At 37.5% G+C, this 210,471-nt stretch overlaps 1 protein-coding gene across 5 annotated transcripts; it reads right to left on the bottom strand.

The window, feature by feature from the left end:
- Positions 1 to 30,944: 30,944 nt before the first annotated feature.
- Positions 30,945 to 183,914, bottom strand: LOC108714430 (netrin-G1). 5 transcript variants are annotated; one of them, XM_041590580.1, is made up of 10 exons: positions 183,635 to 183,914; positions 165,311 to 166,065; positions 106,378 to 107,018; positions 76,275 to 76,447; positions 72,903 to 72,923; positions 70,944 to 70,982; positions 70,422 to 70,487; positions 64,519 to 64,578; positions 52,642 to 52,809; positions 30,945 to 31,538 (listed from the first exon to the last, which is right to left on the bottom strand). In XM_041590580.1, the coding sequence occupies exons 2-10, from the start codon at positions 165,539 to 165,541 to the stop codon at positions 31,315 to 31,317; spliced, it is 1,623 nt and encodes a 540-aa protein (XP_041446514.1). In that variant the 5' UTR covers positions 165,542 to 166,065; positions 183,635 to 183,914; the 3' UTR covers positions 30,945 to 31,314. The 5 variants fall into 5 exon arrangements, with proteins under 5 accessions (XP_041446514.1, XP_018114137.1, XP_041446515.1 ...); XM_018258648.2 differs by lacking the exon at positions 52,642 to 52,809; XM_041590581.1 differs by lacking the exon at positions 64,519 to 64,578.
- Positions 183,915 to 210,471: the final 26,557 nt, after the last annotated feature.

Here is a 210,471-nt window from a genome sequence, read left to right as displayed (position 1 = left end):
TGCTTTATTTTCAGATTTGGACTTTTTACATCCTTGGGGTATAATAAATCCCGAAAAATTTTCTTGAGTTTTTGGCATTCGGACTTTAATAAATATCCCCCTTAATATCTTAAAGGAGAAGGAAAGCTCCAAGAAAGTTTATTGCCAACAGATAAGCCACAATAGTGCAAGCTAGAACGCTATATTTATTCTGCAGAATGCTTTACCATACCTGAGTAAACAGCTCTAGACACTGTCTCTGTTTGTTTAGGATAGAAGCTGCCATATAAGTTTGGTGTGACATCACTTCCTGCCTGAGTCTCTCCCTGCTCACTTACAGCTCTGAGCTCAGATTACAGCAGGGATGGGAGGAGGGAGGGGGAGAGGAGCAAACTGAGCATGCTCAAGCCCTGCCCTGGAGGTTTATGCTGAAAACAGGGAGTCTGATACAGAAGCCCATGTGTACACAATAGAAGGAAAGAAATGCTGTGTTTCTTTTGATTCTTTTGATTACTGGTGTATTTATATAGACCTTTCTGATAAAGCTTACTTAATTTTAGCCTTTCCTTCTCCTTTAAACTGACATATTGCAGCAGCTATAGTTTAGTTTCACTTAAATCTTGCATGAAATGCATGCATATAAATGTCTATCAAATAATCACCAGATATAGAACACATTTGCGTTCCTCCTCAATTCTCTAAGCATATTGCAAGTAGGTGGCCAGAGTGGATTATCTAAGAATATATCCCAATGACATGATCATTAAAAGTGACATATTCTCTAGCCACTAATATAGGGCTCTATAAATTCAACTGATATATCGACCCCTTTGTTTTGTTACATTCATCTGTCTAGTTTTAATGATCCAAATGTGACTCCAGACGACATCCAATTTATACATACCCCGAATTGTGCCCAAGCCCATCATTGCCATAAATGCCTGCATCACACAAGGGAATGGGCAAAACAAATATTGTTTCTTGCCTCAATTATTTCTGACTTGTTATTATATAAATGCAAATGACATCCCACTTACCAACTTCATCTGCATCTAGGTCGGCTTTTCCGAAAGTACCAAAGTAACAGTTCAACCCCTTTGAAACAGACTCTGCTGCAAATTGAGAGAAACATGCAGACCTTGCAAATGAACTGTGACTCTGGGAGAACAGACTGGATGGAGATGTGAAGAAATATAAGTGATAAAATACATAAATATTATTTGCAATGTGAACAAGTTCCCCTTTTTGCATAAAGTAATTTTAACGTAACATGTATTTATTTTGTGACATTAGCCAATCATTTATGTTCTCATGGGCCAGTGGAAAAGGATTGAACTGCTACATACATTATATTATTCTTTAAAACAAGGGTATTGATAGGTTCCCTTTTAATGTTGTTGACAGCTGTAAATCTTTTTAACCAATGGACTTGCTGTTTCTTTTGTCAGTGACTTAACTAGATTGTGAGCCTATAGGGCCACCAACTAAAAGCCATGCTTATGTTGTATATATAGTGCACTTATGTGCTAAGTTTCCTTATGATACTGATATATGACACCAAAGAAGGCTAAAACACACTCCAACCAAAGCCTTCCAGTGTCAGTGCTCTGGGCAGACAAAGGGTTCTTCAATGTATTAGCAGCCATTGGAATGTATTTTAATCCCGGAATCGTTACAATGATACCATTGTGGAGTGTGTACATTTGTGTATAGGACCATACCTGCTTGTATAAAGTTTCCTGTACAGTCGGAACTATCACATCAGTGTTAGAATTATAACAGAGTTCTATATTTAAATATATATATTTTTAATGTTGTAAACCTTAATCTTGAAACCTTACCTCAGAGTAATGCCTGTAGCTCAGCTTTGCTATAGGTGTGCATGTACCAACAGCCTGTGCTGTCTCTCGGAATCAGGGATAGTGTAGCCAGGTTGTGCCCTTCCAGGCTTGTCGGTGCAGCTCTGTATACTGTGAGTTTAATGTCAGAAACTTTCTGATACCATAATGAAACATAAAAAAAGAAAAAAAGTCCCTATTTCTCCATATAATCTCAATTATTCACCCTAGTTCCCGATATTTCCCTCTGCTTTTCTGTAATTTCCCTCTTTGTATATTACCTCCCTATAACTCCCCTGTTGCTCCATCACATAACATTTCCCAATCTTTATAATTCCCTGCTACATCTCCATATTCCTTGTCCTATTTCCCCTATATTTCCCTGTATATTTCCCTTGTACCTCCATCGGATACTTGTCTCTCCCTGTAATTCCCTGCCAGGCTTTCGTATGCCATGTCCCATTTCACATGTTTCTCCCTATATCTCCATTTCAGCTCCCTCAAATAACATCTGTTTTGCAAAATCTCTCCTTATAAACCAAGTTACATCTCCTTGTGACATTTCCCAATACCCCTGTATAATATTCCTATATATAAAGTATATCTTCTCCATTGCCCCCACATAACCTTTCCCTCTTACTCCATATGATCTCTCTCTATAACTTCAGTGCTGCTCCCTGCTTCTCTGGATTAAAACACACACTAATGTTAGTTTCTCTTTAACCCTCTCTTTAAATACTTCTGGTATTTTCTCTGCTGAGATTAAATGAAGAGATCAAGACCTGTTTCTCTGTGTAATTTCTCCCACAGCTCCTACTACTGCTGCTACATATTGTTACCTGCAAAGGGATCACCTTCTAGGACATCATTTTTATACTGTAGGTTAAAGGCGGTATTCGCACTGAAAAGATATGAGCGATTGAGACCTGAGGCAGTTCCACCATTGGGATGAGTTTACCCCATTCATGACTATGCCAATTAAATGCAAATGTTAACATAATAATATGTAAACCAAATGCAACTTTTCATGTAATAACATGATATCTTTTCTCATTTTAGAGTGTCACTTTAAATCAGCTCTCTGGAGAACAAAGAAATGCTTAAGGACTATAGGGTTATTTTGAAACAGGAGGGCAGTGTCCATAGTGGAAAAAACACCACTGTGCTGTGTATCCCACACTGGATTTTCTATGTGGGCCAATGTTCAGAGTGCAGGCAGACCCAGGACAGACGTTCTCTGTGCCCTTTAGTGCTCTTGCCCTTCTTCCCCCAGGTCTTTATAAATAACCTTTTATATGTTCAGCCTGCAGCTTTCCAGCTATTATTGAACTAACCATTTATTCTGTGGTACTTGTCATGGAAATGTAATCCAGATGCATTCATTATACAATGCCATTCAAAATATAAGGGATCTATACAGTGTGTTTCCAATATGAACAGGGAATGTACCATCCATTTCACTTTTTTATATGTGCTGATGCAAATATGTTTTACAGCACAGATACTGTATGGATAATGTTAGCTATACAATATATCCGGCTTGGGCTTAATGACAAATTTTGTTTCCAAATGAAAGGGAAAATGTGTTTACTTTTATATTTTTTAAATAAATCCCTAAAATGTGTGTTTACTCTTTGCCAATTTCCAGCTGTGTAACTTGAAAGGCACAACCCCTGCAAAAAAGCCCAGTGTTAGCAGTCCCTTTTCCTTTCAATCAACTTCCTTATAATGTCTGATAATTTGTTTTACTTCCATTGGGAGACAAGGGCTAATTACTCAGAAACATATTTATACCATATAGCTGTAAGACCTTCTACAATTTGATCTTTTTAATTCTTCTATTAAATGTTTTCGTTATACTTATTGAGAAGGTGTCTTTTGTATTTCACTGTAGTTCACTGATGAACTAATAGCCGTGGGCAGGTCCACCAACAGTAATCATGGGGCCCCTTATACATGGCCGCAATTATTTGTGCAAAGGTCACTGGGGTCACCAGCAAATAAAAAATGTCACACATACCCATGCCCCTGATTTATCATGGCCACACCCAAGTTATGACAAAGCACTTATGAGCTACTCAAACCACATTCCCCCTCCTGCTAGCCTGCCCCTTTTTCCAACCTATGGAACCCATTTCCATCTTACAACCCCCCTCTGAAACAGAGGGACCAACCTCTAGGATGGGTCTTGCCTAATAATGGGGACAATAAAAGAACCAGAAGTGTGAAATACTCTGCCAGTGAAAGTTTTATGCCATTCTTAGTAATACACCACTTTCTCTTTTTTTTTTTCCTCTGTGGTCTTTAAACTTGGTTAATACCATGGTCAATCAGCAAACCCCATATATTACAATACAGTTATTGAGGCATATATAGGCACATTATTATTTTGCTATAGCAAAAATAAAAAAACCCTCATTTTGTAGGCAATAATGTATGCTAGATGGTGCCTACTTTTGGGTGTAAATTAATATTGTCTTCAAAATTAGCCCCTTTATTTGAGTTCCCCATAGATGTTCTCTGGTCTCGAACCCTGTTTCAAATGAGGGGTGGGCCATGTTCTAACGGTCTCTGCCAGAAGCACAGTAGGCGGGGGATAGCCAATCACAATCCTGCAGTCACACAAGCAAAGACAGGCTTCAGTTCCCTATCAGGTCGGCAGAGCTGCTGATTGGTTCCTATCCTACAGTGCGGTGTGCTGCCAGCTCCACTGTACAGCCAGACAATTGGAAACTATGGGCGGGACAAGTAGGGTTTTTACAGAAATGTTCAGTAAAGTAACCAGAAACACTACTACACTACATTACATTTTTTATTTTTTAAATAAAATGTCTCCTTTAAGCATATGGTATATTCCATGAACAAAATTAATCACTTGACTCTCGTGATCTATTTTCATTTATTGAATTAATTTGCTTATTCAAAGGGAGGGGGGAATCACTCACCTCTGTTAATATTTTTATTCAAAAAGGGGTGACAAATTCCTCAAGCTGATTGTTCCACCTATAACATAGCCTTAAAATTCTCAGAAAAACACCATCATCAATCTCTTAATCCTGGCCCAATATCAGAACTAGCCCTGATCAGATATCAGCTGGTTAGGTATAGTTAATCGCTTTAGTCCTATGCATGAGGAATTTGGAAAAAGATGCTCAATGGGAAGCCAATGGGCACCTTTACACCATCTGTATGAATTAAAACGCTTTCTACATACTAATCTGTATTAAATATAAACAAATTAGGATTTACCTCTGAATTAAAGTGAAACTCAAGTCTAGTGATGAGTGAAATTTTTCGCCAAGTTTCCCTGTGAAAGCGATGTTTAGAGACTCCAGTAGGTGTAATTTGTCGGCATAGAAAAAAAATTGTCGCCCATAGACTTCGATGCATTTCAGTAAATTTTTGCAGTTTCGAAACGAGTCAGATTCGCCCAGCACTACATGTGACGTTTGTTTCCGTCTAATAGATTGTAATTGTACTTATTTAAAAGGACCTTATCTGTTTTCTATTCACATAGCGTGCAGGTAAAATCTGCATGAGTGCTCACATTGAATATGCAAGGCATTAATAAACAGTTTGGTTTTCTCTCGCCCCTCTCAGCTGCATTACCCACCGTAGAAACCGACAAGGAAAAGCGTTGGCGTCAAGGATGGGATGTCAGCGAGCGTGAAATGATATGAGATATGAAAACAAAATGAACAGTATTTAGTGGGCAGAAAATTCTGTCTTATGTGACAGGCTGACACTAATATATGCTATGCCAGTACTTTTCCATAGTTAGACATGCACGTATTCCAGGGTGCATTCAGCTCACACACATAATGCCTGTTGTTTCTTCACAGCGACATTTGTCCAACGAGGATCATTTCTCATTGTAACCAAGTAAAGACAGGGGAACATTAACTTCTGCCCCGTGGAGAGAAACAGTGAAGCCAATGAAGCAACATGAAGGAAAATTATAGGGTTTCAAATGAGTACGAAGCTGTTATGATCCTATGCCATTCACATTGGTGCAAGCTTCTAGATTTGTATTAAAGGGGCCAAAATAAGCAGGATTCTGTATACAACACAAGAACTTCTATAGGAGTACAGGGATGTTATCCAGAAAGATCTGAATTACGGGAAAGCCATCTCCCATATACTACAGTTTATTCAAATAATTCACATTTTTAAACATGATTTCATTTTACCCCCTGTGATAATAAATCAGTACCTTGTACTCGATCCCAACTGTTTTGGAGGCAAAACAATCCTATTGGTTTTAATTCAAGCTTGAATGTTATTTTAGTAGATTTAAGGTAAGAAGATACAAAATTAGGGAAAGATCCCTTATCCGGAAAACCAGAGGTCCCGAGCATTCTGGATAACAGATCAAATACCTGCAATGCATACAAGCAAAACCAACCATGATGGCAGGATGAAAGTAGAGGAAAAAACAAAACAAAAAAAAAAACAATTTTTGAAGAAATTGCTAGCACTATATAACCCCTACCTCAAAACAGGACCGTGGTGTAGCTTTTTGGGGGTTGCACATAACCCAAGAGAGGCTTCTAGATTGCTTACAAAGATATTCATAAATGTATATTTACTTATTTACTCATGAACAGCTGAGATAAGATATCATGGCAACTTACACCTAAAGTATATTCCACGTATTGTTATGTTAGAAACCAAGGGCCAGTGAGTTGCTCTACTCAGTAAATAGTAGACTGCTTGGGAGCTAAGGAGTAAAGAGGATAACTGATATTGACATTTATTCCACAAAGCAGCACAGAAATGTTTTGTTTGCTCAGCACTGTGCATAGCATATATAATCTTCTGAGAGGTCCACACTCTGCCAGCTTCATATTCTCTCTCCTCCTAAAGAGATTTGCACTTCCCCAAAACAGTCTATTTTATCTGAAGGAGAGAATGTGCTGTGAGGGCAGAACGGCTCTGGCTTGTTGTTCTAGAGAACCGGGGGGAAAAAAATATAATTTTAAAACAAAATTCATTTTCGGACAGGATGATAAATGGCTCCTAAAAAAATAACATTTTTGAAACTATTCCTGTCGGAGGGAATGAAGCCAAATATGTGATAACCTTGTAATGATGTTTTGCTGTAAAGTACAGAATTCATTGCCCCACAACAGCTTTAACAATGCACAGAGAGCGACTTGCAGGATTTCTTTGGCCGAGGGACCGAGCAAACTGTTCTGTGCAATTGCAGATCAATCACATAAAGGAAGAATGAAAAAGAAAGAAAAACTAGTCATTTGTACTGTTCCTGCTGGGGAAGTCCGCACCTGTCTGGCCAAGGCAGATTATTTACTATTTCTGTTTATAAAAGCTCTGTGGCAAAAATGAGATTGTTTTGTTCACAGGGCAGATTTATTTGTGTGTGTGCGTATGTGTTTATATTGATGTGTGTATATGTCATAAAGTCCTTCTAATACCCTCAATAATGTCTACCATTACATTGAGTTTTAATATAAACAGGTATGGGACCTGTTATCCAGAATGTTCAGGACCTGGGGTTTTCCGGATAAAGGATCTTTCTGTAATTTGGATCTTCATAACTTAAGTCTACTAGAAAATCATGTAAACATGAAATAAACCCAATAGGCTGGGTTTGCTTCCAAAAAGGATTAATTATATCTTAGCTTGGATCAAGTCAAGGTACTGTTTTATTATTCCAGAGAAAAAGGAAATCATTTTTAAAATTTTGGATTATTTGGACAAAATGGAGTCAGATTTCTGCATAATGGGTTTCTGGATAATGGATCCCATACCTGTACCAAAAGCAAGGAAATTCTAATTGGATCAGCGGGCAATTCAGTCTCACAAAAATAATAAATTAATGAAAAACACAGGAGGTAAAACTCCCCAGATCTATTTCAATGATAATGATTATGCTGGTGATTGTATATAAATTTAATTTCTCATGATGAGCCCCACCAGCAAATTATTCATTACTAGTAAGTGCGTAGTCCCCAGGCCCCCCAGTATAATTTGCGCCAACCCTTCTTGAGTCATGACCTGAGATTGCCAAGTGCCACCACCCTGCACAAGTATCTCTTATCAACTGCACCAGCCTATGGAGAAAAGTGAATACTAAGGGGGTTATTTACTATACCAATCTATCAATTTCTGGTTGAGGTTTTTTTGGGCAAAATCTCAAATTTATAGAAGAAAAAAAACCAAAACTAGAATTTCAATTTCAAATTGATTATACCCCGAAGCTGCTAAAAGTCAGAATCTTAAAATCTGCCATCTCAAACCTGCCAAGGTCATGTGGAAGTCAATGGCAATGTCCCTTTTACAATTTGAATATTTCTTGATCTTCTCTGGGTTTCGTCCAAAAAATTAATGGTTTTTGGCGATAACCTGAAAAAATCTAGCAATCCGGGCAACTCTGAAAAAATGTGTACAATTCGAGTTTTTGCTCAGTTTTATTGATTCTTTTCCTGACCTGACTTTTTTGAGTTATTTTATTGATAAAATCGTGGATGGGAGTTTGGTAGAGCTTTGTTTAATAAAAAGATGAGATAACTTAGAGTTTTAGTAAATAACCTTCTTATTGTACTGACCTTATATATATCTGTATAGTTTATCATATCTATTTTTAAGTGAGTTATAACTGATAAAAAGAGGCCTTAAAAGTTTGTTAAATTGGGTGGCCTCCATCCCTTAGTCTTCATATCAATGTATTGAGCTGTGTCCTGAGCCCAACTCAGAGCTATGACATCTTCTATAGCCCCACCACCTCAGCTGCTGCTATTATGTTCTGTAACCTGATGCAAACCCACTGCAATAACATACATGGCAAAACAATACTTAGGGGCACATTTACTAAGCTCGAGTGAAGGTTTCTAAGTAAAAAAACTTTGAATTTCGAAGTATTTTTTTGGTACTTCGACCATCGAATAGGCTACTACGACCTTCGACCACGACTTAGATTCGAACGATTCTAAATAAAAATCGTTCGACTATTCGACCATTCGATAGTCGAAGTACTGTCTCTTTAAAAAAAAACTTTGACTACAGTTTAAACCTACCGAGGTACAATGTTAGCCTATGGGGACCTTCCCCATTACTTTGCTAAGGTTTTTTTGATCAAAGGAAAATCCTTTGATCGATGAATCGTTTGATTCGAAGGATTTTCCCTTCAATCATTCGATCATAGGATTTGCGGTAAATCCTTCGACTTTGATATTCGAAGTCGAAGGATTTTACTTCAAGGGTCGAATTTGAGGGTTTATTAACCCTCGATATTCGACCCTTAGTAAATGTGCCCCTTAGTCTGATGTACCTTACTGCAGGTATGTAAGGGGCTCTACAAAAGTTATTTTGGGGTAATTATGGATGGGCAAATTTTTTCGCCTTGTTTTGCCATGGAAATGACGCCCATAGACTTGTATGGCGACGTGCGTCAAAAATTTTTTGCAGCGCCACATTTTTTTTGGTGCCCATAGACTTTAATGGAAGTCTGTGACAATTCGCCGGCAGCGAATTTTTGTCGAAACAAAACAGCTCAGATTCTCCCATCCCTAGGGGTAATTTCCATTATCTGCCCTTATATACTAGTAGCTTTGAGATATGTTTATTCATGATTTTTTGATGTGTGCTGGGTTTCATGCAATATCCCAAAGTTTTCTGTCAAAAATCATAAGAAATCAGAGTTTTCGGGTGAAAAGTCCGTACAAATCGTGAAAATCTGATAATTTTTCCTGCAAAGCAAATTTTCGGGAGAATTTTATAACAAATAAGCGTAAAAAAACCTGAACTGATTTTGTAGCAGAAAATGTTGAGATAAAATTGGATTTAGATAAATAACCTCCTAGGACTAGAACTAGGGTGTGGGAACAGTTCTAAATATTTCTAAGAAGGTGGACTTTGGGACCGTATAAAAGGAGAAAAGCAACAGGGATAGGTGTGCATCATGGGATGAACAGCTATAGAGGAAACCATCTTAGAGAAGAACCACAGTCAGCCCAAAAGTGGGTAGAAAAGGTGAGGCCTAGCTGGAATTGTCACACAACAGTGTAAGATAGATCAGGACAGTGAGCATGGGCAGCTATAAACCCAATGAAGAAGTGAGTGAAAGAGCTGGTATCCACCAGTGAGGGTTCAAGTGAGTAGGACATGATAGCATTAGGCCCAGGAGTCCTTTGGACAATAGAACTAAGAGATGTTAGGACCCATCTAGAGTTCCTGGCAAAGCTGGTGCAGCCCTGTCACCTGAAGTGACACTGGAGGCTGATGGCAAGGATAAGGGAGAGAACACCTAAAGCAGTCGTGAGTAAGGAGAGAAATGATGTAACTAAGAGCTGAACTGTCTTTGTTGAACTGCTCATGTAATTGCTAAAATTGTGCAACATATTAAAGACTGAATTAAACTGTGACAAATGTTACTTTAACGTTCTTGGCTTGTGACTAATCCTTCTCTATTGTAAGAATAATGTTACAGTTCACTACTAACTTCTAGCACCCTTGTGTTTATTCCACTTGGTTTAATGTGTGACTGGTAATTAAAAGGTGGAACTGCCTACAAGTATAGAAGGGGATCCTAAGTTGAAGAAGATGGCATCTCCTACGTCCTCTGCACAACTCTGCATGTTTATGGCAGGTTTACACATAGAGACACAGTGTAATGGACATTGTGGGGGTGGAGGGTAGCTGAAGGGGCAATGGAGGCCAATAGAGGGGGGCTGAGGTTTAATTAGGGTTTGGTTCTCCTTTGAACACCAGTAGTGTCCCAACATTTCGATAATTTGCCGGCATCTAAATGCCCGCCAACAGTCGCTTTCATTGGAAAAGCTGCAAATTCGCAAATTTATTCGCCGGTGGCTTAACGGGCAAATTCGCAGCAAATTCGCTCCTGCCGAATAAATTTGCCCATCACTAAACACCAGTGATATAGTTGGAAAATATTTATTAAACAAATGTACCATGGAAATTTAATCAAAACGGAAATAGTTGAGGACATTAGAATGGAAATTTAAGCAAAATTTTAAAATATTACTGAAATCCCATTACTTATACAAGTACCATTTTTATGAGCTTGATAACACTTTCAAAAACCAGGATCAATTAGACTTTTCTAAACCTTGTCCTGAGCAGGGAAAAATTTTCAAATTTCACAAAAACATTGATATTATAACTTAGTGCATTTACTTTATTTCTCAATAGGATAAAGTGGTTAAATATTAAGTCAATAATAAAGTGTGTTGCAACATTTCTGTATATACAGTATATGTAATTGTATTTGAGAATATACTGTATAACAGACTTGCCTGTCTTGGCAGTTTATATATATATATATATATATATATATATATATATATATATATATATATATATAATATATATATATATATATATATATATATATAATTTAGTTGATAAACAAAAAGAGAATTGCATTCGTTAGTCTACATTAACCTAATACTGCCTTCTAGATGTTGGCAGCAAAGTGAACTCTTTGCCGATGCTTGTTATTAATTAATGCCATCCAGATGAGATTTATTTCCCTAAATGCATTAAAATTTCCTCCCAATCAGTAAAACCTTGAAATCAATGGTCGCATTTGACCAGGTGCTTAATCCCGATATTGATCTTGTCTGCTGGGAGTTCGCCTAGTCGGCATCTGAGTTTCATCCATCTCATTGAGACTCAACAACTGAATTAACAAAGAAAGAATTAATTAACCTCTTATGTGCCTGCGATTGTAAAATATTGCAAATCGGATGTTTTATGGCATTTAAAATGGCATAAAATGGCAAGGATTGTTGAAGGCAGAGAGAATATCCTTTGGAGTAAGCAGCTTCCTTTTACAGTGACTCAGAGGCTTTATGTATTGTCCATAGAAGGGGAATCCGCTAATTTTGTACAGAGCTATTTAATGAACCGCCATGAGAAAGTTTCATAATATCCATAGAGAATGCAATTCCATTTCATAAATAGCAGGTGGCCCTGGTTTTAGGGCTCAGTTACAATTTTAAGAAAAAAAAAAACTTTGCCAAACCAAGGGTATTTATATAAACTGTAAAGTTTGATGCTATAACTATACCCTTCTTCCATGGTTTTCCAATAGATATTGGCCAACTGTTGGTAGGATTTGCTTCCATTCAGCCACAAGAGCTTGAGTAAGATTGGGCACTGATATTGGGGATCAGGCCTGGTTCACAGTCAGAGTTCCAGTTCCTCCTGCAGGTGTTGGGTTAAAGGGCACGTAAAGTCTAAAATAGAATAAGGCTAGAAATGCTGTATTTTGTATACTAAATATAAACATGAACTTACTGCACCATAAACCTAATAAAACAAATAATTTATGCTTTCAAAGTTGGCTACAAGGGGTCACCATCTTGTAACTTTGTAAAACATCTTATCACGATCAAGACTGTGCACATGCTCAGTGTGGTCTGGGCTGCTTAGGGATCGTCATAAACAAAGCTGCTTGAGTTCTGCATGGCTGGAAAGTTCTGCTGTTCATAAGTATGATTGTTTCCCTGCTCAGCAGTTAGGGACCATCTGACAATTCCTATCCACAGCAGTAAATAAAGGAAGAATTTCACTGCATACAGTCAGGTTTCTTATAAAAACTGTACACATTTTTTAATTAAAGTATATTGGAGATAGGTTTCTTTTTCATTAAAGAAAGTAAAAATGGGATTTTATTTTTTTGCCTTTGGTTCTGTGTAGGCCAGACATGTTCTTGCCCTCTCATCTCAGCAAACCCATTCTATACAGACCGCACTTTGTGCATGGGGCATTATTGGGCTGAAACTGAAAAGAGCTTGCCCCTTACTGTCTGTTGGCACAAACTAGGAAGCTTTGCCAATAATTTCACTGTAGCCCTCCGGTTTGCATTCAGCAGCTGAACCAGAGATCCTACCCCAAAACACCCATTCACACTTCCTCCACCATCAGCAGTGTGCTTTATGTTGTCTCACACATTTGCTCATTGCTGTTTACATCCCACGGTTCTGATATGAGGGTACAGAGAGGGGAGAGGAGCTGAGAGGGTCTCACAGGGGGGATTCTATATGGAATAGCACGTTGCCAACACAGCTAGCCTAGCTTGGCAGGAGGTTGGAAAGCAACAGAGCAGCAATTGTTGCCTAATGGATGACAGTAATCCTCTAAAAAGCTTTAGTGAAATGATCTGAGCATTTACTCTCAGGAGACCTAGCGATCCCCATCCCAACTACTCATCACTCGCACCAGGTAATTCCCTCATTATTAGAGGATACATTGCTTTTAGCAGCAAGACTTAGTGGATTTTCAATAATCAGTAGAAACCTGTACACACAGTAAATTATTCACCGAGTGACGTTTCATCAGACAGCACTGATAGTAAATGTTCCTAGAGGTTGTTCAATTTAAAATGTAAGGGATAGTATAATCTGTGTATATCTGCATTTGATAAAAGTTTAATAAATCCTAACACTAATCCTCATGTTAATGATATATTTTGTTTTTCTCTGAACTCACTCCCCCTCTTCCCCTGTTAAAGTGGGTAATTTATTTATAGGAAGATAAAGGGAAATAGTGAGCTCTGTATAAACATATCCTAAACTGCAGTCTTTGACTTTGCAGAACCAGGAAGTGAGGCAGGAAGCAATTTGAGTACAAAATACATTGATGTTTCTTAATTAAAGGGGCTGTTCACTTTTGAAATTAACTTTGATACTCTTAGACAGTTTGCACTTGGTTTTAATTTTTTTTATTTGTGTTTTTTGAGTTATTTAGCTTTTTATTCAGCCTCTGTCCAGTTTGCAATTTCAGCAATCTGGTTGCTATGGGCCAAATTACCCTAGCAACCATGCATTGATTTGAATAAGAGACTGGAATATGAATAGGAGAGGCCTGAATAAAAAGGTGATTATTAAAAAGTAGCAATAACAATACATTTGTAGCCTTACAGAGCATTTGTTTTTTAACATAGGGTCAGTGACCCCCATTTGAAAATGAAGGCCAATTAAAAAGTTGCTAAGAATGAGTGAACCACCCCTTTAAAGCAATAGAAACATAGTATGTTCGGCACAAATATTATTAGGGTGTTTACTTGCCCTTTTTAGCTTTATTCATCAATTATGTTTCATTCATCAACATGGATCAATGTCTTCTTATAAGACTTTTACTCTTTTACTCTTTTAGAAGGACCATCAAATGTGTTTGTTTTTTTTGACCTAGCTGTATTGTACACAGATTTGTATCACATTTCTGTATTGTGAAGGGAACGTTTAGGGAAACGCACATAGATATTTTATTGTATACATTTTCTATTGATGATATCTGCTGTACGCGCATACATGGGCCCTTGGGGAGTCCGTTTAGTGTCCCAGCCGGATGAAAACTATCAAGGAGCATATCGTTCCTATCAATAGGAAAGGAGCAAAGTTCAGTTAGTTATAGATATAAACCTGTGTGTATTGAATAGAGAGGTGTGCCAAATGTAAGTGTTCTTTTAATAGAAGTAGATTCATTGGGGCTCATTTATTAAAGCAGCGCAGCGCATAAGTGGACGCAAAAGGTTGTCTGCGCCATCACAAGCGTGATCGCTAATATATTTGCGTGATATTGCGCATAACACAGAGCTTTTGCGATGGTTTTGTTTATGCGCATTGCGCAAAAGATTGGGCATTTATGTCGCAAACGATGCCGTGGTTGTTAGGGGCGTGGCTGTGGGCGTGGCTACAATGCGCTTGCACTGCGGCCGTCGCAGATTTGCGTCTGTATATGTGCAAAACTGCACCCGGGCAACAGCACCACAATTTTTACGCCTGCCTCTTCGTGGCGTAATAGTAACGCTCTTCAAAATGCGCATTCCTGCCCAGCTGCGCTAGTATATTCAAGATGAACAACCCTTGTAAAGTGCATATTAACCACGCCTTCCATATTGACCAAGGTTCCTTTAAGGGTATCAGGTAGGCTAAACACCTTTGCAACCAAACAAATATTAGCACAGAAACAAATGCAGATGCGTCTAAGTGAACGCAATATGCGCAATATGTGACGCAACTAATTAAAGCAGCGCATTCATACATGAGCACAACTAATCCTTACCGTTGCGGTATCTTCCTGTGCGCACAATTTATTATAAGCACTGCGACAGCTGATACGCAGTTTCACACGTCGCACCTGTCTTGTGTCTACATTAGCGCACAAATCGCACTGTTAAGGTATCGTGCGCTACATTATTAAATACTCGCATGCGCTGGGCAAATGTCTGGCCACTGCGCTCTTTTTAGCGCTGCGCTGCGTTAATAAATGAGCCCCATTGTGTGGTCCTTTCTGGGTGAAAAATGTGTCCTTCACTTACCTGTTGTAGAAATATATACGTGGAGGAAACATTTCATTCTGTCATAAAAGAATTTTCCATGTCATCATGGACTCAATATGTACATATGTGGGTACGACATTAAGGGGCAGATTTATCAAGGGTTGAAGTGAATTAGAGGGAATTTTCTAAGTAAAAAAATTCTAAATTCGAAGTAATATTTTGGATACTTCGAACATCGAATAGGCTACTACGACTTCGACTTTGAAGTAAAAATACTTTGAATATTCGACCATTCGATAATCGAAGTTCTGTCTCTTTAAAAAACTTCAACTTCAATACTTCGCCAAATTAAACCTGCCGAAGTGCTATGTTAGCCTATGGGGACCTTCTAGAGCATTTTTCTAAGTTTTTTGAAGTCGAAGAAAAATCGTTCAATCGATGGATGAAATACTTCGAACCGGTTGATTTGAAGTATTTCATTGTCCGATGGAACGATTTTATTTTGACTGCAAATGGCCAAATTCGATGTAAAAAACTTCGACTTCGACATTCGAAGTATTCCAATTCGATGGTCGAATTTCGAAGCTTTTTCTACTTCGAAATTCGACCCTTGATAAATCTGCCCCCAAGACATATAAGTGCTGCTTCTCTTACACTATGAATCCCCTCATTATGGGGGGCTGAGTGAGGTCAAGTCAATTGTACATAAACATTTCTTTCACATTCAGTATTTTTGATTACTGTTCACAGGCATGTTTGTTTAATCACAATGTCGAATTAAACTGGGTATCGCTAGACTGCCTTTTGTTTTGCTTTACACTAAGCCAATTTCTTGGTTTTGAATGATTTCATATTACAGGTATGGGATCTGGTCATCCGGAAACCAGTTATCCAGAAATTACAAGAAGGTTGTCTCTCTATTTTATCCAAATAATCCCATTTTTTAAAAATGATTGCCTTCTACTCTGTAATAATAAAACAGTACATTGTACTTGATTCAAACTAAGAAATAATTAATCCTTACTGGAAGCAAGATCAGCCTATTGGGTTTATTTAATTAATTATTTAATTTATTTAATATTTACAAGATTTTCTAGTAGACATAAGGTATGGAGGTCCAAATTACTGAGAAAGATCCCTTATCTGGAAAACCCAGGGTTGCAAGCATTCTGCATAACAGGTCCCATACCTGTATTATTCAATTTTTTAAAAGTAAAATGTTCTGGAGCAAGGTGACCCTCATGTAACATATTAGGTCTCTGAACAGGGAGTTCCTTTACCATAATTTATTTTGGTTCATCTAAACACCATACTAACTTTAACCTTTTATCTGCACAACTGCTGCATCAACGCTGAACAAACCTTCATCATCTGTGTTGTGGTCTCCATTGTGTTACTTAGAATTTAGATGCACACTTTTTGAAATGCTTTGACTGCTTTGCTGTGGGTCGTCTTTCTTATCTAACTCCACTGTGACTCCACTGTTCCCCGAGTGTGTTAGCTTCTTGCGTGCCAAATAGTCAAGATAATGCCACGTGACTTTGACAAAGAGTGACCACACGGCAACTGCTGCCTAATAACTATAATCAATCACTTGCTGCCACTTGCCTCTTACCAGTATTGCACTGCTTTATTTAGGTACATCAAAATAGTGTCCGCCCCTCACCTTGAGCATACAGGAGCGATCTTGGCAGATCAGAACCAGAAATACAGTTACTAAATCACAGGTATGTTTGAATGGTTTTAGGAAATTGTGCCGTCATCTTACTTTGCTTTTGTTTGTTTTTTTTATTGAAGATTTGGTATTTACTATGGGTAGGACTACATGGACGTTTTGCGGCGTTGATCAGACGTGACATGACTGTTGCATGCAGACGCAGCGTGCAGCAACTTCATCCGACATTTCTATCTCTTACATTATTTCTGTTGCATGCGACTTGTCACAGGCGTTTTGTCGCAGCACGTCAGATCTTGCCAAAAACGTCCATGTAGTCCTACCCTTGGTTCCTATTATTATGTATTTGGTCTCTTCCCTTTTAAAAAAAAAAAAAACCTTGTATTTAGCTGGCTCTGTTGAGTGTTAACTTTAAACATAAGTTTGCTGCAAGAAGGAATACCCATTGGCGTCAATGCAGTTTTGGCAACATTTCACCAAAATGACTGTAGTTTTGTGAATTTATTTAGCGAAGTGAACTGGGGAAGTTTCACTTGTCACAAGAGATGACTGAACCTCATTAATGATGGGTGAATACATTTGCCAGGCATGGCTTTGTGGTGAATTTCCAAGTCTCGCCGCTAGAGAATGTTTTCACGAAACTGAGTTGAAAATTTGCCAGTGAAAAATCTGTTATGCGCGTCAAAATTGGCGGGCGTCAAAATTATTTGGACGCCTATTGACTTTAATGTATTTGGACGTATACAAATTGACACTTGCGTCAAAAATTGCTGCACGGAAAAATTATTATGACGCCCATTGACTTCGCCCATCACTAAACCTCATTCATAACCAAACAGAAACCAGTGGCAGGTGGTGCCTCCATAGACTTTTTCACTGTACATTTTACCTGGTCTATAGTCGGGCAAGCAATTGCTTTTGATTTTGTTCTTCCAGTTTTTCATGAAGTTTTTTTAACTGTTTGTATCATATTTACCACATGACAATGATTAAGGCCATAAGACGAAATGCGTCAGGTCTTGATACTTTTGCCTGTTCTTAAAGGGCATGCAAAGTCTAAAATCGAATAAGGCTAGAAATATTTTGTATACTAAATATAAACATGAACTTACTGCACCACAAGTCTAATCAAACAAATAATTTATGCTTTTAAAGTTGGCTACAGGGGGTCACCATCTTGTAACTTTGTTAAACATCTTTGCAAGACCAAGACTGTGCACATGCTCAGTGTGGTCTGGGCTGCTTAGGGATTGTCATAAACAAAGCTGCTTGAGTTCTGCATCGCTGGGAAGTAAGGCGGGGGCTCCCCCTGCTGTTCATAAGTATGATTGTTTCCCTGCTCAGCAGTTAGGGACCATCTGACAATTCCTATCCACAGCAGTAAATGAAGAGAGAATTTCACTGCATACAGTCGGGTTTCTTATAAAACGGTACACATTTTTTAATTAAAGTATATTGGAGATAGGTTTCTTTTTCATTAAAGAAAGTAAAAATAGGATTTTATTATTTTGCCTTTACATGCCCTTTAAAGTGGAGCCAATAAAGACTATTATTTTATTTTACTTGACTTGGAATATGTGCTGCTGTCCAAACTTTGAGGAGTGTGTCATCAAAGTATTTTGTGTAAATAAAAAACAAATATATACTAACCTCTCGCAAAAAATTTAGTCTGGTATATAACTGTTGATTGTAATCAACAGACTTGATTAATATTGAACCAGTAAAGCTGAATTGTTTATCTGTTTAATGAGTCTTTCTAAAGTACTTTAGACATTTAAAAAATACTGTTTTACCTGTTGTCACATGCCTTTTTAAACTACTGTAAAACAGTGAAAATGTTGGTGGGTAGGAGAAGGAGTGAAGCTAAAATGCTTTCAGGGACAGTCACTCCAATGATTAATTCTATGCACAGGTAAAAGCTACAACAGCTCAGCAACTCTCAGCGCCACCCACTGAATTCTGTCCCTGGGGCAATCTCTGCTAAGAACAGACATTGATTTATGAACTCATTAATTGTACTGAAAAGAGCAAAAAAAATAGAAAAAGAATTCTAACAAATGTTTGTTACATGACCCCCTATTAAAGACCCCTAATAGCAACAAGAAAATAAGTGCTGGCTGTTTGGAAATAATATTCAATATATATTTATGAGGCTGCTTAGGACAATTACTTATGGTAAAGCTTGAGGTGGAAAAGAAAAGATGGCCAAGTAGCAAAAACAGCAGTAAGAGTATATCAGAATCAGAGGCTTGTATGAAAAATTGACATGCAGGATGTGCTTCCAGCATTCCTACCGTCATTAATACGGAGTTCTATAATTCAGACGCTATCATATAATTCAGTTCACATTAGTTTATTAAAGGGGTGTTACTGTAATGGCAACATTTTTTGACTGGCACTCAAAGCAAGGTTAACAATTTACCTAAATTTTCACTTTTTCATATATTTTTAGGTATAGTAACTACAGCACTTAATGAAATACTAAACGAGAATTATGTGTGAGAATAACGAACATAGGGGCACATTTACTTAGCTCGAGTAAAGGAATAGAAGAAAAATAGTTCGAATTTTGAACGTTTTTTTGGCTACTTCGACCTTTGACTACGACTTCGAATTGAATTATTCGAACAAAAAATCGTTCGACTATTCGACCATTCGATAATCGAAGTACTGTCTCTTTAAAAAACGTTGACCCCCTACTTCGCCAAGTAAAACCTACCGAACATCAATGTTAGCCTATGGGGAAGGTCCCCATAGGCTTTCTAACAAATTTCTGGTCGAAGAAAAATCGTTCTATCAATGGATTAAAATCCTTCGAATCGTTCGAACGAATCGATCGAACGAATTGCAGTAAATCCTTCAACTTCGATATTCGAAGTCGAAGGATTTAACTTCGACAGTCGAATATCGAGGGTTAATTAACCCTTGATATTCGACCCTAAGTAAATATCTATCAAAGAATGAAGTTAGAGATCACCACAGTCCACTAGCGTGCAATACCGCCACTCTCCATTCATTTCTATAGGATTTTTAAAAGAGTATTTATCAATGGGTGAAAGTGAAGGTTTATGCTTTGATAAATACACCTTTCAAAATCCCATTGATCTTTGATAAAGATACCCCCAAAGGTTCAACAGTAGTGATGGGTGAATAAATTTGGCCGGCGAGAATTTGTGGCGAATTTATGCTTTTCACCGTCAGCAAATACATTCCCGAAACTCCCATGACAATTTGTCGACGCACATCTGAAAAGTCTCTCGTGTCAAAACCGTCACATGTCAACACTATTCGGACACCCATTGACTTTAAAGCCAGCATCAAAATGGACGCGAGCATCAAAATCGATGCAAATTGACGCAGCCGTCAAAACTGACGTGGGCGTCAGAATTCGAGTTTTGCAAATTTTTCTCTGTTTTGAGAATTTTGCAGGAAATTCGCTCATTTTTCAGCTAAGTGAAATCTGAGAAATTCACCCATTGCTATGTCTTCAAAGTTGTCCCCAAAGCTGCCTATCTTCTCTCATCTAGAATCTCTCATCTAGAATCTGGAAATAGGTTCCTGCAGAAGAGGCACCTGCCTAGGGTGCAACAATTGGGGGTGCTGGGAAGGTACCTCTCGAAGAGCCTTCCTTCTAAAATCTGGATTTTCTTGTCTCTGCTGGCACAACACCCCGTTCCTCACCTCCATGCACTCTCTGTGATGTCATTGCACATATACATATACAAAAGTAAAGGGGAGGTGAGGTTGCACACGGTCGGCTTGGCCTGCCTCTGGGGCCATCTTTTGCACATGCTCTGCATGCTCTGGGCTCCTGTTGAGAAGCTGCATTAGGGCTCATTGGAAAACATCAACATTTTAGCAGAAAGTGAGGTTACAACTGCCACAAAGACTGATGGTTCATTATATAGTGAATAGATTACCCCTCTTGTAAAATATAAGGATATTGTAAGATACCTTGGAGTTCCATGACCGAAGGCCGAGTGTTTTCATACAGGTCATAAAAATCCAATGTGACTTCTAATATCCTCATATTTTGCAACAGGGGGTACTTTATTTAATATAATACACAAGTTACAGTCAGTCATGTGACAGAAATGACATCACTAAGCTCCAATTATAACCAACGACATGACTAAACACCATTTATAAAGATATAATTTACAGGATATTCATGGCTCTTGTGTATTATAAACCAATTCTGATGCAGAATGCACTGGTTTCTATGCTGCCATTTAATCTGAATCAGAATAAATTACTAATCAGCCTTGTACTGCTCAAGTAAGTGACAATAAACCAGAGCACGTGGAGTTATTGGAGGCATCTTTAGAGATACAGTGGGGTGGTGGCCTTGGGTTGATACAGAATTTATATGATTTCTAGCCTGATTCTTTGTTAAAAACGTTCCAGTAGTTCTTTTTTAAGAACTGTACCTTTCCAGACAAAATGTCTAAATTATTTGATACTATTCAGAAATTATTGTTTTTGAATTAAAAAAAAAAGAATTGTGTTTTGTACAGGTAAATATTATGCTGATCTGAGGAAACAGTTTCTAACAACAAACCTTAGAGAAGAAGGGATTGTTTCATTAATGTCAATAATGATGCCTTCTGGGCATGAGTCCAGTTATGTCCTACCTGTATGGAAAAACACTATAGGCGGGCAAAGGCAGATGATAAGTGAGCCTGATGTGATAGCTTAGAGGTCACTGAAATCCAAGCTTAATCAGTAACATCACCACAGACTCTAGAGAAAGATTAAACAGAGGAAAATAATGAATCAGCTTTCAATTGTTTAGTTTGACAGTTAAAAGGGGACAATTAAAAATAAACGTAAGCCTCTAACTTTAGAAAGAAGTTGCCATTACAATGCTGTAGTCTACAGCTGGATTTGATGCTAATTCAATTGATACATGATGTCATGGTCCATGGTAAAAACCTCCATTTCTCCATCCTGGAACGAAATTGGCTGATCCAAATTCAGTGCCAGGATGGAGTGCTGGAGCTTGTTTCATTGGATTCAGAGTCTGACTGGGCCAGTAGGACACCTTGTGGCACTGCAAACCCAGACTTGCTGCCCATCCTCCCCAATTGTGGCAAAGTAAGTATAAAGTACAAGCATGGGGGAGGGGCATGCGGTGGGTGATTGGGGGGGTTGGCAGGGGCCCCAGAGGGGGTGTGGGGGCCCCTGGGGTAGCAGCCCTGGTGGGCATCACACACCACAGTCCAACTCTGATGGGATTCCATTCTTTCCCTAAAATAATCACAATATTTCAAGAAAATTCTCATGCAATATACTTAAACTGAGCTTGTGTACATGCGGCCTCCACTTTTACATCCTGGAATTAAATCAGCAGCAGGCTATCCTAATTTAGTGCCAGGATGGAGAGGTGGATCTACAGTATTTCATGGGGTTCCATTCTTCCCCTAAAATTATCACAATATAAGAAAATTGTCATGCAATATACTTAAACTGAGCTCGTGTATACAAATCCCAGTGAATATTTTTCATATTCCCTGCTTGTTTTGATATAGATATATAGAAATGTGTATTTACACCTTTAATAGCATAAAGTTATGAGGGCGGAAGAAGGCATGACTGGAAGGCAGGGGGGGGGAGGAAGAAGAGGTAGGAGGGGGAAGTGAGACAAGTGGGCAGTCCAGTAGGATTTTGGGATAAAAGGAATAGTGCGGGAGGAATCACTTCCTTTTCCTACCTCAGAATCAACACGCAGGTTAGGATCAGTCCCACCCGTCCCACCCCTTTTTTGTTTTCATGACAGGTGATAGAAGAATCGGAGATGGTACGTTTTGGGATGAAGGTGTAAGGGGGGGTAATTAAATTGGGGTACTAGGTTGGCTTAGTCAGTATTTGTCGCAGCATTGGCGGTGGTCCTGGGAAAGAAGGGAGTTAAAAGTAGGAACAATGAGGGGTTCCGGACAGAAGGAGGAACGTTATATATAACTAGCCAATTCGGGCATGGGGTGCCATGGTGGCATAAAAAATTGATGTAAAATTCTCTCCCTGAATCAGTTGTACAGGCTGATACATTAGATAGCTTTAAGAAGGGGTTGGATAGCTTTTTAGCAAGTGAGGGAATACAGGGTTATGGGAAATAGCTCATAGTCCAAGTTGATCCAGGGACTAGTCCGATTGCCATTTTGGAGTCAGGAAGGAATTTTTCCCCCTCTGATTGGAGAGGCTTCAGATGGGTTTTTTTTGTCTTCCTCTGGATCAACTGGCAGATAGGTAGTTAATAAAAAGAAAAAAAAAGAAAAAAAAAAGGTTGAACTCGATGGACATGTGTCTTTTTTCCACCTTACTTTTTTTCCCAATATAATCTTAAATAAATCACCAATATGGACTGAAAAAATATAGGTTCATTTACTTAAAGGGCATGTAAAGGCAAAAAAATAAAATCCCATTTTTACTTTCTTTCATGAAAAAGAAACCTATCTCCAATATACTTTAATTAAAAAATGTGTACCGTTTTTATAAGAAACCTGACTGTAGGCAGTGAAATTCTCCCTTCATTTACTGCTGTGGATAGGAATTGTCAGATGGTCCCTAACTGCTGAGCAGGGAAACAATCATACTTATGAACAGCAGGGGGAGCCCCCGCCTTACTTCCCAGCCATGCAGAACTCAAGCAGCTTTGTTTATGATGATCCCTAAGCAGCTCAGACCACACTGAGCATGTGCACAGTCTTGGTCTTGCAAAGATGTTTAACAAAGTTACAAGATGGTGACCCCCTGTAGCCAACTTTGAAAGCATAAATTATTTGTTTGATTAGGCTTGTGGTGCAGTAAGTTTATGTTTATATTTAGTATACAAAATACAGCATTTCTAACCTTATTCTATTTTAGACTTTACATGCCCTTTAAGAGGATATCTGCATTTTTAATGGCAAACATTGTTGTAGGCATGCTGTGCTGGGTGCTGGTATGAAAGATGTTAAAATCAATTTTGCCTTAATGGATTATAAAAAGGCAAGAGGATTTTAAATCAACCCCCAAACGTCTACACAACAGCGACAGTGGCTAATTGTTTGGGGGGGAATGCAGACACAGTTCTTAAAAGCATCCTGGGTAATCCTCAACTAGATTATGCACAAATTGCAAATATAATTGCTTTTTCGACTGTCAAAATCTGAAAGGCTTATTAATAAGTTTAGTTAGGGGTTTGGAGCTCAGTACTCACACAATGCAATATTCAGCTTTCTTATGCAATTCTAATGATTAACAGAATTCCACTTAGAAACAATAATAATAATCTTTATCATTCTGTGGGTTTTTTAGTTGTCTTTATTATGACATAAAACCCACCATTCTGGAACATGCCAATTACGTTTGGTTTAAAACTTTTGTAAACTTCTGACCAGATTACAATTAATTAGAGAAACACTAATATTGATATCTTGAAATTCAGTTTTCGATTTTCTCATTTGCCCCGTCATCATGGTGTTTACAATATGTTTAACCCCGTGCAACTCCCATATGTTTGAAATATTTGGACACATAGAAGATTTGGTAAATAAAGGCTTGTGAGAATGGTAAGTGTGTTTTATTAAGTGGCAACAAGGACGTGGCTATATTAAAGGAACATTAACATCAAAAAATGAAGGTGATTTAAAGTAATTAATATATAATGCAGTGTTGCCCTGCATTGGTAAAACTGGTGCGTTGGCTTCAGAAACACTACTATTGTTTATAAAAATAGGCTTCTATGTAGCAATGGGGGCAGCCATTCAAAGGCTCAAGTTACACAGAGATAGTAGATAAGCTCTGTACAACATAATGGTGTTATCTGTTATCCACTCTTTAACCTGTGCCATATAGACTTTTTTCAATTTCCACCATTGCTACTCAGCAGCTTGTTTATATGAACTATAGTAGTGTTTCTGAATCAAACAGATGAGTTTTACCAGTGTGTCATGAACGGCACCCTAAATCCAGAACCCAAGCTAAGCTCCCTGGTCTCAGCTCTCACTTCTGCCTATCACCGCCGCATTTCACCTTGGGAGGTGCCCTCGGCTAATTGGATGCCGCCAGGTCTTATTTGAGAGGGGAGCAAAGCTAAAGGTTCTGGACAAGCAAAGGGGCACAATTGTCTCACCAGGATACTGGAAGGAGGAACAGGCAGGCCGGGCCAGCACAAGCAGAGAATAGTCAGACAGGCCGGAATCAGGTTTGGAGAGTGTACAATAGTCAGCGGACAGGCAAATGGTCAGGATTGGAGAGATCAGAGTAGTCACAAGCAGGCAAGGGTCAAAACCAGTAATAACAGGCAGGACTCACAAAGGAAAGCACCAAGGAACAATCAAATCGAACCTAACAACGGGCAATGTGCTGCAACCTGAATTTCTCTTTTATACTATTTGAATTTCGCACCAGGCGCAATGACGTCATCACCCGGCACGTAAAACCTGCAAGTGTGCGCCACGCGTGCCATAGGGAAGCTGGCACTGAAGGAGAAAGCAGCAACGTGGCAGGTGTCCATGCCGAAGGAGCGGCGGTGGTCCCCGATGCCCACTAGACCACCAGGATGAGTCCTTGAAGGGCAACAGTACATGATATTTTCATTACTTTAAAACACTTTAATTTTTTGGTGTTACTATTCGTTTAACTAAGTGGAAAGCATATGAGGTAGATATTGAAATAATTTATTATAGGTAGTGTTTTTTTCAGTCTGGTTACCAGGCAGAGCTGTTATGTATGGGCAGAACTGCCATCAGAAATCGCAGGGCCCCATACGACAAAATTTCCTGGGCCCCCTGGGCTGCACCCACCGCAAGCCCCACCTACAGGTCCACCCTCCCCACCCCACAGGTCCGCCCCCCACCACACAGTAAAAAAATCAAAAAAATATTGGTGGCTAGGTTTCCCACATGTTAATAAAAAATAAAAAGATATTAGTGGTCATGGCCCCCCCCCATAAAAACATTTGTGGCCAGGGCCCCCCATTAAAAAATATTGGTGGCTAGGACCCCACATGAGAAAAAAAAATTGGTGGCCAAAATTGGTGGCCAGGCCCCCCCACATTATGAGAAAATTGGTGGCCAAGGCCCATTAAAAATCCATGCCTTCCCGAAGTCAGTCAGAAGTGTGGCGTGGCAGGGCCCCCCTTACCCTCGGGGCCTCCTACAACTCTCCCCCCTGCCCCCCCCTGACGGCTGCCCTGGGTATGGGGTGTACCCAGAGAGAGAAGCTATAAAAGGGAGAAAACAGTATGTTATTTCCTGTCACTTGACTGATGAGAAGGAAATGTAAATGACATCAGGCTGCCATCCCAGAGACAAACTGAGGAGAGTATTAGTTAGGATACAAAGTGGCAGGTTATTTGAGTGAAGCTCATTGTAGGTTGTGAGAAAATAAGTGCTAGGGTAATTAGTTGAGCAGCTGAGGCTTCAATGAGATGATAGAGAGGGGTCAGTGACATGGCAATACCTCACCCAGTAGAGAAAGGACTGGATTAATAGGGCCTAGTATCTCGAATGCAAGGGTGACCCCTCTTCCAAAAGTCTGTGAGACTTCAGAGTTGCTGACCTGAAGAAAGAGGAAAGGAAGTATGGGAGAAGATTGGGTCACAACAGCCTGGGAACCTTGTTCTGTTTATAGTTATCATTGGGGAATTTGCATGGCAAGTGCTATTGAGGAAATTGTACAGGTTACTGTGAATAAAGTGTTCTTCAGTTCATCTACAACAATGGCCTAGACTTTGTGGTGGTGTAGATAAAATTCAGCTAAGTATTCCAACAAGCATAACTTTACAGGGTTGTCCTAACTGTCAGTTCAAGAAAGGTTTTTTTTTAAAGAACTGGCCAATGTCAAAACCTTCTTGGAGAAATACTTCAAGCAGTTTTATTCAGTTCTTTTCTGGGAGGTGTTAAAGTTCACTCAAAAGTAATTCCTCCATAAAACAATTATCAATCTTATATTATTTTCTTATAGGCGCGTGTTGTTATTGCTGTCACCAGGGATGTGTTGAGCTGTATCTCTGCTCCCAGGTTTATGTTCAGCTGTATCCCGGCCCACAGGTCTATGTTGAACTGTGCCTCTGCCCCCAGGTTTATATTGAGCTGTGCCCCTGACCCTAGGTCTGTGTTCAGCTGTGTCTCTGCCCCCATGTCTGATCTGAGTTGTGTCTCTGCCCCCAGGTTTGTGGTGAGCTGTGTCTCTGCTCCCAGGTAAATGCTGAGCTGTGTCTCTGTCCCCAGGTTTATGTTGAGCTTTGTCTCTTACCCCAGGTCTGTGTTGAACTGTGTCTCTGCCCCCAGGTTTATGTTGAGTTGTGTCTCTGCCCCCAGGTCTGTGTTGAGCTGTGTCTCTGCCCCCCAGGTTTATGATGAAATGTGTCTCTGCCCCAAGGTCTGTGTTGAACTGTGTCTCTGCCCTAAGGTCTGTGCTGAGTTGTGTCTCTGCAGCCATGTCTTGAACTGTGTCTCTGCCTCCAGGTGTGTGTTGAGCTGTGTCTCTGCACCCAGATCTGTGTTTAACAGTTTCTTTGCCTCCAGGTTTGTGTTGAGTCATGTCTCTGCCTCCAGGTGAGTGTTGATCTGTGTCTCTGCACCCAGATCTGTGTTTAACGGTGTCTCTGCCTCCAGGTTTGTGCTGAGCTGTGTCTCTGCTCCCAGGTTTATGTTGAGCTTTGTCTTTACACACATTGTTATACAGACATCTGAATATGTGCATAGCCTGCAAAGTTTTCATTCAATGTTCATGAATAATTATAGCACCAATAACATTTAAGGCTATGTTAATTCAGCTTTTAATAAGAGGAATCACTTTTCATTATAAATAATCTCCTGTTTTGTGTTTGCATTTTTAATATCTATCTGAGAGAAAAAATGATTTGCATTTCATTATCAGGAGGAATTTTCTTTCTAAACATACATTTTCATAAAGATCTCCTTTGGCTGAATTAATCTGCAGCTTACATAAACTTCAGTCTTCCCACTATTAGACTATGACCTGACTGCACCAGTCATTACATATTCTAGGGATGACCATCCTGATGCTTTCAGTGTGTTTTATACAAATCCCAACATCCATGGCTGGGGGTGCATACCTATATTCATAGTAAAGCAGTAGCCATTCCTGACGTATGGGTCTCTGTAAGTTTTGCCAAAAGTAAGAGTTATTTTATATCAATATATACAGATGCAGCAGTAGTTCATGCCCTTGGCGCATACTGCTACAGCTAAATTGACAGCATGGTTGAGTTGTTTCCAGTAGGACAAAATATTTGGTTGGACAAGCACACTAATAATCCATTTTTTAATCCCAAATAACTAGATAAAAATAAAGCGTATTTGTGAAAAACAATTATTAAGCATTCACTACAACTCTTCTGAAAGCCCATCATTTATTGACTGAGTGTTATCTCCAAATAACAAAGGGAGAATAACAATCTGGAAATACAGGCCCATAGGCAAGTAGAAGGTGTAAACACTGCTATGTTAGTAAAGGGCTGGTTCACCTTTAAATTAACTTTTAGTATGTTATAGAATGGCCAATTCTAATCAAATTTTCAATTAGTCCTCATTATTTATTTATTTATTATAATTTTTTAATTATATGCCTTTTTCTTCTGACTCTTTCCAGCCTTCAAATAGGGGGTCACTGATCCCATCTAAAAAACCAACGTTCTGTAAGGCTACAAATGTGTTGTTATTGCTAGATTGCTGAAATTGCAAAATGAAGAGCTGTTGAACATCAAGTTAATAACTCAAAAACCACAAATAATAAAAAATGAAACCAATTGCAAACTGCCCCTCTACAATTGCAAAACCAAACTGAGCCAAATGAAAACCAGTTGCAAACTGACCCTCTACATCAGGGGTCCCCAACCTTTTTTACTCTTGCGCCACATTCAAAAATAAAAAGAGTTGGGGAGCAACAAAGACATGCAAAAACATCCTGGGGTGCTAAATAAGGCCTGTAATTGGCTATTTGGTGGCCCCAATGTGGACTAGCAGACTACAGGAGGCTCTATTTGACAGTACACCTTGTTTTTATTAAACCAAAACTTGCCTTCCTGTCTGTAATTCAAAAATAAGCACCTGTTTTTAGGCCACTGGGAGCAACATACAAGGGGTTGGTGAGTCACATGTTGCTTGCGAGCTACTGGTTGAGGTTTACTGCTCTACATCATAAAGGAGCACAACCCCTTTTTAAGGCATAAGTTCTTGATCCCTTTGTACCTTGTCCTCACATGCTTCTTACAGCAAATACGTATTTGAAATTTGATTATAGAAATTAGAAGTTAGGATACACTTTTTGTGTCTTAAAAATGTCCTTATCCACTGCCTTTTAAAGGAACAGTTTAGTGTAAAAATAAAAACTGGGTAAATAGATAGGCTGTGCACAATAAAAAATGTTTCTCATCTAGTTAGTTAGCCAAAAATGTAATGTATAAAGAGTGACTGGATGTCTAACATAATAGCCAGAACACTACTTCCTGCTTTTCAGCTCTCTAACTCAGTGACTTGAAGAGAGGCCACATGGGACATAACTGTTCAGTGAGTTTGCAATTGATCCTCAGCATTCAGCTCAGATTCAAAAGCAACAGTTATGGCCCATGTGGCCCCCCCTCAAGTCTCTGATTGTTTACTGCCTGGTAACCAATCAGTGGAAACCAAGCGAGTAGTGTTCCAGTCACTCCAGTCTTTATACATTAAATTTTTGGCTAACTAACTATATTAGAAACATTGTTATTTTGCACAGCCTATCTATTTACCCAGATTTTAATTTTATACTGAACTGTTCCTTTAAAGTACATTGGACCACATCTAGGTTGAAAAATCACTTCCATTCAGCCGCAGCTTTGGCTATGGCACAAAGGGCAGATTGGCAATACCTGTAGAAGCGATCAAAACACCAGATCCTTACAGAGAATTGCTAATCAAAAATTAGCTCTGCAAGGTACTCTGATTTACATAGGAATCAACCTGCTGGATGATATCATACCCTGTGTGGTACTGCCATTAGAATATAGCTGCCATCATCCTAAATCAGCATATGGCTTGGTAAAATCCCGTAGCTTGAAGACATAATGGGGCCAAACTTTAATGAAAGGCTTTGATTTATTTTATCCATTAATATATGGACTCCTCCTATTACAGGCAATCTTTTAACACTATATGAAATGGACAACAGCCTACTTCTATGATCTAACCTAGTTCAATTAGTAGTAGGGTTAATTGAGCCGAGCATAAATCATCATAATCATTTTGAATAAAATATGTGTAATCCCGAAAAGCAAATCCCCTTTATTATTTGAATATCCTGTTTACATTTCACGCCAACCTCAAAGCACACAAATGAAAAGATAAAGTGCATTACATTTGTTTTCAGCAGTTTTCAGATATGTTTTATTCCTCTGAAATATTCCAATGTTTTAAAACAACAAGAAAACATTTAGAATTTCCTTTGGTGGAACATTATTACATGTTTTTATATATGTAAACTTGTGGCTCTCCATGATGCCAGCACTCGCTCCCTATGGAAGATTTTCTTTGCGATTTACCCGTTTTACGGCCAAAGGGGTCGTGGGGAACTTCAAGCCCCTCTGGTCGTTAAGGGGTGAAAAATGAATAACACAAAAAATTAAAATTCAACGAAAAATAAATCGTTAAGTTGAAGAAAAAAAAAAAAAGCTATATTTTCATTCTGTATTGAATGAAATGTACTTAATAGATTGTCTGTTAAACACGAATTTGCAATAATACAAAAAATCTACATTGTACATTATTTCAAGAAAAATAACTTCATTTGAATACAAAAGGATAAATACATTTTATTTTTGCTTAGACTCAAGCCTTCTCTGTTTCTTGATACACCTTAATCTTAATCAGCATGTCATATCAAGCATGTACAAGCCTTGACGTTCTCTCTCAGGGGCTAAAGGAGGGAGTTATGTGCACCACTAACATCGGACAAATAAAATCTTTTGACCAACGAGGGTTTACGGAGCGACGTTCACAAAAGCACAGGTGTAAGGGTATTGGGGACCAATATGGCCGCTTTCCTTTACCCACAATGCACTGGTAGCAAAGAATGACGCTATTTGGTTGGTCCACACATGGGGCAGCAAGGTACAATGACCACGTGGAAGTGTCTAACAAGCATTTTTTTTTGTCCTTTTGCATTCGGAACCTTTCAAAGCAGACATGTGATTGATTGCAACTGACCCTGTCATGGTAGTAGTCCTATTTGAGGCAGCCATCCTTTAAACGCTTTCCATTTCAAATTCCCTGCACCTTGCAGAATTATGAAACTCCAACTGCATTTGGCATTACTCTTTTTATAGGCCTTTTGAAGAAGGTCTCTATAACTGGTGGTGTTACCATGGCAGAAGTCTTTCTTTGAAGTTATCATTTCTATCTGTCAGCCAGGAATATAACAGTCATAGATCTCTCGTTTTCAGTTTGATACATATGGCTTAGTTCAGTCGAGCCTTCTCAGTTTCAATAGGTTTTATATCTTTATTTAGTTTAATTTCATTCAATCTTCCAGTGTCCAGCCATCCATCAAGAGAAGTCCATTGTCACTGCCCTTTAGAAAGTGCAGAGCCAGTCCACAAGTACTATTGCAGTTAATGTCAACCAGGAGTTTAGGGACAGCGAATCCTGTCCTGATATGGAGTCACAATTCCCAGTGTCGGCACACTTCAGCTTTTCACACAAGATGCCTGTGTAGCCGGGTTGACAGTGGCACCTAATGTTGTTGTAGCAAACGCCATCATTTTGGCAACGCAGCAGCTCATTATCACAAACATTGGCTGTTGAGACAAAAGGTAGAAAAATATATTAAATAGATAAATAACGTTGATTTATATCATTTATCCGTGGTTTCATTTTTTTAACATAAAGATTAATGACATTGTTTACATGTTAGAAGAAAAGCGAACAGAAAGAAGGGTATCATTTTACATTATGACAAGATCAACAAAAGCCCATAAAAAGAGAAGAATCCAAATGACAGTTTAAGTATTTGTACATTAACATTTGTATGTGTGAAGCTTAACCTTCTAGGAGCAGAAATGGCTTTTAAATGGGAACATTTCTGTGCGGGTATGGAGTCTATGATCCAGAATGCTTTCTGTTATTTAAATCACCATACCAAAAGGTCTATTTACTAACATTCAGATTTTTTTTTTTCACAATTTGTATTTTTACTCCAAAAATTTGTGTTTCTAAATATTTTTAGAATATATATATCTAAACTCTAGTTCAAAAGTTTGGCAAGTAAAACCAGTCAAGGTCCTATATGTCAGTGAGAGATGAGCTTATCCTATTGGACCTTTTTTTAGCCATTCAGACTTTGAGCGGTTTAAGGATTTTGTAACTGTCCGAAAAACTCACATTTTTAGCGGTACATCGGATCTTCTAATACCTTTCAAAGCATTTGTGGTTTTAGAGAAAATGTGTTTAGTCATGGTTTCAAAAAGTTCTAATAACACTAAAATTTGATCTTTAATAAACGGGCATTCAAAATAAACCCAATAGGCTTGTTTGCTACCAATTTGGATTCATGCAGCTTACAGGTGTTATCATCCAGTACAAGGAACCATTTTATTATTACAGAGAAAAAGCAAATCAATTTAAAATAATTGGAAATATTTGCTAAAGAGATGGCCTTCCCATAATTTGGAGCCTTCTGGAAAAAAAATTCCGGATAAGGGATCCTATATCTGTATTACACAAGACGTGGGAGCCCACTAGACTTCGCCTTGCAAAAATCAGTGTTATCTGATTATCTGGAGCTTTTGTAAAATTCATTCATACTCTTCAGAATTGTATTATTTGTTGAAAATGCTTATATCTATTCATTCCTACTATCCAGTCGTATTCTTGACAGTAACTGTGGTAATATCAGGTTAAATACAGCTGAATATTAGTATTGAGGTAATAACGTAAATTCATAAAATAAATGTATTCACGGAAATGGTATTAAATCCCTTCCTAATTGGCTTCCTACAATTGCAGTACATATCCAAATAAAACTAGAAAAAGAAATTAAGATTTTCTAACACTTAAATAATAGCATGCCACTTTTATTTCACAATCAAATTAATAATATTGATTTTCTAATCTCACTTTGCAATGGAATGGTTTTTTTTTTATTGCCAGAGGGAGCAGCGACTCATTATTGTTGAACAATGCGTTGTTATCCCCTCTGGCAATGAAGGAGATAATATGATAAGTACCTCTCAAATAAGCTATTTTCTGCTAGAGAAATATATTCTGCTCTGTCCATACAGAACACTCCAGGTGGGAACGCAAAATGAAAATGAATCTTTTCCTTCTAACATCAATAAAATAACATTTATTTGAAATCCTTTGAAGGAGAAGTAAATGTTTAATTGGCAAAAGCTACAAAAAGTTGGTTCTGTGTTACAGAAAATAGCCCTGAATTGTAAAGTCGACGTTTCGTAATATTCTGTGCTTAATGTTACAGGTTGTATGTAGGCTAAACTGTAAAACTTGGCTATTGTCTAAAGGTTCTCCCATTAAGAGGCTTAATAACAGAGACAATAGAAGCATAAAGCACAGAGGTACTGGTACTCAGTTTTGGTATTTTACTGTAAGACAGACCTTCCTCCAGAATGGTTGGGGTTTAATAAAGATTTTACTCCGAGGCTCAGTAAATTCTAATTAAGCAGCACTGATCCAGAACTCCAACCACAAAGCAAACTATCACTGATATGAACTGGAGGACTGGAAATGCAGCATTTACACCCCGGTGTGTAGTATTCACTTGCTTCTTTTTCAGTCCTGTATGATATTTGTGTATTGGTGGCTGCCTCTGATTGTATGGGAAGCATAACATAAAATAACAGCAAAATGTACTACTGGTTGCTTGAGAAAACACAAAAGGCATAGGTTGACCTGCAAAGCAAAAACTGTTAATATAGACAGAGAGGTAATAAAGCGACAGTCATTTATATCAGGAAGGGTTAGCCTAACAATCATTACAGTACCAGTAAAAGTGGTAAGGAAACTTCACAACATGCAAGTGGGGCTGAGCCAGAAGAAAATCATTGGGAGAGGGTTAGTATTGGGAAGAAATGGCAGGAAGGGTGCAGTTGGGAACCAAAAGCTAAGAAGAAATGAAGAAGGTCAAGATGTGGCAGTTAAACAACAATAAATACAGGAATTCTGACATTTAGCAGTACCATGTGATTGGCAGAAGAAAGAAAACGTAATCCCATCGGGATGTTAGTGCTATTCATAGTGATGCCCATTTTGTATAACTGAACATATTACACCCTTTTGTTGGCCTTGGTGCTGTCCGAGCCAAAACGTCCTGTAGATATAAAGCTGTCAGATAAGCTAATTAATTAATTGCTGTAGTTTACTTCATCAGGATCATCCGCTGTAACATGAAATAGTGAGAGTGTACAGAGACGCTCATTAAATTGTTAACTGACAATGGAAAGCCCACTACACCCTACAGAAAAAAAGAACAATTTATTTTACCTGTCACTTCTAATAATTCCGTACAAGCCTGATTTCACATCTGCTAATTTTTGAATAACACAAAGCACATATTTTAGTGTGTGAATCGCTAATCAATGCAGACGCCTGACAGGCTTTCTCTACTCTGCTGGGTCCCCCATGATTTCAAAACATTCCACATTATTCTGTATACTCTGCTTAAATTTTATGAAGTAAAACAGACGCTGGCTATTTCTGCTGTTAGGGATCCTCTTCAGTGCTTGTCCATAGGTCAGATCTGGTTGCTCGGATCTATACAGAGCCACTTGCATTTGTAACTTTCTTTTTACCAATGATCAGTATTATTTACTGAGGGGTAATGATAGCTACTTCTCATTAAAATTTGCTGATTATTGCAAATGGAATAATTCAGAGGGGTGTTTGAGCACAGAGCTCCCATGGAGCTCTCTAACACCCCATAGAGTAGAATAGTGTTCAACTGCTCAAAGAGGTCAGATGCTTTCTGCTTATGCTTCAATTAGTTAAAAATTTTCCAGGCTACAATTTAACTTCTAGGATGAATGTCAGTAAATGTACCTCTAACAGATTATATTTTCTTTGAATTCCTTGGTTAACCCAGAACATTACTTGAATCTTGCAAATAATGAAATATGTAGTTCTATTCAACTCATATTCTGATTGGACTTTATAAGTATATAAAGTCCTTAGAAACACTGCACCCCTTATACATCTGCTGCCACTCATACATACATGCTACATTGTGACACCTATTGACAAACTCCCTATATAACAAAGCAATGTTGATAATTACTGAATGACCAGCACACTAATAACTGAATCCCTACTACACTGTAGGATTAACTAATTTAATACCACGGGGTGTCAAATGCAGAATTAGGTGATTTCCCTGCAGACACAAAATCTAAGCACCAAAACAGAAGTGCAAATCCATATTAATCTTTCTGCAATGTAAAATAATTGATGCCTTAAATTAGCACAATCAGCTTTTCTCTGAAGTTTGCTCTCTTTGTATACTGGGAATCTGTAGTGCTACTGCCTTCATCTTTCTTTGATCTGTGTGCTGAATATATACAGTAGCTAAATCACTTTAAACTTAACTTTAGCTGCTTCATAAACATAAAGAGTCACATATATATATATATATATATATATATATATATATATATATATATATATATATATATATATATATATATATATATATATATATATATATATAAAACCCAGCACCTCCACCCAACTTTCTCCTTCTATTGGGGAGGCAGCAAGCAACCACATTATGAGTCATGAGTTATGAAGTCATAAAAGTCAACCAGATGGGAGTCATTTACATATTAATTATATTAATATACATATTATTTTACATATTATTATATTAATATACATATTAACAATGCTACTTCACAGTCACTTCACTTAAGCAAGAGTCCAAATAGAAAGTCTTAGGGGTATATTTAGCAAAGAGTAAATTTAGAGATAACCACAGTCCGCTAGAGTGAAATACCGCCTCTCTCCAATCATTTCTTTGGGATTTTTCAAGGCGTATTTATTAAAGGGTGAAAGTGAAAGTTTTTGATAAACATACCCCTTAGATTAATAATATAGGGCTGGGAGACAGACAGGTCAAATGAAGCCTAAACGTCAGCAGGCAATTGCATTAACAAAAAGAGATTAAAGGGAATCTTAAATGCAGGCACTAGGTAGGTATATTAATACTCGCCAGCAGTTGATTTTACATTTGAGCAGTGTGAAACATTCACAAAAACGCTTGCAATTTTAACTACGTTCCTCCCTTAAGTTTGCCCAGAAGCAGTAACCTATAGCAACCAATCAGCAGGTACAATTTACTGGTCACCTGTTTAAAAGAAAAACATCTTATTGGTTGCTATGCGTTGCTGCTATTGGGCAAACTTTTATTACATATGGTGGCATGTGTCTTTAGAAAATGACTCCTCCCTACCCTTCATCCCACACAAATATTACATTTATTATTTCCAGACAGGGGTGCTTCGCCAATGAGGCGAGTTGAGGCTGTCGCCTCAGGCGGCAGCGCCCAACTAGGTACCAGGGGCAGCAAAAATGCTGCTCCTGGTACTTTAAGAGCGAATTTCCGGGGGAGGGGGGGCAGCAGCAACTGCTGCGGCCTCAGGCAGCGGAGGGGCCAGGATCGCCCCTGTTTCCAGAGATCATACCATATTCTTGTACTGAGTCTATCTATAATGAATTGTAATGGGACCTATTCTTAGGGAGACATCATATACAGGAGTTTATGGCCACTGTCATATTATCTTCTTAATACTGTGTTCTTTTCATTAGCTTGTATGCTCCTTGGGAGAAGAATTTCCAGTTTAAAAGGGTGGCATAGTGGTACAGTGCCACTAGATTGCTATATTTTTATAACCCTACCCATCAACTTAAATGTTTAGAGTTGTGTCTACCAAGATGCCACTAGATTGGTCCAAGAAGTCTTACAACACAACACACATTTTGCTCATACTGGCTGAATACTGAGCAAAGATTTATAGAGGAGGGGGGTTGTTTACAAAAAAAAGTTAATATAGCACCAGAACCCGCATGATGAATTGAGCTGCTTGTACTACTCTCCCAGAGGTTCAGACCTTTCCCTGACAAGTGATTTGTCAAATTCATGCCAGTGGGGAAAACACCACTGACAAAGAGCAAATAAATCTGTGCAACCACAAGCAGAAAAGTCTCTCTGTGTTTTTAAAAGTGTGTCTTAGAAATCCGTTTGACCTTTAATTGTATCGGACTTCTAGCGATGGAAAAATTATTTCCTTGACGTTTTATTAAAAATAACTGTTTTATTTCAACATGATCTTTATCAATATATAAGTAAAAAAAAAAAAAAATACAACAGTCTATTGAAAGGAATGGCACAAAATTGTACTAACAGAAAACAGATCCAAAGGAAAACATTTGAGTTTGCAGAATGCATGTCTCTGTGGCTCTCAAGAGAGCAAATTCAAATTCAATATTAACTTGCCAGCGGAAAACAAATGTCAAAATTTACAAGGTAAATAAAAAATAAAATTGTTCTGCTCCAACAATGATTCCTAAATATTAAATTAGCAGAGAAGACAGCATAAAAAGGTTGGAAGAGAATCACTTGGCTTCCTGGAGGGAGATGACTTTGACCCTCTCAACTTGGTTTATTGAGGACTTGCAAAAAGCATAAATTTGCTTGTCTGAATTATGCACCAGTAACAAAATAAACAGGAAAAAAAAACAAGCTCTCGACCATTAAAGAGAATGATATAATTGGGAATTGATTTTCTACTCATTTATTTTAGGCCAGTCACGAGGAACTCTTGTGAAGATATGTAACATTTACAAGAATTGTCTAAAAAAGTCATTGTCGCAAATTGTCCAATGCCGAGAACAATGGCAGGCCGAAAAAAACATAGAGTAGCAGCTCTCACAATAGCTGGACTCAACATTTTTAATTCCACAACAGACAATTTATTGTGCACCTTGAATAAATATAAATTTACAAAACAGAATGTATATATTGCTCAAGGTAGGGAAAACATGGCATTTGCCATGTATAGACAAATACAAGAGGTCCTCTGCAATGAAGCAAAAGAATTCTTAATGAATCAGATGACATTTGAGTGTAGGACTGGGCCTGGCCACATATGGAATGACTTTGACGTAGTTGGCCAGCTTAAATATATTGCAATATATGGACAAACAATCCCTGTTTTGTTTAAAGGGTAAGGCAATTTTCAGTAGCTGTATGCACAAAATGTCTCTGTCTTAAATATATTGATAATGGGTTGAGTGCAGAGGACTCTTGTGTTTGTCTATATGAATTTTGTGGTCACAGCCTCATTGAACTCCCGCCTAATGGTTTTAAAATTAGAGGCAAGCACAACTTTCCTTTGTTTGTTACATTTGCCATGTATAACAGGTTTTAAATGTTTTCTGTATATACATCCAGGGGCTGATTTATTATGTGCTGTAAAAAATGGCATTGCCATGTAGAAACGTCATAATTTTTTATGGGCTTTTTCTATAAGCGACTCTTTTGCCAGAAACTTACTTACAAAGGTCTGAAGTAGTATAAAATAACTACATAAAATCTGGCATTCGAATGGCATAAAATAAAACACACCTTGATAAATTTGCCATTTATTTTACACAGCTTTTCACACCATTTTTTCTGGCAAATTTCACTTCACACATCATAATAAATAGGCCCCCTAGAATGTCCAACTTATAGGGGCAGATTTACAAAGCTCGAGTGAAGGATTCGAATTAAAAAAACTTCGAATTTCGAAGTGTTTTTTGGGCTACTTTGACCATCGAATGGGCTACTTCGACCTTCGACTACTACTTCGACTTCGAATCGAACGATTCGAACTAAAAATCGTTCGACTATTCGACCATTCGATAGTCGAAGTACTGTCTCTTTAAGAAAAACTTCGACCCCCTACTTCGGCAGCTAAAAGCTACCGAAGTCAATGTTAGCCTATGGGGAAGGTCCCCATAGGCTTGCCTGTGATTTTTTGATCGAAGGATATTCCTTCGATCGTTGGATTAAAATCCTTCGAATCGTTCGATCGCAGGATTTGCGCTAAATCGTTCGACTTCGATATTCGAAGTCGAACGATTTTAGTTCCTAGTCGAATATCGAGGGTTAATTAACCCTCGATATTCGACCCTTCATACATCTGCCCCATAGTCTAACAGGCATTGTACTGCAAATCCCTACAAAAGTTCCAAAGGGGTGAAAGGGGCAGGGTGGACTCTTTCTTACATTATACTATGTCTGCTGTTTGAAAGCAACTATTTGATTGGTTGCTGCGGGGTACCAAAGCCAGGGAAAACATTGTCCTTGTGTTTGCATTACCTAACATGTGTGATATACAGACCCTTTTATTTGTTCTCTGTTTAATGGAATAAAATATACTTATATACATCAATTAACCTACATGTTTGTTCTTGATGTGTAGAAAGAAACTCATGCAGACACAGGGAGAACATACAGTCCAGATCAGAACCAAACTCAGGACCCCTGTTATGGAGAAGAAGAATCACTACCCACTGAGTCACCATGCTGCCCAAAAACATAGTGGGTTTGCATCTCTATATGTCACCTGGGTTGTAGCTCACCTGTAAAGCATAGTCTTCACCAACAGCCTTCCTCCATAAAAGAACCTCATGGAAACAGAAGCTGTCCCCCAGAATAATAACCAGGCCCAGTCCAATGTGTTAAGAAAGAAACAATGGTATTAAATGGGGTGTTTTATCCCTGGCTCAGGTCTCAGGGCATAGCGTTAGAATCAAAATCCATAAACTGTCTCAACTAGAATTTCAATGTATTTAGTAATGAGCTTTCAAATAAATTGCTAATTTGTGTTGGGAAAAGGAAGCTTCCCTCTGGCCCCTTGTTGTGCATGGCATTAGGCGGCATCCCTGCCAGTGAAGTAGGGTTCTGATACACACATGCCAGGCGTCTCCTGCTCTGGATTATATGATGCTCAGCACAGTTCAAACGCACTCTGCCATCTCTTCACACATGGAAACCCCACAAAGCATTCAATTAAAAATAATTATGCATGTGAATGTAGTTTCTCTGTAACTCCTCATTAGCGCAGCTCTCTGCTGAATATTCTCCCATGGCATTTTGGCTTATTTATTTATTATTTTCATTTTACTTTCTCTCTAATGAGGGCAACGCACGCTCCGCTGATGAATTTCCAATACAGACTGGACTATCAAACAGAGGTGGCAAGTCAACGGAGAACTAGTGGTGCTTAGCACTTGTTTTTCAAGGGCATCCCCTCATCTAGAGACCTGCGCCAGGAAGACAAAATGTTTATTTAACCTTGTGGCTGTAGGTGCAGGTTAGCAGGTGGAATCAACGGAACAAAACCACATAGTTCTGGGTCAGCACCATAGATGTGAAATAAAGCCAGAGTCAACCAGAAAAAGAATGTATGGAATAAAGTTATTCATGGAGGTGCATTAAAGGGGCTAATAGCAATTGTTCTTTTTGCTTAACTCAGTTCATTGCAATTTCATTGTTTGGTCACGAGCTGGCAGTGTTGGAGTTTACATACTACATGTATGCCTCAGCTTCCTGTTATTCCGACACTGTGGGAAGGACTTCCTGTGGGATAGCTAGCTATGGAAAAGAAAGGGGAGGAGCATTTTGCTTACAAGTGCTAGTGAGAGTGTCAGCTGTTATAGAGGGAGAGCTAATTAAAGAGTCCGGGCTTCGTTGCACCATAAAAAAGAAGGCCCCAGTATTGAATTATTGAGAACACAGCATTTGTTAATACAGTTCAATTAACTGAGTTTCTGCAATTCTCTACATGAGTCTTAACATGTAATAAGCTGCCATAGGTACTGGGGGATTAAATGTGGTTCCCACAACACTCAAGCAGTAGGAATTGTGCTAATGGGAATTAAATAGCATCATCTGAAACCCCAGAGGCAGGTCACCCACTACCAACTATAATGGGATACGGTTATCATACAAGAACCAGATTTAGATTACGGCAGGAGTACATCTGGGGCCCCAGGCTCGGAGACAAACTTTCCTTTGCGAAAGATTCCCCCGAAAACCGAACCGAATCTGAATCTTAATTTGCATATGCAAATTAGGGGTGGGAAGTGGAAAACATTTTTTACTTCCTTGTTTTGTGGCTAAAAGTAACGTGATTTCCCTTTCCTGCCACTAATTTGTGTATGCAAATTAGGATTCGGTTTGGCCGGGCCGAATCCGAATCCTGCTGAAAAAGGCCAAATCCCGAACTGAATACTGGATTCGGTGCATCCCTAGTTATTACTTCTATGGCCATGTTACTTATTCTACTATTCTATTCAATTTGCTGTGTACTTCATGTATGTGCTTGATATAACCTTCACTCTTGTTCCGTATGAGCATTCTCATATTGACAGTACAGTATAAGTGTTCTGTTCTACCACCTCTCTGCACGGTCTATGTATTCTTGTCCCTGGCCAAGTTACGAATTCATGTGGATTCCAGCTGAATATAACAAACTATTTGCCCTTTAACAAAGGAATTTTGTATTCTAAAACACACGAGAACAAGTCATTGACAGATATTTCCCTTCGGAGTCTGCAGAGCAAAATTCCCTGGGAGTCTTTGTGATTTTTCCCTGCTACTAATTACATGGTATTTCTGCGAGTGATGGCTATGTAAGAAGGTCAGACTGAGAGTTTGCCTGAAATCCTGCAAGTAATATTTACTGCTATATTCCACCTACGGAAAATGCACAGGGTCTGCTCAGGTAGCATTTACTCTAAGCACAGAGAGGAAGCCACATACTGATGAGATACCAGCCGGCTATTATATGGGGCAGGCAGAGATGTCAGCTAACCCCATGCTATCAAGGACAATGTTGTTCTAGCACTTTTTAGTCCTTTGCCAAATGGTTACATGGAATAAGGTCATTAATTACAAGGCATCATCTCTCCGATGGCACGCAGCTGGCATCTGGCATTTAGCAAACAAACAGCCCCTTTAAAGCAGGCTTTTTACCCTGTCCGCTGTTTACCAGATTAGCTGTAAGGAGCTTGGCAGGAGGACAAAAGGAAGCAAATGCTCCCTAGGTTTCCAGCCCTCCTCTTCTAAACGTCTATTTCCCAAGAGACTCAGTGGCAACAGGCATAGGGCAAAACAGATTCCTACCAATGTCCTTTTCTTGCTTGCTGCCACCATCTTGCCCTACAGTACTTCCTGTCCTCCGCTCTTCCTAGAGGGGCCCAACTGTTTGCTAGTGCATCTGTATGTGTATGCAAAGATTAATGGCTCAGTATTAAAGCAACGGAAGCGGCGGCCAAAAGCAGGTGTCTTTAGCAAGGGAAAATCAGTTTATAATGTGATATAATGTAATAATGTGTGCAAACAAGCAACTATAAAGATTACAAGCACCTACAGTAAATTAGATTTACTTAACTAAAATCATCCATCATGAATCTTCCTTCCTGCCATTTGCACATGAATACATATCATCTGCATATAGAACACTAGGTGGCAGCATCTACACACTTCTGAAAGTGGCACCAGAAGCTCTCATCCTCGCCATTCATAACAAATAGGTATAATTGTATTTTTTTTTAAAAAAAGGGGAGATTTTGTAAAGCTATTGTTGACCATTTGCTACAGGCCATTATGAGAACCCAAATATAGAGGTTAAATATACAACTGTACAAAAGCGAAACATTTCAAAAATCTTCTTTAGCATCATCTAATGCCAATACATATAATACACAGCACTTTCTGGCAAAGTGATTCTCTTCCCAGGAGAGCAGAGAATCTAATTTACGATGCTGGCAGCACTGAGATTAAGTGGCAAAGTGCAGAAAGAGGTGATGGAGGGATCGAACTAGGCTGAGGTGTTGGAGACCCTGTGTCAGTCATCATTCCTTAGCCATCACTGTGGTACAGGGTGCCTGTTTTTGGAGGCAGGCTTCTCTCTCTCTGTCTGAGTTTACAAACTGATGTGATTTTGTCAGCCTGAGCCTATCATCCAGAAAATGGCACTCAAAATAATATAAAATTGAAAATTCTAAATTGAAAAAAGTGGTGTGCTGTTGTTTCCGACAGTCTGTCATTTACTCTTATGGAAGAGTGCTTGAACCTTTTGGGAGGTTCTGTCTGTCAGCTGTAATATGTCTGCAAAGAAAGAGATGCAGTGAATCCCACAACCGCATACTGATACTTAAGGAAGCTTCAGTAGTCGTGAAACTAAGCATAGCTGTAAACAGTCACACAATATGCTTAGCTTGAGTTGGCATCACTGCAGCCTGGCTTGGCAGGGGAAGTTAATTGAAATTAACAAGAGCCAAAGCTAAGGATATTCTGAACCGGAGGTTATTAGCTCTACACCACAGATTCACTATCCGTTGGATCTGGACCAGGTACTCTTAAGAGAATGGACCATGCCGATAAGCCAAGTTTGGAGAAATAAAGATATTCTAAATGTGAGCCCTGTAGGATTATATAACATTTTAGATATTTCCTGCAAAAATGTACTCCAATAGAGTCTGTACTATTGCTCTGTGGGTAACATGGTGCCACTATGGTTAGCACTGCTGCCTTTCAGTACTAGGGTTTAGGATCTATTCAAACTAGGGCATTTGCTGCAAGGATTTAGTATGACCCCAGTGCAATGTCTGGAAAAAGATGAAACCAGCAAATGACATTTAATTTGGTTTTACGATATGATAATAAAGACATATCCATAGCATCTAAATGCAGAAAGCACAAGAAGCAGAATAGAAAAAGGAGAGGAAGAAAGGTCTCTGTTGTACAAGAAGGATAGACTCATCTTATAACAACATCTGAGCATTTAGGCTATAAAGGCTTGGAGTTATCTATACCAAATTACTCTAAAAAAAGACCCTAAGCTATTGAGGACACATTCCCTCCAGCATGTATTGTCACACTGTCTTGAAGGAGAGTAATAGTGAGATTACGGGGGAGGGATGTAGTGATGATAGGGAAGAGAAAGAGAGGAAGAGATGCATAAAGATACAGAAGAATGTTTCATTCTTGGCAGCTGCCCTGAAAAAAAAGTGATAATTCAAGTCAATTAGGGATTTAATTAATTCAGTTATATGGCAGGCATGCCAAAAAAAAAAAACTGAGCAGAATGTAAGGTCTGCGGGCGCTGAGCATCAGAATAAAAAAACCTCTATGCAATGAGCCAACTCAATGTGAAGTCACTGAAGTTCAAATTATAGAAACAGATAGAAGGATGCAATAAACCACAAAACATTGAGGAAATATAGACACAAAGACTATGGGTTAAAAAGACCCAATTTTTGATGTAAACGTAGAATGGAAGGGGACCACACTGGCTGGTGCACAACCTATTTATGGTGCTGCTGTTATCCAGAAACTGACTAAAACTAAAGCCAAAACTCTGGGCACATGAGAACAAACTCTGTACACTCATTCAAGAAACCAATGTATATGGTTTGTCTCTTGATTTTCTCCTTTCTCCATATCTTTACTTGCCTGCAGTCCTCTTTCTCACCCACTCCTGTAAACAATAAATAACCCCTAAATGTATGTAGGTTGATTTTTTAATAATATAGGAAAATGCATTATGTGCCTCAGTAAACCATAATATATTCCTCCCACAGCAGCAGCAATATCACACATAGGCAATAAATATGAAAGCATGAACCCAAAAAGTGCTGTGTGTACCCATTTACTAAATGCATCATATTTAAGAATTGGGAACAGCAAATTGGCAAAATATATCATTTCAATGTGAAAACCAGTATATATTTAGGATCAGAAAAACCCATGCCCTTGAATTGATACAGCACACTTGTCTTTGTCTAAAGTTCCTACTCTTACTGGACCCATTCCTATGTTATTAGGGTAACTGTGGGAAAGAAACAAGTGTTTTGCACCTCTTATTGGTAGCTTGTCCTATTCTTTCTTCTGCTTTTGGTGCCCCACATTCTCTTTTATCTCCACAAACTATCCATGTCCAGCACAGCTTTATTCAACTCTGTTTATTTAATCAAATAATCCTTTCCCCTTCTAACTCCTTAAAGTGAAAATATTCTGTATTTATAAGAAATGTGTAGTGATGAGCAAAACTGCCCCTTTTCACTTCACCAGCAAATTTCAAAATTTTCAAAATGGCAAAATGTAGGCGTGCATTGTAGTCAATGGGTGTTTTTTCAATGAATTTTTTTCTTATGTCAAACGTATTTAAGTTAACGTGCATTTTTTCTCAAATTTTTATCACAGCAAATGTTTTGAAGTCAATGGGTGTTCTTTCTTGAAGTTATTCTTGAAAAAAAAATACATAATGTCAAAATTTTAGCACAGATTCATAAGAATTTCGCCTTACTTCCCAGCCATGCAGAACTCAAGCAGCTTTGTTTATGACGATCCCTAAGCAGCCCAGACCACACTGAGCATGTGCACAGTCTTGGTCTTGCAAAGATGTTTAACAAAGTTACAAGATGGTGACCCCCTGTAGCCAACTTTGAAAGCATACATTTGTTTGATTAGGCTGGTGGTGCAGTAAGTTCATGTGTATATTTAGTATACAAAATACAGCATTTCTAGCCTTATTCTATTTTAAACTTTACATGCCCTTAAAGACATTTAGAAAATGTGCCTTCAATATGGTTATGTCTCTTTGAGTCTCTTACAACCCACAATAATGGCTGGCTGGGTATGGGCTTTCTCCAGGAGCTGCCAAGCAGCAAGAAAACCAGGCACCATGTTAATTGGTGAGATAGGAAATCAAACCTAGAACGTCTTGCCCTTCATTAAACCTTCTAGTAAAATAAATAAAAAGCTGCTGAGGCCATCCTGTAAAATGCAAAGTTTCTTTGTGGTAAGTGCACAAGGTCTTTTATAGCATTGCGTGCTTCTGTCCGCAGATAAGGTATACATGCACAAGAGCAAGAGTATAAGCACTTCAGCTTATACTGTAAGAATCAAACCAGACTGTGTCTGATCATGACAGATTACTGATGTTTAGCACAAAGATTCTTGCTTGGATATGTGTGCAGTTGTTATGGCTGCACCACAAAAAACGTCAGGAGCTGCACTGATCATACATATTTTATGAAAATTTCCCATGTTCATTTGTGTAATACATTTGAAGGACAAAAAATACACTTGGTGCAGGTGTTGGAAAACAACAGACAGAGATTGTTCCAGTGCATTTTACCTAATGCAAGGAGGGTCTATTGTTGCTTAGCAATGTGATGTCATGCTTGACCTGTAACTAGGGTTGCCACCCGGCCGGTATTTTACCGGCCTAGCCGGTAAAACACCGGCCAGGGCCGGGGCCGGTATTACAAATTTTAGCAATGTAGCTGCCGGTAATTTGTAATACCACTTACAAAATCCCTTGCCCACGATGAAAACTTACATTTTCTTCTGCTTCAGGCGGTGGCCCTGCCCCTTTTGTGATGCTAACCCCCATGGATCCGCCCCTTTTGCATCGTGCCTTGTTGGCTCTGCCCCTTTTTTGTGTCACGTCCCGCCCCTTTATTTTCCACCCCCACCACTGGCCGGTAATTTTTTTTTAAAAGGTGGCAACCATACCTGTAACCCTGTGTGATTTTCTTCTGCCTCTTCCTGCATGTGTTCTCTCTATGAAAGTTCCTGTTGCAGACATGTTATGCTGAAATGTTTATGCTGAGTTCTATAATGTAATCAAGTTACTGTTCACACCGAAGTTGGTGTATCTGTCCTCACTTACAGAGAAGCTGCACATTCACTTCATATCAGCTCTCTGCTTACAGCAGTAATAGCAGAATAAGCTAATGGGTTTGTAATAGATATTATAGCTCCACCCCTACCCAACAAAATATAAAAAAGATAATGTTTTTAGCCCTCTCCGGATTTCCGAAATTGGAAATCAGGACAGGCATCCCTTCCAAAAACTGAGCTGTCCGGGTGAAAACCCTAATTCTGAGCGGTCTAGAAATCTCTATTTACCTCCCTATAGAGTGTACTCATACAGCCAAATGCTTGTATTGTCTAGTGCCAATATACCTTTGTTTCCAATTTGTCCTGTTCTCTTTGTCTAATGTAAGAATTAAGAGCTGATTGTATTAAATAATGTTAAATAGAATGCTATATTTTTTATATATATATAAATATATATATATATATATATATATATATAGATAGACAGTGCTACGCAATATGTTGGCGCTATATAAATACATGTTAATAATATATATCTATATATATATATATATATATATATATATATATATATATATATATATATATATATATATATATATATATACTATCACAGCTCTGAATACATACTGTACATAGATGGTTATTATGTCTGTGCATATAACCTACCAAGGTGCTCTCTATATATCTTTTTTATTTAGTTTTTTTAGATATTAACATATCAATATGCTTTTAGCACAGCAGCTTTAGCTGCTATGCCAGCTGGCCACCAGAGAGTTAAATTGCTGATGCAGCTTGTCGGGATGCCACTTTGCACAGTTCAGAGCTGCTGTTACAAAAGCTGCACATTTCAGTGTAAAGGTGGCCATAGACGCAAAGATCCGCTCTTTTGGCGTCATCGCCAAACCAGCCGATATTTCCTCGATATGCCACTAACGGGCATGGCTATATCGGGGGTAATATGAACGTTCGGCCCTATGGCCGTACGATCGGATTACGATGAGAGAGCAATGGGCTCCGGCAGGACGGTCGGGACAAAATCAAACCTGTCCGATCGACGAAAGCGACCGATTTCCACCGGACGAAAAATGTCGGGACTCTCCAAACACGGTCCGAAAATCGTACCAATCCTCTATTAGAACAATAGGATATTTGCATCTATGGCCACCTTAACTGCTAATATGTAAAGAAATCTTTTTATAGTTACAGACTGGAGAAGTATAATGGAACTTTTAGCTTAGCAACAAACAACATGGCAATTCTTTAAACAAGATACACACAACAAACACACACAACAAACACTGATGATAAAACACAATACAAACACACTCACATGAACTCAGGATAACCATTTCTTATGTACAATAAGAAGCAGACTTATTTCTAAACCCCAGACAATTTTTCTTTCCCAGAGAAAACCACACATTCTAATTAAGATGAAGAGGTTTTCTCCATTCCCAGTTCCCTCGCTGTTCTCTGAGGTGCGATAAAGCTTTGTATTCTTCCTTCTCTCCCACTCTCTGATCTTATCTGATTGGACAGAGACTCGCGACTGAGTCAAGTTACAGCAGAGGTAGGCAGTCTGGTAATGATCATCAGAATGAAGAGCATTAATTAAGTCTACAGAGAGAAATTAGTAGCTTTAAAATGTCTGTCATTTTCAGAGGAGGTGAAAACCCCATGAGAAATGTTTAATTTCATGAGGAAAAAAAAACAACAAGTGAGTAAATCTCACATGGTATATACACAGAATGCAATAGAAAAGAATCGTTAGCATTTAATTGAAATGTAACATTACGCAATGAATTATAATAGAGCATGGAATTAAAAAAAAATATTTGCATAATTAATGTTCAAACAAGCATATCAGTCCTTTATGTTGCACTGCATGGATGGCCCAAATCGGGCAAAGATCTGCTCAATTGGTGACCAAGCCAGTTTAGTGGAAGTGGATCTGTCAGTGTACAGCCGGCTAAAATCTAGCAGATTGAAGATCCAGTCTGTAAGGACTACATCTGAGTATTCATGCAGATCTCTGGATGGATTGTCCCCTAATAATCAGATTTTTGGCCCAGAGGCCAAGTGATCAGATCTGAACAAATTGGCTTACTGCATCTCTCGCCAAATTGGACAAAGATCCTCTAACTTGGTGACCTTGTAATGCAAGTAAAGTTGGCCATATGCTGTAAATTGAGACCTCCTCTCATATGGCAAGGTTGCCAGAAGAGCAATCTATGCCCAATTTAGCCACTCATGTGCTGGTCAAAACCAGAGTGATCTGATTGTTGGCCTGGTGACCAAATATCAGATCAACTGCAGGCCTCTGCGGATCTGTGCTCCATCTATTAACACAAATCATTAAAGGTACAGTACTTCTGCTAAACCTGTTTCCATTACTTGCAAGTACACCTGTTGGTACAGGAGAACCCTGGAGCTACCACCTTCTCTAAGGTGTCAGTTATTCCTGGGCTCCCACCACAGGCTGTGTCATTTTAACACTAACCCCCAGAAATTGTTGAAATTTTAATTCATCACATAGAGAGGGTCATTTCCACTAGGGTAATGGTTAACATATTTATCTGTGACATCATTCATAATAATAACAAGTGACAGTTAGGATTATCCTCAAAGCAGCTCAGTGGGTAGCACATTTGTCCGGCAGTACTGGGTTCCCAAGTTTAATTCTGTCTACTTAATCACTACCTGCAGGGAGTTTATATGTTCTACCCATGTGAGTGTGGGTTCCTCTAGAATCTGGCTTTCTTCCATATTCCAAAAACATACAAGAAAGTAAAATGGCTCCTGATAAGATTGATCCTACTACGTGTGATAGGGACTTGGATTGCAAGGTACTGATGCATAAATATTTAGATGCTATATTAATAACAACTAATAAAGCAACTAGCACTTTACTACAAAGTGCAGTGATGGCAAAGTCCCATCACACATGGAAAAGGATTGCAAATGAATTTCACTCACCTGAAGAATCCATCTATATGACAAATGCATTATTTAATTTTGGAAACTGATGAATATAATGTATATTAAAAATGAATAAAGCCTGGAGCCTTGACTGTGATTCTATTTAAAGACCAGGTGAGCCAGAATTTTTAGGTACATGAGTGCAGGGTGACTGTATTTAGCTTAGGGGCTGACTCCTCGCCTTTATTACAGATTACTGCAGACTTCAGTTGGTGGTGGGAATAAATATATTTAGTTAATTTAATGCAAATTGCTGGGGAGTACTGTGTGCCAATCATTGGATGACCATTTCTGACTTTTGCAAATGTATCCTTTTTCTGATTTGATTCGATTTTTTGCTTAGATAATGTAATGGATATTACCATGCTTCATATGGAAATGAAAGCTCAGGAAAGGGCAGGAGGACTAGCTAAAACTGATACACAGCTCAGTAGGGCCTATTTACCAATCTTACAGATTTTCGACACGCTTTGTCAAATTTAAAGCACGGAAAAAGTGGTGATAAACTATTCACTACAAAGTACTGCAGTATTTGTTATTTGCAACTACTGAATGTGCCTTGGGTTATGATTGACAACTTTGTCAGCCTTTACCCCACCAATGCTATGGAGACTCATGTCATCCTTTACATACAGTTCAAAATATGACCAATAAATAAATACTGCAGACTGTTTTAATAACCACAAGTGGCAATGTTATTTGTCCATTTTTATATACCTTTAAATATGAAGAAAATAATTGTATCGCATTTATATAAGTTCTATCGCTCGCCCACTTATAGCTGAGTATATGCCATAAATATTATATGTGCATGTACTTAAAACTATCCTCACCAATGCAACACATTAAGGGGCACATTTACTTAGGGTCGAATATCGAGGGTTAAGTAAAATCCTTCGACTTTGAATATTGAAGTCGAAGGAATTACCGCATTTCCTACGATTGTACGATCAAAGGAAAAATCGTTTGATCGAAGGATTTTAATACATAAATCAAAGGATTTTCCTTCGATCAGAAAATTGTTAGGAAGCCTTTGGGGACCTTCCCCATAGGCTAACATTGCACCTCGGTAGGTTTTACTTGCCAAAGTAGGGGGTCGAAGTTTTTTTTAAAGAGACAGTACTTCGACTATCGAATGGTCGAATAGTCGAACGATTTTTAGTTCGAATCGTTTGATTTGAAGTTGAAGGTCGAAGTAGCCAATTCGATGGTCAAAGTAGCCAAAAAAATCAGTCGAAGTTTTTTTTATTCTATTCCTTCACTCGGACTAAGTAAATGTGCCCCTAAGCATTGTTTTGTTTCTATTTGTTTTGTAAGTTGTTGTATAAGGCAAGCATACCCTGGTTTTAGGTCCATTGGCACTTGTAAACTCCTTCAGTCATGTTCTGGAAGTCTACAGAAAAGGTAAAGCCTTACATCAGACTTATGCTCTTTTTTTGAAAGGGTGCTAGGGCTTGCTTTGTCTGCATCAAAGGTCATGGGGTGCAGAGGATAAAACTCTTATTACACCAAAAATGACCTTTTATGAGTAAAATGGTACAACAAACCCACAAAATGTTATTGTGGTTGCGGTAGCTTTATTATAGTGTTTATTATAGTGTGAGATGCATTTATCTAGCGTCTGATAGGGTAGATTAGGGTAAATTAGTTTACTAAATTACTCTCACAAATTCTTTCAGTACGAGTGGCAGTTGCAGGTTGGCAAGGCCCAAATAAACAAAGCACAGGTGATCACTGAGTGGTTGATGAGCACAAACACAATGAAGGGCCTGAACTAGGGGTATGTAGAATAGGCATGTACCTACCGTACAATGGGATGCAGTGCAACTTGGAGGAGGTTAGTAAGTAGGCAGTGGTGAAGGTAAATTATTAAATGAGGGCCAGTGGGGAAGGGCAGGGGTTGGTTGTGAACAATCCGTGTTTGGCAGGAGGGGGGCAGGATGACTATGTGCTTGTTCTTGGGTTCCAATAAAACTTGGCTCAGTGCTACAACATCAATATAGATGATTAACATCTTTTATGGAATTTTTATAAAAGAATTATGTTGCATCGCTCCAACAGGATTCTAAAAGGGTTGCAGAACCTCTGCCAAATCACATAGATGCTGTGTTTCTAGTCTAAGGTGGCCATAATCCTAAAGACCCTGTGGACACTTTGGGGCATTTTTATTAAACAGTTAAGCAGGGAATTCTCATATTGCACCAAATGAGAATTACAAAATATTATACCAATAATAAGAATGTCAGTGTTTTCTCTGTGGAGTATTTGGAGAAAGTGATTCCCCTTTTTTTATAACTACACCCTCTTTTTAACAGTATTTCTTTATTGTGTTGGTTTCGTTATTAAAAATAAGGGCCCTGACTTTAAAGCGACATTAATGAAATTGAACAGTGTAATCTGTACAGTGGTCTTGAGTAGGGACCCTCAAAAGGAAAATTAAAAGGAAAAATATACTCTGTATATTGGCATTGTATTTTTGCTAAAAATTGCTCAGTAAATGATAAGGATATAGGTCATTCTGTGCAGAATCATTATTTATTTACAAACAAACATATGTTCAGGATATACCAATACATATGCAAACTACTGACAAGCGGATTGCTTTGTCAATTTAAAATAACCATTCCTATTATATACTTTGAAGAGACCAACCTATATAAATGTATTCAAATGCAGAATATACCACATCTGTTGTTCTCAGTATTCATATTTGGTTGGTATACTGTCCATTTATTAAGTTATGCTTCTGTCAAGTAGCAGAAGACTGGAGGCAGAATAGGAACTGCTAAAACCCCTGAGCAAAAATTATTTGGGGAATACTTAGTTGTGCTTCTGTAATCAGAATTACAAATTTCACTCATATGTTAAATGGTAGAAGTAGGGGTTCTGGGTAAATCATGATTACGCTGCCAGAGCCATGAATTAGGAAAGTTTTGTTTTACCCTGTACGGTAATTTTCTACATCCTATACAAATGGCTGTGGAATAATTTAGGCTGGTATATGATTATGCTAATTCTTTGCAAATTCAAAAGATCAAAAGACACAAAACCTCCCTTCCATCTAAACAGGAAATTTCCTAAATACATTTTAAACATTAGAAAATACAACAGCAGTGAATAAAATGTATCTAAAACATGTATATCAGAAAAAACAGCCCCATTAACATTATATACTCCATAATGTTCCCTTCCCTCCCGTCTGAGTGGCAATGTTTTGAGAAACTAACCTATGCAAACATTAACATCGTCCAGTTTGGCAGACCCATTTCTGTGGAAGCCTTTCTTGCACTTCTCACATTGCTGACCACGAGTGTTGTGTCTACAGCTCACGCAGACCGCCGTGTCCACAACCTCGATGTAAGTGCATCGATTCGAGTGCCCGTGGCAATAGCAATCTTGTGGGGAAGGAAGGTGGTGGGAAAGAGAAAGAAAGAGAGAAGGCATGCTTGGTAAGGACTGTGCGAGGGAGATGGTTGGATGATGTTAGCATGATGTCATGGAAGTGAGATCAGTGAGTTAATAATTAGTGAGGGTGATGAAGATGAACTGTGAAATGGAATCTCACACTAGTTATGTCTCCCTTTAGATAAAGATTCAAGCGATCTCTATCTACATATTAGGAAATAAAATAAGGCAATAAAGAAGCATCAGATTTTCAGTGGTGCAGGTGTTCGACAGCTGCATTTGTCTACAAAACCACTGTGCATTTTCCATTAATATATATATATATATATAAAGGCGTATCAATAACCAATATTTAAATGCACCAATATTAAAACACCAATGTAAGGTTGAACCACTTTTAATGCTATAAAATCTCTGTTGTCTAAATGAGTTTTATTGACTTCAATAGGTTATGTCAGGTTTAGAGAGGTGCAAAATACAGCAGAAACCCCATTTTACATTTATAAGGGGACCAGAAAATGGTGTAAATGGGGAAAATATAAAATCAGGGAGATGCATTATGCAATTTATTATATTGGTGGGGCCCTTCAAAAACAGTGCAAAATTAGGGAAAATTGAGGTTTCACTATAATGTTGTTAGTTTAGTCATTAGCTTGGCATATCCACCATACACCTATAGAAATATGCAGATTAACTCTTTCTTTTTAATGAATTATTTAAGTAACTTTAATGCATGGTGCTAATTAATATCAATATTACGAGGTCCTCTGCACTCAACCCGTTATAGGTATATTTAAGACATTGAGACATTTTGGGGCAGATGTATGAAGGGTCGAATATCGAGGGTTAATTAACCCTCGATATTCGACTAGGAACTAAAATCCTTCGACTTCGAATATCGAAGTCGAAGGATTTAGCGCAAATCCTACGATCGTACGATCGAAGGATTATTCCTTCGATCGAACGATTAAATCCTTCGAATCCAACGATTCGAAGGATTTTAATCCAACGATCGAAGGAATATCCTTCGATCAAAAAAACTCAGGCAAGCCTATGGGGACCTTCCCCATAGGCTAACATTGACTTCGGTAGCTTTTAGCTGCCGAAGTAGGGGGTCGAAGTTTTTTTTAAAGAGACAGTACTTCGACTATCGAATGGTCGAATAGTCGAATGATTTTTAGTTCGAATCGTTCGATTCGTAGTCGTAGTCGAAGGACGAAGTAGCCCATTCGATGGTCGAAGTAGCCCAAAAAACACTTCGAAATTCGAAGTTTTTTTAATTCGAATCCTTCACTCGAGCTTCATGAATCGGCCCCTTTGTGTATACAGCTACTAAAAGTATCATAAAAGACATTTTTCAGTAGCAGTATGCACAAAATGTCTCAATGTCTTAAATATATTGATAATGGGTTGAGTGCAGAGGACTTCTTGTATTTGTCTACTTTCTAAAAAAAAACTTTTACTCCATTTTTTGGTGTTAAGTGTATCACACACCTCTATAAGTATGCGCCCTCAGCATGAGAATGAATGCAGTGATGTCACCAGGCAGGAGAAGCAGACTAGCAGCAGATTGTATTACACCAGAGATCTTCAATAAAGCCTTTAGCCATGCTGGAAAAAATGAATTTTCTCTTAAATGTTGGATGAAAATTACAAATATATCTATGTATTTCAAATGTAGCTTATAGGTTCAATTTAGGGGGCCCATTTATTAAACCTCAAATTTATCTGGTTGAGGTTTTTAAGGGAAAAACTCGAATTTTTCGTGGAATTTTTTTTTTTTGGAGATTTGTTATAACCCAAAAGCTGCTAAAATTCTGAATCCAAAACCATCTTAAACCTGTCGAGGTCATGTAGAAGTCAATGGCAGATGTCCCTGAAGTTGTTTCTTGACATTACGATCTGCGCTAGATAATCTGATAAAGACTATGTTTTTGTCTGATAATCTGAAAAAGTTGAGTTTTCACATCAAAAATTCGATAGAGTAGAAGTAGAGTTTTCAGATCGTACAATATGAATTTTTGTTAAATTATTGATAAAATAGTTCAGTTTGTGGGAGGGAGTTTGGTCAACTTTGTTTTCATAAAAAGCTGAGATTAATTTGAGTTTTAGTAAATCAGCCCCTAGGTGTTCCTGCAAGATACAGATAATTGCAGGTGGGTTGAGGATTTAATGTTCCAATGCACAAGTTTCAGATCCTTCATGACAAAGTCATTATACTATTTCTAATTTCTAATATATCTAAATAAATATAATCTAATCTGGCAGCTGGGTGTGGCATTGCTATTAGTACAGGATTTACACAAAAACCACATGCTGTAGATTGTGATATGTCTACGGTTGGCCCTCAAAGAGTTGGCCCTCACAGAGCCCAGAATTGCTGGCATACAATACCCAATTCAAGGACCACCATTTTGGAATCACTTGACTAAATGATGATGGAAAAAAGAGGAAGTGATTACAGGAAATGAGTACATAAATTTGAAAGTAAAATTCAGATATATCTCGTGCATACAGTAAGCACAACTCATCTTTACAAAAGGGAAGATGATTGGAGGAATCCAGAGGGGCCCTCATAGTTCTGTTGTACCTCTGTTATGTACAGAAGCCCTCAAAGTAAAAGTGAATTGATTATTCTGATAAGTGTTGCTGGAAAGAAGACTGAAAGTTGACATAGGGAACCAAATCAATACAGAATGGAGATATGTACAAGGAATTGTCTTCACAGCATATTGCTTGGACTAGTGAACAGGTTAAGTTTTTTTTTATAGTATAGATACATATGGTACCTTTACAGTATTCCTCCATCTATGCAGTGTGAGTTAAGGCACACAAATAAGTACAAATCTATTGATATGGCACAAGGAAGCCTTTATATTATGGCACTAAGGATGATACTTTGGGATATACAGACATGCTGGCAGCAAGTAGAAGAAACCTTAATGTTTGCACTATTTCTGCAAGGCATGTTAAAGGGCATGTAAAGGCAAAAAAATTAATTAAAAAGAAACCTATCTCCAATATACTTTAATTAAAAAATGTGTACCGTTTTTATAAGAAACCTGACTGTATGCAGTGAAATTCTCCCTTCATTTATTGCTGTGGATAGGAATTGTCAGATGGTCCCTAACTGCTGAGCAGGGAAACAATCATACTTATGATTAGTCTTAGTCTTAGTCTTAGTCTTGCAAAGATGTTTAACAAAGTTACAAGATGGTGACCCCCTGTAGCCAACTTTGAAAGAATAAATTATTTGTTTGATTAGGCTTGTGGTGCAGTAAGTTCATGTTTATATTTAGTATACAAAATACAGCATTTCTAGCCTTATTCTATTTTAGACTTTACATGCCCTTTAAGTCATATTTTCCTTCAAAGAATATACACTGAATAAGTATTGCTAATGTTTCTGAATTATCTGCTTTATTCAAGTCCTCTCCTCTCCTCATATGCGTATCTCCCATTCAAACCATTGCTTGCTTGCTAGGTTATATAAAACCCTAGCAACCAGATAGCTGCTAAAACACCAAACTAGAGAGCTGCTAAAACACCAAACTAGAGAGCTGCTAACCAAATAGCTAAATAAAGCTATCAAGACCAATTCCACATTGTCTCAGAATATCAATGTCGACATCATGCTAAAAGTTAATAAAAAGGTGAACTATCCCTTTAAGACCTATTTGAATGTTTGCGTGAGTTTTCTACATATTCCGAATATTTTGTTTTAAGGTTAAAAAAAAAAACCAACAGAAGACAATACACAATTGAAGAAGGGTGCTATTTTTTCATACAGTATATGCATATGGCTATAGCCTAAGCTTCTTCTTCCATAAAAATAGCATGTATATATCAACGATATATATATATGTTGTTTGTTAAGGTAAATGTCATGTTCCTGTGGGTGAAGGGAACTCGGTTCCTTCAGACTTGTGACTTGAGTTCAAGTTAAAGGGAACTTTGCCTGGCTCTCTGCTATAACCCTATTGTTATACACAGCAGCACGTGAATAAACTTACTGATTTGAGGAAAGAAACCGTATCTACACAGCAGTTAAATACAGCAAATAGAATTCAAAGAGTGAAAACTAAATTAATATGTATGAACGTTACAGAACACTCTTTCGTATGAGAAGAGCGTGTAGGGCAGGCAAAGTTTTTCTTAAAATCAGACTTAAGGGGTGAAAGATTGACTGTCATAGGAATCCTTCCTAAGAAGTTAGAGAAATGTAGTACAGTACTTATGTCTCTTTATCTTCATAATACTATTCTTCCGAGGTTTCCTCTTTCTAATTTGAAGGATTCAAGCACAAAAGCAGATAAATCATCTCAGCAAGCAAACTTCTCAAGAATAAATGCAGGAAATATAGATGCAATATCTGTATATATGGCCTTAGTTCTAAAGACTCAAAATAAAAAGCAGCATTCTGCCATGGACTATACACTATACATATACACTTGCTTGTATATCTTTCATGTAACGATAACCTCCAAATATAGATCTGAAATGTGGTGTTAGGTGCTGCCCATCTGTGATGTCACGTGATTTTATGGCGGCCGCTGGTTCCCCACTCTATGTATGCATAGTACAGGTATGGGACCTGTTATCCAGAATGCTCCGGACCTGGGGTTTTCTGAATAATGGATCTTTCCATTAAGTACAACATACTGTTTTATTATTATTATTACAGAGAAATATTTTTAAAAAAAATTCTTTGGATAAAATGGAGTCTATAGGAGAGGGCCTTTCCATAATTTGGAATTTTCTGGATAACAGATCAAATACCTGTACAGGTATAGGACCTGTTACCCAGAATGCTTGGGACCTGGGGTTTTCCAGATAAGGAATCTTTCAGCAATTTGAATCTCCATACCTTAAAGGGCATGTAAAGTCTAAAATAAAATAAGTTTAGAAATGCTGTATTTTGTATACTAAATATAAACATGAACTTACTGCACCACAAGCCTTATCAAAAAATAATTTATGCTTTCAAAGTTGGCTACAGGGGGTCACCATCTTGTAACTTTGTTAAACATCTTTGCAAGACCAAGACTGTGCACATGCCCAGTGAGGTCTGGGCTGCTTAGGGATCATCATAAACAAAGCTGCTTGAGTTCTGCATGACTGAGAAGTAAGGCGGGGGCTCCCCCTGCTTTTCATAAGTATGAATCCCTATCAATTCCTATCCACAGCAGTAAATAAAGGGAGAATTTCACTGCATACAGTCAGGTTTCTTATAAAAACGGTACACATTTATTAATTAAAGTATATTGGAGATAGGTTTCTTTCTCATTAAAGAAAGTATAGATGGGATTTAATTTTTTTGCCTTTACATGCCCTTTAACATGCCTTGCAGAAATAGTGCAAACACTAATGGTTTCTTCTACTTGCTGCCAGCATGTCTGTATATCCCAAAATATCATCCTTAGTGCCATAATATATAGGCTTCCTTGGTTCCTTGGTTAAAGAAAGTAAAAATGGGATTTTATTTTTTTGCCTTTACATGCCCTTTAAGTCTACTAAAAATAATTTCAGATTGTTTTTTCCAATAAGGATTCATTGTATTATAAAAAAATGAATTAATTTTTAAAAATGTGAATTATTTGTTTTCAGTGGTGTCTATGGTCTTTCCATAATTCAGAGCTTTCTGAAACAGAGGGGTTTCGAGATAATGGATCCCTTCCGTGTATCTCCCTCTCCGGGCTGCTACAAAGTCTCTGTGGTACTAGTGCTTTCTGAAAAATGACATTATGTTCTCGTCGCCTTTGTAACTTTGGTTTGAAGCACATAGTACTAATTAATTGCAAACAGATTCATCAACCTACCATTTCTAAGTCATTACTTCTGTCTTGCTATGTCAAGAATTAAGTTTATTGATTTGGATTTTGTTCTACAAGATTAACAAAGCTGCTTAAACGAGGCTTTTTAAAGCTTCAATCACAAAAGGAGGTTGTTGCAAAAAAAAAAACAAAAGTTTGGTGCTTAATATAAAGTAGTTACTGTTTTCATAGGGCAATATAAAATAGACATTTAATAAAGCATATACATGTGTGTGTATATTAAGCTGTTCATACAGGCTGATGTTGGCTTCTGATATTGGCTACCCTTGACTAGACCAGATTGTGTTTCTTTACTGCACGGCTTTAGGGACTCCCTCCATTTCAATTACACCCTCTCTTACTTAACCACCTTACCGCAACTCAGTCTGAGAGAAACTTCTAACACTGATTACCCTGAAGTATCACCTTATTTCCAGAGCTGTTATCCCTATTTGGCCAACCACACCAGCAGATATGCTAGAATTCTGGGCTATGTAGTTCCTGCATGCTCACGTTAATGCTTTAGTTCCTCCTCCCTTGCCAGTATTTCAAATGATGCAGAAAAGAAAAACTGTATCGCAGATGGATTTCCGCATATAAAAATGTTATTTACTCATACTTTTTGAAGGAAACAAATTACAGTGATATGTATATTAGGGGTTTCTGTGCTGTGTGGGGCTCTTTAACAAATTTTGGTTCGGAAACCAGAGTTTTCTGTTTAAATAGGAAGTCATTAACACTAGGGAATATTAGTACGGGTAAATAAAGTATACGATTCTTATTATTATTTCTCTTATGCTCTCTATTAATTAAATACAAAGGGAAAAGTAAAAGAAAACTATAGTGTCAATTAAATAAGGAAGACATATCCACTGTACCTTCTTTTTTAATCCCAGATATTTTGGTACATTCAGGGAGAATGCATTGATGGCCACAAAGGCCCATTTGTGACATTTTCATAAAAATGCAATGTGCTTTGTAGGCTTACAACATATAGAAATGATACAAGTGTAAGTGGTGATTGGTTTCCTGTTGGTAACTGCACATTTGCTATTTAACATCTGTGTTAGTAAATCAGCTTTAAAGTCCCCATACACAGTCAATGGCAGGGCACAATATGGCTTTTTAATAAAGTAATTTGTTAAGAAAAAATATTTTTGCACAGCAAACCCAGCTGTTACTGTTACTGATAAGGAGAGATCAGCATGTTACATTCTTCTAGCCATCTCTGGTGGAATGGGATCAGCTTGCTTATTGGCATTAAGCTTCTTGTTAACCTGCATTACATATTCTATCCCCCATTCTGTATTCTCTAAGTTTTCTTCTGTTAACGAGTGAGCTTTCAAATACAGTGATTCAGAAAACAAAGAGGCAGGTAGACTTATTACCTGGCATCGACAAAACGGTGCTTTATGTGCAAAATGATTATCACAACATTTCTAGCCACAATGTAAAAATGATGTTTTATTAATCTTGTTTGCTCCCATGCACCCTTGCAGAGCTTTGCTATGGAATGGACGAAAATAAATTGCATCAGCCTTTCTCTGTTATACATGACTGTATATGTAATATTTTATGTGCAGCATATTATAGAATAAAGGAAAACAAAGAAACCGGATATAATGCATTTTGTTAGAGGTGAAAATATTGCTGCCCATAACAACTTCAGATATGCAGGCTCCTATTATATTGCCACATCTGTGTGCCTAGGGATGTAGCATTATAGAGTTTCAGAAAATTTAGAGCCCACTAGAAACATATTTGGCTGTTAAGTAGCAGGTCTTGGGGTTTGTTAGTTGTAAGGATTGCCTAATATTTTGGGCTTTTATCTATTTTCCAAGATGGCTGGTCTGTACAGTAAGAAGAGAGGCTGTAGGAAAACAAGGGGTACCAGTGAAATTGATCATAAATGTTACAGGAAAAGTAACAGAAAGTAACCCAAATTGGCAGGACCATTAATTTCTGCTCCTCAGATGTGCTGATGAGCAAAGTTATACCCATGTAATCCCCTTTACTACATTAACATAAGCAACATATGCAAAGGCTTTAAACAATACCAAATGGTGGGTGGTAACATAAATAAATAAATAATATAAATAAATAAAAACTCAGTCACCTTTCAGCTGAAGGTAAAAACAAAAGTGACAAAAGAAGCAAAAAAAAATAAGCTAGACAATAGACATAAAATTAAATTTTGACAGAAACACAATAAAAAAAAGACAGATCTGAGCCAACACTGTTTCTTGTATATTCTGGCCAGTAGCCAGCAGCTCTTTCAGTCACACTCTCCTAGTTATACTCCAAAAAGACTGAAGGCCTCTATAGCAAATGTCCTCTTTCCGCTCTACATCCCGTATCTCAGTCTGGGGCAGTGTACATGCTACACAGTCTCTGCTTTCTTCATCTACATGCTAAAATATCAACAGTTTGATTCCTTTTCCTTCAAGGTGAACTATTATCTACTTCAATAATTTTTCATTCCCACAATCAGAATATAGCACATCCACTGGGAGTCTATAGCCTGAATCTTCTTTTGCAGATTCCCTAACCGTTCCAGCTTTCTTCCAGTTTCTGTGCTAAACTAAAATGTGTGCTAATGCCAAACACAGAAATAAGAATTACAAGACAAAAGGTCTTGTATTTATAATGGGGCTGTTCATGGTACCAAATTATAATAAATTATAGGATAAGTAAACCTAGCCCTTTTTTTAAGTTCCAGAACAATTTAATTTTTATTAACTGAAATTATTTTAATACAGTTAGAGAGATATTAGAAAGAGAGAGAGAGAGAGAGACAATCAGAAGAAAAACTTTTGTAATGTTGTTCTACTTAGGAAAGCGATTAGACGCATCAGATGCCTATACTATATTTTTCCTGAGCAGAGCAACATTAGGACAGTTCTCAATTCTCCTTCTGAATATATCTCTTCTGACTTTGTATGTCTCATATAATAAGCCATGACCTGAAAAAAGGGGAGGTGCTGTGAGTGAGCTCTCTGTCCAAGAAGTAGGAACCTGGAAGTGAATGACTAGCTTGTGCAGGTTGAGAGAGCTGAAATGAAACTAGTGTGATTTAAATATAATTTTGTATGAAATAATTTACCTTAGTAGAGACTGAGGTACTATCACAGAGCAGGCTTGCTATTTGTATTTACTGAGGACCAGTCTGTTTTGGTTTCAAAGAAATTAACTTTAATTTGTCTGTTGCATATGCTACATACAATTGAAATATATTTTGTGGACGACAAACCCTGCTGTAAATTAAACCCAGATGAACACCTGCTTGAAGTTATCCTGGATGTTGCTGTCTATCACTTTGGAAAAGTATATATATATATATATATATATATATATATATATATATATATATATATATATATATATATATATATATATATATATATATATATATATATATATATATATATATATATATATATATACAAGATCCCAAAGGTGCACACCGTTTACTCAGGAAAATACCTGGGTGCCCGCCAGATAAGGGTAAACATATATAAAGAATGTTTTAAGTCAAAATTAAGAAAAATATTTATTAGACTCAACGGGGATCTTCGTCAAGAGTATACTGACAAACAACCAGATAACCTGTCCACCCACAGAATATAAACCCATGACCATTTATTTGGTGCCAAACTCATTGCTAAGCAACCAATGGAGCTGTCAGTCCACTTGTGTAGTATAGGAAAATTGGTGTGCAGGGGTAGAATGGGAAAAGAACATGAAGCGTCAATAGAAGGAAGTATAGACTAGAGCAAGTACACTGCTCAAGGGAAAGTGTCACTGTGCCAAATAAAAGCCACCAGGTTTTGGCACGGTGACACTTTCCCGTCTACACGTCCCTTGAGCAGTGTACTTGCTCTAGTCTATACTTCCTTCTATTGACGCTTCATGTTCCCAAACTACACAAGTGGACTGACAGCTTCATTGGTTGCTTAGCAACTAGTTTGGCACCAAAAAAACGGTTATGGGTTTATGTTCTGTTGGTGGACGGTTTTTCTGGTTGTTTGTCTGTATACTCCTGACGAAGATCCCTGTGGGGGGATTGAAACGTTGAGTCTAATAAACATTTTTCTTAATTTTGACTTTAAACCCAGTGAGCGCCGCTATTCTTTACATATATATATATATATATATAGACATGCACACAAACACAGTATATATACACACTTCAATATGTTATCCGTTTACAAATTCATTGAGGAAGGGGAGCACACAGCAGCAAATTCATACAGTGTTACAGATGTGGCAGATTTTAGATCACCCCCCAATTTGGCTGCTGCTATAGGCTGTTTTTTTACATCTAACAAATTATTTTAGTTCTTCTTTGGGTCGTATTAATACTAAGCTTTCTGAGGCTAATCAACTAGTTTCTGAGCTATCATTTCCATTAAATGGATGCAAAAGATCAGATTTTTGACAATCTCCCATACTGTCTGCCAGAAGCAGTGATCAGCCTGACAGGGTGTATGTGTTTATGCAGCTTGTGTGTGCAGATAGATGCGCCTGTGTGTGGGGGGCTTCGTACTGAAGAAATAATCTTTTGTAAAAGTGCGCTGTGCACAATTAAAATTTGCAATGCAATAACTGCCTAATGAACAATATGACATTGTATAATGCAATTTTTTTGTTCTTATTTATGAAGTTTGTTTATTTTTACGACTTTTATTACATTTCCCCCCAAGAGTTTTAGCTCTGTTGCTGAAGCTGACACTTTTCAAGACACAATTAAAAAGATATGTGCTAATGTTGAAAGAAGAAAGAAGTTCTCTTAAACGAAGTATGCTATACACAATGGAATCAAGTACCAGAGGTGGCAATAATAATTAACTAGGTAATAAAAGGAGTTATGAAACCATAACTGGGGAATATAATGGCTCTATCATCTGTCACTGGATTCTGCGTGTTTAGATTTCTCACAGTCTTATCTTTCAAGGCCTCTTGTCATGTCTTAAGGCCCGCCATGTTTACATACACAAGTGTTTCCAATGGTCTCTGCCATTGTGTACCTGTTCAATGTTCTTGTTATCAGATAGTAACTACAGATTTGAAAGAAATATCATTATGTCGTTAGACCTTTTTGGAACCAAAAGCATTCCTTTTTGTACCTACCTAATTATACATGAGCATAATAAATTGCATGTAAGTTGAAATGCAATCAATTAGTAATCTAATTAACTACCTTGCACCAGAAAGAGGGAAACCAAAACTAATTAAATTTTTTCTGTTTAGCCCAAAAATAATATTCTCTGCAAATATTATTAATTGAACTCATGTTAAGGAAAGTTCCTTTCTGTCCTCATGAATGCTGCCCTTACCAAAAACAGAATAATGTAAGCTATTCTTATTTACAAGATCCGCCACAAATATGTATTCTTCCAGTGAACAACTCTGCTGAATCTAGCCTTTCAGTTTGGACAACAGTTTGTATAATGCTGCAGTGCCCAATGCCAATGGATTCTGTGAGCTTTGTATCAATGCTGGTTATGCCTCAACCAATCAGGGTTCTTACCTTTATAGGCAAAGTCTTTACAACATAGCCATAACAACAAATATAGAGAAAATTACACTGGATTTCTCCATAAACTGTTTAATCTCTCCACATCACTATACAATAATAAGATTATTTGTGTTTGAAAAAATTAACCATCTTAAATTCTATATTAAAAATGAAAATGTGTAGCTTTAGTAATGTTTTTTTTTTACACAATGTCTCTGCATTGTATGCAGTAAGGTGACCTACTGTGTGTACTATATTTCATTAATACATGATTATTATTATTAACAAGAGGTGGAATAAAATCTGCTGAATCTGTACTGCAATGACACAGACTGGGCCAGGACCACTGTATGAATGGAAAGTCCTACCTCTTTTGTGGCTCGAAACTTGAGCAGGTGACACAGTAGAGAGGGCTAATTTGGGGAAAACTGGACAGATAGGAAGAAAAAAGGAAATTAGAAACAGAAATAACAAAAGCAAAAGAAAAATGTAAGGCGATTAGAAAATCAAACTGGGAGAATGAACATTCAGAAATGGAATTATGTTCAAATTAAATATAACTTGAGATGAAATTACTGTATTGTTATTTTCATGCTCTTGTAAGAACACCACTATACTGAATGCAATCCTAGTTATCCAGCTAAGCATGGACATGGCATAGGAGTTTGAAACAGTCTTAAATGGAGAAGAAAATACAGGAAGGTGTTATTACAAGGAATTGTTTTACAGAACTAAATATAACTGCTAACAGAAGCCATTATAAATATGTAATTGCCTGAAAGGAGCAGTGGCTTGATTTATTAAAATTTGTAGGGGTTTCCATGTGTTAAACTTTCACATTACACATGTAAGTAAAACAAGTATTAATATTTGCATCCTGTAGAGTATGCTTTGATATATGAATATGGTTTACAAAATCACCCACTCCACATAATGAAAAAAGAAACAGTTAAAAATGCAGAAAACAAACATAGTTAAATAAGCAAGTCAAGACCACAGAAACCAGTTATAATAAACAGCAAGATTGTTTTAGTGACTAGTAATATAGAGCAGTTATTTATAGAAAGAGCAGTTAGTTATAGATGTGGGTTATGCAAAGTAGTGTAAGGGAAGTAGGAAGCTGTTAAAATGAAGAATAGGAGTTATATAGGGAGGCATGAAGCATTAGGGAGTGGTTGCGCAGAACGGGTGCCCTATGAAACCATATAATAAAAAACAACTGGATCAATTAAAGGTAAGAGGTGTATGGATAAAACCATTCAGTGCCTGGAACCATAACACGGCACATAAACAGGAGTTAATACAGTCATAATGTACAAGGGATTCATTCTATTAATTTGTGGGGCTGTTATTGCTTAAATAACCTGCAGCAGAAAGTAAAATGATGATGTCATAAAACTAACGATCCGTGTCACATGTAAGGAACATCATTAACACTATTCTAACAAGTGACAGGGCCGCAAGGAATAATAAAAGAAAATGTTGGTGGCTTTCTCTCAGCTGTGCTCCCTCCCTACATCCCCTCCTTCTACCCTCACATTTCTCAAATTGTTTAAATCACTGCCTGGGAAGACTCACAAGTCCTCAACTCACATTTGCTGCACAGCCACTGCTTATCCATGCAATTAAGGCCAGTGATTCAGACACGTTTTGTTCTGTTACGGTTATAGTGCAGAGACCCAGACACAATCATTTGAAGCAGATGAACAAGATAATTGCATTTATTTGCAATCTATGAATCTAGGTCAGGATCTGATTTATCTCAGTTCCCAGGGTCCAAAGATTTTTTCCCCCCTGAGCTGTAAATCTAAGGACGATTGCTACTGTATTTTATGAGAATGCTAATCTGCCGTCTATTTACCAACCCTCTTTATAGAATACTTCTTTGCCAATGGACAACATACTGTATACACGGTCATGGCAAATGTGTTTGGAAAAACCATACACATACTTCTGAGAGAATTCCTGTGCAAAATCACTTTCAGTTTTACAACAGCTTTTCAGCTTCATTTTCTAATGGGAACCCAGAGGCCAGGGGATGATATACAGCAACCATTATAACATATTTAAAAATATTACTAAAATTAAACAAATCTTCATCTTCAAGCATGTACACCTATAAAGCCTGAAACTGAAATTAGAAAATAAAAAGTAGTCAAGAAGAGAATTTTCACCTAATTCTTACTATAAATAGCCTTTCAAAAATGACTAGGACAGTAAATAAACACACACTACAAATCTCAATTGATTTTACCCTTAGGACTGGTACCTTCTAATCTAATTTAAATAATTGGAAGAGAACAAGGTGCTCCAGAATGAGATATAAAGTGACTCACCGAACAGTGAAAGTGATCCAGGTGCACCAGCCCCAGACCCCTAGCTTTAGGGAGCGGTACAACAACGAATATGGAAGCAGAGCTGACCGGCACTCAAAACAGAGCCCATGACTAAGTGCTTTGAGGGGTGCGAAACGCGTAGGGTAGATGAAGATGCTAATATACTTTTAACTTTTCTACTAATACATTTTTTTTAACTGAATTCCTTTGGTCCTGTGGATCCGTTTTGAGTGCCGGTCAGCTCTGCTTCCACATTCGTTACCTTCTCATCTGCTTTTGCCCCACCCCAAGGAACCATCCTTCTCAGTTTGGAAACATCTGGCCAATAGTATCCCTCTGGAAGTTGATAATGATACTACCAGCTACATAAACTGGATACTTTCTCCATTATCCATGAAGTTGCAATTTCTCTTGCTGATTTTACCGCAATTATATATCCTTAAACTGTTGTCATTTAATATCACCAGCAAATGTTGGTGTGTTATAAATCAGGGGGGCATACTTCAAAAGAGAATGCAAAAAATGTTTCCTCAAAGCCTTACAGCTTCATTGTTAATAAAACAACCAAAATGCCGCTCCTAGTACTTTAAGAGCGAATTTCCAGGGGAGGGGGGGCAGTAGCAACTGCTGCTGCCTCAGGCGGCGGAGGGGCCAGGATCGCCCCTGGTCCTATATGAGTCAGTGAGAGATGAGCTTATCCTATTGGAGGGGAAAACATTTACAAAATATCTAGTATGGATCCAAAAACTCCTGCTTTTGGGTTCAAATATCTACAGAACCATAAACGGCAATTTAGTTTATTCTGCAGTAATAAATATGTATCGCTACGGTTGCAGTAAACTGTAATTGTTGCCAGCGTGCTTCAATTTATAGTAACTGCAGCATCTGCAGATTTCCAAGGTTTGTTTCAATTTCAGGTTTTAAAGCTTGGTTGGTTCTATAATGGCCCTCTACTGCATTAAAATGCCCAGTTTGTTGATCACTCTTGTAGCTCTAATTGGAAATAACACTACAACTCCTTCTATTACCCAATCAAAGCAGCAGATGATAAGAGGACAAGCATTGTATGTAGATAATGGATTCCCTTGGACTTTAGAGTCTTGAATATCATAAAAGGTCTGGAGGGTTTTATAATTTTGTACTTTCCAATGGGAATATCTCCAGTGCTCATAGCCTGCTCTACCCTCTTCCATCTCTTAATCAGGTACAATCCTTATTTGAAAAAAAAACAACCTCTTTCTTGCTGTGAGTTCATCAACATGGACATTCTCCTCTAGGCATATTTCTATTAACAGTGACATGCTAATGGGAAAAGTTCCTCTTATAGACAATGATATATCATTTAAAACCACCCAGGGATTGTAAGCGTGAAAGGAAAAACATACCTATATGTTATGCAAATGAGAGAGCTTCTTTTAACTTTGTGATTTTACCTATTTATTGCCACCAGGCCCAGCACAGAGAACTTGTGAATGTATAAAATGAACCTTAATACACTACAAGTATCAAGGCAGACAGTGAATATCACAAAATAATGAGCGGATATAACACATCCAGCTGGCAATTCTAAAATGCCAAAATAACAAACTGTTTTAACTTCTTCTTCTTACCAAATTAGTTCCAAAATTACCAATATACCAGACAAAATGAGCACAATATACTATTGTTATTGTTGTAGAAAAATGTTTTTTTCACTAATCAACTTGCTGGAGGGGAAGTCATAAAAAATTACACTTTCTTCCTCCAAATTTCTGTTAGTCAAATTGTGATTATTCAAACCCTCCCTACTGCTTGGCTGGCAATATCTACACAACTACCTTCCCGGGCCATGGTTTGGAGGAAGGTCAACATTAGTGATGGGCGAATTTGTCCCTTTTCCCCGGAATGTGAATTTCCAGCGAAATTTGGAAAACGGCAAAAAATTCACGAAACTTGACAATTCCAACAATTTGACATGCATTAAAGTCAATGGGCATCTGAATCGTCGCCAGTGTCTGAACTTTTGCCGGTGTCAAAAAAACTGGCAGCAAAATGTGGAAATTCATGGAATCCACGCCTGGCGAATAAATTCACCCATCACTAGTCAACTATCTATAAAGACTTGAGACCAGCATATTTTATCTTCAATACTGCTTGACATATGGCAATTTGGGCCTCCTGGAAAACCTTTACCTTCCCTGGCCATGGTTTGGAGGAAGGTCAACATTAGTGATGGCCAAATTTGTCCTGTTTCGCTGGAAAAATGGTGAATTTCCAGCGAAATTTGGAAAATGGCAAAAAATTCACAAAACTTGACAATGCCGACTACCACCAATTTGACGCGCATTAAAGTCAATGGGCATCTGAATTCTCGCCAGTGTCTGAATTTTTGCCGGTGTCAAAAAAACTGGCAGCAAAATGTGGAAATTCTAGGAATTTGCGCCTGGCGAATAAATTCACCCATCAGTTGTCAACATCAATAAAGACTTGAGACCAGCATATTTTGTCTTCAATACTGCTTGACATATGGCAATTTGGGCCTCCTGGGAAACCTTACCTATTAACTACCATTATTATAGTCAGTCATGTAGACACTGCTACAACCACCTAAGTTTTTTTCAACTTGTACTTGTACTATTTTGCCACAGTCTGTACCACTGCAGACTCGTGAGCTTGCTTATTCTAAAAAGCAAGTATGCACATAAGTGAACAAACATGTTTAATTTACACTGTTTGTTAAAAAAATTCTCTGAAACTATGCAGCTTGGAGACTATCTCAACCTTTGTCAGTGTCCAACGGTCCATGGAAGCAGGGGAGCATAAAGGGTAGTTAGTGGTCAAGCCTGCATGCATATATAATCACAGTTCAGGGAAGAAGGGAGGGAAGCAGAGTTGTTGAATTAAAGATACAGATCTTAATCTTAAAGTGGCCATACACAGGCAAATTAAAGCTGCTTATATTGGTCCTTTAGACCGATTCGGCAACTTATCTGCCTATGTGTGGGGACTTCCGATGGGTTTCCCCGATCAATATCAGGCCAAAAATAGGCCTGATATAGTTGATCTGTTAGAACGCCGGGTTAAAAAGAAGCAGACATCCACAGTTGCGCCAGCCTTCAATTATATATCAGTGCAAGGGGGGAGGGGTGTCCGCCACATTTAAAGCAATTATCCTATATACAAAAGAGGACTTATCCCCCTATCCCGTTGCACTGTGGAAAATTAGACACAATGTATTACAGTAAAAAGCAATATTTATTAATAACCATGCTAGTGAAACAAATTACTAGATTACTAAATATGTTTTAATTTGTTTCACTAGCATGGTTATTAATAAATATTGCTTTTTACTGTAATACATTGTGTCTAATTTTCCACAGTGCAACGGGATAGGGGGATAAGTCCTCTTTTGTATATAGGATAGTTGATCTGTCCTACTACCCATCGGCACCCATTTCCAGATTTCCATCTGCCTTTAGTCGGCATATCGGGTTAAGATCCGATTGTTTGGCAACCTCGCCGAATGAGTGGATCTTATCTTGTATGACCACCTTTACTCTCCAAGTTATATTCCAGGTATATCTAACACCTGGAATACAATTAACAAATGGTTTCAAAGATTACTCAGTATGGGTTTACGCTTGTTCCATCTGTATCTGCCAAATATTTTTAAGTTCAAAAATGGTGAAAAAGTACAGTGGTCATGTGCCACGTAAGATTTTGAAGACTCTAGTTCTAGTGTTTTGCACCATTTCCATAAAGCACCCACAGCATTTCTTCTAATACTGATGGGAGGAAGCATTTTGGAAATCTACAAGAAGTCCTGAACCCCTCTGCAAAAATCCTTGTTACCATTACAGATTGAATGATTTCATTACAGAGTAATGATGTTACTAGTGAATGAGAACATGAATTATTGACCCTATGTTACCTCAGCCCAACCTTGGACATCCTACCTTGCTTTCTGTTTGCAACGTCTAGGAATGAAGAATTCGTCTTTATCCTATCAAAGTTTGGAGGAGCTGCGTGCATCAGGGAAAAATCAGGAATTGTTATTTGCCACTGTAAGCACAGAGTGCCCAACATTTCCCAATAAACATTCATCCCATTTAGATCAATTCATTTCATAATTCTGAGAAGTAAGTGCAGAAATATACAGAAACCAGTTAGTTCACATAATAAAGAATAACATAAGCAGAAATAAAAAAATGGTCACTCTCTTCAAAATTGATTCGAATTGATAATCAAAGCAAAGCAGACATGCAATATTGTGGTGTTTATACAAATACCTGCAAAAGTCACTTTGTACAAGAATAATACTGTGCATACATAGTACTTTTTATACTACTAAAAGTGTTAGAGTTGAAGTTCCTATTGAAGTGTAATGGCTGCATGAGACTGTTAATAAAGCACCATACTCAATTTTGGCTTCCAAAACATAACACATTTAAGATCAATTACAAGGTTTATAAAGATACCTGTTGTGATGGATTGCTTCTTCTTTTTGTCCTGTACAGCTGCAATAATAAGAGAGGCAATTGATTGTTTATAATCATCTTATTAGAAATTATAGGGGCTTCAGGATGGAGGAATTAAAAGGAGTACTAACTAACATTGAAGGTAAGTATCACCATTGATGTTGCTTATAGCATCCAATCAGATCATTCATTTTGTCTTCTAACTTGTAGACGATTATTCAAATCTAATTGCTGATTGGTTGTTATGGGCAACACTGCCAGTGATAATGGTCTCCAATGTTAGTAAAAAGGCTGCTAGAGGGCATTTTTAACAAGGAGTAAAATTTGAGCTCATCACACTTCCACAGATCAAAATGTTGGCAATCTCTATTAATCTCTATGGTTTTTAAAGGTGTATTTATCAAAGGGTGAACTCTTACTTTAAAGCTATGATAAACATGTTCCTAAAAATCCTACAGGAATTAATACAGAGCAGCAGAATTTTACTTTACTTTGGCAGATAAGCTCTAATTTCCCTCTTTGATGAATATGCTCCTAAATCTAGTAAAGCCTTCTCAGAATGAATCCAATATGGTGTGAATATGCAAGGGTTGCAAGCAGGTGTACCATGTTTTTACATTGTAAGTTAGAGTTGTCCAACTGTAAACCAGTTATCAAATAACATTTTAAATATTAAATATTAATATTATGCTATGTAAACAAATCTATGGAACCCTTGCCAAGTGTGGGGGTCAGAAAAAAAATTGGAAAAGCCACAGGCCATAGGTCTCCAGTTGGACAGCCCTGATCTTTAGGCAGAGAGAGAGAGAGAGAGAGAGAGAGAGAGAGAGAGAGAGAGAGAGAGAGAGAGAGAGAGAGAGAGAGAGAGAGAGAGAGAGAGAGAGAGAGAGAGAGAGAGAGAGAGAAAGAGAGAGAGAGAGAGAGAGAGAGAGAGCACATTTACAATTATTCATGCAGATACAATTACTTTGAGGGGCCGATTCATCAAGGGTCGAATATCGAGGGTTAATTAACCCTCGATATTCGACTAGGAACTAAAATCCTTCGACTTCGAATATCGAAGTCAAAAAAATTTAGCGCAGATAGTACGATCGAAGGATCATTCCTTCGATCGAACGATTAAATCCTTCAAATCGAACGATTTGAAGGATTTAAATCCAACGATCAAAGGAATATTCTTCGAGCGAAAAAACTTAGGAAAGCCTATGGGGACCTTCCCCATAGGCTAACATTGACTTCGGTAGCTTTTAGGTGCCGAACTAGGGGGTCGAAGTTTTTTTTAAAGAGACAGTACTTCGACTATCGAATGGTCGAGTAGTCGAACGATTTTTACTTCGAATCCTTTGATTCGAAGTCGTAGTCGAAGGTCGAAGTAGCCCATTCGAAATTCGAAGTTTTTTACCTTCGAATCCTTCACTCGAAGTTAGTGAATCGGCCCCTAAATATCATCTCATAATATGCAGCATGCTCTAATAATGGGTCTGGTTGGTCAAAACTAGTGAAGTCATGAACAGTCTGTACCAATCATCCACCAGATATAATATGTGATATGACCATCAGCTTGCTTTAATAGCATGTTTGTCTATGTCTCTATCTATCTATCTATCTATCTATCTATCTATCTATCTCTTGTATCATCTAATCTCTCTGTCTTTCTTAAATCCACCTATCCAGAATGCTTGGAACCTGCGGTTTTAAAGATAAGGGATCTTTACATAATTTGGTTCTCCATACCTTAAGTCTGCTACAAATAATTTCAGCATTATGTAACCCCAATAAACTGGTTTTGCCTCCAATAAGGATTAATAATATATTAGTTTGGATCAAGCACAAGGTACTGTTTTATTATTACAGAGAGTATTTCACTATTCTATGGGTGCTTTCTGTGAAAGCCTAATGGATGGTTGGAGAGGATTTGGACACTACATGACAAACATCAAGATTGTTCATTGTACTTACTGCTTGGGATGCTGGATACACCTGCATTTGGAAGAAAGAAAATGGTTGTTACTGTACAATTCCTCATTCATTCACTCTACTGTACAAAATGCTTTAAACCTTTACGTTAGATACCTGGTGAAGCAGAATGGTACTCTATGCTGTTACTGATTATATAGTACACTGTACTGACAACCTAAAGTCTTCAGCCAATGATAATGACATGATGTGTTTTTGACGCAAAATGCACAGTGCAACATTAGAGGGCTGATTTATCAACATTCTAATGTTCTAATTTGGGGTTTTACAACAAACCAAGTATTAAAAACTCAAATCAAATACAAAAATGTGAGATCATACAGATGTCAAAGGAAACAGTTTCTTTAATTCGAGTTTCTTTTAGTTTTTCAACTTTCTTTGAGCTTGTAAACTCACAAATTCAAGGTATCCGAGTTTTTTTCACAATTTTATTCGATTTCGTTTTAAAATTTGGATTTTTTTAAATAAATAAGGTAACATTTGTGTTTTTTAAAATGTGACCTTATGCAAAGTAGAAAAATGCTAAAATGACACAAATTCGAATTATAAAAATGCCTTTAGGATATGAAGGACAGGAAAGTATTTTTAACTATATATTAAGGATTATGGTAATCATTAGTGCAACTGAAACTGTTTTATGCTTTATGCTATCCCCATGACTGTGAAGAGGACCTTGGTATGTTTTATCCAGAATTGAAGTTTTGGGGAGGAATCCTATGATTCCATGATGCTGGCCATTGCAGGGTAAAAGGGCCCACATAAACATAAACATATTAGTTAGCAAGATTTGAAGGACAGATCCAGGGAGCCAACATTAAAATTGAATCAAAACAATGTATATTTGAAACATGTTCTTTTACAATAAGAATATATATCCTTAAAGGGGTTGTTAATCCCAAAAATACTAGTTTGCCTAATAAATAAATGTTATGTCAATTTAATTGCTATTTAAAAGCAGCATCTGTCCTCTACTTTTTTCCTCTTCACCACTGGTTTTAACTATTGAGGAGAAGCCAGGAGACTAACAGACCTGTGAAAAATCATCCAAAGCATTGTGGGAAATTAATTGTAGGCTGGAATAGCAATAACATAACAAGTCAATTTGAAACCAATATCATTTTTTAAATGAATGTTTATTAGAATCACGTTTTATTCCTATTAGTCAAATTTGTTTTGTGGTTTACATCCCCTTTAAACTGCGTATACATTTTTCTAGGCAAGAATGTTAGAAATATTTCTTATGGGTAATGGGTTATGAGCAGGTTGGTTCAGCTGCTACACTTATTTCCTATTTCTATTAAATTAACTTCACATAACCATCAGTTTTTCTCATCCCCCTGTCAGTTGCCCTAGGATTAGGCTCTATGTTAAAAAATTAATCGAGCAGAATGATAGTAGAAGACATTAAACCACTCATTGATCACACACCTCATTGATTTCTGAGATTTCGCTCCAAAAAAAAAATCACACTGTGTTAACCCTTATGGCAGGACTGGGTTCAACTAAATCACTTACAGCTGTGTAGAAGGGATAGAAACAGGTGCATGGCTGATGGAAAGCCTGGGGCTGCTTATATCTAACTGGAATTCAGTTTTGCAGTTCCCATTGGTTCATAGATATACAGATGCACCTATAGCCAGATTAATTCTCTCAAGTTAATGTATATTATCTATCTATCTTTCTATCTACAGTATCTATCGTATCAATCTAATCTATCTATCTATCTATCTATCATATCTATCATATCAATCTATCTATCATATCTATCTAGCTATCTATCTATCCATCCATCTATCTATCTATCTATCTATCTATCTATCTATCTATCTATCCATCCATCTATCTATCTATCTATCTATCTATCTATCTATCTATCTATCTATCTATCTATTATCATCATATCTATCTATCTATCTATCTATCTATCTATCTATCTATCTATCATCTATCTATCTATCTATCTATCTATCTATCTATCTATCTATCTATATATCTATATATCTATCTATCATATCTGTCTGTCTATCTATCTATCTATCTATCTATCTATCTATCTATCTATCTATCTATCTATCTATCTATCTATCTATCTATCTATCTATCTATCTATCTATCTATCTATCTATCTATCTATCTATCCATCTATCATATCTGTCTGTCTATCTATCAATCTATCTATCTATCTATCTATCTATCTATCTATCTATCTATCTATCTATCTATCTATCATCTATCTATCTATCTATCTATCTATCTATCTATCTATCTATCGTATCTATTGTATCAATCTAATCTATCATCTATCTATGTACAGTATCTATCTATCTATCATCTATCTATCTATCTATCTATCTATCTATCTATCTATCTATCTATTATCTATCTATCTATCTATTATCTATCTATCTATCTATCTATCTATCTATCTATCTATCTATCTATCTATCTATCTATCTATCTATCTATCTATCTATCTATCTTATCTATCTATCTATCTATCTATCTATCTATCATCTATCTATCTATCTATCTATCTATCTATCTATCTATCTATCTATCTATCTATCATCTATCTATCTATCTATCTATCTATCTATTATCTATCTATCTATCTATCTATCTATCTATCTATCTATCTATCTATCTATCTATCTATTATCTATCTATCTATCTATCTATCTATCTATCTATCTATCTATCTATCTATCTATCTATCTATCTATCTATCTATCTATCTCTTTTTATATGCTCATCATCACATTTCTTATTTTTCCTTAGTGTGTGGTTTTGTCCTGAATAACAAAACCAATGTGACCAAATTACAGTTCCACTTAGTAAAATGCTTTACAGCAGCCCCGAGGCCTCTAGGATGGACATGTCATATTCCATATTCTTCAACATATGCCCCACGATGGTACTACTGCCAGTATGGATACACGTTGAATTCACACTTTACTGATTTCTTACTGAAACTTTTATAAAATATTGTCATTGTGTTATAGTTAACCCTTCACTTGCCAAATACTGTGAATCTGTGTAAATTTGGTATGGTTGGTTTATTAATGATCAATCTCTCATAATCCTGATTCCCCAATGTGCATTGCATGTGGGGAGAAATGATTCAGACCACTATTTTTGTGGACGGAAAATAAATTGTTATATCTTAAATCATTGTTAGGTCTTTAATGAACTGTACACATCACTTCTGCTAGTAGAGAGTTAATGATAGTTGATAAATTGGTCCCTTTGTTTCTGGATTATATGTTAATCAATAGGAGCTGAGTGTTGTTAGAGGTACAGGGAAAACATGGCATGAACTATATTCTTTCCACAACTTCCATGGTGAATACTCACAGATATTTGCAGTTCCTTTGGGGATGGTAAGATAGGAACCAGGACTCCATGCTTGCCCCTGGTAATTTTTCTTACACTTGTCGCAGTCTTGGCCAGTAGTGTTGTGCTCACAGTCGCAGGCCAGCCGGTTGTTGGTATATGTACAGCTATTAGCATGAAGGTTACACTTGCACCTAATGGAGACAAAGAAAAGGCATGCTTTTATCCATGGTTTCCACTTACAGCACATTAGGCCTCTTCTAAGGAGTTTCCAGTGTAACAACTGAAAGTGTTTTTTTACATTGTATTCAAGCAGTGGATTATGTTGTAGAATATAGGCTTTAGTAGGCAATGTTCATGTATCTATTGTATAGCATTATTTTAATTTATGCAATGATTTACTTTTCTGATCCCAATTTTCCGCTTTGCTGGCATGCAAAACACTATTATGTATTCACCCTCTCAAAAAGGCTCCATCTTTTGTGTGGGGCTTTTGAATTGCTCAACATCTACTCACTGTATCATTGCTATGATCAAATTTAAAAGATCAAGATGGAATGTCTCTTTGATTTCCAAATAAAAGTTACAATAGAAAACAGCACAGGCCTGATGATTTTCTCCTCAGTAGTGGTTCTTGCTTAAACCAATAATCCTTAACCTATGGGCCAGGACCCATAACTGGATTCTCTTGCTTATTTTGTGTTTAGTGTGGGCCTTCACAATCCCATTGCATACTGTAAAATTTCCAGCTACAATGAATTTTTAAATTAAATTAAGGCGCATAAGAACAATGACTCTGGTGCTGTAATGTTTACACCAGAGACAACTCAAAAAATAGCTTTATATATTCTTATGCTTTAGGTATCTTAATAAGGTAATGCTAATCCTTTTGTTTACTTATCTTATCAGTTATAGTCCTTCACAATATTGTAGCAAAGAGATAAAGAGTGATTGGAACACATGAATGATATTGAAATGCTGAACTACAACACTAAATACATGCATGAAGGCACCTGTTTCAGAGTGGATCTTTGACTCTGGCACCATATATTAATTACAGTATTCAGATTTTTCTGTATATCATTTATTCAAATATATGATCTATATAAATACAGAATGCACAGTTGCACAGACATGCTTATGATTAAAACACTATATATAGCATACACTGTTCAAGACACATATTAGGTATAACTATGTACCGTATGTAATTGCACACAAGGTGAATTTCATTTACAGCAATTTGCTTAGGGCTATTATTGTTTTGCTGCCTAAGAAATAAACCCACTTGAACAGAGAGAGCCCTGAAAGAAGCAGTGTTATAACTACTCAACAGAGAGGAGAGGTCGTCTGCACCTGGCTCCTTCAAGGCGGGTGATTGCTGACATACTTTACATATACAATGCTGGCTCTGCAGCCCTTACAACAATATATTGACACTTAAATCAATTGTGGAGTGTCCTGGATTCCGGATGTTTTAACTTTCTGTTTCCTGGAAACTTGGAGCTTCCACTATGATTAATTGATTAGCAATCACTTGGACATATGGAAAATGTTTTTTTATATGCATAAAATTATTATGTGACTGTATGTATACATATACCACAGTAATGGAGGGAACATGCAATAAAATACACTGCCTAGGTAATGGGTGGTAGGTGGTAGTCAGCAAGCACATCCACATCAATGACTCACAGGACTTGATTAAAAAATGAAAAAAATCTTTTATTGTGCAAAATCAATTTTACGTTCACATATTCAGACCTTTATCTGACCTTTAGCTTGATAAAGGTCTGAACGTGTGACGAAAATGTGGATTTTGCAGAATTAAATTTTTTTTTCCTTTTTCAAAGTTATATTAACATTTAGTACAATACGTTATAGAACAACCAATTCTAAGCCAATTTTCAATTGGTCTTCATTATTTATTATTTATATATTTTTTAATTATTTGCTATTTTCTTCTGACTCTCAGCTTTCAAATGGGACCCCATCTAAAAACAAATGCTCTGTAATCATCTTTCTATTCATGCCTCTCCTATTCATATTCCAGTCTCTTATTAAAATGAATGCATGGTTGGATTCTTTGGATTCTTTGGACCCTAGCAACCAAATTACTGAAAGTGTATATATATATATATATATATATATATATATATATATATATATATATATATATATATATATATATATATACAGTAAATTTAGCAAAATGTGAAATTAGAGCTCTAGAAATCCCATAGGAATAAATAGAAAGTGGGTGAATTTTTCTATGGTAAACTCTAATCTCACATTTTCATAAATCTGTACCCCAATGCATTGGAATGGCTTCAGAATCATGTAATCTCTTTGAACTCAATCAAATAATTTTTTTAAAGGAAATCCAGTGTAAAAATTGGATCAGCCTTCTTGTATGAAAATTATTTAGTACATCGGATAATTATCAGTCACATTAACACATACTCTACACATTACCTCTAGGCCTTCCACACATACACAGAAAATGTCATCTGATTAGATGAAGTTTAGTTTTTTCCAGTAATACTAGCTATGTTGAGGGAGCTATTTCTAGGTAGACTCTGCATTGTTTGCTGCCGTTGGCTATAAACTTGTTTCATAATCAAGAGCAAATATCAGCTTCATAGTTAGCTCTTAAGGCATTTGCAGTTCTAGCTGATTCTCCCTTAAGGTCTTTTAACTTACTGATATCCCACAGAACAAAAAAATTAGGGCAATATTACTATTTTAATAAGGATACATAAGAGTTTTAACAGATCATCATCTCGCCAAGAACATTATACATTTCACAAACAAGCACAAATAGGTATAAAATACAGATAAATCCAACCTTGTGCCATGTGTACTAGCCAACCTTTAAAACAAGCAATTAAATAATAATTGAGCAAAATATTCTTACTAAACATTGAAATGTACTATTTTGGCCCAGTGGGATCTATTGGGGAAAGGGGTATTTCTTGTGCTTCAGTTATTCTAAGCTTTAATTATTTACAGTATTTTTTTAAAAAGAAAAAAAACATTTCCCCACTCATCCAAGCTACTTCTTACAAATGAAGAAGCCAATAGGATGAGTGGTGAAACATTTTCAAGAAAACTCAGTTGCTTTAGACTTAATTCTACTACATGCTGGGGCTGATTCACTATGGGTCGAATATCGAGGGTTAATTAACCCTCGATATTCGACTAGGAATTGAAATCCTTCGACTTCGAATATCGAACGATCGAAGGATAATTCCTTCGATCGAATGATAAAATCCTTCGAAACGAACGATTCGAAGGATTTTAATCCAACGATCGAAGGAATATCCTTTGATCGAAAAAAGTTAGGCAAGCCTATGGGGACCTTCCCCATAGGCTAACATTGACTTCGGTAGCTTTTATCTGCCGAACTAGGGGGTCGAAGTTTTTTTTAAAGAGACAGTATTTCGACTATCGAATGGTCGAATAGTCGACCGATTTTTACTACGAATCCTTTGATTCGAAGTCGAAGTAGCCCATTCGATGGTCGAAGTAGCCCAAAAAAACCTTCGAAATTCGAAGTTTTTTTTACTTAGAATCCTTCACTCGAATTTAGTGAATCGGCCCGCTGTATATCATGACCTGGATGAATGAACATTTTTATAGACACAAACATGTTTAATGACATTTTCTTTGGCACTTGAATAATTGTATGAACTTGTTTACAAAATAAAATATATTCAAAATAAAATGAGTTGCTTATTACTCAGTCATAAGTGACTCAATAGGGAAGTGTTGTCTCAGTTTATGGGTTGATGCTGGAGAACAGGAGTGGGAAAAGCTGGTTCAGGGTATATATGTGTTACTTATACTACAGTATATCCTTATTCATATCCTTATTGTTTGGGATAGGAATTAAGTAATACCTTTATTTTATTGTTGAAAGCATTTGCACTTTCTGCACAAGTGATGTGTCTTCTCTTCACAGTAGGAGTGGGAGAGCAAAAAAAGTAAGTACATGGGGTTTGGGATGAGGAAAGCAGCCTCAGATCAGCCTGGGGGCAGAATTGCCCCTGGTGGTTACACTCAGTGGCAAAATTAGATTTGTCACATGTCCCTTTTAGCAATAAAACTTTATTTTTCTAGCTTCGAATTCTCTTCCTTTTATTTTGTCCAATTGTTCTACTTTTCCATTTATGGAGTATATTTATGAAAGAGTGAAGTTAGAGATTGCCACAGTCCTCAAGAGTAAAATTCCGCCACTCTCCGTTCATTTCTATGGGAAGGCGTATTTATCAAATAATGAATTTTCACTTTTGCCCATTGATAAATACTCTTTTAAAAATCCCATAGAAATGAATGGAGAGAGGCGGTATTTCACTCTAGCGGACTTCACTCTTTGATAAATATACCCCTATGTCCTTATGGGATGGCTTGTCCAGTCTACCACACTTTTCAGTAAAATTATTAGACAACTCTCTACAGTTTAAATAACAAAAAATGCCTTGCAGAAAGTTGAATTCCAGGGGATATCTTGCGCCTGCCTCCCTAGCAGAAGGAGAGATGTTTATATTACAATCTTCTTCACTGCATGATTGTTTTAGAACAGAAGGAGATGAAATTAAATAGCAAAATAAACAAAAGAAATCCAGCAAGGCATTCAAACCTCTTTCTGGTTGGTAGGGGTCAGTAACCCTATTATCTGCATAGCAGTCAGGCAAGTGAAGATGGATTGCAGAAAGGTGCAGTAAGTAATTCAAGCACATCAGAGTACAAAATTACAACTACTGCATTGTTCAGAACTATAAGGGCTCAATTGGCTTGATACAATTATTTCGCTCTAACTGAATAATGGTAAAAGTGACTACTGGAAAGGGTCAGTGAATGTCTACCCTATATCTGTTCATTCCAGAACGCTATTGTAGTTAAACAATACAAATTAGCTTAATCAACACCTACTAAACATTTTAGCAACTCTTACAGAATTTACAGTTTTAGTTTCTCTCCCTTTTTTAATGACAATTACTAGTATCCTCAGCAAGTACCAAATAGGAAAACAATTATGTATATCCATATATTATTATGGGATGGATTTATGCTATAGTAAAACTGGAATGGGAGAACTGGAATCCCAACAAAAACTTGCATTAGTTCTTTGGGTGATATGTAGGCCTTCCTTGGATATTTAAAATAGTTTGTTATATAAAGCAACACTGGCCATACTTCACATGTTTTTAATATTCTAAGAAAGGAGAGGATTGCTCATGGCAACATAAAACAATTGTTCAGCTCAGATGGTCCAGGTATGCATGTGTTTTTATATTTTACAAGGTTTGCAGCAATGCTTTGATGAATAGTTCTCTGATGCTATGAAATGGTGCAATCTCATTGGTCAGCTGGACAAACCTGTGATTATGGGGGAAATGGATAGCAGACTGAAGCTTAGCGCTTTTGAAAACCCCTAGGGACATGTTTTGTCCTTTGCCACAATGCAATGAATAGTTCTAGATACAATAGAATGGTGCAAAGCAATTGGTCAAATGGCCAGTCAGTAAATGGATGGAAGACTGAAGACTAGTTCACTGATATTATGGAGTGGTTCACTGCTATTGTTTAGATGGCCAAGCCTGTTTTGGGGTTAGCCAATGGCAGATTAGAGCCCAGCACCATTGAAAACTCCTAGGTACATGTTTTTTGCATTGGCTGTGACCTATGGAATGCTGGAATTTGACTGGTTATATCAACCTCCTCTCAAATTACAAAGAAAAGTGTTGCTGTATCCAAATGAGTAATATGTGGCAGGGGCATAACTACGGAGGAAGCAGACCCTTTGGTTGCAGAGGGGCCCAGGAATGTAGAGGGCCTAGTGAGGCCATAATTGATGAGTTTAATATATCTTAGTTAACTTACCAGTTTGCTATGGGGCCAAGTAACATCTGTGGGCAGATTTAAGAAGGGTCGAATATCGAGGGTTAATTAACCCTCGATATTCGACCAGGAACTAAAATCAATCGACTTCGAATATCGAAGTCGAACGATTTAGCGCAAATCCTGCGATCGAACGATCGAAGGATTTTAATACAACGATCGAAGGAATATCCTTCGATCAAAAAATCACAGGCAAGCCTCTGATTTGGGGGCAGATTCACTAAGGGTCGAATTTCGAAGTTAAAAATACTTCGAAATTCGACCCTCGAATTGAAATCCTTCGACTTCGAATATCGAAGTCGAAGGATTTAGCGCTAATCCTGCAATCGATCGATCGAAGGATTTTTCGTTCGATCGAACGATTAAATCCTTCGAATCGAACGATTCGAACGATTTTAATCCAACGATCGAAGGAAAATCCTTTGATCAAAAAAAGGTTAGCAAGCCTATGGGGACCTTCCCCATAGGCTAACATTGACTTCGGTAGGTTTTATCTGCCGAAGTAGGGGGTCGAAGTTTTTTTTAAAGGGAAAGTACTTCGACTATCGAATGGTCGAATAGTCGAACGATTTTTACTTCGAATCGTTCGATTTAGTTCGAATTCGAACGAATTTAACCAATTCAATGGTCGAAGTACCCAAAAAATACTTCGAAATTCAAATTTTTTTCATTCGAATCCTTCATTCGAAGTTAGTGAATCTGCCCCTAATTGTACGAAGTTTTTCTTAAAGAGACAGTACTTCGACTATCGAATGGTTGAATAGTCGAACGATTTTTAGTTCGAATCGTTCGATTCGAAGTCGAAGTAGTAGTCGAAGGTCGAAGTAGCCCATTCGATGGTCGAAGTAGCCCAAAAAACACTTCGAAATTCGAAGTTTTTTTAATTCGAATCCTTCACTCGAGCTTTGTAAATCTGCCCCCTAATGTTGCCACTGATTACAAGGTAACATGAAATAACACTGCAGATAGGAACACACAGGACTATTTCACCTTGGGGCCCAATGATTTCTGTACAAAGAGTAGTTGTTGACCTGAGGATGACCTGTGGGACATTTTGTTGCATTCAGACATACAGTACCATGTCAGAACACATAAAAAGCCAATTAACTTTCATCTTTATATAAAATAAATATCCATATATATAGAAAATAAAAAATACATGTTTAGTGGTCCCCAGAACTGCTTATAAACTGTAAGACACCCCCTTCCTAATTCCTAAACCCATCTTCTATAACATATTCTGTATGTGTTCAGTCTTCACACCAAATGGAAAGTAGGTCAGAGGAGCCAGGAAAGGAAGAAAATAAACAAACACCTTATTAAGAATTAGCTGCTCCCAGTTTCTTCCTGTTGGATTCGAAAGTTTCTCAGAGAATCTATTTTCAGCAATTCTCCATACTGCCTACGGGAGTCTAATTCAATTTAGTTTCTGTTTATGGTGGGGGAAAAAAAGGAACATTTACGAAGCTAAAATGCAAGAAAAGAAATCTTCGAGATGATCCAATAAACTATTTCAACACATTGTTTATATACAAATAATAATGATACCTTTCTATTCCCACTGATATGCCCCGATAATTAAATGTATCATTGCCAGTTGGCTTTTCAATGCACTGATAATAAAGCATTTCTGATAGCAATCGGGTTAAAGTACCATGCCACTTTATTTGGCTCCGAGCAAAAGCATGTGAGGAAGTACAAAGGCCAAACAGAGGCCACCAAATTAAATTAACAGAGTATAAGGCCATGTTTCCAGAGACTTGCTCCTGGCACAGAAATGCCTATCTATGCTACAGCTTAAAGCACTAAGCCATGAAAAGTCTTTTCTTCTGGGCTACAGTTTGTACAGGCCCTTCTGTACCATGGAACAGATCTGGAAACATGACAGGTATTAAAGCAGCCACCCCTCATTCTGATTGTCCATTTTCCTTGTATGCTGCCATATAACCTATGATCTTTCAGACTTATTAGTCTTTGATGGATACCAAGCATTCTGCTAATTGCCTCATATCACATTGTCCTTTTATAGAAGTCCTGTTCTTTGACATTTGAGCTGTCATTTTTCTATCTCTCTGCAGACCCTTTCCTTTCTTAAACTCATCTCTGTCCTCTGATTTTCTTTCCACCTGACCCTATCGTCTCTTTGCTGCCGCTCGCTATTCCTGCCGTTTAAACTACAAACACAATATGGCCCAGATTAATCAGAGTAATTTTAGCTTCTGTGAACTAATATCACTTTGTGCTATGTTATTCTAAGGGACTGATTCATCAAAGTGTCTAAAACAAATCTTTGTTTGATGAATCATCCCCATAGAATAAAATAACATGGAGTGATATTATCTAATGTTAGATAAAATTACACCTTTTGATAAATCTAGGCCACCGGCTTGCTCTGATGTAAACGGATTTTATGTAATCCTTTTTTCTTCCTTTGCCTATTCTTTTTTTTCCCACAAATCCATATCATGCTATGAAAAAAAAAAGAGTGTTGAGAGGAAAAGAGAAGGAGAAGCTGAATATGATAATTGGGCTTGAGCTGATATGTAAAGAATAGAAGGTCGACTTATGCAAAAATGAAAAAATAAAGCTAAAAATATAATAGTGAAATAATGAGAGGGTTACAGTACCTGTAAAAAAAAAATAATAAAAAAATAAAATATATATATATATATACACTATTTTATATCTTTATATAGATAGCTATATATGTTTAGTGAGTTTGTTTGACGTAGTAGTGTTACTACGGTATTTTGGAGTAATACATTGTAACTTTAATGGAAGGCTAAAATATAGCAAGCGCATTATTGATCAGCAGGGTAGGTGAGTTAAAGGATATAAGGGATCAGAATTAGATGGAGACTGTCTGAAGATGAAGAGCTTCAGAAGAATGAGCTGTGATAATTGCTAAACGATAAGACAAGGGACATAGGTACAGTTTCTTTGGAACTCATTAGGAGTGAGTCTCATCTTTTTTGGGAATATTAATAAATGCTGATGCAGGCTTTAGCCCTTGGATAGATCATCAACTATCCTCTCCATAAATCTGCCCTAATTCCATCCTTATTCCCTTTTACTGCAACTAGACATTCGCTATGGCTTCCTTATTATATTATGGTATGCTTTGTAGTTTTCATAATGTAGCATTGCTCACCCATAGACCAAGAAACGTATATCTTGCTCACCTGCAAAGCCTTTGTTCCTTGGTGTTCTACCACCCGCATTATTTTAATGCAAAGTTAATACTCCAAGTTTCTAAGATGGTTATGAGAATTAAAAGGTCACATATATTTTAAAACTAATAAAAAAGATGTTGTTTTAGGGAACGTGTGGTGCCCAGTACATCTTTTATAGAGCACAGTAGAGAAATAAAATATTTAATGCTTAAGCAGCAGTACCATATGTACTATGACTACAGGATATATGAGTCTCCCCGCAGCATATACTGTACTACAATGAGAGATCCAAAGCTGATGATATCCAAATTCTGTAAAGGCTGAAGATTTTTAAATAAGGTATACTTCATCTAAGCATTAAAGGTGTTTATCTATGAAAAAGGGTAATGTTCCCTCAGGGTTCAAGGTTTGAGTTTCACATATACCGAAAAACCATCAGCCTTTGCTTCTCAAGTGATTCCCTGTAGAGTGTAAGCTCAAACATAAAATGAGTTTGTTTTCGTCTTAGTGAATCCTAAATGCGTCCTCATTCCTGGAGAACCTGCAACCAATTATGTAAGCCAAGCAGTTGCTATTTCTAGTTAGATCCCCCCACCCCGTAGACCTCTGTCCCTGCTTATATGAAATACTAGCCCTAAAATGGATTGCTGATTTATGTTAAATGGTCCACAGTTAGGCCCAATTAATGCAAAGCAGAAATATTATTGGAGTAAAATTATACTGCACTTTGCATATTTTACATATATAACAGAGCTTGCTCTACTTATACTGATACATCAATCCATTTGAGAGCTAGTTCTTCTGCCTAATGGACTTGGCTGTACTTATTGGGTTGTTGTGGATGGTGAGCTAATGGAATCGGTATACTAATGGAAATTTTGTTTCTCTCACATTATTCATTTGATACTAATCTCTGGGCTGTTTACTCATGGTACATTAAATCCCTTAGCTACCTAGGGAATAAATGGTTATATTTTGTATCAGAATGGGGGAGTTTTAATACTGTTAATCCACTGACTGCTCGTGTGGTTTGAATTAAACATACATGAGTAACAACTGTCCCTAATATTACCACTGCATAGTCACTGACCCTCAAATTATGGATTCTGCACCTTGACTCTAATGGCCTTTGATAAATAATTCCATGAAGGGGAATTAACTACTGCCTTCCTTTGCCGGTTTGCATTATTATTACCTTCCCTCTTCTGATTAATTGTACAAAAATTATTAAAATGAATGTTTTTTTTCTGTAAGTAAAACTGTATCCTTCTGTTATTTTCTTAACGGAATGGGGAGGTGCAGCTAATGATTTCTATTTGGAACTTATTTCTGACAATTAACCCACTGCTAATTATTAAGCCTGTAGGTCAATGTCTAAGCACAGTCTCTCCTGAGTCATAAGAAAATGCATGTTTGTAGTAAACCTGCCACTAAAAATGGTGTTGTTAGACCCTTTTTGTTTACTGACCCTGTACTGCTATTTTATTATAGCAAATGTGTGTTGAGTGTTGAGTGTCTATAATAATATCTACGAAATCTAACTTTATTAGCATTACTGCTTTCTTATCATCATCACAAACCTCAAGGACAGAAGATATAGTCAAGATGATTGAAGATCTGTGCAAAACAACTTCTAAGCAGACTACAGGCATAGTACTTCATGGGGATTTGCCAGTGACCTGTCTGGTTTCTAAATGAACTGCAACAACTCAGTGATCCTCAGTGATCCTCAGTAAACGTGGGGATCATTCTCCACTGTACATTGACGGATCTCCGGTGGAAATTGTCAAGAGCACCAAATTTCTTGAGGTACATCTGGCGGAGAACCTCTCCTGGTCTCTTAACACCAGCTCTATAGTGAAGAAAGAACAGCAGCGTCTCTACTTTCTGAGAAAGCTGAAAAAAGCCCACCTTCCACCACCCATTCTCACTATCTTCTACAGAGGGTCTATTGAAAGCATTTTATGCAGCTGCATCACTACCTGGTATGGAAACTGCTCTGTATCAGGTCAAAAGATCCTGCAGCTGGTGGTGAGGACAGTGGAAAAGATCATTGGGGTCTCACTTCCTGCCATTATGGATATTTACCACTCCCGCTGTCTACAGAAGGCTACCAGCATTGTCAGGGATAGCACCCACCCTGTACATGATCTCTTTACCCTCCTGCCATCCTGTAAAAGATACCGCAGTATTCAAGCACTGACTTCCAGAATGCGAAACAGTCTATTTCCACAAGCCATCAGGTATCTCAACTCCCAAGGACTGAACTGAATATATTCATAAGGAGCTGAAATGTCCACTTTGCCCAGCGTGACCGTGTACTAGAGTTGTTATATAGCACCGGGGGGTTCTGGAGGAACGTCATTTCGTTTCTACTATGTACTGTATTTACTGTATATGGCTGAAATGACAATAAAATCCACTAGACTTGACTTGACTTGAACCTCACAGGATCTGACACAATCTGGTTGCGTCAAAAGTAGACAGGTGCCAAAAAATAAAGGACAAGCATGGGTTAAACCTGAGGAAGACACGTGGTTTGATAACCTTGTCACGTATTTTTAACCAGGATTTTCAGAGCTTTTGGCTTTTCTGTTTCAGCTGAATTCCCGGTTCTGCTTTATTCAGTTCAAAGCCTCAGATCCTAACTTCACATTGTTCTGTCCTCCTTTGAAGAAAAGTATATCTATTCTAACAAACCGTTGTTAGATCTGTGTGTTACCTTTCCAAGGGGATAAGAAATGTATAGCTAGCTGCTCTGCGTTTCTCAAATATTCTTTTTAAAGCAATTTCCATATTTTACAGATCTTCCACCCGCACAACACCTCACAGGTTCACCGGAGCACAATATTTTTCACCTCATATAGGGGTTTCCTTCTCAGGGATGACTGGTTTAATCGATCTTGCTTAATTATTTTTTTCTACTTTCATTGCTGAGAATATTGCAAGGTATGGCTGTTAAAATGTGTATCATTAACCTCACTACCAAGGTTAGACCTGGCATAAATATAATCACATCTTTCACTCTGGCATGTTAGGAGACACACACATAAATTATAGTTCAGACTTCATTCAGGCACTGCCTGTCCTGGAGTCTAATGAAATTCACAACTGAATCTTTATGAGTAACCTTGCCTTTCCATATACATTAACGCTTTCCCACACCCAGTGTGGATATTGTGTTGATTTCTGTGTTCCAGAGAAATATTTAAATCAATGCCTTTTTAGTAAAAGTCAGGCCAATTGCTATAAACAGAGCAAAACATCATGTTGTATCCTGATATTAGGGTATGGGACCTGTTATCCAGAATGTGCGGGACCTGAGGTTTTCCGAATAAGGATTATTCCTGTAATTTGGATCTCCATACATTAATGCTACTTAAAATTAATTTAAACATTAAAGGGGACCAGTCAACACAAAAAATATTCGAAATCTTATTTTATCATGTTAGTCAAGCAAAATGAACTTTAATTACACTATATAAATCATTTGAATCGTGTTTCCATCAGTCTGGGAATTCATAATTACAGCAAGCAGGCAGGAGCCATTTTGTGGACACTGATATTAAGGAAAGCCTTGTATCATCTCAGAATCTTGTTTGTGCACCAGAATGGGGGACCTGATGTCCATCCCCATGCATTGGCTACACAATTAAATGGTAAAGAGAACTGGGGGAATGTGGGGAGAGCAGTGACATCTAGGAAGTGCTGAATGGAAAGTGAACATTATTGTCAGCCCCGCCTCTATGCCTAAGGCATAGAGGAGGGGCGGGCAATATTTGATTGACAGCTGAGATTTTAAAAAGAGTTTACAACAGCTATGAATGCTTTAATAAAAAAAAGTATTTGGATTTCATGTTTAATTTGAAAAGGATTTTTATTATATAGTTTTTTTATGTCTGGGTGACAGGTCCACTTTAAGGGGGTTATTTATCAAAGGTCGAATTTTAGAGTTTTTTTATACCTTGAATGAACTCGAATGAACTCACAGTTTGAATGGTTTCTTATTTAAGAAAAAACTTGAACGTAAAAAACTCCAATCCGCGAGTTTGAGGTTAACAACCTGAATACTTGAATCAATCAAGTTTTCAGGGAAAAAAAAACTTGAATCACTCAGAGTTTTCGGGCAAAACCCTCTGGAAAAAACTTGAACATAATGAAGGCTATTAACTTCTTCAAATGGTTCAAGGGTCCTTTTTGCCATAGACTCCTACATGACCTCTACAGGTGTTATATGGATTATTTTTGGATTGACGGTACTGTATTTACAGGGTCAGGTTATAATAAATCTCGAAGTTTTTTAACCTTGAAAACTCAAATTTTCATGGAAAACACAATGTGATCCTTAATAAATCTGCCCATAAATAAACACTACAGAGTTGTTTTGCCTCTTATAAGGATTAATTATATCTTAGCTGTTACTATGAAGATTTTCATTCATCCAGGTCATGGTATATCTAGTATAAGTAAATATAAAAACAACTGGACTTGCTGAGTACAAGGTACTGTTTAATTATTGCAGAGTTAATTGATTATAAGTCTATGTGAGATGGCCTTCCTTTAATTTGCATTTCCAGATAATGGTTCCTATACCTGTATATGTAAATACAGAGAAACTAATAAAAGCAATAATTCTAGGTGATAAATTCTTACAACTTGGACCCAAAAAGTTATGAATGGAAATTTTTTCAAGAGTGAGCATTGCGTGACTTACAGTACTCTGCATTAAAACAGTATTACAATTACTGTCATATTCAGGGGGGCTGCAGCTCGAGGGTACCCCAGTGTTAACTGGTGCACTTGAGCAGAAAAGGCTCAAATGCGGGAATGTAATAAAAATCGCTAACGGAAAAACTATTCACAATGCGAAAAGTTATGCCTTTGCGCGAACAAATTTTGCTTTGTGCGAATTTACTATAGCTTTTGGGAGCCCGGAAACTGTTTAGCGACCACTTCCGACAGTGAAAGACCGTTTGCGAATTTTATAGTTTGCGCCAATGCGCAGTCAATGTAATAAAACTTCTTACTGAAAAAGTCGTTATGTTTGCTCCAAAAGATTACGACACCTTCAAGCACTTCTTATGAGTGCGCAATTAAAATTCGCAATGCGCAATTAAAAGTCGCAATGCGCAAGTAAAAGTCGCAATGCAATAACAGTTTAAGGAACAATATAACATTGCGAGATGTGGATTTTTAGTCTTATTGGTGCGAATTGTTTTGCTCTTTGCGACTTTTATTACATTCCCCTGAAAGGCTCTTAGGGCAATGGCCAACAGGGAGATTTGTCACACGTGATAAAAATGCACAACTGTGGGCAACAAACCTTCACCGGCAATAATTGAAATCACTGGTGGTGGTAAATCCTATGTACCACTTTGTTCTTCCAAAAATGCCTGAAGTTGCCTCGCAAGGAAATTTTGGGTGATTTCCACACTTGCAGGTTATAGCCCTGGTGATTTCAATTATTGCCAACGGAGAAGCATTTTTGTGGCTCAAAGTCATGCATTTTAACAAAAAAATCCCCCCATCAGCCATGACCCTTAAAGCAGAAGTGCAAGGAATAATTTGGAATTGGGTATATGCAGCTGTTACCTGTTGTCTTTATATAGAAACATATTGGTGTTATTAGGACTTTAATAAAATGGTTTAGTGATATTCTATATCTATATATATATAATAGATATGTTTATATCTATTCAATGTTTTTATAGCTGCCTAGGTCCCAGAGCAGACATAAGAGCATGGATTGTAATACCATTTAAATATACAATCCTCTGGAGTTAAAGAAGATATTATGTTGTATAAGTTTTCAATGCTACCGAGGCTGCTTGACGATATGCCAGTGTGGCAGTAAATGCTTATGCAACAGAATCCTGTAATTTGCTTCACTTATGTGCTTGTCTTTGGAAGCTATCACAATTCACAGAGCTCTCTGAGGGGCGACCCCTCTGGGGGTGAGCTCATATAAAGAAGCGTAAATTTGTAGGCTTATGCAAACAAGTATTTCCTTAGTCCTTTGTTGAAAAGATATTGTGTTCTTCAGCAGAGGTAACCAACCTGAGGCTCTGCAAGATCTTACCGAAGCAAAAAAGCTCAATGCACTCAGCCAAAGAGGGAAAGCAAATGCAGATGTGAAGGATGGTTACCCCTGATCTATAGCACTAAAGGGGACATTTATCAATGAGTTGTTGGCACTAAAAGGGTAATAAATGTCCCTTGTGGCCAGCAGCAACTCATTAATAGAGTGCTGAGAGGAATTCCTCTGTCATTTAGCGTGCATTGTACATCTGCCCTGACATTCTTTCTATTTGCCCAGTTACAGATGGATTTATCACTTGCTATGAATTGTATTACAGTGATTAGTGAGGAAACTTTCACCTGCAAGGTATTTGTAATCCTTCACCTCTATCATCTCCTGCCCAGCAGTATTTATGGAGTGTAAACAGCTGATTTTATATACAGTGCAGCTCTGCCACAGCAGCCATTGCCAGATATAATGACAAGAGCCCAGACATGTGTGCTTTTTGAATAAGAATCAAGGGGCACAATCTTGCTTCCAGGGTTTTCTTAAGCACAAAGGAACTTCACAGTAAATGCATCTTTACATATATTTTTTATATAACTTACATTTTTCAAGTGATGGGACCAAAAGAAGCTTTTCTTGCCCAAACTGTCATGGTGGAGAAGAGAAGTCATATGTTTATCAATGACAGGGCTATCAGGATTAGCAGGACTTGGACTATAGAGGAGGGATGGTTCACCTTTATGTGTATACTATGTACTATTCCTAGCAACTTTGTAATTGGCCCTGATTGTTTATTAGTTAAAGTTTTTGAGTTAATTGCCTTCCTCTGCGTTCTCTTCCTTGTTCTCTAATGGAGGTCACTCAACCCTTGTTGGAAAAAGAAACTATTGCTACAATTTTATTGTTGTTGTTATTTTTTATTACAGTAGCTTCCTATTCAGCCCCCTGCCTATACTTATTCCAGTCTCATATTTAAACCGCTAGGGAAAATAAGACCCTAGAAATTACCCCATTAAGGCATCCCTAGTGAAAATCAGAAGGAACCTGACACATGCGATAATTTGGAAATAAAAATGTAACATCAGTAAATGACTTAAGGAACAAATGAGAATGATTTAGAGGTTACTGCAGAATCTAACATCTACCACACCATTCAGAGATATATTTACCCTGTAGGCACCCCAGGGGGTGGTCCTCGGATGCCTATATGGTATTTAAAACGTTTTCAAAAAAACCAAAGCCATTTTCTACTGAAGGATACTTTGCCATCAAAGCAGCATAGGTGTGTGTGTGGGGGGGGTATTGTGTACCTTCTGCAGAGCATAGACGGAAGTAAAGTCACGTGCAGGCCCACTGTGCCGTGATGTTGTTGTGATGTCTGCTGACATCATTGTGCATGTGCCAATGGCAAATGGCAATCACTATAAAGCCATTAAGCTTCCATTAATCCTGGTATCATCAACCGGCATATTAGTCTGAGTTATATTAATTTTATTTTCTAGTAAAGTTTTCAATAAAAATACAACTCCTATTTCCGACACTTTTTTTGAAAATTCAGTAGACTTCTTGGGGGTAACAGAAGCATGCTTGATAGCTGTGGCCACTTAGTGGGACATTCAGCAATAACAATCTTTCTCCTGATAGGATAATTGGTGGTGAATATTTGTGCTGTATGTTATTTTTACATTGAAAAGGCACAGTTGCTCCCTCATGCTACCTTAATATTGATTACTGAAGTTACCATTTGCTGGCAATTCCAGGACCCTGGGGTGGTTATTTTGTCTTTTACTACAACTGCAAACATATCAGACACAATTTTTATAAGAGACTCTAGATATATAAAGGAGAAATATACAAAAGCTGGAAGACATCCAAAATGCACATAAATGTACTTATTTTTTAATTTTAGTTAAATATTCATGAAAAATATGAAATAATCATAAAAAACTGGCATGGAAACTCTGTCTTTGAATTAAGCAACCTCCGAAGGATTAAAAGCTGCCCATTCCTGAGAGAGAGGGTAGGTGTACATGTCATGTCTGAAAAGAGAATCTAGAATCCGTCTCTCAGGACCGCTCTTTACGTTTATCCAGAATGGACATTATAAAATATAATTTATATTTGGACATGGTGGACAGAAAAGAATTTTAGTCAAGACACGTTCCTTTGGCATCATCTGAAATATTGTAACTATGAAAAAGAGGAAACACGTGAATATCCCAGATGTCTTGCTCCACAGCAAATTTAAAGGCTGAATTCTTGTGTTAATGTTCCTTCCCTTTAGCCATTATGTCTTGTGTAGATATTCTATCCAGGGAATGCAGCATCCCAATCCAATTTTCCTGCATGGAGATCATTTCCCTCTCTCTGTACCCTTTCTTACACCTCTTCACATAAACGTTATTCATTGAAAGGCTTCTTCTCCCATGTACTGAAAGTATGTCAAGCCTCTTGCCTTGGCATCTTGGGACTGACTAGACCAAGCATTAGAGTTCATTAGTCCTCCCAGGCTTCCCTGATAATATTAATCTGAGATTCACATATCTTTTTATTTGTATGCCATAGATATATTCACAAGAGGCACCTTTAATAACAAGGGCCCACCTCACCTCTGACTGGAGCATAGCAGTGCTCCAGGCCTCCCATGCAAGCATGAACGCTGGCGACTTTTTGCTAGTGTTACTTCTGCAGTGCGAGCATTTCATAGCGAAGATGCGCTAGCGTTGGTTTGTGCCTAGCGAAAATCCTCTAGTGATGTTGCGCTTAGGTCACTTTGCATAAGGCGGGTAATTTAAAGTTGTATGTATATCTTTATTATAAATGTTGGTGCAAATGCTTGAAGTTTCCACTTTTTCTTACAAATGTCCAGGGAACCTTAATAAAGACAAGAGAGTTAATATATTGCCCTACACATGAGCCCACTGTAAAATGAATGTTCCATATGAAATGTCTGGAGAAAACCGGTTACCCCAAAAAAGTTTAAGTTAGGACTTTTGCAGCTTGAAAATAGGAAAAGTCACCAGCGTTTTTGGAACTTTAATGTATTTTCGGCTCACAGGATATGATGTAAGTGACAGAAGATTGAGGAAGATGTAGTTTGTTTTTAGCACCTGTTCTGAGGTGGTAAAGTCAACTCTAACGAAAGGTACAGTATCTTTACTGAATTTGCAGAGTAACAACCTTTTGCAGTGTCGGATTGGCCCACCGGGATACCGGTGGGCCCAGGTGTCAGTGGGCCCTTTTGCTTCTAACTATGTGGCCAATTTCATGGTAATTTCTTATTTGTTTATGGAAAAAAATGCTTACTAATGGAAGAATAGACTAAGTAAATATAAAAGACCAGGAGAATAAAGAGGTTTAGTGAGGAATATTAGTTTGGAAAGTGGGCCCATGGTGTAAGGTTTTCTGGTGGGCCCCTAGCATCTCAGTCCGACACTGACCTTTTGCCAGAGCGAAAAGTTGCCTGGATATAGAGTGCAAACGAACTCTAGCAACAGTCTATTTCGCTAGCGAATTGGCAATGTCACTGCAGATGATAACGCTGCCGAAAAGTTGCTAGCGTTAGCCACTTAACCCTTTACTGAATCTGCCCCTTGGTTACATCCCTGCTTGGATTCTCTTCTCTGCTTAATGCATATAAGTCAATATTTGGCATATTCCTACTTTTTGATCTTAGAACTGAATGTCCATATTTATTGAAATGATTCCCTCTATTTAGCATGTTTACCAATACGTCTAAAACAGGATGCAAATGACATATGTACCCAAAGTAGGGCTGTCCAGCTAGAGCCCAACAGGACTGATGTGGCCTTCTACAGCAATTTTTAGCTGAGATCTGCTCAAATTCTCATATAGATTTTTTGCATGGCATCATATTAACATAATGCAGCCTGCAAACAAGTTGTAACCAACCCAATATATGATGGATAGATGGACAATGAACACTGAGCTGTTATATATTGTAAAGCAAAGTGCAGCAACTTCCTAGTGACATATTCATAGCTTTGGCTTCAAAAAGTGAGGAGTTGTAAAGATTATTATTAATTTTAATTCATATGTCACATGTAAAGAAGGATCAGCCAAAGTTTGCAGTGAAAAGAGGCTTCCTTGTCTCTGTGGGACTCAATTTAAGAGGCTCTGGAGAAAAGCGTTGAAGTGTGATTCTCTTAAGAAGATAAGCCTTCTTTTAATGATCTTGATCATTTTATTTTAGGAATTATCAGGAACAATTGCTACAAATAGCGGCACTCAGATCTCATCAGGGAAAACAAGCTGCTTTGGAAAGTAATCCGTTTATAATGCTGAAAATCCCTAATGATGTTACTAATGCCATATGGTGTACCATATAAGAAAGAGGTCTGTGTCTGGGGACCAAGCAGGTTCTTGCACTTGCTAACTTCTTCTTAACTACGTTGCTGCCAAAGGAACCAGCAATTTATTGTAAATTACTTGTGTTTTGGAAAAAGACTTCAGAGCTTTCCAGAGCAATACACAGTAGGCAAATATTGTTTTCCCTAAGGCTAAGGGCACACTAGGCGATAGCGCCGCGATTTGACTCGCGGCGACTTTTCGCAGCGACTTTTAATCCGCAATCGCTGTGGAAACTTTTGCGCTGGCGTCTATGGGGAATCGCGAGCGTAAAAACACACGCAGCGATCTTTTTTCTATTGTCGCTCGAAATCGCCTCGCTAGGCGATTTCGAGTGACAATAGAAAAAAGATCGCCGTGTGTGTTTTTACGCTGGCGATTTGTCGCGATTCCCCATAGACGCCAGCGCCAAAGTTTCCCCAGCGATTGCGGATTAAAAGTCGCGGCGAAAAGTCGCCGCGAGTCAAATCGCGGCGCTATCGCCTAGTGTGCCCTTAGCCTAAAGCCATCATAATCTGGCTATCCAGCCCATAATCTGGCTACCAAGCCCATCATGATCTGGCTATCTGGCTATTCTTTTTTTCCTAACAGCCATTATGTTCATAACTTTAGCAAAGTAGGCACTGTTCTGCCATTGGATACATGGAAAGAGAATGATCTATGATATGATAAGAAGACTCACAAACAATCAATTGTCAAACAGTAGCATTCAATGGGGTAAATAAAATGCTTACAATCAACTGAATATTAAGCATACAATACCATTCCTCATTCAAGGAGCTAGGCCTTCCCAAAATATGTAGCTAACAAACTATTTTAAGTCCCCATAAAACCCACAAAGCATCCTTCTTTTTGGATTTAAGAAGTACAATACTCTACTTGCAGAGGAACTATTTATGTGCATTTTTGCTTTACTGCATATTTAGTCTAGCACTTAAACTACAACTACAAGGCAGCAAAAGTAATTTTTGACTTGTAATTGTATATTTTATAATTTTCTACAATATACTGGTTACTGGTGGGAGTTCAGTTCACTGCTATGATACTTTTTACAACCCACAGAAAACATCATCTTGCTAAACTTTAATTATCTTGATGTGATATTTGTGCTATAAACATTGCAGACACTACTGTAACAGCAGTAATGATTATGACAGCTTCTGGCCCATGAAAGAATCCACATGCAAAGAAATTGCAAAGTGTTGATCTGCAAGAGTGTATTTTAATTTAAGCAGAGATAAAATCAGATTAGGAATTCTAAGAAAAAAAGAATGTCCCATGAAGGAAGAGTACTGGCAGGTATTTAGATTCAATATACAGTCATATATATATATATATATATATATATATATATATATATATATATATATATATATATATATATATATATATATATATAGACAACAAGTCACCATTCATGAACTATACGTAGACAAGCTGAGATACATAATATGAAGGGCATTGCTATACACTGTGCTGGATGGAGGCACCCTGCTGGTTCTTCACTAGAGCAAAGGGATCTGAATATTAGAAACGACTAAAGTCTGAATAAACCAGATCAAAACAACAAAATGCACTCAGCCTAGAAACCATATAGGGACAAATGAACCAGAACTTATATAATGTTACTAAAAAGCCAGGGAATGGCCTGGTCTGGATTCTTTGCACATATAGTTTTCAAACAAAACAGTGGCTTGATGACATCTACACTAGTCGTAGTATGTCTTTGAAGCAAGGCTTCAATATTATAGCCCAAGGCTATAATATTGCAGGTAGATAAATCTTGCAGCAAGCTAAAAATCAAAGCCTATACAATTCTGTTGTCTCCAGTAACCCTCACCAGAAGAACAGAAAAGAGGCCCAACATGGGCATCCTAAGGGGGACAACATAAAACACAGATTGGCATACAGTCTTCAGGTAACCCTTCAAGGCCAGATCCACTTCCAAAAAGTCTCAAATGCTTGGGCAAGCATTTCTATGCTCTGGTAATTTTTAAAAAGACAACAGCAGATCAGCCCCAAGGGCAGCCACATAACATGTAAAAAGGAGTTGGGGAGCAATATAAGCATGATATGTTCCTGGGAATGCTAAATAAAGGATGTGATTGGCTATTTGGTAGACCCTATATGGACTGACAGCCTAAAGGAAACTCTATATTTGGCCATACACCTGGTTTTTATGCAACCAAAAAATTGTGGTAAACTTCCCATATATGAAGATATGGGACTGTTTATAGATAGACATTATGTTTCCTTCTTTTTAAACATTAGGAATCAAATACAATCCAAAAAATCCTCTCTGCATGTGTATGTTTATATTTTATCTTAAAATCAGAATGTAATACTGTATGCTATCATGAGCAATGAATACAATAAACGATCTTGTATTTCCGTCTATCACTCACTTTTTCCTAAGTACTCGTTGACCTTCCTAACAAACATGAAGCTTCTTGATTCAGCAGTTAATTACAGCAAGTGCCATAATTTAATACTTCTATTGCCATTTAACCTGCCTCCCATTAACTGCTGAGATGGATACAATCGGGTCTGTTATTGTAAGGTTGAGGGAGAGGGCAAGAATACTCATTTTCTGCCTGTTTCACACTATGTACGTCTTTTATTTTGTGATTTCTGACCCTGCCACTTATAGTGCGTTGCAATAGTTATTCAGAGACTTGACCTGTTCACCCATTTTAGAGAGTAGCGAATCCTTCATTGTAATTTGTTTTGTGTGTTATTTCGTTTTCAAAGCACTGAAACTCAAAGTTACTTTTTACTGTGACATTGTTTTGCGGTCAAAAATGTATAATTGTCATAAAAGAACTTAAACAAGTATTTAATAACCGTGTTATTGAAGTTCTATGAATACACAGTTGATTGCATTAACAAAGATATCATTTTCGTACAAATTCACCTTGACCAGGGAATCATTAAAATAGCTGCATTTTTAGGGTAAAATCCAGTTAAGGAATCATTAGTTAGAATGTTAATCTGAATGACGCCGCAAATTTGTGCCTGGCGAATAAATTCGCCCCTCACTACACACAACATTTTTTTTCTCCGACTGGAGTCTATGGTCATCGTTTTAGTGCCAAAACTTGTAGAAAATTCCGCTCATCGCTATAAATGAAGCCTATATAAGTTAAAATAACATAAAAGAATACAATAAGAGAAGGGTACATAAGTGTTTGGAGCGGGCACTATTGACTAAATTATCAAGAAGTAGAAGATGCATCAAAACCCATCAACACCCAGATGCTGCACAAAGGGTCATCCCTCTAAACGCTCTGAATAAACTAGAAGGCTTTTGAGAGAAACAACAGAACGGCTAATAATTACTTTGAAAGAGCTACATTATCCAATAGCTAAAAGTAAAGCACACCGAGTCAGCAGCTTATTGGCCCGCATGTGGGGCCCTCCAATGGGCTTCCCTGATCAATATGTGGCCAAACGTCAGCCAGATGTCGATCTTGCAGGGTTACCAATTCCATTGGATAGCGGCTGCATCTGTTCGTTGATGTGGCCCCACAATCTGACCACCCATGTTGGCTGCATTATGATCTGATCATTGGGACCTAGGGCCCACGATTAGATGAACCAAATATTGCCCACCTCAATGTGGGCATATCGGGGAGAGATCCGCTCTTTTGGTGAAATCGCCAAACAATTTCTACGTGTATGGCCACCATATTAAGGGTTGTTCATAACACTGGCTTATATGGGAGATGGCGAAAATAATCTAAAATCATCATGATATTTAACACCAGCAAATCATGTAGCACTTTACATTAATTTATAGCAAATTCACAAGATCTTATCATCTAAAGGGATCGTGGAGTTTTCTGAAAAGCATACCGTGTCCAAGATGCAATACACATTTGTAAAGGTTGTTTTTTTAGCCTTTTTAGCCCAATTTCTAAGCAATATGTGTATGGCACAAACCTAACACTGCTAACACTCAAAAAACCTAAAAGCCCAGTGAAGTAATGCAGTAGCATTATACTGTAGGGCTGATTTTCTCAGCAGGAACTGGGTGTCTTATGAAAATAAAATGGAGAATGATGCAAATATAAGTAACTTTAACTTCAGTTCACCAAAAAGCTTACGCTTGGAAAGATCATATTTCACAGGACAATAATCCCAGTACATATTAGTAAGATTTAAGTGGTTTAAGACCAAAACAAGGGAATATCCTGATGATCAAAGCTCTGACTTTAATTGAACTGAGAATTACTACCAAATTGTCTAGTGAATAACCTCAACAATGTAGAGCAGAACTGCCTAGAAATGGAATCAAACTGGGGCTTCAAAAGCTGGTTCTACAGTTATTAAAGTGCAGGAATATTTGTGCTAACAGCAAAGAAATAATATTTTAGTTTTTATTCTGTAAAATGAATCAGTCCAGTGTTTGATATCATTCCCCAGCAACCACCGGCTTGCAACCAGCTAGGATACTTATTTGGTAGGTAAAAAATGGCCAAAGTGACAGTCTTATGCTACATATCAATAATACGATGTTAAAATAAAAGGGCATTGGACATTGCAAAGATTAATCTGACTTTAGTCAGTGCCAATAGGCGTTAGTGCTAATTCTGTTACTGACAATATTTTTAGAAGGCAACAGAAAACATTTCCATTGTTAAACAGGTACTTGTTATGTCTAACCATATACACATGTTCCCTTCTAATGATGGACAAAATATAACATATACTGCTTCCTTCCAGAATTTCTAGATATCCTCCAGATTTCAAGTAAATACTTTCATCTTGCCCTGCCCCTTTTAATACCTTATGTTCTAAGGTGCAATCTGCCATTGGATGTATGCATGTTTAATGAGAACAGTAGGGAGACGTAACTCTATTGCTGCCTCAGGCAAGAAATAACAAACAAGCTCAAGGTATTGAAATATGCCATTTGAAGGAAGGGATTCTTACTGCACCATTATTCTGAGCAAAGAGAGAGAAGTTCTGATTGATTGGAGAGTCTTTGAAAACAGAGATAGGGACAATCAATGAGTGCTACTGGTATACAGTGTTACATTGGCACAAGGGGGAAAACGTAATATAATTTGATATAACCAAAATAGTGGAGACTTAGGGGCAAATTCACTAAGATTCGTAGTTGCGCCAGGCGTAACTTCGCCACACTTCGCCAGGCGTAGTTTCGCCAGCACTTTGCAAATTCACTAAAATCCGAAGTTGCGCTCAGGGGTAGCATAAGGTTGCGAAGTTGCGCTAGCGTTGATTCGCTAAGTGAAGCGAAGTTACGCTAGAGATGGTTAATTTGCATACGGCGCCAATTTCAAATTTCAATGGAGGAATACGTATCAGCACTACAAATGCCTAGTAAACCTTCAAAACATCAAATAAAAATTTTATTTTGCCCTACACATGTGCCCACTGTATAGGTAAGTTGCCATGAGTCAGGAAATGTAGGGGGGAAGGAGGGGAGCCCCAAAAAAATTTGCGATCTTTTTCAGCCTATCACCCATAATGTAAAAAAACACGCCAGCGTTTTTTGGGACTTAGAAAAAATTTTGACTGTTTTTGAAGCAATCCCTATCTACTCTATTGCGCTTCGCCTGGTCTGAGGTGGTGAAGGAAGTCTAGCGTAAAAGGTAGCGTTCAGTACACTGCGCGCGTTAGTGAATTTGCGTAGTTACGTCCGTAGCGATAATTCGCCAGGCGTAAGGGTGCGAAGTAACACTAGCGAATCTACGCCAGCGTTCACTCATGAATTTGCGCAGTAACGAAAATGCCAAACGCTAGCGAAGTAACGCTAGCGTTCGGCGATTCGGCGCTTAGTGAATTTGCCCCTTAATGTCCAACTGGGAGCTGTTTGTACAATGTAACATGGGCATGGCTGGAATCTGTGTGGGTTATGGGGTGTTGAATATAACAGGCACATGGGTTTGTTTTGTATACAGCTGTACTGGCACTAATTGAAAAATCTCACCATGGGGCATAAGGGTTGAGAATCTAGGCAGCCTGAACCACCTGTTGTCCATAACTGTAAGCCGCCCATTAGAGACTGTCTGCTTATTTCAGTAATGATGTCTGTCCTGTCCTGTAGTGTCATTCATTATCTTGAAGAGTTCGGTTGTCACTATGTAAGTTATCAGTCACTGTGCCACATTTTGTTTGGAACATTATGTAGCGATTTCCTACAGTATCCTGCAGCAATGTCTCTGGAGCGTTAAACTTTTATTGGCTGAAGTGTACAAAACAATATACAAAATGCTCTTTAAATGAAGTGTGGTACCTTACAGTCTTAGAATACTGTTGCTTTTGCTTGATAATTGTAAAAATGATACAAACAAATACAACCACAGTATTTTTATAAGTGCACTGCCAGTGAGGATTCCTACGAATTAATATAAATACTCAAATGTATATATTTTAATAGGCTTAATCCGCTATACGGTATCATATCAGTTAATCCATGTTATCTCTCCAGTCCCCTGTCAAAAAGAGAGAGAGAGAAAACACTCTCTCTAGAATTTAATCCAAACCTGATGGAAGAAGTATTATTTTTACTGTTCAGCATGAAACATTTTGTTCAGGTTCTGCATGTATCTGCTGAGCGCACCTAGATAAGCCGTTAATCCTTGACTGGCAAGAACATGAAGTGAGGAGATGTGAGGAATATCTGCATGTTCAATACTCAACATTACCTGCAAGTGGTATTGTATGGCAGGATGTCAAATTGATATAAAAGCTTCTTGCGGGTATCATATGATGCACTCGTCTGTCAAGCTTATTAGCAAATTAAAGGGAATTATATTGGTCAGTTACCGATATAAACCTTGTTTACTAACAGAAGACACAGCATTGGGAGCATAGACTCTATTTTATCCAAATAATCCACATTTTTAAAAAAAGATTTTCTTTTTCTCTGTAATAATAAAACAGTTCCTTGTATTCGATCCAAACTAATTTATAATAAATCTGTATTGGAGGCAAACCAGCTTATTGGGTTTATTTAATATTTAAATGATTTTCTTGTAGACTAAAGTTAAAAAGACCCAAATTATGGAAAACCCCAGATTCCAAGCATTCCGGATAACAGGTCCCATGCCTGTACTGTTAACATGTGAACAATTTTATCTATGTGTATTAAATATCTTATAATGAACATTGCCATTATTCTTCTCCCCTGATACATGTTCAGTGCATTTTGTCCCAGCTGAGCCATAGCCCATGTTTAGCATTTATATTGTCTGGCTATCTGAGCAGCTCTAAAAAAACTGCCTTTTCTTTAGCCTTTACTAAAAAAAAATCAGGCTTCACCCAATTATTCAACAATCAAGATGAACATGCCATCAATTTGCTGCAGCTAAACATGTCATATTTAAATCCTCCCATCCCAGCTCTAGAGTCAAACATGGGAAAGTGGGTAAGAAAGGGTTTTCTGAAAACTGCATATATAATATATTTGTATATAATGTATCATATGTTTTATACATTTTAATTCCATTACTTAAATGGATAATTTGCCTTTCTGTCATCAGCCTTATGGTTAAGTAGGAAGGGCATCTATATTGATGTTTTACAGCTTTACCCAAAGGAGCTAAAATGTATACATTAGGCAGAACAGAAGGTTGTCCTCCATACCTTTAAAAATTAAATTATGCGGTGCAAGTCGTTTTTCATACTGAACTGACTATATTCAGGTGCAGTACATTTTACAGTAAACCTGAAACAAGAGGAGGTAAAATGATAGATGAGCCAAGCCAGTGTTCATTGTCATGCTAAGTGTTGATATTTTAAGACGGAGCATATCTTGCCAACACATTACACTCTCTCCTCAGTGGCAGCCCATCAGTTACACTAGAGGCTCCCTTTTAATTAGTGGCCGCGTTAATTATAGATAATGCTGTTCTTCAAAATCTGTTAGACTTACTAAGAGGTGCAAAGCAGGGAATAGCATGATTTACCAAGATGCACAAGGGTAATTTTGCATCATTTCAACAAGGAAAACTGCCATATCCAATTTAAGGCAAATTGTCATCTTACTTGGCCTCTGTTTGACTGATATTATTCTTGGTCATCTCTTTAAGCTAAATCAGCCTCAGCTAGGGTTGCTAACTTTTCTGGAAAAAAATACCGGCCTTCCTATATATTTATCTTTTTTCCCTATTAATAATATGGGATCAACTGTCATTTTTACCGGCCAGGCTGGTAAAATACCAGACAGGTGGAAACCCTAGCCTCAGCTGATGCAGTCATACCTATGGAAATGCTGTACTTCCACCTAATTATCTATGAGTACAAGTCTGGAAAAGTAGCATAGGCCTATAATTATTTACTTTTCTCTTATTTTTTTAGTCTAAGGGCAATGGTACACAGAATCATTTCAAACTCCCAGAATTGCCATTTTTGGCACTCATATCTTGTCACTCTCTCCAATCCCAGACTATGTGATGTAAACATTTTTAATGTAGGTTCCTGTTTATTCCACTTTCTATCTATAAAAAATCATAAGGTGCACCTTAATTTTAATTAAAATATAGTTTTTGTATTCAATATTTAATAACCTGCAGGCCTACTGAATCTAATGGCAATCCTGTAAAATCGTGAACAATTTGAGTGAATCGCTGTCCAACCAGCTCTTTTGAGAAAGGCCAATTGGAAATTACTATAGATTTGCTACTTCTATCAACCTAGCTTGTATGTATTTCTAAGAGCCTCTTTTAACATTTGGAGTTCTGACAGCAAGATAAGGACATTACTAGTAAACGTGTTGCATGTAATCAGCTTGTCCTGCAACAGAGCAAAGGGAAAGTATATATCTAGTATGTGTCACTAATACACTGCATTATAGTGGCTTGTTTCTAAAATCGCTCTGTGTTTGGTGTGTTAATGTAGCTGTGTTGTTATTCTTGTCTCTTTGTTTTACTGCTGGTTGACCAAATCAGATTGTTAACTCTGCTTGTCTTGATCCTGATTATTTAATTAATAAGCCAATCAGTTTAGCGTGGAGCTGGGGGGCATAAGAAAAACGGCAGAGACACACGCTCAGATTCGGAGGATTCCTCGTGAGGCAACTTTGGGTGACTTCAGAAAATGAATTGCCATCCCACAGATTTACATTTTAGTGGGAGGCAGTTTGGGTAGGTTAGTCACTAGAGATTTGTCGATGTGTGACTAATTTCCCCGAAACTGAGTGTACGTCTCTGCCCTAAAGGAAAAGATGGGTAGGGCAAGAAAAAGAAGGACCATCACCTTGAGATAATACTGCTTTAATGAAGAGTGCTGGATCTGAGGTCCTCTGGCTGATACTAACAATCTTTAACTTTCTGAAGGATACTGCTGAAGGGCCACTGGTTGAAACCCCTGGCATAGATAGCTGGACATCTCTGACATAAAACAGTTCAAATATCTCTACCATTGCATTATATATAACATTAGGTCATCAACAGCAGTTTCTTGCAGTTTCTTGAGGTCCCATGATTGTGGAAAAACAAAGAAAAACCGCCCTATGCTATAAAGTAATTCACTGAATAGTCTTTCTCCTACTAAACTACTGTAGGCAGGTATAATTATGTATTATATGTGTATATATATATATATATATATATATATATATATATATATATATATATATATATATATATATATATATATATACACACACAGTATATATTATGGCATAAGGTAACCAGCTAGCAGGGCAGCACTGACTGCTTTTACATTGAAATTCAATCAATGCTGCCCAGTGCATTTATTAAATGTTCCAAGTGATCTAGTAGGATGTCAACATTGAATTTGCTTCTAAAGCCATCTTCATTGCTGTACTTTGTCTATAGGTGGCTGTTGGTCACATTCCTGTAACTGCCTCTACATCTCATTCCTGCAGTTAGAGCCACATGTTTCATCGAACCCAGGTTGTAAGGTTAATAAAACGGTCCGCTAAAAATTTCATGCCCCAAAGTTTCTATCCTGTCACATCTACTTCCTCACAGTATAAACTGTTTGCAGCCTGTACTCTTAGTGCACAGTCAGTGCTATCATTCAGCAAAAAAATGAGGCCATATGTCCCTATGGTTGTTTCATCCCCGACTGGCCCTTTATTGGTGGTCTCATGCCTTTAATAATATGTGTTAAGGTGGCCATACACGGGCCGATAAAAGCTGCCGACAGACCGCGTTGGCAGCTTATTGGCCAGTGTATGGGGCCCCCGACGGGCTTCACCGATCGAGATCTGGCCGAAAGTCGGGCAGATCTCGATCGGATGGGACAGAAAATCCCGTCGGATCGCGGCCGCATCTATTCGTTGATGCAGTCCCGCGATCTGACCGCCCGTTTGGTCATCGTTAGGATCCGATCGTTGGGCCCTAGGGCCCACGATCGGATCAGCCGATATTGCCCACCTCAAGGTGGGCATATCGGAGGGAGATCCGCTCATTTGGCGACATCGCCAAACGAGCGGATCTCTCCATGTATGGGCACCCTTAGTCTTGGAGATAACTCCCCAAATGTAAAGGATTACCTATATGGCCTATGCATTGAAGATAAGTATGTCTAAGATAAACATAAGAAAACGTAAATAGGACTGCCATATTGGGTTTACCTTTACATTTAGTAAATGTACCTGCCTGCTGAGAACTTACATATGTATACTAGAACATTGAGCCAAAAAAAATGAGCTTACCTGCCATGAATCTTGATATCTGATATTGCATAAAAATATCGCTCCAGATTTCTCTCATCAACAAAAGTGGCTCCAGTGGCTGGTTTGAGAAGTCGAATTCTTAAATCTGTCACTGTGAAGAAATCCCGCAAGTTTTTTGTGGTGTCCAGCTGGCTATAGAATGACGCCATGTTGTGCAAACGTGGTCCAGCAAAGATTGCAAACCGGTCTTTAATTTCAAAGGATAACGTTTTGGCATGTGCTGCATACCCAGTAGAGTACTCTTCTGTGCATATGATGTCCAACACAGTACTATGAGTCAAGTCCTTTACTGACTTGGGCTCCATCCTAAACGCATCCAGGCAGTCAGCAGCATAAAACTGATAGGGTTGCCACGTTCTGCCATAATCCAGGGATTTCTCCAAAATCATCTTCTCTGGCCGACCAGACTCAAAGGTAATAGCGATGTTATTAGTCAGCTCAATGGTTTTGTTCCAGGACAATGTGATGTTGACTTGCAGAGGCTTTGGATAATGCTTCCATGTTATCGACTGCCAGAAAGTGCTAGGATTTCTGCCTTCAAAATCAAACATGAGCTCAGTAGGATGGGCAAGTTCTTGTGTATTGGCATCACACTCATTGTTGCACATATACGGATTTCCCTATATATGGAGAAAAACAAAGTTCAAACCAGTACAAAAATTAGACTAATAAAAAAAATGCCAAATGGCCATTTAAAGGTAAGGCAGGATTTTCTTTAAACTTTTTCACTTTATATTACTTTAGTTGACAAGCAGATATATGGAGGGAGTATAAAATACTGTAAACGTAGTCAATATATGTAAGACAGATAAAACATTGCAATATAGGTGTATTCATTGTGATATGAGAGCAAAATTAATGCAAATATCGTCCAACATTGAGGACACTCACAGAAATGTCTGATGAAACAGATGTGAAGTAATTCTAGCAGTGTATTTCCCAAGGTAGTTTTTCATAGTGGATATGTTTGTGCAAATCATGCAGTTAGATATAAAGAGAAGATAAAAGGTTTGGTTTAAGTTTTTAGTAAGAATGGATCTGAGGGTTAAACCTTTACTAGGATGTTGGATTCCCTGTCCCCTGTGCTGTACAACACTTTGGACACCTGACTGCTCATTTACAACAACAAAAAATATGCAAACTGGAGTACAACACCATGCAAAGCACTATTTTCACCTTGCCCCACTATTTACTTAAATGTACTTATCATGCTTATGTGGGGCAACCCTTGGCACTTGCAAAATGTAGCTTAAAGAAAGTTCTTATCATATGTATGAAGTGCTTGTAGTTCCTGCCTTCAGCAGTAGAGTGCATCCTACATCTATGTGTACTGCACTTTACACTTTTTTAGTCCAGTGCAAGGTGCTAAATTCATCTTGAACCTGTCGCTGGCATGTATGGGATCTATAGGGGAAATCTGTGCCCCTTAGTGCTACAATGCATACATCTGCTCCCGTAGTAAATAAGCAAACCAACCATTAAGGATGACTAAAAATGTTTTTTTTGTAAGGCTGCCCTAGTAGCAGCATAATGCCTTGAAGATCTACAGCCAGAGGATTCACAGTTTATCAGTCATTTATCAAAAGTAATTTTAAGGTGATCAACAAGCGATGTTATCTGCAACATGCTTCAAGAACACTGCAGCATTATCAGGACTTTCATATCAGCCCTGCCAAGTTTTCCCTCTGTAATATAATAATAATTGCAGGATTACATGGTCACTGTAAACAGATCAGTGGCAATTAGCTATCTCCAGAGGAGTCTGTGCAAGCAGATTCTGATCTTGATGCTTTATTTACAAGATGCTGTTATAAATAAATTGTGTTAGAAAAGAACAGAGACAGCATATTGATCCTTACGTGAAACTCCCATTATATTTTTATTAAACAATGACAAGTTGATTTTCCCGTATATCTGCAATAACTGGGGGTTTCTATTGGCTCCAAAGTAAATGTCAAATGTTACCTATTTTTCTTGACCCCAGGAAAATGAGTTTGGACTTGGGAGCTATATGATTTTTAATCTCTGAATCGGAGCATCAAATAATGCCACACGTAAACAACCGCCAGTGAAAGCCACAACCGAACATCATATTATCTCTACCAATTTCCCATGTGCCCAAATTGATTATACATTCATAAAATATAATGATAAACATCACCTTAATAATGAACAATAAAGTCAGGAAATAACTGTCCATGGTATCCTGTCTGTAACTGAGGCAAAGTTGTAAAATCATCAGAGTGGCCAAGGAGTGTTGTTGAGTAAACTGGCCATACATGCGACACATTCTTTTGAATGATTTTCAAAATGTGTATGCTGCCTCATTGATCCCAATGTTATCTATGTACCATAAATATTGGTAGGTCCGTCTTTCAAACAGGTTATGAAATTTCAGCTACTAATGCACCTTGTTGGCCAGTTCTTGGCACATTGGCAGATGAGGAAGTGAAGAGGAACCTAAGATTGCTGTTTCAATTGTTTAAACTATTGGCCCAAACAAAAGGAACAATATAAAGATGCTCAACCCATGTATGATCCCACACAGTATTCATCCATATGAGCCAGTCTAATTAGTCATATACCATACAGAATCAGCCCATGTATGGCTACTTTTACATGTACTCCCCTTAGTACCTAGATAAGAAGATTTATCCATTAACAAGTTCAGAAACTACTTTGGTGCGAAGTCTAGTAAAACATCATTTAAACATGGGCTTGGTCCAATATTGGCAATGGGACTACATGGTTACTAATTTCAATGGCTCCTGCACTCAACATAAAATGGCATAAAGTAACATTTGTATTTATTAATTCAGGATCTGGCCACATTCATGGTTCCACATTTGTATGAAATGGAAGAAACAAAAAGCATCAAATGCTCTGAAATTGTCACAGTTCTGTCTTACGAAATTTAGCAAATCTAATATTGAATAAAATTAAGGCAAAATGTGGAAGCTCCTATTTTTTTGATGAAGGGATATTTTATTTACAGCAGTCAGCAGTATATGCAGTTACATAAATAGTGGGTTTTGTCATTTATAGAAGTAAAGACAGTTATGTAAGTGTCTTATCCTTCAGCCAAGTAGGTTCCAAGTGAGATAACCAATAGGAGACCTTATAAAACACAGTTCTGGAAGGGTCATCAAACTTATCATTGTCAAGAAAGAAAGTTTCCACTTATACTGAAATTGTCCTCAACCTTCTACTCTAAGGGGCATATTTATTATGCTGTGTAAACAGTGGGCTAATACACAACTCATCACCAGGCTTTGCCATGTATTTTTATGTGTTTTTTTTTAGAGTGACTTCCGCCGGAAGCAATGTACAATAATGGCAGCAAATCTGGAGTTCGTGTGGACTAAAATTACACACACCTTGATAAATTCGCCATTTATTTTACAGTTTTTTCTGCAGATTTAATTTTACACAGCATAATAAATATGCCCCCTAAATATGTCACTGTAGAACAGTGATCCCCAACCAGAGGCTCTTGAGCAACATGTTACTCACCAACTGCTTGGCTGTTGTTCCCAGTGGCCTCAAAGCAGGTGCTTATTTTTGAATTTTTGGCTTGTAGGCAAGTTTTGGTTGGTGTATTGCCAAACAGAGCCTCCTTTAGACTGCCTATCCTTATAGGGGCTACAAATAGCTGAACACCCTCCCAAAACTTTTTTCATGCTTGTGTTGCTCCCCAACTCTTTTTGCAATGTGGCTCATGGGTAAAAAAGGTTAGGGACCTCGGGCTGTAGAACATCAGGGGAGCCTGAGATTATATTTTATAGTGCACTGAATTTGGAGATTATATTTACCATGTTTTCGAAAGAGATTTAAAAACTATCAGGATGAATCTGTTTGGGAGGTGATAAGAAGGACAAGAACGTCCTTCAGGAAAAACAACAGAAAGTTCCCCTGCTCTTAATTTCATCAGCAAAACACTTTTATTGAAATCAATACCAAGCAAATTAGAATCTCACAGCAAATGTGTAGAAAATCAATGAGAAGAAGGTATAAGAAGGAGCAGAGGAGAGCAGGCATTAGAGTGGACAGATTCAGAAAATATAAGACGAGCATGAAAACTGTTAAAAAACTATTAGAAAGAAAAATTATGACTTGGGGAAGTACAACTCATTGTTGGTAGTATAATAGTACCTATAGAAAGCAAGGACTTCCATGTCACTGGCATAAGTACATTCGATTTCTCATGTGGACATCCAAAACGGAAGGGCCACTTATAGATAAGTAAGACTCAGTTGTATCAAACATTAGTCAGTTTCATTAAACCTGATGTGGTACAAATTCTACACAATGGAAATGTGGAAATCCTGCCTTACATCTCTACAGTACATTGCATGGCTATATTGCCCATTGTATAATATATTCCTTTTCCCACAGTGCACAGGAAATATTTTATGTTCTTATGAACCACTGGAAGGAGAAAGGGTTATATATTAATAAGTATATACAAAGTCCCTATCATTCACACATTTCTGCCTACAGATTTTAATGGATTCTGCACTGCTGCTGAATATTTCATACACATATTTCATATGAATTTTAAAGCAAACAGATAAAATGAAGAAAGGATGAATGGAAAATGGAGGAAAAAAAATTATGCATCCATTATTTATTTATTTATTTTCAGGATTCTCTGGCTATTACATAAGGTTGAAATTTCAATTAAAAAACTTCAATACTTGTGTTTATACAACAAAGATGAGACTGACCAGCCTATTAGTTCATACCTTCAAACATACAAATACGTAAAAGCAGATAAAAACCATGGACGTAAAATAATTAAAAACAAATTAAAGCAATGAATTAGTAGGCTGGTCAGCCGCATATTTATTGTAATACTTATTGGTCTTGAAAGGGGTTGTTTATAAAGCTTTTTCATTTGTAATGTAATTACCTCATTGGAAGTTATACTGGATGTTGATTGTTCCCCCAACACTATAGCCTGATTTTCAAGGTCTTTTCTAGGTACCGGTATGGGACCTGTTATCCAGAATGCTTGTGGGTCTGAGTTTTCTGGATGAGGGGCCTTTTCGTAATTTGAATCTCTGTATAAACCCAATAGGATCACTTTGCCTCCAATAAGGATTAATCATAACTTAGTTGGGATCAAGTATAGGGTACTGTTTTATTATTACAGTGAAAAAGGTAATCATTTTTAAAAATGTTTGATTGAAAGGGAGATAGCCTTAATTTGGAACTTTCCCGTATAATGGATCCCATATCTGTTCTACAATTATTAGAATCCTTAGCTTGCACAATTACTTGATTAGGAATATTCATGCACTTTATATATTTGCCTGCACACAAAAAGATACAGAAACACATTAACATTATCTATCTGTCTTTCTATACAAACACAAGAATGGGCAATGGATAATGAAGTAGCTACAAATAATTATACAGATTGTCTCCAAGGAGTTCCATGACCAAAGAAAGGCATGACACTGGTAATTGCTTTTATATATATCTCAGAACATAAAGGTGACTTCTTATATCCTTATATTAAACAGTGGGGAGTACACAAGTAATATGTTTCTTGATGTGGAGTTTCCCTGTGGGAGTGGGTGTAGAGGTCTAGAAGTATGTCATTTGGGTGCATGAAGCAGGGTGGTTAGTCTAAAGCAGACAGCGTCACAAATATACAAGCATCAGGTTAAATTGTATTGTACAGGTATATACTTATAACTTTTTCTTATTGTAAAGTGTGTTTATTGCTTCTTTTTATAACAGCAATGATATTTTAGTGAGTGTGATGTTAGATCAGGAGGTCAGATCAGGGGCATGCAAGCATTAAATATGAAGAAAGGATGGCACTTTATGATTGTCATTGAATATGTATGCTCTTAAATTCGGCATGTGTGTGTCCACAAGAGTATCTTTTGTGGACACCTCATTTCCTTCTGGGTGTTCATGTTTGTGGATTTTTCAACAACAGATCGAGGCAAATGTAGTTGCAGTGTGATTCTGAAGGCAATCATTATTGCAATTTAACTTTAAAAAAAGTCACAGATTTACATATTAAAAGTGCTTGGAAAAATGCTCTGAAAAAATTCACAGTTATTTGTCATGGAGGTTATGTTTTCCTTTAAAACAGAAGGTATTCATGTGACCCTATTTATACCCATAGAAGAGCTTCACAAAAAAGAGAGCATAACCTTTACTTGAAGAATTGTGGAAATAAAGCAGATTTTCTCTTCTATGTTCCCAAGATGTTCAACCTTAACTTCAGTTATAAAAGGACATCAACAAACTTTAATTATATTTTTGTCATTTCCACAGAGCTATTTATTTAAAAATTAAGTTTTATTTGTAGATTCAACCAACAAAACCTTCCAGCCCTAAATCACGTTGAAGCTCAGTTGCTGCTGCACATCCAGAAGAAAATAACTTCTTAAAAGAAAACAATGTCAACCCAGAACCATAACACTGGTCACTGGTGTTATCAGGGGGCACAGTTACGCTGGCATAAGCTCTTTGGTAAGGACACTTGGAACCCCAACATCAGAGGATCCATTGGGAAGGAAAAAGTTTCAGTGTCCTACAATAGCATAGGCCCATCCTTTTGCTCTTAAATGCAGGACTATCACCCTCCTCATCACTTTCTAATTGCAGAGTACCAACTACAATCCTGAATATGCATAGTAAAATAATGGACCGGCACTATGAAGGAAAAGCTCTTTAGATTATACATTTCTCAATGCAAATATTTTTGTGTTCTGCCATTAAGGCAGTATTATTATATCAAAACCACATTTGACCTAATGAAAAGCTTCTGAATAAATAAACATCCATGGATCTGAAATACTTTTCTGTTAATTAGCAGTGCAGTGATAGTGGTGATGTGCTCTTTTCACCATTCTGGAATTTACAGCTCATTAATTACAAATTAAATATGTTAAAACATTTTGAAAAGGTACTAAATGTGGCCTACCAAAAACATGTTGTTTGATTATAGATTATCCAGAAAATAAAATGTTGCCCAATCAAAGAAAATGTCATTGTAGGCAACGGTCCAATAGACATAATTAAACCTTTTCAATGGTTTTAAAGTAATTTGTATATTTAAATTAAAAGCAGTATTTGTTTGCCCCTTTCTACATTGGCTGAAACAATTATGCTGAAGTCACCTTTCCTGGCTGGATGCCTTAATATTCCACAAACATTACATATAACAGGGATCATTCTTGCCCCCAAGGGGCATAAAAGTGCAATCCTTGTGCCCCGCCCCCCTGCTGCACTCTGTACCAGTACTCAATGGTGAGCGCAGCTTCAGGAAGAGCAACTAGGCCTGTCCTTATCATTTGCTTTAGGACAGGGCCCCAATGCAGGCCTCCTGCAACTCTGTACCTCCCGCATCTCCCACAGACTACATTTTAATCAAATATTGAAAATGTTTTTAAATAATTTCCTTTTTGCATGTTATAAGAAGAAAGTGTCTTGTACTTGATCCAGCTAAGATATAAATAATCCTTACCAGATGCAAAACAATCCTGTTGGGTTTAATTAATGTCCAAATGATTTTTTTAGTAGACTTGAATTATGGAGATCTAAATTACCCCTTATCCGGAAAAACCCAGGTCTTGAGCATTCTGGATAACACGTACAATATATCAATATACAGGTATATGGGATCCTTTATCTGGAAAGCTCCAAATTATGGAAAGGCTGTGTCCCATAGACTCCATCTTATCCAAATAATCCAAATTTTTATAAATGATTACTCTCTGTAATACAAAAAACAATTGCTTGTACTTGATCCCAACTAAGATATAATTATAGTTAATCCTTATTGAAAGCAAAACCAGGGTTTATGTAATGTTTACATGATTTTCTAGTAGACTCAATCACGAGCATTCTGGATAACAGGTCCCATACCTGTGTGTGTGTGTGTGTGTGTGTGTGTGTGTATATATATATATATATATATATATATATATATATATATATATATATATATATACAGTATATATATATATATCTATATATATATATATATATATATAATACACAAAAGCCATGAATATCTTGTAAATTATATCCTTATAAACGGTGAGTAGTGATGTCATCAGTTATAAACAGTGAGTAGTGATGTAATTTCTGTCACATGACTCACTAAAATTTGTGTATTATAATTAATAAAGTACCCCCAGTTGTAAAATATGGAGTTCCATGACCTTCGGCCTCGTGTTTTTATATGGTCATGAAACTCCTCGGTAACTTATAATATCCTTATATTTTACAAGAGGGGGTACTTTATTCACTATATATATATATATATATATATATATATATATATATATATATATATACATATATATATATATATATATATACAGTGGTGAATATAAGTATTGAACACATCAATATTTTTCTCAGTAAATATATTTCTAATGGGGCTGTTGACATGAAATCTACACAAGATGTCGGTAACAACTCAAGTTATCCACACGTACATAGAAATCAAATATAAGTCCATAAATTAAATATTTGGGTTGTTACTGACATCTGGTCAATAGCCCCATTAGAAATATATTTACTAAGAAAACTGTTGACGTGTTCAATACTAATTTAACCTGCAGTATATATGCAGTCAATAAGTGAGCTACATAGATGACTGGAAAACAGAATACCTGACAGTGAATTATACATTTTTTTTCCTGTATCAAACATATCTGTGCCCATATTCAGGGATTCAGTAACAGAAATGATTCTGGCTAAGAATAAGGACATGCAGTATATCCATAAGTAGGAGCAGACAATGAAAATGAATTTGCTATTCAATCATTTGTTATTCAATCATTGACCTGGTACAAAAATGTCCCTGGACTGGATTAAAACCAGGAACTCTATATAGCTACAAAAGTAATATATTACAGGTATTTGATCCATTACCCGGAAACCCATTTTCCAGAAAGTTCTTAATTACTGTACAGGAAGGCCATCTCCCATAGGCTCCATTTTAATCAAATATTTTTTTTCTTTTAAAACAGTATCTTGTATATGTGCCAACTAAGATATTATTAATCATTATTGGAGATGAAAAAAAGCCTAATTAATGTTTAAATGTTTTTTTTGTAGACTTGTGTAATGGAGATCAAAATTACAGAAATATCCCTTATCCGTAAAAACCCCAGGGTAACATGTCCCATACCTGTATTATAAAAATATTTGTTTAGCAATATGAGTGCAAGGTACCATACTATCATCTATAGATTTCACTGAAAATGTTGTTTGGAAATATCATATAATCATGATTAATGAAATAAAAGTTGCAATGCATGCCCGGGTCTAGTAACCTATAGCAACCAAATCAGTAGGCGTTATTTACAAGGCATCTGTTTGAGAGCAAACATTGCTTTGCTATGGGTTACAAGACCTGGTGCAAACATTGTAACTTGTATTACATTATCCCAATGACATTATTATTGCTTTGTATACCTTTGTTTCCCTGTGTACACACATCATATTATCAAACACAAAGTGCAACCATTTTTCAAAGAATGAAAGCAAACATTTGATTGGTTTCCAGTATTGATGATTGAGCCCCACTAGTAAGTTTTGTATGTACATACATAATTCAGTCCTTCGATAGACAAAGCCACTGTTTTGGGGTGTGTTATGTGTTGTATGGCTTATAAGAGATTAAAAAATGAACAGGGTAGAGGTAACCCAAAATGTGTAAGCCAAGCTTTTGTATATCAGTGAACACTACAGAAAATAACTAGGTATGGTCCTATAAATTTGCTGGTGACCAGCTCTGTAGGTCCAAACAAGGACCAAAAGTCTATTGCATTTATCCTTACATTATGTTATTTATAAAAAAAACCAAGAGGTGATATAGGTCTCTAATTTCCTAGTTTGTAGGCCTTTAGATCTCATGTTTTGGTGTGCCAGTGATTGTTTATTTTTTTGCATATTCTCCTGGTCTGTTGTACAGAGCTGCAGAACATGTCGTTTATGAATAAATAATGAACAAAAACAATAATTAATGGTGGATCAGTACATTGTCCTTTTTAACACTAACAGAGCATCAGTTGGTTTTGGGGATGCTTATAAAAAATGCATTTAGCAGAGCCAGACTCATTGCGCATTGATTGCAATTAATGGTAATGCAATCAATCAGAATTCACTTGCAGCCCTGCTAATTGCATTTTTAATAAGTTTCCTCTAGCCAAATTAGTCATGATCAATGATCCTTGTGTAAAATCAAAAGTAATGAGTCCCACGTAGCTCAAGCTTATATGCTCATAGAAGATTTTTTTTTAAGTGATAATCAAAGAAGCAGAGAACAACGGTTCAGACCACTGACAGTTTTTTAAGAATCTGAGCTCTATCCAAACATCCCATGTGTATGAGGAAATATCTTTTCTTTGTTAAAATCAAAGAAAACATTAATTTCCCTACTTGTAATGTATCACAAAAACACTTTTTGGATTAAAGCATTCCTTTAAATCTGGTCAGTGATAGCCCTACCACATTGATACTGGCCCCATTATGGTTTCTAAAGATACATTTGGCTGTGATTGGTGGTTGTATGTGCCAGGAAAAGTGGGGGATAAAGTTAGTTTTAGGAGGTTGCAAGATGCCTGAATTTGTAGATACACTTAGGGGCACATTTACTATTGGTTAAATATCGAGGGTTAATTAACCTTCGATATTCGGCCGTCAAAGTTAAATCCTTCGACTTCGAATATCGAAGTCGAAGGATTTACTGCAATTCGTTCGTTCGAACGATCGTTGGAAAAATCGTTCGATCGAACGTTATAATCCATCGATCAAACGCTTTTCATTTGATCAGAAATTGCCTAGAAAGCCTATGGGGACCTTCCCCATAGGCTAACATTGTATTGAAATCGAAGTCGTAGTCGAAGGTCAAAGTAGCCAATTCGATGGTCAAAGTAGCCTACTTCGAAACTTCGAAATTCAACGTTTTTTTTATTCTGATCATTCACTCGAGCTTAGTAAATGTGCCCCTTAGAGTATAGTTTGATTCATAATAGTATAACTTGCTCAGGTTAAACTGTGGCATGTTTACCCAGTGATTAGTGGATTATACAGGTATTTGACCTTTTATCCAGAATGCACAGGACCTGAGGTTTTCTGGATTTTTTTATTTTATTAATTTTGATCTCCATAGCCTAAATCTACTCAAATAAAAATGTAAACATGGATTAAACTCAATAGGATTATTTTGCCTCAAATAAGGATTATTTATATTTTAATTAAGATTAAAGGACCAGTAACATCAAAAAATTAAAGTGTTTCAAAGTAATGAAAATATCATGAACTGTTGCCCTGCACTGGTAAAACTAATTTGTTTGCTTCGGAAACACTATTCATATAAACAAGCTGCTTTGTAGCAATGGTGGAAACTTAAAAAAGGCTATATGGCACAGGTTAAATAGTGGATAACAGATAACACCATAATGTTCTACAGAGCTCATCTGCTATCTGCTGTGTAACTTGAGCCTTTTCTTCTTTGAATGGCTGCCCCCATTGCTACACAGCAGCTTATTTATATAAACAATAGTAGTAGGGTTTTCTTAAGGGTAATTATGCAATTTAGCTCAGTGTAAGTACTGTATTTAAATTGCTTTGCCCAGCTGTTTGAGTCCCTCTGGATGACTCTGCCAGCTCTCCACCGCACAATCTCTATGGTCGAAAATAAATTAAAAATAAAAAATTTATTGCGCCCGTGTTCCCTTTCAACATGTCCTCGCCTGTCAGCGCTTACTGCAGAGTACTCCAGCTAAATGGATTCATCTCAGTGAAGAGTCAGCTCTTTCATTGATGGGCAGCTTAACCCCTTACTGCATCTCTATAAACTGAAACTCAACAGGAAGAAATTATAAAATGATTTGGGACATGCTCTGATATTTAAGGTGTCTGTAGCAGCATGTGCATTTTACATTTACTTTAATAATAATAACATCATAATTGATCAAATTATAGGAATCGTATGGTGTATATGTAGATCGACAATAACCACAGGGCACAGTAGAATGAAACTTAACATACTAATGATAGATAAATGGTTATGCTAAACATTATCCAATGAGTATAACTATCATAAGATATAACAATCATTTTTAATGTGTGCGTGGAAACCAAAAATGGGTCCCTGTACTGTTTCGGAAAGGCATCAAACATCTGCTTGACATAACTTTCTACCAGAATACAGTATTATTAGAATAAGTTAAAAAAAAAGTCTGCATCAATTCTTATCCCAAAACTCCTCTGTACCTCTTGACAGAATGTTTAAAGTGGTGGTCACTTTTAATTTACTTTTAGTATGTTATAGAATGGCCACTGCTTAGCAACTTCTTTGAATTGGTCTTCATTTTTTATTCTTTATAGTTTTTAAATTATTTGCCACCTTCTTTCCAACTTTGAAATGGGGGTGGGGGGACACTGACCCTGACAGACAAAAGTCTATTGGTCTGTGAGGTCTACATTTTCATTTCCTGGAACTGAAAGAGCAAGTTGGGAAAACTTATACTTTAGTTTACAGTGAGAGTGGGACTTTGTAGAAATCTCTGCCTGAAGAAGTTGTATTGCTATCTTAAGACTAGGTTATATGTGTTATTTATTTAGAACATGCAAGGTCACTTTTATAAGTAACCAGTGGATCTGGAGACTGATTAATATTGGGGTTAAAGGGGGTTGTTCACCTTTAAATTAATTTTTAGTAGTAGTAGTAGTAGTAGTAGTAGTAGTAGTAGTAGTAGTAGTAGTAGTAGTAGTAGTAGTAGTAGTAGTAGTAGTAGTAGTAGTGAGAGGGATATTCTGATATAATTTGCTCTTTTTGAGTTATTTAGCTTTTAATTCAGCAGCTGTCTAGTTTGCAAGTTCAGCAATCTGGTTGCTATGGTCTAACTTACCCTAGCAACCATGCATTCATTTGAATAAGAGACTGGAATATGAATAGGAGAGGGCCTGAATAGAAAGACAACTAATTAAAAGAAGCAATAACAAAAAATGGGTAGCCTTATGAAGCATTTAAAAAATGAAAAGAGTCAGAAGAAAAAGGGCAAATGACTTAAAATCTGAATAAAATAAATAATGAAGATCAATTGAAAAGGTGCTTGGAATGGGCCATTTTATAATATACTAAAAGTTATTTTCAAGGAGAACCGCCCCTTTAAGAAGGAATTTTATTTTTTTGTATTATTGAACAACTACAGTTTTTTTTTCTTTTGATCATTGGATCATGTACAGTCTTACACCGGAACTCTATAGAAAGAGTAGTGTTAGTCTTTTTATACCCTTAACTATCTATAGCATTTTTTTAACCAGTTGTTACCTGTTTGTATTTTGGCCTCTGCATGTGAAATAAAGGAACCTGCACTTGTATTCAATGTATATACCGTTCCTCTAAAACCAGCGGTTGTCCAAATAAAATGAAGCCCAATACATTCCCACTCTCGATGCATCTGAACAGCATGTTGGCTGAGGATACATATTTAGCCCATTCCAGAAGCATGTGGGCAGGCAGGTTTCAATCCCCTCTTGGCTTCATTATGTTGTAAGAAAAGCATCATTCTTAATTTTCTAATTCTGACTTTGCAAGGCCCCCCTGCTTAGCCAGCTGGAGATTTCGATAGTGTTTAATAGGGCCACAAATCAATTGGATTTTTTTCTCAGGTAAAAATGAACCGCACTGCCAGGTTTTAGAAATTTACTCCAACACTAAGTAAATGAAATATAAAAAAGGGAATATCATCAAATTATAGGTAAAAGCTAAAAATGTCACGATCTGGATGTAAAGATGAGTTTTCTGGAGATAGGTATAAGTCCATATTTGTAAAGAAATGTCCTGTATTATTGTCCTGTATTATTGTCCTGCATTATTTTATAGTTCATCATCCCTCTAAATAGCCATTGCTGTGCTGCCTCATCATTTGGTTTATAGCAGCAAGGGGGTAAATGAATGGCAATATACATAATGTTTAGCAATGCATAATAATAAGTGAGCAGAGTTATATAAATCAGATGGGAAATATAAACCAGGATAATGCACACATAATACAAAGGTAAGAAGTACTGGAACAGTGGGAAATATTATAGGGGGCTGATATAAATATAAAGGCTTGAGCTATAAAGGCACTTAAACCCATGAGTTTTGCCATTCTTTCATAATGCAGCCTGTATTGTACAGTTATAGGACCTGTTATCCAAAATGCTCAGGATCCACTGGTTTTCCAGATAAGGGATCTTTCCATAATTTGGATCTCCGTACTCTACTAAGGAATCATGTCAACATTAAATAAACCCAATAGGATTGTTCTGTATCTGATAAGGATTAGTTATATCTCAGTTGGTATCAAGTACAAGAAAAGTATTGTTGAAAATTGAAATGATTTGATTGAAAAGGAGTCTATGGCATATGGCCTGTAAATTGGATCCCATACCTGTACTTATAATAATGAATGTAGCCTGTAGCCATCTTAGACTTAAAACCTTCTTGCTCTGTATTCTTCAGGCAGGTACCCAAGTTGATTCTCAGGTTATGCTATGTTTATCCTTATGGGTAAAGGCCCTGCCACCAGCTGATGGTTGAGTTAAAATACACTGGATAAAGCTACAGCCTGACTGCCCTTCTGATGACTTGCCATAGAATTCAAAGAGACAAGCGAGCAATTTAAAGAGCCAAAATCAGCAGAAAAATAATACAGCAAATGCAGGAAGATTCAGTTTTATTGAACAGTATTAAGAGTTCTATAATGTGCTGAACTCTTTAGATCAAACACATCCGAGACAACAGCAAGAAAAGCCTGACCCTTCTAACCAGAGAGGGTTTTTGCTGTGCTGAAGGAAAGCCTCACTATGCTGCTACAGTTCTGCCATTTATTATTAATCCAGAGCTGCACTTACAGGCCGGCTAGGCATTATTAGAGGCATCTTGCTGAGACTGGAAAGGAAACACATACATCATATACTGGCACATCCCTTGTATAAAGTATGCTTTAACCCTTAAGCTAACACTGGAATACACTACTCATACCACAATTGCCTCCAATTTCTGACTTATAGAAGAGAAAGGCTTTTGTATTACTAAATAAAGATATGAATTCCATGCTAAAAGCAAGTCATTGTTTAAACCTAAATAATATGTTACACTGTATTATTATTCCTTCTTTAATAGTATTATGCAGTCCATAAGGACACAGCTTTCAACATTTGGAATTACTTTAATTTTGGTATTGCTGCATAAGATTTCAACAGCAGAATTAATCATTTTAGAAATGACTAGAGCCTCCCTTAAGTACAGGTATGGAATCCATTATCCAGAATCATGGAAAGGCCATCTCCTATTGACTCATTTTATCCACATAATCCAAATTATTTCCTTTTTCTTTGTAATAATAAGACAGTGCCTTGTACTTGATCCAAACTAAGATATAATTAATCCTTATTCTAAGCAAACCCAGACTATTGGATTTATTTAATGTTGACATGATTTTCTAGTAGACTTAAGGTATGACGATCCAAATTATGGATAGATCCATTATCTGGAAAACCCCAGGTCCCAAACAAGTTCCATACCTATGTCAACATCACAAAAGCACAGGGGGGCTCATTTATAAACTTTACACAGGGCAGAATGGTTCGCACAGTGAATATATTTGCCCTGCGCATGGTTATTTTTATAAAGCTGAATAAGAGTGTGCCCTCTTATACATTATACGCCAAAAGTACAGTATGTGGACACCCCTTCAAATATTGGATGTTTAAGCCACAGCCATTATTGCAATTCTTTAGATTGCTGTGCTTCCTACTTTGTGTATGACATCTCACTATGTCTCACTGTTATTTAAACATATATTTATATGTGAAGTTATGCTCAATTATCTCCTATGTAATATCTATGGTTGACCTCAAGTTCTTAAAAATAAATGACACACCAACAGGACTTACTGACAAAAAACAGAGCCATTTTCTGTTATATAGGTGAGACTGCAGTGGAAGTGGGGCTAGGCTACCCTGCACCCATTTAGAAGCACCCATTTGTAATAACTAAGGTAGGGCATTTGGGAGGTTGGCTGAAGATCATGGGCCATGACTTAGATATGCCTCAATGTCATCCCCCCAAAATCCTTATTAACCCCCCCCAAAATAATCAATACAAGAATTTTTGGGTGAAAAGGCCGCAGCTTGTTCTATTCCATAACCTTATTCAAGCTTAGGTAAACTATCCACCAACAAAACATCATTATTATTATATAACAGAAAAAGTAGCAAGTTGACATGTGTAAAACACTAGCCACTGAAGGCTGCAGATAACATTTAAAAATAGCTTGCAATAACTTAACAGTATTCCTGTTAACCAACCCGTTCTCACTTGTTTCCATCCCTGCTGTGCCTCCTTGCCCCTAAGCCTAGCAGGGCAGCCCCACTATGCCAAAGCTGCGACATTATCCCCCCACCCTCCTTGTCGGGTGGGCGGGAGGGAAACACTGTTACCCCCTGTAGTCCCGAGGTAAGACTGTTTTTTCCTGCCTCTCTCATCTCTATTTAAAGCTTAAGTTCATCCCCTTCATCCCTGCATTGCATTTACTACAATCCCCATAATGCCTAGCATTCAAACCCCCACTTCAGTCCTACTCGTCCCTCAGTCATGCCCCTTTCCGCTTCACCTGTCCCAGGGTCGCTCCATGTAGATATATGACTCTTTCCAGCATTTCTGGTAGGTGTTCACTTGTCTCTCTGGTACCCCCTATACATGTGTATATACGTGGAACATCCAACTGTACCTAAAGGTGAAGCAGTTGGACCAAACTTTATTAAGCTTCCAAAAAAATAAAAATGCATTGCCTGATTTCACCTGACCGTATAAGACATAAAATGGTATGACAGTAAAACAGTTAAACTCATGATTGGGCTTTGGTGTATATAGAGCTGGTAAAATCATTCCATAATGATTCTCTTTCTTTCTTTCTGCACATTGGGATATTAATAGAGATCCAGGCTGCTAGATGAATCCCAGCCCCCTGATATGAGCTTTCTTTTCCCTGCTCTACCCCATTAAAGAGAAACTTCAGATCTAAATGCAATTGAAGCAAAATCTCTAGATATTTTCAAAAGATAGACTATTCCTTCTGTGAATCATGTTTGCCTTTTATGTCATTAGGGGAGATTAACCCATCCATGATGGAGGGAAGCTGTGCATATTCTTAGGCAATTCTGCATAATGGCACTGAGCTGGGTCTATGCTAAGTGTAATCTGTTAATAGACAGATGTCCAGTATTATCTTCTGGGAGCAGGGAGCTATTTGTACAGTATGTATTTCTATATTCAGTAGAATTTGCTGGCAGTATAAGGATGGCTGTGAATATCTGTGTGTGTATGTGTGTGTATGTGCAGTATAATCTGTGGGTAACATGGAGATTTCTGTGTGTCGGGGGGCCCATATGGAAAAACAATACATTGCAAAAATTATTCAATAGATATTTTACTGATGCCCAATCTATAGTCCTCCAGTTGCTGATGAGCTGCTATAAATGTGATGCTGAAAGCTATAGTGCTACAACAGCTTTTGGGAATACTCATTTAATTCATTAATTTAATTAATTTCATTCATTTAAATTACTCTACTTTTCAGAAGATGCCCCAGATTGCCTTTGTTGCCAGGCACCTCCTCTACTTTACTTTTGCCCTGCTGTTAAGTAACACATAAACTATGCCTCTGCTATATACAATGTGCCCTGTGTAAAACACAGAGCAGGAACAAATAAATTTCAGGCAGGTCCGAGACGTGTACCTCTAGCCACTGCCAAACTATAACCTTCCAATACAAAAAAAAAATTGTAGGCTTTTGTGGAATGCGTGGAGTTGCAGATCAATAAGAATTGAACATATCTACAATAATCTAATTTCTTAACATTATTCATGTGAGTATTTTTATACCCACTTTTAATTATGGCTTTCCTCCATAATTACGAGGGGTAATTCTCCAGATCATGACATTTTAGAAATCAAAAAACTTTATTCTCAGAACTTTTTTAAAAGCATGGATCAGACACCATTAGAAACACATTCCCATTACCATAATGCATACAGTCACCTGATGCATTTTATGCTTTGTTGTGGCTTTGATGTTACCGTCAAAAAAATAAACCTCAAAATGAGAAAAATGATCCTCCCCTGAATTTTATTTTGTATATAGAAACAGTTTAGTGGGCATAAATGTTCATTGATATGGTTCATCTGGGGAAGATGCCTAAATTGTACAGATTTTTCATTGTAAAATGTTGGAAGGCAAGTGCATAGATAACATTAAGGACATACTGGTGGCACATTGGCTTTGCATTAGGTACAATAAGCTTACAGTGCCTGAGAAAGTTATTAATTATCTGACTACAAGAGCTAGAACATATTAACCCTAAAACTTCTGTGAGAAGTCCTAGGGTTGAAAAGGGACACTTTCATAAAAATGCAATATTGTTCATTTTACACTGTAAATTAAGAAATAACTGAGCTCCACAGCAAAATACATTTATGGCCTCCCTAAACATTTCAAATATGATATTTTTCATGACACACCTGATCAGTTAAGGTCCCACTGCCCCCCTATATCTCTTTGCCCCCCATTAGTTGTATTATGTGCTTCATCCTTTGCTGGCAGTTTCCAGGCTCAGCTGGTATGTTTTTAAGCCTCTGAACCTAGAAGCACATTTCCATTTGCACTGGGTAAAGTGTACGTTTTGACTGGTAATTGCTTGTATCCACATAATATTTTCCCATTAATATGACAATTCATTATAGGGTTGCTGTCACAACAAATATCCCAATTATCATTTCCTTATTTTAATTATGTTGTGCTGCAGGCAGATTGGTCTCTTGTTCTGCTTTATTGAAGATAACTTGTATTTATCCTACTGCTCCTGAACTGTAGTCTTGTTTTAAATGTGACACTGCAGAGCAGCCCATGTTAAATATTCATAAAGGGAATAAAATCAAATGGCAAGATCAGCCCTGAGCTGACAGATAGAATAATATTTTATGGGTGAGACTTTAGGTGCAATTTTAGGTTCAAGGGGGTAAAGTTGCTTAAATATATACCTAATGTATCAGTTGTAGCATTCTGGCCATGGGAAAGGCTATAAATTATTGCTGTGTGCTAAATAGGGCATGAAGTGGTGCAATCTAAAAAACAAGGGTTTATAATTGGTTGTTCTGAAAACAATAATGCTACAGGCCACCGTATGTAAAGTTCTACCTTTGCTATTAATTGGGGGCTTCTGCTGATTCATATCAGCTTGGGCTTCTTGGGTCCATTCCTATCACAAAGCCCTCTGTTTTTGGGAAAAAGATTATATATAATTACTTTCTCATGCACAGACACACAGGTATTTTAGAATAGTGACCATGTATATGAACAAACACATATAACACAAACTGTTTATGTTTCTACTTAGCCTTGGAGTCCTCCAACAACCCCCTCTTTGTAACCATGTATATGAATTAAGAATATAATTTACTAAACATATAAAATGTAGTTTTGATAAGGTTCATCCATTTGTGAGTCCACTAAAGGAGCCTTTATATCCAAAAGTAACATGCTGGTAAGAACCCAGACCATTAAAGAAGATGTCGTTTTTTTTTACAAGAGAAAACATCTTAAAAACAAGCCTTCCTCGTTTCGTACCTTGGAGGGCATGACACGTGTTAGGCTTGTTTTTTTAAATGTTTTCTCTTGAAATAAAACAATGTTTTAACTACATCATTTCTGCTGTAATGGTCCGGCTTTGTGCTGGCCTGCTATTTTTGGAGATGTAGTTAAAAAATGTTTTTTTTTTACAAGAGAAAACATCTTAAAAACTAGCCTTTCTTGTTTCGTGCCTTGGAGGGCATGACACGTGTTAGGCTTGTTTTTTTAGATTTAGATGTTTTAACTACATCATTTCCGCTGTGATGGTCCAGTTTTGTGCTGGCTATTTTTGGAGAGAAAGTATCTGAAAGCTGCCTTAAGCTGAAGGTGTGTGGCATGTGTACCCTGACTTCTGTGTGGTGAGTTTATCCCAATATTGTACAGCTGTACTCCTCATCTATTCACTATATTCATTCAAGTACACTGTCATGTCAAACAGGTGGTAGGGTATTAGTGGTATGGGAGGGACTGTAGGGGCAGAAGATATAGATATATATACGAAGCAGCAATTTCAGGCTTAAAAATAGCAGGTTATAACATAAAGCTGATGTCTTCTGTGCCTTGCGTCACCCTGCAGTGTGTGCATTTTGTGACCAGCACCACCAAGCACCAAACTGACGTTCCTGAAAATTTACAGCAGAACAGACAGTATTCTGCTGTAAATCTGTGGAGAAAACTTTGCCACTTCTGCACAAGTGTCAGAAGATACAGTGCACCCTCAGCTATATTTTGTATGTCCAAAGATATATCTCCAATCTGCTATAAAGTAGTTTTCTCTTCAGGTGTGCTGCTTGAGTGGCCACAGCACAAAGTCTTACAGACTGGAAGTAATGAGAAAAGCCTGATTAACATGAAAGTGCAGGGTAGACTTCTAAGGCACCAGACATTCTCCTGCAAATACAGTGCAACATACCCTGCAGCTTGAGTGTCATTGCACAAGGCAAGGAGGTTTTAGGGGCATGCTGACATAAATTTAGTATACAATGAAAGAAGCAGTGAAATGAACTTGTGTTAAACTGCCACCTAAACTGAGCCATAAGGACCACAGCACCTTGAGCCTCCTCACACTGCTCTGAACAGGCAGTTAGTGACAGCTGCTGTCACACAGCGTTGACCAGGAACTGAATCACATTTGTTCCCGGTCACCAATCACTGTGATTGGCTGTCACCGTGATCACTGTAATTGGCTTTCTGATCACAGTGATCCTACCAAACACAGAAATTGTCAGCAAGCTCTGTCTCTGCCGCTCTCATTCTCTTTGGTCATTAAGATTTGAAAACACAAATTTACACTGATGTTAGTCCATATTTCTCTTTTCTTTTGTAATTATTGAAAAACCAAATACATAATATTAAAAGGCCAAAGATGCCTAGTGGCATGGCACCCCTTTGCCCTAATACTATAAACTCGTTACTGCGTTGACTTAATTTTAGTATCATAAATGTACTCTATGAGGCAGATTTATCAAAATATGAGTTTAGAACTTAGGGGCCCATTTACTAAGGGTCGAAGTGAATTTTTCGAATTCCAAAACTTCGAATTTCAAAGTAATTTTTTAGGTTCTTTGACCATTGAATAGGCCAAATTCGACTTCAATTCGAATTGGAAAAACTTTGAATATTCAACCATTCGAAAATCGAAGTACTGTCTCTTTAAAAAACTTCGACTTCGACACTTCGCCACCTTAAACCTGACGAATTGCTATGTTAGCCTATGGGGACCTCCTAGAATCTATAGCCAACGTTTGGCTAAGTTTTTAGAAGTCAAAGTTTTTTTTTTGAAAATCGCTTGTTCGATCGATTAAATCGTTCGAATCGTTCGAATCAAAGGATTTAATCGTTCGATCTAACGATTTTACTTTGATCGAATATGCCCATATTCGATCAAAAAAAACAATGGTCGAATTTCGAAGTTTTTTTCACTTCGAAATTCGACCCTTAGTAAATATGCCCCTAGTAGTTGGCTATGCCTCACAGTGCAATAAATGTTACAAATGAATCCCTCCCTAACACATATGTATATAACTTGCAACAGTGTTAGAAAGAGTTTAGATTTACAGCAACAGTTAAACACATAATATTTTGTTGTCTGGAGAATTTAAAATGCTTTTGTCCTTTTTACAAGGTGAAACTGAAAAAACTTCATACTGTGAAAGGAGATAAATATATTAGGCGCTTGCTGTATCTATACTTCTCAACAGGGTCTAAACTGAGTAATTTTAGTGGCAGAACCAAAGTCCTTGAGGCAATGACTGCAAATTATATGATACAGACGCATATGCTGCTATTTCTGGAATCCATCAAGCTGAGATTCCCAAAATACACACCTTGTTTCTGCATCTGATCCACCAGCGGAGAGGCAATCGGAACAAATTCACAGATCACCCTGGTAGGTATCATGCAGCACAGTCTAATCAGTTGTGTTACTACAAGCTTAGAATCATTGGTTAAAGCCAAATTACAGGTTAGGATTCAGATGACAAATTCATAAATTGTACGTAGATGGTGAAGGATTGTAATCTGGCAGGCAACTATTCCATGACTCAAACTGTATCCTTGGCAAGAAGGTATTTACATTTTGGATGAACTGATATATAGCTTGGTTTTATTCTCAGCTTTTACTGTGCATTAGGTGCAGTATATGCTGTGCTTTATTCTGTGTTCTATTTAGAGTTTTATAGCATTTTCCATGTACAGATATGGGGCCTGTTATTCAGAATGCTCGGTCCTGGGGTTTTCCGGATGATGGATCTTAATACCTTAAGTATACTAGAAAACAAACCCAATAGGCTGGGTTTGATTCCAATAAAGATTAATTATATCTTAGTTTGGATCAAGTACAAGCTACTGTTTTATTATTACGAAGAAAAAGGAAATGATTCTTAAAAGTTTGGATTATTTGGATAAAATGGAGTCCATGGGAGACAGAATTTCCATAATTCAGAGCTTTCTGGATAATGTGTTTCATGATAGCGAATCCCATTCCTGTACAGGTATGGGATCCATTATCCACAATGCTTGGGACCTGGGGTTTTCCAGATAAGGAGTCTTTCCATAATATGGATCACCATACTGTTTACTAAAAAACATTTTAACATTAACTATACCCAGTAGAATTGGTTTGCCTCCATTAGGCATTAATGTTATCTTAGTTGGGATTAAGTATAGGACCTGTTATCCAGAATGCCCAGAACAAGGGTCTTTCCAAAATTTTGAACCTTAAGCCAAATAAAATATCATACAAACATTAAATAAACTCAATAGGATTGTTTTGCCTACACTAAGGATTAATTACATTTTAGTTGGGATCAAGTACAATGTACTGTTTTATTATTACAGAGGAAAAGGAAATCTTTTTTTAAAAATCATTTTACTAAAGATGAGCTTATGAGAGATGGCATTCCCATAATTTAGAGATTTCTGGGTAATGGGCTTCTGGATAACGTATCCTGTACAAGATACTGTTTTATTATTATTATTATTATTATTATTATTATTATTATTATTATGGCTTTCCCGTAAATCTGAGCTTTTTGGATAACTGGATCCTATACCTATACTCACATGATTTAAAGTTACTGTAATGGAACTACTTTTAAGGAAAACTGAGCAAACTTTTAAATTGGCACTAGCGACCCATGGATCATAAAAGATATTGGTATAGCTCCTTTCTTGTTGTGTGCTCTACAGAATTCTGTATATAAAAAAAATATGTTTACATACTCTAACTTATGAACATGGAGTACAGTATGTCAATTGTTCCCTCTACAAGTAAAGATTCGGACAGCGCTGTGTACAATTCGCAATATCTTTATTTATAGCTTGTCATTAGTTGTATTAAAATCAACAAGGCTAAATAAATGGCATAAAGACCAACCTTTGACTTTGCAAGGCTTGCTATATTAAACAAGGCAACCAGGCTGACCATCTTCCTGCTGTGTAGAAATCCTGAAACATTCAACTGAAAGATTAACCCTCTGGCTGGCTGTGTATGGTGGCAATGGGTTACTGCACTCCAAAGATTAGTGTTACGTTCTTATTAAAGGGGACTATTGTCTGGTAAATGGAAGGATATAATAAAATACTGATACTATTTAAAGGTGTATGCTGGTTATGAAGACAAAGCTGTTGCTTGCTAAAATTTAAGCATATGGTGTGATTAATTGGAGAAAATTATCAATAAACGTGTACGTTCAAATGTGAGTTGTGTATGTTTCAGTGAAGGCATGCAATGGTGCAGCCAATATCAAACATGGAAAACCAGGTTAAACATGTAAATCGTGCAGTCTCTAGGTATTATGATTCTCTGGTTTCCGCACATCCCCTACTTCTCCAGTACTGTTATTAGGTACATTAGGAGGCCGATGCCCTTTCTTCCAATGTGCTACTCAGAATCATGTGACCTAAACCTCTAAGACCTCTGGGAATAATGGATAAGAAAACATTCCATTTCCCCCTCCTCTCCCACAAAACCACAAGGTAAGTGGAACAAGTAATGAATCTTTACGAGAGCAATCAGACAGCCACTTAACAAACCTCCTGCAAAAACACAATAATTAATTGCCGCACCAAGATAAATTGTGGCAGATCTAATAGACATCAGTCCACTCTTCTGGTCTTCCTGGCTGTCATTCTGACCCCATTTTAAAGATTTACATATTGTGATGTACAGAATAAAGATAGGAGGAGGCGGGCAGACATTTCACAAAGAACAGTGTTTTGTTGTTTAGTTTGCTCATAAAAAGCTAGTATTTGGCTAGCAACTGAATGCAAACAGCATTGTACGGGGAAGCACGGACAGCTTTTAAAGGCTCTTGAATTCTATATTATGACCTTCATATATATGCCAACTACAATTCTCATTATTATACAGTCAACAACAAATGTTTAGATATCCTGTAGTCTAGATATTATGCTCCCCTTTTTAATTATCCTGGTTTTTAATTCTGAAAGAGAAGGGAACGTGACTGCACTGATATCATTCCTTCCCTTTATGTTTGAATTAAGGCTTATAAGGGGCCAATACCACACTGCAATACTCTACTAATTAATTCTGCATACACATTCATTACAGTGCATCTACTTATTACAAATTGAAGCAACTAAGATATTGTTTATAAGGAATAGTCTGGGTACGATTAAAGGAGTGGTTCACTTTCAAGTTAACTTTTAGTATGTCATAGTAAAATAAATAATAGTTTTTTTAATTATTGGCTTTTTTATTCAGATTTTGAATGGGGGTCATTGACCCGAACTAAAAACAAATGTACTGTAAGACAACAGATATATTGTTATTTCAACTTTTTATTACACATCTTTATATTTAGGCCCTCTCCTATTCATATTCCAGTCTCTTATTCCAATCAATGCAAGGTTGGCAGGCTAATTTGGACCTGAAACTGTAAACTGGAGAGCTGCTGAATAAAAAGCAAAAACCATGAATAATAAAAAATGAAAAAGTTCATTTAAAGGCATCAAAGTTCAAAAATCGCTGGTGACTTTTCCCTGCTTGAATTGGAATTGCCTGAAAAAGTCCTGACTTAAGCTTTTTTTGGCTGACAAACTTTTTTTTGGTAACCGGTTTTCTCCAGACATTTCATAACATATGGAACTTTCATTTTACAGTGGGTTCATGTGTAAGGCATTATATTAACTCTCATGTCTTTATTAAGGTTCCCTGGACATGTATAAGAAAAAGTGGAAACTTCAAACATTTGCACCAACATTTATAATAAAGACCTCCATACAACTTTAAATTACCAGCCGTATGCAAATTGACCTAAGTGCAAGATCACTAGTGAATTTTCACAAACGAACACAATGAACACTATTGCATCTTCGCTATGAAATGCTCACACTGTAACGCTAGCAAAAAGTCACCAGCATTTGGTGCCCAGGGCACTACACAAGAATTAGTGTAGTGGTAGCAAATTTGTGGCTGGCAAAGTGGTGCGATGTGTGTGAATCGGTTGCTGGCAACAATTCACCTTTTAGTAAATCTGCCTCTTGGAGATTTCCGGATAAGAGTTCCCATGCCTGTATACAACTATATAGAGGAAGGATTTACTTTAATAAATAATCCAATAAAGTATGCCCTTTATCTGTGCAAGAGATTTTTCCTTTTACACTGAGGCTATACTGGTAACATATTTGGTCTCAAACTGCTTGGTACTGCTTGGTACCAAAATAGTTGGCCTGTCTCTGCAGTAAGACACTAGAAACTCTTACTAGAGAATGCTGCAGTCATTACTCAAACAGAGATGCTATGTTGTCCATAGGTCAACACTGGAAAATAACCAGTCTATAGGCAGTTATAGGCTGCAGTGCAACGGTATGGCACATCCTAGACCATGGAACCTAATGAGGATATAATTTGCAATGCTCTGAGTACTATTCTCCCCTTCCCCATGATTCCAAAAGCTGACCTTGCCCTGCCTTGCTTCTCTCAACCATTTGCATTGGCTAGTACTAAATAAATAAAAATTAGAGATTGGTGTAAGGGCTTTGCATTTAAAGAAGAATGTATTTGGTTTCTATAAACATAGATGCCGATATAAAGAGGAACTTGGTGAACTAATGTTATCTTTTCCGCAATTGTGTACCTCGAGCTAAATAAATAGACAGAAGGTGCGTTGGTCATTGTTAGCAATGTGACCTTGTAACTTTGAACAGCAATTACTTCTCAATCTATTGATAGCAAACAGCTGGGAAAAAATGAAATGCTAACTAGCAACAGTAAAGAGCAGAACACATGTTTTAGTGATTTGAAAATCTCTACTACAGACCCAAAATGTTTAATTTATTTTATTAGCTTTAATCAGTATAGCTTCTTTAGCACTTTCCACGTTCAGCAGCATTGTGTATTTATGTACAATTTATATTTATACAACCAACTTCCCAATGTACTACTTGTGTCCACTAGCTTCCTCTGAACCCTCTTTTCTTTCATACTCCCTGGCCTACCTCTTTATAATAACCATTAGTCTTGCACTAATAGGCCAAGACCTATGCACTAGTCTAAGTCACTTCCTGTCGGCCAATAAAAGGAAGGCTGTGGACAGTCAGCCTGAGGAAGTGGCACTTTAAGCAATGTTAAAAAAGCAGGCTGAGACAGTAGCACCTTAGGTAAAATCACATTTCTTCTATTGATAGCAAACAGCTGCTTGATTCTCATTATTCAGGGGATTTGATTTGATCAGATTTCTGAATATTTAACTCTGAAAAAAAAAATACAGTATGGGTATTTGTTTTTTATTCAGCTTCACAGCTGTGGCTGACCTAAACTGACTGTGCTTATTAACTGGTACTTAATACGCCATCCCCTATACAAAGCTATTGCAAGTATCTCTTTAATAAATCAAGTCATACTTAGTACTGTCTGATGTAACAGTTGTCTTCAACATTAATGAAGGGTTGGGTACAGCATTTGCATCTCTGATCACAGAGAAAACCCAAGGTTCACAAATGTACTATTAAAGAATGGGGTCACTCATTAAATTAGTATTATATGTAACAGTTTTCACATACACACACAATGTGTCCCTCTATACCATGGGTATAAGTCATCTAAAACCTGTCAATGCACTATATATATATAAAAAAAATATATATATAGTATGAATATGACCTCTGACTTACAATCAGAGAATCTGGAAAGTTATCAAAACCTAACACAACCAAAGGCTATTACTATGAAATCCTGAAAGAAATGAATAGCATTAGAAACTTTGCAGAAAGAACCTTGAAGCTGAGTTGGCTATATTTAATACTAAAAATTGAATTCAATTCACTGTCGGCAAACACAAAACTATTCAAAATATAAAAGACGACCTATAATCAAATTTTTGTGTGATCTTTTATGGGAAGTATAAGGGCGGGCTGGGTGGGAAACATGTTTAATCAGCCATTGGACTCCAGGTTTCTAAAACAACAGGTGGTAGATACGTGAACAGCATGGAGATGCCTTCACTAGAAGAACATTATCAATTCATCAAAGAAGCAAATGTCATTAGAGGCAGAGAGCCAGGAATCACTTTTTTCATCTCCAGTGATGATAACACTGCTATTGATTGGCATGTTCCCTGGCTCTAACCAGACTAGACACAACAGATCATGCGTACTTGAAACATGTCACTCAAGGATTTTTAGCAGTGCAACCACACACACATTGATGGAAAACAACCTTTTCTTCTTTCTTCTTTCTTTTCTTTTAGAAACAGTCCACATTGATTTTGCATGAATAAATATAAGCTTGGCTAAAAGCAAACATCTGTTTTCCCTTCTTGAAACAAACTATTTTTCCACAATGATAAAACTTCATGATCTTTGCTCTAACTGTTCCCAAAAGGCCTTCTTTTTACCCATGTCCAATAAACAAACATATTTACAAACAACTGACTGTTCATGGCTTTTATGTATATTATATAAGATCCAAAATCCATAAATAATCTGGAAATTACAAAGGGAGTAACATAAATCCTACTGTATAAAAGGATAATATGCCACCCAAGAGCTACATAACAATACAAAATCTCAATAGGGTTGAAGGCCGTAAAGGTCAAGGGCATCTCACCATCACCAAAGGGAACCATTCACAACACATATGTAGCCTCTGATTACAGGTAATTTGCCAGGTTGACAGTTTTGTATGGTACCTCACCTTCCACTTTATTTAAAGTGAGACACGTGTCCATCATGAGTATTCATTATGAGAAGGATAGGGGAAGAGACACAAGCATCCACCTCCCACCCCAACTTTTTCTTCATTCAGACAGTCTTGCACTTCTGCCTGTGGTCATAGTACATGCATACATTGCATTTTATGTCTGTCTAAGAAGACAGAAGCAAATTAACAGAGAACTGTTTGGGCCAGGTTCAATTCAGTGAGGAAAAAGGTTTATTACATGAAAACTCATGGACGAGATTCAATCTGAGATGCAATTCAATTAAGTAAAATGTATCTGACTGTTTATCACGTGATAACTTTATTTAAGTCTATGGGAAAAAACTGAACTGAATTTGGATAAAATGTTTTTTCATTGAATTGAATCTGGTCCTTTAGATGCAATGTATTTTCAAACTGCATTAACATGCCTACTCATATGATTTGTTGCATCTTGGGAAAGGTTAAGTAGCTACATGCAGAATAATTGATGTGTTACAATGCATGAGGCAATTTCATCATTGTCCAAACACTAAACCTTTTGCTGAATACTGGTCAGTAGAGTTTTGTACATTTTCCCATTGTTTCCCTTTCTGCTTGATGCTTTAAATAAGTGTTACTAATTGCTCCCTAATACATTCACAAGCTCCATATTTATTTAACAATCAAGCTCCCAATGTATTTAATTTCTATGTTGGTATCTTGCAAATACTTGTGGTTTAGTTACACCAAATTAAATGGAATAGAGGGCAGGTGATTAAACCTCTCGATATACAGCAAGTGTATAACCAGCTGTATACAGACAACTTGGCTCAGTTTAACACTCTGCTTGTGGAGCTGCGGCTCTGAGATTTTCCAGTGTTTTGTTTTTCTTTTTAATTAAATGTAATCTGTAATGTTCATTGTGTATTGAACAGAAATGTAATCAAGCAGAGAACCTTGTTTCCCAATCCTCATTGTGCATCTTAAAAAGTAATTTTTTTATGGGTTTAGGAGGCCTACTGTGTATTCATGAATTATGACATCACTTTTAACTGCCTACGGAGGAACATATGACTAATCAGTTCTCAAAATGCAGAAAATTTCCTGTGCCTGAACAAATAAAAGAATAATGATGGTATGAATAGTGATTGCCACCATGTAAGTAGGGGCCCTCACATTTCCTGGGAGTCCTATTTTCACTGAACATGCCTAAATGAAGTTTTAGTAATTGAAGAAGCCAATATACAGGGGTAATACAAAACTATAATGGATTTTTGGTTTTATTTCAAGAGTGCTGTTTGCTGGAAAAGGAAAGTTGTAGTTACTGATACCTTTTAATTGACCTACATAATCTATATCATTATTTTTGCTAAGTGCTCCCATCCATTCCAAATTCTGCCAAGCTTGTCTGAAAGCCTCTGCTGCCATTGCGATAGTTATAGACAGCTTGCTGCACTGAAAAATATTAAAGGAGAACTAAAGCCTAAAATAGAAAGTGGCTGGAAATGCTGCTTTTTAAATACTAAATGCAAAATATCAGCCCAAGGGTTGAGCAGCACTACAACAGTTCTAAACAGTTGTTCAAAGCAGCAGCAAGTATGCAACTGTCATAGTCGTTAAAGTAGCTGATCCTTCAGGGCTTAATTCAGATGCTGAACACACTACTTACTATGAGAACCTAAATTAATTTAAAATTAGCCTTGTGATCTGAATTTTAGATACATATGTATATTGTGTTTTGGATCTTAATCATAGGTAAGTGATAGAATACCAGAGCATGAGCTGTGATCCAGCCAAAAAGAAGATAAGTAGCTACAGTATCTTCCCTGATAAAGGACTGTGGTGGCCTTGGACTGGTAGTGAACCCAAAAACTTAAGGTGTATTTTTTCTTTGTTAAGCTTAAGTTTTCCTTTAGAAGATAAAATTAAATTGAAGGATACAAATAAGTTGATAAGTAGTGCAGATGAGTAAAATGGGTTGAAAATGTATGGGATAAAAACAAGGCAATTCAGTAACACAAACCACAATGACATGCGGGGAACAAGCATTGGGAGGTAATAGCAAGTCGGAATAAGGGTGGATATGGTGAAGAAAATTTGTGGTAGGTTGCAGCAAATCAAGAGATGGAGAAAAGGCAAGAAATGGTTGCTCATCCCCTCTGGAAACCAGCAGTAGTAGAGTATGATATACTGTATGCTCTCAGTTCAAAATATATGTAAAAAGTGGTTGTATCTTAATATAAGTAATGTCATGTAACAGCTTTTCCTGGCAGTTCTAAAGGTCGACATGAGCTTGTTCAAGAATTTATGGTCAATTGTACCCAGTTTTAATATTTGCGTATGATGGGGTGGCTGCCTGTTGCTTCAGCCATGGGAAATCCCTCTCAAAATTCATCGTTCTATTGGATAAAGCAAAAAAGAAAAAAGCAAGCTTTGGGACTTGAACTTCCTTTTCACTATTGAAAAGGCTATTGTCCTTTAGTTCATCAAGTAGGAATTTACTGTCTCAAGGACTGCATGTGGTCTCAACCGATAATAGCATAATATTCATTGCAGCAAGGATAAAAGTGGTAATATGGAAGGACACCGAGGTAGAATTACTACTTTATCAAATTTCTGCCCACATAATTGCTACTTTTGCTGGTGATATATTCTATCTTCAGACTGGCTGACATTGCAAATAACTCCCCCCCCCCCCGTCCACATTTTGGTCTGCAGTCTCTATTTCTAGAAGCTATGTACAAAGTACAGGACGGCCCCAGTTTAGCTGAATTGTAGGCAACCCTACAAACAGCGGTTTGAAAATTTCTGCAGTCTTTTAACAATACTAGCCAGTTAAAACTATATGGTTCATGTTGGCTTTGAAACTGGTGCAGCTTTGCAGAAACGTGTTTGCAACACCATCTTTTATTATATATTATTATAATATTATATATTAACTATTCTACTTACCGTGTATTTACAAGACTACAACATATTATACAGCACTGTACAATAAACCAAACGAGAAAACATAGAAAAACCACCATTAACCAATATAAGAGGTAAAGAGAACCCTGCCCAATAGAGCTTACAATCTAAAAGTAGGGTATGTACAAAAGCTGTACAGAAAGCAACTGAGCCATCCCAGTGCAGCTTTTAAAGGGCATGTAAAGTCTAAAATAGAATAAGGCTAGAAATGCTGTATTTTGTATACTAAATATAAATATGAACTTACTGCACCACAAGCCTAATCAAACAAATAATTTATGCTTTCAAAGTTGGCTACAGGGGGTCACCATCTTGTAACTTTGTTAAACATCTTTGCAAGACCAAGACTGTGCACATGCTCAGTGTGGTCTGGGCTGCTTAGGGATCGTCATAAACAAAGCTGCTTGAGTTCTGCATGGCTGGGAAGTAAGGTGGGGGCTCCCCCTGCTGTTCATAAGTATGATTGTTTCCCTGTTCAGCAGTTAGGGACCGTCTGACAATTCCTTTCCACAGCATTAAATGAAAGGAGAATTTCACTGCATACAGTCAGGTTTATTATAAAAACGGTACACATTTTTCAATTAAAATATATTGGAGATAGGTTTCTTTTTCATTAAAGAAAGTAAAAATGGGATTTTATTTTTTTTGCCTTTACATGCCCTTTAAGGTTAAAGTAATAGTAATTGTGACAACAATTGCAGCTCTGACACAATGAAACCTTTACTTTGCATCTGCCTTTCGCCTCCTGTTGCGTCCATGGTTCCCTTTGCACTTAGTGATGCACAGGGATCATTTACAAACAAAGTTGGATGCAATTCCACAAATAATACAGCTTTCCCCCCACAAGTCCAGTGCAATTGCGGGTGTGTATGGGTTTATGCAATTGTTTCCAGAGCTCTACATTGAAAAGATATTTACACCTCATGAGGTCTTTGGTTTATTTTTCAGTTTGCAGTGGAGGTACAAATGAATTGCTGATTAGTTGCAATTGGCAACTGCACTTGGTCAATTTGAGTAAATTAGCCCCTAGGTCACCACAATTTTCTTTTGATGTGCAAATCCATAGAAAAATATTTGAGCCCAGCTATTTAGTGCTTACATTAACCTTTTTGCCTCAAGTGCACCTAAGTCATAGTAACAGCTATTGTGAATTAGGTGCATAGAACAACACTATAGGGGTAAAGTCAAGCTGGCAATAGCCCAGCAGCTCCAGGGTTCCTACAGCCGCTTGCATCAATAGGCACACCATGTCAGATGCCAATGAACAATGAAAATGCTAGATGCAATCACAAACAACCTGTTCTGACACATCAGGTGCAATTGTGGTTGCTGCATCTCTTTGAATGGCCACAATTATGATGTAATAATGGGGAGAAATGATGATAATGGATTATGGGTAAAAAGACATGACGTGTATCCAAAATTGCCCTTTGCGCACTGAACTTGTAAGTGTAAATGACCCCCAATACTGTAGGTGCAAGAGAGCCCTGCTCTTCTAACATCTTTATTTTGGGCATGTGCTAAGTCCAGAGTTCCATTATAATTCTACCACAACATGTAAATACACCAACCATATGGTATAAATATAGAAAGTATAGAAAAGAATGCTCATGTGTTCCCATCTAATGACTAAAACATTAAGAATTGCATGGATATTTGCACATTGTAAATTGTCTACTGTTAATAAATAGGCCCTACTATATTTTCAAATGCAAATTAGACCAAGGTAAACATAACTGGAAATCCTTACATATGTTACACTGTATCAATCATAGTAACATATTTATATCCAAAATTCTTTTCCTTATAAAACGATATCCTGCTCAGGGAATGATGGCAAAGTCTATACTAAAAGCATTTCCTAAAAACAGGATACAGCACAGTAAGGAGAATGACAATAAAAAGCAGTACTGGCCTATTTCTTCCTTTCCCTCCTACTATAAATGTTTAGCAATGCTGAATATCTGGCTCTTCTCCACAGCTGGGGGTGCATGCAGATAAGGGTCCGGGAGCAATGAATAATGTAGAAGGAACGCAGAGAAAAGTCGGCAGGAATCCTTTCTGCCTCATCCCGGCATTTCTCTGGATTTCTGCAGTATTTGTCACACAAGTAAAGGCAGGAATTGGCAAGTAATAACGGAGGTCGTCAGCCCCCGCTCTGCGTGGAGGTAACATTGGTATTCAAGGTGCAGCACGTTGGAGAACTGACATCTCATTAAAATGAAAATGATGCAATTTCTCTTTCTCCTCCTTAATGGGGATGTATGACAGTATAATTGACGACTGTTTATGTGGATCTGATGGCTTCGCACTCTCCCTTCCCACAAAAAACTTTCAGGCACATGTCAGGCAAACTTCTAGCTAGGTTACCTCTTGTTGCTGTTTTTTGTACGGTGAGCTCTCTAATGTGCTGTAAGTCATCTATAACTGTGTGGTTCAACTACGACTTGACCCCAAATATTGATGAACTACAGCAACCTGGATAGTCCAAGATGGGAGTTAAAGTATTCTGGGAACAGTATGTCACGACTGGCTCCCAAAATCCAGAACAAGTGCTAGGTTCCCTGGTCTCAGCTCTGCTTCTGCCTGTAGCAGCCGCCTTTCACTTCTGGAGGAGCCCTCCGCTAATTGGATGCCACCAGGTCTTAATAAGAGAGGAGCCAAGCAAGAGTTCTGGACGAGCAAAGGGGCACGGTCGTTATAAAGTCTTTGGACCGAAGGCATAGTTCTTGGAATAGACAAAAGCGGGGATGGTCAAACACAGGCAGAGGTCAGTTCAGGCGGAGTTCAAGCTAAGTCAATCAGACCAGGGTCGATACAGGCAGCATTCAAGGATAGTCAGACAGGCAAGGGTCAATACTGGTAGAAAAAGAATAGTCAGGCAGGCACAGGTCAAGATAATCAGAGTTCAGAGCAGTGAGGCAGGCAAGGGTCAGATTTGGCAGAGTTCAGAAAAGTCAGGCAGGCAAGGGCCAAAACCCGGAAGTACGCACCGTGCGGGCCATAGAGAGCCAGCAAACGAGCCAAGTGGATCAACGTGGTGGGCTTCCCCAACGAGCCGCTAGACCACCAGGATACAGTAAGTCCTCCAACAGTAGTCAGAGATCTTTGTAAAGCTTTTCACAGCTCTCCAGGGCCACAGTCTTTTTTGAGCAATGTAGGAATGAAGACCCTTGGGGCCACAGGTGGGACTAACCTCAAAAGCCTCCACCGCCACTGACTGGCCTGTTGGCCTCCTGCTGATAACATCTGCTGCACACTGCTTCCTATTAATTGTTCAGATGAAAATTACTGGAAGCATTAAACACATTTTTCCAGCACAACACACCAAGTCAAAATGGATGACTAAAGTTATTAGTGAAGCACTTTCAGTCCCTTTAAAGGAATTCTATCATGGGAAAACATTTATTTTTAAAACATATCAGTTAATAGTACTGCTCTAGCAGAATTCTGCACTGAAATCCATTTTTAAAAAGAGCATTTTTATATCTAATTGTGAAATCTGATATTGGGTTAGAAAAGTTGTTAGTTTCCCAGATGCCCTCAATCATGTGACTTGTGCACTGAACACCTTCTATAATGGTTTACTTGTATGATGTTTATTGCTGAGTGGTACATATCTTTATGGTCTTGATGAACATTGTAATTATGTACTGAATTATACTGTATATATTGTAATGTTTGTTACATATAAATCTTTCATAAACAATTTTTAATTGCAGCGCCAGCTGCCTTAAATACAAATCTGTAAATAATATCTATGGGCAAGATTTTCTAGCCTGGAGTACCCTCCATTACCTTTGATTTTTATGTATTAATCTGTACTAGATGCTATGTAAAGATGAAGCCTACAGTTTCTCTTTTATCAACTCTATTTATACTTTGGTTAATCTTAAAGCTTGTTAATTTCAAAATGATGTCACCTATAATGACATAGCACCCTGAAGCCAGAACTAGCAGTGTAAGTTGGAATAGCTTAAGGTTATAGTTATATTCAGAATATTTTTATACTAAATGCCTCATTGCTAATACAACTGTATAAGATGCATTTGCAAATGCATGGTTAATCTAAAAGAAATGCCAAACAAGTGAATCTTGCCTATACTCACATTTCTAGCTGTTTTGTTCTGCCACTGTGTTTATATGAGCCTGGCAGTCAATTGTAAATAGTGATGAGTGAAATGGACTTGCTTGGATGCTTGGACATGAAAAAACATGCACTCCAATGCATTTCATGAATTCCCAACATTTTAGGAAATTTCCCTTTGTTCCACAATTTTTTTTGGCGAAACAGGACAGGCTTACTCATCACTAAATTTAAAGGCATTAATGGGATTAATATATACAGTAAAACCCCTAAGTTTGACTCTTTTGATGGATGACCTGAGTGTCCTATACAAAGCTTATATTAATTTTTAACGAGAAAAGAGAGGCCTCATCGAGCTGCCCCACTCAGTGAGCTGTAATTTTGGCTTAATAAGACACTATTGATAATCAATAGGTTAATCACTTTGCACTAATGAGAGGCAGAGTATTGGTGATAGCGCGCAGATGGTTTCCTAACAAGGATGTAGAATATTTAACAAGCTCCTAAAATTAGAGTAAAATCCATGGTAAACTATGATAGAAAGCTTGTATTAACTGTATGAACAGCAAAACTGCTATATGATTAATGTGACCCTATATATACCATTATATAATATTATATTTATAATGATATATGTTTAAATGGTAGGTGTTACTGTGCTAAAACATGCGTGCACTTACTCTCCAACAATAAAGTGAACATCATAGTGTTATGCCTAAATATAACTATCCATTATATCTATTTTACTACTTTTTAATACAAACAAGAATCAAGGTCCCTACTATTATTGTATAAACGAGGCAAGGACTTGCAGACTAAAGAAAGTTATGAGTCATTAAGAACAAAACATTGTAACCATTGTTATCATTATCATCATCTTCATCATAGCTGTGACAATGGAGTGTTGCAAAATCTTAAATCTATTGCCTCTTTATTCTTTTCTTTACAGTCTCTTCCCTTTGCTTTCTGCATTATAACTACCAGAATTGTTGAAAAAGTAAAAAAAGTTTTAGTTCTAAAATCTACATGATTATGTACTGAATTGTATCTGTCGGTAACCTCTAACCATCATCTGTCTGCAGAGAATCACCTGTAGCGCTATAATAAATTGAGTGGCACCGTCTCTATTATGAGCTTACTTTCAAATATATTTGTGCCACAGATGAGACCTTTCTCTCAGGTGCAAGCCCTCACAACGGTGTGGAGGCAGGATGTAGTGCAACTTTAACAATGTGTTTATGCACAAGAACTGGGCGCCAGTGGTTCTTTTATGCTTAACCAGGAACTTTGTTTATTTACAACACAATATCCACAAAGGAGTTCTTAGGACATATAGCATAAAGGATAGCAGTATACTCCCAGCACCAAGAACAGCTTGATCCCTGCAGGCAAGGGAACAGTTACAGCAGTAGTTAAGCAGCAATTGAGAAGGTACCCCAGCTTTCAGCCTGTGCCCTAAGTGGAACCTAGGGGAAATTCTACCATCCCTAAATCTATGCACTTAGTCCCTACTTCTGGGTTATTAATCCCGATCTTAATCCCTCTGACTCTCCTTGTCGGAGCCTTGAGCTGCTCAACTATATAATCTATCTATCACTCCTAGAGTGATCTATCCACTTTACTAGGGCCTAAGCGCCTAGGTTCCACTACCCATGCCCTCCCTGCCTGCTTGGTAAGGGCTAAAGCAATGGACCTAGACCACATGGTTACCTAGACCGTTATACTATAGCACAGTGCCAGCTACAGTACACTGTGAGAACAATAGGGGCTTACATAAGCAGAGCAGTGACACAAGTCCCCATTAGGACCCATTTAGGCATCTAGAACCTTTAGGATGTACTTGCCAATATTATCACATGTCTACACACCCAACAGTGTATTCAGGTCCAGGGTTGCCCTAAACACCGGACCTGTGAGTGCCCCCTGTGAGACGTCAGTGGATGGGACATTATGGTGAAACACACATGCGTGTGATGTCACTTCCACTGTATGCCACTGAGGGACCCCCCAATTCTGCTGCCGGATTTGATATGAAAGTAACCTGCAGCAGGGGAAGTTTTTTATTTTTTTTACCATATAGCCATCTAAGGGCACCACCTTAAAGCTGCCACCCTAGACACAGGCCCTTGAGGGCCTATATGGTAAATATGCCTCTGGACTCATCCTCCTTGTAATCTGCTCATCTGAGGTTATGCTCTACTCTTATTCAGTCTTTGGGGCAGTTCAGTCTTTTGTTCAGTTGTTAGGCTGCTGGGGGGAGGGAGGGGTGATATCACTCCAACTTAGTACCAGTACAGCAGTAAACAGGTTTGTCAGAGCACAAGTCACATGACTGGGGGCTCCTGGGAAACTAACAATATCCCTAGCCTCATGTCAGATATCAAAATTAAATTAATAAAAAAATCAGTTTTCTCTTTTGAAAAAATGGATTTCAGTACAGAAGTCTACTGAAGCAGCACTATTAACTGATGTGTTTTGAAAAAAATATGTTTTCCCATGACAGTATCCCTTCTAGTCTAGTAAGAAACAATTTAAACATTAATTAAACCCAATTGAATTGTTTTTCCTCCAATAAGGATTCATTATATCTCAGTTAGGATGCTTAAAATGGGAGATGACCTTCCTGTAATTTGGATCTTTCTGGATTATGGGTTTCCGGATAAAGGATCCCATACCTGTATAGTGATGTTGAGATACCTGAGATTTTAGAAGAGCTTTCTTCTTATTGTAGGAGGCAGAAAGTTAATCAGCAGTCAGCTGCTGACGCACCTTTATTTTTTCCCACCATGCACAGCAGAATAGCTGAAGCACTGTATGCAAAAAGGATATCCAAGAAATTTAGACTTGATAATGGAGTGAGGGATTTTCTACTACTGCTTTTGTTCACTTAACATTTATTCCATACAACATGACCATGGATACACACTTTTATCACTCATATTGTGACATGAATGGCATGAAAATGCAAGCTTCATGCATTCGCTCATTCTCCTGTTGACATTGCAGCTGTCAGGCTCCTTAAGATTGGTTGCAAATGAATGGGGAATTTTTTTTTTAAATATTCAGCACCTCAAAATAATTTATGGCAGTGAAACCGTTAGTGGCGAACGTTACTAGCACTGTACAGAATAAATGGCACAATTCTGTAAGCCAGTGAGACATTTCAATGAAAAATATATTATGTAAACAACACAAAACCTGACCCTGAGAGTGCAAACAAAAAGAAAATATAATGTTCCCTATGACCGTTTAAAACATTACAAAAATGCAGCTTCAACAAAAAATTGATCTCCATTTCCTCTTTGTGTTTGTCAATGTTTTCCATAAGATGAGAACGACAAAAGCATTTGAATATGTTTAAATCAATGATGGAAACAACATTTAATAGCAGTAATTTGAATACAACAATAATGAGAATGTTAGAGGCTCACTGTGTTGCAGACAGTCATACAATACCTTATAGAGAAAGAGAATAGCAAAAAAACCCTAGCAGGTCTATGTTTACTCATAATCAATAGCCAAAGTGAGTAGATGCTAATTTAAATCCTGATTTGATAGAGAACACACTTATGTTGAATAAAAATGCAGGTTTATACATAAAAAATATATTAGTAAATATGAAAAATCCAGTATATTCCAAATGGTGCCATATGCTTTCAAGTGCCTCCGCAACATCTATTAATATGAGGCACAACACAGTCTGCATGCGCTTGGTAGTGCCCTGTGCCAACTACTAGCCGATGTGGTTACTATAAAGTCCTCTTTGTCTATGTTAAGATTTCTTAACATAAGAAACATAAAACATTTGTGTCTGTTCTTTTGCATACAGATTGCATACAGGCAGGCCCGGATTTGTGTGCGAGGCCACAAAGGCCCGGGCCTAGGGTGGCAACATTTTAGGAGCGGCATGCTGCTAGCCGCATCCTAAGAAGCACTGGGGACTGAAGCATGTGCAGAGGAGGGGTTGCGTGCAGTAACATTTTGCCGCTAAGACCATATGACGAGGAAGGGGGCGTGTGAGCACCTGGCGCGGAACTATGTGACCTTGGGGCGCATCGCCATGGAATCCGGACCTGCATACAGTGGTGCTCAGCAAAGTTTTCAGCAATTTTCATTGGCCTCAGTCATTGCTGCATTGTGGGAAATACTGCCAAATTGACAACTTTTTTCCACTTTACAGTTCAGCTTCATTAGTGAAAAATGCCCATGTCTCTTGTAAATTGAAACTCATTTTTGCATAGGGGTTACAAAAAAATCTGATGACCAACCGGATCGCCCAGCCTAATGTGAGCTCATTAGGGAAAGCAGACCTTTACATGTATAGCCAGCTTTAGAATGTGTTAATAAAGAAAAACTATACTTATAACACAGTGGGGCTCATTTATAAACCCTGGGTGAATTTGCACCCAGGCAGTAACCCATAGCAACCAAAGTGAGTGTTTTTTTTCAGCCAGCTGCAGGTTGAGCAATGAAAGCAGACCTCTGATTGGTTGAAATGGGTTACTGCCCAGGTGCAAATTTGCCCAGTGTTTATAAATGAGCCCCAGTGGCTATTTAGTAAACTGTGTGGCCTTTTATTTTTTTCAACGCTAGTGTTGGCCATTAAACTATGGTTCCTTTATGCCTTCCTCCAATTGCACCAAAAATATATCATGCCTTTCTATCTGCACACAATAACAACCCAGACAGGAAGGCAAATTTCCACATATCCAAATCGAATTTTAAAAAAAACTCAAGCATCTCGTAAGTGTATTTATTTACAAAATAACTGGCAACTTGAAAACTTGATGGTTTAAAAACATTAACAAAGCAACTTGAACACAGTGAAATCGCCCACTAACCCTCATTTTGAATGATTCTGCCATCTTAACTTGCTAAATTGCTCTTGACTCTCAGATTAAATTTTTTTTTGAGTTTTCAAGTGTTCTTTGGGTTTCATAAATCTTGATTATTACAATTCTAGAAACTCAAATTTGAATTCACAATTTTTCCACAAAAACTATTTGAATATTCGAATTTTGGAAACTCAAATTTGAATATACCATTTTTGCCAGAAAAAAAAGCTCCTATTTTCTATGCTAGGCTTTTTAGGCTAAATACACCTGACATAATTATTAAGTGCCCAGTCTAATGCATACAGAGCAGTGGCCTACTGCTCTGTACATGTTTGCTTGAACATTGTTGTCCCTTTATTTTCTGGGATGGCCAATGACACAATACATGTTCCTAAGAAGTCAAATAAATAGGTCTGGTATTGTACAAAACTCCTGTATGTTTAATAACTAAAACTTTACTTTGTAATATAGTGAGTTGCATTCACAATATAATGGGCTCCTGATAATGATGTTATTTTTAACAGTGTTAAATTAATTAGTTAATTAATTATACATGGATTTCTTCTCTTGCAGGACAATATGAACAAATAAATTCACACGACTGAATTATGTCAATGTTGCATCACTTGTGTAGGGGATAAGGCAATAAATATATGATTTTTGGCATGTTTGTTCAGTAAATGCTTGGACACCCCTCTACAATGGATTCTGTTTGTGTTGTTGTTCAGGCAGGTTTCAAAATGTAGGTCTTTTCTGGGTAAACAAAATGTATGATAATGCGGTTATTTATTATCAATCTGACATTAACCATAGAGCAGTTGTGCTTACTGTTCCAAGTGATATCTTGGTACATAAACTACTGACAAACTATACAGACAAACTATACACATGTATTTAATTCATTTTTCTTACTTCACAGATCACTAGTCTGTCCCATTCCTAATTTCTATTTCAACTAAATCCACCGTGCGGTACAACGAGTAATACATATGCCAAGAATAGATAAAAGCTAATTAATGCAAAATTATCTACTGTAATTCTGCCTCTGCTGGGAGAATGTGCCAGGCACAGAAGACTACCTAATTTAGTTTTTATTGGCTGCAAAAATATAGCTGCACTCAAGGGTTTAAATTTCCCTTAGCTCAGCATCATATCTCTATAACCACAAACAGCATTCTGCTCTTTCAGTGTCTCAGCTGCTTTAATGAAAGCTGTAGATCAGGGCAAAGCTACCTTTATGATAAACTGCCAGTGATGCCAGGGAAAGATGCCAGGGGAAAATACCAGGATCATCCTCCCCCCCCCCAAAAGTTAAGTTAACTATTCTCCATATTGAGAGCCCCGCAGCAGCAGGGTCGGATGAGGGGCTGCATGATCCAACTCAGTATCACTAGTGGGTATAGATCAGAGACATTGAAAGGGGGGCTTAAAGGAAAACTATACTCCCAAATGAACACTTAATCAACATATTGTTTACATCATATTAAGTGGCATATAAAAGAATCTTACCAAACTGTAATATACATTTAATTAAATCTTGCCCTTTTCCATCTCTTGCCTTGAGCCACCATTTTGTGATGGTCTGTGTGCTGCCTCAGAGATCACCTGACCAGAAATACTACAACTCTAACTGTAACAGGAAGAAGTGTGGAAACAAAAGACAGAACTCTCTCTGTTAATTGGCTCATGTGACCTAACAAGTATGGTTTATTTGGTATGTTTGTGTGCACAGAGAATCGTACAATCCCAGGGGGAGGCCCTTATTTTTTAAAATGGCAATTTTCTATTTATGATTACCCAATGGCACATACTAATAGAAAAGTATATTATTATGAAAATGGTTTATTTACATGAAGCAGGGTTTTACATATGAGCTGTTTTATGCAATATCTTTTTATAGAGACCCACATTGTTTGGGGGGTATAGTTTTCCTTTAATGAAGGGGGGAGGAGTGAGCATATAGGTTAGACGTATGGAGGGTTGGATAGCCACCATTTTGAGTGGACAGCACAAAAAAGGTACCCACTTTCCCCTAGTTTGGGGTGGTTTTATTATTTTAATTTGTTGTTTTGCTAATTGTCACGCATGTGTCCTTGGAGTGTTAGGGTTACACTAGTTTGGAGTTAGATAGTAAGATGTATAGGGAGAATGCAGGAAAATTTGTGGAGCTGGGGGGAGGCTGTATGGTAGTTGTCAATTTATTCTGGTATGCCAGATCAGGTCGAGTGGATAGTTTAACCCCTAAGGTGGGTATGGTTGCCACCTTTTCTGGAAAAAACTACCGGCCTTCCTATATATTTATCTTTTTTACCCTATTAATAACATTGGAATCAGCCATCATTTTTAGCTGCCAGGCCAGGTGACAACCCTAAAGGTGGGTGACCATGGGTGGAGATGGTGTGCTAAAAGGTGCACTATAAAGGATGCTCTGGATTGGTGGCAGGTATCCTCTGAGCTTGGGATTTTGAGGCTGGAGGACATCATGGTTCAGTGAGGCTGTGAAAGGGCAGACTGACAAGGGGCTCAGGAGACAGTCTTGTGTACAGTAATTTGTTTGTACCTATTATTACATTGATGTTATTTACGGTTTATTTATGTTTAAAAAATGTATTGATGTTTTTGCACTGTTGTAATTGTAATAAAGCTGTGGCCATTATCATTCCAAAAATCATCACACAGTTTTTTGGTTAGTCAGGTGAGTGAATGTAGGTAGATGCATGGGTCAAGACATAAAAAAATAAATAAACCAAAACTGGAACAACTAAGAAAATGATAAAAAAGGGAAGTTTCACAATAAATTAATGGCTTGTCTTTTCTCTCATGATACTGAGTAAAGTTGAAAAGGAATTATTTGGTAAAGCTGAACAAGTATGGTATAATTTGGTTGTGAGGGGGCTCATCTCTTTCAATGGAATTCCTTTACTTCAGCAAAATAATTAATGAATCAGAACTTCCCATATTCATATTTTACATTTAATGGACATTAACAGGAAATTAATGTAAATGTGAACTAAGAAATAAGTAATTTTTGACACCATGTGGGTGTATCCTGAAACACTTAGAGGGCCATTTATTAAAGGCATACCTCCCAACTGTCCCTTTTTTGGAGGGACAGTCCCTCTTTTGACAGCTCAACCCGCATTCCCTCATTTGTACTGGAAAGTCCCTCTTTTCTCTGCACTGAACAGCCAGAAAAAGAAACAAAGTTTCTCACTTAATTGGCTTTTAGCAGAGAGCCCAGAACAGCTAACAGGTGCAAATAAGATACTTTGTAACAATTTTGAGACACAAAAACACAGTTTAGATAAGGAGAAATATTTTCAAACTTTCATAACCTGCCAAATTTTGTAAAACAAACATGGTAATTAGGGGGTGTGGCCACATAAAGGGGTGTAGTCAAAAAATTGCTGCGTTACGTGCAGAAATTTTTTTTTCGTCCCTCTTTTTACTTCCAAAATGTTGGGAGGTATGTTAAAGGACAAATTTCAGTGGTATTTAGGGGGTGTGGAGTGTAAGGCATGCTTGTGTTAGTAGTTATGGGGAAATTGGGGGGGTGGTGAAGTTTTACCAAAAGCATTAGATATGTTGTGAAGGTAAAAAAAAAATGTCAAAAAACCCAAAAAGTTTTGGCAAATGTGGATGTTAAAATTTGCCCCTTGCAGTTGTTCTGAAGAAAACCTAGAAATAATTCTATCTGTAACTTTGATGTTGCCTTTGTCCTGTAATTGTTATGTCATCCAAATCTCTACAACTGTTATTTTACAGTTTAGGTGTTGAAAGACAGAAATACATTTTCTGCACGGATACATCATGACAATATAATGGCTTTCCTGAAGTATAACATTCGGTGCTGTTATTGAAACTAGTACCATTTCCCTGATATGTCTGATATGTTAGGTTTGACCTTTTAAACAATATTCTTCATATTACAAAATGGACTGATTTTAAGCGGAGTGGCTATAAAAAAATATATATCCTATTATTTAATTGGCTACATAGTTCACAAATGATGTTACCAAATTGTACAATTGTACATCACTCAAGATATTTGTACCCATAAGTAAAAGAAGGGGAGGGAGAATGAAAATGGACTCCCTTTAGCTTTATTTCTCCACGGCAAGGAAAAATACATTTTCAAGTTTGGACTAAGTACATAAGCTTCCACTAATATGATATCATAGGCATGCATTTCTACTGGTAATACAAGAACATAACTAATGGCTGGCTTGTGGCAATTCTCTTAACTAAAGCAGGGAAATTGCATCTCCCAACTGGCCAATAGATAACACAGCCAGCATTCACATTCACAGCCAATACCTTCAGTTTCCCATCCTATCCTCTATCTATTCAAAAGATGCATGATTCTAGGACAACTCAAGAGGCTAATTGCCTAATTTAAAATTAGTTGCAGAATCCAAGATTTTTATTAGCCTCCCTGAGCTAATGAATTCTTGGTGATATCATTAATTCACATAACCAACATATATACATATGTATATCTCTATAAAATGACATGCCCATGTGTGGCCAGTCTACAATAATTGTTTAAATGGGTAGTTTGCTTGAAATAAAAAACTTTATTATGATGTAGACTTTAGTAAAGAAATTTTGAAATTGGAGTTCATTTTTATGCAGACTTGAAATATCTAAATATCTGCAACTGTCAGGCTTTAACTCAAACTACAGTATCTATAAGCTATCTTCTTGCTAGGGCTTAATTATCCTTGTACACTTGATAAAATCAGGAAAGGAAGGCTAATAATATAAAACAGTTCAAAATGAAAACACAAATCTCCTTCATTAATTGAATGGATTAGTAAGCAGTGGTAATAATGTACTTGTGGTTCTTGCAATACAGGTATAGGAACTGTAATCCTGAATGCTCTGGACCTGGACTTTTCTGGATAACGGATCTTTCCATAATTCATACCTTAAGGTTTAGTTATATCTTAGTTTGGGTTAAGTACAAGGAAATTGTTTTTAAAAATGTAGATTATTTGGATTAAAAGGAGTCAATAGGAGACAGCCTTTCTGTAATTCTTAGCTTTCTTGATAATGGGTTTCTGGATAATGGATTCCATACTTGTACAAGTACAGAACATTAAGGAAACCTTAGAAACCATGAGATCTTCTGAAAAGGTCAGAGGAGTATGGAGCTAAGATGGAACTAGCCTACTATAACCAGAAAGGCAGCCCTTTATCCCACATCATGAGACTATTTGGCCTTGTAACTTGGTCCCTGACATCTCACATGATGATAACTCCAAAAGGTTTAATTCAGGCTTAAAGAAATCAATACCCGAAATGTGAATGGGGGCCCAGGTTGAAGGGCATTTGTCATGCAATCTGGGTGTGAATATTCTTTACAAAGGGGAAGCCTCAAACCAGAAAATCTAAATTCCTGTGCTGTAGAATGTGATGAATGGAACAAGTAACCCTCCTAAGCAACTAAACTTTGGGAGGATATCACAAAAGCATTTTCATCATCTACAATTTGCTGACACTGCCAATCATTTTAATGGCAGCTAAATATACTAGCATATAAATCAAATATTTATCACACATTATTTATCACATTGGAGATCGCATCTCTCTAACCAATGCGAAGGCTGCTAATATAATGCAAAATGACAACGTGTCAGAACAGGCAGAGAATGTATCTCCTGCTCTCACCGAACAGTGTCATTACTGGTAATTGAATATCCAGCTGTCTCTGCTGTCAGACCCAGATTAGTTTATATCTGAGAGAGATACATTGCAGATTAGTTACATTACGTCCATTCTCCAGGGGTCGAACAAACGCATTAGGGCTTCTCAGTTTGCACAAACACAAAACAAACATCATGGTATCTTTGCTAAAATATAAATATATTAGAGCCCTGTGTTTTTTACAAACCCAAGCAGAAAACTGTGTTTCAGAGATTCCCCTGCCAGAAACAAAGGGTTGGATAGAGAGACATTTGCAGGTGGTATAGGAGTTCTCATAAAATACATCAGAACTCCATCCAGGGATAAGTTTGTACACAGGAATAAACTGCAGCTAATTAAAAATATTTGATCACTTTCATCTTTCATAGAAGGTGTAAGAAGAAAGGTTATTGGTACAGTGTATTTTTCATATGAATTATCCTGGGCTCTTTGGATAAACATTTTAGCATAATTAGGACGGGTTTAGCAATGTCCTAGAACATAACTCTGTTTTGCAAACTGGGGTATACAGGGCATTCTCCCCACTGATTCTAGTCATGTCATGTTATGCATATACATACCCCCAACCCAACTATTCACTTTTTAGGTAAGCCCTAATTAAGTCTGATTAAGCAGGCACAATTAATGTGAATTGTAGTTCTATATAGATGATACCTTGGGTTCCAGAAATGCATACAAACACATTAGCCTTCAACCCAGCGGTTTCCAAACTGAGCGTGGGCATTAGAGCAGAGATAGTGTTGGCTCAGTCTGCATGGTTGTTAGAGAGAATGGCTAAAGGTATATTAGCGTGAAAGTTGGTTTGAAAACTTTTGCTCTATTAGATAGTGATGGAACTAAAGCTGCAGGATGGATACACTGATATTGTCCTATATCTGTAAAGTTATTATAAGTTAAGGCTGGCCAAAGGTTGGACCTCCAAGGGAAGCTTGACCTGAAGAACAAGCATCAATGACTGATTTAACCTATTCCAGAAAAACAAACACATCTTAATTTAGCACTGCATATGAAAAGTTGGTCCAAATGGCTGTATAGCACACTTGAAAAACTCTAGCTTTAAACCCACTAATACATTTAGTTTTAATAACAATTATCTATTGTAGAGGGAATTTTGCATGCTCTGGGGCATCATAGTAACCCACCTTAACAGTAACGCAACTGGTGGCCCTGAGGGGGTGCAGGCCCTGGCCTAATCACACCCCCTGCTCCCCCGGTAGATACCCCACTGCACCCTAAATGGCATAGGAGTAGACTTTAAGTGCAGTCCAACAGTTGCAGGTAGAGCATACCTACCATATTGGCGAACATGGATGGGAAAAAATTGTCTAAGGGTAGGCCACACAAGGAGATTCGGGGAGATTTTGTCGCATGGCGACTAATCGCTTCGTCTTCTGAGCGACTATCTTCCCGAACTGCCTCAGCGTTTTTCCCCATAGGCTACAATGAAAAGTCGCCTGTGCTAATACACACACGGCAATGCGTTTTCTATAGTCGCCCGAAGTTGCCTCACTGAGGCTTGACTGTGGGGAGGCAGTCGCTGGTGTGTAATATAAACATTACCATTGCATCAGATTTAAATAACATTAGCAATTAAACACAGGATTTAGTTTTCCCTTCTAATGTTATACCACACATAGGTTGCCCCAGATGCCACCCCTGCAGCTGTGGTGGGCATGTAAAGAGAAACCCTTATTGACTAGCCACAAATAGCAAGGACCAAAAACAATTATCCGCCAGCGCCCAGCAGCTGTGACAAAACACTTCTAATAGTATTACAGATAACATCATTTTTACATATGGAAAAAAGTCCCTTTATATAACAAAATACAGTATACTATAATAAGTGCAATGGGCAGGGGGTGGGATGACCGGTCTCTATGGGAGACCAGACACATTGCCAAGCTTGCACATCCATCTAGTTGCCTGTGATGTCGCAAGAGGAGGAGCGTAAGACATTCCCTGTTATACCAGCCCACTTTTAGTGCCCTTAACCAATCCTTCCCCCCGACATAGCCAGTCCCAGAGTTCCCTCTGCTCTTACAGTACTGAGCACCCTTCATTAGCCACTTTGGTGCGATACATTGTACATATAAAATGTTATATTAATACCTGCAGTCAGGTTAAACCAAACAAATGCTAGACACAAGACTAAGCACCCAGAGAAGCAGCATTTTACCAAACAGTAATTTTTGTGCGGATTCCCTGTTACTGCTCTTCAGACAGTGAACAGATGTTACTGAGATAAAGTGAGCAGAGTTATGAGCTCTATTACAGCAATAGTCTCTAACCAAGCGTATCCACAATGTGTCAGTAGGCACCAGCAGCCTGGCCCAGTTACATGTGAACACTATACATATTCAACCTGCTCACCAACTCTGCTGGCAATGTAGTAACCCATTACTGGCAGGTTTAAATTTAATGTAAAACAGGTACGGGATCCATTATCCAGAAACCTGTTATCCAGAAAGCTCTGAATTACGGGAAGGCCATTTCCCGTAGACTCCATTTTAGAGGAGAATTCAACTCTAAACTTAAAAAACCCTTTCCCCCCTACCCTACATAGACCCCCTCTATTCAAATTTTTATAAACAATTTTCCTTTGCTCTGTAGTAATATAACAATACCTTGTACATGAATCCAACTAACATATAATTAATATTTATTGGAGACAAAACAAGCCTATTTAAACAAGACTATTAATGTTTAAAATATTGTTTAGTAGACTAAGGTTTTTGATACAGAAAGTTCCCTTATATGGAAAACCTGAGCATTCTGGATACGTGTCCCTTACCTGTATATACATCTTAAATCATATGTGACACTAAAATGCAAATAAAAAGTGTCCTTAAAGAGACTATTTCAATATACTTTAACTTTTAAAAAATAAAACATTACCCCCATGTTCTTGTGTGTGATTTGAGTATATAAAGTACGCAATACCTATGCAAGATACTTTTGAAAGTTTTAGTTACAGACGGACATACAGTAGTAGCTATGTAACATCAATGATGATAATGATCCATAGCAAAAGCAAAGCTTGCTCAGATACTTTATGAAGAGGTCATTACAATAATCAGAACAGAATATGTAAGATGTTGGGACAGAGGTTATAGTAGCAAGAAGTTATATTGTAAACTCTGGTATCCCTTATGAGCAGCTTTCTAAAGAGTTTGACAAGCTTCTGAATTTTGGGAACTACAAGAAACATGACTTTCAGAGCTAGAAAAGGAAATGCTATGTGCTGTACATTATTTAGTTATTTTATTCTATTATGGAAGTGCTATCCCAATTATAGGGCTGTGCCCATGGGGGGGGGGGTCTTGGAGCAGTGGCAGGGAAGCTCAGCCCTAAGGCCAGTTAGGATGAAATTTTGAGAGAATACCCATTTGATTTCCTAGACAAACCTCAGTCCATCTTGAAAGCCAATTAGGGTGACATTGAAGGCACAATTTTTTTAGGATTTTTTAGGATAGTGAAAATAAATGGTACAGCATTTTTAACTGATCATATTTAGATTTTTTTTTTTATTTCAGTACAGTATGAGAGCCTGTATCTGGAAACCCGCTATCCAGAAATCTCCAAATTACGAAAAGGCTATCTCCCATAGACTCAATTTTATCCAAATAATCCAAATGTTAAAACGTATTTCCTTTTTCTCTGTAACAATAAAACAGTACCTTGCACTTGATCCAAACTAAGATATAATTAATCCTTTTTGAAAGCAAAAACAGCCTATTGGGTTTGTTTAATATTTATGGTTTTATAGTAGATTTAAGGTATGACGATCCAAATTATGGAAAGATCCAAAGCATTCTGGATAACAAGTCCCATACCTGTATAATGCAATTCAAAATGTTCAATTTCTTAATTGTCTCCCTTTTAATGAGGCCATACCAATTCATTGAAGCACTGTCAGTGTCAAAATGTCTACTAATCCATGTGGCAGACTTACTCAGTAAGAAACATGACATCTTAATGTGGATTTCCAACAGCACAGTTACAAAATAATCTCCTGTCTGTCAGACTTTCAAACCTGAACATCATGACCCACATTAGTACAGAAAGATCAGTTAGAGAGTTATCAGTTTATTACTTTATCTCCATACTTCTCTTTGATTTCCCTCAATGTGGAGATTCAGAACTCATATTCCTTAATAAAGGGAGAACATAGACAAGTGAAGTATGTGCTCCATGTTTACCACTTAAAGGGCATGTAAAGTCTAAAATAGAATAAGGCTAAAAATGCTGTATTTGGTATACTAAATATAAACATGAACTTACTGCACCACAAGCCTAATCAAACAAATAATTTATGCTTTCAAAGTTGGCTACAGGGGGTCACCATCTTGTAACTTTGTTAAACATCTTTTTTCAAGACCAAGACTGTGCACATGCTCAGTGTGGTCTGGGCTGCTTAAGGATCGTCACAAACAAAGCTGCTTGAGTTCTGCATGGCTGGGAAGTAAGGCGGGGCTCCCCCTGCTGTTCATAAGTATGATTGTTTCCCTGCTCAGCCGTTCTGACAATTCCTATCCACATATATAACAAAACACTGAAGCCAGAGGGATACTTATATGACAAAGTATCCACCCTATACTTCAAAGCAAACCAGTTCAGTGTCAAATCCCAGCAATGTATCAAGTGTTTAAAACATAATATTTAATCTACTAATTAAAAGGTTGCAAAGCGCTCCAAACCACACACCCACTGCTGTTGAAAACTCCCAGCAGTGCTGGACAACTGTCCATAAAAAACAATTAATTAAAAACTGCAAATGGTGGACCAGTGAGGTAAGTATACGTTTAAATGCGAAGCCTAGTTAAGGTCAAATGTGCGTAAATCTAGAGGGTAGCAACAGGGTCGGATGGACATAGAGGAATACAAGTTATCACATTTCATGAACTGCAAAACATCAGGAGTAGTCTATATCATGAGGTGTCCTTGCCCAAAGCTATATGTTGGAAAAACTTGTCGGGAATTAAGGAGGAGAATTCTAGAACATATAGGCGATGTTAGAAACAAACGAAATACTTCAGTAGCTGTCCATATTAACGAGATACATGAGGGTAATGCTAACACCATGAAATTCTTTGCAGTTGAACATTTTCAACATACCACGAGAATTGGGGACATTGATAAAAAACTTATACATACTTTCCCTAATGTGGATACTCTACACTCACTTCTTGGGCATCTTTTTTAATAGGGATGGCTCAACGTGGGGGACTGCCTCTCGACTACTTTCTTTGTAATGACAGCGTTTTGCTGGGACTATTTATAGATTAAAAGATCCATCATGAGCCCCCCCCTCTGTTTGGTTTTTATCGATTCATTTATATTATTTTGGTCCTCTCTTTCTTTTCCTTTCTTCTTTTTTGTTTATACATAATTCCCCTGTAAGAGAATTTCGCTGTTTATGGCACATAAAGTCATCGCATGCACAATAAGTAAAATTGAAGCAAGAACTGGCAGACACATCATTAGCTCTGCCCTCTTGTGCCGCGTCTTTACAAGTGTCCGGAAGCTCGCGGTCTGTCAAATATTCCTTTCGCCACGTCACAGACCCGTAAGTAGGCGGTATGCGAAATCTCGCGATACGCGAGTAAATGAGTAACGACTCTCTATTTAAACTTTTGGACGAGGAGCGCTCGCCACTAATGCCCCTGAAGAAGCCGAGTTAATCGGCGAAACGCGTTGGGCGGCATTGGTGGACGGTGAGAAGTCTAGCTTCCACCCTGTCCCTACGTAGTTAGGTAGCATTGGCACTCTGGGGCAGAAGACGGAAGGGTGGGAGCGGGTGTTGCTACCCTCTAGATTTACGCACATTTGACCTTAACTAGGCTTCGCATTAAAACGTATACTTACCTCACTGGTCCACCATTTGCAGTTTTTAATTAATTGTTTTTTATGGACAGTTGTCCAGCACTGCTGGGAGTTTTCAACAGCAGTGGGTGTGTGGTTTGGAGCGCTTTGCAACCTTTTAATTAGTAGATTAAATGTTACGTTTTAAACACTTGATACATTGCTGGGATTTGACACTGAACTGGTTTGCTTTGAAGTATAGGGTGGATACTTTGTCATATAAGTATCCCTCTGGCTTCAGTGTTTTGTTATATAAGTTTATGCCTTTTGAATGTCCATAAATGTAACTTATTGCTCATTGGCTCCTTACTTTTCTGTGTTAATTCCTATCCACAGCAGTAAATGAATCGAGAATTTCACTGCATACAGTCAGGTTTCACATAAAAACGGTACACATTTTTTAATTAAAGTATATTGGAGATAGGTTTCTTTTTCATTAAAGGGCCTTTACATGCCCTTTAAAAAGTTATTGATGTGCTGTCTGTGGTTATTCTTATACAGATTGCTCTGCACAGTGAAGCTGGATGCAAGGAGCACGATGCACACTGTTCAGTGTAGTGATGTTTGTAAACTGTAAAGAATGATGCAGACCAAGAATGATTCACTTCAATATTGAAAATTATTCCACTCTTTGTCATACTTATGCTAAGGGCAGAGACAGACGCGAAGATTTGGGGAGATTTGGATTTGGGGAGACTAATCGCCTCTTCTTCAGGCGACTTATCTCACCCCGAAAACTTTGGTGCCAGCTAGAATCTAAATCTTCGACGGGATGGCAATTGGAGCGATTCATTTTCAAAGTTGCCCGAAGTTTCCTCGTGACGCAACTTCATGCGACTTCGGAAAATGGGGCGATCTGAGTGGCATCCCGTCGGCGATTTAGATTCTAGCTGTCTGGAAGGCTTTTCAGGGAGATTAGTCGCACAAAGAAAAGTTGTTTAGTTGCCGGGCGACTAAATCTCCCCGAATCTTCACATCTGTCTCTGCCCTAAAGGGAACATTAGGATACAAACCAATGTATTAAACATTTCTTACCTCTGCACTCTTGTACACGGTGTCAAGAGAAATTTCTTACAGTAGAATCAAGTGGAAACACTTTTTATCAAATCATTTATGTATTTAAATTTCACTTTACCTCTGAAAACTAGCATGACACTGCCTTAACACCATGGGGTAGATTTATCAAGGGTCGAATAGAAAATTCAAATTCGAATTTTTTAGTTTTTTTATGGCCAGAACTGTCAAATTCGACTAGGGAATTGTTAAAATTTGATGAGTTTTTTTAAAAAAAAATGTAATTCAATTTTCGAGATTTATCATACGATGGCCCTTTAAGAACTCAAAATTCATCTATTCGCCACCTACAGGTAAAATCTGCTGAACTGCTGTTTTAGTCTATGGAATGTCCTGACATTCAAGTTTTTTCTCAAAATTTTAAAAATTGGAATCTTTAGTTTATAAAACTAAAGAAAAAAATCTAATTTGCAAGCTGTATTTTATATTGGATTTAAGACTTTCTAACTGGTTGATCTTCACTTCTGTAATTTGAGTCCATTGTAAATAAATACCGTACATGCAACCAATCAACAATGGTAAGAGTCCAATGCAGTTCCATTTGTGCTCCCATATTTATTGAGCACTGCAAAGGGTCATAGATATTGTCAATGTTCATTTCCCTTCGATAAAAGGATATGTCTTTATTGTTGTTTTCCTTTTTGGCTAGGGTTTAACATTAATTCAGTATACAGTACCTGTATTAAATATGTTAATAAGGTGGGAAATGATTTTAACAAGAAAGGTGAGAATTTTCATGGTGCCATTTCTTTTACTGCAGCAAAAATGCTAAATATTATATTTATCCATGTGCTAAGAATAAATTGAATTTTTGGCAGTGAATATATTTAAACTAACACATTTGCTATTGTTCATCTTACACAGCACGCTACAGGAGAGGCCCAAGCTTTAAGTTCAATGGAAGGTGTGATAATGGATCTGTTAAAATGGAGTGGCACAGTGAGACATGGTAAGATATCTGCACCAAATGTCTAGTGAAAATGTGCTCCTTCTGTGGCTTATGGCACCTCTATATGGTGTATGTTTTGGATCACACAACTTACACAAGCAAACCATGTAAATGTACTTTTGATGGTTTATATTGTTTCAGAAGGCAGCACTCCAGTGTCCTGCAACGGGAACCTTCAAAAAAAGCGGGTACCATGCGGAATGAGGGTAGGATTTTCAGGTGTGGGTATTGATGCGGGTCTGTGGGTTGCGGGTCTGCGGGTTGCTGGTCAGATTGCTGGTCTCATCTAAATTTGTTTTCTTATGTTATATTGTATATATTTTACTCCTTTTAAAATTTTACAAAACTTGTTTCTGTCCCTGCCCACTTTTGATGATGTTACTTCCAGTTTGCAGCAACATCACTTCCTGTTTGATGGTGGTCGGTGGTTTGTGGGACGCATTTCGGATAAGGTTGTTGTGGGTCCGGGTTGGGTAGCAGATTAAAGTGGGTAAATATGCAGTTTGCGGTTGGGGTCGCGGGCTACAGGTTTTGGGTTTGGGTCTGGTCCAGGTCTTAGAAATTTGTTCCGCGCAGGACTCTACTTCATGAGATAAAAATGATCAAAATGTAAATGTAAGGTTCAGTTGGGTGAAAATGCACAACGAGGTATTGAGAGGTATCTCTATGTATGTCCAAGCACTGTGTGCAACAGTTAATGCTAAATAATTTTATCTGTGATGAATTTTCTGCAAAGAAACAACTGAACAGTAGTTGCCACAATATAACCACTCCCAACCAATACATGTCACACAGAGCACTTGGCTAAAGTAAATGATAACACCACATGGAACAATTGATCAGTAAAAATAACTCTGATGTTACCTGGCAACTCCCTGCATATGGGATATCTGTTTCCTTACATTGTATATAGAACACGCCATTCTCTCTTCTGCCCTCTGAAATAAAGCTTGGCTACTCTATATCCACTAATGGAACTGAACGGCAGAGGACAGGTATAAGTAATGAATGGAGACATATAAAAGTACAACACCAGCTTCCCAGCTTAAACATACATGATTTCTATTTCTATTTTGTCTCACTTGCTTCAAATACAGTATCTGATTTTAAAAGAAGCAGAACTGCTCCATACTAATGGCGACATCACTAAAGTACTTGTCTCCCTATTTATAACCCATTGCAATAGTGAATTTGTTAAAATGCGCCAATTTTTATTCTTCAACTATTTATAAAATCCGGCTTTGATGGAACTGTAATTTCCAACTCACTTTTAATGCATTTCTATTTCATCTATTTTCTCATTTCATCCTTTTTAAAACAAATTTTGGCAGACTTTCCCATGAGAATATTGATTAGCATTTTTCAAACTTGGCACAAACCTTTATTTCCAATGGAACTGCAAGAGGCTAAAATGAACAACCTTTTGATGACTGAATGCAATGTTGACAGATTTTTCCACCAAAATTTAATTCTAACACAAAAGGGGCTATTTTCAAAGGTTGAGTTGTGTTTTCCACAAAAATTGGAGTTTTCAAGGGTATTTTTTTTTAGTCAAAAATTGAATTTTCGGGTAAAAAAACTTTTTTGAGTTTTTTTTAAAAAACTCAATTTTTTCGAGATTTTTTTTCCCGTTAAGCTGGAAATAGCTTAAATCTACAGCATCTAAAACCTGTCGAGATCATGTAGAAGTCAATGGCAGTGGTCACTTGAACCTTGGATGTTAATAACCTTCGTGATGTTCACGTTTTTTAGGGAGTTTCGCCCAAAATCTTGATCCATTCGAGTTTTTTTCCACCAATTCGAGTATTCGAGTTTTTCACCCCGACTACACTGATTCAAGTTTTTTACATTCAAGTTTTTTTCTTAAATAGAAACCTTCGAGCTGTGAGTTATTCGAGGTCTAGACTCTAAGATTCGACCTGTGATAAATAACTCCCAAAATGTTGTTTGTTCAGATAATTAACTAAACTTCTAATTAATGAGCTTCTTCTAATTTCCAACATGCAGCTTTCCTCAGATTGCTGCTAGGGGGTATTTGGTTGTTGGTTGGACAGTCAGTAAGTCAGTCATTTTCAAAGTGTTTCATACTGTACTTGATTAATGAATCATACCTAATGTTATATGGTCTGGTCCTTCTATATGTGTGCATATTCTTTAGATTTGCTATTGCGGACATTACAGTTTTTACATTGACCACTGAGGTGGAACGTAAAAGAAGAGATGCCAGTGAGGGGACAAGGGCCCAGACAAATGGTAGGCAACAGAAGAGGTACTTTCCAGGAGCCCCCAATTGTTGCACCCAATGTACATGTTTCTCGGCCTACCCATATTTCTGGCCCTGGTCTGTCTGACCGAAAGCAGATCTTGTGCAAGCCCAGATTAATTCTGGTTGGATGTTTCTCATTATACCATATACCTGCAGAACAGAATGCCATTTACCAAAGTTATTTTCTAGCCAATGTGCTTCTTTGAGGCTTGGACACAGGGCACCTGCCCTAAAAATGAAAAGTTTAGCTGCAGTATTTACTTGATGGCAAGGCTCATTAGCATTTTGGATATAACAGACAAAGAGAAAGTAATCAAATAAACACAAGTGTTTTGACGGTCTCCATGGAGAATTAAATACATTAAGGGAACGAGAAGCAATCAAGCTGCATGCAAGAGAGTTGGCTCGATAAATGCCCATTTTACCCATACTGAAAAGAGGAAAGAAACGGATAAAAATATCTCACAAAGAACAGACAGATGATAAAAGCTGAGCTATTCTTCCAAAGAAGTTTTCCAACTAGAATATGCTGAAGTCCTTGATGGAGTCACTATAATACATGGAAAGGCTCAAAAAATCCCTAAGAAAATACACGATTCTGCTAATGTTTTAACTTTTTTGTGCCAATTATTAACCCTATGAAATGCGTTTTCCAATAATCTGAACATGGAACATAGATCTATAAAAGTGTTTTTAAGTTACAGATCCAGTTCTCAGGAAATATTATTCATTTAAACCCCATAAAATTATCTCAACCAAACCATGAGATTAAAAAGTATTTTAACACAAAGGGGCAGATTAAGGTTTTGGGCAGTTTCTACAGTTTGGTGATTTCTAAATGGGACCACACTGTATATGCTTATAAATAGAGTGCTTTTTCATAATTAAAAACCTGCTGTTTATGAATTATGGTAATCTCTAGAACTTTCTTCCCTTGTACACTTCTTGTCTAAAAGCCTAGCATTAGCAATTATTATTTTGCAAAAAAGTGCTGGAAAATCATACCTTATGTCACATTTGTACCAGCCATTTTTCAACAGCAATGAGAGAAAGCTCTTGACTAACCCATATACATATAACTATAGATAATAATGAATAATATACCACCTGCTAAAATTGATAAATATATTACAAGTCACCTTGGAGTTATGTGACCTCTATAACAGCACTCGGCCTGCGGGCCCTGTGCCTTTACATGGTTACATTACTCCTCCATAGTGTTAGAGCTATAGAGTTGACAATTTAAGGTTCATGTGTTTTAAGAGTAGATGGCAACTGTGATGTAAATTGTGGAAAAGCAACCAGCTCTTAAAAGGAACCTGTCACCCAGACATAAAAAACGTTATAATAACATTTCTTTTCAAATTATACATGAATCAAAATTAAAACATCCATACCTGTTATAAACGTGTTTAAAAGTCTCAGCTGTCAATCATATATTGCCTGCCTCTCCTCTAAGCCTTAGGCATAGAGGCGGGGCAGGCAATAACTTTCACTTTCCATTCTACACTTCCTAGATGTCACTGCTCTCCTCACTTTCCCCTCTTATATTCCTACTCTTCACCATCTAATTGTGAAGCCAGTGCATAGACATGGGCATCAGATGCCCCATTCTGGCATATAAACAAAATTTTGGGAAGATGCAAATCTTGCATTAATAACAGTGTCCACAAAATGGCACCTGCATGCTTGATGTGATTGTGAATGTCAAGACTAAAATAAACAAGATTATTTATATAGTGTAAGTGAAGTTTATTTTGTTTGCCTAACATCATATAATAAGATTTGGAATTATTTATTAGGGTAACAGGTCCCCTTTAAGTGGTTCAGAGAAAGAAAGATGTGAATTTCTCAATTGGACAGTTATAAAGGCTAGTGTTACAAACCTGCACATATGACAAAGCTTTGATATGGGTGCATGTAAGTGACATTGTAGTGTACAGTATATCAAGTAGTGGCGTGTGGTGTTAGGCTCATTGTTGCATTTAATTTGCTTCTATTATTGCACCATGTTGCCCCAAGTACAAGAGGCATATTTACTAAAGGGCAAAAATTACAAATTGGAGTATTTTCTTGAAAAAGGTTCAGGTTGAAAAACTAACACTATAAAGAGAGCTATGACTTTTGCATCTCTTTATCTACATCTACTCTAGGCTACAATCCCACATACATCATTTCTATAGCAATTGTGTGGGGAAAATTCGTTAGAGACCATTTACAGAAAATTTATGCCAGCAAAATTTAGGCACAATATGCTTGCAACCGTGTATTTACACTTTGAAGCAAATAGGAGCTGTTGGAACTTAGGTGGAGTTAGGTGAGCAGAAAATCCACCCTTTAGTTAATATGTGTCTATTCAATGCACATAACTTTTTTTTTAATTCTTTCCTCTATTCCAGGGATCCCCAACCTTTAGAACCCGTGAGCCACATACAGAAGTAAAAGGAGTTGGGGAGCAACACATGCATGAAAAATGTTCCTGGGGTGCCAAATAAGGGTTGTGATTGGCCATTTAGTAACCCCTGTGTATATAAGCACCTGCTTTGAGGCCACTGGGAGCAACATCCAAGGGGTTGGAGAGCAACATGTTGCTCGCGAGCTACTGGTTGGGGATCACTGCTCTATTCTATAGTTACCTGTATATCATTTAGATGTAAGCAGTCTTACCCCTATTTCCATATTGTCACTTATAAAAAGAAAATACATAATTAACTCATAATCTGCCTGACTATAGGAGGTTTATTTATTGTCCGTGGCACATGGGCAAAAAAGGTATGTATTGGCATTGGCTGAGCATTTATCTTGACAGATATCAGTGTCTCTGCATACTAAATGTTGTCTCTTACCATGGCACAGAAAGTTTCTGGAGGGTCCCCGCAGGTGCTGTCTGGAGGATCCAGCTTTACCTTCATATATTGTGTCATTTCAATAGATTCTGGCTGACAGGCCATATATTCCCAAACTATCCCCTCATCAGACTTGGTTAGTGTCTTGCATACGTCGTAGTGTCCATGCTGCATTGCTATGGAGATAGTCACCCAAAGGGTTTGGAGATACAGCACCATAAAAAGGTACATTGTGAGATGTTTCTGGATGGCAATAAATAAACAACTGGGTGACTGCAAAGACAAAACTTTTACAGCCTATATTTGATCTGGATTATGTCTCCACTAAGGTTAAGTTCAGAAAGCTGACAAAAACTCAACATTATCATTTTTTACAGGACCATCATGTGCAGACACTTTAGCATGTGGCATAAGTAAAATAATGTACATAGAAACTCTTCAGTGATGGATTTTACACAAGGCCTTCAGCTGAAGCACTAGATGACATAACTTGGATGAGAGGGATTTTCATGAAGCTCTGATGTTTAATTAAATGGATCGGGTCTGTCCAGGTGCATCTTGTCACGTTAGACCTGAATAGCGTGTATGTACAATGCTTTCAAATAATAAGACTGGAAGTGTCACAAACGGAAGGTTAGTGTTGTACAGAGCTAAAACGAAGCAAATCCTTTGTTCAGAGGTTGTGGCTGAAGAAAGAGAGGTGCTGTTTTGTACTTGCTGCCAATCAGTTTTCTTTTACCTTTTGGCTTCTGTACCTTTAAAAAGAGAGTAGAAAGAAGAAAAAAGGAGATGTTAGCGTTTATTGTGTGAAAAATCTATTTTACTCTTTACATTTGATGGATCTTATCAATAAGAAGCGCAGATAATCATCTGTTAAAAAAGTATTCTTTGCTTCTACACTGATTGTAAAAAAAGCTATACAAGAGTCTCTTACATGCCACACATATGGAAAAGCTGCTGTAAGGTAAAAGCGAATGTCAGTGCCCTAATAGGGATCGTTTACCCAGCTCCCCTTTTTATATAGAAGGTCCTGGATACACACTTGTCCAATGCCCACAATGCCAAATGCTTATAATGAACTGATACCAATGATGGTATAAGATAATTCTCTTTGCTGCACATATAGAAAGCTTTCTCATATCAGAATCATTTGTCTGTTGCCCAGTTGCCTTCCATTTGTCTTACATGTACAGGGGCGAAACATGCTGTATCTGCCCCCCTGTTCAATTTCTATAGATGAAATGTAGAGAAAAATCAAAACAGTTAACCAATTTACTAACCTACATCAGAAAAGCGTTAAAAAAAAACCCCAGACTTAGAATATAAATAAAAATATCTCATGTATTAATGTCGCACTACAAACAAATTTCAGTTATTAAAATCCTGACATAGAGAAATTGTAATAATATTAGTCTATATGGAAGATGGCAACAGGATGTATTTGAACAAGGTCCACTGTCCTCTTGTCAAGTTTCCAGTATTAAAGTTTTTAGAATTCCATCTTTAGAAAATGTCCTACCCACTTCCATACTTTCATAACATTTAACTTGCTATAACATATACAGGTATTCAGAATGCTTGGGACCTGGGGTTATTCGGATAAGGGATCTTTCTGTAATCTCCATACCTGAAGTCTATTTAAAAATCATTTAAACATTAATTAAACCCAGTAGGATTGTTTTGCCTCCAATAATGTTGAATGGTTTCTTAGCTGGCATCAAGTACAAGGTACTATTTATTATTACAGAAAAAAAGGAAACCGAATTCTAAAATTAGAATTTGCTTAAAATTCCCTCTATGGGAGATGGCCTTCCAGTAATTCATATCTTTCAGCATAATGGGTTTCCTGATAACGTATCTCTTACCTGTACTTTTAGCAGGCTGTTTACTAATGATCATCCTGTCCTTTATTTAGAAATTACCAAAATGCATATTGAAATAAAAAATGTAATACCCATCACTATCCACAGTTAAAAGTTTGGGTATGGCTGCATTTCTCAAAGCAGAAAGTAATTAGCTTACAAGTGACCAACAATTGTAGAACAGAAATAATACTGTATAGCTCAGTGGTTATCATATCCAGGAATAATTCCCAAAAGATTTTTACAGGCAATCATACCACTTGCCCTATAATAAATGATATATTACATGAGCTGTCTTCTGTTTAATCTCAAGGACCATATACTGTATGTTAAAGCAAATTTCAATGGGACAGTAGGAGACCATAAGAGAGTGTGGGATATTATTCACTGTCATTCTTTAAGCACTATCATTAAGTCACCTAAAGTATCATAACTAGCCCCCCATGGGGAAAGGCACGCAAGCGTGTGTTATTCGTGACTGGAGAAAGTAGATTGCAAGATCTTTTCAGTAGTTGTAATGAATTCCATGTAAGGTTCATGCTTTGAGCTGCTTTTCTTATAAATGGGATTGGTAGAGAAAATTATCAGTTGTTCACATTTCTTTAGCAGGCAGCCAGCAACAACAAGAAAGTAATAACAGTAAGAGAACAACGAGAGAGCTTTGAACTGCTTATGTCTAGACAAAAAAAGAATGTGCTAACGTCACACTAGCAGGTAAAGCTTTGCAGGTTGATCCTTTCCTAACAAGGTAAATGATAGGATGAATACACAACTATATGTACTTATTGGTATAAAATAGAATTAATGGGGAGGTGGTTATTAATGAATTTTGCACATATTTCGCATATTTATTCGCAAATAGTACAGATATGGGACCTGTTATCCAGAATGATTGGGACCTGGGTTTTTCCAGATAGGGGATATTTCCGTAATTTGGATATCCATACCATAGGGGGTTATTTGTTAAGGTTTGCGTTGTGTTTTCCACAAAAATTAGAGTTTTCCAGGGTTTTTTGTTGTCAAAAATCTAATTTTCAAGTAAAAAAATAAATTTCTCGATATTTATTATAAATAGGCTGTAGCTCACCTTTAGTATATGTAGGTGGATTCTCCTGCAAGGTGTCCTGTGTCCACACCCAAATTGATACAGTCAATATTGTAATAGAAAGCAGGACAAATCCAAGGCAGTAGCTATGACTGCAAAGTGCTTTTATTGGGGAAAAATGCTCCACAACAGTGATCCCTAACCAGTAGCTCGTGAGCAACATGTTGCTCTCCAACCCCTTGGATGTTGCTCTCAGTGTCCTCAAACCAGGTGCATATTTTTGAATTCCAGGCTTGGAAGTAAGTTTTAATTGCATAAAAAACTAACTATAGTGCCAAGCAGAGCCTCCTGTAGGCTGCCAGTGCACATAAGGGCTACCAAATAGACACTCACAGCCTTTATTTGGCACCCAAGGAACTTTTTTATGCTTGTGTTGCTCCCCAACTCTTTTTACATTTGAATGTGGCTCACGAGTAAAAAAAGGTTGGGGACCCCTGCTCCACAACATGTTTCGGGCGTTGGCCCTTCAAGGGCATTTTTCCCCAATAAAAGCACATTGCAGTCATAGCTACTGCCTTGGATTTGTCCTGCTTTCTATTATAATACTGTCAATATGTATTATACCCCGACACTGGAAATAGCTGGAATCCGAAAATAAACCATCTAAAACCAATAGAGGTCATGTAGGAGTCAATGGCAGAGGTTCCTTGAACCATTTAAAGATGTTAATAACCTTCATGATTGAGTTTTTTTCTGAGGGTTTTGCCCATAAACTTGATCGATTGATTCGAGAAAAAACCCCAAACTAGCCGAATGGTTTTTTCCATTCAAGTTTTTTTCTGAAATTAGAAACCATTCGAGTTTTGAGTTCATTCAAGTTTATTCGAGGTATAAAAATCTCTAAAAATTTGACCTTTACTGCCTGCCTTTCCTTTCCTTTCCTTTTTTTTTTTGCAAATTTGCATTGGGTACACATATCCGCAAATGCTTTGCTAATAATATGGGTGTTTGTGTGACATCTTACAGCAAAATAGTGTAGTAATACCAGCTTGCACACCCTGGCTCTCTGTATTGTGAAAGCCCGGTGCTCAGTGAAGAAGGCTTCGGTATCCTCCAGTATAGTTAAGTATAATAGATACAACCGGCACACGGGTCAAAAATCAAGCAGGGACAAGCCCTTGCTGCGTTTATTTGCAAAGTACAACGTTTCGGGGCGAACCACTTTGTCCTATGCTTGACAAAGGGGTTTACCCCGAAACGTTGCACTTTGCAAATAAACGCAGCAAGGGCTTGTCCCTGCTTGATTTTTGACCCGTGTGCCGGTTGTATCTATTATACATCTTACAGCAATCACTCTATTCAGTATTCTACTGAAACCAATTTGACTTTGTTGACTGGACTCATCATGTGCTGACACTGGTGCAGCAACTTCAAAAAAAAATCTGATCAGGATGTTTCACAATGTGCTGTCTACAATGGGTCATTGAACTGTCTCATTCTGTAAGCAGAGCAAGCAACTGAAGGGTTCCAGTACAGGTATGGAATCAGTTACCCGGAAACTCGTTATCCAGAAAGCTCCAAATTACGGAAAGGCAATCTCTCATAGACTCCATTTTATCCAAATTTTTAGAAATGATCTCCTTTTTCTCTGTAATAATAAAACAGTACCTTGTACTTGATCCAAACTAACATATAATTAATCCTTATTGGAACCAAAAGCATTTGGTTTATTTAATGTTTACATACTTTTCTAGTAGACTTAAGGTATGAAGATCCAAACTACGGAAAGATACGATATCCGGAAAACCCCAGGTCCCGAGCATTCTGGATAATGAGTTCCATACCTGCACAAAAAGGACTCCAGTATAGAAAAGCCTCATTAATATCTGCTTTACTATCAGAGGGAATATTAGCTTGTCAGAGCAGTTTGGACTTTGCCTGCCTCTAATGATGTGAAACTGACAAAGGTTAACAAGGACCAGATGACTCTTAGGTCAAAAACTCTTCAAATTTGTCTATGGTTTATGATTTGCAATTTATCTGGAGTTCACTAATAAACTGAGCTTTTGTTTCCATTAGGACACATGTAAAAACTGACCCCAGATCTACCAAGTCATATGTATATTGATAGAACAAACATTTGTTATGATTATTTTTTCTGGTGTGAATTGTATATGTAGAAAATATGAGTACTGGATAAGGAAAAATAGTAACTATTTTCAGTACATTGGATTGCTTTGCTATATTCATAATATGTCCTTATCATATATACTGTTGGTACCACTTGAGTCACATTAATCATGCAAAGGGCAAAAAAGCCACAGATCACTGCTCAATGGTTGCATGGCATAAAACTGAGGTACTTCAGCTTTATTCAGCTTACTATATTGACCCATATATTGTTATTGTGTAGGTCTGTTTGCTATTTTACACCTAATTAGCATCCTGTCTTTCTTCTACCACTTTATTATATCTGACTTTCAACACACCCATAATTTGTTGGACCCACTGCAATCTGGTTTCACCCTGTACACTGGCCTTTTGCTGAGTTTGAATGATCTTCAGGTTGCCAAAGCCACTTTTCTGTCCTATCATACTCATCATTATGTTAGGTTTTCCTTCACCTATCATCTGAAGGAGTACGCCTCCTAGCTATCCCAGGTTTGGCCACTAGGTGGTGTGCTATAATATAAATGCCTGAGCCAAGAAGACTCAGGAGGGAGTTCTGAAGAGGCAGAGGCTTTTGGCTACACCTCTCCTAAGTGGATTTGGGCCTTCCGTGGAGTCATCAATAGTCAGTACTAGTAAGGAAAAGTTAGACCTGTCATAGTCTCTCTAGGAGAGAAAAACAGCTACCTCAATTGAGCAATTAGCTCCACCCAGGAGTGATTGAAGAAAATACATCCCAAGGGCATTGTCATCTAGTCAGGGAACCAGAGACAGGGCAATTGAAACATAGATAGATCCCCCTGGGTTTCCCATAAGAAGTTTCCCAAGAGTAAACAGGAGAAATTTGGTAGACTAATAGGTCATGACTGTGAGTATGTACTGACTATGACACCATGGTTGCCTTCTGTATCATCAAGCTATTCTCCCATGTGGATATGTTCAATTATTGTTCAAGAACCACTGGTGCCCAATTATTGTGCTTTGCATAGAGTTACAGTTTCACAACACCCTGCCTCCACACCAACGTGAGGGCTCATCCCCTGGTAGTTAAGGACTCATCCGGAACTCATTATAGGGAGTAAGCTCATAGTAGAGCAATGGTGCCACTCAGCTTACTATAAGCTTACAATAATAAGTATGTACCATTGGGTAATCCTAAAAAGAACATTTCCATTTTAAGAACTAAGGGCCATCCCCTGGGACCATATGATTTATAGTGCACATAAACAAACAAAGAGCACACATACATGTTAGGACACATGAGCCAATTAATGGACAATGTTTTTGCTCCCACACTACTTCCTGTTACAGTTAGAGCTGCAGTATTTCTGGTCAGGTGATCTCTGAGGCAGCACACAGACCATCATCTTTAACCCCTATTAACTTGGCACATTAACTCGGGGTAATCAAAACCTTTTTCAAAATACTCTTTATTACACAATACTGTGAAAATTCATCCCTCTCTTTCACTGGAAACAGCTGGTGATGCTCATACATGCTCTCATCTTATCTTGATTTTATCTACCCCACTACAGTCTGTATTAAATACTGCATCCAGAATTCTACTCCTCTCATCCAAGAAGGTACAAGCCCCTCCCCTGCCGAGGTCCTTATCATCTTCCCATAAAACAAAGAATAACTTACAAACTCTTCCTCATAACCTCCAAAGCCCTTAATTTCTCTGAACCTCTCAACGTCTCTTCTCTTGTGCCTCCAAACCTTTCTGGTGGACTTTTTCGCTCCTCTCAGAGCAAATGCTTGGTTGCACCCCCACTACTACTACTGTTTCCTACCCTAAATATTTGTGTCTTGCTGCTCCTTCCATTTGGAATGCGATCCCTGAATTCCTTCAGAAATCCTCCCTCAGTCTCTTAAGAAATAAACTCAAAAACCAATTTCCTTATATATATAATATATGGTTGCACCTTACAAAGATGCCTCTGCTGACTACACCTAGTTCTTGCTCTGGATCTCAGGAATGGAGTAGGTGTGCAGTTGTTAAGAACTCCCATGGACAACTATAGAAGGTAACTTCTGGTAGTGAGATACTGTACAATTGAGCTCAAAAACGCGGAGTGACGATTGTATTGCAAAGATGCTCAAGTAGGGCAGGAATGTTGTACATAATATTTTGGGCTTCTGTGCCAGCCCAAGGCAACCACATCCCTTTAGCAATGAAGACCTGTGTCTCCATATATACCCAAAGTAAATCTCCATCTTCTTTTCTGCTGATTCAAAACACATGTTCTGGACTGCTCTCAGTCACTTGAGCTCGGGTATCAACTGACTATATACTGTATACTGTATATATAGCATATACAATTCATGATATAAAGCTGATTAGTATGTAATTCAGACTCCTATTACATGGCAGCTTGCAAATCTTTGCAGTTTTCATCAAAATCAAAAGCTTATATGATTTATATGAACCCAGGGGTGCTTCGCCAATGAGGCAAGTTGAGGCTGTCGCCTCAGGCGGCAGCGCCCCACAAGGTACCAGGGGCAGCTGCTCCTGGTACTTTAAGAGCCAATTTCCCGGGGAGGGGGGGGCAGCAGCAACTGCTGCTGCCTCAGGTGGCGGATGGGCCAGGATCGCCCTTGGGCAAACCTCATTTTCTACTTGAAGATTTGCAACAACCCTTAAACTTAGCTTCTCAATAGCTGTTCAGAGGACATTGAGCATGTGCAGGGTCACTGACACTTCTAGCAAAATCCAAGATGGACAGATTTAAAGGCCGGAATTAGTGATGGGCGAATTTGCACCGTTTCGCTTCGCCGAAAAATTTTCGAAATTCGCGAAACGGAGAAAAATTCGCGAAATCGCGCCAGCGTCTCGTTTTTGACGCCGGCGCCCGTTTTTTCGACGCCGGTGCCCGTTTTTGATGCCGGCGCCCGTTTTTTCGGAAAAAAATTTTTTGACACCGGCGAATTTTTGCCGCGAATTTATTCGCTGGCGGCGAATTGCGCAAATTCGCCGCGAATTCGCGCCTGGCGAATAAATTCGCCCATCACTAGCCGGAATCATTATTGTTATAGAGATGCTGAACCTATAAGGTAGTTCAATAAGTTCAGTATATAAAATAAGGCATTTCTCAGTGCTCACTTAACAAACAGGACAAAGATGAAATTGATACACGATTATACCAAAGAGAAAGAAACACAATAAACACAACATTAATTTAAATTCTTTGCCCTAGTGAAAAAAAAATAATATATATATATATATATATAATTTTTATTTATATATATATATATATATATATATATATATATATATATATATTTATATATATATATATATATAGATATATATATATATATATAGATATATATATAGATATATAGATATATAGGGAAAGGTGGGTACAAGCACCTTCAAATACATCAAAAGACCTGGGTGCTCTGGTTAAATGATAGATAGAAATTGCGTGGTACCGGCACTCACAGGGTTTGCATGAAAAATCAATCGTTCAATATGGTTAAATAAGAAAATAAGGTTTATTGAATCCGACGTTTCGGTTCCCCACAGGAACCTTTCTCAAGGGCAGAGCAGGGTTTTGCCCTTGAGAAAGGTTCCTGTGGGGAACCGAAACGTCGGATTCAATAAACCTTATTTTCTTATTTAACCATATTGAATGATTGATTTTTCATGCAAACCCTGTGAGTGCCGGTACCACGTGCAATTTATATATATATATATATATATATATATATATATATATATATATATATATATATATATATACACACACAGTATATGTTTATATGCTTGAAGGTAGTTGCCATTGCGGATCCTCCACAAATAATTAAAATGTGTTAAATGTTAAATTAGATCATAGCTGTCTCACAATTATCAAATGAAAATTGGTCTCATTCACCCACTCCAGAGTCTAAACAGATTCTACGTGCAGAATAATGAAACTTAAATTAGCTAAAAGGCTCGTTTTCTACAAGCAGGAGAAATTAATTCAATCAGGCGCCAGTCCAAAGGAAATTGGCAATTTGCACTGATTGTCCCTAGAAAAATCACTGGAAAATTTGCTTGAAATAACTGTTTTCAACATTTTTACAACCACGGTTATCAGTCTGTTATGTCTCTAACTAATAGAGGGGATGACAACAGTTCTACTCAGAAAATCGTAGTCTCTGCCTAAAAGTCTGGAAAAACAACATTGGGAAAAACTTGCACTGCAGCTATTCTCCAGTGTTAATGGTTCAACATTGGAGCATCTCAACCCCCCAAAGTGCTTCTGCATTGTAAAATAAAGAGAAACATCTTTTTCTCAGAGCCTTAGCAGCACCTCAAGGAAAAGACAATGGGATTGAGTAAAAAATTACTTTGCTTTAGTCTAGTAACTCATGGAACCAATCGGATTTTCTTTTTATTATGCTGCATGCAGAAGGGCAGAGTAAATACTGCGTGCTTAAAAATGGCTAGACTTGTAGCAAACTTTGTCCTTGTCCTTACATATTCCCCTAACATCGCCCCCCATGTGATTTGCTGGTTTTGGAGAGTAAAACTCATACTTTAATATTAATTGCAGATACGTTATTATTCCCATATCTTCTGTATAAATCATTTTCTTTTCATCACATCTACATTGGCGTCATTATATTCATTCATCTTTAATCTGTTCAGCATCTTTCCTATTCTGCTTATCCCTGTTTTCATCACCCCGTTATCCCTACACACTAAATTACCTCCTCCTTCCCGATTCTCTTAAAAATGCTTATATATTTTTTTGCAGTTGCATGAATAGGTATTCTTCCTGGCAGTCCTTGAGAACTTGGACCCTAAATGTAATGTTCTTAGTGATCTTCCAAATATTAAGTATGACATGCATGTAAAATCTGGGTAAAGAGGTTGACATTCCCCTGCTCTAAGTGAATGTCGTATGCAGCTTGTTTCCATTATAACTTGACCCATATACTGGGTCAAGTATCATTAGATATTAGACATTAGAGTATCATGTGTGGTTAACGGTGCTTTAAAAGGTGTAATTTACAAGGAAATAAGAGCAGCAAAACACTAATTGTGCACCAACCACGGTAAAAGTCCAACCACACTTAATAAATGGAATTCAATAACTTTCTGCACTTACTGTGTTCATGTATTCACATGTAGACTGGAGAGGGCTCAAAACAAATTAAGGTGGGATGAGATATATTAATTTAAGTACTGTAAACAAAGCTACCATACTTCAGAATATATAATTTCATACCAAGCATTTATCCAGTGCAAAACAAAGTACAGCATAAATTAAACACGTAAACAATAAAAAGCAAATTAGGAGATAACCCTTTAAGGATGAATGAGAATGTTGAATTACTTCCCTCTAGAAAATGTGCTTATAAGTTAGGAAATACCTGTAATAACTTCGAAACCCACAACATATGGCAACAAATTTACCATCCCCAGTTATGACATAATTGCAGTGAGATATCAGGAGATATCAGAAGTTCAAAACCCCCTAGAAATAACCTTAAAGCTTCTATGGACATCCAGTTTTATAAGAACATTATGCAAGAAGACGTATTCACTACAGTCCCAGCAACAAATGAGAAACCTTTTTGATTCAACCCTTTATTCCTAGTACAGGATATATTTGCACTGTCCCCTGAGTTATATCAGTTTCCAAAACTGTAAACTTCACCCGAAACAGAGTTCAGATTTCCGGGACAACAAATATGCAAAGTTTTCAGTGTGCCTCTCATTATGATTTAATTAGTCACCTGAATTTAGCACTTGGAAACCGCTTAGGTACAGTAAATGGGACATATGGATTCAGGCTTGCTGTTTGCTTGTAAGGACTTGTGGGTCATTGCAAGCAGAAAGTCTGCAGTGGTAAATAATGATTTATTCACACATGGGCAATTTTAGAGCTAACAATTTGTTGCAGCCTCTAGGTATTGTACTTAGCCCTCGGTTGTTCTCTTTTCATATGCTCTTTAGGAGACCTTAACCATTACAGACACAATATCCAGATATATTTAGACACTCCTTCACTAATACATGGAATTCAGACCCAGATAGCTGCCTCCTAGCTATCTCCTCCTGGAAAACCAGCTCAATCTGAACCTCATAAAAAGAGTTCTTGTTTTTCACCCAGACCAAACCCTACTCTTTCACTACTTTCACTACATGCAAAGCCTTCTTGTCCTCCTTTTCCCAAAAACATATATTGTTCATGATCCACAAGTTTTTGGCTCACCCTCACTTGATCTCCTGCAATTATATCCCAGTCACCCACATTCTATATATATTGAACACTTCACCTGAAAGTCTATGAATTCCCCCCAAATTCACTTAAGATAGAATATGTTCTGGGCAGAGGAAGGCATTGCTTTGGCAAAAGGGCGTGGTCACAGGAGTAGAAGGTGTGGTCAAACTGAACCCTAAATATAATAATAATGTCAGCATCAATGTTTCTGCTCACAATAAATAAAAGAATTTGCTTTTCTACTGTTAAATCTTTATTGCAGATCCTCATTAACCAAAGTATAACGTGCAAAATCCTTCTGTTAACCTTCAAAGCATTTGACTTCACTGCATTTCACTAAAGGGGGAATGTAATACAAGTCACAAAGAGCAAAACAATTTGTACAAATAAGAGTAAAAAAAAAATCGCATTTTGCAATGTAATACTCTACTTAAACTGTTATTGCAATGCGAATTTTAATTGTGTAATTGCCCACTTTTAAGAATTGCTTGAAGGTGTCGTAATTATTAAATTAACTGGGCACTGACGCTAACTATAAAATTTGCAAACCTTCTTCCTTTGTCGGAAGTGGTCGTTAAACAGTTTCCGGGTTTGCAAAAGCTATATTGAATTTGTGCAAAGGCAAATTTTTTCGCACAAAGGCATACCTTTTTGCATTACGGATATTTTTTTCATTACCGACTTTTATTACATTCCCCCATAAGTCTTTTATTATGTCTCTTTCTATACATGGTCATCTTTCACCATCATTTCACACAGCCTACATCCACTGCCTTCTCTTCGCTATAAGGAGCCTCAGCTCCTCCAGTACAAAAAGAAATCTACTTCTTGGGGCAATAGCACATTATTTGATTCAGTCTAAGTAGGGGTCAGTGCCACAACTGTTGTTAATGGCAGAGACTTGCTCTACTTGTCTTTAAGCTACCCACCCTCTTAGACTGTAAGTTCCTATGGGACAGGAGCCTTTTTCCTAGCAGTATATATTTATTAATTGCAATGTTTCTTCCCCTTTACCATTAATATAATGTAAAAATGTTCAGCATTATATATACCAGCAGTGCAATATACTGTAAGAGTTTTATATACATAATTGTGACTATTTGCAAGCACTATGGCAATATTGCACCCATAGCAACCAACCAGATATTTCTCCTAACTTGAAATTTGCCCCAATTTAAAGCAAACTATTTGCTGTCTGGTTGCTATGGGTTACTAGGTAAAAAACCGCCCAGTGTTCCTAAAAGTGTTTGAGAATAAAGGGACCAATTTCAAAAAAGATGCTGTAAAAATGCCATTGTTTATAATACTCATTATGCTTTAATTATGTGGTTTTGCAAGCAAAATGAATGAAATAGTGAAATATTGTGTTTTGTCGTTTCAACCTCATTATGATCAAAAGGCAAAAACTGTAAGCGTGTTGAAAGAAAACTACGGCTCTCTGAAACCATTTCCAACCATTGCAGTCAAGCTAATCTGAAAAGTCATATCGCTGCAGCTAAACTGAAAACATTTTTTCCTCTAAAAAAAGAACATAAAGGAGCATTATAACTATACTCTGTGTAGAATGATGGGTCCACTACATTTCTAAGGTAGACCAGTAGGACAGGATAATATGGATATTACATATTATTTTTTTATATTAACACCTTTTGGCCAAACAATATGTACTCGAATCAGGATACAAGTTAACTCATCACATATGCCTTCATAACCCCAGAAAATCCAACTGCAATATTCTTTATCCTCTAAATTGCTCACATAATACAGTAATTTAAGACTTTTTTGCTGGTGACTTTATAAGACCTTTGAAAAAGTCATCCAATGGCATCTTGCTTACAGAAATTTCTGCAAAACAACTTTTTATAGGGGACATATTATCTGAACCATGGCTTTTATCTCTTTCATTTCATGATAAACTTACACCATATAGGTAGAAAGATAAATAGATTATAGATAGATGATAGCTAGATAGATAGATTAACACCAAAGTAGAGTTTTATATAGAGACACTTAAATATACACAATAAATTATTTCTACTCTGTCTACAAAATATTTTTGAAGATAATTGGCACAATGAGTAATATAAATTAGCATGCTAATTCGGATAAAAGCTCGCAAAATGTATTTGCCTTAACAGCAACATCTGTCTGCTGTATAATTTTACAATAACGAGTCCTATTCTTGAGTATGAGACTTGGAAAATGATAAAATCATTACAAAAGAAAACCCCAGAATGTAGAAAGGCAAATAAGAGCATGTGAGCCAATTCTTTCTCATAATTCTTAGAACAAAAAAAAAACAACAACCAAGTACTGTATGAGTCATAGGAACACAACATGGAATTAAATGATTCTTGACCTCATTTTAGTTTTCAAAATGAAAGTAAAAAGCAAATAGAACATTTTTCAGTGGAGCATTTATGATACATTAATCATACTGGTCAAATTCATGTTGATTTAACCCTTTAAATCACATTGAGGCATTGCTTGCCTTTACAGTTCATGCTGCTTTTATAGAGCATCCGAATAACATAGAATAATGCTTAACATTGTATATGAATTCTGTCCTAAAGAGGTGACACAACCCAATCTGTAGTTTATATAGTCACATTCAGGGTTGCTTTATGATGTATTAGTCATATTGCCAGAAGTCATGTTCATTGAATTAAAAATGAGTGCACAACATGTTGTTCTACAATATGTTCTGTACTCTTAACACGATCAGGGCTAATAAAATGAACATTACTATTTTTAATCATACCAAATCATTTTCGTTTCTTTCTCAAAGAGGCGCCTGGTTATTGTTTTTTTAAACGTCATATCATGCTTATTCGAACCACAAAAATTACAATGGTCAGTCCATCACTCGATTTTGGGTATTTCTTGTTTGTGAGTGTAAATGCTTTAAAATATACTTTTCTACTAATATTTGTATTGGACTAAACTGCTCACAAAGTATTTTTTATTTGGCAAGGATGAGACGTTAACACCTGTGTTTATTCAGACTAAGAACAGGAGTTAAATGGGGCATGTAGTATCAATACAGTAGAGGCATATTTGCACAGTGTTAGCATTTTAGTGCAATTTAGTTAATATGAAACTACAGCACTGGCTACATTACATTAATCTATCTGTAAATTAAAATTAAAGGAACTTACTACATCAAAATCTTGTTGAGTAAAGGAGCTTTTAGTCTCACCAATGGTTAGCAATAAAAGCCTCTTTATCCTCCTCACCAAACTTTTGCCACAATTCAACATGGAGAATGCTGCGGAGCTAAAGCTGGTTAATTGATTTAATTAGCTTGCAAGGGGCGTTTAAGCAGCAGTTAAGAAAAGCATTGTTGAGTACATTTGGGCCTAAAGAAAACTAAAAAATACAGGACTGATAAGAATTTAGTTTGCAATTTCTATTCATTGGAATATATATGTGTATATATTTATATATATATATATATATATATATATATATATATATATATATATATATATATATATATATATATATATATATATATATATATATATAAGCAATGCAGAAGTACGGCACTCACAGGAATTTATTGTCTGTACTGTTGGGCAACTGTCTAGGGGCAAGATATCATCCACTCTAGTTTATGACAGCGGTGACACCAGAAAAAAATATTTACAATATATTATATAGTTTAATATAGAAAACGCAAGAGCAAATTGACTTTCCCTTTGAAACATTAAGTTTCCCCCACTAAGCGTGATATAATGTGTCTGCCTGAGGACCTACCAAAATTCTGATATGCCAATTTATCCTATATGGCAATATATTATCCTAGTAACTAGGACCGAATCGTTGGACTCTGATATGATGCAATAAAAAAGTGAAGATCAGCACTCTCTGTAGTTTGGTGAAACTGTGTTGATTTATTTTACAGAATATCACATCTTATAAGAGAGTGCTGATCTTCTGTTCGTATATTATCCTATTTTGGATCGTGCACCTCTGGCTTCATCCTTTGGATTGAGTGCAGGCACTGTGGGACTCTATATATCAATACAAAGGTATGGAATCTATTATCCAAATGCTCATTATCCAGGAAAGTCAGAAATACGGCAATGCCATATCCATTAGAGTACTATTTAAACATGAATTCTTTATTTTGTACTGATTTGGGTTTTTTTTCTGCAAAGTTAAGAAAGTACCTTGTAGTTGATAGCATAAATAAATGCTGATGGAAACAGAAACCTATTAATGTTTTAACTAACCTTAAGTCATGGTGCTTCATACTACGTAAAGACCCCCTCTCAGGGAAAACCCCAGGTCTCAAGCATTCCACATAATAGATCCTACATGTATATAAACTTGTTTTAACCTGATGGTGTAACTGAGGTGCTATTGTATCTGTCTCATGTCTCAGTTGGGAGTGTTGCATAAAGCATCTAACACTCGGATGTCGATATTTAATGATTTGAGAATTTTTTGCAAAGGTACTAGTTTGTCTAAGCTAAAACAAATGATAGCACCCAGCTGCTGCAGAACATCCCTAAGAACCAAGCAGCATTTAGTGCATCACAAATCTAACATGGGGAGCACTAAAAGATGCTCTGCAGCAACAGAAGTGTTTGATAAATGAAGGTGTCCTATGCTGATAAACTTGCACATTTTGGCTGTCTACATGGGGACATGTGTGTTTCTCCCAGGATGCTTCCTGCTATAGTAAGGATGCCTTTCCCATTCACTAAACTGCCAGCCTGATCCTGGGTGTGAATCCATTTTTGCTCATACTGACAAGTGTTTTGTATTTTTTGGGGGGTTGGAGGAATGAGATCACAACTAATAAATATTCAAAGAATATTTCACCAGCAAATCTACATCTTCGCATTCATTACCAGCATGTACCGTGTGAGACATGAGGGAGGGATGAATATCTATTGAGCATTTTTAGGTTGGGATGCATTTAATAACACGCAAGAGGCACATGTTTTTTGTTCCAGACTTTTAGGGAGGAAGCAAATTAGATCTGTTCTAACACCGACTTGATAACATTGCATGAGTAGCTCTATTAAGACATTGATGTAGAGGATGCCAGGAATTTATTCTTTGGGCTAATCTATCAAGCAATTGTGCTTCTTCTTGTTTATATTTGAAATGAAATATATAATTTGTACTGCTAGGTAGGGTAACTCAGTACATGAGTGCTCGGTTACAGAATATGTCCAGTTAGTAAAATGTACACGGGGAGTTAAGCAGAGATTGGGCATTTATAGCACTGTGTGTATTACGCTACTTGATGTTCATCACAGCAGGTTCACACATACATGTATGTATTTGTCAAATAATGGCAAGTCCATAAGTGCTAACTTACATATTATACCCAGCACATGGGAGGCCAAGTACTACCAGGCAGAGAGCGCAATTGGCACACCTCTTTAATACACATTTTGTATTCTTTAATGTATATACATATTAACATATCTGAAAGTTCTACAAATCAAGCGACGCTTTTATTATGGTGACCTCATATTTGGTCTATAATGGCAAATATAAATGTATGTATATAATTATACATTATGAAAGAAAAGACTTGTTTCGTGTATTGAGCTGTTGTATCTGTGGTTATATGAGACTTTGGGGTAAATGAAGGCAAAGTGACATATGCTGCTGTTTTGTATGTGCATGGGTCTGTCAATGCCTGAAAACACATATCCTTATCAGCCTAATTATTCATACTTTTATTATAGTATTTATGAAATATATGAGTAGGATGTGCAATTCTCTGCTGCAATTCTCTGAAACAGGGGTCTATCTGACTTCTCCCTAAATATAGGTATCCCTCTATGCATTTTGGAATTTGTATAGGCTGGGGAGATAGTTTAAATCCTTTCTAGAGTTATCTGCACGTCTTGTACATTACTTTTGGAAAGAAGTAGGGTTGTTTGCATTTTCTTGGCAGTCCATCTGACACTACAGCAATTTTTCTCCTTAAAAAAAGGTCACATTTATTTTGTTTTGTACTCACTGTACTTTACCTGTTGTCACACAACGGAAGGGTTTAAATAGGATATATTCTCCATATGTCCACTAGATGGCACTGAATCTCTCTTTGGTGCTTTCCTATGGGGACCAATTTCAGTGGTAATGTTCTCTGGATGCAGGGATGTTAATGATCAGAGAATGCTCTGTAGAGACAGTCACTCACCTCATAGGAACCAGCAAAATTGGAGGGTCAGGGTTGTGCAATGGGTGAAAAGCTGGCATTAAATTTAACAAGGGCATTTGCTTCATATGTTTATTGTAGATCAATGTTGCAGTTATCTCTTTTTGAGGCAGGAGGCTTTTCTAATTGAATCCTGGGGAGGTCGGAAAAGGAGTCACTGGTTCAAACTGTAAGTAATCTTTCTATCAGAGAACTGATGTGCATCTGTCTATCTGGCCAGATCTCAAATGGAAAGCTGAACATACATTAGCCTCTGCTTTTTCTGTCCGTGTCTCAAATTCAATTCTTTACACTCACTATCATGGCTTGGTAGGGACAACTTCAGAGGAACTGCTTTATCTTTGTATACCGGTATTGTAAATCATTTCCATACAGTTAGACATACGTAGATATAGCTTGTGCTATAGACACCATTTAATGTAATCTCATTCGCTGTATGTACAGATTGCCAAGGGCTCTCCCACACATGCATTGTGATGCTTAAGCATTACGATAGGCAGCAATAAATAAACAGATACGATATATGATTGATATTGTGGGTGTATGATATAGTCACCTATGGGATTCTCATGCTGACATCAGAAGGAAGTTATCTGAAAGGCTGTATATTACACATAATACTGAGTCACAGGCATCTGCATAAAGTGTGACATCCTTAACGATCATCTTGTTCAATGAAATAAATAAAAACGCGGAATAATTAGGCAATAAGTGTTAACCCCGTCCCCTAAGGGAGTCCATCTGAGTCTCTGATTTCAGCTGGCACTTGGAACATTTCAGCGGTAAAAAGACATGCAAATGAGGGGAAAAAAGGCATCTGGCAAAGTGTGTACTTACTGTAGGAAGCCTTTCTGTGTCCTAATTAGAGCGAAGTCCCTGTGTGTGGAGTTATAATCCTTTTATTGGTGCTCATTAGTGCACAGAGGTGTTTTATCCAGATCCTCTTTTAGGAAAATGATCCCCCTGCCTTAGTATAACCAGTATCCAGAGACCCCAGCATCACCTTGCAGCATCCAAACACCTGCCAAATCCAGCAGCTTTTTAGATGGACTCAGGAAGCACAGTTTGCTCTGTCTGGGAATGGACTTTCTGGGCATAAAAGTGCATCATTCCCTGTTATTTGCTTGATGGTTTAATAAAGAAAACTTTTTTTTATATATATATTAAAAAAAAGTAATTCAAAAAATGAACAAAAAAAGGAAAGTCAAAAACATTTCTGCTGTCTGAGACTCCAAGCCGGTCTTTGAGGTTCTTCCACTCTCGGATTCCAGATGTGCAATGTGGGGAGATGCTGTTGTTCCCGAGTGCTGAAATGCACTGCAGCCCCTGCTCTCATAGTGTTTAGAATGGAAATGTGGTGAGTGGAATTGAGAGGCAGCATCAATCACTCCCAATTAGCATTGGCATAATGGGTGGGGACCTTGTTCTCCCTTCAGTGACCGGTCTGTCCCTCCAAGTTACTGCAACACACATAGCATTGTGGTTTGGGGAAGGAGACACATGTTTCAGTGTGATGAGCTACGGACTTCTTGTCTCAGGGTGGGGTGGGGAGAGGCTCACCCTGCACACACTCACACACACACAAGATGAGACAGATTAACAAAGGGAAGCTTGCAGCTTGCAAAAGGCAGCAGATAGGGGTCTTGCTGTTTGGAGAGAAGGCTCCTAAATGCCAGCAAACAAGAGATTTCAAACCTTATACCAGCTCCACACTGGGATTCCTGAGCGGTCCTAAAGACCATAGCTGCTTATCCCTGACAATCTCTGCATTATTGATTGCGAGCTCCGCAACTCTTCTAAGGGTGGAATCCCAGCTGCCAGGGAGGGTGGGGACAAAAGGATTTTCTTCTCTGTGATGGTAATGATGATTTCATATGGGATAAGAGAGAGCAGAACTCTGCTTTTGGGTGTACATCTGAAAGAAAGACAGAACTCGGTATTGAATTGCATGTAAAATAAATCTATAAATACAGTCAAAATAATTATTAATGCAATAAACACACAAGCGCAATTCTTATAAGCATACAAAGCCAAAGAAATTTGCCTGTGAGTACTGTATGTCTCATTAATGAATGATGTCAATGTGGATAAAACAATGTAATGTAGCATAAAGAGAACAGTGTAGCTTATATCTATATATATATATATATATATATATATATATATATATATATATATATATATATATATACAGTATATATATATATACAGTATATATATATATATATATATATATATATATATATATATATATATATATATATATATATATATATATATACATACATATAATACTCAAATACAAAGGCACTCACTCAAGGTTAAATGGAAAAAGTATTAGTAACATAACAAAAGAATTGATTGCAGCACGCATGTAATGCATAAATACCGCACGTTCTACACATTTGGTCAGCAAACGGGTTATTTGCCTGCATGCAGTTTGTGAATGCAAAAATTCCCTGGCTTCCAACATGAAACAATTTGGGTGTTGAATTTCACTAAATATTTCTGCTTCAAGAACAAAGTTGGATCAAAGCGTCAAGACATCCCTTCTCTTGCCTCTTGCATATTTCGCCACAAGATCAATAGGAATACATTTCTCCTCACTTGAGAAGGTAGCGACCCAAGGTTTCAGCTTTTCCACTAACACAACGTACACAAATAGAACAGAAGGAGCAGTCAGTGACAGCATGACAAGGGCTGCAAGAAATCTTAATGATACCCTCCAACTATATATATAAATGGGAGGCATTTAATTTTTAGATTATATTTTTAACACTTTGCCTGCAGTGAAAGCGTTAAAGACCTCAAAGAGAATTTGAGAGGGCACAACTTACATATAAGCTGAGAGACAACAGAAGGCTGTGCAATCCCAACACGGCACTGTCCCCATATACCCCACAGAATAGTCGACACAGAGAAGCAGAGAGAGTGAGAGGGAACCACAGTTCAGAAAGAGATTAGATTCTATTCTTTATAGAGCTTCTTAGAATACAAATAAGGACTTGTTTAAATAATAGAAACTCCAATATCTGTTCAGAGATCCCCTGAGTTTGCATGCTGCACATCAGCAACATTTTCACACTGGGCTCAGATTAGGCACGTTATTATTGTTACTGTTTATTTATAAAGCCAGCACTTACTGTAGCTCTGTACAACTGGGGCATAATGTTTAATAAAGGACATGTTAACAGAAGAGCAGCTAGTGACAGAGGCAATGAGGTGTGTTTAACTACGGCATTTAAATAAAGCAGGGATCACCCTGCCATCGCATTTTGGATGTTGATAAACTACAACATCTAGCATCTTGATGACAGGAGCTGGAAAGCCATTCTCATGGGATCTCTAGTGCAACAAGTATTTGGTGCAAACAGGATATGTACATTATAGAGAGAGAGAGACATTATGGTAGAACTATCTATTTGGTTTAATCTAGGAACGCTTTCATGGAATAACGATAAAAACTTTCATTACATTATAGTGCCTTACTGTACACAGATCTACCGAAAGCATTAAAATAACCATATTACCGGAGCTGCAGAAAACAGTTAAAAAGGACATTAAATGCAACTTTAACAAGCATCATCTAGGGGGTTTGCTGATTCTTCTTCAGCGTCAGAGATACAGGGAGAACTTGCAACACACAATACTTTAAATAACGCCATCCATAAGCCTGGTGATATTATTTGTCACCTTATCCTTTTTTTAGTGATTTTCAGCAACTATTTTTAGAATCTATGAAATGGAGGATTTCCAGCATTTTCAGACAAATGGTCACTTCTGTGTCTCCAAAGGGTTACAGCCCAACATTTCATCTCTGACAATCACACTGGGGAAGGCCTTTTAGTTCACGGCAGAAAAAAGTGAAGTTAATTCTGAGCAGACAGATAAGAAACCCATTAGCCCAGAATGAGCTACATTGTGATTCACATCAGTACACCTTGTTACAAGGAGCTACAAGCGGATGCATTATTCAGAGGGCACATGAACACACCATATACCATTGTAAAAATGGGCTTCTCCTAACTATTAACTGACAAAGTTGTAATGGATCTACTGGCAAATAAATAACTTTTACAAAACTTGCAGAATAAATATAGCCTTTCCAATAGCCATGACATCAGGCCCTGTTGTAAAGATACTAAGAAGCCCATTTACTAACAATTGGATTTAGTTTTTGTCCACAAATCTGTCCTATTTTTTTTTTTAAAGCTATAAAAATTCAAGAAAAAACACAAAACCACCAATACAAGACTTCACCAGGTAAAAGTTGTCAAGCTCCTCTAGAAGTCATTGGAAGCTGTGCTGATCCTATTGGACCGTTGGACTTTTAGAGGTTTTTCAGATTTTTTTTTCACTAGGAATTATCCAGAAATCTTTATTTTTTAGATGTTTTAGAGGTATTTGTATTTTTTAGCTCATCGTTCAGTGTTATTTTCATACATTTTTATTCTGATCTTTTAATAAATGTCATGACATACGTGGTTTTAGAGAAAGTGAGTTTAGTTGAGTTTTCAAAAACCTCTAAAACCACTTAAATCCGACAATTGACGAATAGGCCTCCACAAGTGAAAAGAAACCCACAGAGGCACAAATATAAATATACGCTATGGGGCCGATTCATGAAGCTCGAGAGAAGGATTCGAAGTAAAAAAACTTCGAATTTCGAAGTGTTTTTTGGGCTACTTCGACCATCGAATGGGCTACTTCGACCTTCGACTGCGACTACGAATCGAACGATTCGAACTAAAAATCGTTCGACTATTCGACCATTCGATAGTCGAAGTACTGCCTCTTTAAAAAAAACTTCGACCCCCTACTTCGGCAGCTAAAAGTTTCCGAAGTCAATGTTAGCCTATGGGGAAGGTCCCCATAGGCTTGCCTAAGTTTTTTTGATCGAAGGATATTCCTTCGATCATTGTATTAAAATCCTTTGAATTGTTCGATTCGAAGGATTTAATCGTTCGATCGAAGGAATAATCCTTCGATCGTTCGATCGCAGCATTTGCGCTAAATCCTTTGACTTCGATATTCGAAGTCGAAGGATTTTAGTTCCTAGTCGAATATCGAGGGTTAATTAACCCTCGATATTCGACCCTTAATACATCTGCCCCTATATGTGCACTAAATATTTTTGAGGCAGCCTCAGACACAGCTATTTATAGTTGATTCAAGTATGATTTTCTTGATATAGATGGGTTTCCAATTAGAAAACAATTAAGTGTTTTGCAGTTGCCCTGTACATTCACTGTACCTTGATGCCTATGCACACATGCAGTGCTCAACTTGTGTTACTCGGTCCCCTCTATCGTATTGTCTATAAGGCATATTAAAAGTCAAGTTTGCCTTAACTCTTAATCCATGATATATAATGGACTTTGAAGGACAGTGCTATCACTGAGGGTGCCCCACTGAAATGTAATTAAATAGCAAGAAATCCTCTGAACCTGGAAAATGATCAATAAATTGGTTTTGCAAACACATAATTTTCCATCCGCGTTAAATGAAAATGTTATTAAGCAGGAAAGAAAGATGTATTGACATTTTTAACATTTAGGGGCACATTTACTAAACTCAAGTGAAGGATTAGAATAAAAAATACTTTGAATTTCGAAGTATTTTTTTGGCTACTTCGCCCATCGAATTGGCTACTTCAACCTACGACTTCGACTTCGAATCGAACAAAAAATCGTTCGACTATTCGACCATTCGATAGTCGAAGTACTGTCTCTTTAAAAAGAACTTCGACCACCTACCTCGCCACCTAAAACCTACCGAGCACCAATGGTAGCCTATGGGGAAGGTCGTTCGATCGATGGATTAAAATCCTTTGAATCGTTCAATTCGAAGGATTTAATCGTTACAAATTGCGGTAAATCCTTTGACTTCGATATCCGAAGTCGAAGGATTTAACTTCGATGGTCGAATATCAAGGGTTAGTGTTAATCATAATGGAATAGAATATCTGAGAATGAATAATGTTAACATTGCTCAAAACAAGGTCTAAAATATTTCCACTGGCAGAAGCTAAAGGCAACCAGGGGAGCAGTCCTTACCTAGCCTAAGGGTAGATTTAACCCCAGTTCCAACCTCTGGCTGGTTCTATCATATTCCTAATTTCTCTGGCAAAACACGCATTCCCATGGAAAGATTTACTGCATATGGATATACATACCAATTCAATTCATTCACTGCAAGTGACAAATTGATTTTCACCAGAGGAATACAACAGGATTTAATTGAAATCTCTTGGTTTTTGAATTAGTGCATGTGGCTGCTTCTGGCCCTCTAGTGACCAATGGAAGTATATATATATATATATATATATATATATATATATATATATATATATATATATATATATATATATATATATATATATATACATATATATATATCGCTATCTATCTATCTATCTATCTATCTATATATGTATATATATATATATATATGTGTGTGTGTTAGTATATCCTACCAATTGTTTTGTATAAGTTGCTGCTATGACATAAATCTCCAAGTTCTGTATTAGATTTTCAACAGAAGATATGGCGCTTCTAGTACAGCAAATGTGGAAGTACTGAAAGTTGTCAGGAGAAGAGAGTGTTTTTTAAACTGTGGATGGTGCAGTAAAGAGATGCAGCTGCAGGTAGGGTTGCCACCTGGCCAGTATTTTACTGGCATGGTTGATCCCAATGTCAATAATAGGGAGAAAAGATAAATATATAGGAAAGCCGGAATTTTTTTCCAGAAAAGGTGGCAACCCTAGCTGCATGATGAAGCAAACTCAACTCATTTCCTTAAATCATTACCCACAATAGACCCCTTATCTATATATAAATAGTTGGTGCAGAAGGCAAAATGCAAGTGCAAGCAGAGAGATTTCAGCTGTGACACTTGCCCTTTCTGTTTATGACCCGTGATACAGCATGTTACCCTACCAACACTAATAATACACATTTCTAACCACTGCCAATGTATCCCTGCTACAGTTCAAATTAAAAACAGAATTCAGCCCAAATTTAGCTATTTATAAAGCAGTTAAAACACTCATAATCTGTACAGGTTAAACAAACAGTTATTACAAGTTTTTATTTTGGAGGACAGCAAACTTTAAAAGGACATCTAAAAACCAGTTGAAAGTATTGATATGTGGGAAGTTGTGCATTTGAGAAGGCATTCAATTCTACAAGGAGATACCAGTAAAGCTCAGTCAGCAGAATGTCCTCAAATAGACAGATAACAAATTAAAGATGCATTGGATTCAGTGATCTGTCTCGTAGCTTAATATTTCATTATTTTGAAGGGAGTTTTTGTACATTAAAGTGGAAGGAATTTACAGTTTAAATTCATGCTCTGATTAATACAGTGAACTTAATAAATAGTAATAGATAAAAAATGGAAACAAATTATGGGTAAAATAAAACAATTTACTGCATTCATTATTTTTAAGATAAGTAAATCACTAATAGTAATAACTATTAGTAATATTATGAAGAATGGTGAATTCTGCATAACAGCACCACATACTAATTACTGTAAATCATTTAAAACATTAAAGTCATTTAAAACATAGAAAATCATAATTTCTAGGGTGTTCATTGTCTAAAGATTATAGATCTCCTTTTTGTTAACTAAGTTCTATGGGGCAAATTCACTAACCGGCGAAAATTCGCCAGCCATCGCAACACTTTGCCAGACGAAAATTTCACTAAATTTCACTAAAATGCGAAGTTGCTTCCAGGGCGCCGAACGAAGATGAAGTTTAGTTAGTGTTAATTCGGCAAGCAAAGCGAAGTTGCGCTAGTGTTTTCTAATTTGCATACGCGGGAAGTTAAAGTTGAATGGACGTATATGTTACAGCAAATACATTACATTACACAAGCCCAGGAAACCTTAATAAATGAAAATAGAGTTGTTATATTGCCCTACACATGAGCCCAGTGTATAGTTTATGTGCCATATGTAAGCAATGTAGGGGGGAAGCTGGGTACCCTAAAAAAGATTTACGATCTTTTGCAGCCTATCACCCTGAAAAACTGAAAAGTTGCCAGCGTTTTTTGGGACATTTACTCAATTGCACTTCGCCAGGTCTGAGGTGGTGAAGGCAAGTCTGGCGCAAGAGTTAACGTTTATTAAAATCCGCATCTAAGTAAATTTGCGTAGTTACGTCCATTCACCAGAGCGATAATTCACCTGGCGTTAGAGTGCAAAGTAGCGCTAGAGTCTATCTCCTTCGCTAGCGAAGTTACGCCAGTGCCAGTCACAAAATGAATTTTCGCCAGCGTTAGTCACTTCGCCCTTTGGTAAATTTGCCCCTATGTGACAGGCAGAACCATGTGAGCCTTAATCTGCCTTATATAAGAAAGTTGAAGGGTCTACATTGACCTCTTGGATTCTGTCAGGCTTCACAGTGTCACAATGGCAACCCTGTAAAAGAAATATAGGCAAGGCAGGGCTAAAACTTAAGAGAGAGGTAGTCAAAGTATCTTAAAGGGGTGGTTCACCTTTAAATTTACTTTTAGATATTAAGAATGTCTCTTTCTAAGCAACTTTTCAATTGGCCTTTATTTTTTATAGTTTTTTAATTATTTGCCTTCTCTTCTGACTCTTTCCAGCTTTCAGATGGGGGGTCACTGTCCCTTTCTAAAAACAAATCCTCTATAAGGCTATAAATTTATTGTTATTGCTACTTTTTATTGCTCTTCTTTCTAGTCAGGTCCTCTCCTATTTATATTCCAGTCTCTTATTCAAATCATTGCATGGTTGCTGGGTAATTTGGACCCTAGCAAGCAGATTGCTAAAAATTGTGAACTGGAGAGCTGCTGAATAAAAATCGAAATAAGTCAAAAAGAACAAATAATAAAAAATGAAAACCAATGGCAAATTGTCTCAGAATATCACTCTCTACATCATACTAAACGTTAATATAAAGGTGAACAACCCCTTTAAGGTGGCCATAGACGTTAAGATTTTTTACCAATTTTTGTGTGATCCGACAAACCTGTCAAATTATCGTGAGGTTAGAGGGCGCTGACATCGATCAGAAAATCATTCGCAGTGAAATTTATCCATTGGCCAATTGTTTACAGGGCCACAATTCTTTAGCTTCAGCTACCTATTGCTTGAAATTGTTGACAGACAAATTGTGCATTTAAACTATCGTTTCAGATCCTACAATAACAAAAAGATCTTTTACAAATCTTAACATCTATGGCCACCTTTAGCTCCAACAAGCATCATGTGGTAGAGTAGACTGGTAGCATGAACATTAATTGTGAGATCATAAGTTCCAATAGCTCCGCGTTATAAAGTTAGGTAAAGTAAAATAAACCTTACAACAAATATGGGAGGAAACGCTAAGGCTAATGGCACTTACTGCATTAATGCTGGGGCCTAATGCTAATTAAGTATAAGAAGGCGATAATTAGGTTTTTGATATCTAGGATACTGCATATTTAATCTTAGATTTACATCCTGGAAAGGCCCCTCTGGCTTCACTATACAGTGTATAAACAGCACAGGAAGTAACATAGATCATTATTGGGGTCATTTACAAACTGGGTGCAATCCACCATGTTTTTGCACTTTGTACACTACCTTGTTGCTTTGAATTGTTGCTTTATTTGGAAACATTGTACTGTATACCGAATATAAGGGATGGGCAGGAGGAGGATTATTCACTCCCTTCCCTATCACCTAACTTGTGTATCATTTAGACTTGCAAGTTATGTTTTAAGTGGTCATGGTGATGGGGGATGTAGCATTTTTATCTTATCTTGGCCCCTAACATCCAGAGATTGCCTAATGACTCTTTTTTTACCTAGTACACATGGGGGCAAATTCACTAAAGGGCGAATTGTCACCAGCGAACGATCCACCACACTTGCACCATTTCTTACACAAATTTGTTACCACTACACTAATTCACTAAGATGCAAAGTTACGTCTCAGCAGTTGAACACTGGCGAAGTCTCACTAGAGATAATAAGTCAGCACAAGCATTTCATAGCAACTTTTGCTATGCTTAGCGAACCTTCATTAGTACTCTAACACTTAGGTCACTTTTAATAGGGCACATATAGGTCATATAGACTTCTTTATTAGAGATGTTGGTGCAAATGCTTGAAGTGGCCACATATTATTACACATGTCCAAGGAAGCAAAATAAAGACAAAAGAGACCCTCTAATGCCCTAGACATGAGCCCATCCTAAAACAAATTTGACGTTCCCTTCAAATGGTTGGGAAAAAATGTTAACACAAAAATCTTTAGGACTTTTAAGGGCAGTCCCGCTTTAGAACTTTTATGACTTTTTGGCATACAAGATATGATGTCACTGCCACAAGTTTGAAGAGGATGAAGCTTCATTTTATCAGTTTGCCAGGTTTAAGGTTCTGAAGGAAACTCTGGCGACCGCTTGCCTGGCGATAGGGTGCAAAACTGCGCTAGTGGCAGTCTATTTCATAGCGAATTGTCTTCTACGCCTGTAAATTGGTGATATCCCTGCGGAAGAGAATTCTGGCAAATATTCGCTAGCGACGGCCACTTCTTCCCTTTAGTAAATCTGCCCCATTAACTTTTAGTGCAGTTTAGGAAAGAGATGCTTCCATTACAAAGGGTGCAGTAACAGTGTAACTTGTGTGAGATAATTGGAATGTACGAAGGAATCAGTGACAGCAGCGCTACCAAAAAATCTTTTATGTATGCAAAAATAATATACATATTTTGTACACTGCAAAGTTCCCATATGCACTTTAAGATAAGCACAACTGCCAGATATACAAAAATCACAACAGTCATGTTGATTTGAATACAATATACAAGTCAGGTGATGATATATATATACAGTATAGTTTACTTTATGCTGATCAGGCAATGCATGGGCCATTCCTCTATTGTACTCATGGTATTCCCCAGCAGAATAATCTGGTTCCAAGGTACTGAATGAAGTACTCACATTATACTACTAATGTGAAACCTAGGATGTTATTAACCATCTCAAAATGTTATTAAATCTCAAAATGGATGGTTCCCATTTTAGTTGATGAACAAAGTTATATGGATATACCGTAACGAAAGGGATTTCTGTGAGGCAGATGATGATGGCTAAAAGACAAGGATTTAAAAGCCAAAGTGTGCATTATGGTTAAATGCATAATTTGCACAGTCAGGTTTTTTTTTTTAAAAAAAAGCTCACCACCTAGTCAGCGGTAAGAATTTTATTTTTAAAAACCTGATTGTGCAAAAAAATACACAGAATAAGAAAAAAAAGCCAGGCCTAGTGATGGGTGAATCTGACCCATTTTGATAAAAATGTGAGAAGTGACAAAAAATGCACCAAACGCAATGAAGTCAATGGATATTTTTTCACGCAACTTTTTTTTTTTTTTACTATAGAGTTTATGAGCATTTGTTTGCAGCATCATACTATATATCCAGAAACCAGTCAACCGGTAATAAATGCCCTTTAAATTGAAAACCCGAATGAGCATGAGCTCACTATGTTTTATACATTTTAGCGGATTTACTTAAGAGTAAAGTGGCTAATGCTAGCGACTTTTCACCAGCGTTGCCACCCACAGGGACATCATCAATTCACTAACAGGAGCCAATTCGATAGTGAACAGAACCGTCACTAGCATTCATTCGCACTCTATTGACAGGCGACTTTTTACTCCATCAAATGATTGTTACTCCGCAAATTCACTAAAGTGTGGATTTTACTGAACGTTACCTCTTTCCAGAGTTAACTTCGCCACCTCAGACCAAGTGAAGTTAGATCTTCTGTCTCTTACATCATGTCCTGTGTGCCAAAAATGCATTAAAGTTCCAAAAATGCTGGTGACTTTTCCTTTTTTTGAAGCGGAATTGCCTGCCAAAGTCCTGAGTAAAACTTTTTTTGGGTAACCGTTTTTCTCCACACATTTCATAAAATATGGAACATTCATTTTACATGTGTAGGGCATTATATTAACTCTCTTGTCTTTATAAGGTTCCCTGGACATCTATTTGAAAAAGTGTTAACTTCAAGCATTTGCACCAACATTTATAATAAAGACCTCCATACAACTTTAAATTACCCGCCGTATGCAAGTTGACCTAAGCGCAAGATTACTAGCGAGTTTTCGCTAGTCACAAACGATCGCTAGCGCATCTTGCTATGAAATGCTCGCACAGCTGAAGTAATGCTAGTGAAAAGTCGCCAGTGTTAGATGTCCGGGACGAAACTTCGAATTTTAGTGAATTAGCATATGGGTGGTGTGTTGGGTGCGAAGCTGGTGAAAATTCGCCCGTTAGTGAATCTGCCCCTTTAAATTGTGTAAATCCTGTAATTCTGTAAAATAATGGATTAAATAATCACTTTTCCACAGCTGAACTACTTTTTGTGTCAGTCTTAAAACCACTGTAACTTCAACTTCTTTTAAGATAATAGGCCTACTATGATTATTATGATGATGATACATGGGAAAAAATGCACACCCATATGAGCATGCTAAAATGCCATATGCACCTATGTTTTTTTGTGCTTAGCACTAATGCAGTGATCCCCAACCAGTGACTTGTGAGCAACCTCTTGGATGTTGCCTAAAAGCAGGCCCTTATTTTTGAATTCCTGGATTAAGGGCAAGTTTTGGTTGCATAAAAACTAGGTTTGCAGCCAAATAGAGCCTCCTGTAGGCTGTCAGTCTACATAGAGGCTACCAAATAGCCAATCAAAGCCATTATTTGGCACCCCCATGGACTTTTACATGCTTGTGTTGCTTTGAATGTAGCTCACGGGTAAAAAAGAGACCCCTGCTCTAATGGGTCTGTTGCACCTATGAAGATGAATGATAGATCAGATAGAAGGCTCAGGCAAGTAAGGGTGCCCTATAATTTATACCCAACATTGACCAATCAAATAATACAGGGCATTACCTTACACACTGAACCCATTTCTTTCACTTCAAATATAATCACAACTGAGCGGGCATATAATAATACACCCATGCACCACCTGCTTCACAAAAAGAATGTTCAACTTGAACAACATGAAATGGTTTGTACCTGTGTTGCTGCATAGCTTGTGTCTAGCAGCTAGCCACAGTTATGCTATAATTTGGCAGAACGATTTATTATGTGGGAAAAACAAAGTTGTTCTGATTCTTTTGCATATGCCACTTTGTCCCTGTTAGGAAATGATCCCCAACAAATTAAAGACTATTCCCATAGCTCCATCAACAGTTTCACGTTACACTGATTCATAGATGGCCCAGTCATATTAAATCTGTGGGGCTGAGAGTCACGAGTCATTATCTCTGCAAATCAGTGAGGTGCATGTACAAAGAAATGATAAACAGATACAGCAGAGATTGCAGAGTCCTCCAAGGAAGACGTCTGCATACAGTATGTTAATACAGTTAACATAAGCAGACCAATCAATAGTACAAAGACAGGAAAACATTCTCTTCCTCCAGTACAGGCAGAGAAATAATGGCATTGATTCCTGGCCAGCTTAACAGTGTCAAAGGTTAAGTGACATTTAAGACATCTGCATTATCCATCACAGAATTCTAATGTAAAATTAACCATGTCTGTGCTGGCAAGGAGACATTAAAAAAAATCCATTGCAGAGAAAAGCAAAAGTAAGTGGAAAGGATTTTCTTAGCAAATTTGCCATGTTGTAAAACAATGTAAAGTCTCCATCAGAGCCCCATTCTTAATAGCATGCTATATAATATATATATTATAAAATGATTCTCATTTTCTGATTAAATTAGATTTGGTAAGAGATCTCAATTAGTAACAGTATAGTTATGACAGTAAGATATAGCTGAGGAGGTCATAGGATGAATGTTTCTTCTGCAGTGATTATATTGCAATTTTCCAGGGCAAATATCCATTTTGAACTAAAATTAAAATAGTTTTGCTCATCCCTAAAATGACAAAAGCTTTTGCAAAAGTAGGTGTAAATGTCATCTTAATGCAGACATAGCAACGGCACAGGCAAGAAACCCAATAACTTGACATTCAACTATCCAAACAGAACCAAGTATCAACAGGTCCCCATAAACAGACATAGAGTAGACAAACAAAATGAAAGGTGGGGAAGTGGGCAGATGTACTCAGTCATGTTGTGCTGCATATTTACAATATGCCCAGTGCCAGTCCTTTCCATTTACCAGTGTGCTATGTGTGCTGCTGACACTCACACTCAGAGGCCACTGTATACCACGAGTAACTGGCTGTTGAAGTAAAAATATCATCATCGGAATTCCTTGCAAGATTTCTACCTATACCATATTCATAGGTGGTATCAGCGTAAGAAAACCAAGCCTCCTGTATAGCTACAAGGGGAGTATATGCAATATAGAGAAGCAATTGGCAAAATCTATAAAGTATTTTCTAGAAATGAACCTTTTCCTTCTCTTTTGTCATGTGGGACGAAAAATCTATTCGTTGATGCGGTTCCGCGATCTGACTGCCCATTACTATTTGTTAGGATCCGATTGTTGGGCCCTAGGGCCCACGAACGGATCAGCCCGATATTGCACACCTCAACGTGGGCATATCGGGGAGAGATTCGTTCGTTTGGCGATATAACCAAACGAGCGGTTCTCTCCGTGTATGGCCACCTTAAGATAGAGAGCTCAGATAGCAAGAGCAGCTTTGTGCTCAATTGAGGATCTGTAACCGGGAGTAGCTTCCCAAGGCTCCTAGATTGCCTTTAGTGAAGGGACCACAGTGGATAGGGTGTCAGACTTAGACTCCTTCTCCCTGACCACTCCACTGGGTGGGATCTGGACCATTTTGAAGTACATCTGCCTGAAGGAATTGATGTACTGCTTGACAACAATGCCTTATGGGAGTCACATTCATCACCTGCGTCATCCACCTGTTTTAGCATATGATGTTCCATTTGCCTATACCTCATCTTATGTATGTAAACCTGTGGTCATTTGTCTTGGTACAAATAAACTATGACCATTTTTGTTTCACCATTAGAACCTCCTGGCCTCCATCATTATTCATATTTAACATGCACAGTAGTCTGAGAGTTGTAGTTCACTACATCCTTATTGGAATCTTCCACTTAGCGAAGGCCCTGACCTGAAGTGTGAGTCACAATTTAACCCATGCTCCTATCACTAGGTGGACATTAACCACTTTTGGGTCTGCCTAGCCAAATTAACTTTACACCACATTTTTAATACATGCTCTGTAGTTAAAGTGGTTGTAGTGACTTTTGCATAATTACACATTGCAAAGTTTAAATCTCCTTTAAAGGAAAACTAATCCTGAAATAAAAATATGGGTAGTATTATACTTCCAAATATGGTGGTTTAAATGTTGTACACTGAACTGGAGGTACTAAACAAACATTTCAGAGTCTCTTTATTCAGGCCTTCAACGTTGTGCATAAATGAATTGAGCACCATCTTGGATTTTGTTGGGTGTGTCAGTGACTCTGCTCATGCTCAGTGTGTTTTGGTTTAAATCAAGTCTGTTGCATTGTAACATGATTTTCAAACAGTGTTCAAAGCACTCACTGTTTCCCCTAACTTTGCTTCACTTTTCTCTGAATGCTTCAAAGGCTCTCCATAGAAGTACAGTGACATCACTGCATTCCTAGCATTCCACACCCCTCTACCCCGGGAAGTATCAAGTTAAAGCTAGCCATAGATGTTGAGATTTTTAAAAGATCAGATCCTGATCGTCAGAACGATCGTACGTTCGTACGAATTTACCATCACTAAAAAGACCATTTGCCAGGAAAACAAAGGGGAGCTGCCTGCTTGTCCCTGCAAACATAGATAGATTGCACTGGGACCGATAAAGATTTTTTGACCTGGCCGATCAATTTCCTGACAGATGTCGGCCGAAAAATCGTAAGATGTACGATCGTTCGAATCCCACTAACCGTACGATAATTTCGAAGGATTGATTGGGCTTCCCTAAAATCGGTCGTTCGGCAAGAAGAATCGTTGCGTCTATGGGGAGCTTAAGTTCCTTAAGGTTACCATAGACATGTAGATTTAGCTTCATATTGGACAACGATTGTTTGGTGCCATCTCCTGAACTGCCACTAACCATTCAGATCAAATAAAGTAGTAAAGGAACAGATCAGACGATGTTCTGCAATCGTGCGAAAGTTATGTCTGACCAAAGCTAGTGACAGTCTCCCACTGATATCGTCAGATCGGCAATACATGCAGAGATATTATTGGTAGCCGACAGAAATCTTTTAACCTGTCCGATCATCTGAACGACAGATCTTCATCTTATGAAAAATGACAGGACACTCCACCCACTGCACGAAAATCGTACGAAATGGAGATTCATACAGTCAAATCTTTGCGGCTATTGGCAGCTTTAGTCTCTCACTTTTTTCCCCTTCTTGATCAATGATGTGTGTGGTTAAGTAGAAGGGACTTTAACGCATGCACAGTGTGACTGCAAGTCGGACAGCTAGAAGAGTGATTTATGAGGTACTGAATGCCTTTAGAGCAATAAAAACCTAGCAATCCCCTACACTATCAGGAGGACTCACAGCAAACAAAGTTAGGGAAGCTTTTGTTCTCCTTTAAGAAGCTAAGCTTGGGGTTGTCGCAAATCATCAAACAGAATATGAGGTTCAAATGTCATATAAGCTGATGCTCCAAGGCTGGTCAGAAATACCTATGTGCTTTATGGACTTTTTTAGACAGAGACTGTTAGGTGCTGCTGCTAAACTACAGCTCTGAACTACAATATTCAGCATGGAGTTAAAGTTTTCCATTTGAGGTGAATATTAGACAAACAAGAATAGTATGTTTTTATATTTTTTCTTGGAAAGATTTTACTGATGCTTTTATTAGGCTTCCTAAGCACTTTGGTGTGGATGAGTCTCTAACAAATGGACCACATTCATACATTATAGATTGAAGCTACAATGGAAATGGAAATTTATAACATTTTCAGCTTGAAACTGTGACGGTGGGAGAAATAAAACATTAAGGGGCCGATTCACTAACTTCGAGTGAAGGATTCGAAGTAAAAAAACTTTGAATTTCGAAGTGTTTTTTGGGCTACTTCGACCATCGAATGGGCTACTTCGACCTTCGACTACGACTACGAATGGAAGGATTCGTAGTAAAAATGGTTCGACTATTTGACCATTCGATAGTCGAAGTTCTGTCTCTTTAAAAAAAACTTCGACCCCCAAGTTCGCCATCTAGCCTGTTTAGCAAAGAAAAGAGTTAAGATTATGCATATAAAACACATAAATCTGGTCTGGTAGTGTCATATCATTATGTTTACTTTTATTATGAACAATAGGTTGCTAAATTAACTTTTAGTATGATGTAGACAGAAAAAATATTTTTGAATTTGAAACTGGTCTTAACTTTTAATTTTGTGCTGTTTTAATTACTTTAGTTTCTTTGTTCAGCATCTTTCTGATCTTTCTGATTCGAGTTTGGAATTTCAACAAATATCTGATTCAGTTTGTCTTAACAGTCAGCTGTGGTATGAATGAGAGACAGAAATATAGGAGAGGACATAAAAATAAAAACAAGTAATAAAAAAGGTAACAAAGGTAACAAAGGTAACAAATACAATAAAAAAATAATTTTAGTCTCATCGATCTATAAGGTTTTTTTTGCTGCCTGGATCAGTAATACCCATTCGGTGTCAGACAGGGGCCCACTCTCAGTACTATTATTCTTCCTCTCCTCGTTCAACCGCTATTCTCCTAGTCTCTTTTCTTTACATACTATAATACTATACTATAGACTAATCCAATCTATTTAGCCTCTTTGTTCTCATAGAAATAAAGAATGACCATGAAATATTCCAAATTTTTAGAAGCATGAGGGCCCACTGACACCTGGGCCCACCGGGAGTTTTCCTGGTATCCGGTGGACCAGTCCAACACTGTACCCATTTGACAGTGGGAAAAAGCAACAAAAGAAGGCAAACACAACTAGCAGTCATCACTTACATTGCGTATAGTGATGGTAGGCTTTTAAGTTAAGTCAAGTCTAGTTGCTTCTAAAAGAATCCATTTTTCCTCGAGTCCCTGAATGCCCCCATAGGAGTAGAGGAAATCTTAGCAACCATACGGGCCTTCCCCTCTATGAAAGCTCCAGGCCCGGATGGATTCCCATACCTTTACTATAAAACATTTAGCACTACCCTGGCCCCCTATCTGAAAGAACTTTTCAACTCATTCCTAACGGGCTCACCTATCCCCTCTTCTATGTTAACGTCTTATATCACCTTGATACACAAAGAGGGCAAGGATCCCAATCAATGCGGGAGTTACCGACCCATAGCCCTATTAAATTCTGACCTCAAGCTTTTTACTAAAATATTGGCGAACCGTCTTGCCCCAATAATGCCCAGTCTCATAGATACGGATCAGGTGGGGTTTATCCATGGCAGACAGGCTGGAGATAACACCAGAAGGGCTGTCAATACCATAGATCAGATTAACAGGGCCCACATACCGGCGGTCATCCTCAGCTTAGATGCTGAAAAAGCATTTGACCGCTTGGACTGGCGCTTTATGTTTGATTTGCTGCAGCAGATGGGATTTGAGGGACCCTTCTTGACGGCCCTAAAATCTATGTATTCTACTCCCACAGCTACGCTCAAACTCCCAGGTGCTTCTAGCCGCCCGTTTACCATCTCAAATGGGACTCGGCAGGGTTGCCCACTTTCTCCTCTCCTATACGCTCTTAGCATCGAGCCATTAGCCACAGCTATAAGAGGTCATAGAGACATCACGGGACCCAAAATTGAAGGCTCTGAATTCAAAATCTCGCTGTTCGCAGACGATATTCTCTTGTCAATCACGAACCCCATCATATCCTTGCCGAACCTCCACGCCCTTCTAACACAATATGGTGAACACTCAGGCTATAAGTTGAACATCCAAAAGTCAGAAGCTCTTGCTCTTAACATTCCGCTTCAAGAGCGGGACAGTCTGAGTGCTACTTTCAAGTATAAATGGAATGACTGCTCCATACGTTACCTAGGGATTCAGCTGACAAAATCATACTTCCAGTTATACAGGAAAAATTTTATCCCCCTCATTAATTCCATTACTTCACTTCTGGAGCAATGGGGTACTTACACCCTTTCCTGGCTAGGTAAGATAACTGCTATTAAAATGTCTATCCTCCCCAAACTGCTCTATTTATTCGAAACATTGCCAGTAATTGTACCGAACGCCACCCTCAAAAGTATTCAGTCAATGTTTTTTAAGTTTATTTGGGCGAAGTCTAGACACCGGATACCCAAAGTGGTGATGACTCTAAGTCGATCTCAGGGAGGACTAGCAGTACCAAACCTCCATAGGTACTATGAGGCGGCACACTTACGTCAAGTGCTAGGTTGGACTACATTTGCCCCACAGTCCAAATGGGCCCTCATTGAATCCCTTACACTACCTGGAACCCACCTGAACACCCTGCTTTGGGGACACCAGAAACAGGTCAAACTCCCACCTGACACTCCGCAGGTGATCAAATTCACTCTTAAAATTTGGGAAAGGTGTCAAGGCAAGTATCATCTACGGGGCCCTCACCATCTTATGCAGTCAGTACTAGCAAATCCCCAGTTCCCCCCGGGTCTGGCCCGCTCTTTTCAAGAGCATTGGAGCTCCAAAGGTCTTTTTAGGATTTACGATTTCTGTCGCCCATTAGAAAACAGGCTATATACTTTTATAGAGTTACAGGAAAAGCTTCAGATCCCGGGGAACTGGGGCTTTGAATATGCCCAAATTGTTCACTATGTCCAGAGTCTATGTGGTCGCAGATTATTCCCTACTTCGCTTACTCCCTTTGAGAAATTATGCCTGGGGGGCCTTCCTCAGAAAGCTCTCATTTCACGTATTTACAGTATTTTGAATACAGTCGAGGGGGACCCTCCCCCCAGACATAAATATATGCTACAGTGGGAGAGGGAGCTCTCCATTACGTTGTCCCAGGAACAATTGGAGGACATATGGGAAAATGCTCGCCGCAGTGTCACATGTGTACGGCAAAAAGAAAGTGTCTATAAGGTCATGCTTTCTTGGTATTACACTCCGGAAAAACTCAGTAAAATCTTCCCGGGCACCTCGGCACTGTGTTGGCGGGGATGTGGGCAGGGGGGCTCTCTCTCCCACATAATGTGGTCGTGTCCCAGGTTGTCTGACTTCTGGAGAAATGTCCGGGGGCTTGTAACGAAGCTCCTCTTTGTGGAATTACCGATTCAGGCACCAAATGCTCTTTTAGGTCTCCCCCACTTAGACATCTCCGCCTCCGAACAGAAACTGCTGAACTATATCTACACAGCTGCTAGGCTTTCTATCACTTCTAAGTGGAAACTGAGTGAGAGCCCCACCATTACTGAAGTAATTACACGGGTTCGGGAGATGAAATTGATGGAGGAAATGACAGCTAGACTTCGAGGGAAGGTCCCCCAACATGAGAAAACCTGGTCAAAGTGGGCTTACTATATTTCCCACAAGGTTTAACGGGGGTTCACAGGTTTCAGCAGGGTGATAAGGTGGTTGCTGAACTAGGGTTGGAGTTAGGTATTGGTTTTTTCCCTTTTTCTTTTTTTTTTCTTTTGTGCATGTGTGGAGACTATGTTTGTATCCTTACCGTACAGTGTAAATTTGTTCTAGAGGTTATGTTTCCCATCTCTCCTTTCCCTCTTTGGATATTCTTAATTCAAGAGATTAGTACATGTACACCTTGAGCACCACAATGTCATGCACTAACTGTATACCTGTCAACTGTGTAACTGTGTAATGCTTGCATTCTTGTATGATCAAATTTGAATAAAAATTCTAAGTTGAAAAAAAAAAAAAAGAATCCATTTTTCTAGAAAGCTTCTAATGTGGAACCTGGCAGTTACAGTTTTCGGAAATATATAGAGGATGAAGTTTGAAGTTTAGATGGAATGTTCAGATATTTTTGGCCAAAAAGGTATCCCAGTACTTTTGACCCTAAAATACAGTAGGGGATTAAATTAAATGAACACTGAATGTACTAGAGCAAAATGTAATCAGTGTCAAATAAAGTAAAGATCCCTTGTTAAGATATACTCTATATTGCCACTGGCTACAGTTTTGATCTAATCTAATGGAGAGTGGTCTATCATCCAGATTGGGTACCTTCGCGAAAGACATTCTCTTTGCTCGGATTTACACCTCGCAGACACAACAAATTCCATGCCCATTCCACATATTCATAATTCTGTTGTTGTAGTTCTTTATTGTAGTCTCTCCAAGCATGAGTGATCTTTGATCTTATTTTTACTGGTTTAATATTGCCAGTTCAGTCTATTTCCCTGCTGACTTCAACTTGCTCATAAAAGTCTCCACAGAACAGCAGGTAGTCGGGTATCTATTTTGGTTTCATTCCTAATAAATGCTTTAGATTGTTTGACCATCTCTTATTGTCTAACTATGGACACATTTAATCCTCTACAATATGCTTTGTTTATCCAATACCTATTACATTCACATTAATAAAATAAAGTATTTCAGTGTTTCACAATGAGTGATCCAGCTCAGGACACTAGAGCCTCATATAGTATATTTATATATGAAAACACTATCCAATGAATAAATGGCATGAGACAAATCCAAAAAGGTAAAGAAGCTCATCTCAATGTGTTGGCTTTAAACAAATGTTGGGTTATTTGCTGAAATGTGTTGCTCAAGTGAAGACCAGCTAAAAATTCAGACTTCTACAGAAGACTTTTACTCCCTAATAAAATATAGAACTGCCTTTCCTTCACCGTGAAGCACCTCAGAAGAACTGCATATTTATATCTTCTGGCAGTTCAGATTATTAGTTTGAAATTGTTTCCTTTCTATAGAGTCAACTTGAATTCCCACAAGTGCTCAATCCCTGGGTTTGTGTGAAATACTAATCTAAAGAAAGCCTCTGGCAACAATGTTCTACTGTAACCTGTTCTACTACACTGCTAAGGCAATAAAATTAAAATGGAAATCTCTAGAGTGTTTAATTAGGCACTTTTGGATCAAGCTGATTAATTATTCCCTACCCAGTTATAAATTGTGTTACATAATAGATACTGCCAAAAAATGAAACGGGGTAGTATGTATGAAAGGACAATCCCAAAACAGGGAACCATCCATTGCTAATTGTTTTAGACTTAACAAATACTGTGTTGTTGCTTATGGTAGAATATAAGGAAAAGTATGAGACTGTGTGTATCCATGGTTCATGTATACATGAAGAACATTTTATTGTGACATATAACAGTGACATACCATGGTACTACAAATTTAAATGACTAGAGCTAAATGTCTAGATAAAGATTGTTCCCTTTTGTAAAGTGTCAGTTGTTAAAGTACTACTGTACCTGTGCTTGCTCATTTTAATGGCGCACATCTTCTCAGCAATGTAAAACCACTTTTCATTAAGGGTATATCTCTTAACACCCAGCCTTGATTATGTAGTTGCACCAGAGCTAAAACGGTTTTAGTTTAGGACCAAAAATGCTTGTTTTTTCTTGAAAGAAATATACATATTTTATTGGGTACACATAAAACACTTTAATTCTGAAAACACTATTGCCACTTTTATGCTTTTATTTCCCCTGCTAATGTCAGGTCTATCTACGCTCTTCCAGTCATGCTATTCTCAGTCTTACCTGAAAAAGAAACAGAAATTAAAAGTTCACAAGAATTACATGTTGCTATTTCTCTGTGTATTGTGGGTTTAATCAGATTTTAAAAGCTTTTTAAATTTAATTTTCATGAAATTTCATTCAAATGTAATATTCAAGATCTAAAATTTTATGACAGGAAGGAAGTACATACTTCCTAGTGCAAATAGCAAAAGTATCTTATAATAATAATAATAATAATATAATATAAATCAAACATTTTCAACACTGATCTACTGTATTTCACTTTCATTTTCCCTTGTTTCTGGATTGATTAAAATATTTTGTTTTGGTTTTTTGGATCACTCTGGTTACTAAGAAACTGGGTATCTTAAAGCTTTTCATACAAACCGAAAACACAAATAAAACTGGTAAAAAGACATATAAGGAGGGCACACCAGTATGTTTAATATTAATTCTAGATAACAAAAAGAAATATGACTGTAGTTTTAAAGGGCATGTAAAGTCTAAAATAGAATAAAGCTAGAAATGCTGTATTTTGTATACTAAATATAAACATGAACTTACTGCACAACAAACCTAATCAAACAAACAATTTATGCTTTCAAAGTTGGCTACAGGGGGTCACCATCTTGTAACTTTGTTAAACATCTTTGCAAGACCAAGACTGTGCACATGCTCAGTGTGGTCTGGGCTGCTTAGGGATCGTCATAAACAAAGCTGCTTGAGTTCTGCATGGCTGGGAAGTAAGGCGGGGGCTCCCCCTGCTGTTCATAAGTATGATTGTTTCCCTGCTCAGCAGTTAGGGACCATCTGACAATTCCTATCCACAGCAGTAAATGAAGGGAGAATTTCACTGCATACAGTCAGGTTTCTTATAAAAACTGTACACATTTTATAATTAAAGTATATTGGAGATAGGTTTCTTTTTCATTAAAGAAAAAGTTTAAATATTATCAAATGTGATTAAATATAATTGATCCATGTACACATGCACCAACCGGGGGCAAACAAGTATGTATTCAAAAATATTTAATGTAGCTCACATTTTCAAAATTCAAGACAGCATAATAGTGATCAAAAGAAAACACACATAATAAGGTCAGATCCAATACAATACATAAGAAGGTCAGAGTGTCAATAACTGTGTCTATGCACTTCTATTCAATTCCTGTATTTAGCTAACCCTCTCAGTTTGTCCAATATCAACAAAAATGAAACATGCATTGCAAAAGTGCTCAACAAGCACCCTAAGTAAACGTATATCCATTTTTGGGGGTTTTAGATAATAATGTAATAAAGACAGACACTTTGACAGCAGACAGAGAAAAAACAGATAAACCGTTGCCATTATACTTGCCATTATTTTCCATCTTCAGCTAGCCTCTCCATTTCCCCCCTAAAAATGTTTCCACATACAACATCTCATTTCCCTGTCACTCATTATAGTGTAATTGCTCTATATAGTCAATGGCTGACTAGATCAGAATTAGGGGAAGAAATGGAGCAAACTACTTTTTAATAAACTGTTTCCTTTTTCTCTGTAATAATGATAATAAAACAGTAATCATACTCAGGGGCGATCCTGGCCCCTCTGCTGCATGAGGCAGCAGCAGTTGCTGCTGCCCCCCCTACCCCAGAAATTCACTCTTAAAGTAACAGGAGTAGCATTTTTGCTGCCCCTGGTACCTAGTGGGGCGCTGCCGCCTGAGGCGACAGCCTCAACTTGCCTCATTGGCGAAGCACCCCTGATCATACTTGATGGTAACAAGTCTGCATAAACACATATTGGTGGCAAAACAATCATGTTGTGAATGTTGTTAATGTTTAAGTGATTTTTAGCAGACTTACACCCCAGGCCCCAAGCATTTCAGATAAATGTTTACATCTGTTCCCTTTTTACTCATAGTTTATGTAAACAAGCCAACAAAGGGCATATTTATCAAAAACTGAATTTAGAGACTGCCACAGTCCATTAGAGTGAGATTTCACCACTCTCCATCCATTTCTATTGCATTTTAAAAAGCATATCAAAGGGTGAACTTTCACTTTCATCCATTGAGAAATACTCTTTTAAAATCCCATAAAAATTAATGGAGGGTGGTGGAATTTCACTCTAGTGGTCTGCAGCAATCTCTAACTTCACTCTTTAATATGTACGCCCCAAGGCCTTAGGGTAATGGCTAATGGGGAGATTTGTACCCCTGATAAATGTGTGTGCACACTGTGTTCTTTGGGCCCTGGGCCCTTCTTCAAGCCATTTGCGGCAACAAAAGGAATCACAGTTTTTTCCTGGTGTCCTGCGAGCCCCGTCCGACCCTGAAATAGCCTGTGGCAAAACCTATGCTTCACTTTGTCTTTCTAAAGTTGACCGTAGTTGCCTTGTGAGGAATCAAAGGTTTTACCACCAGTGATTTAAATTATTACCGATAGAGATTGTGAGCGACAAATCTCCCTTGGCCATGGCCCTTAGAGAGCTACGTTAATTTTAGCCAGGCTACTTTTTCTGCAATTTTTAAAAGTTTTAGTCAGTAAAAGATATTATATAACATAACTGTTAAAAGTAATGTACCTTTTTAAATGACAAAGGAGGAGATTCACTAACTGGCAAATTTTCGTCAGCGTCCATTTCGCACCCATCGCAACACTTCTCCAGGCGCAAATGCGCTCAGACTATGCCAATTCACTAATATGCGGAGTTTCGTCCTGGGCGCCCGATGGTGACTTTTTCGCTAGCGTTACTTCAGGAGTGTGAGCATTTCAAACCGAAGCAAGAATTCGCTAGTGCACTCAGGTCAATTTGCCTAGGGCGAGTAATTTAAAGTTTCATGGACGTCTTTATGTTGGTGCAAATACCTACAAATATCCAGGGAACCTTAATAAAGACAATAGAGTTATTATAATGCCCTACACATGAGCCAACTGTAAAATTAATGTTTCACATGTTAGGAAAAAAACGGTCTTGAAAAAAAAGACCCCAAAGAAAGTTTGTCAGGACTTTTGCAGGCAATCATGCTGAAAAAAGGAAAAGACGTCAGCGTCTTTTGAACTTTGATGCTATTTCGGGTCACAGAATATGATGTAAGTGACAGAAGATTGAGGAAGATATAGCTACTTTATAGCACTTTGCCTGGTCTGAGGTGGCGAAGACAACTCTAGCAAAATAAGTAACGTTCAGTAAAATCCGCATTTTGGTGACTTTGTGGAGTAACGTCCGTTGGCCAGAGCGAAAAGTCGCCTGACGATAGAGTGTGAATGACCGCTAGCAACGCTCTGTTTCGATAGCAAATTGGCGCCTGCAACTGTTAGTAAATTGACGATGTCCCTGCGAGTGGCAATGCTGGTGAAAAGTCGCTAGCATTAGCCATTTCGCTCTCTAGTAAATATACCCCTAATACTTCGCTACTTAGGTTAATAGCATAACAGGTTTTTGAATGCAGTGTAACATGATTTTCTCATAGAAAACTGCTCAAATCAAAATGGTTGGAACTACTAACACCTTCTTCCTTTTATTTGGGAATCTCACTGCCTCACGCATGTTCAATTCTCATGAAGTGTATTTCCCCGGGAAGATAGCAGTGTTGCACCTTTTGATAAATGCACTTATTTTAACCCACTGGCAAATCCACAGATAAATTCAGTGACAGGGACTTTGTATTATGTATTAATATAAAGTGCAGCTGTTTTGTTGAGATGACTTTCCCACGTGTGTCATGAACCTTGCATGGCCATTGTAGTAGCAAAAGAAATGGAGAATAGAGGTGACAGACTTTAAAATGAATTAACCATTAAGGCATTACTGAGGACGTACAGTATGAGGTCAAATACTTTGAGGCTGGAACAGTAATGTAACCGTATTGTAACACAGTCAAAACAAATACATATGAAAAGATAAGAAGGAAAAGAGCCCAAATAGTTATAACAACACAGCTCTAGTTCTGATCATATAAAGGATCTGGTAGTAAATTCTCTGTAACCTTATTATACATGCTATGCATTTTTTCTGCCTTTGGAGCAGTGGATTATGGGGATGGCACATGTATATAAGAAATTTTAGCCTAAAAAATGTGCATCTACAAACCTGGGAGTTGATAACAGTAATTTCCCAAAAAAACTACTTATGCAAGATATAATAAAACCTTTATATCATCCCTAAAGGGCACATAGAGGTCTGTTTAATATTAGCAATAGTTTTTATATTATTGCCCCTATCGTATCGACAGCATATGCACATGTACCTTGGTATCCTGCACTCTATATGCTCTCTATATGCAAAATTACTAAACTGCTCCAAAGATACACAGAAAGTAATTTAGGTTGGCAAGGTGGAATCTAATTGAAATGTCATGGGTTTGCTAGCCTTAGGAAGTGATATACTGTAGCTGCTTTGTGCCCTTTTATTATTGTAACCATACTGTTTAATCAGGGTTTAGTTATTTGTGTACAAGTGCCTTATCAACTGAGTTGCAAAAAAAGAATAATGACTATGGTTGTAGTTGTAGTTTTGCTCTGGGCCTGCAAGATTCAACCAACTGCAATACAGTAGTATTATAAGAGTCAGAACGATTGTCAGGAAGTTCTCCACATAAATAGAATATTTACATTTTCTTGTAAAACATGCACTGGCCAGTCTGATATACACCGCAGAGAAAAAAATTGCTGTTGTCTACAATTGTTGGCAGTACTAAGGTACAGGTACTATAATTCTGAATTTAAAAATATAGAATGAATCTTGGCAAGTTAAATAAGTGTCCAGTTGGGCAATAAGTGACCATCTGCTGATGCAAGCAAGACTAAGAATTTCTAACAAGGTTATACACACTGGAATAAGCGCATGGATGCTTCTAAAATTCAAAATTTGTATATTTACACTTGTATATGTATTTGATCTTTTGCAGCATGGCAGAGTACATGTACTGCAATCAGCCTGCTCCTTTCTTTATTACTTTTATACTGTGCCCTATTAATATGCACAACCTGTATTTACATATTTTCTCCCTGCACTGTTAAATACACACACACCACTAATGCAGCATATGCAGAGCGTTAATGCATAC

Source organism: Xenopus laevis, chromosome 4L (genome assembly GCF_017654675.1).
Source record: "Xenopus laevis strain J_2021 chromosome 4L, Xenopus_laevis_v10.1, whole genome shotgun sequence".
Classification (NCBI taxonomy): domain Eukaryota; kingdom Metazoa; phylum Chordata; class Amphibia; order Anura; family Pipidae; genus Xenopus; species Xenopus laevis.
The sequence above is the reverse complement of the archived record's forward strand: the minus strand, read 5'-3'. Positions and strand labels throughout refer to the sequence as shown.

Excerpts from the sequence above, each read along its gene's own strand:
- LOC108714430 (XM_041590580.1), bottom strand. The coding sequence starts at position 165,541 with ATGTACCTTTTTATGGTGCTGTATCTCCAAACCCTTTGGGTGACTATC. Across the intron at positions 72,924-76,274 it reads CAAAGGAACTGCAAATATCT|GTGTATCCAGCATCCCAAGC; the intron begins GTGAGTATTCAC and ends TTCCAAATGCAG. Across the intron at positions 70,983-72,902 it reads TGTATCCAGCATCCCAAGCA|CTGTACAGGACAAAAAGAAG; the intron begins GTAAGTACAATG and ends TTATTATTGCAG.